The following is a 237,480-nucleotide window of genomic DNA, read 5'->3' as shown; positions in this document are numbered from 1 at the left end:
GTGAGAGGAATGAAGAAAGCAAGATGGGGCAGAGGAAGAGTGGAGCTGATCCCACAAATCGTCAGCCACCCCTGGAGTTGAGTACTGCTCTTCAGTACAAGATTCCTGAATGCTGGCCCCCAAAATTGTTCGGTTCTTGCATACAGGCTGCTCCAGGAAGGCATGAGTTCAGGAATGATAACAACTTTATAGATCTTGAAGTAGGTGATCGATGGAGGCTGTCTACTGAGCATACCTTTATAGCTGGGCAAGGGTATAAATGCTGGGGACTAGGTCATTGATAAACAATAGAGGCTTATTTCGTTTATGATTTTGAAGGCTGAGAAGTCCAAAAGCATGGTGCCAGCAAACCAATAAAGGTCTCACTGCTGTGTTACTACAGCAGAGTACATCCTATGGGGGGAGGGGTGGGAGCTAGCACAGGTGTGCTAGATCAGATCGCTCTTAAACCTTTTTCTGACCCTAATATGTTTTCAACACATGAAATGTGGACAGCACGTTCAAACCATAGCAACCGAGTAACAAAGAATTCAGAAGCTATGCATGCATTCAAATTTAGGGTGGCAGATACAGTGAGAGTTTTAGAAGTTCTGATTCCTAAATGCTTCTTGGTCAATTTAAGTATAGTTACTGATAATAAGTGAGTTGCCGAGAAGGCTGCTGGACATTTGAGGAGCTTGAAAATTCAACTAGTTGTGTAGGCTAATGGAAGATGATAGGATTAAGCAGGTGGTTTTGCCAGGCAGCTACAAGGAGCCATTGAGATTCGTGGCTCAATTACTGAAATCAATGACTTCAACTTTATTGTTCCTCCTGTGTCTGGTATAAAGATGGCAGGAAGGAATGGAGAGAGGGGGGCAGAAAACACTTAAGTAGTTTGGAATTTTTCTAAGCAAACAGAAGGACAAGTAGGTGGATTGAGGATTTTCACAGGTAGTGAACACAGTGGACTAGAGACTCAGGAGGAAGAGAAATGAGGGCCAGAGGATAAACTCAGAAGGGGGCAGGCAGGATTAGTGAGATCTCTCTTTTTCTTCAATGACATTATTTCTCAGCACCTGCATATTCTGTTTCATTGTCTTTTTTTAAAATGTAGCTCCCAGTTGAGCACACACCTTTAATCCCTGGTACTCTGGAGGCAGAGGCAGGCTATTTGACCTTCAAGACCTGCCATCCCAGCATGACTCCTTTATGTTCAAAATAGTAAGCGAAGAGCAGAAGTTACACCTGCTGCTCCTTTGTAAGCCTGGTTAGTGGTCAGTCAGAAGACTATACCCAGCCCCAGGTGTAGTTCTTCTGCCTTGGAAAGGGACAATAACTGCCATAATTTCTTTCTATAATTGCCATAATTACCATTGAGATGAACAGAAGATGTGGTTGAATATGTCTGTTATCTTTATTTGGGCAGTTGTTAAAATAGTCTTAAATTTTCATTTTGCCTTTGATAAAGTCTTAACATCCACTACATATCCATATCAATGTTTCCCAGGCATTTATCAAACTTGCACGCACACATCTGTCTACATTGCAAGCTTTGTAGGCGGAGATCATGCCCATGCTTTTATTCTCCCGGTGTTGGCGTGGGGACCTGATAGTTTGAGGATACTTAATTACTACGTTATACCCCCTTTTAGTTCTTAGACAGTGGCTCAAGTCTGTTGTCTGGATGCTATTTAAAGATGGCTCAACAAAATTGACTCACTGGGTTAACATGCTTTGAACAAGCTGATGACCAGTTCTTTTTTAAACATGGTCAGAAATGTAAATATAGTGGCACATTTGTTTCTTCTAAAAACAAGATCTCCTACTCTATTTTTATAGAGTTAGTAAAAATTCACGTCTTCATAATTGGAGATGAGGGTTTAGACTGTGGACGCGGCAGTCTCCCACTGGTTGATGATAACCCGCTGTTCTAGCTTGCCAGTGGCCCGTGAGGACGACTCAAGGTAAGCAGTTAATTATAAGACAGAAATGGTAGCGAAACCAAGACCTCTTGGGGAGCAGCGAATAGGTGCTGCTAAGCTTTCGCCCCTAGTAATCAAGTGTATCATTTAAAACACATGCCACTAATATATCTTGATTTGTTTTTGAGACCGGGTTTCAAACTTTTGAACTTGAAATCCTCCAGCCTCTGCCTCCCAAATGCTGACATTACAGGAATGGGCCACCATGCTGAGTTTTGTTAATTAATATATTGGCTGTTTTCCCACTTGTGACTGTTGATACTGTCTTCTAGAATCAATCACCCAGAAGGTAAGTCTCAGGCCTATGGGCTATTATGTAGATTAAGTTAGCCTCTGGGCATGCCTATGGGGTGTCTAGGTTAGGATGACTGAGGTGAGAAGACCCACCATAACTGTGGGCAGCCCCATTCAACGGACTGCGGTCTGGTCTGCGACTGACTAAAGGAGAAAGTTGGTGTGAGAGAATTATCTGTATTCTGTCAATCATGTATTTTAATAAAACGCTGATTGGCCAGGTAGGAAGTATAGGCGGGAAAACCAGACAGGAAGTAGAGGTGATTCAATGAGATCAGGAGTATTCTGGGAAAACAGGAAACTCACTCCTCCATTCCCGCGCAGATCACCAAAGAGGCAGCATATAACCTGCCCAGCTGAAAAAGGTACTGAGCTGTGTGGCTAACATAGATAAGGATAATGGGGTAATATATGTTATAAGAGCTAATAAGTAGCTAGAGCTAAGGGCCAATCAGTTTATAATCTTATGAAGTCTTGTGAGTGATTTTCTTTGGGCTTGCCGGCTGTGGGGTACTGGGCGGGACAGATACCCCAACAAGCCAACCCTCATGTTATAGAAAGTGGCTAGAAATTCATTGTTCTCTGCTACTTAGTTGTGAATCTAATATAATCAAGCGCCTCCTATCGCTATGGCCCAGATTTCCCTACCCTGGTGAACTGTACCTTGGACTATGAACCACAATAAAGCATGTTTTCTTAAGTTGCTTTCCTGAGGTGTTTTGTTCCAGCCCCAAGACACATAATTAATACAGACGATTGGTACTGAGAAGTGTGACTGTAGCCGTGATGAGCCTGACCATGCCTTTCATAGTCAGTTAGAACTGGTTGTGAGAGGAATGTCAAAGATTTGGGACTTGGGACTAGAAAAGCCTTCAAATGCTGCAAGCATAGCTTAGTGGACCATCCTGATGGGAATGCAGAAAGTTGAGAGAAATGAAGACTGCCAAGGCCTGGCTTAGGTTTCGGAAGGAAACAGATTCTTACAAGAAACTGGACTAGAAGACATACCAGTTATATGGTATATATATACCAGTTATGGCAGAAATATGACTGCATTCTGCCTAGGTCTTGAAAACTTGAGGGAAATTGAATTTAAAAGTAATAGACTAATGTGTTTGGCAGAGAAAATGTCATAGCAGGACAGCATTCAATCTGTGACATGGGTTTTAACTACTCTCAACAGGTCAACATGAAAAAGAGCAACAGGCAAACATCTTAAAAATGTGTAGTTTGTCAAGAAAGGGAGCTAAATAAGTTTGAAGTTGCAGCCAAGACCTGTAGTAGAAATGGGATGTGATTATCATTGTTTTTTTTAAAGATTTACATATTTATTATGTATATGGTGTTCTGTCTGCACATACACCTGTAGGCTAGAAGGAGGCACCAGATCTCATTATGGATGGTTATGAGCCACCACGTGGGTGTTAGGAATTGAACTTAGGACCTCTGGAAGAGCAGCCAGTGCTCCTAACCTCTGAGCCATCTCTCCAGCCCCATGACTATCATTGTTAAAGAAAAACCATCAGCTTCACAATGGACCAACAGAAAAGGACCCCTGAGAGTTAGACTCTGCCCATCAAAAGTTTTAACTTGAATGCAGGTGTACATTGGTCTAGGAAAGCTACTGTCTGGTGATGTGTTTACCTCGGGTAAGCATACAGTGAGTTTTATTAATTGTGCTTCATTCAGTGAGAACCTGGCAGCAAAACTTGGCAATGTTGTCCATATGGTCCTGGTTTTGCAGGCATGAAAGATTGAAGATTGAAAGTTTGTGGAGTCTTGCATCATGATTTCAGAGAGCTACGGAGACCAGGCAATGTGTGGCATGGTTGGAGTCTTCCAAGAAGGCCATGACAGGATACTACTTGAAGATGAATCCTAAGCTGTAGTGGAGACCACAGTGTGTTGGAGACACCAGAACTTTGGGATATCTATTGAGGAAATTTGTAGGTATAAAGTGGGGCTGGCCCAAGAGACTCAAGGAGATGAGAGAGAGAGAGAGAGAGAGAGAGAGAGAGAGAGAGAGAGAGAGAGAGACAAACAGAAGGGGAGAAAGTGGGGAGAGACAGAAGCTGCCTCTTCGAGAGGGAGACAGAAAAGGGAAAGGACTCAGGCTGCAAGCAAGAAGGAAGATCTACCTGCCTCAGCGGACTGGGGGTGGGAGGAAGTGGACAGGGCTTGTCTCTTAAAGGAACAGGAGAGATCATTACACACACAATACTGGAATTGTTAAAGACTGGAGATTTTTGAAGTTGGATGAAATGCATTTTCCATTATGAGATGGCTATGAGCCGAGGGGACACGGGATAGGAGGTTATGACTTATAAGTGACATGCTTGGGTGTCAAGCTGACAAGGGGTAGAGTTGTGGTGGGTAATACTGATTGTCAGCTTGACAGACTCTCGGGTCACCTCTTGTATGCCTGTGAGGAATTATCTGGATTATTAGTTAGCCTCTAAGCAGTTTTTTAGATTAGGCTAATTGAAGTGGTGAAAAGACATCTTAACCTAGGTGGCACCATTCCATGGGCTGAGGTCCCAGACTAAAAAAAGGGAGAAAGTTGAGTCAAACACCAGCATTCGTCATTCTTGGCTGTGGACACATTGTGACCAGCTTCCTTAAACCGCTGCCACCAAACCTTTCCACGTGGCGGCAGCCTGACTCCTGTGATGCACAATAACTTTGGATTTGAGCCATGATTAAAGCCTTCCTTTTTGTACTTACTTTCGTCAGGGTTTTGTTTGTTTGTTTTGTTTTTTAATCGCTGTGTCAAAAACAGCAGTTAGTAAAATAAAACTGAAGGAATAGAGAAACACGGAGCTTGAATGCATTTTGTTTGTTTGGCATAAAAATCAGATCAACTTTTGGGCTGGAGAGATGGTTCATTGGTTAAGAGCATTGGCTGCTCTAACAGAGGACCAAGGTTCAATTCCCAGCAGCCACATGGTGGCTCACAGCAACCACCTGTAACTCCAGTTCCAGGGGATCCAATGCCCTCTTCTGACCCCCTCAAGAACCAGGCATACATATAAACAGGCAGAAAAAGCATTCATACACACATAAAATAAATAAAAATATAAAAAATATGATCATCTTTATAGGAGAGGGTTTTTCTATCTGTGGACTGACGGCCAGTGTTATGGATGTCATTACTGTAGGCCAAGTCATAACATTAAAGTAAGAAAGATGCTTCCCAATATAAGCTAATTAGATATTCTTACCACAGGCTATCTACCAATATGTGGAACGCTTAGACAATCCTATAAATATTATTTTGAATCTCTACTTCTACAAATAAAGCATTTCTAGTTTTAGTTTATTCTTTAGAACTAAGATTTCAGCGAGTTCCTGTCCCAAAGACATTTTAACTAATAAACTAATATCTTCAAATGATGAAAAGAAAAATAAACAATTAGGTGTTAGTACCTCCCAATATGATTTTGAAAAATAAGTTTATCCTGTCTCTCTCCCATCTGCTTGTCTGCTTGTCAGTGTTTTCTCACTATAGTGTATAGTTGACATGATCACTTGTAAAGAGGAAAAGGCTTGCTTGGGCTCAGGGTTTCAGAGGTACCAAGTCCACGGTTAGCTGGCTTCCCTGCTGTTTTTAGGCCTGTAGTCGGGCAACATATCACATTGGGAACAAGTGTTCAAAACTGCTTACCATGTGGTCATCAGGGAAAGGACAGAAGGAAGAGGGGAGACATTCCTAATGTCTGAGGGTAGTTTTGGCTTTCAGAATTGGGGAGAAGTGCTATTGCTATCTAGTGAGATGAGGCCAAGAACACTGTTAAACATGTGATGCTAGAACATCCCCAGACAGCAGATACACCTGTTACAAAATGCCGAGTGCTGAGAATGGAAAACTTATCTAGTGCAATCCTACCGCTTCCCCAAGATTGCTCCTTCTAATGGTAACAAGCTTCAAACCCAGTCAAGAGCCCTCACTTTTAGTTCTGGAGTATAACTTAGTTTCCCCTTCCCTTCCCTTCTTTTTAAGTAGGAAAAGAGCTATTGTGTGTTTCCCTTTTTTTTTCTCTTTGAGACAGTCTTACTCTATAGCCTGGGCTGGCCTTTAGCGCTAGACTCTACTTCCTCAGCTCCCCCAGGGCTGGAATTGGAGGTGTGACTACCAAGGCTGGCATATTACTGAGTTTCTGTGCAGCTTTGACACTGGATGTCACCTCTCTATGTAAATTGTTTTTCTTCTACATAATATTGGGTTCTATTGGCTCTTTTCCTTGGCTAGCTAGTCTTAGCTTGGTGACCACTCAGTGTCATTCAGGTATCTAACATAGGCACTTAGTGCTTTTTTCAATACGTGATACTCTTGGCTTATCTTATCGTGCCTGTAATAACAATGGACTCTAGAGTTTTAAAGTCTAAAACAGTAGCAACTGGCCTAGTTAGGGTTTACTATCACTGTGGAAAGACACCATGACCATGGCAACTCTTATAAAGAAAAATGTTTAATTGAGGTGCGGCTTACAGTTTCAGAAATTCAGTCTGTTTTATCAACAAGGCAGGGAGCACAGTACTGTGCAGGCAGACTTGGTGCTGGAGAGATAACCGAGGGTCTGACATCTTGCAGGAAGTTGACTGACAGTCACGTTGAGGGAAGCTTGAGCAAAAGAGACCTCAAAGCCCACCCCCACAGTAACACACTTCCTCCAACAAGGCCACACCTCCTAATACTGCCACTTCCTTTGAGGACCATTTTCTCTCATACCACCATAGCAACTTACTCTGTTCTGGTATCATACTAACATACAACATATTATCAATTGCCTCTTGGTTGCCTTCACTCTGTATCTCAGCATTTGAAGTTCAACATTAGGGGGCAGAAACCCTGTTCTCTAGCAAATCTCTCCTATTTTTACTGTCTCATTTAATCTTGCTGTTGTCTACCATGATGCTCACACTTGACCTTTCTGTTTTCAACTTCTTGAGTCATTTGGATTCCACATCTTGAAATAACTTTTCCATCCAATCTATTTTCTTTCTGGCTGTATCATAGATCTCAAACTGTTCCCTGAGCTCTCTCCCTGAAGCTTTATCCTTTCTCTGAATTACCAAAAAGTGAGCCCATCAAATAAGTAATCATCTTGTCAGTCTCTCAGACTAGCTCTATTTCTGACACACACACATTCTAAGACCCAAGCATTATTTCTCCTAGTGACGCATTCTTCAAGACTCTGTAGCCAGAACTCTTTCCCTTCTTGCCTATATTGTGCTCATCTAGTATCTCCACATGTTTATTATTCTTTATGAACTCATATTTAATTATTTGCGCCTTTATCTTTATTGTAAACATCTAATAAGTTGTCTTTCTAGAGTACCCTTTGTGAAAAAATTGCCCCACGCCCTCAACCTCCTCGGATACTTCTCTATGGGGGTCAGCTTTCTGACTGACAAACATCAGAGATCAATGAGGCTTTAGAGATAGGGTTTCTCTGTGTAACATCTCTGGCTGTTCTGGAACTCTTTGTAGACCAGACTGGACTCGAAATCATAGAGATCTGCCTGCCTCTGCTTCCCAAGTGTTGGGGCTAAAGGTATGTGCCACTATGCCCGGTAATAAATGAGTTTTTAAAAGGCTTATTTTTAGCGGTGGTGGCACACGCCTTTAATCCCTGGGGAGACAGAGTCAGGTGGATCTCTGTGAGTTCAAGGCCAGCCTGGTCTACAGAGCTAGTTCCAGGACAGGTCCAAAGCTACAGAGAAACCCTGTCTCGAAAAATGAGGAAAAAAAAGGCTTATTTTTGCTCACAGTTTTGTAGGTTTTTATACATTTTTTTTTTTGGACCTGTGGTAAAGCAGGACATCAGAGTAGGGACATGGGGAGAAAGAAGCACTCACCTCATGGTACCCAGGAAGAAGAGAGGTTGAGGTCCACATAGCTCCTTCAAGGTCATGCACCCAGTGACTCAACTTTCTTCCACTAGGTCCCACTTCCTACAGTACCACCAGTTTCAAACAGTGCCAAAGAAAGGTGATCAAACGCATACCATGTGGGCCTTTGGGGGACATTTGTCCAAACAGCACCTCTGTCTTTATTCCAGTCCCATGTCTACTCTCCAGTATGGGTAGAGGAAGACGTTTTGTAGACAGCTTTATATTGACTCTGACTTTGGTTAGGTTCCTTCGTTTCTTTGAAAAATCAAAATAGAGACACATGCTGAGTCTACTTGATCATAACATCTATAACACAAAGTTAGGGGTGTTTTCTATCATTAAGTAGAGGAATCCTAGACTGCAGGAAGGAAAAATGAAAGATGATCAAGACAAGGCAATGGTAGTTAATTTCATGAGGAGCTCAGATACCAAGTAAAGTCAACATTGTTTCTAGGTATGTTGGTGCCAGTGCTTCAAACAGACACTGGTATTTTAATTGGAAAGCAGATAGTCCTTTTCAATGGATACATAGATGCCAATCCACTAAGGGTCTGGACAGAATAAAAAGGTGAAGTAAAATTGAGGTCACACTGTAAACTGAAACACCAATTTTCCATCCTTAGTAGTTCTGATTCCTAGATGTTTTACCATCCTTTCTGGTTCTCAGGACTTTGAATTCTATCAAGTTTTCTTGGGTCTTCAACTTGGAGATAGTGGACTGTGAGACTCCTCAGCATCCAGGATCATATGAGTCCATCCCTTTCAGTGAGTATACCGTACCTTTCTCAGTGTCTTTCCATGTATGCACCATACACATGTGCATGTGTGTGTGTATGTACGTGCATAAACAGTTGTCTCTACACATGCATGGAGTCTATACCTACAGGTTTTATATTCAGGGATTCAATCAACCATGAACCAAAAATGTAGTTAGGGCTGGTGAGGTAGCTCAGCACTTGCTCCCATGAACTTATGACCTGAGTTTGATTCCCAGACCCCACATAGTGAAATAAAAGAACTAACTTCCACAACTTGTCTTCAGATCTCCACACTCATGCTGTGACATGTTCACATACATACACACACAAATACAAAAGTTTAAAAAAATGTGCTTAAGCTATGATGGTGGCATTTGTATCCAACATGTGCATATTATTGTCTAAGTAACTGAGTATAGCTGCAGTTTACCTTTAGTCAGATGTGATAGGTCACTTAGAGGTGATTTAAAGTGTGGGATTGGAACCAGACACGGTGGTACATATGTGTCATCTTGTCACTTGGGATATGGAGGCAGGAGGATCAGCAGTTCCTACATAGCTAGACTTTGTCCCCCAAACAAACAACAACAGCAAAAAAAAAAGTATAGGATTGTAGGCGAATCGGTTATATGCAAGTACTGTAACCATTTTCTGAAAGGAACTGAAACATTCACATACTTAATTCTAGGGATCCTAAACACCCCTAAGATTCTAAGATACTCATATTCCACATATGGTAAGATATTCCATTTATATACATATATAGTCCATGTCTTAGTTAATGTTTCTATTGCTGTGAAGAGACACCATGACCACAGATACTCTTATAAAGGAAAACATTTAATAGAGTGGCTTACAGTTTCAGAGGTTCAGTCCATTATCATCATGGTGAGACATGGCAGCATGCAGGCAGACATGGTACTGGAGAAGGAGCTTGATCCACAGACAACAGGAAGTGTACTGTTTGTCTTACTGGTGTAGCTTGAGCAAAGGAGACCTCAAAGCCCACCCCTACAGTGACACATTTCTTCTAACAAGGCTACATTTACTTCAGCAAAGTCACACCTTTTAAAAGTGCCACTCCTTTTGGGGACCATTTTCCTTAAAATCACTACAGTTCATATACATACATACATATGTATATCTATACATATAACTCCAAAGTTACTCTATGTGTCAAATTTCCCTGTAATTTATTCCACTGTTCAGTTACAAATCAACCTTTTAAAAGATGATTACATTTTATTTATTGTGTGTGTGCTAGTATGCTAGTATAGGGCAGTCAATGGAAAACTTGGAGGAGCATTCTCTTTTCCTAATGTGGGGCTGGGGAATCATGATCACGCTAACAAACTTCAGTGGAAGCACATTGACCTGTTAGCTATTTTCTGGTTCTCACCAACACCCTTTCCTATCCCTGAATAAGTGAGATAATCACTATATAAATAAGACAGGTTTAAAAGGTTGTGTTCTCTCTCATTTCTGTTTACCTTTCCCTTTTCACGATTCTTTACCACCCCAGCCTTCTCCTTTTCTCTAGGAAAGGCTTATCCCTTTGAGGATGTTTCATGGGACTGAAGTTGGATTTGCCGGTGTTTGCTGCTGTAAATGTCCTTCGTAGCGCTCTTCTGGGTTCTTCCTGTGCTCCACCGCTCCTCATTCCTGCTCTGCCTCAGCCAGCAGTTTCTTCTCAAATAAAAATCTGATATCACACTTCTGTGCTAATATGTCGGCATCTCCTCATCTGTGAAATAAAGTGCAGTCTTTAAAAACATGGCCCAGAGATGCTGCCTGACTTGCTCTCTGCCTTGAGTCCACTCTTCCCAACCATCTGCAGTCTTACCCCCAAGAGATGAACTGTAAGTTCTTTGAATTGCCAAGCGACCTTTTCCTTTTGGCTTTCTCACGGTGTTACTTTCCCTTCTGGAAGACGCTATCCATCTACTGTTGCCGCCAGATTGTCTCATCCATACTGCCCCCTGTGGGCATCCTCCGTCATAGCACCTGCTTTGAAGAGCCGGTTGACTGGTCCTATGGTCACCTTCATGTCATGTCCGCAAAGATACTTCCTAAGCGCTTCAGTCTCCAGAACTAATTGCAGTGACATGTTTGATGATTTCATCTCCCACGATTCTACTTCCTGCTCAATATGGAAATCTGACAGCTCTAATAACTGCCTCCTTTTAAAGACCCTAAGATTAGAAAGCTATTTGATAAATTTAGAAATGATAAGGGATTAATGTGCAGTCTCTTCAGTGGCTATCTGTATTTTCCGGGGCGTTGCTATAAACTGGTTACCAAGTTAATTCTGGTCAGCCCTTGAGTTACAACATGACTGTAAATAACTTATTCCATAAATATGCATTATACTCATAGGTGAACGAATGACTAGGATACCACTTGACAGCTCGTCTTCCACAGTCCCGTTGGGATTACATCACTTTCAGCTCCCTCACGTTAGTGAGAGGTGATGTTTCCTGGCCTGCTTCCTATTCTTTCTCCTCTGCTGTATTATTAAGTAGGCTGCACTCATTGTGAGTTCGTCCTCCAATAGAACTCTCTTCCTTGAACATAGCCATCTGCTTCTCCCTGGAATTGGAGCCCCAGAACTGGGTTTTTCCTGGGGCAGAGGAAGATGGGACAGACTCAGTAGCCAAAACCAGAGAATAATTAAGGGCTCCATCCTGCGCTCCGGCCCTGACAGGTGGCACACATCTATAGTACTGGCTAAGGAGACTTGCCCTGACTTGTGCAGCTGAATATATCCCCCCTGAGATCAGTGGTACTCCCAGCACCCTAAGTTTAAAGAGAGGGGGGATATCTACATTTTAAAACCAACGACAGGTTTATTTTAGAAAAAATGTAGATGCCTGGCAGAAGAGTCTCAGAACGGTGCTCACGAGAATGCCAGGCGTTGGGAAATGGGGTGAAGACACTCAGTGGAGGCGGGAGAAGGAGACGAATAGTTCTTTGAACCTCGTCGCGCAGGTGAAAGGTTTTAAACAGATTTTCTAAAGTTGCCCAGCGTCAGGTTTTCCTGGACCACTCGCGCTGCCCGCTTGCTAAGGAGTGCGCCTCTGGGGGAGGAGTGCACGCGCGCTGGAGGCGGGGAGCCGGAGGAGAGGGGCCTGGCTCCCGGAATAAACAGCGTGGGAGCGGCTCGGCGGACGCCGGCGGCCAGGGGAGCGAGGTGCAAGGGCCGCAGGCCACAGAAGCGAGCCCCAGGATGGTAGCTAGAAGATCGGAAAGCCTTTGATGCCAGAAGCCGCTGGCTGGAGACACTGACAACCGAGCCCTGCCCCTCCGGGAGTCTCAGGCTGTGACTTGGACCTTAAGGTAAGGAGTGACTCGATGAAGCCCAGGAGCTGCGATACCAACCGTGCCGGGTGCGTTCCTACCTTCCCGGAGCTGCCACCTCTTCATCTTTTTCCTTTGCCCTTCTCCGGGGTCCTCAGCGCCAAGCTGAAGCCTTGTCCTGGGTGACGGGCAAGAGCTCCCATCCTGCGCGTTCTGGGTTTCTGCTCTGGGGCCCGTGGGACCTTTGCCTCCTCTCTACCATCCACCCCTCACTTTCACTTCTTTCCCAAGACCTCTCCAGGAATCCGGCGCGCAGACGCTGGGTGCTGAGGGCGAGTGGGTGGCATAAGATCTTCCACCCTTGCCAGGTGTGTGATACACAGTTGCACTAATTGCCCCTGGGGTCTGGAAATAAGTTGGCGTCTGAAATACTGCAATTCTTCATCTTCCAGAACCTACCCTCACCTTGCATCATTGTCCTGACTTTGGAAGGAGTATCAGCTCTTGAATGAGGTCATTGCAATATATACCACCTTATCTTTGTGTCCCCACTGAACAGCAAGTTGGGATTCCGCAGCCTCTACCCTACCCCCTTTCCCAGTTTAAAACACTGAGAAGTTTACAATGTTTTCAAGGCTACAGCAACCGCTACAAGTTTATTCGACCTTGAAGCAGTATCTCTAATCCAGGAGCCTTGGGAAAAAAAAAAAAAACCCTCAGGCCCCACCCTACAATCTTGATTCAGATCTGAAGGGAGAGGGGGAGAAGTAGAGGGACAGAGGAAGAGGGGGGCTGTGTATGTATATGTACTTTATATCTAAAAATTCTGCCAGGAGTGCGCTCCTCCTCATCAGTTCTCCTCTTGAACATATTAAGACCCACGTGGGAGAAAGCCTCCCGAGCTGGTGGTTTGTTTCGCTGCGGTGCCTCGCTTCTCGTTTCTTACATGGCAGTTTGGGGAAGGGAGAGCTAGTGATATTTTGAAACTCAGCTATAGGAATAGGGGAAAGTGCAAAGCTTCTAAGAGACCAGATTTAAAAGGTCACGTTTTTAAGTTTTTCCTCATAAATACTCCGTGACTGGAAAGGGTGGAGGCCTATCCTGCTGGGAACCAAACGTCTTCCTCTTGACTGTCCCTTGATTTTTGTCAATGATGGAATGCAGGCCTTTGGCTGGTTCACTTGTTGCTTACTTAAAGGCAAAAGATTCAGACAGACCAATCTCCAGGCAAGAAAAAAAAGAAAGGACCATGTAAATTAACCCAAGTCCTGCTAATGCTTCCAACTGTGGGAGCCCAGGTCTTCTCCTCTGACTGTCCTGTAAGCTTCCCATTGTATAGCCTCTAGTTTTTTTGTATCTTTATATGTTCCTGTGCTGTTTTAAGTACCTGAGAAGTCATCAGAGGCTAACTGTCAGGGAAGACAGATTATTTGTGTCTCCTGAAAAGGGGCTAGTTAACATATTGTCACACAGCTGGACTATTCCAGCATCTATTTCTTTTCACGGAATGAGATGTATTGAAATGGGGGTGATGCATGATACCTCCTTTCAAGAATATTAAGGACAAGCTAGAGATGGGGAAGCCGGAAAGGCGTTTGAACATTTGAGAAAAGACGCTATCTAGTTATTGAGCCAATGTGATTGTTTTCCTGGCAAAAATTTTTCTTCTTTCTAAAATTAACCTTCCCTGAGGAAAACTAGTGCAGATGCACATGCTTCAGCCCAACCAGTCCTGAGAATGTTGTATGCTGTAAAACTGACCTCACTTTATTCCTGTAGATCCTTGTTTGAGGTCTGGTCACAGTCTGTGAAGAAATGCCCTGTTGCTAGCCGGCCTTGGCACAGCGCTCCTTTGATGGCGTGGTTATAGACAGAACACAGTATTATGCTACAAATTCTACTGGCGAGGCAAAAGTTATTTCCCAAAGGTTTTGTGTATGGTGTGTGCTTTAGATCTGAGACTTCCATAATTATATATGTAACACATGTTTTTCATACGAACCAAAAACCACAATGTTTTTCTCTGTGGTGAGACATTTAAACTTTAGGTTTTGATCACTTTTCATGAAAATTTTAATTTGACAGAAGTCAGGGCTTCAAGATAATAATTCCATAAAGATTGATTTGGAACTAGAAATCTTTTAAAAAATAGAGAAAAAGATACTGGGAGTTCCTGGCCTGCTGTGTGCCTAGCCTTCGTTCGTGTCTTGAGAGTAACAGTGGTGGATCCCGTTCTGGCAGCCTCAGCCTGTGGATGATTAGACCCTACCACTCTTCTGCAGACCTCTAATTTAGTCTGTAACTTGATGCTTCAGTGACCCCACACATTCTCTTTCTGCCGCACTAGCTCACAGAGGAATCGCTGGCACTTTGGATTGAATTTTTTCTTCCCTCCCATTAACTAGAACACATTTGTATAGGTTGCAAAACGCAGTTGCATTTTTCGTTCAGTATCCTAAGAAATACCTTTGGCCATGAAGAGCCCAGCCCTACTTGCCTTGCTTGCCTTGTTTCACGGGGCCATGTGAATTTCTCAATGATTCAAGGATGTAGAAAGAACAGAGTCACAGGGTATTAAAGTTGGAAGGGCACCTCCGAATTCATCTCAATTTTAATCATTCTTTTCTACAGATGAATACCCAAGTGCTCGTTGCCGTAATCCAATCTTTGAGAATAGGCATTAAGTTTTACATCTTTCCAGTTCTCAAAGTAATGAGGATTTCTGTATACCTGAGATGAATTTATATATGCATTCAATAGGGTGACAATGGCTGCCAAGTAGGTTGCAAATCTCGGCTAGATTTCCAATGAAATTCAATGCAGCATTAAAGATAATGTAGGTCGTTTACAAAGGCAGACACCAAGCGACTTGAAACTAACACCCTAGGACTTTCATTATATTGGGTGAGGACTGCTTGAACTGGCTGGCATAAGACAAAGGGTACCTCAAGGCGGATGAATATAGATGGATGGAAGAGCAAGGCAGGATGTAGGAAGAGGAGGCTTAGTGAATCCGAGCATCACTCAAGAGTAGATAGATAGCCTTCAGCCTCTTCAGGTCCCTTGAAATATGGTAGCTTTTGTTTTGTTTTGTTTTTATTTTTTGAGTCAAGGATTCTCTGTAGCTTTGGAGCCTGTCCTGGAACTAGCACTTGTAGACCAGGCTGGCCTCGAACTCACAGAGATCCACCTGCCTTTGCCTCCCGAGTGCTGGGATTAAAGACGTGTACCACCATGGCCCGACCTCATAGCTCTCTTTTTATCATTATATCAGGGTTGGATAGTTTAGTTCCACACATTCAATGCATGTAAGCTGAGTTATAAAAACATATGGATACTTCCTAATGACTTTTCAGAAGTATGGTCTATCTCAGATAGCCCCAAATATGTGTGACACAGTCGTCTATAGATTGTTCAACACCCTGTACTTGTTAGGAAGTGCTGTGCTTTCTTGATGGGGCGCTGACTTTTCTGAATCACAGCTCTATACAATGAAGATAATGGCTCCTGTTAGGACTGGGTTTTTGTCTGATATCATAAAACTAATTCTTGTTTCTTGCCTTCTGATCTCTAGTTCATTGGGGCTTGTCCTTTTGAAGTCCATTCCTTAGTGTTTCTATCCTTCAAAATCTTTATCTTTAAGATTTTGTTCACTTGAAATGAATTTATTTATGTGTTCAATAGGATAGTAAATGGACCCAAGGTCCTGATGTTTAGTATTTTCTTTTTTTAAAAAAAAATTATTTATTTATTTATTTATTTTTTATTATGCACACAATATTCTGTCTGGGTGTGTGCCTGAAGGTCAGAAGAGAGCACCAGACCTCATTACAGATGACTGAGCTCCACTATGTGGTTGCTAGGAATTGAACTCAGGACCTTTGGAAGAGCACGCAATGCTCTTAACCACTGAGCCATCTCTCCAGCCCCCTAGAATTTTTTCTTACTAGTTATAAAAATGCTTTATTCTGATATGTGGCATTAAAAGGACTGAATTCAACGTTGAGAGGTCATATAAAACTTAGATAAATATTCTTATTGTTTGTTTGTTTGTTTTGAGATAGGGTCTCTCTGTGTAGCTTTGGAGCCTGTCCTGGCATTCACTCTTGTAGACCAAGCTGGCCTAGAACTCACAGAGATCTGCCTACCTCTGCTGAAATTAAAGGTGTGCACCACCACCATCTGGCTTAGATAAATATTCTTGGCATAGCACAATTATTTACCATTTATTGAGGTACTTTATATGCATTAAGAAATGTCTTCAGGTGCTGGAGAAATAGCAGTTAAGAGCACTGGCTGTTCCTCCAGAGGACCCAGGTTTGATTCCCAGCACCCACATGGCAGTTCACAATCGTCTAAAACTCCAGTTCCGGGGGATCTGATGCTCTCTTCTGGCCTCTGTGAGCACTAGGCATGCATGTGGTACACAGATGTATAGTCAGGCAGAACACTTATTCACAGATAGAGTGTGTGTGAGTTGTCATCCAGATCAGTTAGCACCCTCATCGAGGATGCATACCACTCTCAGCATGTCACACTGCTTCCCTAAGAGTACAAGATTCCGCATGGTCTATAGATGATGGTGCGGCGCACATTTGAGGCTTCTGAGATATTTCCTAATTATGAAAAGACTTTATAAGGTCTTCATATGTTTGTACATTTCATCTTAGACACAGTCAAGGCATGAAACTCAACCACCTGGCATTGATTTAATACTTAGAAACAACCACAACATTTAATGTGTTTCCAAGAATAAAGTGGACCTAAGTAATCAAGATGATGCACAAAATTTTTTCTCTATAATTTTAGAAATTTGAGGATTTGCTAGACACCTATTGATGACTAATTGACATACTCTTCACTGCTCCCTAAACACAAATCTCTATGGTAGTGGTTCTCAGCCTTTCTAATGCTGCTACCCTTTAATACGGTTCCTCATATTGTGGTGACTACCAACTATAAAATTATTTTCATTGCTACTTCACAACTCGTAACAAATCTGTCTTCTGATGTTCTTTGGCAACCCCTGTAAAAAGGTCATTTGACCCTGAAAGGGTCATGAGTGGTTGAGAACCACTGCTCTAGTGTGTAACGTCTCCTTCAGGGCTCAGAAGTTTTCTTGTTTTTTAATGTTGCTCTGCAAGAGCATTTACAGATTAAAACACACACAATGCAATGGCTCGTCTTCATTGTTAATGTGGATTTGGAAGCACCCAGGAGATACACCTCCAGGTGTGTCTGTGCATGTGTGTAGATGTCTGTGTTGTAAATGTGGGTGGCAGTATCATCCCTCACACTAGAGTCCTGGGTTAAAGAGAAAGAGAAGAAAGGAGAAATTGACTGGGCACCAGCATTCATTCTCCTCTGCCTCTTAACTACAGAAGTAATGTGATGTAACAGTGTGACAGTGTGGCAGTGTAACAGTGTGATAGTGTGACAGTGTGGCAGTGTGACAGCGTAACAGTGTGACAGTGTGGCAATGTGACAGTGTGATAGTGTGACAGTGTGACAGTGTGACAGTGTGGCAGTGTGACAGTGTGATAGTGTGACAGTGTGACAGTGTGGCAGTGTGACAGTGTGATAGTGTGACAATGTGGCAGTGTGGCAATGTGGCAGTGTGACAGTGTGACGGTGTGACAGTGTGGCAGTGTGGCAATGTGGCAGTGTGACAGTGTGGCAGTGTGACAGTGTGGCAGTGTGGCAATGTGGCAGTGTGACAATGTGGCAGTGTGATAGTGTGACAGTGTGACAATGTGACAATGTGGCAGTCAGTGTGGCAATGTGACAATGTGACAGTGTGACAGTTTGGCAGTGTGACAGTGTGATAGTGTGACAGTGTGGCAGTGTGACAATGTGGCAGTGTGGCAATGTGGCAGTGTGACAATGTGGCAGTGTGACAATGTGGCAGTGTGACAATGTGGCAGTGTGACAGTGTGACAATGTTGCAGTGTGGCAATGTGGCAGTGTGACAATGTGGCAGTGTGGTAGTGTGATAGTGTGACAATGTGACAATGTGGCAGTCAGTGTGGCAATGTGGCAGTGTGGCAGTGTGACAATGTGGCAGTGTGACAATGTGGCTGTGTGGCAATGTGGCAGTGTGACAGTGTGACAATGTGACAATACACCTCATGTTCCTACCACCATGCCTTCCCAGCCATGATGGATTGCATGAACCTTGACTGAAAACAAACTTTTCCTTCCTTAAATTGCTTTTGCCAGGTATTTTGTCATGGTAACAAGAAACTAATAATCACTGTATTATGATTTATTAATTCATTTAAAAAATAAATCTTGATATTATAGTTAAGATGCTTTATTTTGAGAGCTTATATATGTATAGGTTTGGCTATGTTTTCTATTAATTCTGTTTAAAGATAGTAAAGAAGTACCTTACAAAATATTTGTTATAAAAATGAACATTACTCTGATAGGGTTGAGTGTCATTGCTTTGTAAAAAAATATTTCTTACTGAGTCTGAGAAAAATACACCAGTAATATCTTAACTTAGTGAATTAGTGCATTTTAACCTGCCATTTTGGGTTTTGTCATTTAATCTGCTTGATTAATGCTGTCTGAGTACACTTAAGATCTGTAATCTATTCACTCTGCCTTAAAAAAATCATCTGTTTGTCTAGAATTAGGAGTCCCAATGTGCTCTATCACATGTTGTTGGCTTCTGGCTAACTCCATGCCCAGATGAATGGAGAAGGAAACATTGGAAAGAGTAGTGACTACTTTACCACTACAGCGGAAGGAGACAGCAAGAAGCAGATGAGAGCAGGGAAAGGCATACATTTTCTTTCTTTCTTTTTGGCACAAAGGGCTCATGGAGCCCACCCCAGCCCAGACTGGCCTCAAACTTGCTATGTAGTTAAGGGTTACCTTAAACCTGTGATCCTCATGGCTCCACCTCCTAAGTGCTGAGATTACAGGTGTTCTCTACTATACCCAGTTTTGTGTGGTCCTAGGGTTCAAGCCCATGGTTTTGTGCTTACTAGGTAAATACTGTCATCTCAGCTCCATCTCCAGCCCCCATTTTTTTAAATCGCATATACTTGGACTACATTGAAGCAGAAATCTTTTTGTTAAGTCAGTTTTTGTCATTGTGACAAAATACTGGACCTAGGATGCTTACAGGGAAGAAACGTTTGTTTAGCATAAAGAGTTCAACGTTCAAGGACCTGGTGTTGATGTCATCTTTTAGCTGTATCACACCATGACAGGAGTGTGTGTGTGTGTTTGTGTGTGTGTGTATGATACATTTGGACTATTATCAGGAAGAGAGGAAAGAGGAGAAAGGAGAAAAAGAGAAAGGGGGGGAAGTGGGGAAGAGGGAAGGAAAGAGGAAAAGAGATTGGATGGATGGGGGATGGATGGATGGATGGGTGGATGATGGATGGATGTTGGATGGATGGATGGGTAGATGGATGAATGATGGATGGGTGGATGATGGATGGATAGATGATGGATGGTTGGATGGATGATGGATGGATGGGTGGATGATGGATGGATGGATGGATGGATGGGTGGATGGGTGGATGACAGATGGGTGGATGGGTGGATGGATGGGTGGATGGATGGATGGATGGATGACAGATGGATGGATGGATGGGTGGATGGATGGATGGATGGGTGGATGGGTGGGTGGATGGGTGGATGGATGGATGGATGGATGGATGATAGATGGATGTAAAGATGAACAAAGTAGAAAACAGTGAGTATAAGACCCAGTTTGGGATATATACTCAAATCTGTTTCAAAGAAAAGTTAAGGTTGCCAACTAAGGGGGTTAAAACATCACCACCTAACATTTGTCTGTTTCAAAAAGAAGGGAAATTTGATATGAACAAGTTGAGCGAACTACCAAACAGGAATGTCAGATGAAGTTTTACTTCTCCTTCAGAGTTGTCTCCTTTCCCCTAAGTTCCCATCTTCTCTTCTGTCATTCTGCCTCATGGCTTGTCTTCCCTCTCTGGCATTTCCAGCTGTGATCCTCTGCTGATGGGAAGTTTCTCCCTGGGTTTAGGAATACTCCACTTTCCTACCTTAAAAAGACATGGGTTATAATTAGTGATGAATGAGAGCAAAAGCAGAGGGTATAGGAGGAGGGGCTGGTTGGAGAGATGTATAAATAAAGTTAATGGGAGGCAACGACTGACTGGATATGACAGGTGACAGAGAAGAGGAACCCAAGATAACTTTTCATAACTGTACTGTTGTGGAAGAGGGGGATCCTGGCTGGGAGGGTGAGAACTGGACTTCCGTGTGGTGAAAGGGACAGAGAGAGGGGATTCTGACTCTATCTGTGAATTCTTCTCCTCTGTAGTTCCAACTGGACTGCTAACCTAGTTCAGCACACTTCAGCACTCTTGGGTATGCCTATTTCTCAGAGTTGGAATGGAAACCTTTCCTAGGTTAGAAGTGGAACATCCTTCCTCTGAGATGAATGAGGCAAGAAATGTTTCAGATCTTCAAATATTCAAATTTATGATAAAGATAGGAAAAAAAAACCCAGCCAATATTTTAGGGATGGGACCCAAGTCTAAACATGAAATTAACTTAGAGACATATTCTTGACACGCATAATTTGAAGGTAATTTGTTTGTTTTGTTTTTCAAGACAGAGTTTCTCTGTAACTTTGGGGCCTATCCTGGAACTAGCTCTTGTAGACCAGGCTGTCCTCGAACTCACAGAGATCCGCTTGCCTCTGCCTCCTGAGTGCTGGGATTAAAGGCACCACCACCACCTGGCTAATTTGAAGATTTTTTTATGTGATATTTTTAATGCCCCTGGGTTTTGACTTTCATACAAAATAAGAAATGGAGTTTTCCACTTGTGATGTCATGTTAATATTCAGTTTTAACTTTTGGAGCATTTAGGATTATGGATGCTCAAACTATTTGTGCGTTCTTTCCAGGAACTTTCTAGCCAACAGAATAACAAGTTTTTTAACTGAGAAAAGACAATGAACCAAATGATGGTAATATTATTATACATGCAAGTCAATATTAGAATGGAATCTTTTTAGTGTTCCTGTTGGCTGTAGCCCAAGATAGACTTCAAAGCCCATATATAATTGGAGCTTGTGAAAGAAACAGACCAATAGGATGGATACCCATGGTCATATGTGTCAGAAGATTTACTGTGGGAAATGACTCACAGAGTTATTGGTGCTGAGAAGGCCCCCGATCTATGACAGCAGCTGGAGAGCCAGGAAGCCAATAGTGTAACACAGGGCAGCCTAAAGGCCCAGTACCCAGGTCCTCCAGTGTCTGAGGCAGGGGAAGATGGGTGTCTGAGCAGAAGGAGGAGGATTTGCTGTTGTTGGCCTTTTTCTTCACTTGAGGCCTGCAGCACGTGGATGCTGCTTCGCTCTGGATGCTTTTATTTGCTGTACAAATTCTCATGCTAACATCTAGAAACACTTTCACAGACACCTCCAGAGTGTTCTACCTGCAACCTGGGTATCCCTTCATCCAGTCAAATGGACACATAAAATTAACCCTCTTTAAGCAGAAGCAGAGAAAACTGATATTTTTTGATTGTACCATGAGAGTGCTGCTTGTTTATTATAATAATCAGAAATGGCTTTTCAGTGATGTGTGGTTGAGAAGAGAACAGAAAGGAAGGGCAGAAGTGACTGTTATATGAACTAACCTTATTCATAGAAACGCCACTAAGATAACTGTTTTTGTTTCTTTATAATAGTGCTACAAGCATTTTAATTAATCAATTTAAATATGCATTAGGTAATTTTAAAATGAACTTTGCAATCTGTTCCGCAGCTGGGGAAATGATCTGACATATTGCCTCTGTGTAATAAGCACATAAGACACTTCGCTTCTTCTGCTTCCAGAGAATCACAGAAGTAATGAAAGGCTGAGATAAATGGTTTGCCATCTCTGTTCTGCCACTGATCAATTTTAGGGGGAAAATCAGCGTGTGTTCCTGTAAAACAATAGGGATGGTGCTCATAGCCAACAAACTCGAGAACAAACAACACTAATGGATTTCTCTTTTCGGCATCTGGGGATTTTAAAATGTCTTTAAATGCTTAGCTTCCAGATTAGCTTTGCAGAATTTGCAGTACTATCCAATCCAAGTCCTTTAATGGTAAGTGAGTAACAAGGGGACAATCCAAACAACAACCCCAATGTGTTCCTACAACTTGAAAAATGTATGTGTGTTGCACACAGAAGTATTTACAATGACAGAGAACCATGCAACGATTTGCTCCATGGACGTAGAATTTTTGGACACAGTAGGAGATTAGAGCCATTTAAGGATGGGAGAGAGGCTTTAGCTTGACATGGAGGCCTGACTCAGTGTTTTCTGGTTCTAGAGAATGCTCTTGCTGTGCCCTTAGAATCCTGAGACCAGTGCCGTTTGCTGTAGTACCCTTTTAAGTGCTTTGTGCAGCCTCTTTAGTGAAGGTAAGAAGAGTGTTGGAAGGGGGTGAATAGAAAGTACTTAAGACTTTAGGCACTAAACACCTGCTACTATTGATTCTTACCTGTGACAAATGTGCCTTTCTTTCTTGTATGCATATGTATGTGACATGGGTGTATATTTGTGTGTGTGTAAGCACATGTGTGTGGGTGTGCACATGTACAGGTGTATGTGGAGGTTAACATCCAGAGTCTTTCTCTATTGCTGTCAGCCTTCTGTACCGAAGCATCTCTGAGTGGACCCTGAGGTTGCAGCCCCTGCTTGTCAAAGCAGCCAGCTTGTTCTGGGGATCCCCCATCTTCCCCTCCCAAATTCCAGGATTACATATCCTGGAAGCAAGTACCTTTACCTGCTGATCTTGGCCTTGTCTTCTGGGGTTTTTTTTTTTGCTTTGTTTGTTTTTATTTTTTTCTTGAGACACAGGGTCTCACTGTGCCACTCTGACTGGCTTGGCACTTGCTATGTAGACCAGGCTGGCCTTGATTTCACAGAGAGTGGTTTCCTTTTGCCTTCTAAGTGCTGAGATTAAAGGCATGAGCCACTGTGTTGGCTAGTTTTATGTCAGCTTGACACATGTAGAGTCATCATCAGAGGGGAGGAAACCTCAGATGAGAAAATGCCTCCGTAAGATAACAGCTGTAGAGCATTTTTTTTAAGTGATTGATGTAGGAGGGCCCCGCCCATTGTGGAAGGTGCTATCTCTGAGCTCCTGGTCCTAAGTTATATAGAAAGCCACGATGAACAAGCCATACAGTAAACAGCACCCTTCATGGACTCTGCATCGGTTCCTGCCCTACTTGAGTTCCTGCTTTTATTGCTTTTGATAATGGATGGTTATATGGAACTGTGAGAGAAAGAAACTGTTTCTTCTCTAAGTCGCTTTTGGTCATGATGTCTTATCACAACAATAGTAACCCTAACTAAGACAGCCAACATGCTCAGCTTTTGTTTTGCTTTTCGAGACAGGGTTCCTTTCTTTCTTTCTTTCTTTCTTTCTTTCTTTCTTTCTTTCTTTCTTTCTTTCTTTCCTTCCTTCCTTCCTTCCTTCCTCCTTCCTTCCTTCCTTCCTTCCTTCCTCTTTCTTTCTTTCTTTCTTTCTTTCTTTCTTTCTTTCTTTCTTTCTTTCTTGGTTTTGGTTGGTCGAGACAGGGTTTCTTTGTAGCTTTTGAGCCTGTCCTGGAACTAGCTCTTGTAGACCAGGCTGGCCTTGAACTCACAGAGATCAACCTGCCTCTGCCTCTCGAGTGCTGGGATTAAAGGTGTATACCACCATCACCTGGCTGTTTTGTTTTATGAGACAGAACCTTACTACATAGTCCAGGCTATCCCAAGACTTTTGCTGCTACCTGACCGTCCCCCAGCACTGGGATTCTAGGCTCTCAATGCTGAGTTCTAAAAGCATTGTTAGTGTCAGAGCAACTATTTCCAGCGGTGTTGATTCTCCCCTTTGTCTTATCTAGTAATTCTCTTTTTCCCAGGGAGCTCCTGTATCTTGTGCTGGAGAGGTTGTGTGTGTTCTTATGGTATAGTCTCACATTTTATTATATTTGTCAAGATGTACATGGTTTCTTAGTTTTTCAGCCTTATAATTGAGAGACCATTTGAAGTCTTTCTTGTACTCTGAAGAGTCTCTAATTTCTCACCAGTGGTTCTAATTGGGGGTAAGTTGGATGCTTTATGTGGCTTTTTTTTAAACAGAGAAAGGTTTTTTTAGTCCTTGCCCCCTCCTATGTATTTTATACATAGGGCTTAATTCTAGGTTCATGTGGCAGATAAATCCCACACCCAAGTCAACATCCTATCACTCTGTGCCTACTGAGTTTCAGTTCCTAATCAGCATTGTAGGTTTTGAAGTTGTTCTTTCTTTCTGGGGGAAGTACCCTGCCTAGCTTTCTGTCCTGCTTTTCATGAAAAGCTTTTACTTGTAGTCTATCCAGGGCTTAATGAGCTATATTCGTAGAGGTAGGTTTGAGATGGGCCTGAGTAGGCATCTCACAACTCAGTATGATTCACTTCCTCCAAGTCTTTGAATAGTTTCATGACCCTTTGTTTTTATTTGGACTATGCTGACTCTCTAGATTAACTTTGGAGGGTGTATTAGTTGCTTCCCCCCTTGGTTTGCCCAAATGCCTGATAAGAAGCAACTTAAAGGAGGAAAACAATTATTTTAACACATGGCTCAAGGGACAACTCTGCCCTTGGCAATGGAAGGCTACTTGTTCACATCAAGGTGGATCCGAAAGTAGAGATTCATGCCTGTGTTCAGTTTACTTTCCTCTTCGTGAGATAATGTCACCCACATTCAGGGAAGCCTTAGCCTCTCACTTCCCACCCTGTCTGGAAACACCCTCACAGTTAAGCTGACAACTGGAGCAAGCTTGCATGTTTAAGTTACGGAGTCCTACTGACTGTGAATATCATATATCTTACCATAAATACGTTTTTAAAAATAGCCTACTGAAATTATGCAGCCAAAAGATATTGCTTACATCTAAATTTAGTTCCAAGTTTTATTATACCTCATTCTTGCATGTTCTTGGCTTGCTAATTATCTTGAGTAGATGATCTAGTCACTATAGTTTTAGCTTTGTTCAATGGATTTTTATTTAACTCATTTGTCTACTATAAAACAATAACCTTATTGGGTAATTAAGTTTAGTATTTTCATTTATTAGTATCAATATATAGTTCAGAAATTTAAAGTATATCTTTACCAAAATTACCACCTAAAGTGCACATGCAGTAAAATTACTGAAACAAGTAGATATGGGAAAGACTAATAAATCAACAAGCTAGGAGAAGATCAGTGGTTCTCAACTTGGGAGTCTCTTATCCAATATCCTGCATATCAGATATTTACCTTATGACTTATAACAGTAGCAAAATTCCAGCTATGAAGTAGCAACAAAATAATTTTATGGTTTGGGATCACCACAACATGAGGAACTGAATTAAAGGGTTGCAACATTAGGGAGGCTGAGGACCACTGCACTGGGCTGCTCTATGTGTTTCTGCCTGCTCGAGTCACACTGTCTAAAAATATTGGTTGAGGGAAAGACATTGTGGAACCATGAGCAGTTCTGATCTGTTGCCAGCTGGCCGTAGGCAGAAGATCCTATGTGAGCTGGGCGGCCTTGATTGCAAGGGTAAGAGACAACTCACACCCAGAGAGATGTTGGAGGAAGTAGAAGCATCAGTGGGAACTGGCCAGAGCCCATTCTCTTTCCTATACAAGACTATCTGTGAAATACACATTGAGGCTTTCCTAAGCTGGATACCAAGATGGAGACCACATGTGGCTCTTTCTTCCTACAAGACCACCGTGTAGTCAGTACATTATTATTGTTTTCAGGATGTTATTTATTCAATGCTACAGATCTCTTTCTTCATTGGGTCCATTAATTACCGTGGATACTTAGAGATTAAAGTGATTTTAGAAGCCTCAGAAACCCTCTGTGGAATATTTTCAAAATACTTCTGAAGTCTTCTGGTTTCGTAGACATGCCATACGGATGGCTATGCGTGTTTGGCAAAGTCTACTAGGTAATCTGACATGCTCTTCTGGTTGGGATTCCTTCTAGTCTAACCCTTTAATTGTATGGATGAGACAGTTTTCCTGGAAGGAAGAAAAATGCTTCTAATTTGAGGTTACCTTGGTTAACATAGGTAGTTAGAAGACTTAAGCCTTAATGATCCCATTTCTCCCGTTCTTTCGAAGCTCCTATTTCCCCACTATCAGGCTGTAATTTAGTTTCTGACTTAATGACTTGGGGTTTTATGCAGACCTTTATTTGCAAAACAAATCCCTGCTTTTCTATAATGTGGATGAATGGACAATGCCCTACACTGTGCTTTGGGTTTAGATCATGGGATAAGCCTTTTCGGTTCTAATGGTTCAAGTTAGCTGCAAACAGCAGCAGTTGGGAAAGTCTCTGAGTCCAGTGCTGGGTAAAAGACGTAGACAAGCAGAAAAATAATTTACAAAGACCCACCACATTATGTCCACATTTTCTGAAATAATGAACAGTGTAATTTATGGCTTGGCATCATCTTCCGCCCTCAGTGTGTTTAATGACTTTTAAAGGCAGAGCTCCGCAGCACGGTTGACAAACCTTAGGGCTCTGCAGATAGAAAGGCTGACTTTTTCTCATGGCCTTTAAAAGTGGGCTCTGAAGACAAAGAAAAACAAGAGTGTCCTTTCCTTACTTTATTATTTTTTTAAAAAAAATATTTATTTATTGTGTATGCAGTGTTTTGCCTGCATGCCAGAAGAAGGTACTGTATCTTCTTTGTAGGTTGTTATGAGTCACGATGTGGTTGCTGGGAATTGAACTCAGGACCTCTAGAAAATCAGCAAGTACTCTTAACTACTGAGCCATCTCTCTAGTCCCTCCTTTCTTTACTTTAAGTGGAAGGAGAGACAGGCATCGCTTGTGGAGGGGAAAGGAACTTAGATGCCCAGTGTACATTCCACTGTCTATCTCAGTTGACTATCAACTAATCAGGACTCTGTTTTATTCATCAGGCCTCAAAGTTAGCTTTTCTGACAGCACCATTGGTGGAATTTAAATATAAAGTATTTTTGGCCCATGTGACTTGCTACAAAATTTTCCTTTTGTCAAAGGGTAAAGGGAAAGTTTTTAAATTTTTATTTATTTTCTTACGTTTTACTTTGTAAAACCGGGGACCAAACTCAGAGTCTCCTCCATGCGAGGGCAACACTCTAACCACTGAGCTACATGCATATCTAGGGAATTATGTTTCAAACATTTTCTATTCTCAAAGAGGAAAAGTCACTATTTCCCATGTTATATAAAACACAAAAATCCAGGCATGGGGATACATGCCTTTAATCCCAGCAATTGGGAGGCAAGGGCAAATGGATCTCTGTGAGTTTGAGGTCAGCCTGGTCTACAAAGCAAGTTCCAGGACAGCTAGGACTGTTACAAAGAGAAACCCTGTCTGGAAATAGCCCCCCACCACACCAAATTAATAATAACAAATAAAACATACAAAAAATGTTTCCTATTAAGTCTGAATGATTGGGAGTATTTGAGTTTCTTTTCTCAACTAATTAGTAAGAATGACCTTATTTGGGATAAGATGCTGTACGCTCATTTTTGTAAGGAAAAGGGATAGTTCTCTGCTATTACCTTGCAGAACTTAATGTTATCTGATGCCACAATAGATGGGACCAGTATGAAAAGAGAGAAATGAATAAGAAGTTTGTGCATTTAAATGTAGCGTGTTAGTTACTTTTCTCATGGCTATGAGTAAATTCCTGACAAGAAGCAGGTATGGAAGGTTTATTTTGGCTCAGGGTTTGAGAGGATACAGTCCATCATGGAGGGGAGGTCATGGTGGTAGGAGCATGTGGTAAGCTGGTCACATTGTATCCATAGTCAAGAAGCAGAGAACAGCGTGGGGCCAGGCTATAAAACATCAAGGCCCACCTGTGGTGACTGCCTCCAGTGAGACTCTACCTTCTAAAGATTCTACAGCCTTCCAAAAACAGTGTCACCTTCTGGTCACCAAGTATTCAAACACATTAGCCTATGGGGGACATCACATTCAAACCCCAACACTTAGTAATGAATAGACAGATCCAGAATGAGGGGAAATCTTTTCTTTAATTAGTGAAGTGCTTCCATCTGTTGGAAGTGCTCGGGTATGTTCCTTCTGTCGGATGGAAGCACTTCGCTAATTAAAAGTCTTGGATCAAACCTTGGGCAAGCTGCACACTATAGTACCTTGAACAAAGGGAGCGTTTCTGCTTTAGTGACTCTTAAACATAATGAAAATAAAGCAAAGCAAAACCTCTGCAGCCAAGAGTCATTCCTTTTGTAAAGTGTTTTGAAATTAACACTTCTCTATTTGAATATTGCTAATATTATTGTTGTTCTATATTTTAAGAGGAAAAATAATCTCAATTTTAGTATTGCTAATGTAACCAACGTAAAATCCTCTTGTACTCAGTGCTAACTTTATAAACTAGGGCTGTGGTGTGGTGGTTTGAATAGAAATGGCCCCATAGAGTCATATATTTGAAGGCTTGGTCATGAGGGAGTAACGCTGCTCCAGAGAAATCAGGAGGTGTGGCCTTGTTGGAGTAGTGTGGCTCTTTTGGAAGTGTGACACTGGGGTGGACTTTGGAGTTTCAAAAGGCTCAAGCCAGGCCCAGTGTCTGTCTTGACTTACTGCCTGTGAATTCAGAAGTAGAACTCTCATGCCCAATGGTGAGCACCATTTGTTAACAGACTGTGTGTTGATTTCCAGGCTGCCCAGACCCAAATAATTACATAAAAACTATATTAATTACAATGCTGTTTGGTCAATGGCTTAGGCGTAGTCTTAGCTAGCTCTTATATCTTAAATTAACCCATTTCTATTAATTTATGTATCACCGTGAGGCTGTGGCCTATCAGAACGGTTCTGGCATTTTTCCCTTTCAGCAGCTACTTGGCATCTTCCTGACTCTGACTTCTTTTTCCTGGCATTCAGTTTAGTTTCCCCACCGAGCTTTACTCTGCCCTGCTGTAGGCCAAACCAGCGTCTTTATTAACTACTGGTTATAAAACATAGTCACAGCATACAGATGGGAATCCCACAGCACAGAAGGAATCTCAGAAGTTGAACTAGGAGTGTAACTCAGTTAGTAGTGCATGGCCCTGCATGCACCATGCCTTGAGTTTGATTTTTAGCACCACATGTATAATCTGGGCATGGTGGCACATGCCTATTGAGTCTAGCACTCAGGATGAGAAGGGTTCAAGGTCATCCTCAAGTACATAGTTCTTCCAGGCCAGCTTATAAATCCTGAGAATTTATCTAAAATTTAAAAAAAAATCAGAAGTTATCTGGACTCTTTCCATTATTTTATAAATGAGAAAACTATTTATAAATGAGAAAACTTATGGGAGCTGCTGAGGTCATCCATTGAGCAGAGTCTTTATTAGATCTCCCCCAAAGGTTTACTTTATTTTTATCCATATGTATGTAAATGCAGGTACCCCAGGAGGCCAGAAGCAGGCATCAGCTCCCCTGGAGCTCGAGTTATACATAGGTGGTTGTGAGCTGAATGACGTGGGTGCTGAGAACCAAATTAAGGTCTTCTGCAAGAGCAGCAAATGCTCTTAGCTCTGATCCATCTCTCCAGGCCACAAAGGTGTTCTTAATTTTTTTTGTGTGTGTGTTCTTGGGGATCACATGCCAGGTGAGTGTTCCACAGCAAGGAGACTCCAAGCTGGTCCTTGCATCTTGCAACAGTTTCTTTACTCTTGTTCATTTTAGGATTAAAATTTTGGTACTTTATTACCTGTTGTGAATTCAGCCAGGAAAGGTATAGTTAGTTATTGTTTATTTTATTTTCTGTTTCTGGCTTTTTTCTCTGTTATTGCATTTGCTGATTTGTGACCGGCTAAACTAATTATTTGCAAGTAAAATTTAGTGTCACTTCTGTGTAGTGTTTCCTTTTTTAACAACAACAACAACAACAACAACAAAAGGTCTGTGTGGTGGTATTTTGTTTAGGAAATTTACCTGAAGATCAGGGCACAGAACTAAGCCACTAGTTCGCCATAGAGGCCAGGCAGCCAGGCAGTGGTGGAACACTCCCTTAATCCCAGCATTTAGGAGAAGGAGGCAGGCTGATCTCTGTTAGTTCAAGGCCACCCTGGACTACACAAAATTGATCTAGTCTACATAAAGGTAATCCCAGAACTTAGGATCACATACCTTTAATCCTAGCACTAGGAAGCTGGAGACAAGAGTGATATGGCTGGGCAGAGAGAGGAATATAAGGCGGGAGGAGACAGAAGCTCAGGGCAGTCTGGGGATTCATAGAGTCTGAGATGCAGTCTAAAGATTTATAGGGACAGGATCGCCCCTTTGGTCTGAGAATTGGTAGAGGTAAAAACTCAAGTGTCTAGCTGCTCTGCTTCCCTGATCCTTAGCCTTTCACCCTCTGATAGCTAACTCTGAGTTTTTATTATTAAGACCAATTAGAATTCAAGCTATAGATCAGGGCTGGAGAGATGGCTCAGCAGTTACAATTAAGCACTTGCTGCTTTTGCAGAGAATCTTGGGTTTGATTCCCATCACTCTTATGGAGGATCACAACCAAATTCAGTAACTACAGTTCTAGGGGATCTTCCGGCCTCTGCAGGCATTGCATCCATTATATACATATCTATACACATACACACATCTACATAAAATAGATCTTAAAAATAGTTTAAAAGATGTCTACGTGTGCGTGGTGTACATGACTTTTCTTCCCCTCCTCCATCTCCTTTTCCCTTTTTCCTCTCCTTTAATGCTATTGAATCTCACTATGTTGTCTGTGCTGGCCATGAGCTCTACTGATCTTCTTATCTCAGTTGGCCCTCGAGTAACTGGGACTATAAGCGTGTGATAACATACAAGACTCATCACCACCTCCACCAACATCATTTTGAGGGAAGTTCTCGTTCTCTCTCTCTCTCTCTCTCTCTCTCTCTCTCTCTCTCTCTCTCTCTTTTAAATTTTATTTAACTTTATTTTGTGTGCGTCGGCATCCCCCCTGGAACTGGAGTTACAGACAGTTGAGAGCTGCCATGTGGGTGCTGGGAATTGAACCCTGGTCCTCTGGAAGAGCAGAATGCTCTTAACAACTGGACAATCTCTCCAGCCCTGAGGTAGGGCCTCTCTCATAGCCCAGTCTGACCACACATTATGGGCATAGGATGATCTGGACCCCTTTGCAAGTGCTGTGACCACAGGTGTGTGCAACCAGGACAGTCACAGGATGTTTGACATAGGTACGTTTCAGAATGGCTGAATCCAGTGTGTTAGCCTTTTCTAAGTGGAGTGTTTGCTCTGTGGTGTGAGCGTGAGACTATCTGAATCTCTCTCTCTAGGGGCTGCTTGTAATCTCTGGCTGCAAACTTTCAAAATGTGTTTTCTTAAAAGACAGAAACTGCTTTTAATTTAGGTTTTAGTATAGAAGGGAAAATGAATCTAGGCAACATACTGTAGGGCAAAATGTAATTTTATATACATATGATATATTCACATGGATAACTCTGGTTGTCACTATTATGTTTTCAGGAGGAATGAAATTTCTATATTATTATCACTATCAAAATTTCTATATTATATTTCTATAATATATCATTATTATCAAGTAGTATATTATCACTACTTAAAAAAATCAGCTATGATAGCAAGCTAGCACAGAATGATTTGTAGATAAACTGTTCAGAAATTGTCTTGACTGCTGTCTTTTCAAATTATAACCTGGAATCATGGAATAAAGTGGAGAGTCGTGGAATCCACTTCTAACTTTTAACTTGTGCGCCTGTGTGACTTTCAGTGTGCATGGGTCTCAGGGCGTTCATCTATAAATAGGAACTGAACGACTCTTCCTGAATGTTTCTCTAGCTCTGCGGAGCTCTCATTCTAGGAAACCAGAGTAGCATGCTACTGCTGCTGGCTATTTGGAGAGAGAGAGAGAGAGAGAGAGAGAGAGAGAGAGAGAGAGAGAGATTGTTTTCTTATTTCTCTCCTTCTCCCTCTCTCCCCTCTCTTTCTGTCTCTCTGGTACTGGGGTTTGAATCTAGGGCCTTATACATGCTCCATCCTTCGGTGTGATTTTTGATTGTTTTGTTTTTGAGACAGGTTCTCACCTTGTAGCTGAGGCTGGCCTTGAATTCAGAGATCCACCTGCCAGTGCCTCCCTAGTGCTGGGATTAAAGGCGCGTGCCTGGATTACAGGCATGTGCTATAAAGCCCAGTCTCTGAGACAGGGATTTTAAACAAACTTTTAAAATATATTAGCTAGTACGCACACATATGCTTTTGTGTGGTGGTTAATTCTGATTGCCAACATGATAGGTTAAAAATGTGTGGCTCATTAATTAGGCATACCTTTGGATGTGTCTGTGAGGGTCATGTCAGAGAAGATTGAAGGGAGAAACCTGCTCAGAATATGATGTACTGCCCCACAGGCTGCGGTCCTGAACTGAATATAACAGAGAAAGTCAGATGAGTTTTCTTTCTATTTATGAGTTTTTATCTTCTTTAGCACTGAGACAAATAATTTCCAAGGGATGCTTAGGAACTGCACCTCTCATGTTTGTTTTTCTGAAATATCTCCATTTTTTTTTTTACCACCTTCCCATGAGATTTGTTAGCTTTGTCTAAATGTGCCTTACTTACCCTGATTTCCAAGACCTTGGGGGAAACACAACACACCCTGCATCCGTCCCTTTTTGATGGAAGTGCATGGCTTCACTGATGGTTGGTTGGACCATCAAATGCTTTGGGATACGTCATCTGCAGTCAGCTTGGAAGGAAGGGTCAGGTGGCAGAGCCGCTAGACTCAAATGTGTCCTAATACTGCAAATGGCGTCGCCGGTTTCTCGCTTTGACTTTTTGACTTCTGTCTTGTCAGAGTCAAAAATAGCGTGTTCAGGGACCTTGAAGCTGTGCCACAGCCCTCGGGATGGCTTTCGTTTCCGCGGTTTTACCTCTCCAGGTTTTTGTCCTGACCCTTGATGGAAGGCTGCAGAGATCCGACAGAGGACAGACCAGACAGGGGGGCAAAGCTTGACTCTGCAGCCCTCTCTCTGACAGGAGCTTGCCTGAGGCCTCCCAAGCCACTTCCTGTCAAGGACTGAAAAGTCAGCCTGGTCACCCAGAACTAGAAGCAGTGGAGACTGTAAGGGAAAAAGTCTTGCTTGGTTACCCCCAAAGAGAAACTCGCATTCCCTGGACAATTGCCTTCTCATACTCCATTCATTTTGGAGCTAGGTACACTTTGTTGGGACTGGGGGTTCTTCAGTATTTTGTTAGCTGGGTTTTCCTACCTCATCTGTCTCAGAGACTACAGAAACTGGCTTTATCCGTCATTCTGGCCCTGGGAACTTCGGGCTGTCAGGGTGGTTTTCTTTTTGATGGAGTTGCTTCTTTGGAAGCCTCTTTAATGCAAGCAGCTAACTCAGGCATGCGTTTGTCTGCTTGGCTTTATGACAGGTGACTGATGGTGACCAAGTAGCGCAGAACAGTTTCTGTTTTAATCTTTAAGGGCTCAGAAAACCCTCTTGAGAACTCAGGTAGCCTGGAAAACAGTGCACATTCTGTTTGGCACACGCTCTCTGGGTTGTGAGACTCCCACGATAGCATAGTGGAACCCCAAGTGCTGTCTGCTGACCAGCCGTGTATCCGCTGCTGTAGTTGCCACACAGCCCAGACCGGTCATTGGTCGTTGTCTTTGGAGGTCAGGAGATGTTCTGCTCGGTGAAGATGGGAGGAGCACTTCCTGATGAGCTCTTTCTCTGCGGTCCATTGTGAAGGCCTGCTCCCGTGTCTGGTTGATTTTCTAGTCAACTCCTCAGAGTGAGGCTGTGGGCTGGGAGGCAGTGTGTGCACCGGGAATGTTCTGGGAAGGGCAAGCTTGAGAGTGGCTCTCTAGACACTTGCATCTGCCTAGCTCTGGTGTCTAGGCGCAAAAAGAAGTCCTGTAAATGTAAACCCGCATCACTAGGTCCTTCTGTCATTATGTGAACTCTAGGAAGATAAAGACATAAGGGGCATGGCTAAGTGGAGAACTGGATCCAAGCTGCTTCCCTTGCTTGAATAAAGAGCAGTTGGAATCCCGGTGTTTAAAAGCGCATGCCCTTAATCCCAGCACTTGGAAGGCAGAGGCAGGCAGATCTCTATGAGTTTGAGGACTATAGAGCGAGTTCCAGACATCCAAGGCTACACAGAGACACCCTGTCTCAAAAAACAAACAAACAAAATTAGATATGTATGTGTTTGTGTGTATGTGTGTACATTTTTTACAGTCTAAGAAGCCTGAAAATAGAAATCTACTCAATTATATTGAATTGTTGTACTTTATTTTATTTCAATGGGAAATAAAAGTAAATGTAGGTTTTTTTTTTAAAAAGATTTACTTATTTAATGTACGCTGGTGTTTTGCCTGTATACATTTGCATGAGGTTGTCAGATCCCCTAGAACTGGAGTTACATACAGATAGTTGTGAGCTGCCATGTGGGTGCCGGGTCCTCTCGAAGAACAGCTGGTGCTCTTAACTGCTGAGTCATCTCTCCAGCCCAGACATAAGTTTTAAGAAAGCAGAGATGTGAGTAGTATTACTCATTTTACATCGCTGAGATAGTTTCAATTTTTCACTTTCATCTGATTCTTAACGGTAATGATAGTTTCAGTGCGCTTATCCCAAGGAATAAATGTTACCTACTATGTGCATAAACAGTATTCAGTCACAAGAATCCTTACTGAGCGTAAAGCCCCACAGACAGAAGTGCTCCATGTTCAGTGCCTTGAGAAGCTGGGAGCGGTGACCTTAGCGCCGTCACATGGCTTCTGACTGCCCATCCTTCCTGACTGTGGTGCTCAGTGAGTCGGGTGTAGTGCCGTGCTGGCGAAGGTGATTCTGTGTCTCCAGATTTCAGTGACTCTGTGGAATGCACTAGCCCCAGGGAGCAGGCAATGCACTGTGAGCCCTCTGTCTGCTTATGAACCACAACTGGAGGGTGGGGGCTCCCTAGAGAGGCATGAGAAACATGTGGGGTGAGGGATTTTACTGAGTCCTCTGTGCCACCAGGCTCGCAGCATTCAACAGAGCCCAGCCAGCATCTACATGTCACTACTTGGGTGGCTTAATTGCCGAGTGTGAAGACAGCGGACTGCAGTCAGGGAGGAGGTCTCCCCTAAATGTATGATCTGGCAGTATGAGTTATGTGTACACTTTGCATGACCATCCTCAGTAGAACCCATGCCATCCGCCAGAGTCTTTGCTATGAGGCTTTTGAAATAAGTACCATTGTTCTCTTGATTATTACCGTAATCATCTTCTACAACAGATGATACTATTGAGAAAGTTCGAATAGCGAGTGCCTTCCAGCCAACACCCCTGGAGGAGCGCTGCTCGCCCAGCACAGCACATGGCCCCGAGTTCTACCCTGACGATCCTTAGCATTTAAAGGAGGTGCAGATGTTTTCCGTTCACACACGGGGGTGTCCACAACACACTGAAGTGGCTGTCTAACACACCCTGAGAGGTTGTTGACAATAATAGGTTTGACATTTGGGAGAGGGAAAAAAAGAGCACATCAAAGTAAAAGTCAATTTAAGAGCAAGGGAACAGCTATTCTTGCATAAGTGTTCTATTAACTCTTCTCTGCCAAGCCTGGAGGGCAGGAGCAAGCCACTTGTTTCAGCTGCTGCTAAGTGCCACTCATGTGGAGCCCCTGATCCCTTTCCATTTTCAGAACAAGAATAGGACTAATTATAGCATGCCCAAATATATGCACTCAGAGGCAGCATTCTCTTCCGCATCCTGTGCAGGGGGGACGGAAGGTGGAATTTTGTCACTTACGAGCATTTTCCATATTGGATGTGAAACCGAAACCTCGAGTGTGATTTTAAAACACACCGAAAACAATCCAATTTGTATATGGTTCAAATATCTTAATAATAACGGAAGGTTGCATTTATTTGTGTGTGGGTCCACACACCGGTGCCCACCACGGTGTGCCTGTGGAGAACAACTTTTGGGGGTCATTTCTCAGGCTATTAGGCTTGGTGGTAGGTGGCATTACCAACTGAGTCATCTAGCTAGCTGTGACAGTTCATTTTATTTGTTAATTTGACTCCATCTAAAACTACCTGGAAAGAAAGCCTCTGATTAGGCTGGCCTGTGGGCAGGTCTCGGGGGTGGGGTTATCTTGCTTGTTTAATTGAGGTGTCTAGTGGAAGTGGAGGAAGAAACCTGGTTGGTTGTTTTCATCAACTTAGACCATGAAACCCAATATGGACAAGTTCAACAGAACCACCATATGTGGGCTGCCCATGCTATTAAAAGAGAGAGAGAGAGAGAGAGAGAGAGAGAGAGAGAGAGAGAGTTGAGGTGGGAAGACTTGCCGGCTGTGGGTGGAGCCACTCCATGATGGGGATCCAGGACTGTAATAATGGGTACAGTGAACTGAGCACAGGCATTGCTCTTTGATTTTGATCATGATGTAACGTGAAGAGCTGCTTTAGGGTTCTTCTGCCCACCATGATGGACGATAACTGTAATTATCTCCCTTTCTTCTCTAAGTTGCTTTTGTCAAAGTATTTGGTTTAATTTTAGGTGCATTTGTGTTTTGTCTGCATGGGTGGTGTACACCATTTGTTTGCCTGGTGCCCTCAGAGGTCAGAGGAGGGTGATGGAGCCCCTGAAATTGGAGTTCCCAAATGCAAATAGAGCAGATAAATGTAAAATTTTCTTTTAAACTTATTTGGTATACATGTTTTGTGTGTGTGTGTGTGTGTGTGTGTGTGTGTGAGAGAGAGAGAGAGAGAGAGAGAGAGAGAGAGAACAGAGAGAGAGTACTTGTGTGTATATGTGTATAAGAGAGACGAGGGAGGGAAGGCACTTGTGTATGTACGTGAGTGCGTGTGTGTGTGTGTGTGTGTGTGAGAGAGAGAGAGAGAGAGAGAGAGAGAGAGAGAGAGAGCACTCACATGCACACATGTGGCAGTATAAAGATAATTCCAGCCATCGGTTCTTCCTTTCCATCTTGTGGATTACAAGGATAAGATACATCACTAGTTCAAACACGCACCACACACTCATCCTGATAGAGCCCAGGGCCTGGCGCGTGTAGACAGATCTTTTCCCCCAGAGCCATATTCACAGTACCCCACTCCACACACTTTGTGTTTGGGAGGCAGGGTCTTGATAAGTTGCCCAGACTGACCTCGTACTTGCTATAGACCATACATCACTTAAACTTGATGTCTTAAAACCAATTTTAGAAAGCATCTTCCAGAAAATGGTGTTTTCTCTAAAAGCTTGGAGTCCGTACCAACATCTGACTATTGGCCAAAACTATTGGTAAAGTCTGTATCTCTTTTCTTTTTAAAAAAAAATAAAGATTTATTTAAAAAATTTTGGGTGTGGGGGTGTTTCGCCTGCATGTATGTCAGTGCCCTGTATGAATACCTAGTACACATAAAGGCCAGAAAAGAGTATAGAAACCTCTGAAACTGGAATTACAGACAATTATTAGCTGCCGTGTGAGTTCATGTGGCAACTGAACCCAGGTCCTCTGGAAGCCGCCTCTCCAGCTCCTGTATCTTTTTTCTTGGTTTTCTTTGTTCTTTAAGATGCTTTTTCGAGGGGGAGGGGGAGTAGGCAGAGTGGGAGGGAAATGGGAGGATGGGAGGAGGTGGAAATTTTAAATTAATTAATTAATTAATTAAAAAGATGCTTTTCTAATGTAATGATCCCAAGAAACTCTCAGCATTTGACTAAGTCTCTCCTTAATTACATCAAAAGATGTGTAACACGAGTAATAAAAACCCAGAGAGAGAGAGAGAGAGAGAGAGATTGGGGTTCAACCTGAAGATCCAAGTCCCTAGAGAGCTCTTACCTCTTTGAAATCTTCAGACTGACAGAGAGTGAGTTTCTGCTCATCCCACCTTATATTCCTCTCTGGTGCTGAGATTAGAGGTGGGCACCACCACTGCCTAACCTCTGTGGCTAACTAGTGTGGCTTCTGGGATTAAAGGTGTGTGCCACCACTGCCTGGCCTGTATGGCTGGCTAGTGTGGCTGCTTTGCACTGACCTTCAGGCAAGCTTTATTTATTATTTATTTATTCACTCAGACAAACTTTATTTATTAAAACACAATTAATATGCCACTCTAAGGATACATGATCTTCAGAAGAAATAGAAAACGAATACACACACAGGTGTAATTGAGCACTAATAGTGAGCAGGAACCTCTAACCTTGATACTCCAGGGCTAACTCCATCTGACAACAGAGACATTGTCACAGGACTTGGAGCTACAGGGCCTGAGTCCCAAGTCCAAGTTCAGTCATCTCCCAGCGTTCTGCCTTGCCTTGCCTCGGGTTCTATCTGTTATGTAGGGGTTGGCATGACTCTGAGATGGTCTGTGCAGAAGTGTTTTGCAGATGGTGAAGTGCCCTCTCTCCACAGATGTTTCTAGAAATAGCTTTGAAGTTATGCCAGGAACTTTGAACAGGGAGCCCGGAGTTCTGTGCTTCGCCGTTATGCTAGTTAGCTCTTTACCCCTGTCGGAAACCTCTGAGGTTAAAAAAAACCTTACACAGAAACAAGGCTGATTTTGGCTCACAGTTTTGAGGGTTTCAGTCCATGGTCATTGCTTCATTGCTTCATTGCTTTTGGACCTGTGTTGAGGCCACGCATTGCGTCAGGAACACGTGGTGAAGCATTGCCTAGCCAACAAGCAAAGCGGAGTCTGCAGTGTTCTGTCACAGCAGTTCCCGTGTTCTGACACTTCCCGCACCTGCCCCCTTTTGCTTTTTCAAGACAGGGTTTCCCTGTGTAACAGCCCTGGCTGTCCTGGAACTCACTGTGTAGACCAGGCTGGCCTTGAGCTCACAGAGATCTGCCTGCCTCTGCCTCCCGCATGCTGGAACTAAAGGTGTGCACCACCACACCCGGCCTGGCCATGAGGCATTTTATGATTCCAAGAATACAAACCGCTTATATGATTTGTCCAAGCACCAGGACTGTAGAATGCACCATGTTTGAACGAGGAACAAAGTTTAGGAGGGATGGAAAGGGCAGTTCTGGGAGGACAGGAATCCGTTCTCCCAAAGGACGGGGGTACAAGACAGAGAAGAAATGTGTTGGGCCTATGTGACTGAACCTCCAGCAAGTGTAGGTGCTGGTTTCGATGGATTCTCACGATGAAGGCTGCAGGACTATTTGGCCCCTGAATGAGCAAGTGTTAATAGACACCCCCACCCCAGCTGGATACAATGTTGTTGGACTCCAAGGCTGCAGGGGCTTTAGGGGTCACCAAATGCAGGGGTGAAGGTGACAAGAGGAGCAGGTCTAGGTGACAAGGACGATCAAGCAAAGAGGACCTGCTTGCTCACACTCTCTAGGCAGAGAGAGGTCAACTTGGACTGTAAGTCAGATGACTTCTTGCTCCCCATTATATTCTTTAATACAAGTTTTGAAATTAAACCACAATCCCTTGTCATTGGCTCTCGTGCTTTTGAAGGAATTGGATTCTTGCTTATCTTGCTTATCCCTCTGTTTCACCCCACTGAAAAGTTTCTGCACCCCAATAAACCTCTCTGCCGACACAGTAATCCAAATCAGACCAAATCAAACCCAGGTTAGAAAAAGCCCAGGTTTAATGGATACCAACGCTTTCAGGTGGCCTTCCAGCCTCCTAGACAGGAGACGGGGAAGGAAGACCAAAATACCATGTGTTTGTTCTGGGGGGGGCAGTTTAAATACCCTTGTGGGAGTGGTCTTGAGCATCTCTGGGGAGGGGTGTTCGTTTGGTGGGCTCTCTTAGGGGTGGAGTCTGGACTGAGCAACTCTCAGGGGACGGGGCTTGGAATGGAACTTCCACCTGAACATTCCAGACTCTGGGTATATGGATGCCAGGGGCTGGGGTGAATCCTTAACTCAGATATTCCAGACTCTGGGTATATGGATGCCAGGGGCTGGGATGAGGCTTCCACCCGAACACTCACCACTGGTCACACTGGGGAACTTGACATCAGTAAGTGTATGTGCGAAGGGCAGAAGCTGCTTCTCCTCTTTTTCAGAGGGTTGGATTTAATTCTGTGTGAGTTTATCTTTGACTACTTTTCCAGACAGGCTTTTTCTGAGCGCTTTACCTAGCGTTCTGTTTTCTTAACTACCTCCTCCATAGTCGTTAGTTAGTATACTCACATATTGTCACTTAACTACCTCCTCCATAGTCGTTAGTTAGTATACTCACATATTGTCACTTAACTACCTCCTCCATAGTCGTTAGTATACTCACATATTGTCACTGATCAAAGAAAGAAGGAATGAATAAATGAGAAGATAACATTTCCCCCTTTCCCTCTTCTCATACTTTTGCTCTATGCCTTAGTTTATTCATTCATTCAAAGTAATGTTCCTTACATAACTTCTGATTATGAAGCAGCATGTCTAAGCCAACAAAGCAATACTTAAGTGTGTGAGGAAGGAAATAAAGACCACGGGAGCTCTACAACCCGGAGAAAGTCAGAACTAACAAGCTATTTTGCTGACACAGTCACAAAAATCATACATAACAATGGGGTACTATATGGTTGTTTAATAAGCGTATGCATTATGTTTAACTCAGGCTAAATATATACTCGGTCATTTATCATTTCTTTGTTAACGATTTATTTAATTTTTATCTATGTGTTTGTGTCTGTATGTGTGTATGCACACATGTGTGGATGTGCCTGGGGAGGCCAGGAAAGGGCACTGTAGCCCCTGGAACTGGAGTCATGAGTAGTTAAGAGTTGCCTGATGTGAGGGCTGGGAGCCGAACCCAGGTCCTCTGTAAGGGCAGGAAGTGTTCTTAACCTCTGAGCCATCTCCCCGTCCTCTGTCGATTTGTCTTCACAGCTCTTTGAGACATGGAGAACACAGCGGTTCTGTATGGTCACTCAGGCGCAGTACCATTCTAGAGCATCTTACTTCGGTTCCTTAGCAACCGTTATCACTTGTTCCTTGCTCAAGTTTTTCAGTGCATAGGAAAGCTATGAAACTACACAAAGTTTATACTAAAAACAAGTGTGGCTTATGCCTAGATTACTACATACCAGTCCTTCTGGCTGACGTTTTCCATTTTGCCACACACTGGTATCTTGATTTTTTTTTCTACCCCTTCTTTGTCCCCTTCGTTCCACGTCTACAGCATCTTGTAATGGGAGACTGGACTGTTTTATTATTCATGGAACTCACTGAAGAGTTTTGAAAGCCGACTCTTCATTTTAAAAAGCAGTTGAGAGCAGTATTTGTCTTTTTCAAACGTAAAAAGTAAGTGGCTGCTCCCTCCAAAGGCCTTTGATGAGTGGAGTCTCCGCATCTCTGAGAAACTTCTCCTCTGGCATTAACTATTCCTCCCTGATTTTGAGCTAAGCTAACCCTCCCCGGCACAGTCCCGCATTTATCTCTGGTAGAAGTGACTGTCACTCTTGTCTTTGATTGCCAGCGTTGCAGAGGGGGCATCTGGGGAAGCTAACAGCTGCACTTGCTGTTTCTAAGACTTGTGAAGATCCACCCAGGATGTGCCCCTGGGAATGCTTCTCATTTTTGTCAGGGGAAGGGGCAGGGAGGGCTGTAGTGTTGGTGAGTAAAAACTAGGCGAGAAATTCTTCCCCAGATTGTTAACAGACCCTGATTCCTAGAGGGAAGCGAGTGCCTTCCGGCAGCTCCTTGACCGCTCATCGGCCTGACTCTGGGGTGCAGAGTGCAGCTGCAGACAGGGCTGTGGATGGTCAAGCAATAGCAGCTTGCTTCTGAAACAGACAGACAAGTGTGGGTGCGTGTATTTGTGTTTGTATTTCATGCGTATGTATATGTGTGTGTATGTGTATGTGCACACACACACACACATATATGTATGTATGGTTTTTGTTTGTTTGTTTGTTTTTCTGAGACAGGGTTTCTTTGTGTTGCTCTGGCTGTCCTGGAACTCACGCAGTAGACCAGGTTGGACTTGAACTCACAGAGATCCACCGCCTCTGCCTCCTGAGTGCTGGGATTAAAGGCGTGCACCACTACCGCCCAGCTTCTCGATATTTTTTTTTTTTACAATCCTATATATGTGTATATTTATGAATATTGCACTCTTGTAGAGCCCGAGAATTACTACCAGCCAAGAACAACAACAAAAATCCATTGAAAACCCTTACATTTTGTCTGTTTAGAAAGGCAAACATTTGGGCCAGTGAGTGAATTCTTCACGTCCTTGAAATGCTGATGTGCACAGCTGACCCCGGCTGACCCGGTTTCTAGCTGTTTATGTGCCCCTTGAGCTAATCAATAAACAGTCACGCTGCTTGATAATTTCTGAGTCTAACTCTAGACTCAGAAATCCTTGTTACAGTTTAATTGGGCCAATTTCATGGATTTCTTCAAAATCAATTCCAGCCCAAAACTTAAATTGTATTCAGGTCTTTACATCGTACTTTTGACATAATAATAAGTTGTGTTCTGGGAATCTAATCCCAACACCCCCAAGGCAGAGGCATTCGGATCTCTGTGAGTTCAAGGACAGCCTGGTTTACATAGTGAGTTCCAGGATAGCCAGGGCTATATAGAAAGACCCTGTCTCAAACAAATAAACAAAAGATAAAATAAATAAGTAATAATAAATAAAATAAAAGCTGTTTTTCTTGGCTGACACAGCTTCCAAGCCTCTCATGGCTGACCTTTGACCACTGTTTATTTTGTTGGCTAACAGGTTCATGTCTCTGGCCTCCCCCAGGCCCCTACAGTCACACGAACACATAATTAAATAAGATAATCCCAAAACAAATAAAATAAATAAAAACAAGATTAAACACATTAATTTAATAAGATAGCATCTTTATTCTGGACACCTGTTCTAGCATTTTTTTCATGTTCCCCAAACAGTTTTTATTTTTCATTGCATGAGCAAATACTTTATGGGTTTGGACTGAGCCAGGCATGGTGGCGTGTATTTATAATCCTAGCACACCGGAAGCTAATCCCGGATGAAAGAGAGATTGAGTCCAGCATAATTGTTTAGTAAGATTCCGTCACAAACAAACAAACAAGCAAACAAACCCACAAAAAACAAAGCAACCCCTCCAAAGTTGAACCGCTGCACTAAAGCTGATTTACCACACCATCAGAGGTTTCATCTTAAATGAACTCAACTTCCGAAAACATCACCACCATTTGTGAATGAGAGGAGAAGCCTCAGCTCATTATTGGAATTAATTGAGCTCAAGATGAAGCTTTGATAATGTAGCGAGCACACTGGGAACAGCAAACTGTTTATACATGTCTTCTGATTTTACTGCAAGCGTATTAGCATTTGCTCCGTTTTTTAATTTTTTTAATGTAAGCACAAGACCTTGAAATAAGAGATTGGCAAAGTCGTAGCTGAAGGCCCACCAAGTGGGTCTGAGTGTTGTGTAAGCGCACTCTTGCAGCTGCACGCTAGCAGCCGCCGACTTCAAGGACAGGGATCTCAAAATAGGGACTCATTTGTTTATGTGAATGATGCTGCGCCTTCAGCATATCTGTGGTTCTGAGCTTGCATGTGGCTATTGATGTCCCTTTGTCTGCCCGCCTGCCTATGGCTGCGGGTCTGGGGTGGGTGGCAAATGCTGACACGTTGTGCCTTTCCACCTTAGGCATCAACGTTGTTGTGAGTCAGAAGTTCAGATCTTAGTATTTGAACTAGGATGTACTTCACGTTTGAACTCATTGCTACTGAGAAGATTTATTGCAGAATACGTATTGTCTCCAAATGATCCCAGAACTGAAAGATTTGGGATTTGAGGTTACTGTGGACATTGAGAAGGACTTAATTTTTTTTTTTGGGGGGGGGTAAGAAATTGATTAGAACTGTTAACCCTATAGACAAGCAGAAAGACATCGGTATGGGAGGGGCTAAGTGAAGGCTTCCCGTTGGTTTCAGAGGAAGGGGGAGGTTTTATTCTATGCCGTGTGGCCCAACCACGCCTTTAGCACGTGAGCCTTTTGACAACCTTCTCACCCAAATCTAACAGGGATGTAGATTGGTGTCCGTATTCTCCAAGAAAGCATTCTCAACCTCTTCCTGTGGATATATCGAAACCCAAGGACCCTGCCAGCCTCCAGTGCCGCTTCAGAGGTTCTGTACCATGTAGGGCTAAGCATAGACCACGCCATGCATTAGTTGGTAAAGGTCAATGACAGAGGGTAGCAGGCACGAGGCACACTCTCCCTACCACCAGAGTTGTCTCTGGACTTGGTACAGTCCTTGGAATCCCTTGTATGAGGGTTCTCCCTCCTTCCGTCCCTCCCTCCCTTCCTTCCTGGTAAGCGAGTGGCTTGAAATTCTTAAAATATCACTTCCCCTGTGTGTGAACGGTGGGGAAAGTAGAACCGGTCATTATTATCACTTTCAAGATTTATTTACTTGCTAAAGGGACATCTCTGCTCACTGCTCCTATGTCCCACGCAATGCTACACAGATCCAAGATGGAATCAAAATATAAAGGAGAAGGCTAGTAAATGAACCCAGGCTTACTTTTCTGCAACTCTTAGTATTGATTTTCCATTAAAGTAAAACACGCACACACACACACACACACACACACACACACACACACACACACACACACACACACACACCCCTAGAAAAACGTCAAACCATACTGGAATATATCCCACTGGGCCTAATTGAGGACCCTCCAGGGCCCCAAAACCCTATCAAGGATGCCATCGTTGTGAGTTTTTTACACAGGAACACTAGAGGGCGCTGTAGACTACAGTTAAGAATCTTGCTTGGCTTTTACATACTGCATCGAGCGCTTATTGGGCCAGGGGACTGTTGCCCTTCCTTGACGTTGTTTACAGAAGTTTCTTAAGTCCAAATCGAGTCGCTTTGATATTGTCTAGCCCACAAACAAATTCAAAACAAACGTCGTGGTGTCCTCTTCCTCTCACGCCGAGTGGAAGCTGTAAGCCTACTGTCGCTTCACTTCGTGTATGTTTAATCTCCAGAAGTCCCCGAGATTGGATAAAGTTGGGCTGCGGTCTGTCTTCATTACCTGGTGTGTTTGTTGTTTGTTGTGCGGAGGTTTAATACAATTTGAACTAGCGATTAACACATTGATACTGCCCCATCCCAGGTGGGACCGTTTTTTTGCTCATTGTAAGGTGATAAACATAGCCTTTGTTACGGGAGCTGATTCACCTTTAGGAAATTGTGTGGCGCTGTCCGTGTGGAGCCTCTGTAACTTGGGCAAAACTTATCACCTTCCTGGGTCTGTTTCTTAGTAAAGTGGTTAGAGAATACTGAATTTTCTTTTGGCCAGATATTCTGTACTGTTGATTCTTCCTCTTTCTTAGCCCTCAGTAGGTGCCACATATAGAAAAGATCTCCAAGAGGTCTGGGAAGCTGGGACTGTTGTTTACACTAGAAGTAGATACCTTTTGGCCAACAGCTTGGAAAATATTCACATAGACACTGCCGCCCAACCTCAGACCAGATTTTTTGAAAAGAGAGGCCCTAATTAGTCCAGATCTGAAATTAAGTCTCACCAGGCTATCCCGACAGTACCAGAACATCCGAGGCAAACATTTCCATAATAGATTTTAGACCCGTCTGCTCTCGTATAATTGAGGCCAGACTTCCGTGGTCTGGTGTTTGGTAGACTATTGTTGCTATGCAGTTCGTAATCCCCGAAGAATGCGTCGGTACGCTTGACTGGGTCAGCCTCTGAAATAAACGTTTTTTGTTGAATGTGTGGCCTTTACATGAGAAAAAGAAATTGCTAGCAAAAATTCGTGGGTCAATGGAGTCTTATAACTCCTGCCTTAAATACTGTAATTTCTCTTGTATGTAGAACCTAGATGTAAGATTATATTGTAGTATGTGTGGAGTGAAGCAGGTGTATTTATATGTGTGTGTAGATCACAGAACTGTAAAGGGGGGATTGTGTGAACTGAGGAAGAGATCTTAAGGGAGGTGGGAAATAGCATGCTAGAAAAAAATAGTAGTAAATAGAAAATAGTAAATAAACAGAAAAAATGTAGTAAGGAAGCAGAAGAGGGCGGGGCAGAACCTGCTGGAGAGGGGCAGGCGTGGGGGAGGGAGCTCAGTGGTGGAGGATGAGGACAATGTGTGATGACACTTATACACAGAGATGCCATGGAAAGCAAACATGATTTTGTGGGTTAGCCTAGAGTGTTAATTAAAGGCCTTCTCTCATCTTATGTAAACATAAAAAAGGTTGCTTGCATTGCTAAATTTGTCAGTCTTTGCGTGTGCACAAGTGTGCACGTGTTTGCATGTCTTGTGTCTCCTGGTGTGCCTGCATGCTCATTCGCAGCCTTCGATAGACCCTCCTGTGTGGCAACTCATTTCCCTTTGAACGTTTGTCTGCACTCTGTGTAGTTTTCCACCTGCGAAGGGAAACTGGAGTTAGCGAGAGCACGAAGGTTGGGGAGCATCCGTCTCTCCGCGGTTCCTCCAGGACTCTTGTCAGAACTGAGCCTTGGAGAGGAGCCGGGCAGGGTAGAGTAGCGGGAGGATGTGACCGACTCAGCAGTGGGAGCCTGATGGGTCAGGATGATTGAAAACTGGCGCGACGCACATAGAGAACAGAGAGGAATCAGTCCCTCTGTTCCTCAGTCCTGTCCTGAGGACCTCGTCTGTGCCAGGTGCTGCCGCAGTGGGTGAAGTGAGCGTGAAAGTTTCTTTAAGGACTCGTGGGTGAAACAGTTGCGTGGAACCAGCCTAGAGTCATAAACCCTGGCCATGGGAGCCCCAGGGTTCAGACTATGAACACTAGTCAAATGGAATTTGGGGGCTTAAAGCAGCAGGACTTCGATGAGAACTGAGACAGGACAGACTGGGCAGGAGGTCCAAAGGATGCCACAGCTTCTCTTTCTAGGCCCCTTCCCTTCGTTTGCAATAGGTAGGGGTGTTATCACAGCAATAGATTAGAAATTCAAAACAAAACCCACTAAGTTTCCTTGTAGCCTTCTCCCTTATAAGATTTTACTTATGATTATATGTGTGTGTTGTATGAGTGTGGGTGTGTTGGTGTCCCATCGAGTGTGAAGAAGACAGAGGACAATTATGTGGCATTCTGTCCATTCTTGTTTATGCCAGCTCCAGGGACTGGACTCAGGTCGCCAGGTTTACATAAACCATAAGCGTCTTTGCCCCCTGAGCCATCTCGGCGGTTGAGCCGTTCCTCGACTTCCCTTGGGACAAAAGTTCCACATTTGATTACTACTTCCTCTGCAGGTCAGCAAGTTGATGGGACAAAAGGAAGACAGCCCTCCAACCCAAACCCATGCCCTCCCCCGTCCCTGTTCCATAATGCTCAGAAATGCAGAGTGGAGATAGGTATTATGTAGCAATGGGAGCACCAGGGGTAGGGGTCAGAGAGATTATTTGACCCTGAATGTGGATTAGCACATTCAGCTCTTCCGGCCCCACACCAGCAGAGTTAAGGAAGTAGGAATCGTGGAACTGGCGTGGAGAGTAAAGAACGGATGAGCTGGAGACACAGTTCAGTGGTAGAATGCTACCCCACCCTGGGAGAAGCCTAGGTTCCAGTGTTGGTACTGACCGCATTGGGGGAGGGGCGGGGACAGGAGAATGCTGGAGCCCAGACAGGACTTGCACAGATGTCGCTTGAGCCTCAGAACTTAAGAAAGGGAAGGGCAAAGGAGTGAGTTTTGTTCTGGCTGGTCTTACACAGGACCAGGTGGGACCACCCGGAAGCTGCCCCTAGCCCACCTGGAGTCTGGAAGGGAATGGTGCCAGCTAGGGTTCATACAGCTTCTCTTTTGCAGACCTAGAAGAAGTTTCCAAGAACTGAGCACAGCGAGACACACCGACTTCGTCCAGTTAATGCTCCGCTGGGCTGTGAATTGCTTGCTATGGCTGGGACTCTAAATGACTGCGGGGTGGATTTCCAGTTATTTAACTTTCGTGGCCAAAGGGCCTCAGGCATCTGAATGTAACGCTTCTCTGGCTCTTCAGCAGTGGGCTTGCTCGTTTAGAAAGCAAGCACTGAGGAGATTCTGGGGAGTCAGGAGACGGGAAGCAGGTTTCTAGGTCCAGGCTGTTGACCTGATTCTGGGTTATGTTTTCAGCGCAGCTGACCTAATTCTGCACTGCTCTCATTGAATAACTTGATGGGTTTTTAAATCCCAGCCTGATGAGTGGATTACCTTTACATTTCCCCCCCATATCTCAACTTCCCCACGTTGTGTGCACACTTGAAAACTGACGTTCCGTTCTTTTAGCCCAATAGGGTGTGGTTGTCAGCTTCCTAGGTGAGTGGCCGTATCACTGTTGGTTTTAGAAGCATCCTGGTCTGGTGTATCACTGATGGGTCACTGTGCATTCTCAAGGCTGTTGCTGTCGCCCACGTAGTGTTTAGTGTGCTGCTGAAATCTGTACCTTCATCGATTTCCATGGGTAGTTAAGTATGCGTCTCCACTCCAAAAGCAAAACTGCCTTGGCTGTTTAGCCTTTACTGTTGCAAGGAATTGTGGGTAGGATTTTGACTGTGTGTGTTTGGAACTCATTAAATGTAAATAAACACACTTAGGATCGTTACTATTGATATTAGACAGGGATTCATTATGTATCTCTGGCAGTCCTGGAACTTATTATGTAGATCAGGCTGGGCTCAAACTCACAGAGATCCGCCATCACACCTGATTCGTTTAGAAACTATTAAAGAAATGCTAAGCCTTTGTTCCCCGTGCTGTTTCTTTTACAAAAGAAGATACAAGGAGTATTATAATTCTAAGAAATGTGCAAATGTAACATTTTTTTTAGCTTCCTTTTCCTTTCTTAAAGAGAAAAAGACTTCAGTGGAGAAGGCAGAAAATAATTTATGTTTTGGTCTCAGCCCTCAATGGGAGTCAATTTCTCTGAGCACATACTTCACTGTGGCAGTACCTTCCACTGATCCCTTTTTAAACTCAGGTGAAAACAAAGGTTCTTCTCCTTGTGTGTCCAAAACAATAATTTTTGTCTGTTTGGAACTTTTAATAAATGACTACGTAGCCACCTTCTCTTTTCCCCTACAAACACAATTTGATAGAGCTCTCTTTAAAAGCAAGAAAATTGTGCCATGCTCAGAAATTGTTGCCAGGCACTCAGACTCATTAGAACGTCTGCACAGTTCCCTGTGATAAAGGAAAACGGGCTGATTCGCAGCTCGGTTAAACTACAGAAGAATAAAGTGCAGGTTCTTCCTTCCTGTGCTTGTGGCCGCCTTATAACTCTCAGCCGTCTGCAGCAAACAAACGGTAGGGCGTGTGCTGCGAAACTGTGAGGCGGGCTCATCGGTCTTTTCCCGGGGAGAAGCGGATCTGAACATCAGGTAGATTTAAGACAGTTTTTATTTATTTGTTTATTAAATTTAAGTGCTGGCAGAGAAAAATAGTCTCTGAGAGAGCCTTATTTTGCAATTTTTTTACTATTTTTTTTTTTAGACAGGGTCTCACGTTGTCTTGAATTTGCTAAGCAGCCAATCTTATGACCTTGAACTCCCTCCCAATCCTCTGACCCCTGCTGCCTAAATGCTGGGATTATAGACCTGAGCTGCCTCCACACTCAGCTTTTCTTGCTTGTTTGGTTTGATGACATTATTTATTTGTGTGTGCACATCTGGGCATCATGGCACAGGTGTGCAGGTTAGAGGAAGCTTGTAGGAGTCAGTCTTCCTTCTGTGATGTGGGGCCTGGGGATTGAATTTAGGTCAGCAGGCTTGACAGCAAGTGCCGCTGCCTGCTGAGCCATCTCACGGGCATGGTTCTTGTTTGAAATGGAGGATCGTTCCATGTATCCCTGACTGCCTAGAACTCCCTGGCCTCCAGTTTGTGGGGATCCCAATTCTATTGCTTCTGGGCGAAGGCTACTTCACTCCTTTACTGGGTGGAGAGGGCAAACCTTTTGGATATTTTCCTTGGAGGTCAGTTCAAGATCTGTACTCCTGTGTTATGATTAAACACAGATTTTACATATGGGTGGCAGCCTGATACCGAGAGGGAGGGGCGTGAGTGTGGAGTTGGGGCCCTGGGGTTAAAGCAGCTCAGAAGCCTTTCCAGATGGCAGTCGGGGACTTAGGGCTGTTACTGATGGTGGGGAAAAATTAGGTGACCACTATACGATATTCCTTTTGGTGAGAAGTGGGTGAGAAACCAGTCTGGGGAAGCCAGGGCTGAGCTGGCCATGTTTGACCTCAGCGGTTCGGTGTGCCTTTGTTTTCATGCAGTCCTTTTCCGCTCCCCTGTTTCCTTCCCATTTTTGTTTCATACAAATGTATTTTGTTAATGTGCTAATACTTGGATGCCCTCTGAGCTTTGGAAAGGCATTTTGTTTGGGTTTGGTCCATTGAGTGCATTTAACTCCGCTGCGTGTCCATCAGAAGTTCCTGGAGCAGAATGAAGCATGCACACGTATTAAATTATCTCCCATTCCTTTTGTCTCCCAGCTGTAGAGTTTAACTTCCTTTGGCTACATGAGAAATCGAGGCCAGGCGGTGGTGGCGTACACCTTTAATCCCAGCACTCAGGAGGCAGAGGCAGGTGGATCTCTGTGAGTTTGAGGCCAGCCTGGTCTACAAGAGCTAGTTCCAGGACGGGCTCTAAAACTACAGCGAAACCCTGTCTCGAAAAACCAAAAAAAAAAAAAAAAAAAAAAAAAAAAAAAAAAAAAAAAAGAGAGAGAGAGAGAGAGAGAGAAATCGAGGGCCTGGGAAGCTGGGACTCCCCAGACCACATGCAGCTCTACTGGAGATTCAAGTCCTGCAAACCAAACATCGCCCCCCCCCCCCACTTCCCTGAATGTCTCCAACCATTGCTTTAGGATTTGGCAAAAAGTTTGTTGGTGGGGGTGTTCTGTTCTAAGCAGCTGTGAGAAGGAAATTTAGCACAACTGAGGTGGAATGTAGTTATGTCAATACAAAGAGTTTTGTTAACCAGACAAATAAGAGCCGGGGAAGGCAATACACCGCTGTAATCCTAGCACTTGGAAGGTGGACACAGCAGAATCAAGAGTTCAAGGCCAGCCTGAGCTACAGAGTATGCGTGAGGCTAGCCTGGGTTACCTGAAACCCCATTTTTAAAGAAATACATAAAACTAAATAAAAATTTCAAAAAATGAAAAAGTAAGACTAAGAAGACAAATAATAGACCAAGGAAAGTCTGGTTTACATAGATGATTTATGAAAAAGAGACCTGGGGTAGTGATTAAGATAGGATTCTTCCCCAGGCAGTGTGGCACATGCCTTTAATCCCAGCACTTGGGAGGCAGAGGCAGGTGGATCTCTGTGAGTTTAGGGCCAGTTTGGTCTACAAAGTCAGTTCCAGGGCAACCAGAGCTGTTACACAGAAAAACCCTGTCTTGGGAAAGTCTCCTATCACTGCAGACAGACAAGGTGGCGTCAACTGCCAGCAAATCTCAGTTTCCCATAGGCTTTCATTGGAACTGCTGTTCTCTGGGATGTGAATGGTCTTGTGGTTCTTCTTCTGTGCGATGCTAGGGAAGGGGAAGTCAGTCAGGCTTGGTGTCCTGGGTTTCCCTGCGAGAGACTGAGACTTGTCATTAGCCTGTCAATAAGAGGCTCTCTTTATTTTTAGTCTCTATTAATAAGTAGATTTGATCTTTGAAAAAAACCAATTTATTTTGTATTCTGTATGAGTGTTTGCCTGCACGTATGTCTGGGTACCACGTGTGTTCCTGATGCCCTTGGAGGCCAGCAGAGGGAGTTGGATGGCCTGGGACTAGGCTTATAGGTTGCTGTGAGCCAACTGACTGCCGTGGATGCTGGAAATGGGACTCTGATCCTCTGGAAGAGCAGCAAGTTGCACGGTTACCTGCTGGGCCATCTCTCCAGCAATTGGTAGATTTTCTTTGGTGACTGTTGGTATCTTTTTGTAGAAATCGGCTACATTTTCCCATCAATACTGAGTCAAGTAACAGTGATGCTATTGCGGTGAAAATAGATTTATGGTCTGCTTGTTTGGTGTTATTTATTTTTTGAAACAGGATCCCCCGTAGTCCAGGCTGACCTCAAGTTGGCTGTATAGCCAAGGATGGCCTTAAAGTCCCCCTGCCTGTACCTCCTGCCTGCTGGGATGACAGACATGCACTACCAAGCCCAGTTCTATGAACTGATTTTTATATTCACATTTTTTATATAGTCGCTGCAACTGTTCATTCGATTCCATTTGAAGAGGGGGTTTCTTTGGAGGACTTGGTACTGTGGAGAGGGACATTATTTCAGATGTCTATGCTTCTAGCTGCCATGCTTCTTTGCTTTCCTTTCAGCAAGTCTGTGTTTATTTTATTCTGGCCGTGACCCACCAAAGGTGGGACGGTAGAGGTGACTGCCCCGAGAAGACACAACCAGGGGTGCAGTGAGTATATAATTTTGCAGCAATAATAAACCCAGCTGAAGCCAATCTGCCCCTTTCTCTTAGCATGCCCTCCTTATTCTACACCAGCGTCATCTGTGAAACACTCTTTCCTGAAGAGAGAGTATTGGCTTCAGCTCTAAGTGAGTGCAATGGTTACTCATGAGTTTTAATGGTATATATTTAATCTACAAAATACAATGTATTACTCATTGTTTTGTATTATTCTTTAACAAGTGTTATTTCTCTATAGAAATTAATTCAGAGTACTCAAGTCTTCCTCCCTCTTCTCATCCCTCCCTCTCTCCTTCCCTTCCTCTCTTAATCAAGTTTATTTTATTTTGTGGTCTGGAAATTGAACCGAGTGCTCCATGTATACTCGGGAAGCTCTACCACAGGTCTGTAGCCCCAGCTTAAGGGTTATTCTTAAATGTAAGACAAGCAACAGTTCTTTATAATTACAGAGCTAGCTTCCTCCTCCTTCCTTAGTGTCCCTAGTGCTGGGTTATAGGTTTGGGCCACGGGACTGCAGGGTACACAGCTTCTTCCATTCTTTTTCGTCAGCCTGAAAACCTTAACTTCCTGTCTACACCTTGGTTGTGGGTAGGCTTTTCCAGGGACTTCCTTCCATCCTGTGGCCAGACACGGTACCTCCTGCTTTTGCCCAGACCCTGTTTTAATGGAAGCCAGAAAATTCCTACTTAAGTAGTTGGCTCATGATTTCTCTCTGTCTCCTGTTCTCTACATTATATATAAATGTGTGGATGAAAGTTTCTGTCCTGGCAGCAGCTCACAAATAAACACACTGAGGCTTCCATTAATTATAAATGCTTGTTCAATAACTCAGCTTGTTACTAGCTAACTCTTACATTTAAATTAACCTGTATTTCTTATCTATGTTCTGTCATGTAGCTGGGTACCTTTTCTCACTAGGACAACTTTGATTGTCCAACCTATAATTCCTGCCTGGCTACTTCATTTATTAACCAATAAGAGTAATATATATTCACAGTGTACAGAAGGATTATTTCCTGCGTATGTGTGTGTGTGCAGCCCAAATATTCTCCATGTATATTCACATATTCTATTATAATATATAACTATATAATGCAACATATTATATATATATATATATATATATCAGGCTGCACATACATTTTTTTCTTTTTAAAAAAAGTTTATTTATTTATTATGTAGTATACAGTGTTCTGCCTGCATGTATACCTGCAAGCCAAAAGAGGGCACCAGATCTCATTACAGATGGTTGTGAGCCACCGTTTGTTTGCTGGGAATTGAGCTCAGGACCTTTGGAAGGTCAGCCAGTGCTCTTAATCACTGAACCATCTTTCCACCCCCTATTTTTTTTCTTGAAGAAAGTGAACATTTATTAACTCACATATTTGGAGTGATAAGGAAATCTGATAGTAGCCTGTGCATACAGTTCTGGCGCAGGTTTGTCAGGCTGGGCAGTGAGGAAGCACGCTGGGGCAGCAGCAGCATTGGGACGGTTCAGGAAGCAGTCTCCTCACACTGGCCTAGGCTGGGAAGACTACCTTGCAGAACAATTTTTAATCTGCTAGTTTCTGGCCAGTGGAGTAGCTCTCAGGTTGTTCCTAGCAGCAGCAGCTAGCTTCCCCCAAAGTGTGTGACCCAGGCATCTTTATTTAAGAAGTAAGTCCTAAAATGTGAGAGTTGCTTAAGTTCACTTTGGGGTAGCTGAAGTCTCTGACCTTGTGGCACTGCATCCACGTAAGTTTAAGCTACAGAAGTAAATTATATGAGCACGCTAATTGGACAGGCAGAGACCACGTGTGTTACGATTCTATCACTCTTTGTGATCGTTTGGAATGCTCAATTTGTGTTTCAAATGTGAAAGAGTAAACTTTGAGGATGACATATCTCTGTCAAGTGCACCTTTCCTTTCATACTGGATGTTTAACTGAATTTGGGTGAAAACTTTCAGATGAAAAATGTTCTTAGGAAATTCTTGTGTTAAGGTAAGGAATAAAGGACATGCAATATTACCTTAGTATGAGTTAGTAATTACCAACACTGTAAAATAACCTATTGCACATTATTAAAGTTCACTTAATTATTGTAATATTGGTATTAGAAATAAGCTAGTTCACATAAATTACCCATAGAGAGACATATATGTGTGTGTGTTCTTCTGTTTTAAAAATGTTATTAATAGTCTATAACTTTTTCATGATAGTAGAATTTTTTTGCATAATCACTTATATTGAGTTCAGTAAGATAAAAATGTCCCGGTGTGTGCTTTTCTAGCCACTGCTATTATTTGTATCTTTCAGATTTCTAACTAAAATTAATTTTGCTGTATAAAGAAGGTTAAAAATTGATTTTTTCCCCTCCAGGTCAGCTTTGCTGGATACTATCTCCAACAGTGTCTCTTCTGCACAAATCCCCCATCTGCCCCAGCGTCCCTTCCACGGCTCCCGTTAGTAAGCTCAGTCTGGCTTTATACAAACAAATCCCTGGGAAAACTGCATGTAACCCCGGTCTTTGGAAATCAGACTTAGAACACACATTCTTCTGAACTTGTTCATGTATTCATCTTCTTTTTAAGTCATCTATTGCAGTTTTATATTTACCGGCTTTGTGTGGGGGCACGGGGTGGGCACAGGGGTGGGCACAGGCTACATTGCTCCCGCGGAGGTCAGAGGACAACTTGTGGCAGCCATCTTTCTCCTTCCCCCGTATAGGTCCTGGGGTTGGATTCAGGAGCAGGAGGATCTGTGAGGCTAGACCACAGTCATTGTGATAGAGAGCAGCTGTGGCCTTTCATTAATCACTGCAAGGAACAAGGCTATCCCTTTATGAACACCTCTTTCTCCTCCTGAGGATAAAAGAGATAGTAATGGAGCAAAAGCCCAAGATGAATACAGGGAATGAGTGCCCTGATCGCTCTTAAAGACCAACCCTGAATGCGTCAGTGTCCCTCAGACTAATCCTAGGAAGAATATCAACTTCTTGACACCCTTCTGGACCCACAGGCTTGATATGTACCCTACATTCACCTGCAGATTCTCCTTCATGTATTTTCTTTTAATAGAGTTGCGTAGGGATAGCTTCTCTTCCATTCAACCTCCTGATACCCATGGTGGATAGGGTGGGTAGTATTGTCATACTGTCATAGGTCAGCTAGCTACCCATCAACCGCCCTCTACTGTTTGCTTTCTTGGGCATGCTAAATACTCAGCTCCTTTAGTCTCTTCCCACAGAGTCCTCGCCTGATGGGTGAGAGTTAATCATATGTGCTTGGTTGAACAGTGTCAGTGTCTCACGTTAAGCAAAGGCATTTAAAGAGGGCAGGTAGTGGTGTGAGCTTCAGGCTAGTAAGGGAAAGGTGAGAGATATTTCTGGAGAAAGAATTCTGACTTTGGCATTAGCAAGACCTCAGCTCCCGTAATTGTGAGTCTGGCAACAGACTGATTTCTTTCTGGCTCAGTTTTCTCACCTCGAAAATGGAGACAACAATTCTGGTGGCCAGGGTTGTCTGGGACTAAGTGATGTAATTAGTAATGGAATGTCCGCCATGCTTTGTAGTTTGGGTTAATGGGCGGGGATGCTTGCCCTATTTAGAATCACTTAATCGCCTCTGAGCACACATCCTCCCAGTCCTCCGAGTTTCTGCCTGCACAGTTGATACAATGCACTGGCCTTCCTTGGAGTTAACAGGAAGACTCCCGACAGCTGGGAATAGTAACACTTGCAAATGTAAATCTAAATGGTGCTTTCATGTGTGCTTCATATAGGTTGTTACATTGTTCTGAAACCATTTTCCTTTGCTTGGTGTCTTCTCCTTGAGTATGTGGAATGCTCGTCACAGTGCAATTGGGAGGCTAAAAGACAATGTGTTTGATTGGATGCAGGAGCTTTTTCTGAAAACTTATGTCTTAAACACTATATATCCATAAATGATGAGCCTCTGGGTTTTCATCTTGGAGGGAAATGAAGGCTATTGTTTTCCTGGACCCCAAAAATCCCAGTTGAAATATTACAGAACCTTGGAAACCTTTGCAAAGATTCTGAGGAAGTGATCTGTGCTCTTTATTTAACTTATTAATCCAATGTAATTTATTCCCTTGGGTTAAGGAGGAAATTAATATTTTTTCCTTAACTTCCTTGCTGAACAAAACTGCCTCTGGTGTCTGTTTTAAATGAATGGCTGAGAGCTGGGAAGAGATTTAATTTGTCAGCTCGCAGAGAGGTGGACAGGCATGCAGACCTCTTCTGCCCTCACAGGCTCCAATTATAGCGGAGACCAGGAGTTCTGAATGGCTGTTGAACATCTGTCAGTCATTCCGTATCCTTCGCATCCTTCAAAGGAAGGTTGTCTGGGCTCTGGCAGATTGCATACTTTTAATATTTGAAGAGAAAATTCATTTAAAGCTTTCTAAATGGAGACCAAGAGAGTAGCAAGCAACAAGCACCTTCCCCATTATTAATCAGCAAGGCATTACTTCTGCACTGCAGTTAAAAAGATGTCTGTGTTGAGTTTCACTATGTGTTAGGATGTCCTTGTCATTGTTCTATTGCTATGAAGAGACAATACAACCAGGGCAACTCTTGCAAGAGAAAACATCTAATTGGGGTGGTTCACTTACCGTTTTAGAGGTGTAGTCCATTATCAGCATGGCAGGGAGCAGGGTGGAGTGCCTGGTGGCTGGAGCAGTAGCTGAGAGTTGACCCTGGTCTGCAGGCTGAGAGAGGGACTCTGGCCTTGGCTTGGACTCCTGAAACCCCAAAGCCTACACCCAACATCACACTTCCTCCAACAAGGCCACATTCCTCAAGCTTCTAATCCTTTCAAACAGTGCAGCTCCCCGGTAACTAAGTATTCAAATATATGAGTCTTTGGGGGGCCATTCTACTGAAATCACCACCGAGGGCCAGGCTTACGGTTTGGCTCTTGTGTTATTGTGCTTTGATCAAATAGCATACACCATGTTAAAACGTTTTCCTCCGTCTATGTGGGCTTTAAATTGACTCCCTGGCAGCCACACTGTCAATGCCCTGTTCTCGAAAGGCATTGTTACAGATTTGCTCAATAAAATTGAAAGAGACAACGCTTGGGTAGCTCAGCATTGAGAGGTGTTTGAGCTCAGCCCTTCCATCAGATTTTACTACCTCTCTCTTCTGCTTTAAACTTCTCTTAACTTTACAAGGTATTTTAGGGGGAACTTCAGGAAACCACCTTACTCCTCCCAGGGGTTTGCATTAAGTCCACAGGAATGTCCCTCTCCGATACTTTAAAAGTACCTTCTTTATACTGAATCTCACTTAATTCTCAGCTAAGCCAACCAAACTTGTGTGTCAGGTTTATGGGTTAAGCATTGCTATAATCATCTTTTTATAGAGCGGAGGTTGGGGTGTAGGAAGCACAGATAACTTGTTGAGCACATTAGCCTGGAAACCTGGGGCCTTAATGCTCTCTCTGTGATGTGTTTACCCCATTTCAGATCAACAGGAACACTTGCTAACACGTGTCCACTTTGGTAGTCAGAGGTTTTAGGGAAGAATCCTCAAGAACAACGTTTGTGGCAATAGAAAGATATTTACTGTAGCATTTTGGGGACACAGAATTTCTTTTTCCTCAACTACAACGAGTGTCATCCTTTTCTTTGGACAATGTTGGTTTTTCTGAAATAAATACAATGCATTTTAAAGGGAAGATTGTTAAATATGGTCAGTCCCAGAGATCACAAGAGTTTCATACATTTGGCAATTAAATGAGGGTCCACTCCTCTGGGCACTGCAGGCCTAGCAGTGGAGGGGAGTGGTGGAGACTCTGCCCTCATGAAGCTGACTTCCTAAGGGCCTGATCCCAGGGAAACAAAAACCAGCAACATACATAGCGTGTCAGCCACTGGTGACACATGATGTTGAGAAAAAAAAAGACATTGTGGTTTTAAGGATCATGAGGGAGAAAATGGCATTGTGGCGTTTATATTAACAGGCAATAAGTGAAGAATGGCTTGGGTAAACTGGGAGATTGAGGCTCCTAGGACGGATGCAGCATGTGCCAAACCCCTGAGGTCGGGACTGTGCTGGCATAAGAGTGGGAGACAGGACCTCTGCAGCAGCTAAAGGCACTATTCAGCAGTTGCATTAGAACCTCTCACCCATGGTGCCTGGGTGCCTACATGGGCATTCGTGTGATTCCAAGATCGTATAGTGCTGAGCAGTGCAAGTGGCATTCCTACCCTGTCTGCAGAAGGGCGGTCGTGCTCATTTTTGTCAACACTTAGAGGAATTTCGGTTTCCACAGACCCTTGATGGTTTATTATTTTTTGGAGCAGGCCATTTTTGTAAAGCTCTGAGGATGTTTAGATTTAAAGTGTTGATTAAGTACCCCAGGCACTCAGCTCCTCTCTTGGGAGGCAGCACCACCACCCCTCTCTTCTGTGCCTGCAGACAATCCAGATGTCCAGATGCACACTCAGCATGGTGGCGGGAGGTACAGAATATGTGTGTGTCCATCTTGGGCTTGCTCTTTCCCTTGCGTATGGCCCTTCGCAGGCAGCCATGCATCTAAATGCCCCCACTTCCCCATCACCAAGAGAGCCAGTCATCACTGGATTGCTACAGGATTAAATAAAATTCTTTACATAAAATAGTATGAAATTTGAATTATCTATTCAATTTTTAGTATATAATAAATCTTGCTATCATGTTAGTTATCATGGATTGCTTATAGGAAACTTTCATGCTAACCCTACTATACCAATAAGGAAAATGAGTCTTAGAAAGGCTAAGGGGTAGCTGGACATGATGCCTTAAGCCTGGAATCCCAGCACGGGTGAGGCCAAGGCAGGAAGATTGACACAAATTCAGCCTGGACCACATGGTGAATTCCTAGTCAGCTTGGACTATAGAGGGAGACACTACCTTAAAAACCAAAATAGAAAGGAAGATGGGCAGGAGAGATGAATCTGTGGTAAAACTGCTTGCCGCACAACCAAGAGCACCTCCAGTACCCAGGGTTCACACCCTCAGTACCCGCATAAGTGCTGGGTGGGCGTGGTGGCCCACCTGTCATTCTAGCCTCGGAAGGCAGAGACTGGCCGTGTTGCTGAGCTCTGAGTTCGACTGAGAGAGCCTGTAGGTCTCAGTGAGTAAGGTAGAAGAACAATAGAAAAGGTGACACCCACGAACCTCAGGCCTTTACATGCACACACACACATGCATGTGTAAACATGTGTGCCTATACACAGGAAACGTGCACACACACACACACACACACACACACACACAGAGAGAGAGAGAGAGAGAGAGAGAGAGAGAGAGAGAGAGAACAAAGAAATAAACAAGAAAAAGAAAGGTCAGCAGTTTCCCAGGAAGCGGTGGCCAGCCGCTGACGGCACAGCCACACCTGGGTACCTCCACACCACCCTCCTGAGCTTCTCAGATGAGGGGTAATGAGATGGCCCCGCCCTGTGCTATTCTTCTAAATGAAGCAAAGTATACACATGCCCAGGAACATAATGCGAAGAGGTGCGTGATTGCTGTAGAGGCTTATCACATTCCTTCTGTGTTTCATGGCGTTCGTTAAGGACGCTTCGTCAATGTGTGTAAGGCTCATTTTTACTTCAGCAGGCCCTCCCTTTGCACAGCTGTGTCGTGAGGGCTATGCTCCATGGAGACTGTTCTCACAGTGGTGTGAGAAATGCTAGACGGAGCCCCCTTCTCTACGATGGTCATAGTTGCAAGAGATGTGGAAAAATTGATAGTCAAGTATTCACATACCATGCAGTATTTGCTTTCATGGAGGTTTCTCTAAAAGGCAGAAAGGATAGTTTCCTTAAACTAAATTAAATTTTTAAAAAAAGAATTCCCCAAGTTTATTGTTCACGGACATACGTCAAGCAGTTCTTGGGAACAATAGTCTAGTTTTGCAACTGTTGAGCCCGAGAATGTGCTAAGCGTTTGGTGCTGTTGCTTGTTTTGAAGGGTCTGCAGTAGGCAGGTCCCGTACCACTTGCCAGCTGAGATGCTCTTATTGTGGAGCGCACACAGGGTATTATGACTTTACAGTCTGTGAAGAAATAACAGTGGGCACGGGTTGTACCAACCCATTGTACCCGAGGTGGGAGATATCAGCACAGTCTTCCTGGAAGCAATGATAAGTTGTAAGTGCTTTCAGCTATTATTTCTTGAGTGAAGGAAGAAATAAGCGAACCTTGAACCATTAATTCTGATCTGCCTGGTACACATGATCTACCCAGCTACATGCCTCGGGGAAACAAAACACACAGTGCTAGGTTTGGAAAATAGTATACTTTTCAATCAGCCAACTTCAGTCAGCTCATGAGTTTTCTTTTTTAAATAATACTTTGCACATTTTCAAATAGATCACGGTAGGAGTGCAATAAAAAAGGACTGAAATATAGAATGCTTAGGCATTGCCATCACTGACCCCTCCCCCCGACGTGTTTCCATTGTGTACTGGGCTTCTTTTTAGCCATGGCTGTCATTGCCTGTTTCCTCTCGCTGGCAATCCTGCCACTCACCCTTGCCTAACTCACCTGTCCCTGTAAGGGAAAGCATGTCTCGTAGGACGTCGAGTATCTCCATCCCACTCAGTTAAGGGTGGGGCTTTTCCTGCCTAGTCTTGTCCACCTCCCGGTTGATGCCTGTGGGCCCAGAGCTGTCCACAGCCCACAGGAAGAGCCCAGACAGCTCATTCTGAGATGAGCTGTGCTCTTTCGATGTTCTCGCTGCTGAAGCAGGCTTCTCGTCAGCCTGTCCTTCTTCCTCTGTGGCCGCAGGGTGTATGTGCCCCAGCGCTCATATTGTTGAAGTCTTATATTCGTTACTTTTCTCAGTGTGGAGATGAAATGCCTGACATGTGACAGTTTAAATGATGGGGAGGAGTGGGGGTGGGGAGAATTCGCTTTGGCTCCTGGTTTGAGGGTGTGGGAAAGACACGGTGACCGGAATGGTTTGCAGTGAACACACTGGGAGAATGGGACAACTTGTTCAGTGGACCAAGAAAGCAAGACAGAGTAGGAAACAAACCGTCCCAAGTCCACTGATTACTCCCAATGACCCATTCTTATTCCTCTAGCAATGTCCCTCCCCCTTAAGGTTTTACAACCTCCCAAAACAATTCCACCCCTTGGGAAACAAATTTTTATCCACTTCAAATCATAACAAACCCTCACTCCAAGGTTAGGAATTAGGCATTAGGAAATGGGGACTTCAGGAGGATGTTTTGGTCCTGGGAACAGAACTCTTGGAGATGAGATTAGTGGCCTTATCAAAGTGGTCAGAGCGTCCCCTTGGCCTTTTGGCTATGTGAGACTACCAGGAGAGAATGGTGGCCAGTTAACTAGGAGGCCGGCACTTACTAGACGCCATGGGTCTTGATCTTGACTCCCAGCCTCCAGAACCGTGAGAAATAAACTTATGTTATAAGCTTCCCAGTTTAGGACAGCATGTCACAGCATCCCAGTGAGCTAAGACATGCCCCTTTCTCATCCTCTCTGAAACATGTCTTTGTGCAGCTTCGTCTTGGTTCTTTTAGATACTTTCTGTTTATCAAACAAACTTACAGGTTTAGACTTCCTAAGGCCTCACTGCACATTGATTGCCTGATACATTTACTTCTCTTGTTACTGTGCTAACAGCAACGTTACGGCGGCGGCTCACAGTTCAAGTCTGTCAAGCAGGGAGATCAAGGCAGGAGGGATGGGAGGCTGCTGGTCACATCACAGCCACAGTCAAGAAGCAGGGAGTGGTGGGTGCTTGTACGCAGCTCACTTTCTCCCACTTCTCCGCTCCAGGATCCCAGCTCAGGGAATGGCTCCACCCACAGTAGGCCCATCTTCCCACTTCAATGAACCCGAATCGAGACAACCCCTGAAATCCATGCCCAGCAGCCAAGTGAGTCTTAATCTCATCAAGTTGGCAGTTGAGAGTAACCGTCATATCTGACAAATAGCATTCAACCTTAGGAATGTTGGAAGACAGGCAGATCTGTTGCGTAGCTTCTCCTAGGAAGACAGGCTTTAGATGGTCTTCATCGGATGAAGATTGGGATAAGGTAGTTTTCAGCTACTACTTATCAGTGTTGTCCCTGAAGACACAGGCAGTGGCTCCGGGCTGCTGGCCAGATATTTAAAGTACTTTGGTATTAAGGACTTGGGTTGGTGATCTCCTTCTTCATCCTGTACCATTCCCTGCCCCAGAAGAAAAGCTCAGGCAGGCGCAGAGCAAAGCGATGGTCGTTCTGTTTCCCTACACGAGTTAGAGAACGTGAAACGTCCTCCAAAGACAACACCAGGTTTTGTCATCCCTGAAAGAGGACGAACCTCATCTATGTGCCCTGGCTTGTTAAGATTCACCCCGAGAAGTAAGTATATCTGGACAAAATACTTATCACATTCTCAGACCTTGGGCAGCCCCACTCTTTGGGAGTCAGAGGTCTCCTTCACCTGGCCTTGCAGAAATGGAGGTGTTCTTCAGGAGACACTTGTCTCCCTCCATCTGGCTAACAGACCGTTGAAGCAACGGACCCCAAAGAAATGAGAATTTCCGCAGGAGTCTCATACTGGGAGAAAGAAGGAAAGGATGTAGCCAGAGCAGGAACGTTGTTTCCTGGGAAGAGATTTCACACAGTTCTGATAAGTTCTCAGACCATCTTAGGGGATGAGACTGAAGCCCAGAACATAATGGGTTGGTGGTGGGCAGGACCACACCTAGACCAGGACTGTCCAGATGTGCATATCCTTGGCCCTCTATTTAAACTTCAGTCTTACATTAGGACTCCCAACAATAGACTTGGGGGTCCTGCTGAATCTCTTTGTCTCTGTTACCCAGGAGGCCACATTTCCATTATTAATTTGGCTCTTTTAATTGGCTTATCGGGTTGGGTAACTGAACACAGCCTGTGACTTCCAGGTTCATTGATACCCATGACTTCCCATCCAAGACGCTTCCCTTAGCCATCCCTAGCCCTTGCTCAGTCTCTTTTCACCTTGACATGTACCCATAACCAGCTTTCTTCAGTTTCTAGTCTTCCAAATCCACTTGGAAGACTATGTTGGCTTGTTCCCTGCCTCCCCGCTCCCCCTTTAAATAGTGACATCCAACGATGCGGCTTTTTCTGCCACTGTGTAAGGTGGTATTGTGTATCCATAACAATAGGAGTATGTCTGACTCTGATTAGGTGAAAAAAATAAAAGTTGGAACCAAGCACTCAATAGAACAAATGTTAGTTTAATCTTTTCTATGCTTGCTTTTCAGACAGGAAGTAACATGTGACAAACCATTTAACTCCTGCTCCCTCAAAGGGTTATGGTGCTAGGGTAAGATAAGGACTCTATCCTTCCCTGGTGGGGTTAAATTCATCCCTCAGGTGACTTTGTTGTCACCTTTGTGCCTCAGTTTCCCTCTCTACAGAGCTAGTGTCTCACATGATTCCTATTTAGCGCACTGTGGACCTTAAATTATTCTATTAATTGCTTATGAAATACTTGCCTGCCGTAGTGCTGTGTGGCTAACTGCAGTATTTAAATATGAGTGATCTATTTTGTTACATCAACTGTAAGTGTGGGGGCTGTGGAGGCCCAACCGTAAAGTATTGATTTGTATCGATGCACAGCCTTGGGTAACACAGTCCCTTGAAGCATGGATTCTTCAAAACAGGATGGAGAGTGTTGGGTCGGGGTGGGGTAAAAGCAATGCAGTCTTTCTTCTGAGGATCAGTTTCAGTCAGTACTTCTGAGTCAGCAAGGTAAGACGTACATTTCTCAAACATCAAATAAGAGTCACTCGGCATCTGCTGGACACAGAGTCTAGGACCTTGTCCTGGACCTAAATCTGAATATCCTGGGAAGCATGTTAGAATCTTGATGCCTAATAATCCAGGAAAGGAATGGCACCTGGAGACACGAAGCATCAACATACATGTAAAGCTCCAGCAAACATTTCTGCTTGAATCTCACCCACTGATTGGTACCAGAGGCTGGGAACATTTATAAGGACTCTTCCCAGCCCACTTCCTCCTCCTCTCAGCTAGTTCTAACGTGAGCTAGGATTGAAAAGCAACTAAAGTTGACCATCGGACTTCCAGTACTTCTCAAAATTAATTGGGGTGTGTGCTTACAGTGCGTGCGTACATAGTGCCCTCTAAGGAGTTATCGAGGGTTGGGGCATGGCAAGTGAGGCCTCCGAATTCGCTTTCAAAACAGACTTTCCCTGTTGTGTTTCTGCATGCTGGACTGTGTGAACTCTGTTTTTCCTTTCCTGAACATTGCTGAACAAACCCCAGGTCCCGAGTTCTCCCCATCCGGATCCTATCCGTCAGAAACAAATTCATTCCCGAGCTGTAGGTAAAGCTACAACTTGCTTCCCTTTGATGGGGTAGAGTCTCCAGGTAAGTGTCTCGCTTTCCATATGCTTTAAATCACTTGTTATGAGCTTTGTATGACCCATGGATATAGCAGGTCAGATGATGAAATCAGGTAAACATGCTAGGGACACGGCTACAGGTCAAGCCGATTGCACTTAAGTACAGGGTGGCCGCTCTCACAGCTGTTAAACCCAGAGCTGAAGCCACTGAGGGCCGGTGGGCCATGTGTTTCTAGTATGCAGACAGAAGCAACAGTAAAGAGTCTGATTCATTGAACAGACACGTGGCCAACCCTTCCTATGACCAAATTAAACACAATTTCCCAACAAGCTTTGCTCTTCACATTCCCACACGGCTGGTCTAGACTGAGGCTCTTTAATGCATGGTTCCCATGGGGCAGCAGCATCGGATCCCTGGCTACACTCTCAGGCCTCACCCCGTCTGGCTCAGCCTGTTGGGTTTGCCCGGCTGCCTGGCACCCTGTTTTGCTGTATGATAGCCGCTGATTTCTGCTGGTGTGAGTCAGCATCTGTAAAACCCATCAGTTTCAAGATGCTAAGAAAACCATTGCTGAGCCTGGGAGGCGCAGGGCTAGCTCTGGACGGCGGTGAATCTATCAAGAGACTGGTGCTGAACCGGTAGCTGTCTGGGGTCGGTAACTTCCTTGTCTGGTCCTCTAGAATTTCAGACCTGTGGAGCTACCACGTGTCCCTGCGTATTACTCCGATGGCGCTTATTTCAGTTCTGGCATACCAGTGAACTCTCCAGCGGTGAGAGCCTGCCCTCCAGCCACCTTTGGGGCCTTTGCCAATGGTGAAGAAAGAGATTTCTTGAAATTCTATGAGTAACTAGGAATGGTGGTTGCATGCCTGTAATCCCAGAGCTTGGACATGCTTAGTTACAGAGTGAGATGTAGAAACAGCTCGGGCTGTATGGGACTATTGCAAAATGCAGACACACACACAGCCCTTCTACGGAGCACATCTGTCTATAGAGTATTAGCATTTTTTCATTTTATCACTATTTAGAAAAAATTAGGGTCACAGGAAAATTGAGGAGGGCACAAGAGCATCCTACATGTTTCCTTCCGCACACGAGCAACCTTCCCATTATCAACATCCCCATCAGGCGTGGTATATTTATCACCTTTTAAATTACCTAACATCCAACTGAATTCAGACTTCCTGAGCGCTGACCTAATATCCGTTTCCTGTTCCGGGACCCCATCCAGGACACCATGTTACAGTTAGTCATCTCTTCGTAGGCTGCTCTTGGCCAAGCTTCTCGGCCTTCCCTTGTTTTTGATGACCTTGGCAGTTTTGAGATGTATTTTTAGGTTGTTCTTCAGCTGGGACTGGGGATTTGTCTGGTGTTTTTCTCATGCTCAGCTCAGGCTCACCAGTTCTTAGGAGGAGAGACTCCCAAAGCAGGTTCTTAGCTCTCATATCTGGGTCTCGGATTATGGGGATGACTTACAGTGCGGACATTGGCTGAGTCAGTGTTGGTTGGGTTTTTCCACTTGGAAAGCGACTTTCCTCCCTCCTCCCCTCTGGTACTCGTAGAAGGAAGTCACTGTGTGCGTGTAGGGAATGTGTGTTACACTCCACTTCCTTAAAAGTTGAGTATCGATATGTATGAACTGTCTGGAAATTTTCAATATGAATGCTTGGTTAATTTTCTACTCACATCTCTTCAGTTACTTATTTTTATCAGTTTGCCGTATGAATATTGACTGTCTGCTTTATGCGATAATTTAATACTGCTTACTTTTGTTGGTGAAGTTATCATTTTCTTCATGTTTTTGGTGTCAGGGAGATGTAGCAGGGCTCTTGCTTTCGAATGGTTCCAGATCTGCCTGCTGGCAAAGGAGGGGCTAACTGCTAGGATTTGAGGGCCATTCGCTCCCAGTCCTAACTGATGTGTGCTGTGTGAAATGGTCACTCCATAGATCAGTTTTCTAGGGTCGCCATAGCAAGCACAGACTGATGGGATGACCTGACAGGGCTTTCTCTCCTAGTGATGCCATCTTCAGGTATTGGCTCAAAGTATCAGTTTCTCTTGGCTCGTCGATGGCAGCCTGTTCTATGTGTGCCCGTATCTTAACGTCCACTTCTTACAAAGACATGTGTGAGGCCAGATGAAAACACACTTCCCCATCTCCAGCTAGACAGGGAAGGTAATGGCATAGGTCCAAACTAGTTCCCCTGAATGTGGGTGACAATTATATGACTGGGGCAGACTGCAGGGCCACTGGCACTGGCACCAGGATTTATCCCTAGTGCTTGTACTGGCTTTTTGGGAACCTAGTCTCTTTGGATAGATGCCTTACTCAGCCTAGATATGGTAGAGAGGGCCTTGGTTCTTCCTCAAAGCAATGTGCCTTACCCTCTCTGAGAAGTGGATGGGGGTAGAGGAGGGTAGATGGGGAATGGGAGGAGGGGAGGGAGTGGGAACTGGGTTTGGTATGTAAAATGAAAAAAAAGATAGTTTGTTTTCTTTTTTAAATAAATAAGTGGAGGGGGGGAGGAGAAAGAGGAGGAGGAGGAGAAGGATGAAGAAGAAGAAGAAGAAGGAAGAAAGAAAGAAAGAAAAAAAACCCACACTTCCATCCCCTCACTGCAACCTACTACCTTTTTTGAAACACTGCCAAGTTCTGAAGTGCTGCAGAGATGGAGCTAGAACAGGAATTTCAGAGGGACATCATTCAGTTCAGGCCATTTCTTAAAGGCCTCTTGAGGAGATAATCATTTTTGTCAAGCATTAACTAGGAGTGACATGGGCTGTGTTTTGTGGTTTGCCTTATAAACACTGATCCTGCCGTGAGACAAGAGTGTACCTTCCCTACAGCAGGCGAGGGTGGAGATTTGGACATTGACTGCTTTGCAATGGGAATGCTGTGACCGAGGACCCTCTCCTGTGGCTATAATGATACCGTGTTTTTTAATTGTGTTCAGAAAAAAAAAAACTTCAAGGCCAGCTGTGTACGTGAGGTGTGGATGTTAACTAGGACACAGGTGATAATGTGCTTTTGCGTGAGATGCTTCAGCTGGTATTGAAAAGCTTTGCCTTCTGCTTGATGATACCCAGAATCTGTAAGAATGATCTCAGTACTAAATACGTGGAAGAAAAATCAGTGATTCATTTGCTTCTTTATTTTTGTATAGCTGAGGATGAAAGCCAGAGCATTAAATGTGCTGGACAAGCACTCTACAAGTGAGTTTATTGGGTGATCATTTCAAGGGTAACTGCTTCTTTACCTACCTGCCAGACAGTGTGGCAGAGAAGGATCTTTGTCTCTATCTTAACTTTGGGTCATGACACAAAAGGCCTCCTGACTCGAATGTGCACCTTGACCGGAGCGGGTATGGGTATTGTATTTCCCCGATATCCCTAGATGCTAAGCCAAATCTTTGAAACTACCTGAGTTTATGATGACCTCACAGACAAGAGAACCTGCTAGGGATTGTGGTTCTGCACATTCAAGCATTTCTGGTTCTGATATAACATAGGAATGGCTGGGGCTGGAGAGATGGCTCAGTGGTTAGGAGCACTGGCTGTTCTTCCAGAGGTCATGAGTTCAATTCCCAGCAACCAAATAGTGCATCATAACCATCTGTAATGAGATCTGGTGCCCTCTTCTGGCTTTTAGGGATAAATGCAGTCGAACACTGTATCCATAATAAAGAAATAAATCTCTAAAAAAATAAAAATAAAAAATGATTGATATTATTTATAAAGTAATAAAAATTTTTTTAAAAAAGATAGAAATGACTCTTCAGTATCTCACGCCACATGTCACACAAGTATCCTCTCTAGCACCATCTTGGGGACAAGTGTGGAAAGAAAAAAAGCCTTTAATGTTATTAAAAGCTGGGAAGATGCAGAGGGACAGGAAAGGCTAGACGGAAGGAGCCTGGCTAATGAGTACAGAGCATCTCAAGATAGAAGGAATAAGCTCTGTTGCTCCCTAGCATAGAGAGGGCTGCAGTTCACAAGAGCCTATTACACATGCAATGAATGACAGAGAGGAGTCTAAAGGCTCTAAACACAAAATGACAAGGAGAAGTAATGCCAGTTCCTTTGATTTGACCCAGGCATTTCTATATGCAAGTGCTGAAGTATCACTCTGGATCCCATGAATGTGCACACACACACACACACACACACACACACACACACACACACACGCGAAGGCGTATGTCACAAACAATCCCACACCAGTTTGGAATTATGATTAATAGAATGGTTATTTATTTAAAGGGAAAAAACTTACAGATCACCATCCCAGACAACAGCCCTCTGTGCAATCAGAAAAGGAGTCTAGTAGCCGGAAGCAGAGCCGGAAGCAAGAGAGCGAACACACAGCTACCGCTGCTTTTTAAAGCAAATGAGACCACACCCAAGTGGGCTGGTATCTTAAAGTCTATTGGCTGAAGGAGCGGGGACACACACACACACACACACACACACACACACACACACACAGCTGTTAGGTGCCAATGAACAAGTGTGGAGCGAGCCTGAACCTCAGTGCAGACCACTTCCTCACTGTGCTGGATGCTAGCTGCTGTCCTGCCTTCCTCTTTCAGCTCTTCTTTAGCTGCCGACCTTCCTATCAGCAGTGTAGTCTGGGAAAGACCATAGGTTCATGTGTCTGAGCATTCGGTCCCCAGTGGCTGGTGCTTTCGCTGTCTGTGGAAACTTCAGGAGGTGGGACCTATCCGGAAGAGATGGATAGGTAACTGAGGAACAAGCCTTGACATCTCTAGCCTGACCCTGTTTCCTGTCCCTTCTTGTCTTCTTGGTCTGTGAGCCAGGAGCAGTTTCATGTTCCTCTTGTCACAGCTGTGCGCCACCATCACCAGGATGCTGTTCCCGCCATGATGCACTGGACCCTGAAACCATGGACCTAATAAATTCTCCCTTCTGTAAGTTGCTTCTTGTTAGGGATATGGTCCCAATGATGAGAAAAGTCACTGAAGCATCAGTTAAAGGCCTTCCTCCCCAACTTCCTTTGTAACCAGGTGTGGCCACACGATACAGTTCCAGCCAGTTAGATGGAAGTAGACGTGTAGTGTGACATTTCAGCCAGGCATCTGAGGGGAGTCCTTCTAGAAAGGGACATGTATCATGTGCTCCTTTTCACGTGTCCTTTCTTTAGTCCTGGGATGTGATGGCTGGAGTTTCCACAGGAACCATAGACTGTGAGGTGCTCTTGAAACTAGGAGCCTGAGGTGAAGACAGCAGATCTAGGAAGACAGAAGGCGCTGAGGTCCTTGACTCAAGGGGTTGTGTCAGACACAACTGTGCACAGTCTTAAAACCTCTCTAGAAGAGAGGGGGAAACCCTTCATCATAAGGCATAGACATTTATTTTCTGTTCTGTACAGCCAAACCTAATTCTTACTTAACGAACCTTTGGTATGCATTAAAATCATCTGGGGACTCTACTTGAAAATACTGCTGTCTGGATACCATTTCCAGAAGTTCTGATTTCATTGGTTTGGCATAAGCTCCAGGCAAGTATCATTCTTTTAAAGTACCCAGGTGATTCTGAACGGCCAAGGATGACAGCCACTGTCCTAACAGTGTGTGTTGCATGCATATGTGTGTGCAGGTATGTGCATCCATGTGTGCATGTGGGGAGACAAGAGCAGGACATAGGGTGTCTGCTTCTATTGCTCCCTCCCTACTGCCTTGAGACAGGGTCTCTTTTTGAACTGGAAGTTTGCCATTTAGGATAGGCTGGCTGGCCAATGAGTTCTAGGAATTACCCGTCTCTGCCTCCCAGTACTGGGATTGCAGGCTAAGCCATGCTTAGCACTGTGTGTTGGTGCTGGGGATCTGAACTCAGGTCCTCATGCTTATAGAGAAGTGCATTTATCCACTGAGTCATCTTTAGTCCCAGAATAAGAGGTTATGGCTGCCTCCTCTGAGGTTCGAACTCAGGACCTCCAGACAGTGAAACTGACCAGCACACTGGCCACTGCACTGAGAAGGTGGGTGCCTGGTTTTCACTGTCGTCTTTAGTGACTGCTCACTGTGAGGAAGGGTTTTCCCAGTACCCTTGTGTCCCATGTTCCCAGAGACCAGTGCTACCTGTCCCCTTCACGTAGCCAGCTATCGTTTGTCTTTAACAGTTGAGCTATGTGAAGGGGACAAGGCCAGCTCTCTAAGTTTTTATTTCTACAAAGTCAGTTAAGTGCTTGCATAGTTGAGGAGTCTCCGCAATAAATCAAAACCCAGTTTAATTTCTCAGGCATCCATTACGCCAGTTTGACAGCGATTTCCCTCTTTCCTGGCCAGAGGCGGAAACACGGAATGATCGCATGACATTCTTTCTATGCCTCATTCCAAACAAGGCTCTCCACTATGTCTCCAGCTGCTTTGTCTCTTGAAGTTCATTGGCAAGAACTGGGTCACAATCCCCGCCCCCCCCCCCCCCCCCCCGCTGCAGTGTGAGTATAGACTCACTCTGACAGACTCAACCCAGCGCAAACTACCTGTTTCTCCTTTCCCTTGCTAGAGAAAGGCAAACTGCACTGAACTCCATCACTATGAATGCCCGTGACAGGCTCGTGTTGGCCAACGGCCATGACCATTGTCAAAGAGCATTTTCATGGTATCCTAAGACTATGTGATTGGGCATGATCGGTATTGTGTAGCATGAAGAAGTCTGTCTGATGGTTGTAGAAACCATAATTTGTACGTGTGGTAATGCGTAATATAGCAATCCTCCTATGCATAGAAACAGAGGAAGGTAGATGGCGTGATGAGAAGACAGAGGGAGGCCTCTGGCGGGGACGCATGATGGAGGACATGAGGTTATGGGAAGTGGCCCGTTTCTGTAGTTCAGCAGGTGTTGCCAGGAGTCAGCATCACTGATATGATGGTGTGGCTTCCTGTTAGGCCACCCTAAGCCCTTTGCAATGACTGCTGGATGTGTGCACATTTGTGAAATTCCATATGTCTGTGCTATAGAGAAGGAACGGAGGGGGGTTTGTTTCCCGGAGACTTCATGTATGCAGCCTTTTCTAGAAGGTTTATAAATGTAGCACCTGAAACAGGAGTTTCTGTACACACTGCTTTCTCCTGTAGCGCTGATAGCGTGCAAAATTTGCCTCATCTGTCACGTATAGATTTATGTCACTTCTCAGGTATCTCCCACCTTTAAAAATATTGTACAGTTTTATTTCCAAACGCAGGTGGTGGGTGGGAGGGGAGCGGACTCTATCTGCCTTGCCACCTCACGTTGAGCTTAATTCAGAAGGCATTTTGCTCTAGACTTTCCTGCGGCTGTAATGGAGCACTCTGATTGAAAGCATTGTGGAGGAGGAAGGGTTTGACTTCCGTTTTCTTTTCCCTGGTCACAGTCCACCACCGAGGGAAATCAGGGCAGGAACTGATGGCAGGAATCCTCAAGTGGGAACAATGGAGGAAGGTTGCTCACTGTGTCACTCTCTGGCTGATGCTTAGTTCGCTTTCCCATACATCCCAAGACTACCTGCGTAGGGATGGTGCCACCCACGGTGGGCCTTCCTGCATCAATATGACCACAGGCCAATGTGATCAAAGCAACCCCTTTACTGAGGCTTTCCTCTCCTGTCTGTAGCCTGTGTCAACTTGATAATTAATGCTAATTATAAGACACTCTTACCCCAATTAAGAGGGCCTAGCTGACAGGAAAGGAACGTGGGATGGGGGTGGAGTTCAACTATTCTGTAATATTGAAGCCATGGGGTAGGGAGAAGATTTGGCTGGAGCTCAGGAAGGTGTCTGAACTGGGAATCTGTCCTAATTATGTTTCTATTGCTAAGAAGAGACGTCATGGCCGAGGCAACGTATAAAAGAAAACTTTAATTTGGGGGCTCACGGTTCCAGAGGGTTAGAGTTCATGACCATCATGGTGGAAAGCATGGCAGCAGGCAAGCTGGCATGGAGCTAGAGCCAGAGTGGGGAGCTTACATCTGATCTATAGGCCAGAGGCAGAGAGAGCGAGCTAACTAGGAAAGGTGACACACCTGCTCCTACAAGACCATACCTCTGACAGTAGGGCCATACGTTCCAATCTTTCCCAAGCAGTTGTACCAACTGGAGATCAAGCATTCAAATATAGGAGCCTATGGGGGCCGTTCTCTTTCAAAGCACTATAGACCCTAAAGGGTCCCTCAAGAGACATGATCTGAAGAACTTCTGTACCACAAGCTGAGTCTTCAGAATAGGAGCCAGGGCTGTCTCAGAAGGGGATTGTTGTAAGTTAATTCAAGGCTGCTGTTACCCAGTCACTGTTCCTAATCCAGCAGGCAGTGTCCTTAAGGAATATGACATCAATCAAAGAGTGGTTCAGCTGGTCCAAGGAGACCGTCAACCCACACTGGTCTGGATACAGGGCCAGCTGGTAGCGGAAGCCCTGGGATGTCTCCACGAGGTCCCAGCTGATAACCGCCCTGGAACAGGCTGCAGGGAAACGCAGCGAAGACCTCACAGGCATTCTTAAGTGTGGGCTGCAGCTCTCCAGCCTTCCATGCCCTCTGCCTTGCTGCCTCTGCTCTCGGAGGTGAAACAGGGTGCTGTTGGAGGTGAGGCAGGATGCTTTGGGAAAACTCTGTCTTGAGGTCTGCTGTCAGACTCTGAATCCAGACACCGTGGTTCAGCAGACCCAAGGATGAGCATCCTGAGGTGCTAGTGACTGTTCCCAGGGGCAAGGTTTCAGACCCAGATTTTCATAAACTGGCATCCATGAATTCTTTCTGACTAGATGACGCAGCTTCAGCCTGGGCCCAGTACGTGCATGGCTCTGAAAACTTCCTTCTCTTCTCTTCTCTTCTCTTCTCTTCTCTTCTCTTCTCTTCTCTTCTCTTCTCTTCTCTTCTCTTCTCTTCTCTTCTCTTCTCTTCTCTTCTTTTAAAAAAGACTAACTCTGTCATTGGCTTGGAACTTGCTGAGTAGGCTAGGCTAGGGCCTAGGATTCACCTCTCCAGCTCTGAGATAAAGTGTGCACCCCTGCGCCTGAACTTTTTTGATGAAGTCAATATTGACTTTTACTGTCGCTGGCCCCACGAGCCCTTTTGCTCTTTGCCTTGTTTGAACTTTCATTATCACTCAACTCCGGGGCCCCCATCTGCTTCTCGGAGCTTTCTTTCCCCTTGTTTCTCATGCATTCCATTCCCTTGGTCCCTTGGCTTTCTTTCTACTGCTCTGGTCATTCCTGTTTTTAATCTTCTGCTAGCTCTGTTTATTAGTGTTCCCAAGAGCTCCGGCTCTGTGCATTCTTATCCCAAACCTATACCATTCTGTAGGTTAGAGCCCTCATACCCACGCCTTCTGTCCTATAGCCGCACCAGTAGGACACTCCTAAATGAGTGTTTTCACCGACCGGTTGTCACGGAACCTAATAGACATTTTCACTTGTCTATTTCACCTTGATGTCAACAAACTCAGGCCTGGACTTGGCTCCTATTGAAAACATGGCTACCACCTCTGGATGGCTGGATACCAGCATCTCCAACTTCTTACTCCTCTGGTCCCACCATACTCTCTCGTGCACGAGGCTGATACTTCACCACACTGTTGCCAGCCATCAGCATCTTCTCTAAACTTGGACTACTGCGGTCCCTGGCCTGGAAGTAGCTCCATTAAGTTTGCCTTCCCTTCAACCTGTTCTGTATTGTTGCCAAGGTGATTATTTAAAACACAGAGTCTGGGGCTGCAGCTATAGCTCAGTGGGGAGCGCTCAGTAGAGAGTGCTTGCCTGCCATGCATGCAGCCATCGTACTGCAAGCCAAGCCAAACCAAACCAAAACAAACCACGCTCTTCACTCCCCACAGAATTAGGAAAGTCAACCCGCTCGCTTTAAAAGCCATTCTACATAGGACAATTAGGGCCACATAGAGAGATCCCATCTTAAAAGGCTTTCTCTAGCCCTTTAGTTCAAGTCTTTAACTTACAGGATGACCCCTTGACTCTTATCTTAAAGCTTTCCTTCAGCGTTCTTCAGCCCAGCGCTTATTGAAGTTTTTATATTTCTCAGTTTCACAGGTCTTCTCTGTCCCCCTAAGCACACAGCCTTCTCTTCCTCTTTCCTAGTTATTTTTTGACCATGTAAGCAGATCTCAGCTTAAAGGTCAGTTCTGCAAGGAGGCCTTTCCTCCTTGGACAAACCAGGAGCTCTTATTACTGCGTAGTCTCTAACTCCAGTTCTTCCCGCCCCCGTCTCCCAAATGCTGGGGTCACAGGCATGTGCCGCCAGGCTCAGTTCTCATCTCTTGACTTCACAGTGGTAGTGGCTGAGGAAGTTTTAAAAAGAACTTAGTGATCCAGTTAGTACCCCATCCCAGAGAGCCGGACCGAGTGTAAATCAAAAAATTGCCTGGACGGATTGGTAAATCCTCACCGAGTGATGACCCTGTCACTGGTCTGGGAACCACTGTTGGAATCCATTGCTCTAAGTTAGCCATTGCCCCAGGGGAGGCTTCCGATCCACACGTACAGTGCTCCACGTGGCACTCATCTCACATGAACACTCCTGCCCGCTAGAAACTATTTTTCTTGCTTGAAAGGCTAACAGTCCTTTTTGTGAGATGCCAGGTTCTCTGAGTTTCTTTTTTCTTCTTATCCCTTGGGCTTAGCAAGGTCCCTGGTAAGTAGTAAGGGCTTATTTCATGTATGTTGGATAAAATTAATAAGAGGCTGTCTGGATAAGAAGGTAAGGTAATTATAACTAAGTATCAACCAAGGTCCTGAGTTCAATTTCCAGCAACCCCATGGTGGCTGACAATCATCTGTAACGAGATCCGGTGCCCTCTTGAGGAGGAAACCTGGTTGGTCGTCCTCATGAGCTTAGACCATGAAACCCAATATGGACAAGTTCAACAGAACCGCCATATATGGGCTGCCCATGCATGCTTCAGCATTGCCAGGGCAGAACTTTCATTTTTTTTCATTTCATCAACCAAGGGGATGGTTTATATTTATATTCATTATTCATTTAAAAGTGATGAATGTCTCTTGAGGTGTTCCTGTACCTCAGTTCTGCTGCACATGTTCACCAGTACTTGAAACACACACAAAGAAGAGCACATGCATGCATTCTGGCTGATGGAAAGAAAAGTCCCATGAAAAGCTGACTTAGTTGTGGGCATGCGTGTGTGTGCGCCCATCCACGCAAGCACACACACACACACACACACACACACACACACACACACACACACACGCTTCCGTGCTTGCATATGTGGTAGTCTATATTTTGGAAAGGTCAATTTACTTCCATTTATTTATTTATTTATTTTAGGGAGGGAACTTAGGTTGAAGTTTGGATTGCCTTAGAGCTGACTCTGTAGCTTGTGGTGCCCTTTAGTTCATGGTCTGTTCCATCTTCCTAAGAGTTGGGATACAGGCATGAGATGCCATGAAAAGATCTTAGAGTAGAAGAAAGGCAAAGAAGACTAGCAAGCATGCCTTGTGTGTCTCTTTATTGCCAATGCATTTAATTCTTTAGAACTGATCTTTAGCCCTCGGAGTGTTGTTGTGGATTAATTACTTTTTGGGGGAGAGGGTATGCTGAGATAGATTAAAACCTTTTTATTGGGCTAGGGGTTTAGCCCAGCATTTTCTAGGTCCTTGATTCTGTCCCCAACACTGCAAGCCAACCAACAGCCAAACACAAAAGCCCCTTTAGTGTTTGTATGCCATCTAAAAGTTTTTATTTCTTGAGTGAGGGACCAGCAGAGATTATAGATTATGTTTACAAAATACATGCCTATTTACTTGTTATTTATTGAATGCTTTCCATAAGAACACAATTGTAGAAATGATAGACACATTTTCTGCCCTCCTTTTTAGTTCACTGTGGGACATATGCAAGCAGTCAGTAATTAAAACGCAGTAGACGAAGTAGTTGTATAATTTGAATTTGGTTTGTCGCCTCCAAAACCTACACTGCAGACTGATTGCTGCTGGGCTGTGTTGGGAGGTGGACCTTTAAGAAGTAAAGTGCTTGAGGACTAATACCTTCCTGCAGCATGAGTCCTCTTCAAATTTTAGTTTAGTGTTATTTACGTTTATATAATTATAGGGGTGTGGTGCATACCATTGCCTGGGTATGGAAGTTAGAGGACAACTTGCAGGAGCTTGGGTTCCAGGGATCCACTTTAGTTTGTCAGACTTGATGCCAGGTGCCCTTCCCACTGAGCGGTCTTATTGGCCCTGGGCTTTTATACTTAGGAGCCTGGGTTAGTCACTGCAAGCGTGGGGAGTTTGACACAAGCCCACCCCTCACATTTTCTACACACCTGCTTGCTCTTTTGTCTTGTGACATGAATTGAGGCCCTGACCACAGACAAGTGCTTGGTTTTGGACTTCCAGCATCTAGACCTTGAGTCCAAGCAAACCTCTGTTCTCCACAGACTACCCAATCCTGGGAATTCTGTTTGGGCAACAGAAACCAGACTAAGCTGACGCAATAGCAGACTGTGTGGAGAGTCTTGGAATTACCCAGCGCTCCTTGTAGACAAGTGGAGACATGCTGGGTTGTGCTCATCAGCACGGCTGGGTTGCAGGTTATCTATTGCCCATACCTCAGGGCAGATCCTCAGACAGAACTGGAAGGAATACCAAGAACTTTATCAGACCAGTCGAGTGTCTAGGACTCACGGATGAGATTCAGTAGGAAGATGTGTGTCAGAAAATGTGCAAAGCCCCATATTTACATGTTTAGAACTTCTGATGTGAGTTCATTGTTCTCTTATGTCCTGTGTTGTGTAAATCGAAGAAGGAGTAAAAAAATTGATAAAGAAGCGATACTGTGCCTAAACTGGGATTTCCCTCGTACACCCCACAAATATAGAAGTATTCTGCGGCCAATGGTACTTTAAAAATATGTTAAGGTCAAACAATACTTAACATATGCTAGGGAAACGCAATAAAGAGTTTTAATTTTGTGAAGAACTTAATGATAGTGGCAGGAGCGTTATAAGAATAATTGATCACTTCCTCGTTGGATTTAGAGTCCATTTGACAAGATGGACCCCACACCTGGTACTGTTAACTGGACTTCTACTCATGGCTACCTGGGCCATAGCCTCTAGTACTGTTACTCTGCTAAAGAGACATAATAAACTACTCTCAAGTTCATATCTTTATACCCACAGATTAGTGTGTCTCTGCATCCCATCAGAGAAGCTCCCTTTTTGCAGTGGTTGATAATTCATGTAGAGGCCAACAACCTCATGTGGTGGGCGGAGAATAAGAGACAGTGGCATGCTCACCTCAAAATGAGACATCTGTACCACACCCCTTCCTGCCAAGGCTGAGATGTCATCATGGAAGGAGAGGCAGAAAGATGAAAGGGCCAGCTGGAGTGGGATGTCTGTAGTACAAACAATATTTTCTGGATGGGATAGCATAGTCACACACACAAACTTGCAATAGCTGGGATTGCATGCACAAGATTTGCACAAGATCAAACCATCTAAAATTCCAGCATGGATTGCGGAGAGGCTCACGAAGTCCCACCCCATCTGAGAAGTTATTGGCTTTGATGGCTAACTGGGGAGAGAGAGTCAGTGTTCTTCAGGGATGTGGGCTCTGAGAGGTTGTCTATGCTTCAATAGATGTTCCCAAACTCATGTACATACAGACCGCACTGAATTGACTCAGCAGGTATTAAATTTTTTAAAAAGCTCATGGAATTGAGAAGGATAAATAGGGAGGATGATGGGGGAGGATTTAGAGGAGAGGGAATGGGAAGTAGATTAGATACACACACACATATTAAATAAAATATTTAATAACAAAGATCATTCACCACAAAAAGAACTTAAAAGAAACATGTTTCTGGATTCCTAAGTTTCAATTTTCATCTTGTCAAGATGTCTATAGCAACACCCTGGGATTCCATCACTGAACCAGGCAGCAGCCGGAACAGGAAACAAAGAGGAGATGGATACATGAGCTCAGTGTGTCTACCATGGAATAACATATCCACCTGGCATCAGGTTGGCTTATTGCCCAGTTGTTCAACCTGTGAACAGAGAGCCCCTCACATGGGAAACTTGTTGATGCTGACAGAGGCCTCTGTGGCTTTAGCTCACTGGTACCCAGTTTATGTCTGTCATCTTGCCCACCATGGGCAGCCCCTGGATCTTCTGATAAGAGGCACAGATTCAGTATACCCCCGTAGTGGGAGTGCAAAGGTTTTATTTATAGAGCCTGGGAAGGGGTGATGCAATGAGTTGGGTAGTGACCCACTGACCTTCTGGGGTCACATAAGACAGACAGGAATGAGAAGTTTAGCATAGAGAGAGGGGGGGAGGGACAGGCTCCGAGAGAGTATATAAAGGACTAGGTGGGAGTCACATTAAATTTACCTGCCAATGACTAAATGGCCTTTTCGATGGAAGCCAGAGAAATGTGGACTTGAAGTACTCTAGACAGAAGCACTTTCTCATGAATTCTTGCTGGCTACAGGCCTCTCCTTTGGGAGAAGTGTTCTACCAATACGGAGGCAACCCCTTGAATCTGCCGGCCATTCTTGCTGTGCACCACCACCACTGTGGCCCCTGTGACCTCTGTGACCCCTGCTCTCAGTTCTAGAAATTCTGACTCAAGCTTGCAATGTGCCAGGGACCCTGCATGTGCTTTCCCAATAGCCGCTCCTATACACACCATTTGACAGGCATGGAACAAGGCCCCAAACAGCCTAGGATAACAGACTAGTCAGCTCATCTTTAGGGAGACTAGTTAGGATCTGCCAGAATCAGGAGTCTGTGTTCTTTTCACGGCACAATTCTGATTTATTTTATGGTTATATGGTTTACACCGGGTGTTTCCCTTTTCAAATAGCTGAAATAAATTCAATCTGACTTTAACAAGAAAAGGACAGTTTACTACAAGGCCAGAGCTTCTTGGGGAACTGAAAGGAATGCAGATGGCTTCCAGAAGGAACTGGAACCAAGAACCAGAGAGCGGTAATGGTTCTCAGTGGCTCACCTCCTCCCTTGCACGTCTGCTTCGCTGCTCTTTGCCTCTCAGCTGAGTCTGTGGACCACGCAGGTGATGGAAATACAGCTGCTGCACCGTTTCCGCCATGCGCAGAGATTAACTGTCCCTAAATACAAATGCCTCAGACAGGCACCCAGGCTGGGCCAGCAAGCTTTAGCCAAGAGGCCAAAAGATGACATCATTCAAGCGTGGCTTCCGTGAGATTTGAAGGTACTACATGGGTAATATACTAATGGATAATCTACTCTATTACCTGTTTTGGGGGTGGTGGGGATGGGGTAGTGCTGGAGATCACACTGAGACTTAGCACATGCTAGGTTGGGTATGCTTTATTTATTTACTTATTCATTCATTTCAAGAAGGCTGGAGTAGATTTTAACTTGCAAACTTCATGCTTCTGCATCCTGAGTATGGAAATCATGGGCGTGCCAGACCTTTGGGGGCAGTTTTCACTTATGGCAAAGAAAGCTTGTCTCTTCCCCTTTTTTGTTTGTATGACTTGACTGCCACCCTTTCTGGGTACTCTGGGACATGAGAAGAAGTCTAAGACTGTCTCTCTACATTTGCCCCTATGACTGCAGTTCTTTGAAAACAGGATTGGCCAAACATACTGTAACAGTAAGATTCCTCTTTTGCTAAGTATTGTTCCTCCAAGTCATTCCTTATCACCCAACTGTCTGAAGACACTTGCAGAAGTGAATGTCATACATGCTCTCTCTCTCTCTCTCTCTCTCTCTCTCTCTCTCTCTCAGACACACACACACACACACACACACACACACACACACACACACACACACACACTCATACACCCTTACTCAGAAGACACCACTCTCCATGGGAGTTTGTTTCCCTTGGGCTGTAGTAGCAATTCTCCAGGCCCTTTTTGTCCACAGGAGGTGAATAACCCCCCCATGGAACCTACTGCTCTCTGTTTCTTTCTAGTATTGAGCATCCTTTCCTAGCAAGACCTGCTTCTCTACAAATGAATACCATGGCTCGCATTGGGCACAGTTTTCTTAGTGCCCTTAGGAGTAGATGCTGGGCATCCGTTCTTCTCTTAGATGAAGTGGCTCCTGAGGAAAGACATCAGATCTCAACAGTCAGTTTGCTTCCTGTTTTTTCCTGCAGCTGTAAAGAAAAGGAAACGCAAAGGGTAGAGGTCGTGACTTTTTTTTTCCATAGTGGCCTTAACTTGTTTTTTGCAGGTCACTTGTTTAGATCTTGACTTCATTACATTACACAAATATTGCTGCAGCTTAGGTTTCTCGCCAAACTATAAAGGATCATTTGGCCTAAAACATAGATGAAATTGTAATTGTGACCTTGGAATTTTCTTTACCCTTAAAATTAGATTCTGAGCTCTTGCCAATAGCCCTGAACACACCAGCTTTCTGCATATCCGTTCCCCTAAGTGGCCCTGTCTAGTGCTCCCCAGAATGTTTCTGTATTCTAGAGGAGGTAGGGAGACACCTCAGTGATGTGCGAGTGGACGATGGGTTTGAAATCCTCGTCTTGAAAGATGCCCTTCTTTGAATCATTTTTCTCTCCCATTCACTAGTATTAAAAAGTAGGAATTTTCTAGCGGTCTTTATTTGTTTATCGGGCTCATTGGACGCACCTGCCTGGGATGAGATTAGGACCCTATTAGGTCCGGCCAGATAAGCAGGTGTGACCCGACCTACTCCCTGGCTGTACTACGTAATCTCCGTGGGCCTTTTCAAGGCTTTTGCTTACTGCAGCTTTAGCTGATGATCTCATCCCCCCCTTCTAACTTGGAACCAGGCAACTTTACGTTCCTAGCAAACAGATGGACAACAAGGTTGAAATAGGATCTTGTACTGAAATAGTCTTTGAGTCACACTCTCTTCGCTCACGTGGGAGACTTGCCTCTTTCTTCTCGCAGAGGGCCGGCACTGAGAGTCCAATGCGTCCAGCGTTGCTGGCCTCCACTGGAGGTTTTATATTGTTCTTCCTTGTCAAGGTTGGAATTCTGCTAATATGGCAACATTGCCTAATTCGCTTTGGCAGAACACCTGGCCTTTTGCCCCAAGTCAATGTTTAAAAAAATGAAATTAAAAGTTTTATGTCAACCTTCTGTTTTTGTCAACCTCCCTGCTCCTAAAAGGTGCTGACAGGAGAAAAGGGGAGCTTGATTTCACCCATAATTTTATTTTGGGAAGTGGGGGTGCTGTAGTGGAACTAAAGTGCCTTGGGCCCTGGGTTCTAGCAGCTGCCTGTTCCAGTAGCTTTCCATTGTGACTTCAGGATGCATTTACAGTACTCCTTTATGAAATGATGAGTGGGTGGGTTGCAGTGGGTGGGTTGCCTGGAGTCCTGAAATGAGGTGCTGCTTGTTAGAGCTCTTGTTAGAGTATTGTTATGTACTTAAGGCTTCAATTGCTCTGAGACCGAAGGCATCCTTATTCTGTAAGAAAACAGCCTACATTGAGCAAGGAGTCGTCTACTTAAAGGTTTGCTTACCCCAAGACTATTATATCCGATGTCTTTTGCTCTATCCTTGCCAAAATGAGCAATGATGTTGACTTCTTTGTGATCCCATCTCTCATTTCGCTTCTGTGTGTGTGGGCACGTAGGACTGAACCCCAGGCCTTGTGGACTCTAAGCACAGGCTCAATCACTGAGTTATACCCTAGGCCCTCCGTTAAGTCTTTCATTCCATATGACATGCAGGGTGGTATAGTTTAAAGCGTGGTATGGACAAGATGACCATGTCACTTTACAGTGGTAGCTTATCACTAATGAGCCTCCCAGGGTTTAAGAAAGTGCTGGACGTTAATACACAATTAGCAATAAAGTTAGGGTTGAGTCTGCATGATTATATTTTATTATAGCTTGAAAACGTTGGTTGGATGGACTTTCTCTTCTCTGCAGTCTCCCTACACATCCACCCTTTAAATTCTCTATGACTGTGGGAGTGGTGGGGAGGCAGGGGGAGAGACAGAACGTGAGATTGTGTGGAGTGGAGGTAATGGGGATTCCGCTGCCTGTGGACTGCTCTTAGTTGTCACCATGCCAAACCTGTCTTTTCCACACCCGGGCTTGTTTTCTCTAACTTTGCGTGGCTAGCACCCAATAAGGAAACTAGAATGCAATAAGTGCTTAATAATTGTTTTATAGAAGCAATAGGCACAAGAGCATTGTACTCAGAAAGGAAGCCCAGAAGAGGGGATTTAACTCTATGGAGAGGGGGAAGGTGGGTGGTAGAAATAGCCCAGAAAAGGGAAGCTTTGAGGTCCTCCTTAAGCAAAACAAGCCAAATTCAGAAAGGTAAGTATCATGTTTTCCTAATGTGTGGACTCTGACTTTACACACACACACACATACACACACACACACACACGTATATATCGATGTGTGTGTGTGTGTGTTACTCTGTCCTTGCCAAAAGGGTAATGATGTTCACTCCTTCATGATTCCACAAAGGAATGCATATATGTTATACACATATACATATATGTGTCATATATATGTACGTATGTGTGTGGCATGAAAGTAAAAGGGGAACTAAGAAGAGGTAGGAAACGTTCTAAAGGGGGAGAGGGAACTAGTGAGGGACACAGTGGGAGCAGAAAACGTCCTGTGTTTCCTCTCATAAGCAGAAATTTAGGTTTACCTCTGTGTGCGAATGTGACAAGGCAGAGGAGGACTGGGGAGGAGTCCAGCCAAAGGGACAGAAGTGACAGACAGGGTCATGGGAGGGGCAAGTAAGAGCGAGGTCCAACGAGATATATGTATGAAAATGCCACGGCGAGCCCTATTATTTTACAATTTGACTTTTAAAATGAACTAAAAGGATGATCAACCTTGAGTCGCTTCTTGTGGGAGGAGGAGCTACTGGCTGTCAGCGGCACGGCAGGGAAGACTGTCTCTGTACGTGGAAGACCACAGGGATTCGAGCGTGAGAAATCTGGAGTCCTCAGGAGAGCTTGTAGTAGTGTGGCTGGAACTCAGGCCAGAAGTGAGGAAGGCTGAGAAGAGCCGAAGAGCGTGGAGGGGTCTGCTGCCTGGAGCTCTGTCCCCATCACGGCGATCTTCTAGACTTTTGCTGCTCCTCTCCGCGTGGCACTGATCAGTAGTGTAAAACCCAGGCGTAGGACGGGATTTCATGAGCTCATTTGATTAAAAGAGTCTAAATATTTATTTTTTATGTAATAGTCACTTCAAAGTAAAGGGGAGGGTATATTGGTCTTCATGCAAGTGTTTGCTGAAATCGCAGACTGAATCTTAGAAGGCTCAAGGGTGATCTTTCTGACTTACAGGTAGAAATGCCTGGGGTCCCAACTGGATCTTAAATGGTTAAGCTTGTCCCGTATTAGGGATATCTTTATGCTTACACTATGTTTTATTGACTCCTGACACTAATTAAAGATAGGACACTTCACCCTGGGAGATAGCAGCCCTCAAGAGGTGGAGGCAGGTGAATCTCTGCGAGTTTGCAGTCAGCCTGGTCTACATAGTGAGTTTCAGGATGGCTAGGCCTGCGTCAATGATAACAGCACCCCTCCCCCACCCCCAACACATACATACAAATCATAAGAAAGAAAGAAATACTTACAATTTGTAAGTACATAAACTTATATTATTTTTTTAAAATGAATCTGTGAAGATTTTGATGATGCATATAAAACCCCGCGTACCAAGTCCCATGCCCACGGCACAGTAGTTACTCAGTAATGGAACCTGTTTTTCCGTGGATTCTCCTGAGCTGAGGAAGCCTCCGCTCTCAGGACAAACTTTCGGAAGACACTTTGAGAAAACAACTTGTGACTCTTTGTGCCCTAGCAGAAATATCTGCTGGTTGTCAGGGCCAGGCGTGGTCCACGCAGGCTCTTCCAGCCTCACCGTGCTGTTCAGCAGTTATTTCCTTTAAAAATAGCTGTGGTCCCTTTTACCTGGAGGCTTCAGGGTTGCACGCTGAGACCTTCTTGATATGCAAGGCACAGGTGGGCAGTGAGTGGATTTGCCTGACGCAAAGCTGAGGGGGGTTGAAGGATCTGAAAGGGAACCTTTAAGCCAGGTTTCTGCCAGGCACAAGAGAGGCGCTTGCATGCCCGTGATTTGTTTTGATTAAATTCCAAGACGATACAATCATCCGACTATTAAAATAATTAGCTGTCTTGTTTTTTATCTAGAGGTGCGATGGTTCTGGATTGGCAAATTAGAATGCATTTGTGATGGGATGAAACATGAACAATTATTGTTGTGACCCTCCCTCCCTCCCTCCCTCCCTCCCTCCCTCCCTCCCTCCCTCCCTCCCTCCCTCCCTCCCTCCCTCCTTCCCTCCCTCCCTCCCTCCCTCCTTCTCTCTGTCCCTTCTGCCCTCCCTCTATCTCTTCTCCTTCTTAAGACAGGGTCTCACACTGTAGCCCAGGCTGATATGAAACTCCCTATGTAGTAGCCTAGTCTTGTTTCATACTCATGGCAATCCTCCTGGCTCTGCTTCTGGCACACTGGTATCACAGGTGTGAGCCATTAGGTTCAGCTGGTTTAGTTATTATTTTTAGCTTTTTTTCTGGTCCTGAGGATTGAAACTAGAGTCTTACACAAGCTAGACAAGTGCTCTAATTAACTACAACTTTAGCTCTAGACTTATTCTTGAGAAGGGTAGGACCAGGGACCTTATCACATGACCATGAGACATTTAAGAGAGTGGTTCTTTGGAAATGTGCAACAAAAGTAGACGTCATTATTTACTTGACCCAAGGCAAACCTGTAGCTAGCAAACATACAAAGTGGGGATTTTGGAGGCTATAGCCCCACATCAGAATCCATTCCAGGAGGAATCAGCGCTAAGTACACAATCTAAACCTAACGACTCAAAAATGAGGAAATATTCCTCCAAAGAAGAATAATTGGCTTCTAGAGAGCCACAGAGAAGGGAACGCTTGACTCTGTAGAGCATTTCATACACTCAAAACTGTACTAAAGGAAATTCTGTTACAATGAATGTTTTTATTCATGAAATAAAGGCCAGATGGGACACCTGCTCCCCCAGAGAAAATCCTTTCAAAATAATGCCTGCACACACCTGTGCACAGAAAGGCGAGCTGGTGGGTTAGGGTCAATGGGACAGAAGAAAAATATATACGGCGTAGAAATGACAAAATCATGCAAAAAGACAGAGTAAAAATATCAGAGATTAGGGATGATAGATACAACCACATCACATATGCAGGTCTCAGGGGAGGTAGAATAAGAATTAGATGTATAGATAACAGGTACCAAACTCAATAAAAGCTAATTTGAAAATATGGAAGAAATGATTCTTTTCTAAGTGAGGTATAAATGACCCCAGATAGCTGAAGTAGAGAATTCTAGTGGGTCAGTTACTGCAGAAGGCCCCGCCCTGCTGCTTTCTGGGAGCCATTTGATTTTTGATTATACTTTCATTATTCGTTTATTTGTTTTATTTTCTCTGTGTAGCTCTGGCTATTCTGGAACCTGCTCTGCAGACCAGGCTGACCTTGAACTCAGAGATCCGCCTGCTCCTGCCTCCCAAGTGTTGGGATTAAAGGTGCATGCCACCACTGGGCTCACCTGATATTCGCTTTATTTATTTCTTTATTTACTTATTTATACTTATTTATCTATTTTAGAGAGAAGCTTAGCAATGCATTGGTACAAAGTAGGAAGCTTCGCAGTCTTTCACTGTGCACATCAGATTTTATGGCGGTCTCATCCGACAGTGTGTTAGGATCCGGTGCTCCTGAGTGCTTTCCACTCAGCCTTAAATTTGAGACATAATGAGTGTAACCCCGATTTCCCCCCAGTTCTTTCCAAATACAGGTGAGCTAATGCCATCCTCTCTGGCTCTTTTTGTTCCGTGCCATCTTTCTTTATGTGTTGGTTGGCATATATTAGTTATTTTTAAAAAAATCTACCTTTAAAGACCAGCGTGTAAGGTACTTGGTGGGAAAAAAAAGTGTTGCTCCCTTGGTGGCTAAGTACAACTCATTCATTCCATCCCATGGTGGCAGGAAGCTGCCAGGCTGCCTGCCAGGATGATCACGTGGAAAAATAAGTCTACATGGCCTTGGCACAGTGGTTTTGCCATTTTTGTGTGCTCTAACTCAATGATTTATGAGTTTACCACTTTAGAAATCATTTTTGAAAGGATCCCTTCTGCAGAAAATGAGCTAAAATGGTGCACGTCACACGAAAATGTCACGATCAAATTTCATTTTTTTTCCCGCGAAGGTGGTAATGGATGTGTAATTTTCAAATCCAAGCAGCATCAATATAAACCTCCGAAGTTTGTAACGCTCTTAAGAATCCTTTGCCCTAGCACACCTTTAATCCCGGCACTTGGGAGGCAGAGGCAGGAGAATGGATTACCAGGCTCCATGCTAGCCTGGCCTACAGAGAGACTTCCAGGACAGCCAGGGCTACACAGAGAAACCCTGTCTTAAAAAACAAAAAACAAACTAAAAGAAGAATCCTTTACCTCCAGCAGGACGGTGTGAACCTGTTCACTGCAGGAATGCGTCTGTGCATCTGTTTCCTCCTGCGGCTGTTTCATGCTCTGACTTCTCTGAATCTATGTTGTCCCATTTTGGATGTGATGCTTTCTTTACACACGTATGAACAGTGAGATGGTCGCTGTTGCCATTGATGGCTCTGGCAGAGCTGTTAGGAAAGCCTGTCTCAATATTGTTGTGAACTGGGTTCAGTTAGACTTAAACATTTAAAATACACTGACAAATACATTTTCTTTTTGAGAGAAGGTCTTGATTGCTAGGGAGCCCAGCTTGGACTTGAACTGGTGATGTTCTTGCCTCAGCCACTTGAGTGCTGGGTTTACAGATGTCTACCACCATACCTATCAAGACTTAATTGAAATAAAAAAAAATAATATTGAGTGTAGGTGGGGGAAGGGTGTGGATATAGAGGTCAGAGGACAATTGGTGGGGGTCAGCGTTCTCTCTTTCAACCGTGTAGGTTCCAGGGATCAAACACAGGCTTGGCAACAGGAACCTTTACTGCTGAGCCTCTCCACGGGCATTCAGTCTTATTGCAGCTTACAATGGTTTTATAACACTGTCTATTATATAATATGAAATAGGTTATTCTTGTTTTATCCATACAGAAACTGATAATAATAATCAATTTATTGGTCTCAGGTTTAGGGAAAATTTTTCTGTTTTTCCTTTTTAGTTTATTTTTTTCCTTTTAAAAGAGAGGTGTTATTATGTAGCTCAAGCTAGCTTCAAACATGCGGCAATCCTCCTGCCTCAGCCTCCTAAGTGCTGGCATCACAGTTATCTACTTGGAAAACTTTAAATTTGCTTTGAATTCAATTGGATATTGCTTTTCTACGACTGTGAATACATTCTGAGCTAATATATTTTAGTTATCATTTATCAAGATTTTGCTGTGGCTTTTCTTTGAGAAGATCTGAAATTAATAAAGGATGCTTTATTAGGATGCTGGTTAGTAGGATTAGATCTCACTCAGAAAGATAGAAATACTTTCCAATTATAATGTTTATATTTGCTTCTGAGACATCTCAGTGGGCTATTTATTTTTCTAGTCTGAATGAGGCAATTCTTTCTCAGGCATGCAAGGGTTTCCTTCTTCCCACCTAGTAAGTGTTGACGTATCTTTGGGTTCTTTTTTCTAATCTCTTTGTTCCTTCCCCTTTTCTCTCCCTGCCTTGATGTATATCGTTGACTCTGTTCCTATTTTGTATCAGCCAGTAAGTACCATAGCGTACAGCGGATCACTGCATTGTCCCAGACAGAGGCTGACATTCTGTTCCCCTTTCCAGGCTCTGGAGAGTTTGTTTCGTGGGGCACTGTGCTGGCAGCTTTACAGACCTCTCATTTCTTTCACGGCAACCTCTAAACTCTATTCCATACTTCCAGGTGATGCTTTCTTTGATGTGCGTGAATGCTCTGCCCGCCTGCATATCTGAGTGTGGCATGAATGCAGTGCCCTTGGCAGCCAGAAGAGGGGCTCTGATCCCCTTGGTACTGGAGTTACAGACAGTTGGAGTTGCTGCGTGGGTGCTGGGCGTTGAGACTGGTCCTCTGAAAGAGCAACCAGTGCTCTTAACCACTGAACCATCTTTCCAGCCTCTCATCCTTCTTAATAGTAGACGGAAATCTGTTTGACAGATATAAACACTGGATTATTTTAAATAGCTTGTGGGAGGTCACATGGCTATTAACAGTGAATAGGAAAGTGTGTGGGTCAGAAAGCCCGTGCTTCCCTTACAGTGTGCTGATTTTTGTGGGTAACCTTACCTCTTTGTAATTTCAACTGTAGCCACCGCCTAAAAGGATACAGTTCCTAATTGGCTTTCTTTCTATTCAGTCAGCCCTCTTCGGAAGGCCCACTCGATGGTCCCTGCACTTGGCCTAGAGGCTTCTGAGATTCTGCAGAATTGAATTTGCAACTTCATCTCCGTCCTTCCCACTCCTCTTAACCATCCCCACCCCCAGCTACACCAGCAGCCCGGTCTCTGCTGGCTCTCATCCCCTACATCCAGCTAGAGTCCAAATTCCACCAATTCTCTTTCTGAAGTCTCTCTCCATTTGCGCCTCAGTCCTTCTTCCATCCTAAGCGCTCTCTGGCCCTGTCTCTCATCTAAATCTAACTTCACCCCACTAGCCACCTGCTCTGCCTGGCTCGGTCTTCTCCACAGCTCCTTCTAAGCCAGTTCAAGACCCAGTTTGGAACCATGACTTGAGAGAAATAGTCCTTGAGTCTCTCCAGCATGCCCTTCCTTCTGTGAGATGATGCTTCCCTGTGTTGCCATGGTCTTCAAGTATGTCATATGGTCGCAGTGTCCTATAATGCGGTGTGTGTGTCTCGCTCTCACCGAGTGGAGTGGTCTTTGCAGACAGAGTTGCCGTCTCACTTACCTTTATCTTCCAAGCCCCCGGCAGCGTCTCTGAGAGAGCCATAGACAAAGGAAGGAGCGAATATTCATCCATATACTCCATAGGCAGATCTGAAAGAGTCTTTTCCTTATTACTGTAACTTTCAGAGTGTTTGGTATTAAATTTTGACTGCAATTTTTGTAAATTTGCATGGTTGAAAATAATTCATGGAGATGTGGTTCAGTTCTTTAAAAAAAGAATAAAACAGCGTTGTGTCCAAAGGCAGGACGGTTATTGCCTAATCTGCATTTCCATCCATGTTGGCAGCGGTGTCTTCCCTTCTGCTGCTAAGAGCCGGCACCTTCATTGCATGGTGATGTCAAAAGTGGACTCTGTGTCGGACTTTGGCTTGAGGCGCAGAAGACCGGCATCAACACTAAGGAATGAGCTGGCCTGTCAGGAGGGCTCTGCTTCTCTTTCTTGCCTCTTGTCCATTAGGAATGGACTTTCTGGGGGTCGGTTATTCAGGACCCTACGCCAGCACTCAATCTGAAGGTAGTTATTCCTCCTTGTAGTTTTCACTAGTATGCTCCTTTCTCACTAACATGGATTTTGATCTTATTACAGCGGTGGTCTCACTTGAGCCACTCACTTTAATCTCCCTAGACATCGCCTTTAAACTTGTTTGGCTTACTCGGATTTGCAAGCTCAAATGTTGTCCTTTGGCTGTATGATTTTAGGTTCCTTTTGGGTATTCATTCACCTACCTATTGTGTATTCTGGTCCCAGTCCCCTGGTCCCTGTCTCTCTAGCATCTCCCTCTTCCTTTCTCTTTCTTCTCTCTCTCTCTATGTATCTCCCTTTCTCTCTCCCTTTCCTCCTCTCCTCTCTTTCTTCCTATGTAGTGCTTTCTCTCTCTACCTCTCTCTCTCTCTCTCACACACACACACACACACACTCACAATCTTCTGCACTTGGCTGGCACAAGTCTGAGAGGTAGACTTCTGTGACTAAGACACCACACACACACACACACACACACACACACACACACACATCTACCTGTCCCAGAAAGCATCTGTGAGTCCACCCTGACCTCAGCTGCCAAAGTCAAGTAGGATTTCACACAGACAAACTGCCATGCTAGAGGAGGGGTCTTTTAAAACTGCAATGTTCAACAGGTCCGGGCCTGTTCTTGTGACCTACGGGAGCGGCAGGGAAAGTGAGGAGGCAAGCCATCCATTAAAAACACTGTGCTAATTAAGTGTCCAGAGTCGTGGGGCACTACTCCTGTTTCTGGATTAGCTGTTCGATTGTCATTAGTCGAGAATACAAGTAGTTAACGTTACTGGCTTGTGTTTCCACTTCATTTGCTGTTGACAAAGCACTTGAAGTGAAATCATTGTAAGTAAACTAAGACCTCTCCTGACTTGATTTGCCCACATCAGGCGCTAATGGACAGCCGGAGGTCCACACTGCTTTTGGAGAAGATGTACAAGGTGAAGGGTTTGGGGGGAGGTGAGAAGGCAAATGAGGGCTGTTGAAAGTAGAAGAGAAAAGGTGGCCTGTGACGATCTATACAGGGAGGCAGTAAGTGCTGAAGGCCAGGGTGCAGCTTGTGGGTGGGTGGGAGGAAGCGCCGTGGGGGCTGTTGCCCACTCCCAGTTCGGGTTTCCCGCCTCAGCACCAGGTCCCGACCCCCGAGAGCCATTGCCCTGCGATCTTCCTGCGTGGGATCGGACAGGGTTAAGGCCATCACCTGCAGTCGAAGTGCGACCCAGATGGGAAGTAGGAAGTGCGGCGCCGAGCTTCCTGTATAAATAAACGCTCTGGCTGCTGCGCCCCAAGCTGCTGGCTGGTTCTGCAAGGTTCCTGCCTGTCAAGACAAGGAGGCGGAGAGGGACTCCTCCTCTTCCCGAGCTGTAGGTCTGGGCGTGGAGTCCTGTGGCAATCCTGCAAAAGTGTAAAGCTGTCAGCCAGGCGGAGCACGCAGGGAAAGGGGAGAGAATGAGAGAGCCCCTCCTTCCCGGTGTGCCAGCTGCCCCGGCTGGCCCAGGCTGGATCTGCTAGAGAGAATCCAGCAGCCCGAAGACCTCAGCCCCAGCCAGGTATGTCTAGAAGGGGTGCTGGTGCGCAGGATGCAGGCGGTGCAAGCCAGGAAGGCTGCTACCTTAAGAGGGACGGGACTGAGGTTACCAGGCGGTTTTTGCTAGATTCCGTTTCCAGGGCTTAAGCCATGCAGAACTGCATGCATTCCGAGTGCCTCAAACACCTGTTAACTTAAAAAAAAAAGTGCCTTTGAAAAGGTCAAAACAAATTAGTTTCATTTCTAATAAAATGGTCTTTACAGAATGTACCATAAATTGCTTATTGGACCAATCCTCTGGTGTGTGTGTTTTGAGTAGAGACTGACAGTTGGCATTGCCTTGGCTGTCTACCTTCTGTTATTTGGAAATGCACGGTAGTATGTTGACACACAGAGCTATGAATAATGTCACTTTAATGACGGGGTCTGGGCTGTACATTAGAGTGATTATTTTTGTCAGCTAATTGCTGATAAAAGAGGGGCTCTGTCATGTTTTCAAGTTGGTGTTAAAATGAAACCGATCCTGTTTTCACAGAGGAAAGGGGTCTTGGTCAGCCCCTCCCAGAGCCCCCTTTCTGATTAGTTTCAGGGATTCCACTGTCAACCCTCATGATGCACCTCCCCATTACACTCCAGTTTCTCAGAGTACCCTTCTCTCTATTTCCAACTGGGTCGGTCACTTTCTTCTTGCTTTCAGCCCCAGGTACCTTACAAAATGTGAGCTGGAAGTCTTAACAGGACTCTCAGGGTCCTGGTTAGGCATTTCTGACTGTTGATTTGAACATGGGGAGGTGTGAACCCAAGGATAATGTCCTCAGCATTTCCGAAGCAGCGGATGAGGGGTGTCTCTGCCCAGAAGCAAAATAAATGAACTTTGAGATGACTCAGGTTTTAGGGTGTGGGTAACAGGCAGGAGGGGCCCAGCCAGTCTTCACTGGGTTGCTGGCAGTTAAAATATGGACTGCAGCTTTCTCCGAGGGAGCTTTTGGTCTCTGCTTCCACTCACGTCTGATTCCTCGCTGGCTCCCTCCTCCTCCTCACCCGGTCTTTGTAAACCTCACTCTTTTCCCATGGGCATCAGATCCTTAAGTATTTCTCAAACTATCTTGAAGAGAAAGAGAGGGAGAGAAAAGGGAAGAAGTCCAAAGCAGGTCCCCAAAGGCACTTGCAGATAGCTATATTGAGAAGTCCAAGGTTACCAGTTCATCCACCTCCTGTCCTTGGGTACCTTTGGTTGGCATTTTCTGGTTTGGAAGGGGCATCAAGTTGGAAGTGGTGGAGGGGAGGGGGAAGAGGAGAGAGAGAGAGAGAGAGAGAGAGAGAGAGAGAGAGAGAGAGAGAGAGAGAGAGAGATCTGTTTCCAAAGTACCTTCTAAGAGCCTGTCTGGATGAGTGAAAAATAACAAGATTAACATGTGCGGTGGATGTGAAAAAGATGTCAAGTCGCAGAATTGGCTTTTTATTTAAAGTAAACAGTAAGAAAACTTGACCTAAAATCTCCCAGGCCAGTCACCCGAGATAACGCAGGCCTGCACCACCATGCTGGGAGTCAGGCTTGAGTGTGGTCAAACACCAACCATTTACCCAGGGTTTGACAAATATTTACAGTCATTGAAGCCAAATATCTTTGTGCTGAGCCCCGAAGAGAAGAATATTCTCAGCATTCAAAAGCCCTGTTCTCATGAATGGGTCTTAGTTCACTGGTGGTTTTAAAGCCATCATCCAGATTTATAAACTAGGTCAGTGTAAGACATGGCTTTTTAAAATAATCAGTTTGGGGATCTTAGAGTATGAAACTTTTTTTTTTCTTTTTCTTTTTTTCTTGTGGCCAAATTGTACAAGCTCAGGAAAAGTATGCTCTCTCTAGAAAGAAACAAGTTTATTTTATCTGCCCAGCAAGATGATTTAGCTTCCTGGAAAACATCTTTCTTTTTCAACAGTGTGAATGCTTTTAATCAGAAAAAAAAAATGTATTTGAAATTTCTTTCTGGAAAAAATTGTTTCAATATTTGAGAAGCCTGGGGACATTTAGACGCTCTGGGAATCGTTTCTCTGAAGTTCCTGCCAGCCCAGTTGCCTGTGTCTCCCCTGACTTTGACGTGGCGTCTTGCCCCCTTAGGTGAGATCCTCGGTATTTAACCTCCCCGGTTTGAGACAGCGGTCGGGAATTATGCCGTCCTCAGAGGCTGGTGTAAGAGCAAAGTCCAAACTGTTCTGGGGAACCGACTCTTCTCTGTGGTTATTCCGGGTGTCACGTCCAGCACTTTAAGGCGTGGTTATCGGAAGCTGTTGCTCCTCAGTCTAGAGACGTTTCTTCTAGAGATTTCTGCCTTAACGTGTAGGAAGATGCTCCATATGCTACGAACCAGTTATGCTAACTGACCAGTGTGTTTGCTTTTGATTCATTAGAGGTGAATGTGGGTGAAAAGCAGGCCTTTAATATATAGCCATAAAATTTGTTTGCTGTTGAGTGAGTCTTTCCAAGGTTCTCTGGGAGATGCTGGGGACTTAAAGATGTGTAAGCTGGGGTGGCCTTTGTCCTGAAGGAATGGTTGTTAGCTTGGAAATGAGTTTGGAAGTGAGTTTCATTTATGTTGTTTCGCCAGAATGTGGAAACCATTTTGATGTTTTTCACTTGGGTCACATGGTCTTTGTTTGGTTTTTGATACTGTTTTCCTGGTGTCATTTGAGTGTTATGTAAGGAGAGAGCTATGATTGTGCCTGCATTTGTTTATCTCACTTGGCCTGATTTTTGCAGTGCAGAGGTTTAAACCCAAGGCCTCACACATGATAGCTCGGTTCTCTACCCCTGAGCTACACCCGCAGCCTCGAACATTTATTTAAAACTTTTTTTTTAAAAAAAAAGATGTATTACATTGATTGATGGACTGTGTGTATGGAGGTCAAAGGACAGCTTTCAGGACCTTTCACCCCATGGGTTCTGGGGATCGAACTCCCATAGTCAGAATTCCCAGTAAGTGCCTTTATAGCCGAGTTCTCTCACTGGCCTATTTTATAAACGTTTTAATTTATTTCCACCTTTAGGTGAGTGTTAGTTTTGGACTAATTTTTTTTTCCAATTGGCATTTGCTATTAACTAGTCATGGAGTAGTTCTAAAGCTAATGTATCACACTGCACTAGTTATTAAACAAGAAAACGTGAGGGAGCGGGGATGGGAATGATGGCTGAATGGCTAAGAAGATGTAGGACCCAGGCTTGGTCCCTGGTACCCACATGGCAGCTCTCACGTGGTCTGCAACTCCAGTTTTCGGACTTGATGCCGTCTTTTGGCTTCTGTGGGCATCAGTCATGTGTGTGGCATATACACCTACATGCCAGCACAACAGTCATGCACATAATAAAACTAATAAGTATGAAAAGCAAACACAGCGGAAAACTACACTTCAGAGAGTAAAAGGAACCAGCACTCCGCCAGCATGGGATGAGCAGCTTCTTGTGTGTAATTGGATTCTTTCTTCCTTTCTTCTTATTAAAATACCTAATCTATTTGATGGACATAGGCCTATGGAATTGGGGTACACCATGTCTGTGCAGGTGCACCTAGAGGGGAGGGGGTATCAGATACCCTGGAGCTGGAGTTACAGACGGCTGTGAGTCACCTACTGTGGATTCTGGGAACTGATCCAGGGTCCTTTGCAAAGCAGTAAGGACTTGTAACTGCTGAGCCATCTCTCTGGTCACTGGCTTCCTTAAGTGGAAAACACCACTCAAATCAAGCATGTTCAGAGCAGGAGGTCCCATGGTCAGTCACATTGATTAGGAACATGCTTTGGAAGCTTGATGTCCCTGAAGTCATGAGTTTGAATTGGCCTCTTCAGTCAGCTTGTTCCTTTGGCAGCCGGGAAGATAATTCGCGCCTCTCTTCCATGGACTTGTGGCTGTGACCACAAACCCACAATATTTCTTATATGTGATTATGTGACATAATCTGCTGAGAACCTCCCCCAACTAGCCCCCTTCTATACGTAGGGTCTTGGTTTTGTCACAACTTCCCAGTGCCTAACTGGCATGTCCTTTGGTCCTTTATGGCATTATGGATCCTGGTTACAAGATTATTTGGGAAAGGCATGCAAAAATACGTGCCCTGTGCCTTCCTCCGTGGATGAAGTAAGCAAATACACTTCCAAGCTAGTCTCCTGAGAATTTGTTTCTAATTAAAATGTCTGTGGATGCTCACAACTTTTACAGGAGGAGGTAATATTTACATAGACTTTTATTCATTTGGAGAGAAGTCTTTTGGTTTAGATGTTCATACTTTGGTGGGTGTTGTTTCCTGGTAATGTCCTGGTCCTAGAAGTCAGCCTGAGTCTTGTCCTGTGGGGCTTTCTGCACACTAGTCTCCTCGATCCGTTGAATACATTATTATCCAACCTGTCTGCCAGAGGCATTTCTTCCTGCTTTGGGGCTTTGTTGTTGTGCCAAGCGACAGGAAGAAAATTATCCACTGGGGTGGGACAAAAAATTGTGGGAGGTGAGAGAAGCAATGATTAAAGAAAGGGGTGGGCAGGACATGGTGGCGGCGAGGAGGGAGCTGCCCTGGCGAAAGTAGAATCCTGGTGCCAGGAACAGCGAGCTACGGGACCCTTCTCCACTCCTACCTTCTTTGATAAGTTTGCATTGTTAGGAAGACTGGAATGGGTTTCTACTTCGTGGGCATCCCCCTGCAGTATAAAGAGAACGTGGAACAAAGACAAGAAAAAGGAACTGGGTTTTTTAGAAAAAGGAACAGCATTTCATAAAGGATAAAACTAGACATCCCAGATGCACTATTCTCAAAGAGGTGTCAGAGTTAGCTTCTCATGATAAATTCCTTTTGGTCATGTTCATATATCTCTTCCAGTATTTATTTTCTAGAGAGAACATTTTTAAAGTTAGAATTCATTAAAATGGTTTCCTAGACTTTATTCATAAGTGAATTTTAAACAGCAAGCATATTCTCTCTCTCTCTCTTTTTTTTTTTAATAGTCCTTGCTGAGATTTAAGACGCCCTTTCTGGGACTGGGGATGTAGCTCAGGGGGTGGAACACTAGGCTAGTTGCATAAATCCCTGGTTCAGTTTTCAGCACCACATAAAATCAGGCATGGTGGTGTTTGCATATAATCCTTACACTCAGGAGATAAATGCGGTAGAAAGGTGAAGTTCAAGGTCATCCTGGGCTCCGTGTGATCCTGCTCCTTCCCCAAAGATGCTCCCATTCCTCCTTTCTTGTGTTTGTCCTTCCTTTCCACCCACTAAAAAGATGGCAGCCATAGAGTTCTGCCTAGCTAATGACATTTCCATCCATGGCCTACTTACTGTGCATGTCATGGTGGTCCCGTTGATTATAATGCAGTGAGCTCATTCCTGTTGCCCAGTGAGTGCCACAATAAGTTCCTAATGTATTGTGACAATTCTTGTGCAAACAAAGGTACTGGAATGCCTGTTGCATAGCAGTATAGGCCATATGATTATATACAGTGTGCCATAGTTGATGATACTATACAACAATGTTATTGATCTGTATTGTATTTTGTTTTCTTATGATTTGAGTCTATCACCACACCCTCTGTGAGGCATCAGGCCTCATTTCACAGGTAGCGGCCTTTCTCTCATCTTGTGTTCCCCATGTCTCTTATTACAGCAAGAGGCCCGGCTGAGTGACTGACCCACATCCTCTAGGTTTGTGACGTGCCCTGTGGTGCTCACACAGTGACCATATCTCTCCGGCTGTTAAGCAATGCATGACTGAGCTCACACAACTGTGCCACTTCCAGAAGGTTGTGGTCTGCAAGCCACAAGGTGGTGATCTTATTTCTAGCCTCGAAACTGTTGAGACAAAGGTCCTCAGACCAAAGGAACTGTGGACTTAGGTTTCTGGTCTTTGTTTCCCGATTTCTCTGGATGAAGCCATGAGATTGGGAAGGGGAGAGAAGTCCTGCTGTTCAAGGCACAGGACACACGACACTTCTCAACACCTCTACCTCGAGGCTGAGGGGATGAGTATTAGTCCCACCGCACCTAAGAACTAGATATTTCTTGGATTTGCTGATTCCAGTGAAGCTTCCCCAATCCCTGTCATCAATGATGACGAAGTCCCTTATGAGGGACACTTTGTTTGCGCTCCCTGGCCTTGAGCATTGTTCCCTTAGAGGCAGTGGCAAAGATATGAACGAGGCTGCAGAAGTTGTGTTTCTGAGTGGGTCTGCCTGTGATCCATCTGTTCTTGCTGTCACGGGGCATGCAGGAGGACTGTTACTGATGTGACTGATAGGCACAGGTCCGTCTTGTCCCTGAATGATCAGAACACTGGTCAGAGAGCCAAGTAGGAAAGAGAAGCATGCTGGCTACTGTGGAGGGCTGCCAGCAGCCCTTCCTCCCTGAGCTCCTTCACTGCCCTTGCTGTTGCTCTAGCCCCGCCCCCGGGAAATGAACCTGTCTTCCATTCACCCCTGGGTTTAGAGGACAGCTTCAGCAAATGGCTAATGGCAACAGTTTGCTAGCCTTAGCCAGTACTGTTGAACCCACCAACAGGCCTTATTAAAAGCATGAGCCAGTAACCAAATAAACCACCTCGCTGGGCAGCAGCGCAAAGGTCAACAGAGTACAGTTAGCCTCAGTATCCTCAGGGTCCAGATCTGTGGATTTGACCATGCATCAAAAGTGGAGCTTTTGACTCAGAAAGTGGGGCTGACTGGAAAGCTGGCTCAGCAGTTAAGAGCAGTCATTACTGGGTGGTGGTGGTGCACACCTTTAATCCCAGCACTTGGGAGGCAGAGGCAGGCAGATCTCTGTGAGTTCAAGGCCAACCTGGTCTACAGAGTGAGTTCCAGGACAGCTAGGGCTACACAGAGAAACCCTGCCTCAAAAAAAAAAAAAAAAGTCATTGCTCTTGCAGAGGACCAGAGTTCGGTTCCCGGTATCTAAACCAGGAAGACCACCTATAACTCTAGCTCCAAGGGATCCGATGCCATCTTCTGGCTCCGATGGGCACCTCCACACACATGATATACACACATCCATATGCACTCCTAAGAATGAGAAGATAAAACAACTTTGAAAAGGTGTTCAGAACGGGCCGGCAAAATGGCTCAGCTGATAAAGGCTAGTGCTACTGCCAAGCCTGGCTGCATGAGTTTGATCCCTGGGAGCTACATGGTGGTAGAAAACGCTACCACCTGTGAGTTGCCCTCTAGCTTCACGTGTGCACTGCGGCGTGCCTGTCCTCTCCTTCCCTTGAGAAATAAATCTAAAAAAAAAAAAAGCCAACTCCGAAAATAGTTGCACATGTACTGAGCTTATACAGATTTTTTTCTTGTCAATATTTCCTAAACAGTACAATATAATGGTTATCCATATGCCCTTCCTATTGTATTAGATACTATGTAAGGCATTCAGGAGGATATACACTGATCATGTGCACTATCACGCCGTTTTGTATAAGGGACAGGAACACCTATGAGTTTTGGCATCTGAGGAGAGGGTGTTCTGAACCAAGTGAGTACCGAGGGACAGCCACACGAATTTTCACCCTTGTGCTTAGCCAGGATTGGAAGAGATTTCTTCATGAGGCAGAGGTGAGAGCTTGGGGTTGTTGCTGTTCTCCATTCTATTCGCTCTACCAGGATAGAGACTGCCCGAGTCTCTTTCCTTTACACAAATGGCACTTGAACTGGACCGCCGCGTGGTCTGCTTGCACTACCGCGTGGTCTGCCCTTCCTAAGGCCTTCCTTTGGGAGCTCCCTCCTGGAGCTGTGTCTCCAGTGTCTCCAGTCCCCTCAGAGGATGGCCTGGCATCTTTCAAGGTCATGTCAACTCTGTGAGAGCAGTCCTCCTCTTCTGCTCGGTCCGTGTCCTCAGGCCACTGTAGCATAGCTAGGAATTAAGACCTAGGAATTGAGATACACTGGACCTTTTCTGAAATTCTGGTTCGTCAGTAATACCCAGCTGATTCGCTTTGCTGGTGTTCTTTTTTGCTCAGTCTCTTTAATTGTGCTCTGTCCATTTCTCTAAATGTTTTGTAAGGTGCTAAGACAAGGTAGAGAAATTCCCAAATGACTGTATTAGTACCTTAATCAAATGCTTTTCCTTACAATTAGATTATCTTGCATACACACACACACACACACACACACACACACACACGGTAACTGCTTTGATTCTGGGTAGTCAAACAGGCACATGCTCCGTCAGTTAAAAATACTCTGAATGTTGGCTCTCACCACCCTCGGGTTTCAGGAGCAGATTGCTTTTTCAGGCCTCCAGCAGAATATGGAAATTCCTTATGCATCCCGTGCTTCCAGCCCAGCTTCTCAAGTATTTCTTTCTTTGGCAAGTCTAATGAAAACACACTAGGGAAGCGACTTTCCTGCCCTTCCCTATCAGACAGCATTTGCTTCTCATAACAAACATTTTATGGTGCAAGAGTCACTTGGAGCAGATAGAGGGTTCTCCGTTCCTGGGAATTCTGTACAAAACAGAATGGCCAGAGCAGCCTTCCTTCCTCACAAGATCTGGCCGCTGAGCTAGGTATATGTAAACAAGTGAAACCTGCCACAAGCCTTTGAAAGTTGAAACCTGAAGGCAGCTGCCAGAATTCTCTTCTTTCCAACATACCCTAGTACTCTCTGCCAAAATTCTTTCTCAAGAGTTATGGACACCCAATGAGAGGCACAGTTACATTTGGAATAACTGTAAAAGTAATTATAATTGTTACCTTGCAAGTGGTAGGGTGGGTAAATCAAGTTGCTTTCTTATCTGAGATTAAGTGTGAGGTATGAGACAGAACAAGCCATACAAGCCAGGAGTAGGCGGATCCCAGGGAGCTGGCAGCTCTCTCTGGAAGGAAGGCTTAAACCCTGAGAGGGATGGGGTGAATTGCTGGTGGGCCTACACAGGACTGATGATGAGAGGGATGGGAGGAACTGGGAGGGCTTCTATAGCTAACCAAAAGCAGCGGGAGAGGAAAGGGTTTATTTCTCTTTACCTCTCTCAGATCACACCATCACTGAGGGAAGCTGGGCCAGGAGCTCCAGCTAGGAATCTGGAGGCAGGGAGGACGCTTTCTAAATTGAGGGTCCCTCTCCTCAGATGAATCTAGCTTGTGTCAAGCTGGCAAAGCTTGAGCTAGGGCAGACAGTGCCCTCAGTTCTTCTGTGGGTCTTCCCTCCAAGCTTCCTGTGACTTGCTAGGTAGTTAGGGTGGAAGGCTGAGGTTCTGCCAGTGGTTTCATCTGGTAAAGGAGGGTGAATCTCTAGATGCAAGAAACACTAGCAAACTTTGTAGGCATTCTTAGCCTCTCTATGGTGGGGATCCCACCAGAGGATTCATGTTAAGGTCCTATTTACTGTTTTAAAATTCAAATTAGCGGTGGAAGTATTTCTCGTTTGAGATCTGCCTGTCTGTCCGTCCGTCTGTCCGCCCACCTGCCCACCATCCCGCCCGCCCACCTATCTATCACCCATCTATCTGTCTGTCTGTCTGTCTGTCTATCTATCTATCTATCTATCTATCTATCTATCTATCTATCTATCTATCTATCACATGCTCTGTGTCATTTAGTTTTAAAAACACTCATTGTTGGTTTTACCCAAAGACAAAAGCTAAAGGCAGGTTATCAGTCTGTTTCTGGGGTAATCTCAGGCTTCTATGATAGAGCCTGGGAGGTTGGGAGAGATCAAGGAGGGACGGGCCCTGGATTTCCCTCCAGGGACAAGCTCTGACTTCTCTTTTCTCTCTTCTGCAGTGGTAGGTTGTCATTTTGTTTTTATTTAAATTCGATTGCTGCTTGAAAATGTTTAAAAATCTATCACTTTAGGGAATTGGTGTTAATTGTACAAAGAAAAATAATCACCTCTTCCTGAAGAATTGCTTTGGACTATTCAGACCTCCACGGAATAAAATGTGTCACTTCTTTGTCTCACCGAGTCACAAGTGTGCCTTTTGGAATACTTAGTATTCTTTAAAAAATGTGTCTCTGCAATATAAAAGAGTTTTATGTTTTAAATATTTTATATATAAATATCTTTCACTTTTGGATCTTTTTATAACTTTGGTTTCATTGCCTGCAGGTATGTAACTCACAACCTAAGGCATAAAATTAAGACTATGACTAGAGGCATGGTTAGATTTCAGTAGATCTGTTTAATATACTTGATAGTTCTACCTTGATGACATGGATATGAGCTAACAATATGAATATGTTCTCCCTTAACAACATAAATATTCATAACAATATGAATATAGTGGTGCATACCTTTAATCCCAGCACTTTGGAGGCAGAGGCAGAGGCAGGGGCAGGTAGATCTCTGTGAGTTTGAGGCCAGCCTGGTGTACATAGAGTTCCAAGACAATCAAAGTTATATAGAGAGACCATGTCTTAAACAAAAACAAACCACAAGTATGTCTTAGATACCTAGGAATACATTAACAATTTGTCCCATAGAGCCAGTGAGATGGCTCGGCGGTTAGAAGCACTTCCGGTGCAGGTCTTACAACACGAGTTGGTTCCTAGAACTCACAGTTCTGAATCCCTGAAGCTTACTTTGGAAGGAGAAAACCAACTCCCTCAAGTTGTCCCTCTGACCTCCAGACATACACCATGGCGCACACATGCCCACATTCACACACACACACACTTCACACATGCACATACACACTAATCGTAATAATAATCATTTTTAAATTGCCCCATATATTGTTTTCTTCTCAAAAGCAACACCAGACAAGAGCACAAGAAAGTGAGCAATGGCCAGATGTGAAGAACAGCATTGGTTCTTCACAATAGCATCCTCTAGCTAGCATCTTCAATTCTTCTTTATCTATTCAGTTTGTTTTGACACGTGATCTCACTGTATAGCCCAGGCTGACTTTGAACTAAAGATTCCACTGTCCCTGCCTGCGTTCTGGGATCACAGATGTGTGCCACCATGCCGGGCTCTAGTTGGCTCTGAAGGGTAATTGGTAATTGAGATTTGGGGTGGTTCTGAGTTGCGGCAGTTCCTGTTGTTTTACTCAGCATGCGTTTCCTGATTGCATTCAGATGAGGAGAAGACACATCTAGGGGAAAATTGGTGGGACCCTGAGAGCAGTGCGCTGGAAAGCCTTAGTCAGATGACCAAGTGATTATCTATCCATAGACTGGAAAGAGGTGACATCATTCTTTTTTTTTTTTCCTACATGATGCTAAGGGGAAATCTGACATCTCAATGTCTCAAACTTGCTTTATGCATTAATTGATTTTAATTTGCTCTTGGATGATAGAAGTTGTTAGTGGAATGAGAACACTGAGTCTTGAACTTTATTGGGCCTTTGCTCAGGAATAGCATGCCTTCCATATTGGAAACTAATCATTGGTTAGTTTCCTCTTTATTTAGAAAGTCATCTATTGCTACTCAGTGTATTAGGGTTAGCAACTGTTGACTCTTTCTGGTTGGTGAGCAAAGATCTTATTGGCTTCCCACTTTTCTATCACCTCCAATTTTTTCTTTCATTCTTGTTTTAGTGTTCTTGTATTTTTATATAATTCATGAAGCTCATCCTGATGTTTCCATCAATGAAGAACTGTATATATAGTGATGGTCCCAGAAGATATTAATATAGTTGAAAATTCCCATCCCACAGTGAGATCTATAACTCTCATAATATTGTAACTTAATGCATTACCCATATTTGTGTGACACTGGTATAGACCTATAGCATTACCAATCATAAACAGCATATATAATTATTCATAGTGAAAAATGATTGGTTAATGATAATAAGAAACTATGTCAATAGCGTATCTTCTATTAGTACTTTAATGTGTGCTTCTTGCATGTAAAAATGTTTTGGTTTTTTTTTTTTTTTGCAAGACAGTCTGGGTTAGTAGTAGCCTCACATTTGCTATATTCATTGTGTTTCTCAATTGCATTGTTCTTCTGTTTGGTACACGGTGTTCATTCATCTGTTGATGTGTGCTTGGCTTGATTTCCCTTCTGGCAGTCCTGAATAATACCTCTGTGAATAGTATTAATAATGCAGAGAGGTAGAAATACCTCTTTAAGACCCTGATTGCAGATATTTTGGGAACACCTGCCCCAAAATGAAACTGCTGGATCACGTGATAATTTCTTCCTAGTGTTTTGATGATGGAACCCAGGACCTTACACATCCTAGACAAGTGTTGTACCACAGAGCTACAGCCCAACCTATTTGATAATTCTTGAACCTTTTTTTTCTTTCTTTGAGAGACATCCGATTTGTAAGTATTTTCTGAGTCAGTTGAATTGACTGTAGTGTTTGTAGTGATGTAACATATTAGCTACTTCTATTGCTATGATAGAATACCATGATCAGAAGCAGCTTAGGGAAGAGAGATTTATTTTGGCTAATGGTTCTGGAGGGTTAGGGTTCATAATGGCAAGGATGGCATGGCTGCAGGTTGCCAGAGCAGCTCACATTTCCTTGACACCCCAGGAGAGAGAGAGAACTAGAAATGGGGTGTGGCTATCAACTCTCAACGCTTACACTTTCTCCCGCAAGGGCCCACCTCCTAAAGGTTTCGTAACTTCCTTAAACAGGGCCACCACCAACTGGGGACCAGGTGTTGAGCTACATGAGTCTATGGGGGACATGTCTCACTCAAACCACCGCATGTGCCTCCCAAATGACATGTCTGTTTATAGTACTAATATCTCATCTTCTCTCCCGGCTTATTAATGATGCACAGTGTGATGTGTTAAGATAATATTCATACACACAAAAGGGGTAAATCAAGATCATTAATGCGATCATTACCTCTCATGCCTATTTCTGTTATCCTGGTGAGACTCATTTAAAATCTGCTCTCAGGAATTGCCAAGTGCAACATGCCAGTGCTATTATTAGCTGGAGTCACTGTGTTGCCCTTTTGTTCTCCAAAATTTACTCATCCTGTCCACATGGAATTGTGCACTTGACCAGCATCCCCACATCCCTTCTCCTCCTGTCTAGTGATCACTCAACTCCCACAGCTAGCTTACATGATATGAATCAGGACAGAGAAGTGAGGTCAGCTTAAATATCAGGGCTGGGGGAAGTCCTTGCCAAGGTCAGGAGTACTCCGTCCCACAGTTCTCAGAACTGCATCAACTATACTTTTAGAAATCATCGAGGGTGAGGAGTGACGATTTGCTCAGCCCGCCCCCCAAAATACATATGTTTAACATTAGCTGTGTGGGTGGCAATAACACATCTTACTTTGGGTTTTCTGTAGGGACAGAGGAGACTGAAGACAGGCTGATGGACTCCATCGACGGCCTCCAGTGTCTAACCATGACTGCTGAAAATCCTACTTCTGGAGACCTGACTCCTGTCCCCATTGTCACTTGCAAGCTCTGCTTGTGCGAACAGCCTCTGGACAAAGTGACCATGCTCCAAGAATGCCAGTGCATCTTCTGTACATCTGTAAGTTTTCCTTAATGTTGGTGCCATAGGAAAGTCCACGAAAAATTATGGGAAAAATTATGAAAGCTACAGAATAAATTTCTGTGGCGTATGTGCATTATGATTCATAACAGTAGCAAAGTTATAGTCATGAAGTAGTAATAAAAATAACTTTATGGTCGGGGGTCACCACAACATGAGAAACTATTAAAGGCTCACAGCATTAGGAAGACTGAGAATGGCTGTTATAATCCATCAGAAAGGGTCGCAAAACTAGCACCAAGCAGAGTAAACAGGAGAGTTATGGAAGACAGGGAGACAGGTCTTGGAAGGAGGGCAGAGTCCAGTAGAGGGGTTGGGGATGGGTCTAGGGAAGACACTGAGTTTTAGGGGGTTAGGAGTCACACTGGTCTCACCATCTCAGGGTGACCATTTTCCTTTGGTCTGGCTTGGATTCTGAACCCATCTGTTGGAAATAATGGCGTCTGTCTTGCATACTTTGGTCTCTTCCCACTCCTTGGAAAATGTGAATCGGAAGTAACATTTAGTGCAAACCAGGATGGAAGTTTTCCTTTGAGGATGCCTGGTGTTTAAGAGCAGAGGTTCAGTTTTTGCTGTGAGAGTTCATAGTGCAGGATTCAAGCTTGTGTGTCAATGCTGGGGAAAGACTATGGAGCCAAAGGCTGCATTTCATCTTTACAAGAAGCTGATGTTGACACATTGTTGTTTCAGTAGATTCTAGCTTCTAATTAAAAACAGCGCCACTGTTTCTCATTTCTTCAGTGATTTGGGAGTTGGCGTTTGAACAATTACATTATTCTGTCAACTAGATTCATTCTTCCTTATTGTTACAGAGGGCTCAGAAGCAGAAAGTCAAATGGCTTGATATTTTTGGTACTCTCCGTTTTCTGTAAGTTGTTTTCTACCTGTCAACATTAATCTTCGCCGCTCTCTTGTTGCCCGTGGTCTTCTAAAGCAGTAAGCTGAGCACGTGGGACAGCATTAGTGTCTGTGAATCTGCAATTAGAGTCAGACTTGCTTGGAGTACTACTTGAACATTTTTTTAGTGTTAGAGATTTATTCTTCATTTTTTCCAAAATGTGATTAAAAAAAAAAAAAGAAAGTGTGTCAAGAGTCTGGAGAGATGACTCAGTGGTTAAAAACCCTTGCTGCTTTTTGCAAAGGTCTTGAGCTCAGTTTCCAGCCTTTGCCACTTTTTAAAAGTTTATGTGTATGAGTGTTTTTCCTTCATGTATATCTGTGTAGCACACGTGCACATAGAGCTCACGGCCATCAAAAGAGGGTATCAAATTCCCTGGAACTGGAGTTACAGACAGTTATGAGCTGCCATGTGGGTGCTGGGACTTGAACCAGGGTCCTCAGGAAGAGTAGCCTGTGCTCTTAACCACTGAGTCCTCTCTCTAGCCTTTGACACATTTTAACTTAATGATTTGCCCACAACAGGTGCTTTGTAGACTCCTTAGACTGTCCAAGGTAGGTAATTCTGGCTCTAAATGACATCAGAGACAGGAGTGCTGTGCATATCACCCCTTTAGGTGATCTACTTGTGGAGGTGGTTTCTTCGGTTGAACTCCATGCTTGGCTTTAATGTGGAGAAGAAGGTGTGGCAGAAAGCAAGGGAAGTTGAGGATACAGATGTGGGCACAGTCCTCATTCATCTGGGTGAAGGCTTTAGGTACACTGAGGAGTTATGGTGTCAGAGGGGTAGATATATTGGGATTATAGTGAGAGAAACTGTGTAATTATTTCTGGTGCCCTGAAGGCCAAATATCTCAGGAAGGCTGTATGTAAATCAATAATAGGCAGAATGCAGAGATTTTCTCTCCTGTTTTCTTTTCTTTGTTTCATTTGTCAATGCAAATAATGGAAACATGAAAATTCAAGCTTCACTTCTGTCTTATTTAGGATCTCTGTTGCTGTGGAGAGACACCATGACCACAGCAACTCTTATAAAGGGAAGTATTTAACTGAGGTTTGCTTACAGTTCAGAGGTTTAGTTCATTATTATCGTGGTGGGGAGCACACAGGCTGACAGTGCTGGAGAAGGAACTGAGAATTCTACATGCAGATCGGCAGGCAGCAGGAACAGTGACTCTGGGCTTGGCTCAAGCTTCTGAAACCTCACAGCCCACCCTTGAGGACTCACTTCCTCCAACAAGGCCACCCCGACTCCCACAAGTCTACACTTCCTAGTAGTGCCACTCCCTATGGGTCTTTGGGGGGTCATTGTCGTTCAAACCACCACACCTTCTCTGGATCTCTTCTTTCCTTTTGTGAGGTAGGGCCTTGCTGTGTAGCCTTGGGTAGTATAACACTTGGTGTATACCCCAGGTTGCTCTTGAACAGTCTGCCCGTCTCAGCCTCCCAAGGACTAAGTGCAGCCTCAGATATCACACCTGACCCATTGATAGCTCCCGCAGCTTGTTCTTTCAGATAATTCTGGACAATTGAAGTCAAGGGGAAAAAATGACAAGAGTAGGTTTTCAAAGTGGTGAAAATCGTGGGTTTGCTCTCTCGCGGGCAGGCCTCGCTTCGCCTCTGGTTTGCCTTGGACACCGTTTCTGCCGGCCATGAATGGAGGATAATGGGAGCCCAGTTGCTGCTTGTTTTTATAACCTAGATAATTTCACCTGGAAAGAGCTGGTGTGTTGGGCATGGCCTATTTACCTTCCAGATTAAAGACAGGATGTGTTGAGCGAAAAGAAAATAGAGTCCAACCATATTCCTGCCCTTTTCCATTACCCTTCCTTGGCTCCGGGTAGTTAGAATTCTTTTACTATTCATTTCTTGCAGCCAAATGGATTTTCCAATGTTTAAAAAGTGAGAAGAAGCAAGACTTTTAAAATAAAGTCCTTCTTTCCTTTTGGGCCTGTTGGGTGACCTTTAAGAAAAGCCCCCAGATGCTCTGGGAGACACTTATAGTTCAGGAAGAACTGCCTATGTGTGTGTTCATATGTGCACACATGGTTAGTAACTGAAATGAAGCCGAGAACCTGCAGTTCTTTTTTTCTCGGGTTCTAAATGGTACCTTTATCAGGAAAGTGAAGACGTTTTCCTACCCCGCCTCCCTTGAGATACACACAGCACAGCTGTGGTGAAGAGCCCAGACCCAGGAGGAGCCAGACTCAGTCAGGCTTTGCCCTCCACTGGTGTGAGATTTGAGGCATGGTTAAGCCGTTTATCTTTTGCTTCTGAGCCAGAGGAGTTGATAATGCCCATCTTGGGGTAGAAGCTCATCAGTTGAGAACCCCCGTAAAAAGGCTCGCTCTCTTCCAACTCTGGAGTGAGCTAGCATCACTTTATCACTATTGCTCCTTCCCTACATTCCACTCTGCGTCGAGCCATTCCATCTTTTAGAACTGTCCCCGAGCAAGGGATGCTGGTAAAGTTGTGAGTTTGATGTCTTCCTCATTAGCCATTTACCAGAGGTGGAGAAATATGTACTGTGATTTATGACTACGTTTAAACCTAAATTCCAAAAGTAGATCAGGAGTCACCAACAAAGTAAAACAAAACAAAGAACCAACCTTTTTTTTTTTTTAAAGGGAATGGTAGTAAAATAAAATATAGTAAGATATTTTTAATGAGGAAAAATAAAAACAAATCTTAATCTCATGTTTCTATCTAAAGACACTCAAGATTAGTTTTCCCCCTGTCCACCCCTCCTAACTGCAATTTTATTTGTGAATAAAGACCATCTAAAAGATTTAAGAAAAACAAGTTTAGACCAAGATTAAGGAATCAGGCCAACAAAAAAGTAAGTACTTTTCTCATAGCAAACAAGCTAATATTCACTGCAGTGTTTTATATATATATATATATATATATATAAAACAGTATGTACAGAATATATACAATATATAGATATTTGCGAAGCAAGCACTTGGTTCAGAAAAGGTTAAAAAATGATATTCGCATTGAGTACAATGATTCTAAAAATAACTGTAAGGTTAAATGACAACTTTAAAGGTGGACCCATGCCCACACCTTTGGCAGATCTACACGATTCAGATGGAATTTTCCCAAGGTGCCATGATTTGTCAGTCCCCAGAGTTTTGTTTGTTGTTTTGGTTTGGTTTTTGATGGTGAAAGGGCACAGTCGTTTGAAGTCACTTTTACCTAGAACTCGCGGGAGCTGCAGAACTCAAGGAGACCTCTTATTTCAGGACGGTGTCCCAGAGCCCTTTTCTGTCTGTCTTCCCATCACATTCCCTGCAGCTTTTTCCCTGAAGCGCTGGAGTTGTCCCCTGTCCTGATTCCCGTGTCGCTGATTGATCTTGGATGGACAGATGGTTTCTGCCACTCTCTTTCTCTGTAGCCTCTGAGTCTAGGACATATGAGGTGACAAGGCTTTGTTTATGCTGTTTCCTGGCTTGCCTTTTGAGCAGTCAGCCATCAATCAAACGACTTTAACTTTGTCCTGTAAAATGACCTCAGCGTACTCTCTGTTTGTCTCTTTTATTGGTTATGTGGTGGCTTTTATACCCACCAGTTAAATCACTGGCCTAAAGTGCCAGCTTTGGTACTGTTTTCCTACTGACAACTGGGCTCCTGCCAGGTCAGGTGGCATCTGAGGGATAAGACTGAATAGGAACTGCATGAGAAATAGGTTAGAGATGACTCAAGAAGGTGCTGGCTTCCTGGACCCATGATCTCATCCAGGCCCTGTGCTCACTACTCGCTTATTCAAGGCAAGTGGTAAATAATGTGTCAAGAGAGGAAGAGAAGCCTCTTACTGGCCTAGGACTGGAAGGTATCTTAGGTTGCTGGGTCCTTCACCCCAAGGAAGAAGCCCTTTTCCTGGAAGCCTGTGTGGTTTGTCACTTAAGAGAATGGGCCTCATGTCTTGCCTGGATTTAATTCAGTAAGTATTTACTGTATCAGGAATAATTCTGACATGGTTAGACTATAACGGTGAGCAATTGTATAAAAACCTGTAACGTTTGTGATGAATAATCAGACCAGCTCAAGAATAACAGTTATATTTTTTAATAATTGAAAAAGGGGAAACTCACGGTAACAGAGTGAGAGGTCTAAAATCCGAAATGGTTAGGCGAGCACCGCATAGAGAGCGCACATACCTTTCTCTCCTGTTTTTCTACCTGGGCTCCAGGCGGCCATACCCTAGCCAGATATGATTGACTGAGTTTCCCCATCATCTCCCCCTTTTGTCTAAGCAAGATCAAACCAAACCCAATACAGCTATATACAATAGGAACAGATACCAAATATAAAATTGCAAGCAGTAAACAATATTAAGCAAGAAACGCATAACAAAAGTTTTACTAAGCATTCTATTTCAAGGAGTCTAAATAATGTATTGAAATTAAGTTGAGCTAAATCATGAGGAGGGTAACTACCCTGCTTTTCAAATAGCCCAATTTGAGTGCATGGTAAAAAGTGCTGTGTGGATATAGACACTGGAGAAGGTGTGAGCTCTAAAGACAACAAAGGAGGACTAGTGAGCTGGTGAGTGCTTTGGGAATGGGTTCTGCGTTATTCTAGGTAAAGTCTCACTGGGAGGGTTTTATGAGGCAAGAGCCATCAAAATACCTAGAAGAAGAGGGGGGTGGGACAGAGTCTTAGGCTGAGCATGTGCTTGGGGGGTTCTGATGCAGAAGGAGGCTAATGTGGATGTTAAACATTTATGCAGGCACATCTAAGTATATGTGCAGACACGTGTGTGTGTGGGGGGGGAGGGTGATGTATGTTTTTGAGGAGGAGGTGGTAGCCCCAGTGAGAGGACAGGAAACCATCAGTGCCCAGTGTCTCAAATAGAGGGAGGGTTGGGAGGAAGAGAGAGAGACAGAGAGAGACAGAGAGGACTTTCTGAAGAAAGGGGGCGATATACTTTGCCTAGCCTCCTGTCTGCAGCCTAGCTGTCTGTTTCCTGACCCCCACTCTGTGAACAAACTGCCAGGGACTGAGCTGCTTCTGTTACGGTGCCTCTCTTGCCTAGCCTGCATCAAAATGTCTAGAACTGTGAGCGGAGACGTGCCCTTCCTCCCTTAGTAGTCATTGTTGGGCATTTTGTCACAGTGCTGAGCAACGTAGCGAGCCCAGCGTGTCAATAGAATAACCCAAGCCAGCAGTGACCGTGGCTTAGATCACCTGGTTACATCTCAGAGTCACACACGTTTTCATTCTTCTTTGTAATCATATGAGAACAATCATAAGTCTTCTCAGAAGGTCATAGCAAATGGTATAGGAGGTAACTTAGATAAAGCACTTAACACAGACCTGGGCGACAGCTAACAGTGTGCTCCTCCCGGCTTTAGTTCTATTTGACTGAGAAACGTTTAAGGCTGGGAGGCATCCACTATCTATACAGCTAACCTAATTTGAACCATTTCATTTATATTGATTGAAATCTGTTTTCTGAATAAAATTTATTCGTAAATGCTAATCCTACACACTAAAACCAAACTGCTTGAACTCTAATTTGGCTATTGGTGGTTGAATACGACCCCTGCTCGCTGGCTTTCTGTTATCTGAGTGAAGGTTGTTTGTGTCCTGGATTCAATCACTGTTCGAATCCCCTGTCAGTGCCAGTCCTTGGTAGCAAGCAGTGGGGGAGCCTCCTGGGTCAGATTCTGACAGAGACTGGGGCCTAACTCTGCTCCTGATCTCATCAGGAATTCTGTGACTTCATTAATATCCCCACATCCTTCCTTAAGTGGTGAGTTGCTTTTGTTTTTTACTGTGTAGCAATTCATATGATTTTTTTTCTCGTAATTTCTTTTCTCTTTCCATTTCTTCTCTCTTTTTCTTTAAAACAAACAATCCCTCCCCCCAAAAAATTCAGGATCTCATCATGTAGCTCAGAATGGCTACAAACTTGTTATTCTCCTGTCTCAGCCTCCTAAATGCTGAACATATAAGGGTGTGCCATGACACCAGGTTTAATTTTCTTCAATTTCTATAAACTTAGATCCCTGGCCAGATCATTCTATGGGAGACAGCAGTTGGCCAAGCCCACTTCCTGACTGTGTTCTCTGGGCTCTGCGCTGATAGACATTTGTCTCCCACCTTTAGATTCCATGATTATAGGGGAGAGAAGAAAGCAAACCCTCCTCAAGTCAGTGTCCTATCCCCCATGTCCCAGGGAGTGGCTCCAGCAATAAAGTATTGCTTTCTTGGCTTAATAGGCAATAGGTGTGTGTTGCATCCTAGATGGCTTGGTCCTAGAAACCTGTCCAGGGTGAGGAGGGATTGAAAAGAAGACAGACACACAGACACATGTACAGAAAAGCTAGGATCAGGGGAACTATGCTAACTCTGATGGAGTGCATACATACATACATACATACACACTACACAGCAACTGAGAACCTCAGCACGTGTCCTGTGTACAGCAATGGAGGGCGGATTCTCTAGAACTTCAGCATGTGCACTGGTACAGCAATGGAGGGCAGGTTCTCTAGTCTTGTTGGAGCTCTCTATAGGGGAGCAGTCTCAGGTTGCAGTCATCCTGATGCACGGAGCTGTGATTGCTTGTTTTTGCACACACTGTCAGCTTCCACAGGCAGACCATCAGAAGGCATTGCTAGCTCCCTGAGCCTGACCCAGAGAAGGCTTTGCCATCCCCGAGAGTCTGCGACATTGGGGTCCTTGACACTCACAGCTTCATCTGCCCCTTGCACATTCATTCAGGGCTTTCTTCACTCCCCATAAGTGTGAAAAGCTGTTTCAGTCTCCAAAGCCACTTTCTCAATGGCAGTACTCACTAGGTCCCTGGCTTCAGATGTCCTGGGTGTGCACCAGAGTCTCTTACTGGCTGTCTTCTTCATGATCAGCCTTTGGGTGAAGGTCATTCCATAAATCTTCTATATCCCAGATCCCCTCCTGTGCTTCCCCACCTTTTCTCCATGTGTATATGTGTGATATGTAGGCATGTTTTACATGTGTAAGTGTGCATGCATGTGTATCTTTTTCAATCACCCTCCTCTTTAGTGATTGAGGCAAGTTCTCTTGCTGAATTGAGAATTCACCGATAGCTAGTCTGTCCTGGGATCTCTTGGTTCTGTTTCCCAAGCGCTGGGATTACAGGCAGCCAGCTAACATACCTGCTTTTCACATGGCTTCTGGAAATCCAGACTCAGGTCCTCACACTTGAGCAGCAAGCTCTTTGTTCACTGAAGCATCTCCCCTGACCATCAGATCCCATCTTGAGGCAACCCAGTTGAAGACAGACTCTTGAAATTCTTCTTCATGTCAGAGAGTGCCCCTAAGATCTCTAATCTGGCACTGTGTTGTCTCTTCTTTTCAAATGAGCAACTCGCAATCTTAACATAACCTTCTCCCCTCCTATTGTCTAGATTAATAACACCTAATAATTCAGGCGTTCTTTATTGCTTTATTAGTGTAGTCACACAATTTTATAGAAACCAAAGAACACGCTTTGTTTCCAACGCTCAGAACGGACTCGCCTTCTCTGTACGTGTCATTAGCAAGTCATACTTCATCCCTCTCAACTCAGTTCTTTTGAAACAGGCACCAAATCTACACTATCTTGACTTGGTCGGGAGCTGAACAAGTACTTCAGGTTTTTCTCTGCCCGAGAAAACCGGGGTCAGGAAGTCGTGCTATGATGTGGATCAAAGCTTTAGTTCCTTTTCACACAAAGTCACAGAGAGGTGGTAGGTTGGCGAATATGAACGGCTACTCAGTAGATTGTTCTTTTATTTCCAAAAGTGTACTTTTAAAGTACTTTAAAACGTGTTTTTGGGGCTTGAGAGATGGCTCAGCGGTTAAGAGCACTGATTGTTCTTCCATAGGTTCTGAGTTCAATTCCCAGCAACCACATGGTGGCTCACAACCATCTGTAATGAGATCTGGTGCCCTCTTCTGGCCTGCAGGGACACATGCAGGCAGAACACTGTATACATAATAAATAAATACATCTTTTTTTTTTTTTTTAAAAAAAACTTGTTTTCATGAAATATATTTTGATCACATTCTTTACTCTCCTCCAAGTCCTCCCAGATCCTCCCCACTCAACTTTCAAGTTCCCCAAAGCCTGGTGTTGCTCCTGTTTAACTCTTCATGTCCCATATCAGAGTGTGATTGCGGTCCAAGCATGAACACCACAGTCGGGGGTGTGTACAGAACCTCTCACCAAGCCACAGAGGTTGACTTATGGCTCCCTTTGAAATCGTGTCCCTTTCCAGTTCTCCTGAGCCCGTTCTCATCTTAGCCCAGATTCTACGGTGCAGTGCGAGTTAGAGTGCAAAAGGCAGGTGTCAGAGGTCACCAATGCTGCTTTGGGGGGGGGCAGACCCTCAGAAAGAGGCAGACTGTAGGTGCGTGTGGAGGCCCAGCCGGACTACCAGGAAGAGGACAGAGCAGGGGCAGAGACTGAGAGATACTGCAGGAGATTGCTTGTTGATGGTGTTGGTGGGATCCTGGGGGTCCCAAGAAGGAGGTTCAACCTTGTATGAGGGCGCCATATGAGGGAAGAGTAGGCTATAAAGAAAGTAAAGTGAAAGATCATTCTGGAATGTCTGATTAGCAGTGGGCCTGTGCCTGGGCATGCGCCTAGAGAGACAGACAGACACTAAATAGCGGGTGTGAGGACAGTGCCAAGGGAAAGACAGAGCTGCTGGGGACTTTATTTGTGAGGAAGGCGGGAGGATGGGTTTGGGACGGGGCGGAAAATGGGCAGAAAGTCAGCATGCTGGTGGAGGGCGAGGACGGGCAGCAGGCTGGGAAGAGGGCTCGCGGAGCAACAGGCCTCTCAGCTTCTGTGGTGTGACAGCCCCAGCTTTGTGGTCTGGCGTATATAGTGTGTTCCCAGTTTCTCCTCTCTGTTACCTGTTGGGACAGTGATGTCAGAGTTCTTGAAGTGTCAGCTCTTCTTACCAAGTCACCAACGTAAGAACGCTTGTGCCCCTGCTTGTGTTATGCCCCTTGTGCCGCCCGCCAAGTTCCTTTATTCACGGCTCGGAGTGCCCATGCCGAATATGTGCGTCTACGCCTTAATAGGAGTCAGCTGACACCTCGGCGATTTTCTACTGGAGCCCTCGGGCTTCCTTCCTTTCTTATTCCTCCAGCTTCATTCCTAGAGATGCCTTCTACCGCCTGGTCAAGGAACTCCATTCCTTCCCCAACCCACCATGGCCTTATTGAGACTCCAGTCTGGCATTAAACATCCCGTTGTCAAGACCACGACGCTGATACATGACGGTGGCTCCTTCACTGAAGTAATGGTAGTTTTGGTTCTGTGCATCCATGTTCTGAGGCCTACTCAGCCATTTCCAGCAAATCCTTCGCCTAGCTGCCAATTTCTGACAGTATTTGAGACAGGCAGGTCCTCTGTTTTTGTCGCCAGACTCCAGGTAATTCTGACTACTTCTGCAGATTTTTGTAGTGATTTAGGGACAGAACAGGCAGATATTGGCTCCCCTGCAGGGATCTTTTTGTGCAGCCAGGAAGTCAGCGGGCATAGGAGGGCCGTGACAGCAGAGCCCGCAGGAGAGGCTGCCCGGATGGATGCTCGCCTTCCCTCACTGCCAACTCAGAGTGGCTTCAGGGCCAGAGACTCCAGCTCAATGTAAAGCTTTTAGTGCATGTGTGAGACTGGGGAGCTAATTAGAAATAACACAGGACCTCAGTAACGTCTCTCCCTTCCTCCTGCCCCGTTTTCCTCACTCCCTCTTTATACCAGAGCGGCTAACTTTTAATTATAATTGTGATATGCTGACATTAAAATGAAGTGAAACAGAAACGTAAAAAATTGTTTAGTATATGAATAATTCCTCTGTATTCCTTTAAGGATCTTCTCTAGCATATAAACCGACAAGCCAGATGACCTAAATTTGACCTCCTGACCCCACATAAAGGTGGAAAGAGATGGCTGACTCCTGCAAGCTGTTGTCTGACCTTCACATGTGTGCCTTGGCATGAACACGTCCACCCTTTATACACACATCATATTTATATAATAAATGAATCATTTGTTAACTAGGCCCCTCCTGTAATAATAGAATTTAGCATTGTAAGTTTCTGCTATTGCAGATGGAGATTCTTGAACTTATAAATATAGAAAGTTCTAGAAGGAGATTTGAAAATTATGTACCTTTTGAGTCAAGGCCGGATGACCTTCCCAATATAGTGATACCCCATGTTGTGACTCTCTGGATCTTTTCAACCTTTGCACCCTCTCCAGTCCATATGTAAGAAGAACACATCTGTCTCATCAACACGGCCTCCGCAAGAGGAAGTCAGCTGCCAGAAAAGAAACTTACCTCTTGAATCTACCCTTAAAAAACATCTCCACTGTCCCTGTGCCGGTGTAGTCTTGTCTGACTTCATACAATATTATCGCGCTCTTAAAAATAGACTATAAACTAAAACAATGCTGCGAAGGGCGTATGTAAGAAAGAAAGCGCACTGCGGTTATGGCGCTTCTGCAGCAGCGGAAGGCGCTTTGTCATGGTGCGCTGTCACATGCAGTGCTAAGATGCGACCAAAAAAGAAAGGATATTTGAGTGGTTAGGTAAATTGAAGCCCAAAATGACTGTGGGTGAACTAGAAAGCCGGAAATCCATTTTTTTTCTTTTGGTATTTCATCCACACATAGAGAACTGGCTACGTACACACCCATAGTGGGTTCCAGATAAGCCACCATTCCCTTCCGAATCAGGTAAGACAAAATCAGCACCCTGTTCCCGTGGGAAGAGATAGCTGTGTGTTAACCGAAGGCACTAAGTCACTTCCAGAGCCCAGGCTAGGTCTTTTGGGTTTGACCTTTTGGAAAGCCTGTGGCTTACTTACCACGTGAATTTACAGTGTTGGCTCGGTCTCTCTGACCTTCAGTTTATTCATCTGTAAAGTGGAATCAAGGAAAGACAGAGAGCAAAGATGTTCGGTATCTGCTGTGTCTGTGCTGTGCGTGGCTGCTATTTTTGTTGTGTTTATTTTTTCATTTTCACCCAGCAGTCTCCAGCTAAGGAAGCCAATGCAGTTAGGTTGCTTGCTTTAGATCCATAGGCTTTTTTTTTGTACTTTAAAAGATTTTTATTGTATGAATGCTTCGCCTTGCATGTATGTATGTCTGCCAAGTACGCCTGGTCCCTGCAGAGGTCAGAAAAAGAGTTACAGGCAGCTGAGAACTAGTGTGTGGGTGCAGGGAATTGAACCCAGGTCCTCTGCAAGAGCCACCAGTGCTGTTAACTGCTGAGATTTCTCTCCAACCCCCTAGATCCATAGTCTTGATTCCTGGATTGTAATGTTGTCTGGATGAAACAAGAAGTAGTTCTGTAAAAGCACATAATAATATGGGTTTATCCATAACCAGCTCTCTAGAGTTACATTGTAGTTCTTGATTTTGAAGACTGACCCATATAATGCAAATCAGCCAGCCAGCTCCTGTTGTTCTTGTATAGGCCAACTTGGTAGAAAGCAGAAGCAGAAAGTAACTCACTAAAGAAAATAATCCGAGTTTTCTAGAGAGCAGAGAGTGAACATGTAATCTCAGCACAATGATGGCCGTGGGGTTGAACTGTCAACAGTGTGACTTCAAGAAAGCTCTTTGAGGACAGCACGTCTGAGAGGCTAAGAGGTCTGATTTGCTTGTCTGAGGAGCTCTCGGCCACTGGGCGTGGTAGCTGCTGATGTTGAGAACACTCAAAGCAGAAGCCTAGCAGAAGACTTAGACTGTCTCTCCTGCTCCCTTCACACGTGGCGTTTAGGAGCCGAGCATTGCTTGCTGGTGCGGCCAGGAATAGCTGTTTCCAGATAATTCCTGTTTGCTGTGTGTGGACTGTAGATGCTTGCAGAGATCAGAGGCCATTACCACAATGGGAACAAGTACTTTGTGACTGCAGAGCCTGCTTTTCCTGGCTGCTATGTTAGTGGCATACTGTTTTATAGGGTCCTTGTCGAATCTTTAGTAGTCTTGTGTTTTATTATACTGGTAGTATTATTTCATTCTTATGTTTCTATTTATTTATTTTGTGGGGGGTGGCCCATGTTCTGGTGCACTTGCAGAGGTCAGAGGACAACTTGGCGAGTCAGCTCTTCCCTTCCTGTGGGCCATCAGTCTTAGTGGCACTTACTGGGCTAGCTTAGTGGCACTTGATAATCATCAGAAAGAAGAACCACACAGTTTTCTTAAAATTTTTATTAATTTAACTTATTTTTTATTTGTGTGTGTGTGTGTGTGTATGTGTGTGTGTGTGTGTGTGTGTGTGTGTGTGAGAGAGAGAGAGAGAGAGAGAGAGAGAGAGAGAGAGAGAGAGAGAGAGCCTGTACATGGAAGCTTGCCAAGACAAGAAGAGGATATCTAATCTGCAGGCGCTAGAGTACAGGCAGTTTTGAACCATCCAGTGTGGGTGCTGGGACCTGAACTAGGGTCCTCTGGAAGAGGGGCCAGTGCTGCCATTTAGCCATCTCTCCAGCCGCAAAGAGCTGGCTTCAAGTTACAGAGAGTCTAGTCTTTTCTCATCCTTTTGTTCTAGCAACCAAGACATCAGGGAAATACAGCAGGAAAACCTAGAAAGAACAGAGTCCCACTTAGACGTTGGTTTAAACCTCAAAATCCGTAATGATTAGTCATGAGAACTGAGGCTAGTTTACTCATGTGGTTCACGTGAAATGGGATAAGATCAGTTTCCGGAGATTCTGTGAAAGAGTGGTGAGGTTTCTCCAAATGTCTATTATGCTTGTCAAACGCACGCTTGAGAAGGGCTGCCTAGGCTATAGCCGGTCGGGTGCTCTCTGCCTGCGGTTGGCCTGTGGTTACGTCAGCACATGTGGCAGAGGTGCTTGGCAGAGGCACTCTCACCTCATGGTCAGGGGAGCAGCAAACAAAAGAGGAAGAGAACAGGGCCCCAGAGCCCCCTCTGGAGTCACTCAACCTTGAATGCTGAAAAGAATTCAAAGGCACTGGCGAGGGTAGAGCCATGAGACTTCATTGAGTCTCCAAGATTGGTCCTTGCCTTCCTGTGACGCTGGGCATTCAATTGGATGTGGGTTCTGACGGGGCCACGCTCCTTCAGACCACAGCAGCCTCCTGCCTCATTGCACATCTCCTTCCATTTACTCGCTCGTCTTAATTTGCTGCATGATCTGAACTCCCACGCTGAATTCTCCAGTAGAAGATCATGCTCAGTGTGTTTGCAAAGATGAGGTTCAATGGTTGCATCCTGTTTAAACAGTCTCCCAAACCCTACCTCATGGTTGGAGATTTTCTGACCCTTGATAAAGGGTTTGAGTTTCGTTCCCCTTCCAACAACTGAAACTGGATTCACATCTGAGAGGCTGAGAGATGCTGTGTGAGAGTTGAAGTCAGAACTCTCACGGGAGGAGGGAGGGGACAGAGACTGATTAGCTCAGCGTGTAGAATCGGGGCATGCTTATGTCATGGCCTGCGCCGGGTCTCTGCCAGAGCCCTGGTGCCCAATGAGGGCTGAGGTTCGGAGGGTGATGGTTCTTTGGAGGAATGGAAGGCTGTAAACTTGGCAAGCCTTTTTATTTTCTTTCTCCTTGAGTCATGGTGGCTTTTCTGAGGGGACTGTGTCATAGGTAGCAACTGGGCCAGATGGGTCTCTTGGACAAGAGTTGGATTTGGTAAGAAAGGAAGCCCAGATAGGGCAAAAGGAAAAGCTTTCGAGGTCCCTGAGAGAGTTCTTGAGTTCCTTCTGTTGGAAGCAGTTGTCTTTGCCCTGAGCCCTTGTTCACTCCTCTGGGGGAATGTTCGTCCAGTCTCCAGATCTCACCGCTCTGCTGGGAGGACTGAACCAGATCACAGCGTTTTCATCAAATTTCTCCTCACAGTTATTCCTGTCACCAAATGTCTTAATTTAGGTGTTTGATCACTTGAGATAAAGATAGAAGTCGTTGATTGCTCTCTGTTGGTGGGACTGGAGGCAGTTCTGATTGGCACCCAGATTTAATCTCCTGTATTGAATGACTGTTCTCAGATTTACGGGGCGGACCTTTGTACCTTTTCCAGAAAAAACACCAGAGCCCTTCTAAAGCATTTAAAGGTCCTCTACATGAAAGTTATTTAAATGTTGTAGATGCATTTTCCCTGTTAAGTTTTCTTCACGCCTTTACCTGGAACTAGCTACATCCTGTTTCGTTGTGGACCGTGAGGGAGAGGATTCATCTCTCTGCATCTCTCTGAGGTTCATGGCAGTCACCTTAGGAAGCGAAGCAGCAGCAATGAAAGACGGCACTGTGTCTCCCAGAGTAACACTGGGGTGGGGGATGGGGCCGAGCGCATTCTCAGACATGGCTGCCCCTTGCCATCTCTCCAGATTTAAAATCCCAGGAACCAGTTTAACAAAGCGGCGGAACACAAGATCAGGGTACAAAAGTCAACAGTATTTCTCTGTTTTATCAAGGGATCACACATGGGGTTGTGGAAAAACAATTTCATTTATAACCATCTCAAAAGGAATAAAAGACTGAGGAATAGATTTAATGAAAATATCTAAAAGTGCATACTCTGAAAACTCCACATTATTGGTAAGAGAGGCTAAATAAATGGAAAGACACTTGATCAGAGCACTCAATACTGGTCATGTGGCCATGTGTTACAAACGAAAACACTAAAACAGTCCAAATTATCTTGAAAAAGAACAACAAAGTCAGAGAACTCACCTCCTGATTACAGATCTCAGTACGGAGCTACAATAATCAAAGCAGAGTCAGCTGGGCCCGGTGGCGCATGCCTTTAATTCCAGTATTTGGAAGGCAGAGGGAGGTGGATCTCTGTGGGTTTGAGGCAAGCCTGGTCTACAAGGCAAGTTCCAGGACAGCCAGGGCTGCTTACATAGAGAAACTGTGTCTCAAAAAAACAATAGAAACAAACAAAAAAGGCAGGGTGGTATTCTCATGAGAAGAGAATTCATAGGTCGGTGGACATGTAAGTGTTTTAATGACGTGTATTGTAATGACATTCTGGTTTTCTAGGACCTTGCAGAAAACAAGATGAAGTTCTAGCAGGGCAAGTAGATGAGAAAGTACACCATGTAAAGAGACTAGAGAGGTAGGAAATTGCTTTTAGCTGGCAAGGCCTTTCTGACAAACCATATATGGATGCTCTGGGTGAAACAAGTAGTATAATAAAGAACACACAAAACTAGAAATCTATCATCCATAAATCAGTCTATCAATCATCTACCTATCCACTCTCTACCTATCATTCATCTATTATCTATCTATCTATCTATCTGTCTGTCTGTCTGTCTATCATCATCATCAACCTATCATCTATAATCCATTAATCATGTATCAATGCTCTATCATCTATCAGTTATCTATGTATCATCAATTATCTGCCCTCTATCTTGCTAACTATCAGCTACCTATCTATAGCTGTATTGTGTATGCCCATAGTTTGTTACTAGATGGGTGCATTGCAAACTTTTTGTCATGTCTCTGTGGCAGATGGAAACACTTTATGAAGAACTCCATGTCCTTTGACATAGTGTGAACAAAACCTTGAAAAAAAAAAAACCCTTCCTTGAAAAGTTCCATTGACGTAAGTCATAGACTGGGAGGAACAATATGAATCACCTGGATCACCGTGTGTTGGGTGGTTGAACGCTTGGCTACATCTCATTGGAATCCTTATAGGCTGGGAGAAAGTCTCTGGTAATTTATGACCCTTACGGTCTTAAAGCATTTGTCTACGCTCCATCGAGCCATTTAAGTGAAAGGTAGCTACACAAAAGGACCAGTTCTTCCCTTCATTCGTCATCTAGGCTTTTGAAATGTTTTCGAAACATCCCCTTAGACTTTGTCAGCCATTCAGAAAACTGTGAGATCTGTACCCCGCTCAGGTTTAAAGGTGATTGTTAACTACCATAACGAGCAGTGGTAGTTTTGTGTGTCTCTGTGTGTAAGCTAGGGGCCAGATTTTTTTTTTCCCCCAGAATTGTTAAATGTTTACCTGTGTTTGGCTTGTTTGGTTCTTGTAAAATGGTTTTGCTTTTGTGCTTCTTTAGCTGGCTGGAGCGATGGAGAGAGGGTCTGAGATGGCAGTTTTCAGTGAGAGCTAACGGAGAACGTGAACACTTGAAACATGTAGTAAGGAGCTGTGGCCGGGACTAACCGTTCTTCCTCTGCTTTTGGGTGAAGTACATGCTCACACTGGATGGGTGCACACCCACACTGTTGGCTGTGTCATGGGTCTGAGCTCCTGGCTGCTTAACAGCCGACGCTAAGGCACCTGCATCTCAAACTCGTGTCTCTTAGAATAAAAGAAAGGTGTGCACACTCAACACCTGTGGGCCATGCACAGTTCCAACTTAGCTCCTAAAGTCACAGACACCATATTTTCTGTAGACACGGGAGTACTTGTGTGGAAAGCGTCTTAATTCATTAGTGGATGTATTATGGTTTACAAAACACTTACGGACCTTGGATTAGCAAATGGAACATCTGCTATAAGCCAATGGGGAACCTTAATATTTCAACTGTACTAATTTGCAATATAAGTTTGAATAATTATTCTTGCCCACAAAGACTCATGTGCTATCTCTCTAGTCACTGCATAGCATTAAGCCTTTTCTGTACCCCTCAAAGAGTCTTGAGGAGAAGCTTGTCTATGGGCTGGTGGAATGTTCTGGCTCACACAGCTCTTCTGTCTGGGCAGCTTCTCTGCCCCAGGTGGTTTAACTGGTTTTTTGCAGAGAGTCTGGAAAGGAGATGTCAGAACTCCAAAGGGTGGACTGGTCTAAGATTAAGCAATTCAGAAACTTACAAAGACCTCATTTTAGGTAGGTGTGTGTGTGTGTGTGTGTGCGCGCGCACACACACACACACACACACACACACACACGCACACACCCGCAGGAGACCCTGTAACTAATTAGACATTATCTTCCCTGGTTTAAAAATGATGAGGACAGGCATCTGGGTCCTAGGTAGTGCCATTTGCCTCTGTCAGTGGGTGTACACCTCAGCTGCTGTGCTCTGAAGTTCGTTACAGTAACACTGTTTTCCTCATGTACTTTCCCCTTGAGTCTGGACAACACATATTTTTAGAACCTATTTACCTCAGTTTCTGTGAGTGGCAGCTGGCAGGAGAGGGTGATGGCAGTAATACTGGATCCATATGTGGCTAATGGGAGACAGGGAAGTCTCTAGAAGCAGCATGGTAGGCAGCCCTTTGCAGGGTCCTTGGGATAACACCCTTTGTGTGAGCCAGTGTCCAGTTTGGGCAGTTCCTCTAGAGTTTTGCCTGCAGGGGATTATCCCCACATTGCCTTGGTGCCACTTTCTCCTACAGGCTGCCGCCCCTGGGACCGAACCGTGTTTGCCACCGTACATCTCAGAGCTAGGAACTGTCAGCCATTTCTCGAACAAGAAAGTAAAAGTTAATATTTAGTATCTACAATGAGGCCACGCATAGGCTAGGAGTGATTGGAGTGGATGTTTGCTCCCTGATACCTAGTCTCTGTCGTATACATGTTCTCATGCCTTCTAACTACCATCTGAACATAGTTTTCATGGTTTTGTAAAATTTATTTGATTAGGCCATGATGGATATTTAAGCTGGTTTCTGGTTCTTGCTGTGGTAGGAGAAATTGACTTGATACAGAAAGGGACTGCTAACTCCCCAAAGGGACAAATCTGGCTGGCATTGTTACCCACGCTTCTTGATTTGTCAGTCACTTCAGTTAGAAAAATACACGCTTTTAAATGAAATATAATAGTGGTGCTTGGGTTTCATCTTCATGTGAAGAAAATTTATTTTAAGAGGCCAGGAGAAGTCACAGATTTCACAATTCTGTGCTAAACATCTGACCACAGATTTTCATTTATGGTTTAGCAATAGTGCATGACACTGCTTTTTAGTTTGTTTTGATTTTGTTTTTTTAAATCAGGGTTTCTCTGTATAGCAGAGTCCTGGCTGTTCTAGAACTTACTTTCTAGACCAGGATGGTCTTGAACTCACATAGATAGATCCGCCTGCCTCTGTCTCCCGAGTGCTGGGACTAAAGATGTGTGCCACCATTCCCAGTGGGCACTGCTTTTCATGTAAAGGATTGATACATAAGTGTATAAATTTTAAAAAATCTAAACTCAGTTTTAAATGATCATTTTATAAGTCATTGTTTCATTAACTAGATTGTATTTGAGTATACTTCTCAAACATTTGAACTTGGCTTTTTTTTTTAATGGTCATGAAAATAGACGAAGGTTCACAATCATAATTATAAGATTTAATTAGTAGAAATTGAAGAGTCAGATTTTGGATTTCTGAGTTTTATTTGCTGGAATTATAGTAGTGCATTGGTGTCTGTTGGGAAGGGGCTCTAGTATTCCTCCTAAGATACCCAAACCTGCAAGCACGTAAGCATGCAAATGTCTTAGATATAAAATGACTTGCATAGCATTGGTATATAATCTACACACAGCTTGTTATGTGACTTAAATCACCTCTAGGTTATAAGAGTCGGCATTAAGAAAGTAATGACAAAGAAGAAGTCTATATGTGACCCCTGCAGACCTAACTACATGATGCATGCCCCAACCTAACACTTGGCTCTGTACATTTTTAAGCTGGATTTGGTCAACACCTATATGTGTTGCATCTGCCTTTTTTCCCCTGTGCGCATGTGGAGCTGAGTTAGGAGGATAAGGAAGGCACTGGAGGTCCATATGGTATAGCCCTCCGTCTCCTACGCTCCCTGCACCCACTGCCCAAGGTTCGGCTGTAAAATCAAGAAGTATCAAGTTTGAGGATGGTGTCCTCTTGTCATCTCCTTTTGGGAGAAGCTCCCTTTCCCCGGGTTGCCCAGTGTTTCTTTTATTTTCCTATCCAAAACTCCTCAGGGAGGACCTGCTGGTCACCCAGTTTGAAAGGCTAAGACAGCAGATTGAAAGTTCTAGGTCAGCCTGGGCTGCATAGTGAAACCCTACATCAAAAACAAAAACAACAACAACAAAAAAACCGCAACAACAAAACAAAGCACATCAAAATCCTTCTCAGCATGGCATCCACTAAGGCTTCTCCTGTCTTTGGAATGGCCTGTTTTCCCAAGTTGTCTTTGAGATCCCCAGCCAGAAGGAAGCCACCTGACTTGTTCCTCCACAACTCAGTTCTTACTAGGATTTGGATTCTGTTTGGGTAGCTTAGTTTCAGGGCCCCAGAGTGAAGTCATTCTGCTTTCAGGCAAACTTACAAGAGAGGTCCACTAGATTAAAAACAGAACTGGGGGTGCTAGAGAGATGGGGAGGGTGGTTAAGAGTGCTTGTGCTTGCAGAGGATTGGGGTGAGGTGTGAGCACCCACGTGGTGGTCTATAACCATTCAAATCTCCAGCTCCAGAAGACCTGGCGCCCCTTTCTGACCTCTGTGACACGTGGTGCAATGCAGGAAAAACACTCGGACATAGAAAATAAACAAATCCATCCGAAAATGAGAAAACAAGCAAGCCAATGAGAATTGGGAAATCCAGTCCAGTTTGAAAATAAAGAAGACAGGGGGAGGACTCTGCAAACTGGTTCTTCCGTCCCTGTCTGTGGTGGACAGACTGAGCGAGCTCTCGGGAATCTGACCCGAGGAAACTCTTAAAATGAAGTCATCTGTAATTAACTGCCTGGCTCTGCATTCTTTCCAAAGTCATGGCTCTTTAGTACCCACACTTGTGATAACTTACGTTTCCTGCATACAGGAATCCCAGGACAACCAATTTAGGAAGAGTCTGTGCGTGTCCTCTTATGTAACCTTTGCGCTACCGTAGTGGATGTGATGTTTAAAATATCTGCTTCTTTTTTCTCCTCTTATAGTGCCTGAAACAGTATATGATGCTGTCAATCCGGGAAGGATGCGGGTCTCCCATCACTTGTCCTGACATGGTGTGCCTAAACCACGGGATCTTGCAGGAAACCGAGGTATGAATGTGTGCCGTGGCCTTCCCATCTTCCCTGCTGAGTTATTTCTTAGGATCTTGACTCTTAAGTCTTGCCTACTAGGGAGCTAGTGACAAAATACAGAGGTTAACACTTTCAAGGAGTGTTTTATTGCCCCATGGAGCTGGAATCTTTATACAAGCTGAGAGGAGCGCGCCGTTTATCTCTGTTCTGTTTATGTATGCCATCTCACGGGTTGGAGCCGCTCTTCAAACGGGCAGAGATGCTGGAAATCAAACTTAGCAGGAGTGAGGTTTAGGAGGATGCCTAGCGGATGGTCTCACAAGCCTGAAAACGTTGAAGGCAGATAGACTACAAGCAAGGGAGTTATGCGGTACGGTACGTAATGATGGCAGGTCTACACTAGTTTGTTTATAGCCTTCTGCAGAGGTAGCCCGAGGTTGAAACATTTCCAAGAGCAGGGAGAGAGGCCTTTCGCCAGCATCAGATAGGCCGTTCCCCAGGAGCAAGTTTTCCTATCTCTCCAGATTGCACTTCATCTCATCCTTTTGTTTGATTGACAACCCCTCCCCCATTGACTGGCCTGAAATCTGCCTCTGGATCTTCAGGCTCGGTTCACCTGAATATAATGAACTCTTGTCTAAGAGAATGTGTAATCCTCCAAAAGTACCCCCCCCCCCGATGAAATAAACTGTCCATTTGATAAGCCCTGAGAACCCGCTTAGCACCAGGCATTCTTCCTGTTACTTCTTTGGCCTGTGTACTAACTAATGCTTCCCTCAAACCTCGTGAAGTTGGGTGTTTTCTTTAGACGTAGAAACTGAAGTCCGGAGACTGTAAGTGACTTGCCTCAAGAAACCTATCTAGAAAGAGCTAGAATTCTCATCCAGTTCCCGTGACCTCCGTAGCATTAAGGGGGAACAAAGCAGGCAGACCAAATGTGCAGCAAAAGACTCGAGCATTAGGGGCTCATGGTGTGTGGGTAGATATAAATATGTATATAGTTAGATATCTGTGTGTATGTATAGATATACATCTTTATGAATACCCCCCCTTTTTTTTTTACATATCCTTTGCTTTATTAGAAAAACAGGAAGACGTGGTGCAGCTACCCCTACCCTGACTTAGTCTGTCCCGTGTGCGGTTTATGAACACTGGTATAAGGGATTAATTTTTTTTAGAGGTGCCTTTAAAGGATGCATAAAGGAGTACCTAATGGTGTAGAGTTGACTCATTTTAAGAAAATAATGAAGCCAAAGTTTTGTTAAAAGGATTGAAAATGTACCTCCTGCCCCCAAGGATCACTGCTTGCTTTTGCCTTGAGTAATGGGAAGGATGAGAAGCTAGTGCCCGCCATACCGCTCACTATGTGTCCTGTTCTTAAAAGGAGGCCCAAGTATCCCAGAGCATCGGTCTTGGCGCTGTCTTTTCCAGCTTGTTTCTCTGATGTGTTACCTAGTCCAAGGATTAAACAGAGAGCGCAAGGTGCAAGTACCACCCTGCGTGCAGGGACCGAGTGGAGGCCAAGGCAGCCCCACACCATCCTGGAGGAGCATCTGACCTGGCAGAGGGGCCATAAATGTACAATAAGCCAGACAATCATAACAGTGAAATGCCGGTGGGGGCTCAGGTCTCTACTCCCAGCACTCAGGAGGCAGAGACTGATGGATCTCTGTGAGTTCGAGGCCAGCCTGGTCTGCAGAGTTCCAGGACAGGCTCCAAGGCTACAGATTAATCCAGTCTTGAAAAAACAAAACAAAACAAAACAAAAACAGTGACATGCAAGAGACATGGAGTAGTCTGTAAAAACTGTAATTGGGTGAAATCGTGTTTAATTCCTGTATGGAAAATCTTTTAAACATAAAGGAACAGTTTGGTGAGGTTTCAAGACAAAACTTATGAAATTAATCTAGAGCCAGTCTGGCAGCTGCCAATCAGGTGTGATATTTAATTGTAGTTTAATTAAAACTCTATAAAAGAAACTTAATTCTTGTTATGCGCTGCTTAATAATTGCTTTGAAGTGTTTATAGCCATCCATGGTTAATGGCTACCAGATTGACAGCTCAGAGCAGAGAATCTCTGTCACTGCGGAGAGCCTAGTGGCCCAGTATTATTCTGGACTTCACACGGTAGCACTACCCATTTACGCACCGTCTTGGATGTTGATTGCCAGGCCAGTGTGTTTGGACATCTGGGGAGTTTAGCCCAAGCCTCTCACAGAGGTCTTCTGGTTGTCCTTGTATACCCATTTCCTGGTAGCATTCTGCCCATTCTTTCCCAATGCTACACAGTCTCTCCTTCCTAGCTGCTATTAGCTGTATTAAGTTTCTTTGCCCAACGCAATTTTACTTTAAGGCTATATTAAAACCAAACAATCCCATAATACTTCTCAAAATTCATAACAATTTCAAAGTATATTTGGGAAAACAGAACAAGACTATGCCATACTAAACTAATTTAACATTTGCCACATGGACAGAAAGACTCTCTAGGGCATTCATGGGCCGTTTCTGTTCTCACTGGCTTTATGGAGAGCCCAGCTCACGAGGAGCATTCAAATACAGTAGTGAAGTTCTTAACCAACCTGCTACAACTTGCAGTCTCCCATGCTAAAACCATGTAATGGTGGTGGGGGTTGTCCTCATTCGGAAGTTTGAATTGAACTGAAATTATATTGGAGATCTGATTAGCTTTATCTGTTTATTCGGGACTCTTCCTTTAAAAGTAGTGCTGCACACAGATGAACTGGGGGCTGTGCCACCCCACCTCCTAACCTATGGATTTTATTATGTATAACCCTTATGCTACTCTGCGGCCCGAAGTCTCTGCTGTTGTTACTGTATCACAGTGGGGCCCATTTGTGTGACACTTAACTGAATTCCACCGTGACGGTTTTCCTCCTTACTCTTGAGAAACACATTTAATCGTCCAGGTAACGCATAAATACCCTTGTTGGAAATGGTTCTGGCTACAGCCGGTTAAGCTCTTGGTGTGTGCTTTCCTCTGTGGGCCCAACTTGCTCACTTGGCTGGGCTCCCTGTCTGTCTTCCTGAATCCTCTAAATTGGCTCAGCTGTGGCTCTGCCTCTTCATGTTTATCTGTCAAGAATAGCCTCATTAGTAAAGTATTTCAATGCCCGGTTCAAGCCCTGTTTGCTTACGCAGGAGACAGGAGAACATGGCGGCGTCCCCCTCAGTGCCCCAGAAGCTGGTGATCGACAGTGACTCGTGGCTCAGAGGTGACCTTTCTGGGAGCCAGGGGAAAGTCAAGTTTTCCTCCATTGCATCATCTGGTACTTTCACCTACTGCACCACAGGGTTTTCCCATGTATTGGAACCAGGAACCTGTCCAACATGGAATTATGAACACAGGACACAGATTGCTATTTCTGTCAGCTTTACTTTAAATAAAGCTCTGTATTGAAAGGTGATGTTTAATCTCAGCAGTTCCCTGCAGTGTTGGAGAAGTGGCCTGCCCTTGCCGGGAGAGCCTACAGTGTTTGCCTGTGCCATGTGATATTAACGTGACAGGCACATAAAACCATTTGAACAGTGCCTGTCACTGCGTGGCCAGCGGAACTGGACTTTTCCTGACTGGCAGCTGGCAGGGGAGGCAGGAATGCACCACCTCTCTCCAGCCTCTCACACACCAAGACTCTTTTCAAGTCCTGGGGCCAGCTTGCCTTTTACTCCCAGGATGCACCAGAGGAAGGGTGGGTACAGTTGGCCTTGCCAAGAGCAGGGGCTCAGAATTTCTGTGGAAAAGGATTTAGAGTGTAGAGCCCAGAGGCCCAGGGGAAGAGAAGGAAAAGAAGGGCTAAGGAAATCTGAGGTTTACATGTGCAAAATACAGTTTTTCCTCCGACAATGTGTTTTTTTAAGGTGGCTTTGGGAGAGGCAGCTGGAGCTATAGGAACCATATATTCTTCACAACTGTCCTTGGCATCTCTCCCTTAACAATGTTCTCTCCCATTACTGTGGTGGGAAGTGGGGGCAGAAAGATGAAGATGCCCCAGCTAGTGAGCCTCTTTCCCTGATTGTTGCGTCCGGGTACAGATGGGAAGCAGCTGACTGTGTCTTTAATAACCATCCATTGTGATGGGTGCCGGTGGGAGAAAAGCTAAATTTTGGAGGTGAGAGGGGACAACGGGATCTGCCAAACCAGAGTGAAGAGATATTTTTGAAGTTTCCAGATGAAATTTATTTTTTGAACACATTTAGATTTTCATTTTGAGATGTATTTAAAGCCTATGTAAGTGGGAAATAAAGTATCTGAGATTCTTTGAAGCTGTGCTGGAAAATGAATCTGCCTCCACTGTACACATGGGTGTGTTCTTTTAACCCCTAGATTCGCAGCGGGAGGAAAGAAACTGGTGAAGTGATCTGGATCTTGGTTCCAGGATGCCCCCATTCAGCCCTGCCCCCTCCGACTGTGATGCCCCCTCCGACTGTGATGCCCTCTGGCTCTTTCCATTCAGGATTTAGGTGTTGTACTCAGACAATGGGTGGATGCACTCCTTTCTGCTCCGCTGAACGGGGCTGCCTGTGTGTTGGGATGAGACAGAAGACATTGCTAGTTTCTGCGTTAGCTTCGTGCAAGTGGGTTTTCCTGCTTCCATTTTTGCAAGTTATGGCACCTCAGAAATGCCCAGACCTTGCTCGGCGGGTCATAACAATCTATTCAATTGCACTCCTCCGTCGAGTCCACCTGTTTCTTTACTTTTTTTTTTTCTTTAAGCAGCTGATTTAAAGAGTCAAACCTGAATAAAACCTTGACTTCTCTTTCCTATTGGTTTGATTTTATAAACCAATAGGCTGTACGTCCTAAAGCCTGTCCTTAACTTAGAATTACCTATGACATTTTAGTGTTCTCTTTCGAAAGAGTATTTGCGGCAAGATCCACATTTCTTCTGGGGCCACCTATCACTTTCAGCATAAATATTTGTGATGGGCGGGCTCCACTCTTCCCTCTTCTTCTCTCTCCTCCCTTTCTTTTTTCTTTTTCATGGGTTAGTGTTAATGTGGGTGGGCAGCTTGCTTCCATATGATGGTTCCAGCAAACAGTGATTCAAAATCAAAGTTGTGCCTCACTTTTCAAAGCTTCTTCTCAGCTGTGGATGCTGGAGATACCCAGTCAGCTGTTGTGTGTAGCTATCCCGGCTCCCATGTGTGTAGCTGTCCGGGCTCCCATGTGTAGCTGAACACTGACTTCCTGATTCTGCTGTGCTGCGAATGGAATAGAAAAGATTTAGTACAATTGCACCTGGGTCGTTAGTAAACATCCCTGGGTTCGTTCTCGTCAGATAACAAGAGATTAGGGCAGAACTCTTTGTTTTTAATGACTGATATTATTTCTCACATTCTTTTCAGATTATTTCTTTTTCTTTTAATTTTTCAAAAGAATGTTTGGAAGGACGAAGAAGAAAAGTACATTTTATGCTTGGGTCGGAGTGAATTAAGACATTTTAAAGGAGATGTGAAAAAGCAATAACTAAATTAAACTGAGGAGTTTTAGTGGTTGATCCAGGTCACGGCCTCTTAAAAAATTCTTTTTAGATTTATTATATATATATATATATGTGTGTGTGTGTGTGTTGTGTCTGCATGTGTGTATGTGTACTTCGTGCATGCCTGGTATCCATGGGAGTTAGAAGAGGGTGTTGGATACCCTGGAACTGGAGTCATAGATGGTTATGGGCTGCCACGGGCATGCTGGGAACCACACCTAGGTCCTCTGCAAGAACAGTTAACTGCTTCACCCCCTTTCCAGCTGCAGCAGTGGCTCTCGATGCCTCGAAAGACACTCAGAACTTCCCTTAAATACAGATGTTTAGTAATAGAGAAGCTCAGTGAATGAATTCGTATCTGCTACCTGTGTGTCCACAGAGATTTAAAGTGGAAGGAAGGACCTGCAGCAGAATTATTTTATTTTCATTATTAAGGTGCCTGAGAAATGTTTTGGGGCACACATAGAGGACGACCTTTGGGAGGCAGTTATTCCCATCCACAGTAATGGGACATGGGTCATCAGACTTTCAGGACAAGTGGTTTTATCCACTGAGTATTGCCCTAGCCTAAGCTAAACTTATTTTTAATTGGTATATAAAGCATAGAGATTTTATGTATTTCTTCTTTTCTTTTTTAAAGATTTTTTTATTTGTGTGTGTGTGTGTGTGTGTGTGTGTGTGTGTGCGTACCTCTATATAAATGTACAACTTGTGTGTTGGGATCTGCAAATTCCAAAATCTATAAGAGAGCAGCAGATCCCCTGGTGCTGGACTTATAGTTAGTTGTGAACCACCTAACCTGGGTGCTGGCAACCAAACTTGGGTGCCCTATTCCTTCCTTCCTTTCTTTTTTTTAAATTCTTTCTTACTTTTCTTATTCTGATCCTTCTGCCTTTGGCTTCCAGATGTTGAGATTACAGGCATGTGTCACCATGTCTGGCAAAATTATACATTTTATAGAATGCTATGTTTTGGTTACTGACACAACGAGTAAGGGAATTTTACAAAAGAAAGCATTTCGTTTGGGAGCTGTCTTACAGTTTCATAGGGTTAGTCTGTGACCATCATGGTAGAGATCATGGCCACAGGCACTCAGGCGCGGCACTGGGGCAGGAGCTGAGAGCTTACATCTGATCCACAAGTTGGAAGCAGAGAGGAGAGAGAGAGACAGAGAGAGACAAATGCAGACACAGTGAATGAGAAAGGCAGAGAGAAATGGAGACAGAGAGACATAAATGGAGACAGAGAGACAGAATGGACTTGGTGTGGGCTTTTGAAATCTCAAAACCAACCTGTCGTGATGCATTTCCTCCAACAAGGCCACACCTCCTAATCCTTCCCAAATAGTCCACCAGCTGGGAACCAAACATTGAAACATATTAGCCTATAAGGGTCATTTTCATTCACCAGAGTCACGTGATGTTTTAATATACACATAGTTTTGCGGTGTTCCTGTCAGGTTTGCTGTTTTCATCTACTGAAATGCTTATCATTTCTTTATGGCGAACACACGGAAAACCTTCCCTTTAGCTTTATGAACTGCCTGTGACCTTACTGTTGTGTTTAAACACCAAACTTCTTGTTCCTGATTGTGCAGCAGGAGCCTCATGAACAGATGAATAAATGAGAGAAAAGAATAAGAAATTATAATTAAACAACTACCATCCTAATATTTTGGGGAAGAACTTTCAGAAGGAACTGAAAATCAGTGGCAATCTTCCAGCAACCTCTTTAGTGAGTGACTGCCACTTCCTGTCACCTTAGCAAGCATCGTGGGGACAAGCTGGACTCTCTCCTGGCAGAACCCAGCTCATTCACTCTTGATATGCTTCCCAGTTCTACTTCCCCAAGTTCTTCACTATGGTCAGTCCCTACATCCTCTTTATACAGCATCTGTGTCCCTCTGGGACAGCTAGACACAGAATATTTGAGTGGCCTCGCTTGCCTTTGGTGTCACATCAACTCTAGATATCCCATAATAACCGCCACAGAGTCAGAGAGTGACCACCTAGAACTCATGTTTGTATGCCTTAAACTCAGTTAAAACTCCTCACACAATGCCCTGAACCAGTGAAGGCAATTGCACATGTTTTTTCCTCTCTCCCTGCCTGCACTCTCTGACCCCATATATATATATATATATATATATATATATATATATATATATATATATATATATATGTGTGTGTGTGTGTGTGTGTGTGTGTATGTGTGTGTATGTATGTATATGTATAGTCTTCTGTGTCTTTAACTCCATCTTGTGTGTCTCCTAATAATTAAACGGTGTTATCTGTCTTAAATATCTTTAATTAAGAGCCCAGAGAAATGTCTTACTGGTTAAAAGCATTTCCTGCCCTTCCAGAGGACCCAAGTTTGGTTCCTAGTACCCAGAATGGGTGGCTTACAAAAGACTCTATCTTAAGTTCCCCCTACTCTAGGCATCTATACACATGTGGCAGACATATTTAAAAAGTGACCCCGACTTAAAACACTCCTGCAGGTATGTGCAAATTACAAAGGCAGAGAAATCTGGTCTAGAATCCCTTAATCACATCAAGATGCTAATATCGCTAATACTGTTATCCCCACGTGCCTCTTGACGGTCCCTAAGTCACATATGATCACAGCCTAAGTCTACTCACGAGAAGGGATCAGGGCAACCACAGTTGGAGAGCAGCATGCAGACAGATGGCCTGTATGTTTCAAACATGTGTAAAGCAGGAAAGGAAAAGATAAACTAAAAACAGCCACAGAAGGTCCAGGAGATGCTGCAGCTAGATACGGGGCTGTAGCTTGGAGTGGGTACCAGACTGGAAAAGGACATTAGTGAGAGAATGTGTGAAATTTTAATAAGTCCTGATAGTCATTTAGTTGTATTATACCAATTTGAATTGTATTCTTTTAATAATTAATGATGGTTTTTATGTAAGGCTCTCTTTAGGAGAAGTTGAGAGGGTAACACTTGGGAAGTCTTTATCCAACCTTTATGGCATGTTGTAAGTCTGGAATTTATTTGGGAATGAAAAGTTTCAAAAAAGCATTACAGTGTGATTTTGGACAATTTTGAATATCTCTGCCATTTTTTTTTTAAAAAAGAGGATAAAGGTAGAGCTTTGTATAATCTCCTTGATTTTCTCCTGGGATTGCCAGTCTGGCTGCCTGGCAGTTTTGGGGCTGTTGTGAGCATCTGCAAACCCCTGCTGCAGCTCTTTCACCTGCAGCCTTGCCTTACGGACACTTCCAGAACTCATCACAACAGAATGATTTAAATTTTATAATGGTACAAATGGAAGCCTTAAACAGCTCTAACTTAGCTCCAAAATGACAGTGAAACCAAGAATTAATACTTTGGATAGTGTGTGTGTGTGTGTGTGTGTGTGTGTGTGTGTGTGTTGTTTTAAACCAGGTCCAGCTCTCTCTCATCTTGAGACATGAGTTTTAAATGGCAAAATATAAGAGGTGGCAAAATCAGGGAGAAGCTTCATTTTGACTCTTAAGTGTGTATGTTGTTCTGAGTGATTTCATTCTGTGAACACATCTTGAGTGTAGCCCAGATGTCCTCCAAGGGCTCTGCCTGTGGTGGGCTGCCAAGGGCAGAGCTGGTAGGGAGATGAGTGTGCTCTGGGCCTTCTCTGTATTCTACAAGGATCAGACCGAGCACTGATGACTCTTGGTGACTACAAAAGTCACCAAGACATTTCAGGGCAAAAGTTGACTTACTTTGCTAACACCTAATTCTAAATAAATAAATTCTAAATAAATATTTGACTTTATGAAATAATAAGGGGGGAAATCAAACTGGGTCAACATATAAAATGTCAAGAGATTTATGCCTTTCCTTCTGACCGTAAAGTATTGGTCTGATGAAATCTGCCTTTCTAATTTAAAGCAAACACCCAACCCTATTGTTAGTAGCTTTTGCTGCACCACTCTCTGCCATTTTTCTCATTGACATAGATTCTGTCTCTAAAAACACTTCCTCTCCTATTTGCTTGTCTCCCATAAATACTATGTGGATTAGCTATTATATGACTTGTTTGTCACTGGAAAAGCAATATTATTTGGAGATTCTTTGATGGACTTAAAGAAGGTCTGTGTCAATCTGATGCAAATCATTTTAGTTGAGGAGAATGACTGTGGCACAGAATCAGTGATCTCAGTAGCATTTGAGAAGAGGAAGGTAAAAATAGGATTATGGAATACGACTTTGGACCCAGATGACACCTGCCCCAAGTCAGCTTGGGCCCAAGGTGGAAGTAGCATTAGATCATTTGCCCTCTACATATGGTGACCAGTGACAAAGTCAGGCAATGAGCTCCATCTTCTAATGTCTGATGCCTGGACTTTCTTTCTTCAACTCTGAATTTATTCACGATGCCTTTGACTTTTAGGGGAGTTTTTTGGGTGGTACTATAGCAAATTAACAAATCTAACTTTCTGTATTATTAAAGTCCAATTATACTTTTAACAGAACTATAGCAAAATGCATATATAATGAAATTGGACCTATTTTTTCTCACAAGATTTGTTAAGGGACTTTTCTTTAAGGTAGCAGGTGAAAACCCATCCCCCCCCAAATTTGGTAAAAGAAAGTTTGAAGAGAAATGTTTTTCAGAATGGACCAATTTTATTGTACTGAGTTAGGTATGCAGAAGACTGAACTTGTTTATTTTGTGATCTTTAATTCATTTCTGTTAACTTGGTCTGATTGTGAACTAAACAGACCGAGACTACTTTTGAGGTACATAATTTTTATTATAAATGTACTTTTAAAATATATTGTATTATTAAATACAATTATATTTGCATCATCATCTTATTGTAGTTTTCTCAAAGCAGGCTTTGTTTTGTCAATTGTAAAAATGTTTCCATTTAAGTGTATTTTGTAACAAAATCATATCTGTAGTTCATATATTCATGATGTATACATAATAATTCATACAAATAGTAGCTCCATAGTTCAATGCTGGAATTATCAAGGCTAAGAGTAGGGGCCCATAATTAACTTGCTGAATTCCTGGGAGGTTGACCTCAAATCCTTCTGCTTCTCATTTGTAATTTGGCAGCATCAAGATAGTTATACATTGCCATCAATATAGCTAATATTTTTAGAATTCCAATTTATAAGAGCAGTTAGCTTTTCCTGACTTTGAAATATAATTTTAAGATGTTTAATGTGTTTAACAGTGTCGCTGTCAGTATGAATCATCTATGTTTACTAGGAAGCCGTTGGTTCATTCTGCTATCCAAAGTAGAAATGGGCGTCTAGTCACAAGCAATGTCATAAGATATTGCCTTGTTGCCATTGCACAATATGTCAGTGTGGTATAAGCGAAGGGAATTTTGCCAGTAGAAAAGTTTGTGTCATTCAGAGCGCACCATTTCTATGTACAAAGTTTGAGTAATTGCTGAGGTGCAGACTGCTTGACCTTAGTGCTTATAGATCCAAAGCTACAAGCTATGGTCTTTGGAAAGTTTCTTTTTCAGTAAATGTAAAGAAAGAAAGAGCTTCTTTCATATCTGTGCACAAACAACGAGAAAGCCCCAGATATCAAAACTTGGTTAGTAGCTGCCAACCAAGGCAAGGCATGGAGACAACCAGGGAGTTTTATTCCTCACGGCTTGAGCGGTGGTGCCTAACCATGGCAAGAGGAGGGGGATGGCTTGTGAATTGCTGCTTGTATTACTTCCTGCATGAACAAGTAGGGACAATGGTTTCCAGGCAACTGGGAGACGGGGTATAGAGGCAAAGTCAGAGAAACGTATCAGAAAGGGCTGGGGATGTAAGACCCTCCGCTGACCGAAATCTCATCTCTCTCCAACGTCTCTGATTTCAGATTGCCTGTTTGGTGCCCGTGGCCGAGTATCAACTTTACCAGAGGTTAAAGTTTGAACGAGGTACATATTTTTCTGCTTATCCTAGCGGGGGCCGTGGTTTTTACACAGATCCATCTTTACAGGAGTTTGCCTGCAAGATTAAAGTACCTGTGGGCTGTCAACAGAACCACAAGGGGCTACAAAAGGTGTAAAGCAATAATTGCCACATGCAATTTCAACTCTCCCAGTCACAGCCAGGAGAGAAAAAAAAAAGCAAGCAAAAATTCAGACTAGCAGGAAATGGAATTTTCGTTGTGTTGGTTATTTTGTGTTTTTGATTTGGGCTGTGTCCAGAAAGGTATTGCAAAAGTAAAATGGTTTCATAATAATAACACGAAGGAAAATTTCTCTTCAAATAGTCTTATCACTGTTTTTTTCACTCTTGAAGATCATTTTAAAACAATAACCAGTCGAAACATTGCTATTGGTCCTCATGAGAAAGTAGCCTTTGTCCATCCTTTTGGTACTACTTTTGCGGTCATGGCGATACCTAAGAATGTGGGTGTGTGTTATTCTAATAGGCATTTACAAAGTGCTGAGCTAATATGTTCTAACTTTGGCCTTGGAACAATTTTCATAGTCTTTTTCCTTACATTTGTCTGTAGGGTGTGTGTTTTTACAACCGTTGGCTCAAACAGATCTTTTGAAGGAGTCCAATCCCTCCTACCACCCTTAAGCCAGTCTTGAACTGAATGGTCCATCTTTTTAGTATTTGAGAAGTCTGAGGAAGATGTTTCCTGCATAGGCTTCAGTGTTGTCTCACTAATTAGATCACCAACCCTCATACAGCATGAACAAAGCTTCTGAGGGTCAGTGACTTGGTTTGGAACTGTCAGGAGGCCGTTCACTTTCTTCAGCTGAAGTCTCGCTTGACCCTGTGGTCTATGAGCTCTGGACTGCTTTGTTCTTCCGTCATGGGCAGATCACCCAGTTAAACTCATAAAGCTGATATTTTGAGCCAATTGTTTTTTCTTGTGGCCTGCACATGACATTCCCTCTCTCTAGTATCATCCTCACTACCTAGCCCTCAGCAGCAGGCTGACATTTTATTGCTTACATACAGGGAATAATAACATTAGACAAGTGCCAATGCCTCCCAAAGTTCAAACTTTCTGTGGTTCTCACGGGTGAATATAAGATTTTGATCGATGTTAAACACAGTGTCTGAGATCCCAAGTGTAACAAGGTTGATATTAATATCCATAAACCGTGTCCTATGACTGTTGCCTATGGCTTGTTGTTTGAAATATCAACAGTTGTTGATAATAAGAACTAACTACCTTTACATTACACACTCTTTCGCCTGTGTCTCCTTTCCCTAAATGAGATCATCATAACAGCCTTTAGGGAATGTCTTCATGTTGCCGTGGGTGTAATGATTGAGGCATTGTTAATGGAAACAGCAATTTTTGGTTAGCAGGCCAAAGAGGTCTTTGCATCCAAGTGGGGTTAATAATCTTGTGAGTGAGGTGCACATGGGAAGAAAAAAAAAAAGAAAGAAAGAAAGAAAGAAAAGAAAAACCTCAACAGATATCTTCGTGCTCTTTCCTCAAATGGTGTTTTGCTTTGTGGGACTTTTGAGTCCTCCAGTGTTGAACGTTTCTTATGATTGGCTTACACCTTCATGGCATGTGGTACTGTGCTCTGTCTACTTCAAAAAATTTAGGCAGGCTTTGCAAAGAGAGTATTTGGGGGGGGCGGTTGTTTTCGAGACAGGGTTTCTCTGTGTAGCTTTGGAGCCTATCCTAGAGCTAGCTCTTGTAGACCAGGCTGGCCTTGAACTCACAGAGATCTGCCTGCCTCTGCCTCCCGAGGCTGGGATTAAAGGCGTGTGTCACCATTGTCTGGCACACGTCTCTGCTTTCATCCATGATAAGTCAATTAATTAGTTTTATTTTTACATACAACTTATTTTTCTCTACTTACAAAGTCTAGGTAGGTGTCCTACTATAGGAAAAACTCAGGAAATTGAGGTTTTCCTCTGGGAAAAACCCTTGAATTCTGCAATGTTTTACAGTTTTGGACACTTCTTCAAGCCTGAGTCCATCTTTTTGAACAATGGTGATCTTCTGTATTCTTCCCAACATTCTGGACACTTTCCTCCTCAGCTTCGTGTGTCTTGTTCCTCAGCAGCCTCTTCTTTCAGGGCAGAACAATGGTATCGCCTGTTACGTCACCACAACGCCACCCCTTTATCTTACCCTGCATCCTTTACTGAAGGGTTCTGCCCTTAGTTCCCTAGGTTCTAGGGTGCCATTTAGGAACGAGGCACTCTGTGCAAATTCATACCACACACTCTAACCATCTCCTTTAATACAGGGTCCCCTTATTCCAGGTGTGAATCCTATTTTCTCTAGCCATGTTCTAGGGGATTATGACTCATTGTGGTAGGATGCCCAACACGGCCATATTAAAGAGACAAGAGTCCTGTGGAGGTAGCAACAATTACACATATCTAATATTGTGATTTCTTTTGACTAGTCTTCTATAACTTAGGGGCTCATCTGAAACTCACCAAACTTGAGTTATGCAAACTTTTGTGGGTCTTGGAGTAGTGTTAGAACAAATGACTTTCGATGTTATTCCAGATTTGGCAATCTTCTGTCCTTCCAACTCTCTTGAGAGCAGTCTGTTCGATGGTGGCTACTCTGTCTATGTGGACCGTATCGACTATAGCAGATGCTAATTCCGATTACTTTAGTTTAATGGCATTTTAACTCCCTGCAGAAGACCCCTCTTCTTTAAGATATCAAAGACAAATTAACTTCAGCATAATTAAAAATGCATCGGGTCATAAAAATTAACACGGCTTTATTTATTTCAGCTGATAATTAAATTAAATTGGGTGAGTGGTGTTTCCCACAATAATGATAATTCCTGCAGTGTGTCTTTTAGAGCAGACTCCGTGGCAGAGGATGACAGGAAAACCGCTCTTGTGGGTTGAGCAAGTGTACAGCAGGATAAAAGTAAATTGCATATGCCACCTGTCAAATGCCCCTGGTTGTCATGGAGGAAAAACAAGGGTTGAAGATTCAGGTTTCTTTTCTCTTCCCCTTTCACTTCCTCCCCCAGTGCTGAGCTTGACTGGGTTTGGGTTTTGAGAACTGAAAATAGTCATCCGGGTCAGATACAGTTCTTAGATCTCGTGGCAATTTTCACTTCCCAGGCTAATTGTCCGAATACAGAAGCAGAGAAGTTTGAAGTAGCATTTCTTGCTTTGTACAACTGCAGGGACAAGCAGTCTTCAGATAAATAGCCACGGGTCTTTACTTCAGTCACCAGCTCTCTTATGAGGAAGTAAATCGAAGTCTATAAATTTGCCTCTCTGATGAGGTATGCAGTGATTAAACCCTTTTAGATCGTGACCTTGCACGAGGTCATGCTCACCGGGACGTTTCAAGGTCACCGTTGGGCTGGACTGCTTTTGTCTAAATTCTTATATTCTAGGTTTATAAACTTAAAAACTATTTGTTTTTAAAATATTAAAAACTATTTGTTTACTATTTAATATTGTAAACTATTTGTTTACAATTCCATAATTTCTATAACGGAATTTGATAATACCCCATTGTCCTCTCTTAACCACTCATTTCTCCACTGAACCCCCTTTTCCCCACCAATCTCCCACCTATTTGAATGTCTTCTAAATTCATGTATTTATGATTATTGTGTTGTATGTGTATGATGTGAGGGGAGAAACATACATGCCAAGGCATGTATGGAAGTCCGTGGGTTCCAGGGATTAGATTCAGGACATCAGGCACTTCATAGCAAGTATCTTTGCCCGATGAACCATCTTGCCTGTGGTCTTAAGTTTGAAGAGAGAGGGCTGATGTAGGAGAGGAACGGGCACAATTGCACACATGAAATCCTCGGGAATATGAGCAGTAGTGCTCACTGCAGGATGCTGGATAGCTGAATCTTTGCACACAGAGCCTGCAGCTATGGAGGGCTGACTCTAAAATCTATTTCTTATCCTGGGTTGCCAGAGGCAGGCTCAGCGGTGGTGCACGCAGGCTTGTTGACTGACGTGCATGGCCGTTTCTTCTACGCGCTCTTTCCTCACAGGGGAAAGGAGAAGAAAGGCACACAGCTGAACGTGAGCGGGGAGATAGGGATCTCAGATGGGAAGAAGCCTAGGGAGGGAATTCATGTCTTGTAAAGCGTCCTTACGAATATTGTACGTGAGTCTTACAAAAAGACTCCCAGTTTCACACATGTGTAAATCACTTACATGATTTACCTGCCTTGTGGAGGTTACTGTGCTTTTCCAGTTACCAGTAACCCAGAATAAGAAATACATCTTACCACCAGTCTCCTATCTGCGGTGTCTGTGGCCACAGATTTAACTAACTTTGGATCAAAAATATTTTTTTTTTAAAAATTGCTTCTGTACTGAATATGTATACCCATTTTTTATTATTCTCTAAGTATTATAACAATTATCCATATAACATTTACACTGCAGTCAGTGTCTTAAGGAGGCTGGGGGTGACTGAAAACATGCAAATACCGTGCCATTTTATATAAAGGGCTTGAGCCAGTTTTGGTCCCTGTCCCTGGAGGAACGCTTGTATTCATGCACACGCATGCATGCTCACAACTCATTAAATGGCTTTCTCAGTCCCTGTCTCAGGGGTGATCAGGAAGTAGAAACCATTGGCCACAAGACCTGCTGAAGAGCCCTGTCACTCTTGTGGTTCGGTGTCTCTTCCTTTTATGCTATGCAAAGTCTGCTCTTCACCGTCCTGCTCAGTGCTCCACGACTCTCTGTGCGGAATGGCGTAGGTTGTGTGCACCGCTGTGTTTATCTCAGCTGGTCTCCCGTTCTGTGACCCTCTAGCTCGTCATGCTTGCCAGCTTCAAGGTGCAATTACTTTTGCTGTGGTTGATTTCACGCTGCCGGTGTGGTACCACTCACCTTGGATCTGCGGAGAGATGCCGTTGGCTAGCTAGCTTCCACGGCCCATGAGGCTGTGTCCTGCCATCCCTGGTGTTTTCTTTAAGTACAGAAGCTTAGCCCTGACATCTGGATAGAGACATCTCCCTCTGTGTCTCCTTATGCAGGCTGGCTGCACCTTGCTACCTAACGGACTGCTTTTCCAAAACCCTGTATTTCTATAGTGCCTTTGCCCTTCCTGGCTTAATCTCCTCAGGCTTCATCTCAGCGTGTGCTATCTGCTTGGTCTGTGATTAAAAGAAACCAGTTTTGCCTTCTGATGTTAGACTTGATTAAAGCAGGAAATTGTATTATGGATATGTGAAGCTGTAGTATGGATATGTAGAAAGCAAGCATAGAGGGCTTTCTGTTTGTAGCTATTAAGTACCCTACTCTTCCTCCTGCTCACAGGCATTTATTAACAATTTCATTTTTGTTGTCTTGTGAAACACACTCCCAATTGTTTGCATTGTTAGTTTTTTTGTTTTTTGCTTTTAGATGTTATATTGTTTTAAATACTGTGAGATTTCTGAGCTCAGAAGTCTTTATTTTTCTTTTTTCTTTTTGTTCATCTGTGACTCCAAACAGGATTCAAAGAGGAAGTGTACAGTCTCCTCTGGGTTCATGGAGAGTTCCTTTACCCTTCTGTGTTAGCCTCTTAAAGTACTGTGACAACCTTAAAAGGGCACAGGAAGGGGCAAGAAATCTTTATTTTTGTATTTCATATGCCCCAGTCTCTAACAAGTACTTGAAACCAATCATTTGTTGAACTAAGTATGAGTTCAACATGCCTAATTTTCAGTCTTTTAATGATGAGGGACGATGACTCAAAGTCAAATTAAGGAGAAGGTGGAGCCTCAGTTATGGCATAAATAAGTAGAATGTGGGCAGAGTCTCAGAACAGGATCTGGACAGCAGCCAGAGATGCTAGTCAAGAGCAGTATTAGCACACAAGAGAAAGGAGAGTAGTGGCCAGTGTAGCGAGAATTATAATTGGTATTAATAATAAAAACCCAGAGTTAGATATTGGGGTAAAAGCTGAAAGATCAGAGAAGCAGAGCAGCCAGTCACTAGAGAGACCTTTTGCCTCTACGGAATTCCCAGACCAAAATGGGCAAGATCCTGTCTCCACAAATCCTCAGACTGACTATCCGAGCTCCTGTCTCCTCCCCATTTATATTCCTCTCCCAGCCCAGCCGCATCCCTGCCTGTCTCCATTTTCCTAGTGCTAGGATTAAAGGCGTGTGACTTCCAAGTACTAAGATTAAAGGTGTGAGTTGTCACTACCTGGCTCTGTTTTCTCTTTTAGACTGGGTCTCGTACAGCCAAGTGTGGCCTTGAACTCACAGAGACCCACCTGCCTCTACTTTCTCAAGAGCTGGGATTAAAGGTGTGCGCCACCGCTGCCTGGCCTCGGTGGCTAACTAGCGGTTTCAGCGCTGCACTCTGATCTTCAGGCAAGCTTTATTTGTAAGATCACCAACAAAATATTACCACAGGCCAGAAAGAGGGAAGATAGATCCTAAACCACGGGACATGGAAGGAGAGACATGGAAGGAGAGCCGTCAGCTAGACGACAATTCAGGGACACTTGGGCATGCACCCAGAGGAATTTTGCTGGTGACTTTGAGGGAGCAGTTTAAGATTCTTTCAGCACACCTTTACTTCAGAACATTCGGGAAGATACGATGGGTAGGATGACATAGGAAGTGAAATGGGTGATAGTTATCAAGAACAGAGTTCTTAAAGGTCTAGTAACTTATTTATACTAGGAAAAATGACTGTTGCCCTTCTGAGTGACACCTCCCTCCTGAGTGCTTGGGGTTACAAGTGTGAGCCACTATGCCTGGCTTCACAAAATAGCTTTAAAGACCAACTTTAAAAATTAAACAAGTGGTGTTTGTGTCTTAAAAACAAGAATCACATGGACCAGTCAATCCCTGAGACAGCTCAGTGGGTAAAGGCACTTCCCACCATGCCTGAAGACGTGTGTTCAATCCCTGAGACAGCTTGGTGAATAAAGGCGCTTCCTGCCATGCCTGAAGACCCATGTTCAATCCCTGAGTCTCACGTGGCAGAAGGAAGTTGCCCTCTTACATCATGAACGCTGTGGCATGTACACAATCACAATACACAATAAGTAAGTGTAACTTTAAAAATTCTCATTCACAGTAAAAGAAATCTGTGCCTTTCCACCTCACCATTGACCTTCATTTCAGGAGAGCTGTTGGCTGCAAGAGTCTTCTGGAACCAGTGGAAATAAGTCTCTGTGTATACAGCTTTATAAACCTCGTTCATTTATACTATTCTGTAATCTGGTCTTTTCGTTGAGCACATCTCCTAGTTTTTATAAAAGTGCCTACAGTGCTCAACTACATGAATCTACAGTATTTGTCTGCTCAGCTATATATAGCTCCTTTATTTCTGACAGAATGTCTTAACTTAAAAAAATGATGTGAATTTGTGTTATGGTACACAAGGTTTCTACAGAATAATAATGTATGTGGATTTGTTTTTATTTACTTGTATAATTTCCATGTGCTGTACATAGAGATGAAACTATGGGCATAGGGAAAACTTTAAAGGTCATCTCAGACATGGCCATTTCATCCTTTCAGTAAAATCTGCCCTACAGTGTGATTATTTACTCCCTATGACTAGAAGTAGTCTTATCCATTAATATTCTTGCATCTACAAGGGCTATCTGAAAATGGCTTGAACAGCAAGGACATCCTCCTACTTCAGATGCAGGAATTCCTTAGGTGGGCGGTGATGGCTCTGGTTGACTTAGCAGCTCAAATGTCTTAAGCCAGCTTTTCCGCAGAGTCCCCAGATCCTAATGATTGTCCCAGTGTCGCAACTTCACATACCCATGGACAAAAGAATTAGCAGTACTGGACACTAGGTCTTGTTCTAGAAGCCCTGTGGTGGGTCTTACCTTACCTTTCTGTTGGCTGGAATCACATCCCATGCCCAGCCTTCCCTGTAAGAAGTCTGGGAAAGCGCAACTCTAGACTGCAGACTGTCATGGCAGACAGGTGTTTCTGTAAGCTGCAAGGGGATTGAGAGAGCTAGCTGGGAGCATTGGCTAGAGTGGCCAGTTCTGTTTTTAGGTAGAGCTAGAAATCCGTCTCCTGATATCTGCATTTGGGCATAGTTAGGCTCTGTAAGGCGTTCTTAAGAAGACTGGGGTATGGCTCAGTGCAGGCTGCTCCCCAGTGTATGTCTCATCCCCATGACTAACCAACAAGAAAGTCATACAACCCAGACATGCCCAAACATGACTTCTAGTGGAGGAAGTACAAGCACGACCACAGGTAGCATCTCAGCCACTAAGGACTTCTCTATGACAGTGGCCCATGAAGGTTGTACCACTTACTGTTGTCTTGTCATTTTGCTGGTCTGAGTTTACCATGGTATTATTAATACAACAGACTCGCCTAAGGCTGCATCTCGTACACATCCCTGGAGAGAGCCATAATGCCTCCATCCTTGCCCCACTCCCATGCTTTTGTGCCTGGTCCTCTTGCCCTATCCTGATGGTGGAAAAGTCAGATCCCTGTTTTCCATGGCTCAGATGCTTTCCTGGTGTTTGTGTTGGGGGTGGGGGTCAGCAGCGGCCCTGGGTTCTAAGCTACTTTGTAGCAATTTATCAGACTCTGTGATTGTTCCCCCATTTATCATTTCTGCTTTCATTGTACCATTTTGGATGCCTGAAACAATAAGTTGATAGGAACATGTCATAACTTCTCCAATTGTTACCGCTGATTAAAGTAATCATAATGGGTTGGACTTGACCTCAGAGGTTCAAGAGAGAATTATGATTAATAATAAATTTGTAAAGTACATCCATTCAGGGAAAGAAAGACTACTGCTCCCCCCTAGTATCCTCATACGTCTCGTCATAGGGCATATTACATGAAGAGAAATGGATTCTGTTAATGAGCGAGAAATGGGAAAACAAAAGAGATGTATAAATACTTAAACAGATGCAGGCTATCCACCCGCCACTCTTACCCTTTCTCCCATGTTTCTTATGGATCTAGCCACTGTCATATGAATGACTATCATTTAATAGTCTGAGAAAGTCCTGCTTGTTTCCAGAGCCTGTGGGCACTTCAGAAATAGTTTTTAATGTGTCCACTGGTAAGACAGCAAGCTCCTTAAATCTGACTTCCTAGCTACGCCACACTGGATACTGTTTGATCCTAAGCTATTTGAATCCTTGTTTTCCAATTCCCTGCTGTATGAACTGTATCTCAGGGCCCAAAACGCTTGTTCGTTTGTGTAGAATACTTCTGTTCTCTTGCTCTGATGCTCTGCACATTATCTTTTCCTTCAGGATGGTATCTAGTTCATTATAGAAGAGTGTTGACAGAGGCCACTAGTTCATTTCCTGACTGCCCTGACTTGAAATAATCTCACAGAAACTACATTATATTTACATCACTGCTTGGCCAATCACTTAAGCGTATTGCTAGCTAGCTCTTATATCTTAAATTAACCCATTTCTATTGGTTCATCTGCCTCCTGCGGGTGGCTCCATGGCTTCTCTCTGGCTCTGCCTACTCTCTCTCTAGATATTTCTTCCAGTTTGGTATATTCTGTTAAGCCATTGGCCAAAAGCAGCTTCTTTATTAATCAATAAAAGCAACACATATACAAAAGGACTTCTCACACCAAAAGAAACTTGAGGTTTTGTGCATTTTGAGTGCTCAGAGGCAAGTTGTAGTTTTTGGTTAAAGACCATAGTGTACCTATTACTATTAGTAAAGGAAATGATGACTTGCTCTGTTAATTCCTACCTCGAGAATGTAACAGGGATGACCCTGTGCTCTGGATGGTGGGTGGTGGGCTTAGATCCATTATGAAGATTGTCAGTCATGGACATGGCCACTCCCTTGCTGATACTATGCTATACATGTTGCTCCATGAAAAAGATAAATGAAGGGCAGAAAGCTTAATGCTTGGATCGGAGCTAGCCCATCTCAATTTCCTCCTTTATGTTTCAGAGGTTCATATGGACCCCCTCCGAACATGGTGTCCTGTTGCAGACTGCCAGACAGTGTGCCACATTGCAGCAGGAGACCCAGGGAAGCCTGTGATGGTGGAGTGCCCTTCTTGCCACCTGAAATTCTGCTCATGTTGCAAGGATGCTTGGCACGGGGAGTCCTCCTGTAGAGATCAGCCTATTGTGCCGGAGCATGGGTAAGGGATGATGTTTCTTCGGGATTACTCCTTGTGTTCTTTTCAAACTCCACATCAATGGCTTTGGGAAAGAGTTTGAGCCCAATGGCTTTTAGACACTCACTGAAGAAATATCCTGAGAAGAATTAGTCAGGTGGTAACAGACACCACCCAGAACAGCCTGTCTAAAAGGGATTCTAGCTCTTTAGCCTAAGGGGACCTTCCAGGCATGTTAAGCTTGTTTGAGTTCACGCCCTTTGGGTAGACAGGTTCCTCACTCTGTAGGTTTTAGCAGAAAGTTGGGGCTTTGTACAAAACCATGTTTACCCATCACTGGTGTAGCCCATTCTTCCTGTTTACAAAATAAGAGAGATATGATCTTCCCTGATTAAATGGCCATCTCATGGGGTATGCTGATCCCACAGAGCACATAGACAAATAGACTGTCTTCCTAAGTGCTTAGAAAATATGGGAAGAGAGATTCGTTCCTAATGCTTTATGCTATGTAAAGGTGGTGTCAGGTCTCAGATTTTATGTTGAGAAGCAATTCAACTAGTGGGTGCCTTTTTGTATGGAGGGTTTTTATGGCAGCAGCCAGGCACAAGTGAGAGACCTTTGTGTTGGATCCCATGCTCCGCTTGAGGCTATGGCTGTTCTGCACTAGCAAGAACAAAACACCAGTGTTCCCAGCCAGTTGGCTTAGTCACCCAGTGCCCTCAGACTGTGCAGAACCGGTCTTCAGGAAGAGTCACGCTGCCTGGCTGTGGTGCTTTGCTTGGATAGCAAATCAAGCACAGAAGAAAGAGAACTCTGATACACGCGCTGCTATGTACCATTCCTAGCAGGTTTGAAGCGGTGCCTTCCATAGTAGTTAGCTCCCCGAGTAAGCTTAAAGGGTTCAGAGGAGGGGGGCGGGTGACTTGAGTTCTGACATTGTTCATGGCATCTAGATGGCCTCATATAAGACACTCAGTCTCTTATGAGTCTGTATCCCCATTGAGAAAAAGGGGCATTAAAATTTTTGTTACATTTATTTACCGTGTGTGTGTGTGTGTGTGTGTATGTGTGGACCTTTGGCATCATGTGTGAAGGTCAGAGGACAACTTGTGAGAGGTTCCCTTTTACCATGTGGGTACCAGGGATTGAACTCAGGTCATCAGGCTTAGCAGCAAGTGCCTTTACCCACAGAACTATCTCATCAGCCCAAAGGAGAATATTAAAATAGAGATGCTGTGTCCATCATAGGTTTGACAACACTTTGTAAACTGTGATGTCTCTGGGTGCTGGGTGGTGGCTTTGATACACAGTCAGTGGAGTGTGATGCCGCGCTCTGACTTCCTCATAGCTCAACCTGAACCGCTTAAGTCCTGTGTCCCTTTCTGCTGTGGTCACACACTGGCCTCTTTGTCAACTTGAAGGAGGTCTTTTCGATAATGGTTGGCATCTCTTTGAGTTTCGCTAACTGTATCCCACCCCTTCCTCTTATTTAATGAACAGGTCGTTATATAGACTGCATCCTGTTCGGATCCAGAGTTAAGTTCTTACCAGTCCTAACTCTCTCCGTGTACTTCTTACGCAGAGAATGTGTGATCCGGGAATGAAGGCTCAATTTGGCAAAGCAATAAAGTCAGGCAGCTGTGGAAAGTATAATTATATAATTCATTAGGAGCCAAAATAAATAAATTCTTTCTTATTGAGCTATCTGAACAACTAATAATCCATGTCTTCCATTTTTCCTCCCACCCCTTTCTTTGGAAGTGAATTAGACACAGCAAGCAGAACCTATTAACCACCCTTCTAACAGCCCCGACAGGCAGGTGGGTGACCACTGACTGAACACGTCTCGTCTGTTTTGTTTTAGGGCGCTCTTTGGGACGGAGGTAGATGCCCCTATTAAGCAGTGCCCAGTTTGCCGTATTTACATTGAACGCAATGAAGGCTGCGCTCAGATGATGTGCAAGAACTGCAAGCACACATTTTGCTGGTACTGTCTGCAGAACCTGGATGTGAGTTCTCCTCGGAAGAGGCTGAGCATTTCCCTTTGCTGTGTCTGTGCCACAGTCAGAGCCCTAGAGTCCTTCCCTATAACACATGGAGCTTCTTGTCATCCTGCAAAAGGAATCTGGTTTTCTTAGTGAGGTTTCCTAAGCCTGACTCCTTGTGTCTGTACTTTCCTGTCTTCCTTCTTTCTCTCTTTCTTCCCTCCTCCTTCTCTGACTTCTCACTTGGTCTTTCCCTTTGTTTCATTTGGTCCATGGCACTGGGCCCTGGACCCTGTCCTCGCTCCCTCCCTCCCTCCCTCCCTCCCTCCCTCCCTCCCTCCCCCCCTCTTTTTCTTTCTTCCTTCTTTCCTTACTTCCTTTCTCCTTCTTTTTCTCTTCTTCTTTTGGTTGTTCAAGACAGGGTTTCTCTCTGTAACCCTGTCCTGGCTGTCCTGGAACTCACTCTGTAGACCAGGCTAACCTCGAACTCACCAAGATCCACCTGTCTCTGCCTCCTGAGTGCTGGGATTAATGGCATGGGCCACCAGCGCCCCAGCGAGCTTGGTCTTTTTTAAGGAAGTGCATTAGATTGCAGCCTTGAGGGTGGATGTTGCAGATGAAAAACTTTAAACAACTCACAAATGCCTTCCACTGTGAGTAACCTCACTTCTGCATAGTCCTGTAGATGGCAAGTGTGTGCAGTATTTAACACAGTTTTCACATTAAAAGCAGGTCCTAGGGTTTTCTCCTTGGTGTCCCCAGTCCATAAACTGGGTTTCTATCCACAAGAAGCTGAGTCTCTGTGCTTCTCTTTAGGAGGCAAGAATGCAAGGGCTCAATGTGTGCAGCAGATCTCCATCCTTTGGCTAGACTGTGTGCGAGGGATGGCATTGTGGGGAACACTGTGTTCAGACACGTGTGCTGTGTGGGCCCAGAGATGACACGGGGCAGATGTTAAATGTCTGCACACATGGACTTCAGATGTTAAAGCATGCTTTTCTGCCGTGGTGTCTCGGGATCTTGCTTTCTCTGTTTTAGAGGAGGGCCTTGGCTTGTGGTTGAGATGCTTTTCTGCAGGGCAGTATGTTATGCCACACGGTGTTGGTGTGTTTGTGGGAAAGTTGAAAACCTGGGACAAAGGAGGATTTTCTAAAGCCCAAGTCTGAGACAGCCGCCAAACAGAGACTGTGCGTGCTGGGCACCGAGTTTTCTCCTGCCTTCATCTTCATGCGTGCTGCGTCAGAGGCTAAGATGGAGGAGCCTCACGTCTCTGTCCCCTTCAGTTCTCTTTCCTCTCCCTGTGACCTCAGCGTCTACTCCTGTCCCATTTCAGTCTGTCTGTTGTGTGCTGTTTAGAGAGGAGCCAGCCTCCTCACGCTGACCATCTCTCCTCTCTGTTCAGAAGCCAAGCTTCCAGAGAGCCCAGTCATGTCTTGCAGCTGACATCTACCTTCCTCCAGTCAGCCCAAGACACGCAAGTGGCCATGTGGCCATACCATGACTGCATTCTTTCCAAGGTTTTGCATGATTTCTCACTGGTAAAATTCAACATCCTTGGCTTTCCCAGGGTTTCTGCTGCATCTTGGCCAGTTCCACTTCTTCTATTTCTTTTGGCCTTGCCTCTCTGACTGTACCTCAGTTTCCTTTCTAGACTCCTTACCTGTTTGTGGATGTCTTCTCTAAACAAACTTCTCAGTCCACTTCTCTTCTAGATAATCTCATTGAGTTCTGTTATCTGGGGCCCCCATTTTATGTTTATTAATGTCCAAGTCTCTCCTTCAACGACCAGGTATAGGTAATGGGCTGCCTTTGGATGTATTGCCTAGGTGTCAAGTTCAGCATGTCCAAACTGTAGTCCATCTTTACCCCCCAAATCCATCTCAGAGTTCTCTCTCTGAACAAAGCCACTGTCTTCTTTCTCCTCCTTCAGGACCCTGTTTCCCTGCTTCATCATGTATGTAGCTCAGTACTCTCTGTCATCTGTCAGATGATGGCATTTCTCACCCAGGTATGCTCCTGGTTTACCCCTGTGAGAGCTTGCTGTCAGTCACCTGTCGGAGATGGTCGGTCAGGGCCATCCCTTTTTCTGTTGCTTCAGCTAAGAGTTGATTATGATTTGTCTCCTTGGTGAGTTACAGAACTGCAAGCCGTGCTGAAGAGGGTGGGCTTGGCATTCCTAGAGGAAGTCACTCATAGCGTTAGGTGTCCTAAGCACTTCATATCCACCTCTCAGCTCCACGTTGTGTGATTACTGAAACTCCTTTTTCCTTTCTTTCTTTTCAGAATGACATATTCCTTAGGCATTATGACAAAGGACCATGCAGGAATAAGCTCGGCCACTCGAGAGCATCGGTAATGTGGAACCGCACACAGGTACCCTCCTCCTTAAGGAAACATGAGATGCATTGGAATTAATGTGGCTTCCTTGCTTTCTCATGCCCTCCTGGGAGGTTCTGGTACAAGGCAAGAGAGCGAGAACGATGGAGCAGCTGCCTGCAGTTAATTCAAGGGCATGATTATTGAGGGACAGAGGCGCCAGAGAGCCGAGCGTTAGAGTGACCAGCCGCATGAACACCCGTGTTCTTTGCTCTTGCAAAACATGGGAGGAGTTTCCTACAAGCACTTAGAGCACATCAGCCATCAGAAGAGAGTTCTCCAATACTATGAGCTCCTGCCAGGCCTCAGATCCCTCTGTACATTCCATTGTGTGTTTATGTGGTAGTTCAAAGGGAACTGTACTTTGTTTTTTAATAGTGTTTTGTATTTATCAAAGGCTATGGTCCCTTTGAGGAAACCAATGCTTATATCCTAACGATCATTATTAATGTCCCTGTGAGACTGTTGGGGAAGCCCCGATAGAGAACAAGCCAGCACCCACAGTGCAGGGTTTAGAGTTAACGGCTAAGCCGAGTTAGCCTTTTGTTTGTTCTCAACCTCAGTTTAGTCCTTTGTAGTTTTGTAGTCTATATCCAGTTTAGAACGTTGCTGAACATGTCTGAGATGGTGTCCTAGTCTTTCACCTAACAGGTGATTGTAGAAAGGGTGATGAAGATTGTTTCGTCCAAGTTCTGGATGTTGGATGTCTGAGGTTCAGGTATCAACATGGGCAGGTTCTGCTGAGGGCCCTTGTATTAGATATTTGTCTCAGGACTTAAAGGAGCAGGAGTTCAGTTTGGCTCACGGTTTGAGGGGATACAGTCCATTATGGCGGGGAGGACACGGCGGAGTTCATGGCGGTAAGGAGCTTGAGGCTGGGACTCCATCTCTCCGCATGATGTGCACAGGAATCAGGGAGGGGAGGGCACTAGCATTCGTCAGGCTCTCTTCTTTTTTTCCTTCTTGTTATTCAGTCCGATGCCCCGCCCATGGGATGGCTTCATACATCTTCCCTTCTCAGTTAATCGTGTCTGGAAATGTCCACACAGACATGTTCAGAAGTGTGTCTCTTAGATGATTCTAAGTCTAGACGTGTTGGCAATGAGGAGATACATCCACAGCAAGCCTTCTGCTCATAGATGATAGTTTCCTTGCTGTGTTCTCCCATGGGAGAAAGCTGAGGATGGAGGTGAGCTCTTGAGCTCCCAAGGCTCTATCTCAGCTAGGGGCTCCCCTCTCCCAATGCCATCACACTGAGTATTAGGGTTCCGACACAGGAGTTTGGAAGGGGGATGCAAGCATCCATACCATAAAGGCCATGACACCTGGGGCAGGTGCACATCTAAGATGATATAACTACTGAAATAGGGTTTTCTCTTCCATTTCCAGGTAGTGGGCATCCTTGTGGGCTTAGGCGTCATTGCGTTGGTGACCTCACCCCTGCTACTCCTGGCCTCTCCGTGTATTATCTGCTGTGTCTGCAAGTCCTGTCGAGGCAAGAAGAAAAAGCACGATCCATCCACAACCTAAAGCTACCTGCACAGACATCCGGGTTATGTGAGACAGAGCAGCGATAATGCCCACTTAGTGACCTTGCCTCCTTCTCCTTGCCAAACTTTGGAAGTGCCTCTGTGTCCAGACTCTGAACTTGCCCGCTAGCATTTGGTGTTGGAAAAGGTCAAGTCCCGGGTGCGAGTGTTCCTGTGTAGTGAGAAGCAGCCCCGCAGTCCAGACTGTGTCTGTGGAGCAGGTTGGGAGCTTTGCTGCTGCCTGGGAGACTCGAACACATCACCATCTTGCCATCTAAAGGATCCCACCCGGCTGCTCATCCTCCATCCCGACCTAAGGACCCCGGGTGAATGTCCAGTGTAGTAATGGCATTGCCGTGTTTGGCGGCATTGCAAGCTGAGCAAAGTCTGTGTTGATTCCACTGCCGTGAGACACATGGCAGACACCCAGAGTCAGAGGGGAAGGTTAAGACTGCACGGTGAAGAAGCTCTATGAGCAGTAGGGCCGGCCGCTTATCTCAGGAGTCGACGCACTGGCTGGCATGCCTGTGCCGGCTACTGCGAGCCCTTCTCCAGTGTTCCCACAGTGACTTGGCAGAAACATAATAGCTCTCTCTGTGTGTGATCTCATCTTCAGGCAGGAGAAACTGCTGTTCAGAGGGAGTTGTCCCTTCCTGGGAAAAGGTTGTAACCTATAAAACAACATGGCCTAATTTAGTGTCTGTTATTCAGCAGATATTGTCCTTCTACAGTAACCAGTTCACTGCTCACAGTCTGCAGCTGTGGTCTATAAAGTATTTTAGATGGGATGTGGGTAGGAAAGTTTCAAAGCCTTTGTCGTAGACAGCAGGGTCCTTTCTTGGGCTCTGTGGTCATATTCCCAACAGATTAGGAGTTGGACCAGAAAGTGTCCGTCAGCAGTACATTCTACAGCCTGTCCATTCACCTACATAGAATCCATGTGACTCCCCCTAGGCATCCATGGGGTTATCCAACAGATGACTCAAAGCAAGATTAGTTCAAAGACCTTGTTCCTTTCTATGACTAATTGATTTATTTGTCAGAATAAAGGTAATATTTCTTTTGCTTAGTACAACGTGAATTTTTGTTGTTAATTCGCAACTTACCCGGAAGGGTAGACTCAGAAACAAATCTTTGAGAACAACACCTAGTGCGGCCCTTATGCTGTCTATAAAGTCAGGATCAGGCCATTCACATACTTTCAGACATAGTGAGAGCAGCTCTTTGCCGGGCCTAATTTACTATCGTTCTCCTGGGAGCTGTTCAGACAACCTGAGTAATTTCTGTGTCCTCAAGAAACTGATAAAATGACCACACAAAACCAAATGGACGTATTTCATGTGTCTTCAGTCATTTGGATTTGTGTCACCTCACAATGACTCATCCTGCCTATTATACCATTCGTCAGCAAATAGGTTTTTTAAAGACAAACATATACTCTCCAGTGACAGGATTTTACAGCTGCCCTGAGCAACGCAGCCGGTGCTTTCCTAAGAACAGTGTGTGTTCCGTGTTGACGGAGACTTCTGAGGGCAGGGAGACTTGTCAGGGCCTATCTGTTTTCCACGCTAACTTGGTGACTAGATTGTTAAATTGCTGCTATCCTGGATCTGTTATCAGAAACGGCTGCTTTGCCTCTGCCGTGGGATGTATCCTAAGGGGGGTGTGTATGTTCAGGGATCGCTAGTTCATGCACATATATTAATATCTGATGTATGTACAGTACGTTCAATGGCTGTGTACTTTTTTATTCTCCAGTCTGTTTAAAACATAGGTCTCTGGAAAACTTAGGGGTGGCAACAAGCCCAAATCATTTGGATCATTTATTAGAAATTTCTCCGTATAAACTGGTTCGGTTCTCCATTGAATGTCTAAGCACTTCAGAAAACACAACAGAAAAACCTCTCTTCTGAAAGGGTCTTTCACATTAGTGCAGATATAAATGCACATCTGAATAGTTAACTTGCACAGACATTGGCAGCTGCCTCCCTTGAGGTGAGGGGCTTTTGTTACAGCTCAGGGGATTACAGGAACTCAGCTGAAATTGGATTTTTGTAGCAAGAATGTCAGCAGCGACAATGCTAGCCATCGTTGGCTAATTCTCGGAGCTCGCTTGGTTCTAACTGGGGCAGATTTCACGTAACCTGAAATGCTGTTATCTCAGAAATAAGAGCTGGCGGATTTGGAGTAACGGTGGAAAAGAATGTCTGTGCTAGTTCCCTGCCAAAATTGAGGGAAATGGCCTTCCAGAATGTTTTATGAAAGCCTTCGTTTTGACTTTATTTTGGTTTCATTTTTTCAGCTGGGAGGGGGATTGTTTGTCAAACTGATTTTACCTAACTGGATATTTTTCTTTCGTGTTGTGAAGTGCCTGAATAATGGTGTCTCCTTCCTTGTGGGGTGAGACGTGTGTGTGTGTGTGTGAGAGAGAGAGAGTGTGTGTGCCCGAATTCCCTTGAGAATTTGGTAACTAGATATATAGGTATATATATACCTATATAACTAGGTATATATCTCTGGCACATCCCAGGGCACAACACCAGCCTAACTCGACTTTGTTTACAGAGACACGAGGTGGCAACTGTCATGGGAACGGCTGGTGTTTTCACTTTGAGTTGTTGGCCTCTGGGAAGTTTACTTCCTCTGCCCCTCAGCTTCCTCCTTCTGATTTAGAAGATTCTTATAAGAAGTGTTTGGCTGTCCAAAAATTGTCTAGCTCATTTTAAACAGATTTAGAAGCCCACCAGGTCTGCACCTTCCAGAAATCTCACTGGATACAATGGTCCATGATCCAGACCTTGCCACTTCTGGGGTTTCCCCCGTTAGAATCTGTTAGAGAAGACAGGAGCCTGGGAGCAAGTGTTAGACTCTTAGCCATGCTATTTGTTCGTGCCATGGGTATTTGCTCTGGATTTGAAATCTGTACTTTGAAAATGGCCTTTGGAAAGCAAATAATTCCGTGTGAGATTTCTCATAGTCAGCATCACAAAACAATTCTCTTCATTCAAGTGGAAAATCCTCATTGATTTTTGGATGTCCAAAACTCTTTCTCGGAAGCCAAGTTTCCTCTTCAAAATTACTCAATAACCAAGTATGTGCTGCTTTCTCCTTCTATGCCCCGTGCTCCTAAAGAACATGTCTCCTTGTCCATGGATAGATGCCTTTCTGTATGTGAAACTGTGTTCACACGTGCTGCTGTGAGATCCAGTTCGGAAATGCCTTAGAAGAATGACATTGTGTCGCTGTCTCAGTTGATATCTACAGGCCCTCACATCTCATGTTGGCTCATGGTCCAGGAAGTTTCGTTATGTGCTTACTTCAATTGCTGTTGTATTGTATATATTTTTTCAATTCTTTGGGAAGAAAATGAACTGTTTTAGTCTCTTTAGCCCCAATAAATGTGAGTGGGAAACCAAACGTGTTAGCCTTTGTTCTGTACAACCTTCAGTCCTAGTCTCTAGGAACCAACTAAATCACGATGAAATCCCAGACTCAGAATTTACAAAACAAAACAAAACACACAAACAAACAAAACACCCCAAAACCAACCAGAATTTCTGTCTAGGTGATTCTTGGTGTTGTATTTCTTGAAGAAACAGGAGCAGGGCGATGCCATCACTCGATGTGGACTAAATCATGTTGTGCGGGCAAGTTCACATCAGCAGCACACAGGGGTCAACTCCAGACAGCGAAGTCATCAGCAAGATCCCCTCTTTAGCCATACTAAACAACCACACCACAAACCATGGCTCTGTGGCAAAGTAGAGTTCAGTCAAAACGAGGGTTAGACTAAATGCCAAGATCAGTTCCGACCGTCACAAAACCTCTTAGGAGGATGGCTTTCCTTGCTATGAATTTAAAAAACAGAATTACATGAGAGTATTAGCTTATGGTCATGGTCATTTGATTAGTATTCAGGGCAAGATTCCCTTAAGGTTGAGTCCGGAAGTTGGTTAACAACTTGGCCTTGTGTCTCTACAAGGCTGAAGACTCACTTTCTTGAACTGATGTTGCCTGTTTGCTAGATGTTATATTCCCCTTACAGTAATACCCGAACATTTGCAATAAACTGATTATTTAAATTTCATTTTGTAATAATTCAGTGTGTGGGGGAAAAAGCAGTAAGACCATGTAAAACATTTGGGGTTATAGTTGTTTAATTTTCTTAATCATCTCCTAGAATGCCAATGTTATTGAATTTCCAAAGTAAGCTTGCTATTTTCTAAGTTTCAGTTTGCATTCCCAAGGAAATATTGAAAGAACCATTTCATAAACCACGAGTTTAATCAGTGCCCTCAGCAGCGAACTTGCTGCAGTGTAAACTGTGCTTCTAGTGAGTCTGGGGAAGAATTTGATCAGGGTTTCCTGCAATTCAATCATTTCCACTTGTTAGGTAATGAATCTATTTTAGCTTTAAGCCCTAAAGATCACGCCCAACTATGGATTAGATTAGACAGATTAAAAATGTGTTTCTTATAGTCTTTATAACTTTAAATAATTACAGTCTTTTATATTTTTACATAAATTATTTAAAGAACTTGAGGAATCATCCCATGAGATGATCCATATCCATTTCTCAGAGAAAGCGATGAGCTAGTGCTCTTGTTAACCTAAGGGTCAGATGTTGAATGACAACCAGAAAAATAGTACAGGCCTTCCTGAGAGGATTATAGTACCCTTTTCATGCCTGATTTTTTGTGTGTACATACACACACACACACACATATACATATATTTGTGTGTGTGTGTGTACACACACTATCAATGGAGGTGTGATTTTATATATGTATTTACATACATGTACACACACATATGAAGTTATAGTCAAAGTTTCTGTATGTGACAACATTCTCAGAGTAGTGTCCATGAAATGAAGTCCATCCCCCATCCCATCACCCCTGAGCCTCACCTGGAGAAAGACAGATGGAGGGTGATTCATTAGAGAAATAACAAGGTCACATGCATCTGACTAGCAAAGGTCAGAACGCAGCCCTTGCCAAGGCCACATACAAATGCAGAGTGCTTGCTTCTCCCCTGCAAACACATTCCCATAGTTTCCTTTCCACGTTTATATGCCAGACTCAGACAGATGGTTAACTCAGACCCAAATCCTCTCCTGGAAGCGTTACCGATTTGTGTTTCAATGAGTATGTGTGGCTGGTTATCAGACAAACCAACTAACAGCTTCAGATACTAGGAACGTTCTAATGAGCCCACAGAATGGTTTTCTGATGTGTGTGAAATTGTACTTGGCATTCCATTTTCTGCCTTTGTGCCTTTCAATTTTAACAGTGCTGTATTGGTTCTTATTTTTTGCTTTTATTCCCCAAGCTATTACCAGTTTTATTGCGATAGGATCTTGCAATAAATTGTTTACCAATTTACCTTGTTTATCAATTTTAGTACCTTAATATCTACCCAACAAGTCATTAGCATACACAGCCATGAATTGGGAGAAGCAAGAACTGTTCCTCATCCCTTCTGAGTACAGCAACTTGTCACTCCTGAGCCAGGATGACATCACTGTGGGTAGTCACTTTCCACAACCGTCCTGAGTGAAAATTGGACTTATTTAAATTCAACACATCCTACTATAAAGAAATTTCTTACCACAAAAGCCATGAATTAGAAGGGTATTTTATAGAACCTGCTATCAAACGCCATGAGAATGCCTTCTCATAAGCGCGCGCTCTATCTCTCTCCGTGCCCGGTAACCAACTGAGAGCTTTGGGCATAATGGTGGCTGTCTTGGCGTGGATGGTACACAGATGACTGTTGTCACACAAACACGCCAGATACTCTCCAGTGGCTACCCTCTGCCTGCCTGGCAATCTCTCTTGCTGAGCTCGGGAAAGGCGGCTTTGGGATGTGCTTGTTGTATTTCTGATTATCCTCTCAGCGGTCATGGCCACAGGCCTGTCGTGGTGAAATTCTTCAGCCCCTTCACAGAGGGGACACTTCTCTCGTTCAACTTTCCCATTATTGATCTTAGGATCAGTCTGATTAGTTCCAGCTATTTCCTTTCACCCCAAAAAAACAAGGTCAATACTTTCCCAAGAGCCCTGAAACCGCTCTGTGCCCCTTTTGTTTGTTTGTTTGTTTGTTTTGTATGCTAAAGTCAGACCAGGCCCTGATGAAGAAACTAAGTCCATCTTCCCTCTCTGTATTGGCCTACCATGATTCAAGGGTACATACATGTCTCCTTTTGGTGATGGGAGTGCCTGGCAGTTAACATTAAAACTACCACACACATTTGAATAAACATCAGGTTTCCTTGAGGTGAGTTATAAAACCCATCATTGATTAGCATGGACTTATGTTTTGAACCCAAGTCAATTTGTTTAACAGCAAACAAATTTTTAAAGTTCACCCAGAGCCCTAGCTAGCTTCAGATTGGTTCGTTCTGAGTTTCAGCTTGGCGCTAGGACTTTGGCATGCCAGGGACATGTGAAGGAGTACTGGCAGAGGGCTGGACAGTATGATGTCATAATATATTTGTCTTCCCTGCCCTCTGCCAACGCAAGAGATGTCAGATCGGGACTGACATCTTTGTACATGTCATGTGGTCAGGTCGGGAAGACTGGGTGGAATTCTCAGTGTCGAGGTGCTTCTAAGTGGTATTTGTCAGGGAGGCAAAAGGAGTGAGAGCCACAATGGCCTGTGTACATGTCACTGTATGGTGGAGGGTGCGTGCCGAGCCGGTGCTGTGTAACAGTTCTCGCTGAGATTGAAACATTCCATCCTGCAAGAGGAGCCCCTTTAGCAGGAAGTCATATATCCCAATGTCATAACCTCACATGCTTGAGGCCAGAGGCAGGCCAACAAATGGTACTGGGGACCGGGTGTTGTACTACAATAGAAGCCCTGGGATGGGTCTCATTTTACCTTCCCCTAGGGTGGAATCACATTCCATGTCCAGTCTTTGCTGCAAAAAGTCTGAGACAGTACAACTCTAGAATATCCAGACTGTTGTGGCAGACAGTGTTTCTGTAAACTGCAAGGGGATTGAGAGAGTTAACTGGGAGAATTGCTAGAGTGGCCAGTTCTGTTTTTGGGAAGAGCTAGAAGTCCATCTCCTAATATCTGCCTTTGGTCATAGGTAAACTCTGTAAGGCATCCTTAAGAGACTGGGGTATAGCTCAGTGCAGGGCTAATGCCCCCTCCATGTCTCATCCCCCATGACTAACCAACAAGGAAGCCATCGGACCCAGAAATGCCCAAACTCGACCTCTAATGGAGGAAGTGCAAACATGACCACAGTATCTGTACTTTGTTCTGTTGGCGATTGATTCCCGATCTGGGGTGGGTTGATGTGCATGTTTCATCTCCCCAGAAAAAGTTTTGTCACACAACAGCCAGACATGGTTCTAAAAGGAGTCACCTAGATGAAGTTGGCAGTGGGTCCTGTAACACACTGGAAGTTTCTGTTTGTGAACAAACAGAACCTCTCTGTACACGTATTGTCTTTACAGTTTATAAAGAAATGTTCCTATGTGTTGTTTTTCATAAATATTTCTCAGAAAAAATAATATTCTGTTCAGTTACAATCTGATACATAAGTAAAGAGAAAAATACAAGTTTTAAATCATTCTAATGATTTGTTTTTAACAGTAGCTCTTTTTGATCATGTAGCCATGCCACCCTCAAATTTGTTCAATGGACAAAGATGACCTTGAACTTCTGATCCCCCTTTTTCATCTCCCAAGTGCTAGAGGTGTTACAAGGTGTTCACCACCATGCCCGGCTTATGCAGTGCAGGAGATTGAACCTAGATCCTCATACATGCTCAGCAAGCAAATAAATTATATTTCTAGCTCCCTCAAATCTATGATTTTTTGCTAGGGAAAATTATACTAAAAAACAAAAGCAAGCCTGGTGGTTGTGCTGGATGCCTCTAATCCCAGCACCTGGAAAACAGAGCCAGGAGGATCTCTGTGAGTTCGAGGCCAGCCTGATCTACAAAGTGAGTTCTAGGACAGTCAAGGCTACACTGAGAAAACCTGTCTAGAAAACAAGATAAACAAGCAAACAAACAAATAAAAAGAAACAAAACAAAACAAGGGTTAGGCGTGATAGCACACATTTTTAATACCAGCACTTGGGAGGCAGAGGCAGGCAGATCTCCTGTGAGTTTGAGATCAGCCTTGTCTACCAAGTGAATTCCAGGATACCTAGGATCACAGAGAAACCCTGTTTCAAAAAGAAAAAAAAACAAAAACAAAAAAACAACCAATCAACCGAACAAACCACTTGCATTTATATGATGAATTGCATCATGCTTTTGTTTTTGTTTGGAATTGATGTGCCTTCTGTCGTTTTTTGTTGTTATTTGTTTGAAGATAGGCTCTTGTGTAGCCCAGGCTGACCCTGAACTCACAATAGTCTTCTTGCCTTAGCTTTGTGTGTGCTGGCATGACAGGAAGCCATGCTACCCTGAGTTTAAGCGGTGCTGGGGCCTGGGCTCAAGGCTTTCTAAACACCAGACAAGAACTTTACCAGCTGTGGTCATTTGAACGTAACTGGCCCTCAAAATCTCATGGAGAGTGGCGCTGTTAGGAGGTGTGGCTTTGTTGGGGTGAATAAGGCTTTGTTGGAGGAAGTATGTCACTGTGGGGGCAGGCTTTGAGGTTTGCTATGCTCAGGATACTACCCATTGTCTCAATTGACTTCCTATTGCCTGCAAGATGTGGGACTCTCAGCAATTTCTCCAGCACCACGTCTACCTGCCTGCCTCCATTCCCACTGTTATGATAGTAGACTGAACCTCTGAAACTGGAAGCCGCCACCTCAATTGAACGTTTTCTTTTATAAGAGATGCCCTGGTTGTGATGTCTCTTCACAGCAATAGAACAGTATCTAAGACACCAGCTAAGACACATCCCTACCCTATGTGGTGCCTTCAAAACATTTTCTTTTACTCTTCATATTATTTATTATTCAGAAAGTAGTTATTAACTTGCCCAACTTTACAGAATGGGGATGGGACTTGAGGGGTAGGTGGCATAGCACAAGGGTATCTAGCAAGTGGAAAAGCCAAAACCTCAGTTCACATTCCACAGGAATCACCTGGAGCCTCTCATTATTATTTAAAAGTTGTTTTTTGTTTTGTTTTGTTTTTGTTTGAGACAGGGTTTCTCTGTGTAGTCTCCACTGTTTTGGAACTCACAGAGATCTGCCTGACTCCTGAGGGTTGAGAGATTAAAGGTGTGTACCACCACCCCACATTATTTAAAGCTTTAAGATTTATTTTAATTTTGTGTGTATGGGTGTTTGTCTTCGCGTGTGTATCAGAACTACATATATACCCGTTGCCTGGGGAGGCCAGCAGGGGCATTGGAGCTCCTGTAGCTGCAGTAGAAGGTAAGGGAGGAGGCAGGTATAGATAGGTTCATCTACTCTGATACAAAGACTTTTTTTTTTTTCAGGCTCAAATAATAAATTTCACCCTCGAAAGTGGAACACAAAATTACTCTGACTTTCAAAACCAGTAAATTAAGATAAAAAGTCAATTAAGCCCTCAAAATGCTTTCAAAAACATTTTTGGTTTTGAACTAAAACACGATTTTGATTCCTTGCATTGTTTGAAAGCATAATAAGCTGTCCTTGCCGAGGATGACTTTCATTTGGGGGGAAAACATCTCCATTCAAGCTTCTAAATATCAGAGGAATTTTGAGACTACTCACACTAAACTCCATTGCCAGCATTTAGAGCTGATGCCACAAACATCCAGTAGCAAAGGGTGCCTAAGACCTGGAAGAAAAGCTTCAGAGTGAATTTCTGCAACCCATGGTGATGAAAACAGAAGCAGCTATCAATTGCATCAATAAAGACGAGGGAGGAGAGAGTCGCGCTTTCCACCCATCCCTCGTTTGGAGTCCATAAGAGTAATTCTTAGACATAGCTATACAAATGTTCACCACTGGTGCAAGTATTTAAACTCAGGGGCTGGAGAGACGGCTCAGTGGTTAAAAGCACCGACTGCTCTTCCAGAGGACATGGGCTCAGTTCCCAGCACCCACACGGCATCTCACGACTGTCTGTAACTCCAGTTTCAGGGCCTCTGACACCTTCACACCAATGCACATAAAATAAAGTGTTTTTTTTTTTTTTAAATAATTCAAACTCATTTCCAGAAGGAACAGATGACCTGGAAGTGTTGTTCAAAATAACCTTGGAGGGCTAGACACGTATTTGATAGGTCCCGTTTAATTTTAAAATTGTACTGGTTTGTTTGCTTAGATCCCCTCCTCCCCCACTCTCTTCCCTTGCGGCTGTAGTTTCTCACTATTGTATGGATGCTTGTGTAGAAGGAGCAACCGCAGGCTGCGCTCCCCGCCGCCCGACTAGCTTTACCCGAAATAATTACACAGAAACCGTATTTATTTAAACATTGTCTAGCCCATTAGTTATAACCTCTTATTGGTTAGCTCTTACATATTGATTTAACCTATTTTTATTAATGTGTATTGTCATTTGTCTGTGGCTTACCAGGACGAGTCTAACCGGCGTCCATCTCGAAGAGGAGAGCTATGGCGTCTGACTGACTCTGCTTCTTTCTCCCAGCATTTTGTTTTGTATATTCCACCCATCTATGTTTTGACCTATCAGGCCAAGCAGTTTTTTTAATTAGCCAATGAAAGCAACGGAAATACAGAAGACTTTCCTATATCATTTTCCCTTTTTTTGTTTAAACAAAAAGAAAAGCTTTAACTTTAACATAGTAAAATTACATATAACAAAACAGTTATAAAGCAAGAATTACAGTTACAATATCTATATCTATTTTATCTTTTATCATAACTAAGGAAAACTATAACTATTTATTCTTCAACTCCATCAAAGACTCCAGAAAGATATAATATTACCTAAGTAAACAAGAAATAAGCAACTTCCAAACTCTAGAAATGACAGAGACATCTCGCTGCCTGTACAGTCATCCAAAGTTCTTTTGTACCATTGGGGCATCCATCTTTAGCCTACAGGCCCATAGTATCCAGCAGACATTTCCATGAAGCAGGAAATTTTAAAGGCAGTTTAGTCACTATCTGCTGTGTCCTGCAGAATGTCTCATAGACTCTTTCATGAATCAGAAACCCCAAAAGACCATCTCACCTTTAGGCAAGTTCAGCAGTCCTCTCTCTGCGGGTTCTCTGTGTCCAGTTTACGCAACAGTCCAGGCAAGAGCAGTTTCTTGCCCAGATGGCTAACCAACTCCATAAGGAGCCTCTTTGATGTCCATTTTCTTCTTAAAGGAGATTGGTGCTGCCAGGAGCAGACGTGTCTCATTGTCATGAAAAGCCCTAACTTATTAAAACCTTTAAAATGCCATATTCTGTAGTCTTTGAAAGATATGAAGAATGCCTATCTGAAATATATCTATGCACATCTAGAAAATCTAACTAACATGACTACAAGCTTGACTATTATCAATGATTGGTAGAGCAGAAACAATACACTGATCTAAAGAGAGCTGGAATAACCAGGCAGGCTCTTGTCGTGTGAGTGCACAGGTAGGTGCCGTGGCCGAGGATGGGGACCTGGCTGAAGTGTTCCCATTACAGCTGTGCAGATGTGCTGGATCAACCCGAAAGATCATTAGTGCTGTGCACAGCAGTGGTGCTACAGACAGTGTGTGTGTGTGTGTGTGTGTGTGTGTCCTAGGAATATGCACGAGCATACCGTGTGTGGGTACACTTGTCATATGGAGGTCAGAGGTTGATTCTTGCCTTTCTCCTTTGCCTTCCCCCTTATCTCTAATGACACATCCCGCTCACCATCTTGGCTAGACTTGCTGTCCAGTAAGTCCCAGCATCCTGCGTTGTCCTCGACCCTCCACTAGTCAGCGCGGGGGCTACAGGTGATGCCGGGATCTGAACTCTGTTCTCGCTGCTCCGGCAGCAAGACCCTCACCCACTGAGCTGCCTCCCCAGCCCCATTATACTGCTTTCTGCCTTGGTCCCTTTACAATTTCCATTCTTAAAGCTTCCATGCCATTGCTATCCACCTTCTCCAGAGCCAGTTTAGGGCAGGCTTTGTAGCTGAGCCTTATGGGACTCAACCTGAAATCATCCCTGGAACAAAGCAGAAAACAGATAAAATTACCCACTGTTCCTCACAAAGGAACAGTCCCGCTACATGCAAGCAAGCAGAGTGGGAGCTGGATGCCTACTTGGTTTGGTATTTTTAGTTCATTCTTTGAAAAGTAGAGGAGAGATTCTCCTGTTTATGAATTAATTTGTCTTAAGGAGTGGTTTCCACCCATCCACCTTCTCTTGGGGGAGAAAGCCCTGTGGGCTGAGATACAGAACCAGCTTAACAAACACCGGAAATGGGGCTGCGTTCTGGAAACACTTTGAGGAAGTTAATTGGCTGTGTTGTTTTCATTTACTTGGAAAGGAATTTCTTTTGAAAATGTGTTTCCCCGTGGCTGCCTGTCTGTCTGCTCGTGAGACAAATGGCTGCGGTGTTCTTCCATCTTCACAGTGCACTAAAGCATGTATGATGCCACGTAACGATCCGTTTGCCCGGATTAGCCCTTAGGAACCTTCTTCAGCCCTCTGCCCATGGAACCCATTTGTGTGCCTAAAGGCAGCTGTTGGCACCCCGCTTAGCAGGATCAGAAAGGAGCGAGCAGGACACTGCAGTATTGTGTCCTCATTGGTTTCGTGCTCATCAATAGTCCCTTTAGGAGGTGGGGGCAAGAAAGGAAAAGCTGCTAGCTAGGACCAGGAATTTGCATGACTCTCAGTGTGACCCTGCAGGAAGGAAAGCTGCAAGGCCAGCCTTGAGGGGAGTGGGGAAGCAAAACTTCAAGGACTGTGCAGGCAATGTTGGGTCCAAAGGAAACTCCATGCCCCCCAAATCTGGTGCCATTTCCTTATCACAGTAAGAGGGACAAAGGCCATCTGTGGTGCCTATTAGCATACCAATGCCCATGTTGGCCTCTGGGCTTCCTCCCTGTTGCAAGTACCTGTTACAGAGTCCAGGGGGCATCCTGACTCTCTCAGCTCCTCTCACCCTGCCCCTACCCTAAGTTTCTCCAGCTCATGGACTTCCCTCCCCTGGCTTCTCTCTTTCCTGTCTCTCTTGGTCTCTTTTGCCCACACTCTGTCCCCCCCCCCCCCCACCGACTCCTGCCCCACATCCTTCTCACAACCACGTCCAGTCTACTGGCCAGGCTATGGAGCCTTCCAGAAGCCTCTGGCTGTGCTCTCCCTCCAACCTACAGTAAAAACTGTTCCCCTCAACCACACCTGGTGGAGGTCATGTCCTCCCGTTGACACAGGCTGTTCTCCTGAGCTGTTCTGTAGATGTTGCTATCAGAAACTGTTTCTTCATTGTTCTGCCAATAGTCTGGTTAATCTAAGGTGAAGTTTTAAAGAATTGAGTCATGTATTTTGTTCTGGAAAAAAAAATCTGTGAATTTCAGCCTGTTTTATCTGGTTTCCTGGAAGTCATTTCCTAATAGCCAGATACTTGTCTGCTTCTGTATTTCAATGCTTGCCTTTTTAAACAATGAGCTCTCAGATTTAAAAACATTTTACTTTATGTAATTTTTTAAAAAAAATTTCAGATAAGGACTGTACATAGCCCGGGTGGTCTCAAAGCTGTGGTTCTGCTTCAGCCACCAGGGTGCTGGGATTAGAAATGCGTGTTACTCTGCTCATTCATTTAATTTTAATCTTTAAAGACACACATACACACACCCCGCTCTGAGAGGGGGGGTGGGAAGAAGAGACAGAGGTCATAGGTCAACCTTGCCTTCCTCTTTGTTGGCTTCTTGTTCAATTCTGTGTATAGCAGGTTAATTAGTTGTCTAGCATCTAGGGTGTCTCCTCTCTTCTCCTCATGTTTTACCCCAAGAGCACTGGGATCATGGCCTCACATGAGATCTGGGGAGCCAAATGCAGGTCCTCACACCTGCATGGTGACCGGGATAGTTTTATATCAACTCACACAAGCTAAAACATCTGATGAGACAGCATCAGTTGAGAGATGCTTTCTTAAGATCTGGCTGTAGGCAAGCCTGTAGGGCACTCTCTTAATTAATGATTGATGGGAGAGGCCCAGCCTCTTGTGGGTGGGGACACAGAGTTGACAGTTCTGGCTTCTATAAGAAATAAAGCAGGCTGACGAGGTGGTGAGGACCAAGCCAGTAAGCAGCACTGTCTGTGAACGGCATCAATTCCTGCCTGCAGGTTCCTGCCAGGTTTGAGTTCCTGCCTTGGCTTCCCTCAAGGAACTGTGATTCGGAATACATAAGCCAAATAACCCTTTCCTCCCCAAGTTCATTTGGTCATGGCGTTTTATCTCAGCATAGTGACCCTGACTAAGACACAATACTGTCAAACAGCAGTACTTTATCCACGGAGCCTTCTCCCCGGCCCTTAATTTTTAATTTTTATGAATTTTAACACCTTTTAAGGACTTTTTCAATCACCGTTTGTTCTTGAGTAGAGAGCATCACATCTTATCATTCTTTCTTGTTTAATTAAAACATCATTTAATACAATGACATTCCTTCCAGCCCTGGAAGACTCCAACAAAACCTGACTATTTAGTGAATGAATGACTAGGTTACTGATGTTTTAGCGACCGCAAGCATCATGCTGCTGTCTCCTGCAGTCATGGTTTTACTCAGGCAGGTTTAGGTCTCCACCTCTCTCTCTCTCTCTCTCTCTCTCTCTCTCTCTCTTTCTCTAAAAATATGACAAGTCAGGACTGGAAAGATGACTCAGTGGTTAAAAGCTCTTGTTGCTCTTACAGAGGACCGAGGTTCTATTTCCAGCACCTGCATGGTGGCTCAGAACCACCCATAACTCCAGTTCTAGGGAACCTGATGCGCTTCTGTGGGCACCAGACTTGTACAATGTGCACACACTTGTATGATGATGAAACACTCATATACATAAAATCCTTTCTTAAAAAATGGCAAAAAAAAAAATGGGTGCCTGGGGCCATATCTCTGTGACTGCTCCCATAGCATGTGTGAGGCCCCGGGGTTAATTCTCCAATCACCATCACCACTTCTAAAGAAGGAAAAGCGCAACATATTTCTAACTTTGCTTACTTGTTCATTAGATGCATTTCTCTATGCACTCTGCTTCTGGAGATTCACTGAGCTCTTTTGTAGAAAAAAATAAAAATATTCTATACATAGACAAGTGTTTTCTCTGAAGGGCATAAAGTTTGACACATGAAAATCAAACCTCACTTATCGATTCTGTTATACAATTCTGTTGTATTCCTGTTTATTTCCTTTTATAGGGAGAAAGTATTAAATTCCCCTTAGGTCTTCACTTTTTCTTTTTTTTTTTTTTCTTCTTTCTTCTTGGATAAGTTTCACTTGTCCCAGCAGGCCTTGAACCTGTCGAAATTTCCCAACTCAGGTTTCTGGATGGTGATTGTAGGTACATGCCAGCATGCCTGGTTCTAGATGGTGGTTGCAGGTATATGCCACCATGTCTGATTCTGGATGGTGGATGCAGGTACATGCCACCATGCTTGGTTCTGGGTGGTGGATTACATGTATTTGCCACCATGCCTGGCTTCCCTTCTATGTTTTAAAGCTTCAGTCAAAATAACCTCCACATTATAATATTCTGATAGCATCATCAGTATAAACTTTGAAGATGAAATATGATTACATAATTGAAATAGTAAGATTTTATTTTTTATAAGTCAAACTTCATTCCCTTCAGAGAAAGCACTTACTGAAATGAAATCTAGACTTCCTTCTCAGTCTGTGACTCCCAGACAGTCTGTTTTTCTCCATTTGGGTTTTGACTTACCCGGGTGGTGGCCCTGTACATCTCAATAGCAAGCTTGGGAAATTAGGCTATTTTTATTTATGTTTTTTTAAAGACAGGGTCTCATAGGGCCCAGGCTGGCCTCAGATTCTCTACTCAGCCAAGGATAACCTTGAACTTCTGATCCTCCTGCCTCTACTTCCTGAGTGCTTAGTTTACAGACTCGTACCATCACACCTGGTTTATGATGTCTGGGAGCTGGATCCCAGGGTTTGTGAATGGTAGACAAGTATTCCACCAACTGAACCATATCCCAGTCCCTAAGCATCTTCAGTAGCTGGTAATTTTTTCCATTTGAAGGATTCTTCTTTTAAGTCCTGGAGATTCTCTATTATTTCTTTGCCTGCATTTCTTTTCCTAAATTTTCACTAAACACTGCTTAAGTCATTTGTTATGAGACAAGGTCTCACCCTGTAACCCATGCTGACACATGACGCACACTGCCTCTCCTGCTTCTGCCTTCTGAGAGCTTGTGCTGCTGGGCCACCCCTCCTGGTGTCTCCCGGATTTTGCATCTCTTCCTTGGTTCTCCTCGGCAAGAGCCATCCTCTGCTGTCCCCTTGCAGCCTTCTGTGTGACTGTCTGTTGTCGTCATCGTGTTCTGAGCCTTGAGAAGCGTTTCGCTATTTTCTGATTTTCCTCTCTGTGTTCATCTTTATAAGGCTAATGGCTAGACTTTTACTTTTAAAGTGATCTTCGTGGTTTGATTCTGTTCTATTCCAGCTTCTCTCAAACGTCTGTTCAGAGCAAAGCTGTGGAAGATTGAGGGCTGTGCGCAGTTGACTAAGTCTTGCTAACGGATGTGTTTCTGATGGACCCTACATGAATAGATCCTTACGTTGCAACCCTGTGAGCCACAGTTAGGAAAGATTTTCTACAGGGTAACAACATTCATGCTTATTGTCCCTGTTTTCCCTAGACATCCTACTGACTTTCCTTTAAAGGTCATCGGTTTTTTTTTTTTTTTAAATTGTTTGTATGTATGTGTATATGTCTGTGTGTATGTGCACTTGGGTGCAGGTACCCAAAGAGTCCAGAAGAGGGCACTGGATCCCTTGAACTAGAACACAGGTGATTTGTTGTGAGCCACCAGCATGGGTACTGGGAACTGAACTGAAGTCCTTTAGGAGAACAGCAAGTGTTCTTAGGAGATGAGCCATCTCTCCAGCCCAAGAATATTGGCTTATGTCTGTCTAGAGCAGTGGTCCCCAATGTCACGCGCTATCGTCTCGCCTGCAAGAACCACGCGGGACACAGGATTCTTCTGCAGAAAGGCTTTAATCCTCTTGGGAGCTAGAGCATAAGCCACATGGCGGAGACCCAGATATGATGGAACCCATCCCTTATATAGGAAACAGACCCTGCTTCGGACGTGTCACACTTGGACTGGTCTGCTGCTCCCAGTCCCAGGTGATGCCTCGGGAGTAGGCGGAGACACAGAAGTGGAAAGTTACCAGCACGTGTGCGTTCACCTGGCGGTGAAGCCGGATGTCAGCGCCATCTTGATGATGGAGAATGTGGCTGCGGTCTTCTATATCTCCCCCTAATTTTACTTCTTTGCAGAAAGGCAATTCCCTCAGAAGGTAAAGATAGAGGTCGCATTTCCCAAAATAGAAACATTAAAATGGGCTTACATGGAATCTGCCCCTAGGCTCATGACACCTGGAACTTATCTGGCCTGTCCTCTGTCATTTTTTTGGGAAAGGGAAATATACGGCAGGAAACCCTTATGCAGGGTGACTTATCTCTCAGAGCGGGCCATTTTCTGTGCGATGCATTTTAGCTCCATAACCTTCAGGGCTAGCTAAGCCAAGCATTCCACCCTGTGCCATGGACCATAGTCCTAGGGGTATAGGAGCTGGTTGGCTTAAACCTTACTGCTTTAACATAGATAACCACATATCAGAAGAGGCTCCCAGTTCTAGGGCAGCCAGCGCTGTGCAAAAACCATTTTGTCCCTAAGACTTTGGGATTTGAGTTAGCAGACCATCCAGAGGAGAAACATTGTTTCATAGCATAGGACCGTTCCAAAACATTTCCACCCCCACCCATTCTTTGAAGTAGGGGATGAAGGACATAACCTAGGACTGGAATCCTTTGGCCAAGCTTATGTCCACTTGCGTGGAGTTGATTGTCATGATGGACCATCTCAAGGAGGACAGCAAATCATCAAAATTCTCCTGCAAGATACAAAGACAATTCTCGGGACAAGTTAGCCATTTTTATAAAGTTTTTATATAGTACATTGGTCATATATAAGCCTGGAGTTTTTTATATATAGCCCAATTGGGCAAGCTGTCATAAGCTATCCATTTGTTTTTGTATTAGGTCAATTTTTTAATTAAGAACCATTATTTTACCTCTAATAGATGTATCTATGGTAACCTGCTGATCCAGGGCTGTAGCCATTGTGGTAGATAACTGATTGAGGGTCTTTGTTTTTTATGATATAGGCCGTGCTGCCCCAGTGGTGCCTAGGAAAAACCCAGGCCCTGTTTGTTGATATTAGATTTAAGATTTATTGGCTCCCGTATTCCTTGCCGGTACGGTGGCCTTGGGTTTCAGAGCCCGCGCGGGCTGTGTGCGGCCCTGGGCCTGCTCGCTGTGTGGCTCCGCGTGTCCCAGGCCAGGAAGTGGTGGCTCCACCCCCAGGTGCCCCTGCCTTCCCCGCGGCTGTGTTGGTGGGGGAGTGTGACGGGAGCCGACACCCGGACCGGTAACTGAGGTGACATAGGCCAGCAACATCTCAAAGTCCGCGCCAGAGCCGCTGCGGCTCAAGGGGCCGATGGGAGAGGCGGCGAACAGGGCCGCTTCCCTACTAGCAAACTCTCAACACCTGTGCCACAGCAAAAGCGGCTGTAAACTCTCACAGATCCAGCCAACGACCCAATCACCCCAAAATCCAAGGGCCCTTCGCATCCACCTCCCTGTGGATCCTGAAACATCAGACAAGCCAAGCGTATACACAGCAATCTTTTAGGAGGACTTGAGTTTTTAAAATGCTAAGCAGTTTTTAAAAACTTAAGTTGCATTATGTAGATGTAATACGGTATTGTCTGTTTACTGTGTCTAAACCTTAATTGCGCTTTTATTATGATAATTATGACCAGCCCTGCCTGAAGTTAGCATCGTTTAGCATAGCCAAGTGGAACCAGAGCCATTTTAGCCTCAGAGACCCTCACAGTTTTAGGTACATTGCAAGGTACAATTAGGTACAATTCTGGCCTGGCAGCTTGTGGCACCGCTGTCATTCTCGGTATGTGACATCCTCCAGGCCAGGCACCAACTGAGCCGGCGCAACGTGCCCCCCACCATAGCCACCGAGCAAAGCTCCGCTCCAGACGCCCTCCAGCCCCAGTTGCACCCACTCCGCGCCCAAACTGGTGTAAGGAGCAAAGCGGAATTTAGAGAAGCAGGCTTGTTGCTCTGCAATCATTGAAAGGACCTCATTTAATCTTTTAGGGAATTTGGGCGCCGTTAATCTCTCTGGCTGCTTCCTGCTGAATTGGGCCGTTGTATTTTAGGGGTATACACTACAACATTTCAGGAGGTCTCGGTGATTTAAACCACATAAATCCCAAGTACACCCTTAGGCTCTCCTTTTCTGTGGAGACAAAAACAGAACCTCTTTTTCAAAACATCATATTCTTAACAGTTTTTAAATTTAAATATTTTTCTCCTATCCAGTACACAAAAGACAACACATATAACATAACATAAAGCTTTTGACCTTGTAAATCAGCCTTCTCCCCCATTTTTACTTTCTTAGAATCATTGGGGGGTCCTTTTTAATTTATCTGAGTGCGCGCGCATAACCTCCCATTGTTGTTTAGTTTTTGATATGCTCTCTGGACTTTAGAGTGTACCTCTCTAAGCATGTATGTCTGTAGTTCTGAATCCTTTCTGGTCTCCGGCGGTGCAAAGTTTTTCTTCTTCCCGGGTTTCGGCACCAGATGTCCCGCGCTACCGTCTCGCCTGCAAGAACCACGCGGGACACTGGATTCTTCTGCAGAAAGGCTTTAATCCTCTTGGGAGCTAGAGCATAAGCCACATGGCGGAGACCCAGATATGATGGAACCCATCCCTTATATAGGAAACAGACCCTGCTTCGGACGTGTCACTCTTGGACTGGTCTGCTGCTCCCAGTCCCAGGTGATGCCTCGGGAGTAGGCGGAGACACAGAAGTAAAAAGTTACCAACACATGTGCGTTCACCTGGCGGTGAAGCTGGATGTCAGCGCCATCTTGATGATGGAGAATGTGGCTGCGGCCTTCTACACCCCAACCTTCCTAATGCCACCATCCTTTAATACAGTTCCTCATGCTGTGGTGACCCCCAACCACACAACTGTTTGATTGCTAGTGCATTACTGTAATTTTACTACTGTTAGGAATCTTAATTTAAACACCAGATATACAGGATATATGACCCTTAAAGGGGTCACAACCCACAGGTTGAGAACCATTCATCTAGGGCTAAGTAAGTGCTTGTTTTCAGCTTCTGCTGGAGGAAGTGGTATAAGGAAGAGAGACAGGCAGCTGTGGAACTTCAGCAAATTCCCAATTTCAGACCCAGCTCTTGTTCTCTGTTGTTCAGGCTCCAGAGTCTGTAGAGTTGATCCTCTTTCACACAGCAATCCCTCCCCTGGCATTTCCACACCTCTAATTCCTTTGCCCCCCAAAGTCAAGGGTTCTCCTATGGACGTCCCAGTGACATTTTTCTCTCAAGTGCTTTGCCTTGACGTTCATCTCTTCGATTATACTCAGTCTATTGGATTTCTGTTTCTCAATATTTGCTCAGAAAACTTTAAACATTTCCATTTCAATATTCGCCCGAGGAGTAAAATTCAGAAACAGGGCTGGGCTTCTCAGTGCCGTGTCTCTGCTTTGATAGATCAATACGTGTTCATGGTTTTCTAATTACAAAATGGATGGCTCAGGGTGCCCTGGCTGGCTTGTCAACTCTCAGTGGGTCCTTCTCCTTGGCTCCAGTCCCTTTGTTCTCATTAGGTGTTTTGTCTTCTTCTTTTTTTCTTTTCTTTTTCCCACCCCAGTTTGTTGTTTTTTGAGACAGGGTCTCTCTGTGTAGCCCTGTTTGGAACTAGCTCTGTAGACTAGGCTGGCCTCAAACTCACAGAGATCTGCCTGTCTCTGCCTCATTGAAAAGTTTCTATACCCCGAATAGCCTCTCCACCAATGCAACAATCTAAATCAGACCAAATCAAACTGAATCAGAAAAAGGCCAGATTTAATGGATGCAATACTCCCGGATGATTTTTCAGCCCCCCAGACAGGAGGCTGGAAAGGAAGACCAGAAAACCAAATGAATGCTTTCTGGAAGTCAGTTTAAATACCCTGTGAGTATGGTCTTGAGCATCTCTGGAGGAGGGGGGGGGGGTGTCATCATTTGGTCGACTTTCTGAGAAGCAGCAGGGTTTGGAGAGAGATGGGGGAGGGGGAGGGTCCTTGGAATGAAGTGTTCACCCGAACATTCCAGACTCTTTGGATATATGGATGCCAGGGTCTGTGGTGAAGCTTCCACCAGAACACTTGGGAGTACTGGGATTAATGGCATGCGCCCCCACCACCTGGCTCCTCCTCCTCCTCCTCCTCCTCCTCTTCTTCTTCTTCTCCTTCTCCTTCTTCTTCTCCTCCTCCTCCTCCTCCTTCTCTTCTTCTTCTTCTTCTTCTTCTTCTTCTTCTTCTTCTTCTTCTTCTTCTTCTTCTTCTTCTTCTTCTTCTTCTATCTATCAGAGGTCTCAGAGGTAAACTTGCTGGAGTCTGTTGGCTCCTTCCTGCATGCAGGTCCTGGAGGCAGAGCTAAAACTGAGAGAGGTGAGGGAGAGGATGGTTACACAAGCAGACTGAGCTATCTTGCCAACTGAACCTTAGTAATCTTACCAATTCAACAAGCCCAGGATTCTTCCTTAGTGGGAGCTGTAGTTACTTTTTTTTTTTAAACCCTGCAGGACTGGTTGTAATTCTTCAGAGATAGGTTATAGACTGGAATACATTCTCAGTGAGATGCCTGGCATGATATTGACTTTAAACAAAGGTCCCATAATTGTGATAGTTTATAATTCCTGTTGGATCACAGGCCTTGTGGTTCTACAAGGGTCCCATAATTGTGATAGTTTATAATTCCTGTTGGATCACAGGTCTTGTGGTTCTACAAGGGTCCCATAATTGTGATAGTTTATAATTCTTGTTGGATCACAGGCCTTGTGGTTCTACAAGCTTTCTTTCCTTTGACGACGCACCTAAGCCTCAGGTGGATTGGTATCCAAAGGCTGGACCCCCCAAACAGTATCTATAGGCTAGATCCCCAGATGGTATCTAAATGTTAGACCCCCAAACACTACAGGGATGAAGCTTTTGTACACTTTTGGCTTCTTTGTCTCCTATATATGATAACATAGAATTTGATTGGGTATTTTGAACTACTAAGCAGTAATATTAAAATGGGGAGGGGAAAAGGAATGGGAGCTGCAGAAAAGATGTGATAGAGGGCCAGGTACATTCAAGGATGCTAACAGCCTATGGCTTTGTTCTTGTTTATTTCTTCCTCTTGGCTCTCAGGCCGCCTACTGTAGTAGACTCCACTGGTGATGTGTCTAGCAAGAGGTTTGTGTTCCAGCCCTAAGTTTGGAAATGCCAACTGTACCTGAAAATACAGTCTTAGTAGCAAATGAAATGCATTCTTTTTCTTAAAATAGCAGCAGGGATGCTCCGTTCTGATTCCAGTGTCACCAACTGCATATTCCCACAGCAGCGATCATAGAATAGTAAGAGCTGACATTTACATATTGTTTATGGCACTCCGGTGTCATCTTTTAGAGCAATTTTTGCATTCACTCATAAGGTGTAAGTGTAGCCCAGCGCCTGCTCTATGCACTATAAGGTAAGGTTCGTGAGTCGGGCAAGGGGCTGGAGATTGAAACACACCCAGAGAGAGACATGGGTCATTCTTGCAACAAGAATGCCTACTTTATTGCGTTTCAGGGCAGCTTATATAGGGTCTCCTTGACCAATGGCCATGCCCTAGCTCTCAGCTGCAAGCCCACCAGAAACCACTCCCCTGCCATCAGGATCTCCTGAGAGTCTCATGCTAAACACAGGAAAACAAGTTGTTTGCTCAGAGCAGCTGCAAGCACAGGAAAACAAGCTGTTCTCTCCAGCAGACAGAGGGTCACAGGACATTCGGGGCTGGAGGTCCACGGTCCCCAACATATAAGTGTCATTATCTTTTTTCTGACTAGTTTTGATGACACTGTGGTAAACAGGAGACCGACTTCTGAACCTTGGAAACAAGACTCTGTAAATCCCTTGTTAATGTGTTCCTTCTCACGTTTGACACAGCATGAGAGATGCTCAATAAACACTCAAGAGAAGGAACAATGCCCGTGTCTGGACGCTTCCACTGGTCTCCTTAAAAATTTTTTTTTCATATTAGGATTCCTTAAGAGTTTGGCCTGTGCATTCCTAGTTCCGCACAGAAAGCATTCTAAGGAATTTTGAGAGTGGAAACATACAAAGTACAAATAGCAGTTTTTGGTGAGGGGAGCATCGGGAGAGGATGGGTGGTGGCGGTAGTGGTGGTGGGGATGTCCTGCAGCGTGGGTCACTGGCTCTGCCTGGCTGAAATTATATAGTAGTGATGATAGACCTATATAGCAAACCATCTTTTAGTGACTGGTTTTGTCTCTTCATTTAACAGATTTAATAAGGGAATCTTTATCCTAGGAAACACACACACACACACACACACACACACTACACACATACACAGGCCTATAGGAAAGCTTTTTCCTTTGCGAAAGCTATTGACTAAAACTGCATGCAGAAGAGTTTTGTGTGTATTTTTCTGGAAAGGCACAAGTTTTAAGAAGCTAGCCACAAGATTAAGTGTTTAATGAAATCACTTCTCACTTACTTTTGTATGACACTGGGATCAGAATGAAACATCATCACTTTTGTTGCTTTTGAGTAGAAGGATGTATTTTATTTGCTCCTCAGACTGTGTTTTCAGGTACAGTTGACACTTCCGAGTCTTACTGAAAAGCTGAGCCCTCTCACTTCATGGAAGCCTAATTTCTTATTTACTCAGAGACAGGATGAACGTAAACGGTCTTTTCTCTGATCATCCAGATGGTAGTGACTCTGATGTTTCCAAATTTTCCTTCAGGTTTAGGATCCAAAGTAGTTAAATCAAGCTTTGTTTTTAGAGGTTTTTCCCTAAATAACCTCGTGGGTGTATGCCCGCGTCTAAGACAGTATCCAGGGCTACATGCCTAGTTCTGGCAGTCCAAGCCCCACGGCTGCCAGCGAGGCTTACTTTGGCTTTGATCTGGGCCATGTATGACACTATATTTTCTGGATGTTCTAAAGCTGCCTTGCCAATTAGATGCAAATTTATCAGACACACCCAGAGCAAGTCTGGCGGCCAACTTTCCACCGGTGATTGCTACTGCCTGTGGCTGCCTGTCCGTCAAGAAGCAGAGGTCTTTACTAACCTTTAATCTTGGGCTTGGGCATTGAGCTAGCGGAGAGGAGATTGCCTTCTGCAGAAATTCAATCTCTTGCAGAAAAATTGGTTTTCCCCCAGGGAAAGTTCCCCCTGCCCTGCCACCCCTGGTTATTCAATACCCAGTGGTCAGTCCTGAGATCACAGACATACAAAAAACATTCTATGGACTGAACAGGTTATATCTATTTATGCACATACATGCACACACACACACACACACACACACAAAACAATAATTAAAGAAAAAAGAGACCATGAATTTGAGAGAGAGCAAGGAGGGTGCATTGGAGGGGTCAGAAAGAGGAAAAGAAAGGGGGGGAATTATGTAATTATAATTTGAAAGAACAAATTTCTATAATTTCTATAAATTAAAAAAGAAATTCAGTCTCTTTTTGTCTCAACTTTTTGTTCGTCTCTGTGTGTGTTGTAGACATGCACTTATGTACATGTGCACATGTGTGCACATGCATAAAGAGATCAGAGGTTGGCATCAAATGACTTCCTACATGAGGCGGGATCTCTCACTGAACCTGGAGCTATAGCTTTGGCAGTCTAGTGAACAGCTGGCTCGGGATAACATTCTGTCTCTACTTCCTGAGTTATAGAATTATGGGTGGCCGCCAAGCCAGCTCAGCTTTTTATGAGGGTTCTGTGGATCCTGTCCTCCTGTTTGTGTGACAAGAACGCTACCAACTGGGATACCTCTCCACCTGCTTTGTTTTCTTTTAATACAGAAAATATTCACAGTGTTAGGAGGTTATGGTACCCTCATTCAAATCAGGGCATGGATGATGCTTAATACTAAGTGTCAACCTGGAGAAAATCCTCTGAGCATGCCGGTGAGGGAGGTTCCTAAGTTAGATGAGTTAAGGTAGAAAGGCTGCTTTAAGGGTGGCCAGACTCCCCTATGGACCAGGGTTATAAGTTGAATGAAAAGGGGAAGCCAACTGAGTACCAGCATTCATCTCCCCCCTGCTTTCCATTTGCAGCTGCAAAATGACCAGCTGCCTCAGGTTCCTGTCTCCATGACAGACTGTACACCTTCCAACTGTGAGCCAAAGTAAACCTGCCCTCTCTCCCTCCCTCCCTCCCTCCCTCCCTCCCTCCCTCCCTCCCTCCCTCCCTCCCTTCCTTCCTTCCTGTCCTCCTTTCTTTCTTTCCTTCCTTAATTTTACTTATTCTAGTGTTTTCGCTAGCCACTAGACAAGTAACTACCAGGCTTGGTTTTCATTTTCTTGGGTATAGCAGGATGAAGGGAAAAGGAAGGAGGTTATGGTTATGCAACAGCTCTGTGCTTACAACTGGACAGAGTGTTTCATCTTGGATTCTCTACCAACTCTGGAAAACAGAGATTTAGATGTAGGGCACTGCTGAGGATAGTCCAATTTCTGGGGAAAAAAGTATGCTTCCCTACTGAGCATGCTCTAAAGGCACAAATTCAAGCCAGCGTCTGTTGTGTTCAGCAGTCGGGACCGTTACCATTGCATAACACAATAATTAACTCCACTAGTATCATAAAAGAGATTTGTGGAAACTACCAGAACACTGTGGCAACAGAATAAATCGTATTTTATCTGGACTAGGCGCTTACCTGCAAGGTAGTATCGATGAATAAAGAAAAATTATGATAGGGAATCTAATGTCTATATTTCTACTTTTGCATGAATTGCCTCAGAATGGAATTGTTGTTGGTTTTAATGTACCCATGGGATATTACTTCTTGAAATAAGGGTTGTTCTCTGAGAAGCACATTACGCCCCAGGACAGGATTGAAGACAAGAAAAACCATCGCTTTGTCCCATTGGGGCTTTCATTGGTACCAGTTGGATGAGTTATGTACATCTCTCAGCGTAGTTCCTAACAGCCACTTAAGGGGCCTGAATCTCAACTGTGGTATCAGTTAATTCTAGAAACTTGAAATGCATTTGCATCTGTGTTTTAAATTTCTTTTCTTCATCCCCGTGCTTATTCTCTGGGAGTGTTATGTGATGTGGGGACTGTGTCCACCTAGACGAGTTACGTGTCCTTCTGAACCACCCCTTCAGGGAAGAGGAGAGATATTTATTATAACCAGAACTTCTAACTGTGAAGAGCTCCCTGCAGCAGAAGTTGGTGAAGTTTTTCTGTGAAGTGTCAAATAATAAATATTTTAGTCTCTTAGGGCCATATGGTCTCGATGAAAACTAATCAACACGGCTGTTGCCATAGTGTGAAAGTACATGTAGATGGCATGCAAATGAGTGGGCATGGCTGTGTTCCAATAAAACTTTATTTATATAAACAGGAGGGGGCCAGATTGCTGGTACATGTAGTTTGGCAAACCTTAGCCTGGATGTCTCAGCGTTTTCTATGTATATGCTATCAATAGCTGAACATAGCGTAAGTACTTGTTAATTTTTAAATGACTAAATACATATATAAAGAAGCAGAAAGATTCTTTCCAAACTATCATCAATTGTGTCATGAATAAATAAAGGATCTGACAGGTGTAAACTCTCTCCGTTTGCAGATAGACGAATAAAACAATGTCTCCGTTATTTTTCTATTACCGTGATGAGACACCATGACCATAGAAAACAGAGCAGGCCTGGGTGAGTACAGTCCTGGGTGAATGTGTATTTTGACAGGGACATGGCCTGTTGAGGACTCAAGGCCAAGTGATCCATGGGACAACTTGGCAAAGCCATTACCCATATGGGCCAGACGGGAGCAGGGAGCGGGGGTGACAAAGCTCTCCTTGGGGACCTGAGCATGGATATTTCTGAACATTGGTTAGTACGTGCAGATACTAGCTGCCTAGGCTTTCTTCTGCTGGATTGTACAGCCTGAAACTGCTTGTCTACAGAGGTTTCCTACCAAGATCAGTCAACCTTCTCTTATGCTGTAAATAATAAACATGATGAGATTCCAGACTGCAGCATAGCATTAGAGGAATCCACTCCATCCCAGCTTTACTGTCTGTGGATCTGTCCATCTGTCCTTTTTTTTTTTTTTAATTCCTTTGCTGCTGCTGCTGCCCCTGCTTGTGATTCTGAGACTCAAGCCACACACAGGACAGCACATGACAAAGGAATTTGTAAATGAAATTGTTTAATTTCAGGTTTACAGATTCAGAGGGTTAGAATCCATGACCATCATGGTAGGGACCAAGGCAGTAAGCAGGCAAACATGACGCTGGGGCAGTAGGAGAGAGAAAGAGAGAGAGAGAGAGAGAGAGAGAGAGAGAGAGAGAGAGAGAGAGATCCTCCAATAAGGTCACACCTCCTAATCCTTCCCAAACTGTTCTACCAACTGGGGACCAAACATTCAAATCTATGAGTGTATGGGAGCCATTCTCATTCAAACCACCACACATAAGAAATAAGGGTCCCAGGAGGCTGAAGGGAAATTCCACGTAGAAGTCAAGCTTCCTGACTCCTTTGTGTGCTATTTACTGAGCTCCTTACGACCGTACAAATGTATACTACTTAATCATTTGTCCTAAGGGAAGCTGTATCTTCCAAAGAGAATCTTTTGTTGTTTTGTATTTGTTGAGACAGGGTTTCTCTGTGTAACAGTCTTGGCTCTCCTGGAACTTGTTTTGTAGGCCAGGTTGGCCTCAAACTCACAGAGATCCACCTGCCTCTGCCTCCCAAGTGCTGGGATTAAAGGCATGCGCCACCACCGCCTGACTCAAAGAGGAATAACCTTAATCTCTGCTGTATAGATAAGGTTTGCTGTTGCACCAGAAAACCCAGTTTAGTTCTGGAGAGTTGACTCTGTGGTTAAAAGTACTTGCTGCTCTTCCAGAGGACTGGAGCTCAGGGTTCTCAGCATCTATATCAGGTGACTCACAACTGCCTGTGACATTAGCTCCAGGGGATCCAATACTTTTTCCTGACCTCTGCAGGAAAATACACACACACACACACACACACACACACACACACACACACATAATTAAAAATAAAAGAAAACACCAATTCGAACAGGGTTGACATACAGACTGCTAGTAACTCTGTATCTGAAATAGACCTCGGGCAGGTTTGACTCAGTCACCTGGAGTTACTCCATCCCCACTCCCTCTTTGCTTGCACACTGGTTAGTTACCCTCATTTTCAGACTCCACCCTGTGCAACTAACTCATGATAAAGTTTGCTTGCTTGAGAGTGGTAGAGTGGGGAACATGAGAATGATTGACATCTCCTAGTGGAGATGGAGAATCAGGGTGAAATCAGATCAGTCAATCAAGTATTTCAACCTCTTGACTAGGAACACATTTTAGAAAAAGGGACATGCTGGGGATCAGCCTTGACAAAAATACCTCTTACCAGGGTAGGAGCGTTGGGATTTAGAAATCTTAATAAAATATATGAAGACATGGAAATAGACAGAAAAATATAGAATAGTATCAGAAAGGTGTTCAAATGAATACTGAAATCGCCTGCATTTAATTTTCAATTGCTTAAAATACCCCTGACCTGAAAAGGTAGGAGTAAGACAAAACCTGCATTAACATGATACAAAGAAATGAACAGACCAGTTGAAGGTCAGGGGCTACTTCCATGGTTAAACATTCTGTTGCTAGAACAAAACAAGTCACTCTCCCACCCTAGACCAAAACATTCTGTAGGCCAACCATGCCCTGGGTGGAATCCAATGCTATCTCCTTAAAGGAACTGGAACCTTAGTTGGATCCTTAGACTTTTGTTTGAGGTAGAGACACGTCTACTTCTCTGTTCCTGAAATACAAGGTCTGGCTATTAGACACACCTGTTGACTTAACCTTGAGAGAGCAGAACTCTGATATAAATATAGGTGGGGCCTTTGTTTGAGGTAGAAACACAATAACCTTGAAGGAATAGAGGTAAGTTCCAACTCTGACCTTTGGTCAACAATAGGCTCACATTTTTGGGTCTCCACAGGAACATCTTTGCAGACAAGCAATGAGTCTGATTCGGAAAACATGGGCATCACAGGCATGAGAAAGAAAGGGAGCGCCTCCCCCAGGAGCCTGGCAGAAGCTTCTTGCTTACATGATCCTTAAGACTTCTAACACAAAGTCGATGTGATGGCTCAGTGGGTAAAGACACTTGACTTGCAAGCTTGGTAACCTGAGTTTGAGTCCTGGGATTCTCATCAAAGGGGAGGGAGAGAGGCGACTCCACAAAGTTGCCCTCTGATCTCCTTTCCTGGAGCACTATGTCATGTTCTACCTCTTATATACTATACATATACACCATGATAATACATCTAAACTTTTTTAAAGACAGAATTCCTACACTTAGCATTTGCTTAAGACACATCTGGTTGTAAACCTGCAGATTTTCTACGCATCTCGGGAGAAACTCTACTGTAAAACGCATTCCCTGGGTGACTCTAGCAGCGCCTGGTTTTACCTTCACTGAGTGCGAGCGATCCCATCCAAATGGCCTCCACAGCTACCTTGATAATCTCACTCATCAAAGAAGAGAGAGAATATTAAAACAATATTACTAGTAGCCTTTTAAGAAGTAACTTGAGAACCACCAAAATAGTATACTTGTGGAATGAGACACCCATGCCCACACTTGGGCAAGATTTCTTTCTCTGCTACTTCCTCTCTTGATGCCTGTGCTCAAAGTCCAAGTTAAAGATACCTTTTGACAAACTGCAGCTCCTCTCTGAGAAGCCTATGGGGACCCACACATGTGAGCCTGTTCCACCTTGGCTGGAGGTCAGAGAGTTTGAGCTTATTTTTGCTCCTTCAATGTTGTTGACAACAGGTGTAGCTACACATCCTGCCTTATGGTGTGCTTACTTGGTGTTTTGGGCATTAAGATGGCCCATAGAGGTGGATCCGCTCCACTCTGACCCAAAGTCAGAGAATGCAAGCCTATTCCTGTGCCTTCATTTTAAAATCGGATGTTTGACAGAGGGAGTGGCTGCCTACAGGATACTTGGTCTATCCTGCCCAAAACATCAAATGTTTTACTCAAGAAATAGTGGCTTGAGGTCTCAAGTATTGAAGTAAGTAACTATTCTGGTTGTCCTTTGTGTCGTGTTAAAGCAGTCTTTTGCCCCTCCCACCTTTGTATTGGGGTATAAAAGCGTATGAAAATTGAACATGGCAGAGTTAGTATCCACTGAGTTGCCCTCCTGGTACTATCCCGTGTCTCTGTATTTCTTTCAAATCTCTCTTCCTCCTACCTAACGTTTCTGATCCACACGCCCTACTCTGGAACGTACGAATCCATTGTGGCTGAACCATGACAAAAGTCATCCCAAAAATGTGGCTTACAACAGAAGGCCACACTCATGTTCCTGGATGTGCATAGTCTCTTTTTCTCTCTCTCTTTCTTTCTCTCTCTCTCTCTGCCTTTCTCTCTCTAGATTGAATAAACCCCAACTCTGATTCATACTATCTTTCCTTTGAAATTCTTTTCTGTGTTGAAGTGATGGATCCAGTTTTACTGAGTTTATGTTCTTGAAAGATTAAGGAAACTCCTCGGGTTCCTTTGGGGGACAGCACAGAGGTGAGTCTGTTCCAGCTGATACAAGCACATAGCAACTTTTTTGTTTTGTTTTGTTTTTCAGTCCAAGTTGGCATCGCTGGCGAAGGGGGAGTCAAGGTGGACAGACAGGTCCTGAAGTCACCCAGGGAGTCTGTTTTTTATCTCTAGGCTGAATCATTCAGCACTGCAGAATTTTGAACACTGTGGGGATGAGACTTAAAACTGAGAAGAAAATTGCATGGATAGGCTTGTGGAGGGAGATACAGGGCAGGACGCAGTGAGCCTTATACAGTTGGAGGGCGCAGAGGAAAAGAGCAACTTATACAGTTGGGGCACTCAGCTAGGACGAGCCACCCGCAGCTTGAGTGATTCACAGCCTTCACTGGAGAACACATGCTGCGTTCACAAACCTTGACCCCTATATTTGCTTTCCAGGGAACATACATGGAGTCTAGGCTACCTTTCCATGCTTTCCAGCTATGTGGATAAGGAGAGCCCACGTAGAGGTGATAGACCCCAGACCCTCTTGGTTGTTCTAGTCAGGGTGGATCCATGTAACTATCTTTAACCCATTTACTCTCTTGGTCTGACTGTGTGAGAAGAGAAAGATCCCTGCGGGGAGGGGAAGGGACTTAGCTCCTGCTTTGGCTCTCCTGGGCTGCTCAGCACCCCCAGATTCACTGGGTAGAACCCACAAGCTGGGACGCCGTCTCGTTTGCACAGTCTTCTCTGGCTCTTCTCACTAAGGTCAAGTATCCTGAAGCATCAAAGCCAGTGAGCCGGAAAGGGAATAAAGAACGCTTCCCTTCTGTCTGTGGAGTCTGAACAGGTTGTCCCCATGTGCAAATGTCTCACACATTCTGCTGTGAGGGTACTGAGCTCCTCAGGTTCCTCTGTGTCTCAGAGCTCCCAAAGGGCCTTCTTCAAATCCAGGGGCAGGGGAGTGAGGAGCTTTGCCGTTGTTCTGACCATGGGAACAAACAGAGGCCAGGGATATTGTCCCAGCCACTACAAAGGGGGCTTCAGCATTGCTCCTCAGAACAACACACGAAGCTCGTGAGGTCTGCAAGGCACCACAGGACTGACGGGTTTGTAGGAAAGGTCTCAGCTCAGTGCACGTTCCAGGCCTGAAGGAAAAGAATTGTGACTGGGAATTGAATCGAACAAAGGATTTAATGAAGATTGGTTATTCTGTATATATGAAATTATAACTTTAATTTTATGCATTTACACAGTACCATATGGCAAAACATATATGTATATAGTATGTAATGCTCAAATAATGTGGTTCATATTTCCATATCAAACACCACAAGTTTTTTTCATTAAGATAATTTGTTTATTAATTATTATACGTATTTCGGGGGCACAGTGTGATATTTCAACATGCATATGCAATATGTATCAATAAAATCAGGAAAATTGACACTTGCATGTCTTTAAAATCTTTATTTGGAAGCTACTTTCTCCAGTTATTTATAAAATATTTAACAGCTTATTGTGTAATCTAGTCTCACACCCAGTGTTGTGTATAACATTGGAAATTATTCTTGTGTATTTGTGTGCACATCTGTGAGTGTGTATGTGTGTGTGTGTGTGTGTGTGTGTACACACATGTGTGTTAGTCAAATGTCAGCCTTGAGTATTGTTCCTCGGAAGCCATATGCACACTCTCTCCCTCTCTCCCTCTCTCTGTGTGCGGGAGCGTGTGGAATATGGACACACCACCAGGAGAGAGAGAGAGAGAGAGAGAGAGAGCAGTGAGCGCTGGATAGGAAGCAGGAGATCTGTTTGCCTTAATGGAACTGGGAAATTGGGAATGGATGGATAGGGCTTATCTCTTAAAGAGACAGGATACCCATGTGACAGTCCAGACCAGCAACACTAGCTGTCCTGGAACTAGCTCTATAGACCAGGCTGACCTCAAACTCACCGACATCCACCTGCCTCTGCCTTCGAAATGCTGCAGTTGAAGGCGTGTGCCAAAGAATTTAGGCTCGTGGCTGTACCGACTGAGCAATCTTTCCAACCCTCACCCTGTGTTTTGATTACAGGGTTCTTTACTGGGACCCTGGGCTGAGTAGGTCAGACTGTGATGCCTCAGGGAGCCGTGGACCTCTACCTCTGTAGCACTTGTGGGCGACAAATGCATACCAACACCCTTTGCTTTTTTTCTCTTTTCTCTCCCTCCCTCCCGCCGTCCCTCCTCCCTCCCTTCCTTCCCCTCCTCCTCCTCCTCCTTCTCCTCCTCCTCCTCCTCCTCCTTCTTCTGTTCGCTTCTTTTTAAATCATGAATTCTGAGGATTGAACTCTTATAAACTGAGCTAACTCCCCTTCCCAGGGGAATTCCTTTCTAATAGTCTGTGTGGACTGTTACCTATGGGCCAGGCATCCTGGCATGGATGACAGTCACGTGAAGGGCATTTCCTAACAGGACACAGCTCGAATTCTACAGGAGAAGACGAATGGCTTCTAAAGTAATTAATTCTTATAGAAATTGGTTACCCAAGGAGCAGCAAAGTTATAAATAAAACAGGGAGTCTAGTAAAAATATCTGCCTGGAGACATAGGGAGGGGCCAGGAAAGAACTGATCTGGTCAGAGAGCGTCAGGTGGTGATGGGGTCACAGCAAAGGTCTGGCTAGTCTTAGAGAAAATGGCCCCACACAGGTCTTCCAGGTTAGTCACTGGGGAGCCACTGAGAACTGGCTTGCTTCCCTGGGGTTTCTAAGTGAACTGGCTTCTTTCCTCGTGTAGCACCTGACTGGTGTGAAGCAGGAAGCAGGCTGCTCCTCCCTGGGAGGTGGAAGAGAGGATGTGAGGATCATTTCCACAGGAATGCACGGAACACAAAGGCCTGACCTTTGCCCCTTAAGTAGCTAAGCCTGAAAGAGGGCAGAAGATGTTTACTGGGCTCCATCCTCAGTATTCATTCAGCACTCACTTTCTGGGCACTCTGGAAATCCCCTGATTGCAGGAATGTGCCTTCAGCTGGGGCAGGCACGGGAGCTGCTTTTATTGGTTAAAATCAGAAATGAATGGTCCTCGGGGATGTTACCCGGGTGGTGAAAGAATTCGCTCTTTAGGCCAGAGGAGAAAGAAAACAGTTTAGTTCGCACACACAGAGAGAGCAGGGCCATGGAAGTGTGAGAGATGGTTTTGTTTTTGTATCAAATGTATTTAGCCTGGCAAACACTCATTTCCAGAACCTTCCCCTTCCACTTTGTGTTGATTAGTCAATTGTGTCAAATAATGAAGTGCTCCCACCTGTGGGATGAGACAGTCACCACCGACATCTGGGATAAAAGAAAGTCTTGGCCTCGCATCCTGACTTGCCGGGTTTGAGTCTTGGCCACTCTTTTTTCAAAAATAACTGCCTTACAGAAGTACTTTCTCTCTGTCCATGTGTTCTGTTGTGTGACACCAACATTATTCTTTACTCGGTGAAGTAACAGGAGAACCACTTGCCTATGGCAATGAGCCACAAGGATGAGGCACAGTGGGAACAATTTATGGTAGTGTAATTCCTGCCATGTAAGCAAGGGCTGTCCTGATTGGTTGATGTTCAGTTCTGACAGGCAAGTCACTGTGTTTGCTATTTCCCATCATGCAGCTCCCACCATGCAAATGAAGGCAGATGTGTGATACTGGGTTGTGGCTGATTCTGCTGGGCTGTGCCATTCTGCAGTTTAGGTGGAGAAAGGAGGTAGATTTTCTGTTTTGGGGATGATTTAGGGACTTGGATTGAATGGGGATCTGTCTTCTTTATGATATTTTGAGTTATGGTCTTCCTTTGGTGTTTTTCAGAGACCTTGAAAGCCCTGAAAATATTCACCTATCCATTTATCTTTCTTGGTGTGCAAGCAATGGTGAAGAATGCTCCACGGTAGGCTTCTGTTTCTTGTAGTTTTGGAGATCAGCATTTCTGAATGGTGACTTTGATTCAAGGTGTCTTGGCTAGAGTATCACTTTGCAAACTCCAATTCAACTAAACCCACCTAAGTAAAATGAAGAAATGCAGAGGTGATCCTGTGAGCTGCATTGAAGGTGATGGCCTGGGGTAGAGTGTGTGCCTGGGGAAGAAAGGTACATTTTTTTTGGGGGGGGGGGTAATATCATCCCCCATGCATTGTACTAGGACTGGTATAGGTGATGTCTTAGTATTTTAGGCACAAGTTTGAATCCCAGGCCACCTGCGGATCTGCCCAGGTTCTTACATGCCACAGCAAAGAAATAGATGAAGGGCATGTGGTTAGGAATGGAAACAGAGACACTTTATTAAGGAGAAAGTGCCAGGTGGCAGTCGCACACACCTTTAATCCCAGCACTGGGGAGGCAGAGGCAGTGAATCTCCATGTGTTTGAGGCCAGTCTGGTCTACAGAGTTCCAGCACAGTCAGGGCTACACGGTGAAACCCTGTCATGAAAAGCCAAAGAAGAAAGAGAAAAGAGGAGGAAGAAGAGGAGGAAAGTACTACAAGAATGGGAGTGAACTAGTGAGAGAAAACTCCAGAGTGCTGGGTCGCTAGTGGATGACCCTTCACCTGGCAGTTCAGTAGCATGCCCTTCCCTTCCCTTCCCTTCCCTTCCCTTCCCTTCCCTTCCCTTTCCTCCCCTCCCCTCCCCTCCCCTCCCCTCCCCCCCTCCCCTCCCCTACCCTCCCCTCCCCTTTCCTCCCCTCCCCTCCCCTCCCCTTCCCTTCCAATAGGGTAGGCTCCTCTGAGCATGCTCAGTTTGTTGTATGAAGCCAGATAGGGGAAGGGCTTCTAGTCTTTTTGTCTTTTTTATTCTTTCTTTCCTGGCCACCTGGGAGTAAGGTAATCTACTAAACATGCGTGTCTTTTAATTTGGTTTGATTGGAATGATTTTCTTCGGCAGAGAGGTTTGGCTTAACATTACCCTTTAGGTTTTTTTTTTTTTTTCATAAAAGCTGCCTGGTTCTTGCTAGCCAGGGTCTATGGCATTTTGTATAGCTCCTCCATTTTGGTTGAACTGTGACAATTCCCCAAACTACAGTCATTTGGATCCTAGAAAGAAAAAAAAGTAACTTGTTTCTCTAGGTTCCCGCCTTTCCCTTACCTGTGAACCTCATGCCATGGCCAGTTAGGAAGATTGGTCACCTGACATTCTTTAACTGAGTACTCACTGATTACCCTAGCAACAGAGGGCTTTGGACAAAGAAAGAGAGAGACAGACAGACAGACAAAGAGAGAGAGAGAGAGAGAGAGAGAGAGAGAGAGAAAGACAGAGAGAAAGAGAAACTTTTCAAACTCCTCCCCATCCCCCTCCTTATTGTAAAAACAATAGAAGGAACCCCTCCCCCAACTCTGTCTCATGGGTCTAGTCTCTCCTCAGTGCCCAGCCCCCCATGCTGTTGTCTTTTGGCCTAGGCACTGACATTTCCCCTCATAAATCTCTTGTAAAAAGAACAGTTAGTCTCAGTGTCTCCCTTGAGTCCCACACTGAAGATTTTCAGTTCTATTCCTCAGTGAAGGACAAAACTGGATGAGTCTCCTAGAGCCTCAAGCTCTGATGCAGTATAAGGTTATACCCACAGAATATTCTGCTGATGCGGGAGAATTGTCTGTATTCTGTCAATCATATTTTAATAAAACGCTGATTGGCCAGGCAGGCAGTATAGGCGGGAAAGCCAGACAGGAAGTAGAGGTGGAGCAAAGAGACTGGGACTATTCATGTTACATTCTGCTTCTGGAACCTTCCACCCCACAGAAGCCTCCAGCCTAGCTCTTGCCTGTGGAGAGAAGGGTTGAATACGAATAAGTGGATCATGTCTGTTTTGTGAGGTTGGGTGTAGAGATTTTCTCCGAGAACTCCACCCGGGACACAAGTGATCACCAGCAAGTCAACGCTCTTGCATGTCCACAAAGCTTGGTGATCTTTATTGGCCAACAAATCAGATGTTTATGGATTCCCTATTGCATAAAACAGGATGCTAGGCATGTGTAGAGGTTGAAAACAAATGGGACGTGCTTAAAACGGATCCCTGGGGAGAATAGAGGTGAAAGAAGCAGGTAAAAAATCTATGCCAATGTGTGGGTTAGTGCCACCATGGGTGTGGGGGGGTCAAATGGCTGGAAAGGTCAGAGAGACTTAGATCCTTCTTCAACAAAAGTTCTAAGCTTTCAGAGATGAGAGAACATCTCTTTGACCATCACAAAGCTGCAACCTCTAGCCTTTGCTTCAAGAGTTCCAGCCCCAGTCAGAAATGTTTCATGGTTTATATAGGGATAGGCACTGTCATAACCCTGTCTGTGTGACCCCTTGTCTTCTCAAGGTCACCCCAAAGAGACTTTTCCTGAAGCTGAGCAAGTTTTACAGAGGCTGATATTTGCAGCTTTCTGGTTAAGGCAATTTTGTCGTCAGCAAACAGAACCTGTCAGCCACGCCCTTTTCCAGAAAAGAGGGAGGGGCAAGCAAATTTACAAAAGTAGAAGCCAGTACAGTTTTGGCTCTGTTGTCTCAGGGCAGAGGTGGAGTTTCTTATTCCTGTGTTACCTAATATCTCCCAAATAAATTTGTACTCACATTAGATTTTAAGGCTTATTTTTTTTCCTTTACCATTACATAGCATGTGAGGGACTGCCCATGTGGAACATTTGAAGAATGGTAGAGGCCTGCTTATCTTGAAAATTCAATTTAATCACGACTCTTGGGATTTAGGTTAACTTCTTTGTGGTGCTCTCAAGTAGCTGCTTCCTCCTAATGAATTGAAGCCTTCTTCCTTGAAGAAAGGAGGGAAGTTCTTAAGATTCATGGAGTAAATGAAACCTAGAAGGCTCAGGAAGTAAATCAAACGTACAGGGTTCAGGAAGCTGCTGTATGAGACTCACAGATCCCTTCCCATGTGAGCAGTGGCAGATGCAGGGAGAGGAGAAGCCCGGGTGCAACTACTGGCAAGTTGATCAGGGAGCCCAAGGGATGTGGCTCTTGTACTCACCCACCCCAGTGACACAGTTGTCCATGCTGCTTTAAGTGACCTCAGTAAACTCACTGGTTTATCCAGCTAGGATGGGATCATTTCTTTGGTCTACTGTCAGTGTCTTCTCTGGGGCAAATAGTTGTTAGTTCATGTTTCCCCCCAGGAACACAACAGGTGCTGGTTAAATCGGGAGCTCACAATATCTCTACACTAAAGCATCTACCTAAGAGGCTCTAGCACCCACCTAAGGGATGCTAGCATCCACCCAAGAGGCTCTACCATCCACTTAAGAGGTCTTAGCATCCACCTAAGAGACTCCAGCATCCACCTAAAGAGGCTCTAGCATCTATCTAAGAGGCTCTAGCATCCACTTAAGAGGTCTTAGCATCCACCTAAGAGGCTCCAGCATCCACCTAAAGAGGCTCTAGCATCTATCTAAGAGGCTCTAGCATCCACTTAAGAGGTCTTAGCATCCACCTAAGAGGCTCCAGCATCCACCTAAAGAGGCTCTAGCATCTATCTAAGAGGCTCTAGCATCCCTCTAAGAGCCTCATACAGATCTTCACTGATGGGCTGTGATCTCTGCTGGTGTCATGATTTTCTCAGTCTGCCTTAATAAAACGGCTGAAGCAATGGAAGCTGTGACTCCTGCCTCTGGAGTCTGGGAATTCCAAATTCAAGGGGTCCACAGTGGAGGCTTCTTTTAAGGCCTCTTCTCTAGACATACACATAAGTGCTCTCTCACTGTGGGCTCACATGACCTGCCAAGGAGAGCTTGGACTCTTTTAGTATAAGAACACCAGGTGCATTTTCATGATCTCACACAGACCCGCCCAAAGGACCCCACTTCCGACACTATCACACTGGGGGCTCAGGATGTGAGCTCTAAGATATGAATGGGGGTGAGGGGCGGGATGGGGCACAAAGGCTGGTCCTGTAACATTTGGAAGGCCTTAATTCTGTCATGAAAGGGCAAGGCCACCACAGCATCCGTTCCCTCAGCTTTGCTGTAGGGAGATGGTATCCCAGGCACTCTAGTTCATTACTCAGCTCCTCTAAGGCCATGTTGACTTCAACATCTTCATCTTGCTTGAAAGGAAAGCTCTGAATTTAAAATTGGAGCACACTCATTTATGAGTTCATGCTTAAAACCTCTCGGATGCACTTGAGGAGCGCATGGACGGCTACGCAAACCACATGACTGATCTGTCGGCTGTTATGACTGGTCTAACATGGGGTGTCTCAATTTCTATCCAACTCACTGCTTTATTGATGTCCCCCACATTGTTTTCTAATTATTTAGTATTTCCCATGTGTCATAGTTTGAATTTTAAGTGCTCCCCAATGGATCCTATGGTAACAGTTCGATCCCTTGCTTGGCACTATGGGGAAATGACAGACTTAGGATGAGGCAGAATGGTCCACAGGGAAACGCTCTTTACTTGATGGCAGGGAAGTGAGTGAGAGAAAAGAGATCACATCCCATAAAATACCTCCCACTACACCCTACCTCTTAAGATCCCCAAATCCAGAGTGAGCAGAGCCTACTGATCACAGACCAAAATCTTCGGATTCATGAGCAGGAAGAAACATTGTCTCTGTAATTATCCAGGTATTTGTTATGCTGATGGGAAGCTGACTAATACGTCATGTCATCTCCTATCTCACCCCTCGCCTCTGTCATTTTTTTTTTTTCTTGCTCAGGAAGACACACAGCAGCAGCGGCAGTGAGTGGTTTCTTTATTTTTCCACCTCTGTACCAGGAAAAACAAGATTTGGAACATACATCTAAGATAAGCAGGGCTGGGCCGTGGTTAAAGCTTTGTAGATAATGTTTCAAGGGAAACAATGTAGGAGTTTAAACAGGGTGAGTACCTTCTGAGTCAGCTTCAGAGCTGTACTTTCTTGGGGTGCTTGCTCTCGAGACGCTACCTGGGCTGCAAAGAAAGAATCCCACAGCTTCCACAATAGCTGGTGGCCACTGGCCTTCCGAGCCCCTTCCTCCATGCAAAGCAGCTACTGGGGAGATTACAGCGAGGATAAGCAGCTCATTTTGCAACACTGAGTTTCTTACAGTGGTTTGTTTTCCAGGGCAGTCTTTCATCAGCACTCTGCCTGCGTGGAAGCAATCTAAGTCATATCAATATGGCTATCTGTGAGAATATCTGCATGACTGAATGGAATTACAGAGACGTGCAGAAGGAAGGAAGAGATTGTCTAGTTCAACCTTTGTGATCCCATACCTGTATAAGGCAAGCAAGGCCCACTGTCTTTTGTTAGTGGCCTGAAATCCTGGGTGTAGTTCAGGGCATCTTACTTGGTCCAGTGAGGGCTGTTGACTCTCCCACCCTCAAAAGTGGAAAGTCTTTAAAACATGTACTGTACTTTATTTTATTTTTGAAGATCACCTGGTATTTTATCAAGTGCTGGGAACAGGATAAGCTCCTGGTTCCACAGGCAGGGTTGGCGTTGGTTTCCCATCTTTGACAGATACAGTAGCAGACGTGGAGATAACAAACAGCCTAGAAAATGCGATCGAATCAAAACCTCTTAAGTCAACCAAACTCGGGTTGTGCTTTGTTCAGGGATCTGAGCTGTGTTCCGAAACTTCCGGCCACAGAGAGAAGCTCTAGGCAGTGCTCACCGGCTACTGTCTTTAGCCTTGTGATCATATTGTGGGAGACGGGTGTGCTTTGAGGGAGGCAAAGAGAGCAACTTTGAGGGAAGCCGTGTGACGACTTGGGTCAGGAAACGAACTTCTTCCCGTCATGGTCTTGCTGAAACATGGCTAGTTCCTGTGTTAAGGATTGCCCGCTCTAGAACTGGGAGTACGGATATGTGACAGCACGTTTAGTTCTTGTTGATATTTTTCTATCCCTGTTTACGTCTCTTTTACTTCGGACTCTCAGGACAGAAAGGAAGACTGGGCTCTATATTCTTGTTTTGGAGCAAATCGTCTTCCTAGTGGCCTTTGCTCTCCCCAGGGAGGGTGTGTGTTGGTTCTACTGGCCCAGGAGGACACAGCTACTCTGCAATAATTGATGCAGCCGTTCTGAAAGAGCAGTCCGAGGGGAGGAAACCAGTGTGGACAAGTGGTAAGCCACAAAAGAGGACGGACAGCAACTTTATACCTGCCACACAGACCTGGAGTGGGGGCGGGGGCGGGGGCGGCTGGGTCATCTGGCATGAAATCCATGGTTTCGAGATGGCTGTGGTGACTTAGACTCTGGAAGCTACAGTAGGAGGCTTACGCTGAGTGTGAAGGCAATACGGGCTCTATAGTGAGTTCAGTCTAGCCTGAGCCCCGGAATAAGACAGTGTCAAAACCCAGACACAAAGACAAACACAACATGGGTCAATCTCTAGATTTCTTCACTCCCTAGAGCTTCCTTTCTTTCCTCTGTTCAGGGTTTTTCAGCTATTTAAGGTCCAAGGTTCGATCCGAGATAAGTGAAAGTTAGAATGGGTCTTACTCAGTCAGCATGTCTGCCCGTTGTGTTGTGCCTCGCAAAGCATCCAGAAGAGAGTACCGAGGAACGGAGACAACCATTCCATCTTCTTCCTGTCGTCTATATCTATCAACAGGTCATCAGGGCTGACAGCACCCACACTTCCCCGTGTCCCTGTGGGCATTTCCATGGCGAGTTCATTCTGTTCTTTAGGGTCCTACAAAGCACTCAGTGTTAGAAGTCTGGGTTGCTGGGAGACTCTCCTCCATCCTGCTTTGGTTTGTTTCACTGGGGGTTCCTAAGGGGAAAGGGAACGTGTCCCTTGGGACATCTGCCCGAGGTTGCAACCGATTCGGGCTTGGTCAGCTAACCAGGGAGCCTGGAGGGCGAATTCTTGGAATCTGGATTGAGCAAGGCTGACCTTCACTTGTGCTGTTGAGGGTGGAAACTGAGTTGGAGTGCAAGGTCTCAAGCAGCATCTTGTGTCTCTGAACAGGGCTTTCTTCCCCATGCTCTCTGATCACAGGGGGAGACGCATGCTAATGGCAATTAACAAACATCCTGCCACAGCTTACCCAAGCCTTTTGAATGCAGGATGGCATTTGGCTCCCACACATTCCCCTGGAAGGGGAGGGGGCGCGGCGGCGGGGTGCTAAATGAAATTCTCTCATTAGCAGCCGAGAGAAAAATGAGTTGCTTAAGGTCAAAGGCTTGAGAAGTTGTGGAAGTTGCCTTGAAGCTACATGACTTTTGCCTGGAGTTGAATCAGATGGTTGATAGTGATTATGTCGTTAGATTATCATTTTATTTTCAGTCTCTCTGCATTTCTGAGGCCCTGTCTGCCAAATACCGGCTCCAGGGAGACAATCTCTGCAAGCAGTCCTGTGTGGTGGTTCTCATAGGACGGGTTTTTGGTGCCACCTGCTGTTTGATTGGAGTCCTGGTGGCCATCAGGTGGCCTAGTGAGTTTCTGAGGGGAAGAAGTGAGTGAAAGGGATTGAATCTTAAATTATATTTAGCCTGCGGGGCAGTGAGGCAGTGGTGGCGCATGCCTTTAATCACAGCATCTGGGCGGTAGAGGCAGATGGATCTCAGGGATTTCCAGGACAACCTGGTCTACAGAGTTCCAGGACAGCTAGGACTGTTACAGAAACCTTGTCTCAAAAAACAAAACAACTCTCCCATCAAAACTCTGCAGGACTTGGGGTTTTCCGAGGGTTGTGAATTTTTTTTTTTTTTTTTTTTGGCTATGTAGAAATTTGCTGAACATTTCAAAATTATTTGGCAGAACACCTTATCAGGGTAAAGGTCAGGGTGTAGGATATGGAACATGTCGAATTCCAGAAAGCAGGTCAAGATATAGTCACATTTAAGTTTTATAGAAGACAGAAATGAACTTATTTTATTTGTATTAAGATAGTTTCTAATCCTAAGATGGAGTCAGGGTGATCCATCACTCCCATCAGATGGGAACCAAAAAAAAAAAAGAAGAGATTTTCCTGGGTGGGTATAGTGGGAAAGATTTACAAAATGAGGTAGAGGAATGGGGTTGAGGGGCAACATACATGTGAAAAAGAGGTTGCCAAGCCCAGTTTATAAATAGATTATCAGCCTGTGGGTAGACAAACAAACAAACACACAGGTTTGTACGTCATTCCTGACAGGGTCGTCGTGTTGACTGACAGCTGGATACGTTACAGGAAGACCAGCACTAAATATCTAGTCCCTTTTGAAGAATCTTTTGGGTTCCGCATCCCCATACATGATATGCGGTTTGGGAAAGGAATTTTAATTCAGAAATTGTATTTAAAATACAAATCCAGCTCCTTCTCTTGTCCCAGTTAAAAGTCAAATTAAATCAAGATTATTAATTTGTCTTTTTATGTGGAACACTCACAGGAGTTGGTTCTCTCCTCCTACCACGTGGGTCCTATTGATGCAGCTTAGGTCATTAGGCTTGGCCGCAAGTACCTTCACCATAAAGGTTTCTACTTTTAAATGTTTATACCAGTGAAGGGCCTAACCTGAGCTTCTCGGTGTGCCATCCCATAAAATTCCATGGCAACTGAGCTTTTCATAATCAGTACCCAGCTGGCAGGCAGCTGTGAGTCATCGAACAGACGCTGGGGTCACTTGGGAGACGGGCTTCGGGGAGATGAAATGCTGCTGAGTATTTATCCAATTCTTCATCTCAGGGTAGGACAGAGGAGCGCCAAAGGACGCTGCGGGTCCCTTCCTGTGGACTCTTGAGCAGCACCAGCAGCCCTTGGGGAGGTAGAAATGCAGACTCTGTCTCTCTACCCTTCAGTGACCTTGAATCAGGTCCTGGGAGTTAGGTTGTAATCACAGCTTTAACACATCCTCTGGGTGGGTGATTGTCATGCAAGGTCAAATTTGAGAAGCACCTGGTCATGTTTGAGTCATATCCTCAGCCCTTTAAGGTCGGATTATTGTGTTTATTGTGTGTGTGTGTGTGTGTGTGTGTGTGTGTGTGTGTGTGTGTGTGTGTACGTGTGCCTGTGTACACGTGTGCACATGCCATTGTGCATATATGGAGGTTAGAGAACAACATGGAGGAGCCAGTTTTCTCCTTATAGCACATGGTTCCCAGGAACTGGGACTCAGGCTGTCAGGTTCGGCTTGTTAGCATGCACACCTATCCTCTGGGCCACTTTGCTGGCTCCAAAGTTGGTGTTTTTGAAGCAAGTTGACCTGAACTGACTTCTGCTCATCCTACAAGATGGAGCTAACTTTTTAGAAGATTATTTATTTTATGTGTATGACTATTTTGCCTGCATGTATGGGTGTGAACCGCGTGTATGTATGTCTGTGCCTGGTGCCTGTGAAAGTCAGAAGATGATGTCAGATCCCTTGGAACTAGAGTTACAGATAGTTGTGAGCTGCTATGTCGGTGCTGGGAGTTGAACCTAGGTCCTCAGTCAGTGTTCTCAACTGCTGAGTCAGTTCTCCAGTCCCTAGAGATAATTTAAAGAAAGACCAAGTCTCCTGTGTTCTGTTTTCCTTAGGTCTCAAGATACCTGTTGAGGCAAACACACGGGCAGGCCCTGTCACAGCTGTCATCTGAGTGCCCTGGATAATGGCCATTTCTCTGGAAAATAAAACAAGATGGCGCCATTGGGAATGGAAATAGGTCCACTAGGCAGAGGGTGATGAGCTGGCTGGTGTAGCTAATGGGTGCTTGCTTTCCCAGTTATATAATTATTCAGAGTTTTGCACTTTCTATATCCAGGGAATACCTCCCCAGACAGGCAGAATTCTGTTGCCAGATGAGCCAGGCCACTTCCCATCGGAATGGAATTCATATCAATGAAATTCATATCAATGAAAATTCTTATTTTTGCCTAGGCTTGTGAATTTTGTTAATATTTGATAGTTTTGAGTGGTGAGTTATGAGGGCATAGGACCATCTGATAATTAATATTCTGAAGTGGTCATTTTGCCCCTTGAATTTTAGAAGTCACGAGACAAATAATGGTTTGAAGAAGCAATGTACTGAGAGGCTATGCTATGGCTCGGTGGGTAAAGGTGCTTGCCACCAATCCTGACTGCAGGAGTGTAATGTGGAATTCCCCTCTGTGTGCTGTGAATATGTTTTATTACCATTGGTTAATAAAAAAAAAGCTGTTCCAGCCAATGGCTTAGCATAGTAATGCCAGGCAGGAAATCCAAACAGAGATAGATAGATAGATAGATAGATAGATAGATAGATAGATAGATAGATAGAGTAGGTTGAATTAAGGAGATGCCATGTTGCTGCTGCAGGAGAGAGACACCGGTATGCAGATTAATAGAAATGGGTTAATTTAAGATATAAGAGTTAACCAGGAATATGCCTAAGCTATTGGCCAAACAGTGCTGTAATTATTATAGTATCTGTGTGATTATTCGGGTCTGGGCGGTCAGGAAACAGAGGGTAATTCTCAGCAGAGAAGTGGTGGAAGGCAAGACCTGATTCCCACAAGCTGTCCTCTGACTGTCGTATCCAGTTCTATCATGTGAATACACACATGCATGCACGCACACACAGACAAACACACAAATAAGAGAAACAAAATGAAGTGATTTGTTGAGGGTGAGGTTAACTTTGAACATGGATGTTTCTTTGGAAAGGAAACACCCATGCCTTTATAGTTCATGCCTTTCTGTGTCCTTAGGGTCACAGTGCCCCATGTCTACCCGACACATTGGCGTGGTGATCGTACAGGAATACACAGGTCTAAATGAGAAGAACCTTGGAGTCACAGGACTGTGAAGAGCTCACCACATCCCTGCTGCTGTAGCATCTGTACTCGTGTGTTGGGGTAGCCATAGCTGGCAGTCACACTCCCTTCGTACAGTGTCTTCTCTCTGTGGTAGATCTGTGGCATCTCTCAGAGGCAGAACTTACTTGAAAGGTGAATGAATTCCGAGTCATTCCGTTTGTAGCTTGCGCAGGCAACAGTGGTGAGATTTAACAGACAAGACAGCGCTGTCTCCAAAGGGGAATGCTGTTCTGAAAGGTCAGTAACGAGGCTCGCATGCACCATGGAGCTGTCAGCATAGGTGCGCTGGCTTTTAGAGTCTTCCTGTCACTGCTGCTCAGGTCAGACTGTCCTTTCCACTCCGCAGTGACATCTAGTTAGTATGGAAATAACAAAAACCTCAGCAGGGTCTGTGCTTCCCCTTGCACAGTTGCTTGGGTCTTCTCTACTGCAGGGACTCGTGGTATAGACTGTAGATGAAATCCAACTGAATTGAGACCATTATTTCGGAAAAAGAATGTTTTGTCTCTTCTTCATTCTCTTTTTCTCTGCTAGCAAAGATTATCTGACCCCCTTTCCATGTATCCATTTTAATATTCAAGCATGGGGGACTGGAGAGATGGCTCAGAGGTTAAGAGCACTGATTGCTTCTTCCAGAGGTCCTGAGTTCAATTCCCAGCAACCACATGGTGGCTCATACCCATCTGAAATGAGATCTGGTGCCCTCTTCTGGCCTGCAGGGACACATGCAGGTAGAACACTATACATACTAATACTACATGAACACATTTTTTTTTTTTTAAATCCAGGCATGGATTTGTTCTCTGTATTTAACTCTTGTTAAGCATTTGACACTCAAAACACTATATTTTCAAGATCTTTTAAAGTATTCTCTTTACCACAAATTTGTTTGCAGAACAATGTGTTGTTTTGACCACACAATCAAATTTGCAGAAAATTAAGAAGAGGAAGCAAAAACTAAAACAGAATAATATTAGTTTAATGGTAGGCATGGAGTTGCTCTGTGCAGGAACCCAGTGCAGGCTTTAATTCCACAGTCATGTGGTTGGGGCCAAGAGGATCTTAATGTTAGGTGTGTCAACATTATTGTAGGTAGCTGGGCTGTGGTGGTACATACTTTTAATCCCAGCACTTTAGAGGCAGAGGCAGGTGGATCTCCCTGTATTCAAGGCCAGCCTGGTCTACAGTGTGAGTTTCAGCACTGCCTCCATAGATACTAAGAAACCCTGTTTTGAAAAACCCAAATCCAAACCAAAACAAACAAAAACAAAACCCCCAAAATACCCCAAACCAAACATTATTGCCTGTGGAGGTTGAAACACACACACACACACACATACACACACACGCACGCACGCATGCACACACACACACACACACACACACACACCATTTCCTTGTCTCACTTAGGAGCAGTAACTGTAGCGTTTATCCCCTACCTTTCTCTACAGAGTTCATCTTCATCATACTTTGGTAGCTTCTTAGTCAGATCAGGTGCTGTGTTAATCAGCTTTGTGGCAATGTGACAAAATCCTAGAAAAATGACCTAAAGGAAGGAAGGAAGGAAGGCTTACCTTGGGTTGTGGTAGCAGAGGTTTGCATTCACAGTTGTCTGGTTCCATTGCTTGCTGTGGGCTGAGGTGAAGCAGAATATGATGGCAGACTGTCAGGAAGGATCAGGAAAGGGAAAACGAAAGATAAGGGAGAAAGGTAAGAAGACAGTGAGGTAGAGTGTCCAGTGACAAGATAAATCCCGAGAGGCATGGCCCCAGTGCCTGCTTCCTCCACCAGGATCTACCTCCTAAAACTGGCCCCTAGAGTTGGAACTCTCAGCAGGCTAATCTACTGATGCACTTAGCAGCTCTACGAGTCAGTCAACTCTCGGGAGTGCAAAGCAGCCTCTAAGAACCACGCCCTCACTACGTGGGCTTCTCTGCGGGATAATTCGTATCCAACACGACAGTCTTCATAGTATGATGGAGAACCCCTTGTCATCTTAGTGAAGAGCTCTATGTTTTTGCTTCTGCTTTTCTCAGACTTGTCGAATGTTTATAGTATTATCCTTAGTGCCCGCTGCTCATGATAACGCCATCAGAGAAGTTCAGTAGAAAGTGGGTAGGGCCCAGTGAGGTGGCTCAGCAGGCAAAGGCACTTGCCAGGGCTTGGTGACTTGTGTGACGCCCATGCAGGCTTGAGTCAATAGAAAGTCTTTATTAACCAGCTGGTGATGACACTGGGTGTTCATGACCCCAGTGAAGCTCTAAGCCTTTCTCAGGGTGTAGGAGGAAGGCTGTTTGTTGGTCCCTGGCTGCCCAGCCTTGAAATAATCACACAGAAACTGTACTAATTAAATCACTGCTTGACCCATTAGCTCTAGCTTCTTACTGGCTAACTCTTACATATTAATTTAATCCATTTCTATTAATCTGTGTATCGCCACAAGGCTGTGGCTTACTGGGAAAAGTTCTGGTGTCTATCTCCGGCGGGACTACATGGCTTCTCTCTGACTCCACCCTTCTTCCTCCCAGTGTTCAGTGCAGTCCTCTCCACCTAGGTCTTTTACAGGCTCAAAGCAATTCTTTATTCATTAATGGTAATCATAGCATACAGAGGGAAATCCCACATCATCAGGTGGGCTTTTAAACACAGAAACAATATTCTCGGTTGACGTCAGTTAGCAAGAACAGTTATTCAGAAGCAGAACTGCAGAAGTCGAAAAGCAAGATTAGCACAGTTAGGGACTTTTCCAGAACTGGGGGCTTGTACAAGGTCAACCTGCTGCCCGTTTTGGTTGAGCTTCCCAAGGGTATCAGTGCCACCTTTTAAAAGACTTAGTTGTTAGGTTTGTGTACAGAGTAATGGGGTTCATTGTGGCACTCACCTACCCACCCACCATTGTGCTCTGTCCTCATTGGCTCTCCTCCTCCAACCTCCTCTACTGCCCTTGCTTCAGTCTCCCCATCTTCTCTGATTCCCCTCCCCACTTAGCCCCCATCTTTGCTTTCTTAGCTGATATGCTCCTATATACTTTCGAACTGCAAAGTTCACAGGATCTGCACAAACCCTGCTGTTCCTGACCCCCTAAATAGCCCACTTCCCTGTCCTTACTGCAGCTGTCTCATACAGACCCGACTCTAAGCTAGACGCTGGCTACTGGTCTCTACCATGGTCTCTGTATCTCTCTCCCTGACCTCTGGATCCAGGCCCACGGGCTGAATCTGCTGAAGGTCCCGGTGCTGTCTGATGAAGTCTTCCTGGCGTTCCAGTACCTTGGCAATTGGGACAGCACTCGACGGCTCCTTTCTCATCTCCCAGCCTTCAATTTTGTCAGCAGAGCCAACTTTCTGTTTCCCCATTATGCAAATTTTCTAAGGTTATTGAAAGTGTATGCATTATCTTTCCCTTTCCTTTCTTTCAGCATGCTTCTTCTTTCCCCAAAGCACCAGATATCCACTGGGGAGCCAAACTACAGCGGTCCACCCTCTCTAGTCTGCTCCTTTCTTTCACCAGCATTTCCTACAGCTGGGGCCAGTGGGCACCGGCTTCTAAGAGCGTGGGCCCAGAGGACAGCTTTCGGGACCGTGTGAGCAGCTTTGCAAGGTTCCTTTGCTTTTCATCTAGCATCCGGAAAAGTTCCCATCAGAACATCTGATGAAAACTACGCGAGTGTAGACACGCTAAGGGCCTTTGCTACCGCATTGGTCAACTGTTTCCCAAGCAGAAGGATGGTAAATGGTGTCGGACGGACGATAACTAAAACACTTCACAATTCTACAGGGTTCTTCCCTCTCTTAGGTGAGGTGTAGCTGTGCCAGATTTCTTAATTTTTTTTTTTTTGGTGGCATTTCTGCTTCAGGATTTCTAGTAAGAATTGAGCATTCAAAAGAAGCAACCTGGGGCTGGGGAGACTGCTCCATGGCTCTAGCCTTTAGCAGGCAAGCATGTGTCCGGGAGTTCAATCCCCAGTAGCCCTTAACCACTGGTGACATTAGCATACCTGCTTTCTTGCTTCTGTGATCGCTGAGCCTTCTTGGTGACCCACCATTATTTATTTAGCTAACCTGGTACTGAAAAACATTCATGCGGGGCTGACGAGATGGCTCACTGGTTGAGAGCACTGCCTGCTCTTCCAAAGGTCCTGAGTTCAATTCCCAGCAACCACATGGTGGCTCACAACCATCTGTAATGAGATCTGGTGCCCTCTTCTGGCCTGCAAACATACACGGAGACAGAATATTGTATATATGATAGATAAATAAATAAATAAATAAATAAATATTTAAAAAAACATTCATGCTATTTATACCTTTTCACTAATGCTTTGAATGGAAATACTTTTAATGTTCCATTCCTGGAAGTAGACATGCTAATTTAAAGGGAGCGGTCAGCTGTGTCAGACCTCCCGAGCTCAAGCTTTCTGGTCTTCTGTATGTCCTCATCCCCTGGTCCTCCTTCTCAGGACCCTGCTGCTGAAGAATGACTCGCTGGTCCAGGTTGCACATTCATAAAAATAAAATAATAAAAAGAAGTATGCCCTAGGAAAACCTTGTCCCCAGATAATGGTTCTATTAACAATCAGGAGATCCTGGCTGGCAATTTCTCCCATTTGGCTTAGCCCACACTCTTCAGAATTCAGCAGTCAGTTTGGAAACTCTGACACTGGCTTGGTTTCCTGTTCTCTGTTCTTGATGATAGCACTCCATGAGAAACTTCCTGTTGGTCACTCCGACCCATACTTTCTTGCTGATTGGTTTACTGCTGTGGGTAGCTGTGCTCCACTGTACGCGAGCACACCTCTCTACTCAATGGGTTCATTCATTACTGCCCCGGTTTTATTTCTGTTGCTGTGAGAAAATGTCTTCCCCTAGGGAAGAAAGGGTTTATTTCAGCTCGTAATCCCAGGTTATAACCTATCCCTGTAGGGGAGTAACAGGGGCAGAAGCTTGAGTCAACAAGTCACATCACATCTACGTTCAAGAGAATTTTTGCTTGCCTGTTTGCTTGTGCTTAGCTCAGTTTCTCCTCACTTACGCTGTCCTAGACCCCCAGCCCAGGGGATGGTGCCACCTGCAGTGGGCTGTATCTTCCCCACATCAATTAGCGTTAGTCATCAAGGCAATTCCCCACAGACATGTTCACAGATCAACCTGATCTAGACACTACCTTCCTGAGAGTCTCTTCCTGGGTGATCCTAGATTGGATCAAAATGATAGTTCAAACTAACCACCACATTCCCTTAGTGTTGGTATTGGTTAATTAAAAGCTTTTTGTTGTTGTTGTTGTTGTTATTATTATTATTATTATTTAGTCTAAATTGCCGGTGTGGGCTGTATTACCCGCCTAGGTGTTCACATGGCTACTGACTTGGTGACACCAGGCTTAGATTTGGGAATTCGTTTGGGCATTGCCTCCTGAAAGTTCAGAAATCCTCAGTGGAAGCGGGAGGCTGGATGTCCATGGTATTTAGATCCCAATCAATCAAACTCTGTGTTTTTGACCGTGATGAGGTACAGGGGTGAGCGCCTCAAAGTCTGTGGAACTTGCTGGTTATTGAAGCAATGATGACCGATACCGAGGACGCTGCAGAGAAGCAACAATGGTATTTATGAATGCAAAGCAAATATTTATGTCACATGTTCTCTAAGAGCTAGGTGAATCCTACATGTATGTGGTACCAAATTTTCTACCCATCCTACCTTGCAAACTCCCATGTTTGGATGGCTTTCTCCCCTTTTCAAAGGTTTTGAAGGTAAAACAACAGACCTCCCTAGCAACTCAAGTCGTTTGGATGTGTCACATTTGGAAATGGTATGGACAGCTGCACATTGCTGTCCCTGAGCTCACTGGAAAAGACGTTGGCCGGGTGGAGGTGGCACACGCCTTTAATCCCAGCACTTGGGAGGCAGAGGGAGGTGGATCTCTGTGAGTTCGAGGCCAGCCTGGTCTACAAGAGCTAGTTCCAGGACAGGCTCCAAAGCTACAGAGAAACCCTGTCTCGAAAAGCCAAAAACCAACTAACCAAACAACAACAACAAGAAGAAAATTTACGCTCACTGTGACTGCCTTCCATTTCACACTGTCAGTATTTCTGCCACTCAGTGGCTGTGTGCTAGGGGGTGGCTGTGAGTTTTACCTCGTAAGCGAGGAGCTTGGCTAATCAATAATCAACTCTTATTAATTAATCACAAACATGTGCTCCGTATTAACAACTGTTTCACTAAGTGGCGGTGGTGAGAATTGATGGGACAGGATTCACCCCTCCCCAATCACAAACACTACTTCCTTCCCCCATAGATGATCTCTTACAGATGAAGAGCCACCAAGGGAAGGCTGGGAGCAGCACGGGATGACAGGGTCTAATGCGTTTCTAACCTGCTTTTAAGGAGTAGTTTAATTAATATGGGATCAGCACGTTTGAAGGCTCGAACAGGTGCAAACACATGCTTGTAGCCAGCTGTGTAATTGACCCCAGCGGAACAAGCCAGGGCTGAGTATACAGTCTTCACTAATCACCTGCTCACCTCCCACCTGTGGCTGTAACGAGGTTTATTCATCACAGTGCATGGGTCCTCAAGTCTGTCTGAAGGGCTAGGGTGTGTTGGGGTGAGCTGCAAATTTGAGTCACTGTGCTGACATTGATAGATGGGTTATTTCTGCTCACTACACACGAGAAACATCCTGCCTGCTTTCTTTGGTTCATGTATTTTTATATCCTTCCGGCAGTTTCAGGATCATCTGAATGTAGTGTATAGGTGTGGATTGATAGCTCTTCTTTTGTGTGGGTGTAGGGTTTATGTGTGTGTGTTGTATGTATGTGCGCACCTGTGCACGAACACCACAGCATACACGTGGAGGTCATAGGAATGCTTGGGGATTGGTCTCTGCCTTCCATCCAGTTTAAGGTGTAGTTTATTGCAATTTGCTGCTGTTTACCCCAGGCTCCCTGGTTCTTGAGCTTCCAAGGATTTTCCTCTCTCTAGGTCCCCTCTCATCATAGGAGTTCTGGGATTACACACTTCTGCTACCATGTGTGCTGGCTTCCCATGGATTCCAAGGATCTGAACTCAGGCCCTTGTGTTTGAGGGGCAAGCAGTTCCCCAGGTAACCTTACCTTCAGTTTGTAATGGTCATTTTGTACACCACCAGGAAAGATTAAGCACCGCTTGTTAGTATGTGACATACCCTGAGATATTCTAGATCAAAAGTTGCACCTAGTTTCAGGATTGATAAAACAATAAATAATACAATATGATTTTTTGAGACAGGATTGATGTGGGATTTCCCTCTGTATACTGTAAATACCATTGGTTAATAAAGGAACTGCTTTGGGCCTATAGCAAGCTATAGGGGAACAGAGCTAGGCAGGGAAAACTAAACTGAATGCTGGGAGAAAGGAGGCAGAGTGAGGAGAAGCCATGTAGCCCCACTGGAGACAGATGCTAGAACTTTACCTGGTAAGCTACTTTCATGTTAGCGATAATTAATGGAGATGGGTTAGATTAATATGTAAGAGCTAGCCAATATAGGAAGCTACAGCTAATGGACAAAGCAGTGTTTTAATTAATACAGTTTCTGTGTGGTTATTTCGGTTCTGGGTGGCCGGAACAAACAAGCAGCCTCTCTCCTCCAACACAGGGTCTCATGTAGCCCAGGCTAGTCTCTGACTCACTGCACAGCTGAGAATAGCCTTGCACTCACAATCCTCCTGTCTCTGCCTGCAGAGAACTGGGATTATAGACACGTATCACTACACCCAGCATACAGTATATGCTTAAAACCGCGAGTAAGAGTCGTTTTCAATTGGGTGGGATGACTGGTGATCTTATGGTAATGTGTATGATAAACACTTCACCTTAAATCATAAACATTTACTGAGTGATTATCACCTCTACGTACTGGTCGACCACAGTCATATGTATCAACCAATTTTTCATCCAGTACTATAAAGAAATGCCTCAGGCAGGCTCCATAATAAATCAAAGTTTATTTAGTTCAAGTTTTCAATATTGGATGAGAGTCCTATTTGTCTGCATCAAGTTATGGAGGAATATATATTTCTGTGTGACCTCTTTCATAACTTTTTCTTTTCTCTTCCTTCCTTCCTTCCTTCCTTTCTTTTTTTCCTTCTTTTGACAGTTTCCTGTAGCTTAGGCTGGCTTTAAATTCTCTATATAGCTTAGACTGGCCTTGAACTCTTGATCCTTTTACCTCAAGTTCTGGAGGGTGGGATTGCAGGCATTTCCCACCACACCCGATTTTCCTCTTGGTAAAGCCACAGGGAATTAGCCATTGAGGCACCATACTGAGAGTGGAATTTAACCCAAAAGTCCCTGTTCACAAAGTCACCATTTTAAGATTGCTTAAAGTTTCTACCCTCTTTAAAAACTGAATTTTAATGTAATTTTTTGTATGTCAGTATATGTGTGTTTATGTCATGGTTTAGATAAATGACGCCGTTCCCTGAGGGGTAGCAGCGGGCCACAAGGGGCGGCAGCGGACCACAAGGGGCAGTCAGTCCTACCACCCTGAGGCCTCTGTGGGTCCCAGGTGGGTGGGAGGCAGTGGGTGAGAGACTTTGGGGGGTCTAGTGGGGCAGCTGGTCCTAGGAGGAGCAGTGGTGGGTGAGAGACTGATAGACTCTAAAAGTACGTATAGTTTATTTAGTGGGTTATGGAAGGGAAGGGGAAAGGGGAGAGGGAGAGAGAAAGAGAAACAGAGAGGAGAAAGGTAAAAAGAGGGGGGGCTAGAGAAGGAGAGACAGTAGTTACCTCTTCAGAAGAGAGACAGAAAGAGAGAGCACAGACTGGAGGAGGTGGGATATCCGCTTCTCTGGGCAGAAGGGGAGGGGTTGGGACTTGTCTCTTAAAGGGTCATTGTACCCAGTTGGCAGACCAGACCAGCTGGGCATAACAGTTTAGGTACATGTGTTCAGGTGTGTGCACACACATATGTCCCTGTGTGTGCATACATGTGGAAGTTAAAGGACAGTGTTGGATTTCTTGCTTGATCACACTCTACTTTCTTTTTTTGAAACAGGCCTCTCACTGTCCCTGATGCTCACCATATCTGAAAGCCCCAGGTATCCTCCTGTTTCCCCTTCCAGCTTGGGCATTACAGGTTTGCACTATAGTACCCGGCTTTTATATGATTCCTGAGGGTCTGAACTCGGGTCCTCATACTGAGCGTTTTCCTAAGTGAGCCATCTTCCCATCCCTAGTGTCTTCCCTTTTCATACTGTCGGATGTTGAGGATTAATCTCCTGCATGAGTTTATGTGCTATATCTGCAGAAAAGCATCAACTTAAACTATCATGCCACAGGGGATTCCCTGTGAGGGAGCTGCCTCTCCTCAGCTATAGGAGCTCAGAGTCTGACAATACAGCTCAGGATTTAATTACACCCAGTCTTTTATGGATCACCATGGTTTTCAGTAGAGAACTAGTCATTCTTTCACTACTAAATTATACACCCTTCCAGCATAGTTATTGTTGTTTTCTTTTTGTAAATTACGGATTCTCCACACTGCTTTATCTTTCTATGACCCAGAGAGGAGAATATGACAATATAATGGCTTACAGTATTGAATTTTAAGTATAAAGAAAAATTCAAGAATGTGTTTAGACAGATGGATAAGAGACCAGCAAAGCTGAACAGATAGAAAGGACAAGTAAGAACATGGCATGTGCATCCAGAGGATGCTGGTGACTGTGGGGCCATGATAAGCTAAGTATGGGCAGGTCACACAAAGGAAATTCTTTACTTCCAACCATTATAACCTGCCAGAGTAGGACTCAGCCATGGATAAAATTCAGTAGCTTACCCTGAGGCAATGCCTGGTTGCAGGAAGAACCACAAACTGAGACTACCTAGCACCACCCCAAAACAGACCATTTAAAGGAAATGCCTGGCATTTCAACCACTGTAGATAGGACCACCTGCCAGTATACACTCACCAGGACACCCCTAGACAAATGTCAGCCAATCAGGAGTCTTGAACCTCAGAAACCTCTCATCCCCCCATCTTTACTATTATAAAAACCAATTCTAACTGAGCTTGGGGCTCTCCGTTTATTCCAATATGCTGGACATGTAGAGAGACCGAGTTTGCAAACTTGATTAAAATGAAGGCTCTTTGTTTTCACATACGGGACTCTGTCTTCTTGTTGCCTTTTGCAGAGACTTTGTGGATTTGGGCATAACAGTGACTGTGACTCACAAGTACAGGAGAGGCCCAGGGAGATGGGGCTCAGCAGGTAAAGGTGCTTGCAGCTAAAGCCTGTGGACTGGAGTTTGATCTACAGGATCCACAAAGCGGAGAGAACTCACTTGGGCAGTTGTCCTCTGATAGTCATATATGTGAAATGTGACATGTACCCCTGTGGATTTAAGAAAATTGTGATTTGACAAATTGTGTGTTTATTGTTAATTTCCACTCAAAAATTATGGTATTAACCAGCTAATACTTGTTCACCATAAGATGTTAAAAAACGTTTGACATTTCCTATAAATGCTTAGATTTGACATCTTTGATAAGAAATTTAAAATTTGATATGGCTAAAAATTGTTAAAAAATAAACCACTCTAGACCAATTTAAAAGGGCATTTCCAACCCTGGTGATCCTCAATTCCTTTAATTAATAGATTGTAGCCTTAGGAGCATGTATTTTCACAAAACATTATCTAATTACAAATAAATTCTCTTGACAAAAAAAAAAAAATTGGTTCAGTGACACAGAGCCCAGAGATACTTTCTCCCTTAACCCTTTGCTTACAGATGCTGACAGTCAAAGATGGATTTGATCCTTTTTCCTCCCAGATGTCTAAGACATGGACATGTATGATTAAAATACATATACCAAAGACGGGTAACTCTAAAAAACAAAAAAAGTGTTCACCTAAGGCAGATGTGATTATCTGACCTATTGCAAAAGCATAGACTTTATTAAAATTAATAAAAAGGGAAAATTGTGGAGGCCCAAAAATGTGAGCCTGTTGTCACCTTGTCTGCTGGTCAGAGAGTTTGGAGGTTGCTCAAAATGGTTGACAAGCGTAGCTGCAGGTCCCAGCTCAGGACGCGAATACCTGGTTCTTTTGACATTAAAATGGCTCAAACAAGTAGATCCATTCCATCCTGACAGATGGCCAGCATATGCAAACGTACTTCTGCTCCTTCTTTTGTAATTATGAGGTCACCTGGGGAGTGGCTGCCTTCAGAATAGTGATCTAGGATAGCTTCACTGCATAAACAACAAAATGCTAATGATTTGATACTCAAAGTGTTAAAGCAATTAACTGTTTGAGTTGTTCTTTGTATCACGTTGATAAAGTCTTTTGTTATCTTCTTCCCCCTTTTAAGTTGGGTATAAAAGCATATGGAAAAATAAACGCGGGCAATTTTCAGTATTCCCTGGATGGCCTCCCTATACTTTCTATGATTTCTGTTCTGTTATTTTAACATGTGTCTTCATATTCTTTATTTAGATTTCTAAATTCCAATGCCCCTACCCTGGTAAGAGGTGTTTTTGTGGAGGCTGGTCCCTGACACCCTCCCAACAATAAATAAATGTTTCAAACGTGCAGCAGTAAAGGGGTGTGTGTGTGTGTCAGACTTACTCCAGAGCAAGGGAAGTTGGAACCCAGGGTGGGTGGGTAGGGTTAGGAGGTTCTGCTCCCCTTTTTATCACTTTACATTCTTGACTGGATTCTTTCTCCTTTTCCCAGCAGCCCCAGGCTCTCAGCAGGCTCCCTTTCTCAGTAGGGCAGCTCTCTTGGCACTCTGAGGAGAAGGAACTGGTAATGCTGGCAAGTGTGAGGAAGAAGAGCATACAGATCAGGACAGTATTTTGCCCCCTCATTGGCTAGGGCCTTTAAGTTTTGAAATTGTTTGACTTCTGGGAAGGTTAATATTAGTTGTCAGATTGACAGGATCGAGAACACCTCAGAGACACATCCCGGGACACATGTCTGAAGTATTTTCTCGCTTGCCTTAATTTAGGTGGAAGCCGAGCCCTGGTTCTCATGGCTCTCTGCTTTCTGACTGAGGCTCTGTGTGATCGACCCAGGCTCCTGCTGCCATGGTTTCTTGCTATGATGGACTGCAGCCTCTAAGTGGGAATTCAACCTTCCTCAAATTGCTTTTATGTGGCCTTTTGTCCCAGCAATGAGCAAACTAACTGATACCCCTTTCTTAAAGACATTAGATACTTGGCTATAGCATCTTGCTCTCAGCAAGGTGTCTCAAAGGCTTAAGTGTAGCAAAGTGACCAGGCTAACTCTGGTCCATGTGGGTCTAGAACCTATAACCCAGGCTTATCATTTTTTTTTTAACCCAGGGCCTGGCTCATGGAGAGCAAGCACTCTACCTCATTCCCAGTGAGCCTTACTCTAACACCACACTGTTTCTCAATAGAGCATATCACTGCCATTTACTTGTAAAAACTTCATGCTTCTTCATATTCCAATATTTAATACCCAGATATGTTTGAATACCTAAAGATACCTTGTCAAGATTTAATACACTTCAATGCTGACACAGATAATCCATGTTTAGAGGAAAAGGTTTTGGTGAAGGGCTCTAGCAGGCCAGATCTTGGCAGGCACAGGCTGAACATGGCAAAGAGGTTTTGCCTTTTACTTTTCTCCCCTTTGCTAAACTATTAGATTGCATTCCTAAAGCTAGTCACTAAGGCCCATTCCCTTATTTGGTTATTGACTCATTCCTGAGACTGATCACCAAGGTCCAACTATCAAGGCCCAGCAATCAAAATTTATTATTTCAACTAACCTAATTAACATATCCAACCATAACTTAGCAACCCAACTTAGCTCATTCTAACACAGATTTCCCCCCTTTCCCTCTTAAAATGAACAAAGCTATTTGCTGCTGTTTCCGCCTAGTTCAGACTCAGCCACCCTGTTTCTCTGCCTTGCTTATTAGAAACTCTCTTTGTTTTTGATTTGTGCTAGGAAATTGGTGTTTGGGTGCGTTCTGTGCCTAATCCGGGGTTCAGAGGGAAGCACCACATAGTACGTGGGCCCTTCGTTTAGAAATTAGCAATGCGCAAAGTGAAGTAAAAAGCCGTTCATTGTACTTTATGTTATGAAAAAAAAATCTCCCTTCAGTGCCGAGTATTTTTGAAAGAATACATGCTTACATGCTTGTTCAGAAATGTTTAGATGTGTGGGCTAGTAGGTCATGGGCTGGCATTCCAAGGTATGAATTTTAGGCTTTCTTGGGCGGGATTTAAGGTTTGTTTTATTTTTTTTTCCTCCTACGAACAATTGGACTAAAGGATCATGTTTAACGATCACAGAGTCCCTTTCTGTTTGTACATCACTGTAGACCTAATTGTAGGCTGGCATCCCTGCCAGGCCTAAGTGGTCATTAGCTTGCTGATGGCGGCCTATTCTTGTCAACGAGGCCTCATTAACCATTGTTCTTTTCAGCTAAACTATTGTAAGGATTTGAACTTGTGATTGAGGATGCCCTGGACTCCTAGTGATAAAGGGAGTTACAGGGAAAGAGGCAGAGACCCAGGCAACAAAGGGGGCTGCCAAAGGACGACATGGACCGAGGACGCAGTGTTAGGAAGGACCCTCATCAAGAGAGCTAGCACTCTTGTGGCCCAAGGTCCAGTCCTGCAGCTCTGGAGTCCTGTGATTTGGGCTACTTGATTCTCTTTAGGCCCCTGGAAAGAGAGTGGTTAGTGGTAGAACTTGCAGATAAAAATACTTTTGGTTAGGCATGGTGACACAGGGCTGACATCCCAGAACCTTCTCTAGGCGAGGAGGTAGAATGACTGGGGGTTCAGGGCCAGCCTAGGTTATGTGGAACCCTGACTCAGAAAACAAAGCAAAACATCATCTGGTCCCCTGCTTGTCATTTTCTTTTTCCGTCTCAGAGGCGCTGTCTTCTCAGGTTCCACACTAGAGGGCAGTGGTTCATTATCATTACACACAGCGGAACGCCATAGATGTTCGCCTTTGAAAGGGCTTTGTATATCCAGCATCTAAATAGAGAAGTCACCCCACAGGATCTCAACTGATATTCATATCGCCCATTCTGGATATTTCCAGTCTGGCTTTTTATTAGTATTTATTAGTAGCTTTCCCCTTACTGTGTCTAGTTCCTAGCAAATTCTTTCTTTGCTAAGAAAAACCCAATTTCCTGCAACAGTGTGAAGCAGTGGGCATGCACCCCTGGCTCCCACAGAACCTCAAAACGAAACAAACCTCAATCAAACCTGTGCTGTCTCTTTCTTACACTGGCACTTAAAATATTTTATAGTGTAGGAGGACGGCTGCAAGATGGAGGCCAGCCTGGGCTACTAGTGAGCCCCAGCTTGTTTTGTCTCTACACTGAAACGCTGCCTTAAAAAGCCTCCACCCAAACCACCACCAACAGTAAAGAACCTATGTCATTGCTTAATGCACACACCTACGGGTTACTGGCCACATGTGGGTAGCTGGTTATAAGTACACCATGTGTGTTGAGTGGTCCCATTTTTCTTCATGACTACGCCCAAGTCATATTCTTTGTGTATAGCATAGTTCCTAAGACACTGCACTTGGGATTTAGCAGTGTTATATGTGAACAGGGAGACTGTACATCCTGTCCTTTGTGTTTGATTTTTTTTGTTGACACTGACATTGTTTAAGGGCGTATTAATATTTTTAAAACAGAATGGACTACTTTCAAGCATAAGATTAACAATATCCTTTTTCCAATATACTTTTTATCTTAATGTTCATGAAATATGAAAAGAGGGGAAAATGATCCTGGTATATTCCTGATAGAAACAAGTGGATCATGAGCCAGGAGGAGACTTTCTATGCTGCCTGGTCTTTGTCAATTTTACACAAGCTGGGGTCATCTGGGAAGAGGGAACTTCAATTGAGAAAATGTCTTCAGTTAGATTGGCCTGGAGGCGAGCCTGTGGGGCATTTTCTGGATTATTGATGGATGTAGGAAAGGACCCGGCCCACTGAGGGTGATGCCACCCCTGGGCAGGTGGTCCTGGGTTATGTAAGCAAGCAAGCTGAGCAAGTCATGGAGAATAAGCCTTCCTTCCATAGTCCCTCCATAGTCTCTGCTTTAGTTCCTGCCTTGAGCTCTGACTTCTCTCAATGATGGACTGCCACGTGGACCTATCAGCCTCCTCATGCCGCTTTTGGCCAGCAGTAGGAAAGCAAATAAGGGCAGAAGTCGGTATCAGGATCAAAGGTGACGGACTCAATCATGTTGTTTTTGGGAGAATTGTAGAAAGTGTTGGGAACATTGGGCTAGAGAGGCCGTTGAGTGCTTGGAACTTCAGGGGCTGCTCTGTGGGGAGCCTGGGGGAGAACGTTGAGAGCAATGCAGATATGAGGTCTGGCTTGTGAAATTTCAGAGGAAAGTTGGAGAGTCTCTCAAAGACCCATGTCATGGCTGTTCCTGTGATATGTTTGGATTAAGAATTCGTAGTTTCTGACCAGCTGGGGTGAAAGACTCAACCATGGTGGATGGGAGATGAGCCCCATCAAGGTGACTAATGTGGGCAGAGGTTCCTTAAGGTCAGCACACGGACCTTAGGCTGTGCCGAGAGGGGCAAGGCTATTCTCAAGTTCAACTTGGTAATGTGTAAGAGTGTCTCAGGTGGTTTTGAAGGCATGAAGGTGTCACGGAGAGCAGCTGAGGCTTGGCACCATGTGGCAGAGTTGGAACCCAGAATAATATATCCCAGGTCTCAGGTGCTGGGGGCATTGGGATTGTAACTCAGTGTTTTTATTTATTTATTTATTTTTATTTTTTTATGGTTTATTTAACTTTATTTTATGTGCATTGGTGTGAAGGTGTCAGATTCCCTGGAATTGGATTTTCAGACAGTTGTGAGCTGCCATGTGGGTGCTGGGAATTGAACCTGGGTCCTTGGGAAGAGCAGTCAGTGCTCTTAACCGCTGAGCCATCTCTCCAGTCCCAACTCAGTGTTTTCTTTGCTGGATTTGATTTTGCTGTGGTGTGAGTATTCACTGCTGGCTTGTTCATTCTCTTTCGGAGTAAGATCATCTTTTTGGACTGATTGGTAATGCATGCGACTTGCTTTTGGTATTCATATGAACTTAAACTCGAGATATCTGAGACTTTTAAACCATCGGTATTTTAAAGCATTTGAGGAACATTTAAAAGTGGATTATGCCTTATATTATGAAGTAAACATGAGACTTAGGGGACTAGGCTATAGTTTAATAGTGAAGCATTTATATGGCAAGTTGATCAGTGGTCTGTTGTGCTGGTTTGCCTTATGTCGGCTTGACACAAGCTGGGGTCATCTGGGAATAGGAAACTTCAATTGAGAAAATGACCCCATAAGATGGGCATTAGGCAAGTCTGTGGGGGTGCGTTTTCTTGATTAATAATTGATGTGGGGGTGCTGGAGAGATGGCTCAGTGGTTAAGAGAATTGCCTGCTCTTCCAAAGGCCGGGAGTTCAATTCCCAGCAACCACATGGTGGCTCACAACCATCTGTAATGAGGTCTGGTGCCCCCTTCTGGCCTGCAGGCATACATGTAGACAGAATATTGTATACATAATAAATAAACAAATATATATATATATATAATATATATATAAACACACACACACACACACACACACACACACACACACACACATAATTGATGTGGGAAGGCTCAACTCACTGTGGATGCTGGGAACTGAACTCGGGTCCTCTAGGGATGGCGCTAGGTCTTTTAACTGTTGAGCCCTCTCTCCAGTTCCTCACCTACAGGTTTTATTTCTGGCTTTCTGAGCTTCGAATCCCACCCTCCAGTTGCTGTGGGAAATTGTCACTGCATCATCCTGAGAGCAGGCTCAGCTTAAGAGACTTTCACCAACCAAATTATTATCTCAAAGGACAGCACTGAAAAGGCCGAAAAGGGTGCCCAGTAAAACAGTGGTCCTGAGTGGCCATTTCTCCCTGGATTCAGGGTCAAGAAGGAATGTCATTGTTGTCGTTTTCTGAGTTACTGATTTGTTCTACTCTTGTGGACCCAGTCGTGATTATAAGAAAGCTTTAAGTTGGAATGATGGCCACCTCTGGCTCACTCATGGCTTCATCTTATGCTTTTGGACCTTGTTGCTTTCTCTCCTTCCCTTCCCACTTCCTTCTTCCTTTTCTCCTCTCCCTCATTCCTTTTCTTTAAAAAAATATTATTTTATCTTACTAATACTTGTACTTTTGTTATACTTTTACTTTTATGCTAAAAAGTAAAAATTTGAGGTTTTTACAAATCCCTATTTTCTATAGTCTGTGGTGTATGTAAGTAAACACTATCTATAGCATGAAATGTATGTGCATGTGCGTGTGTGCATGCATGAGCGCGCGTACACACACACACACACACACACACACACACACACACACTGTAAAATGAGGGCCGGCTTGTTGGGGTATCTGTTCCCGCCCGGTACCTGGCAAGTCCCAGAGAAAATCAATCACACAGAGATCTCTATAAGTTATAAAGCTGATTGGCCCATTAGGTCAGGCTTCTTGTTAACTCTTATAACATATATTACCCCATTATCCTGATCTATGTTAGCCACACGGCTCAGTACCTTTTTCAGCTGGACAGGTTACATGCTGTCTCTTCGGTGGTCTGCACAGGAATGGCAAAGGAACCTTCCTGCTTCCCAGAATTCTCCCAGTTTCTTTGCTCCACCTCTACTTCCTGTCTGGCTTTCCCGCCTATACTGCCTGCCTAGCCAATCAGCGTTTTATTAAAATATGATTGACAGAATACAGACATTTCTCCCACACCATTTCCCTCTTTTTTTTTAAACAAAGGAAAATACCCATAGTCCATTTGTTGGGAATGTGGGCGTAGTATTTCAGGCTACTTCCTGCTGGTTGGGGACCTAAAGAAAATTAAGAGTTATAATCAAGTCCTGACTGGAGTATCCTGTGAGTCTTGATCATCTCAGGCAGCAGTCTTGAATCTGTTCTGGATGTAGAACTCTGTCATCTGGGCCATCTGTTCCTATCGGAGATTTCTCAGGTGGTCTTCCTTTCTCGAACCTGATTTTTCTTAACTCAGAATGAATCCACAGTCTCTCATTTTCTGTGGAAACAAAAGCAAAATCTCTTCTCCAAAGTAACATACCTTTTGACTTCAATTTTGAAGCCAAGATATTTTCAAAATACCTATCTTGGATTAATTCTGCAGCATTTATAAACAAATATCTTTTAGCAGCTGTTGCTCCTTCCTCAGCATTCAAACAATTCAAAGAGAGCATAACAGCATACAGTATTAAGATTCTTTGTGTATTTTCCATCTTTATTTTAACCTCTATTTCTTCTATTTTTTCTTTTAACTTTTGGCTTTTTGAGACAGGTTCTCTGTGTATATCTTTGTCCTGGAATAACTCTGTAGACTAGGCTGTCCTTGAACTCACAGAGATCCCTCTGTTTCTGCCTCCCCAGTGCTGGGCTCAAAGGTGTTTACTACCACACCTTGAACTCAGAGATCTGTCTGTCTCTGCCTCCCAGGCATTGGGTTTAAAGGTGTGTGCTACCACATCTTAAAGTCACAGAGGTCAATCTACCTCTGCCCCTTGAAGTCACAGAGGTCAACATACCTCTGCCTCCCAGGCATTGAGATTAAAGGTGTGTACCACCACACCCTATTTCTCCCTTTCTCTTTTTTTTAATTTTTAATTTTTAATGACTTTAACCTTTAGCCGGCATATATTTTTAACACAATGTAAACCACTTACAGGTTTTTTTCATCTTTGAATCTCTCTTTATTGTATATCTCTCTTTTTCTAACCACACGAGTCTTTATGGAGAGGATTAAAGCTGTGGCTTTGATGGCTAGATCCAGCCCATTCATTAGCTTTCCAGCCTCATGGCTAAGATACCAGCCAGAACTGTGTTCACTGTCACAACTCTATGGCATTTCAAGGTCCCTGCCAGCAAGTAAGCTTCAGCATTCTGCTCACAGACCACACTCAGTTGGACTGCCTGCCTGAGTCAGCGTTTGTACTGGCAGGATGGCCCAGAAAGCCAGCATTTTAAAATGGCTCAGTTTTTCTCCTGCTACGGCTGAAAACTGAAAAGCATGTGTTCAGCTTTACATGAACACCGTTTAAGTTTTTCGTGGCAGGACCTCTTAAAAGAGCTGCAGGGTTTTGCAGCTAAGGCTGAGTCAGGAAGCCTCTCTGAGATGAGAGTGCTTGCTTGCCTCTAGCAAGCAGCACAGACCTGAGAAATTGCTGCTACCAAGAAACCATGCTTTACTATATTCTTTTCTGTCCAGAATTACTTCCGAAGCTCTCTCAAGCTTTCTGTGGATTCAGTTATCCATGTGGGTAGGTTTGTACTTACTGTATATAATTTCGTAGTAGGCTTAGAACTCTCTTACTTAATCAAAAAGGGGAGGTGCTGTGGGAGTACCTTCCGCTGCTTCAGCCAATAGTTGCTGAAGCACGAGCCCACAGTGCTGCGGGAGTGCCTTCCGCTCCGTCAGTCAATAGCCGCTGAAATACCAGCCCACTGGGGCATGGTATATTTCTCTTTAAAAGAAGAGCGGCAAGCCTCGGCTCGGCCTCTTGGTTCCGGCGCTTGGTTCTGGCTCCTGCTCCCGGCTCCTGCTCCAGCGACTAGGCTCTCTTCCTGACGGTTTATGGTGTATGTAAGTTTTACCCCCCAAAATAAATACCCCTTTAAAACATAACTGGTGTGGGATTGATTTGCCATTACACACACGTATATATGAGGTGGATAAATGCTAGTAGGTGGCCCCACTGTGTTTTCCAACCACATCACCTCTTGCTTATTTGTTTCTTTGCTAAAGTTGTCTTTAAATTGCCCACCTCTGAGGCTTAAAGCTTGAATTAAAAAAAATAATCCTCTGTTGTTGTTCATCATTGTATCTAGTTAGCCCTGACAACTTGTTCAGCCATGTGCGCCCCTTACAATCAGGAAGGGATGACAAGGTACAGGGAGGGTTAGTCAGCGGTCTGGAAAACCTGGAGTCAGAATTTGAAAAGAACGGAACATCCCTATTCCCTCGATCATTGATCTTCTGATAAAATCAGCTGGTTCCCTCCCCAGGTTGCTCCATCCTTTTCTTTGCAATGATTATTTTACCTGGATTAACTTTTTGTTATCAGCCACCAGGGTGATTAAAGTGATCAGGCAATCAATTTTCTTGTCTTCAGAGCAGCCTGTGTCTGCGTTCCTGGGAGGGCATGGTGAAGCAAGTTTCTGCAGTGCTCCCACCACTGCCCTTTCCAGAGGTTCTGGTTCAGTAAGTCTGGGGTAGGCGTTGCGAGGGTTCATTTCTGAGGTGTTCCAGGTGCTGCTGATGCTGTTGGGTGGGGGACCGCACTCCGAGGGCAACTGCTCTCAACCGTGTCTCTTACCAGAGTTCCTCGCTCCCAGGGCGAAGCTCCTTCGGGGTACTTCTCTCAAAAGCCTCCACTGGACCTTCCTTAGCTGACTGGTTTTGCAGTCAGAGGTAATTCCTAGAACTGTGAGTAATCTAAAGGTGATTGATTGTCTTCATCATTTCCCAATTCATTTCATGCTTTCCCAGTCACATCACACTCTTTTCTCTCCCTCCCTCGTATATATAACTGGTGATCCACACACTGATCAGGACTCAGAAGGCAGACACATCAGTTCCCGGCTCTGAAAACAGGTAGCTAGCCCTGCTCTGAAAACAGGTAGCTAGCCCTCTTCTCTTACAATGTGGACAGCACAGTGCCCGGCCTCATCAACATACCCAACATACTCAAGACGAGACCTCAGGCTCCGTGGCTTACATTGCAGGAGGAAAGCCATCTTTAAAATTTGATTTGGAAGCCTATTTGGGTTGTGTCCATGTGAGTACAGGGACCCAGGGAGGCAAGAAGAGGGCATCCTGGTCCCTGGAGCTAGAGTTATAGGTGTGTGTGAACTGCCCAGCATGAGTGCTGGGAACCAAACACGTGTCTTCGGGAAGAACAGCATGTGTGCTGTTGTCCACCGAGGCAGGTCTCCAGCCCATGTGGAGAGTTAGCTTTAAGCCTGCTGAGTAGCTGGCTACGTACAGGGATTTGAGTGCTGGGAGCAGAGAATCCAGATGCCGTTATGAACACTTGTGGAAGTTTCCTGAGCTAGCATTCTTTGCCTAAAAACCACAACAGTGCTCAGTTTCATTAACACAAATGAAATAGTTCACAAAACATAAAATTGGCAATGAAGACATAAAGATCTCGAATGACCCCGTTGGATGGGATTTCAACAGAATTGTACCTCTGTCTCATCTCGGTTATTACCAAGGTTTATTAGTTAAATATCATGACCCAATTATATAGATGACAATCTATCATTAAAGTTCATCCTAAATCTGACAATTTTCAGACAATCAAATGTTCTATTTTCTATAGAAAAGAAATGAATAAATATAATAAAGTGATCTTCAAGTCTCTACTGTTTGGAATAATAACACAGGGATTTTACATCAAATATATTTAGAAAATTTTATATTGAAATATGTTGAGTCTTAATGATTTGTAGGACTCCCTAACATTATACTTTAGTAATCTTTAAAAGTGATATACAATACTTGGCAATTTTCAAAGTTCTTGACTTCTAAGTATTTCATTTTGTAGATGATATCACAGTAACTCCACTCTGGGAAGTACAGCATGAAATTGTGTGTGTGTGTGTGCATGCACGTGTGCGTGTTTTAGCATTTAGCATCGCAGTGGCCTACTAAGCTGTGCACTGGGCGCACTAAGCATTAGATATGGATGCACATTCTACCACACAGTGATAGAAGGGGCAATCGGGTGTAGTGACATTTCATTTGTATTTTAATAAACAAAGTTTGTATGAGAATCAGAAAAGTAAAAGAGCCACACTGACCAGCCTTAAAGACCAGGCAGCAATGCCATACACCTTTAATTCCAGTACTCACACTAGCTTGCCATAGAAACCAGGTGGTTGCACAACCTTAATCCCAGAATTTCAGAGGATTATAAGAAGGGAGGAGACAGCTCTCAGTCTCAGTCTCATTCTGAGATTCCTGAAGGCAGGATCACCATTTTGGCAGGATCAACCAAAACAGTGGCTGGCTGTTTTGCTTTTCTGACCTTCAGGTTGAAACCCGATTTCTGTCTCTGAGTTTTTATCAACCATGCTTCATCCAGGATTGACCACACCAGGGCCTCGTTTTAGGATTTTCTTAGTGATTTCTCCATTATTGGGCACGAGTCTGGTTGAGAATGGGCCGGGGATGCTGCTGGACCACAGACCCAATTGGGTACTTCCTTTGGCTGATCTTAGTGCTTGTTGCCAGTGCAGGATTCTGTGTAACGTCATGGCCTTAGCCTGATGTAGACCTTTGACACAGAGCCCCAGGATGACAGTCCCCCTTTTGAGCCCTTCTGGAATACATTGTGTTCAGATGTACTGAGAGCAATTTAAAGGTAGATGCTAGATTACTCGTTATTATGAAAAGCTACATCACATGGGAGGCTAAGATTCCTCTGCTTTTTAATTTTTTTTTTTTTTAAATTGAGACAAGGTCTGACTGTATAGTCCTGGCTGGCTGGGAGCTCCGTATGTAGAGCAGTTTCAAGCTCACAGAGATCCATTTGCTTCTGCCTCAGCCTCTTGAGTTTAAAGGAGCGCTCCCCATGCCCAGCCCCAGTGGTGTTCTTGCATCGCTCTGTGGAGTGGGAGGAGATGGTTCAGTAGGTTGAGTCTGTATCTATTCTTTTTCCTATGTGCTTTCTGTACCACCCCATCTCTTTACTATTATCAGCGAGTAGAGCAGTGTTTCTGTATACTCTGTGAAGGTCGGGAGTCCAGGGAGAGTCAAGTATCTTTGCTGTCTCTATCTTCAGCCAGGACCGTTGGCAGGATTGTCTGTATCTCATCAAATCAGCAGCATTGTCTCAGATGTTCCTTGTTTTGAGCTGAGCCTGGGAAGTTTGTTTTACTGTTTAAGTAAAATGTAATGACGTGAAATAGTTTTTGTTTTGTTGGCTGAGGAACCAGGAACCCCAGCTATTTGTTGACTGAGGAACCAGGAACAAGTCACCTTCATTTGAAAATCCAAACTTTGGAGTGCCTCAGAACTCAGCACTTTTTGAACACTAACCTTGATAGCACAGGTAGAAAACTTCACATTTGACCTCATGGGACAGGTCACTGTCAAAAAACAGGTTTACTAGAAATATTGGATGAAGCTGTCTTCAGGTAGATGTATGGTGTGTTGATGAAACAGAAATGAATTTTTCTTTCATAAATGGAGCTATAGCATATATATGTAAATATTTCAAAATCTTCAAAAAAAATCTAAAATCCTAAGCACTTGTAGTCTTGAACATTCCAGATAAGGAATGCTCAGCTTGTGTTATCTCTTTCTGAGAATACTGATGCACACTCTGCGTCATTCCAATCTTAACTTCACGTTTTACCCAACTCAAAGTTTCCCCATCTACACCCTTCAAGACCCTGATGACTATCAGGATAGAACCATGCCTTGATCACGGGGCTGAGGAACTCCTACTCACATGTTCCTATCTTATCTTCTGACCTAGACATGCAAGTCTTTTAAATTTATGTTTTAGCTGACTCATCTGGTGCTGGGGTGGGCCGTCTTGCTGGGTGATTTTTTTTTAAGTCTTAGGCTTTACATGTCCAGAGTGGACATTTTATTATGACTTGATACAAAGTGACAGACTATTCCTGGCCTCGGTAGCTGTGACTTTTTCCCCTTGCAAGCGGTGTGAGATTTTAGATTGTCCTTGACGGGCTTTTAAAAAAAAAACAAACAGATTCTTATTTTCATTTTAGAGTTTATGTAAGAGTCAAATGTCTGTTTAATGTGACCACATATGGAGACCACGGGTACTGTACTAATTTTCTAGATTTTTAGCATATCAGCGGTTAGTCTATGCTTTGGGGTCCTTAGTCTTTCACTCCCACAATTCATTCCAAAGTTGATCTGCCTCTTGAGGTACTTATAGTAGTGATAAGATATTGAGTATACATCTTCTGCAGATCTTTCTGTTTAAAGCAAGAAACAGAAGTGAGCCTGCTGAAGCTTAGATTCAGAGTTGTCTCAGTAAGGTACGGTAGAGGAATAAGATGCCCATGCGATAGAAGAACCTTGTCTGGGGACCCAGAAGCTCTTTCCCCACATGCGCTCTGATTTCTGTGTAAGAGTAGGAACTGATTCAAGCCTGCTTCCTCTGGCTTTCTTAGACACACCTCTGGGAAGCCGTTTTTCCATCCCGCCTGCAGGTGTCGGAGTTTGCCCCTTCTCTTTGCATCTTTTCTGGAATGTCTCCATCTTCTTTGTTTCCTTGCAGGCTCCTTCCTGACTTTTCTGCAGGTGATGCTGCTCAGGGCACCTCCTGAACGTGATGGTGAACCTCGGTTGTCAACACGATGGGTTTACAAGTGAAAGATAGTTCTGCTCATATCTGTGAGGGATTATCTCTCTTAGGTTAAGTGAGATGGGAAGACACACTTGAAGTGCAGCAGTATCAGGTTGGGGTCCCAGACTGAGTAAAAAGGGAGCATGAGCTGAGCGCCAGCATTCATTTCTCCCTCCTTCTTGATTGTTGACACCATGCCATGACCTCACTGTCCTGCCCCATCATTTCCATGCCATGATAGACATGGCACTGGGAGCCCACATGATCCCTTCCTTCCTTACATTGCCTTTGCCAGGTATTTTTTTCTCTCAGCCATGTGACATTTAGCTAGTCCAGAGAGTATTTCCTAGAGGTAAAATGGCTGCCGTCATGCAATGACATTCGCAACCTTGGGACAGGTGAAGTTTCCAAACTAAATCTACTGATAGAGGTTAAAAAAAAAAATAAAAAAATAAAAAAAACCTTTCTCTCTCTCTAGGTTGATCACAATCGCCCAGCTAGATATGTCTCTCTGCTGATGTCACATGGTATGGAAACCCTCTTCTCATGACTGAAGAAAAAAAAATCCCGAAGAAAACATCATTGGGAGAGGAGGGTGGAGGGGGAGAATGGGAGGAATGTCCCTGGCCAGGAGGCCGGAGGTGCCGCAGGAAGCCGTTTCCTCTGAATAGTTAAATGGCTGCCTCTCAACTTGCACAATGTCACATTGAATTTGAAACAGGGAACTTTTTATATTTTTCCCCTGATTGTGCTGGCACCTGGCAGATGCCTATTTACCACAGGCATCAATACACATAGTAATCAAAGGAAATCAGAGGCACAGATTAGCAACAGCTGCAAGTCATTAGTGACAGACACGGGAAAGCACAATTCTGCACCCAACTTTGAAATAACCAATATGAGTATTTCAGAGCATGAGGGTTACCGCAGGGCACCCGCTAACATGAGAGCAGCCAAACAATAGCTGGGCTTGTCTCTCCGGAGAGGCCTCTTCACACAGGCAGCCACGCACACTGTCATACACCAATCAATCACAACCAGCGGTCTGCTGAATGTGAGTCCTTTGCACAGTACGTGTGCCATGCTGGCCTCCCAATCCAAGGTGGTCCGGACGAAGAAGGAACCCCCTGGCTGGTGGCACACTCCGCCATTCCCTAGCGCAATTTTGCTGTCATGAGTTGGAGTATGTGGCTGATGCCTCAGCTTTGCCACTGGCCTGGCTAGAAGGGGGCATCTAGAGGGGAAAAATAAAGTCATCACTCCTCATTGAATTCCATTTTTTCTGTGCCACTGTTCCGTTTGAAAATCAGCTGCAATTGATGGCCGTTCTCTTGGTAGTTACATATTTTTCTTTGGCAGCACTAACCTTAGCCTACTCCAAAAAATGCTGCTCAATTTTTAGCTTTTTCCTAATCAATTCATTCAGTGCCTGCCTTGGTGGAATGCAAGTTGGTCATTTAAAACTTTCTAACTGTTGCCTGATATGTCCCAAAACAAATTTAGCCGGCATGGGCTGCTATTTTAGGCCATCTTGGAAATGCAGATTTACTGTACAACTGGGTAATGGCTTAGAGATAAACAGAAGTAGTGAGCTGCTGTTGAGGCTGGTCCCCGACAGTCTGATCAGCAGGACTGGGAGAAATTTAGCATTATATATATACTGTGGTAATTGGGCCATTGGACTATTGGCTGTGGCTTAAATTGGCCCCTGTATTCCATGTGGTCTTCTCTCCCCTCGCTTGATTGGAAAGTTTAATTTTTAAAAAGCTATTTCTCCATTCTTCCTTCCCTTCTTCTTTAAAACTATTCTCTAAAGGTTTTTCTAAATAGTCTTGCTGTAACTAGTGGCTAGTTTCGAAGAGTAAAATAATAAGTGGGGAAAACGCTGCCTTTTATCTGATACAGAGCCAACCATTAAACCTCAGATCTTTAATAACAAGCGAAGAGCTCTATTCTTTGCACTCTCAGTTTAAGAGCAAGCATCCTTCTAAGCATTCTGGTACACATGGTACAACCCTGTGTCTTACTCAGGCAACTTGCTTTCTAAAAAGAGATTTTTTTTCCCCCACTTACCAAAATACCATAATCTCTAGGAGTAGGGGATTTTATGTTTTAGGATTATTTTATGGGGAATCAAAGGTCTACTATCCATGGTTTCATTTGATAAAAGGTAGCACATATTCGTTGAATGTCTGCTGTAGGGTGATGGACATGGCGAGAAAATGGGTGAGTGACTTGGTCACAGTATGCTTGGCTGTCAGGGAGGCTGAGCAGATTATACCTGAGGTGTCTTCATTGCCTGTGTCTTATTCCCTTCCTCTCCTCTTAATTTTCCTTCCTAGTCTCTTTCCTTTCTCCTCTATGGTCCATGCATTATGACCAGAACTTAGAGGGACAAAATAAACATGTTTGCTACTCAGAATTAAATAAGATGCATACTGGTAATATGTATTATTTGTGATAAAATTTCTATAAAAAAAGTGCCTAGGTTTTTGTGATGCAACCCAGCAGAAGTTTTCTTCTTTTCCCTGGCAACAGTCAGCTGGAGGGATGTGTTCTTCCATACAGCGGCCCAAGGACTCAGGCTTTTCGCATCCTGCGGTCAGGCTCGAGAATCATCTGCTTCCAGTCAGTTCCAAAGGAAGGAGAGAAACCACATCCATTTCTTAAGCGACTGGGCTCAAAGTGGTAAACAGCATTTCTGCTCATGTATTGTAGGAAAAGCTGCCTCAATGAACCCACCTACATGAAAGCAAGCTTTGGAAATTCTTATCTCTGGCTAGAATAGATACTTCAAGGTGAAAATCCTAGACCACAGAGGCCGGAAGACAGACTTGAGTCTAACAAGGATGTGTCGGGTACCCTGCTAATTTCAAGAGAGAGGCGATGGATAAATCTTCATCATTAGGGTGCTACTGTCCTAACGGTGCAATGTGATACCCAGGTACCATATAATGGTGATGTAGGACAAGTACCGTGAGAGCAGATGTAGGACCCTTCTGGTCACGACTCAGAGGGGACACTGCTGAATCACCATGTTGAATGGCTTTATTTAGCAGAGAAGGGGAAAGAGGGTCAGACCTGAGAAATGTGTCCAGCAAAGGTGTCCAGTGTGTTGAGAGGTGGATGAGTGTTCCCATGTGTCAGGTTCCCAAAGATGTGAGGTTATCAAGGACCAGGTAACAGAAGCCCTGTGGGTTGTGAGATCCAGGCTGGGCTCATGAGAGTGCCACAATCCTCCGTACATTAAATGCAGCTTCTCCAATCAGATCCCTTTCTTGGATGCTTTATTACATATGTGGAAGGAAACTGGTTTATGAAAGTTGAGAAGCCATCATGAGTTTTTTTTAAGATGAAAAGCGTTTGTTTTCTGATGAGGCAGGGAATATCCCTAGCAACCATTGTTATCATGTAGGAGAGTAATCTTGCAAGAGACTCGTGAAAGTACATTTATTTATTTATTTATTTTCTATCTGACTTCAAAGCTGACATTTCATCTGAGGTTTTAGGCTTCTTAATTTTCCATTAATACTTGTAATAATAAATGATGCCAGGCAGAGGGTCACAGAAGAGGGAGAGGGAGGTAGAGGTGTTCCAAGTTACCCAGGAGGGCTGACGGTGTGTCATCCACCACTGTGAAAAATATCTGACAAAAGCCCTTAGGAAGGAAGGAAGAAGGGTTCATCCGGCCTCACAGTGTGAAGAGACACTTCTCTGTGGCCTTGCTAGTTTCTCAATGAATGTTTGCTTCTTTTCCTTAGATGATCTCAAACTGGCTGGTAAATGTGTCTACCCTCTCTATGGTCATTTTTATATGAAGAGAGATTAGCATAACAGAGTAACTTTTATATGCTTTATTATTAATCTAAGAAATCCATAATGAACATCTTTTGAAAACAGAGACTCTGGGAGTAGAGGTGATGGAGAGACAGAAATATGAATCACCTGAGATTTCTTTCTGTACCTGACAGAGAAGGTTCCAGTGTATGATTATCATAGCTCTAACACTGCAATCTGAAAGGTTCCAAGAGGAAGGCATAGACAGGAATTTAGTGCTGGAGCACATAGGGAAATCTTGATGGATTGGGTACCACAGGCATTAGATAGGACTTCTACAGGTGGAAAGAAATTGATCTAGAAAGAGGAGCTAGATTTGAGTGGGGCAGATAGCTCAATTGGTAAAGAGTTTGCTGCTCTGGGGAGATGGAGACAAGAAAAATCCCAAGGCTTATTGGACAGCCAGTATAGAAGAATCAGAAATCTCCAGGTTTGGTGAGAGATTCTGCCTCAAAATGTGAGGTAGAGAGCAGTTGAAGACACTCAGTGTTGACCTCAGGCCTCCACATGTGTATGCACATATATTTGCATGATCATATGTATATGTGTGTGTGAGAGAGAGATAGAGATAGATAGATGTAGAGAGACAAAGACAGAGAGATGAGAGAGAGACAGAGACAGAGACAGAGACAGAGACAGAGAGAGAGAGAGAGAGTTAGACTTGATATAGTACAGGAGGGCATTTTTGAGAGTAAGCAGTCAGGACCACATCCCTACTAGAAGAGGAGAGTGGAGACGGAACAGGTCTTAGGACTTAGGCTCATTGAGACCAGGCTGTGCAGGGTGTTGAATACATGGTTAGGGAGGCTGAATCAAAGAAGGGAAGAGCCAGCTACTAAGCTTTCCAGGAGAGAAAGGTAATACTGAGATTGATTGACAAGGATGCTGACATGCAGAGAATTTTCCAGAAATCAGCCAAATGTGGCCAATTATAGTACGAGGAATAAAAGGCTCAGAATCTTAGCAAAGAGCATGAACTCCCAGTATAAGGACAGTTGAGCGTGCACACACTTAGGGCTCTTGGAAAAATACGATCTTCCTTGTCCCACAACCTAGAGCTTTGACTTCTGTTTGTTTTTCTTCTGCAGGTGCAAGTCCTATAATTCTGAAGACTTTGGTAGCCAGAGGAGGTCCTGTGGGTGAGGAGGCCTGTGAAATATAATACAAATGATGACTGTGGAAAAAAAGCCTTGAGAGAAGGAAGAGGCAACATTTACTAGTGCTTGAAATGGGAGAGCGCTGTCCAATTGGCTTTTTTTTTTTAACTGTAAAATATAGAATAGAAAATGCTTGAAGATTTCCTTTTTAGAACTTGGCAAAAATTACAGCAGATGAACATTAGGCAAAATGAAGGGGGGATTTTGCTCACATATGAAAGTTTATAAGAACTCTGGTTGAGTCTGGCTTCAGTATTTGCTGAAGTTTGTGGCTGTGTCAACAAAGATGGGTTAAAGTAAGCATATTTCAGATCCTAAACCGAGCGGCTTCACAGTCTGGAATAGAGAGTAGATTTAAAATGCTTTAAAATGGGTTCCCTTTCTTCCCTCCAGCTGTGCCTGGCACTAGGCGAAGATGAACTGGCATGTTCTTTGTTCAGAGTGACTTACCCACCCCAGGGTGTCAGGCACATTAGAGTTTTGAATCTTGAGTCTTTTCAGTCAGTTGGCAGTGGGCTAGAAGGAAACGCATTGGGAGCAGCCAGGTTACCGTTTGACATGGTACTTCAATACCTGAAATATTTTAGCCCAGTTCTCTAGACTTCAATGGCTGATCTCACTGGGTAAAGCGGAGCAACGACTGTGAGGCCCTCACTGGCATCAGCCTCTGGATCTTTTGGCTCATCTGACTGATCCACAGATCACAGTTAGCATGGGGCAAGGCATTAGCCTCCTAGCAAATCTCTTGGTTTTATTCTGAACCTTCTTGAGTGCACTTGCCATTCTGACTTGGTTTGGTGATTTTATGGATTTCATAAGTCTTCTCAGCACCCAGATCCCAGAGACCTTTTGGGAACAGTGGCCCCTTGTTATGCGTCTGTTTTCTCCCTGAAGCAAATTTCACTTTCTAAAGCCTGGACAGGAATTTCCACCTCCCTCTTTTAAAAATGCTTCTTGTTTGTTTTCTTTTTAATATTGTGAATTAAACTTGAGAAATTTTTTTAAAAAAAGATTTAATCTTTCAGTTCATTTCTTGTCCTATATAGGGTCTAGATTTTGAAGGTTAATCTTTTAAAAAAGTTTTCATATTGGGAAAACTTACCAAGATTAACACAAAGAGATAACTTGGCAGAGAGAATTATCAGAAGATGGCAGAGTAGAGCGCACTTGTTAATCTGTCCTTCTACCCAGGCCGCAGAAACTCTGCCCTGGCAGCGTTTTTCTGTTGTAACTGGTTTCGAGCTCTAATGTCTACCTAAAGCTTGCAGCATCCAGTGGAAGGCTTATAAGGTAAATTGTGGTTAATTCTGTTCAACTTCAGCCCTTGGCACAATGACCTTCTAATCGGCAGTTGTGTACTGTTCCTGGGGCAGCTCTAAGTCTTCTTATGGGAATCATGGTGGGAATCACGGTGGGAATTGTGGTGGGAATCATGGTGGGAATCAGTGTGCCTACCCACATTGTTGCAGGTCTCTAACCCCTCACTGAAATGACTTCCAGGTGCTTTTAAGGAGCACAATCACCTTTCCACTCTTACCTTAAAAGCTACATGTGTAGAAGAAATTATATAAAATTACACACTTACCCCACATTCCTGGGAAAGAATGAAGGATCAGAAAAGCCTGAGAAGACCTTAGGTTTTCATTTAAGTTGGTCTTCAATGTAGAGAGAGTCTAGAACAATCAAAAATAAAAGTAAAACAAAGAGCATACTGTGTGGGAGAAAAAGAACCTGATTTTCAAGGTGCCATACTATTTATTCAAATATAGAAAAGTATGGACTGTCAAACAAGTGAAAACCTTCCAAAGACGAAGTACAGAAACAAGCCCAAAGCCCAGAGAACACCACCCCCACGACCCAAGGGCAGAGCTACTAGATACAGACTTTAAAGTCACTATCTTAAAGATAGTCAAAGAGCTAAAAGAAAACAGAAAATGGAGAAACCAATGCCCGAAGAGAAGATGTATTGATAAAGGTATATGAAACATAAAATGAAGTGGAAATCCCAGGCTTGAAAACATTAATTGAAGTGTAAAGTTCATTTAGGGAGATTTGAGAGGGTAAAGTAAAAATAAACAAAACTGAATTGCAGGTCAATGGAAATGATCAGGTTTCAGGAGTAGAGCGTGGGCCCCAGCGTCAGCTGCAGCTTTCAGGATACTCTGACTCTTAGGCTGATCTTTCCTCATCTGTAGGATGGCAGTGTAACAGTAGAGGCTGTGGCACACGGAAGAATCCATGCAAAGTACCTCATCAGAAATCTTATATGTGTAGCTACATAAAACACACAAATATACAGTCTCAGGCACAGAGACATACAGACACAGAGACATACAGACACAGATACACACACACACACAGACAAACAGACACACACACAGATACACACAGACACAGATACACACAGAAATATACAGACACAGACACACAGAGACACACACATACAAAGGACTGATCTCCAAAATATATAAAGAACTCAAGAAACTTGACATCAAAAGAACAAATAATCTAATAAAAATGGGGTGCAGACCTAAACAGAGAACTCTAAACAGACAAATCTCAATTGGCTAAAAGACATTTGAAATGCTCAACATTCTTAGTCATCAGAGAAATGCATCTTATACCTGTCAGAATGACCAAGATCAAAAACACTAATGACAACTTATGCTGAAGAGGGTGTCAGATAAGAGAGTACTCCTCCATTGCTGGTGGGAGTGCAAACTTGCCCAGATGCTTTGGAAATCAGTATGACAGTTTCTCAGAAAATTAGGAAACAATCTGCCTCACGACCTAGCAATACCACTTTTGGCTATATGCCCAAAGGATGCTCAATCATATCACAAGGACATGTGCTCAACTGTGTCCATAGCAGCATTATTCACACTAGCCAGAACCTGGAAACAATCGAGATGCCCCCTCCAATGAAGAATGGATAAGGAAAATGTGGGACATTTACATAGTGGAGTACTACTCAGCGGTAAAAAAACAACATCTTGAAATTTGCAGGCAAATGGATGGATCTAGAAAAAAAAATTGAATGAAGTAACCCAGAACCAGAAAGACAAATATAATATGTACTCACTCATAAGTGGCTTTTAGACACAAGACAATGAAAAATCAGCCTACAATTTGTAACCCCAGAGAACCTAGACAGCAAAGATGACCCTAAGAGAAACATACATGGATTTACATAGGAAGGAGAAAAAGACAAGAATAAATACATGTATGTCTCTCTTAGGGTCCCCACTGTTGCAAGAAGAGACTCCTGGTGAACAGTTGCAGAAAGGAACAGGATATACGGGATGACAAGGACATATTGATGACAATATCAATGGGACCTGCTGAGGATGACTGAAGAAAGTATCTCAGAATATCCCTTTCTACACCGGGATGTGAGCTCACTGGAACAAGAAGAACGAATGTATCTATACCAACTGATAGAAGTGGAATTGGTGCTAAGTGTGTTTTGTTCTGCCCCGTGACCACGCATCTTTCTTTCTGGCACAAAGGTCTTAAGTATATAGTGCCAGGTGGTGGTGAAATGCCACTAGGGACTGAACGTTTGACACCACTCAAAACTTTCAGATTTGTGACATCGGTCATCATTGTGTTAGACTCTATAATGGTCTACCAAGTGTCTGTCTGGGAGACATTTGCTTGGAATTCTGCTTGTGAATTAGGTGGGGTGGAGTCTGGGTTTCTGATTCCTCTGGAAGGCTGGGAGAGGATTGGATCACTTGTTCCCAGTTGGTCATTTCTCTCTGTGGATGAGAGAATCAGTGCTAATTGATACTTTTTATATTTAATTACACCCAATTTCTTCTGTCTGGCTGCCCTGAAACCAAGAAGAGGAAAACAGTGTTTGACATGCAAATCTTCTAACATAAATATTTCTTACCCTCATCAGCTTCAGGATTGGCCCAAATATAGACTCTTCAGGATGCGAACTGAGGAAAGTGGTTTCTTATTTGTGTGTTACCCTGTGTCTTGAGACCTACTTTCTGGAAGCTAGCTCTAGTCGAGTAATGGAATTCCGATCCTTTTCTACGTCTCCAGCACCCTGCTCTCCTTTTTCCTTACTGATATAATTATTTCCCAGGTAGCTTGATGAAACAGCATCCACAACCTTTGGTCTAACTCTCTCTGAAGTGCTGGATCACAGAATTCTTCCTGATGGCTTTAAGGATGTTCTTTAACACACCTCCACATTTCCTGGATGGTATTCCTTGGCTGGTCCCAACTTACTACTGCTCTTGGTACCCTGCCCTCCCTTGGTACCAGTAAAAGTGTTTTACTGTTGGTTTCTTAACGTGTGTGTGCTTGCATGTGTGTCTGTCTGTCTGCCTGTCTGAAAAGCAGGTTCTACCTCTCCGACTGTGATGTGTCTTCCCTGGCCTCTGGGAATCTTTTCCTTTCTTTAACAGCCTATGGGCGATTACCAAGTGCACTGAAGGGCTCTAGAGCCCAGCTAACCAATGGAATGGAATAGAAAGGGAGCTTGGGGAAGGGGAAATTAAGAATTCTATGAAGAACTTGATTTCTTTCAGGTGTGAAAAGTTTCACGTGTTATCTGTATCCGCTCTCCTTTCTTATTTCTAAAATAGGAACAATTAAATTAGTTTGTATTTTATTACCTGTTTTTTTTAATTGGGATTAAGATGATCAGATGTATGCAAAATCTTCATCTCTGAAGTCTTCTATGGGGTTTAACGTGTGGCATCTGTGGTTCAGAGTTGTCCGTTATTGAACTGACTCACTGTTGAAACCCTCACTGTCTACTGTAGCCCATGCCTGTGTCCAAACCAACCACACTATTCACTTTTCCAGCCAGGGCATAAATATAATGACTTACGTTTATATTTTGTAATTTGTAATTTATAGATGTGAACGTTATTTTTCTAATTCATGACTTGCCTGCTACCCTCCCTCCCCCATGCCTGCCATTATTAGTGAGGAGTCTGATTGTCACATCACAGAGATACTACACATCTATGTGCATTACAGCGTTGGTCACTGGAGCTACAACATGATATCAGCCTAAATCTCTATTGACAGGGGAATGGATAGAGAAAATGTGGTCTATACCAACAGGCTATTAACCCTGTGAGCCTAGGCACATATGTCTATTAGCGTCTGGCCCCAGCTCTAGGAGCAAGCATGAACCATTTTTAACTCTTAAGTTTCCTCCTCAAATAACCTTAAAAAGTATTGGGGAGTTTTACTTTTTGGTTTTTCAAAACAGGGTTTCTTTGTGTTGCCTTGGCTATTCTGGAACTCACTCTGTAGATCCGGCTGGTCTTGAACTCAGGGATCCACCTGCCTCTGCCTCCTGGGATTAAAGGCGTGCGCTACCACCATCTGGGAGAATTTTGCTAACTTTATGAAGTTGCACACGAAGAATTCTAATATGTGTAAACATGATTCCTGATTACTGAATGCTACATATGTGCCTGGGAGCTTCACACATGCTGTCATGGATTCTCCTGGCCGCCTTCCTGGGTCTCCCCTCTGGTCCTCACTTGGCAGTTGTGGGAGCCGAGACTGAGAGCTGACTTGGTCTCTGAGGCATCAGTCGGGATGGGGCAGAACCCAGATTGACGTCACAGGTTACTCTTGTTTGTATTTATCACATTGCATTTTCAACATCCTCTGAGAACCAGAAACTCCAGCATGGAAATCTGGCCTCTTCCCTTATTTTGAAGTGCGTTCCAGGTGGCCGCTCTCTGCGCAGAAGATGAAGGACAGACATCAGGGAGAAGCCTTTCGCTGGTGTGGAAAGGAAGTACTTATCTCTGGGAAAAGCAGAGGAGGGACCCTGGAAGGAGATAGCGCCCTGCAAGAAAAACATCTTTTTAGAAGCCTCCGAGTCATAAATAGGCAAGGCCCTCTGCCAGTTTGTGACTGTCTTTTTATGTTCAGACCCTTGGTCGGTTTTGACCACCGCGGCCCTGGGGGAGGTCCGTCAGCTTACTTCTTCTGTCTTCTGCCCCCACCTCCAGAAGGCAAACCACAGGCAAGCCATCTTTCCTTTAGGGTCTGAAGTCAAGTCCAAATATAACAAGATCCCGATAACTGCCCCCACCCTCCAGAGTTTAAGCCCAGTTCCCTCTGCCCAGCTGGCTGCCACTGAAAAGCAGTGCTCGCCCACAGCGTCCTCCTTTTGTTGGCTGCCCTCTGATTGTGGCTAATGACCCCCAGCTGTACAGCCTCCAAAGCCTCGGGAAGACGAATCTTTAAAAAATAATTTAATAACTAGACGCCTCCAGGGATGGGTGGGGTTGATGCCAATCTAGATGGAAAGCTGCCTTGTCCCATCTAGCCGGATGATAGTCCACGAGAACGGAGGATAGTCGCTAGGGACGGATGAAGGCCTTCTGATGTTTGCTCTGAGAATCTGATTTACCCTCTTTTTCTAACTTTAGTAGACAACATTATTCTATAAATGTAAAATAGAAGGCTATATCTGGGTAATATAAACTTACTTCCTATGGAGAAATTGAAGTGGCACCTTTTAGAGTGATGACATTTTTAAAATCAGATATATCCTAGGTTCAGTATCTTTGGGTGATTTATACCACACCAAAAACAAACAAACAAACAAACAAACAAAAAGGTGTTCATTAAACTGTGAGACGTGGTTGCCTGGGATTTCCCATTTGTCTCTGAAATGCCAGGTTCTCTGAAAGGTTGGCTTCAAACACTGTGACCTCAGAGCACGAACTGGAGACTCAAAGCACTCCATAGACATTCTCCATGAGGAATAGATGTGTGGGTTATTAGAGATTTTTGCCTTCTAGGCTCTTCCTCCTCATCTCTCCCTCTTCCCTGTCTCTGCTTCCTCTTCAAGACTAGTCTACAAGTGCCAGGTGAGAGGAAAAGAGTGAGTTGCCTTTATCAACTTCAGGTGAGGCCACTGCAGTGCGTGTAGGTACTTCTGGAATTCAATTGACTGCCCTGAATCTTGATCCTTCTCAGGAACCGTACACCTTGTGTTTTGAAACAGGGTCTCTCCCTGGGACCTGGTGCTCACCAGTTTGGCCAGTGAGCCCACAGGACCCTCCTGTCTCTGCCTCCCTGGACAGAGATTATAGGCGTAGACACCACAAACAGATTTTTACCTGGGTGCTGGGGTTTGAACTTGGGTCCGAACATTTGCAAGGCAAGCATTTCATTGAGTCATCTCCTTAGCCCCTGGAATTAAACACCCTCCTGAAAACTGTCTTGAGTGCTTGAGGTGATTTGCCATTCCACTGTTGGAAGGGGCCACTTGTTGGTTCCTGACCACTCAGTCCCAAAATAATCACACAGAAACTGTATTAATTAAATCACCGCTTGGCCCATTAGCTCTAGCTTCTTATTGGCTAACTCTTACTCTTAATTTAACCCCTCTCCATTAATTTGTGTATCGCCATGTGGCAGTGGCTTACCAGGTAAAGTTTTGGTGTGTCTGTCTCTGGTGGGGCTACATGGCTTCTTCCTGATGCCACCTACTTTCTTCCAGTATTTAGTTTAGTTTTCCCTGCCTTATAGTATTCCCTGCGCAGGCCCAAGACAGTTTCTTATTAACCAATGGTATTCACAACATAAGAGAGGAATCCCACATCATTCCTCCTTCTCAATAAAGTCTCCTTCAAAACTGTAGATGGTATTTACTTCCTGTCCCCACCTAATATTCTGTGAAATGGGTGTCCTTTGGCTTTGTCATGACCTTCACGGACTGAAGACCTTTCCGCCTTGAACAAATGACTCTCTTCCCTGATGGTTTCTTTACAGAGCTCCATCTCTTGGGCAATGTATGGTTCATAAGAAACGACATGCACTTTGGAGTCTGAGCTCAGTTGAGCTGTGATATGGCCCTTTTGTTGAAACTTCATGAGCCTGAACCAAACCTCTGGAAATGTAAGCAAGCCCCTAATTAAATGCTCTCTTTTTTAAGAGTTGCTGTGGTCATGGTGTCTCCTCACAGCAATAGAACAGTGACAAAGACAAACTGGAAATAATTTTTCTGAGTGAGGTAACCCAGAAAGATGAATGTCACATGTTCTCTTTCACATGTGGATGCATCTTTTTTTTTCCTTTTTTTAATATTTATTTATTTATTTATTGTGTATACAACATTCTGTCTGCGTGTATGTCTGCAGGCCAGAAGAGGGCACCAGATCTCATTACAGATGGTTGTGAGCCACCATGTGGTTGCCGGGAATTGAACTCAGGACCTTTGGAAGAGCAGGCAATGCTCTTAACCACTGAGCCATCTCTCCAGCCCCGTGGATGCATCTTTGAACCTTTAGAGATGTGTGTTTAAGTTGGAGTACCCCTAGAAGGCAGGAAAAGAGGCCATGAGGGGAATTCAAGGAAAGGGGATAGAATATATGTGGTGGGAAGTAGAGAAAGGGGAATTATGGAGCAGGAAGGGTTTAATGGGGGAGGAAATGGGAGGATTAAGTAGAGGAGTGGGGTAGAGGGAGGGACAGCTAACACTAGAGACCTTTGGAAAATGCTATATGAAAATTTACTGTGGTGGAAACTTCCTAAAAGATACACATAGACACACACACACACACACACACACACACACACACACACACAAAGGGGCTTAAATGGAATTACCCTTTAATGGAGGACAATGCCTCCCCAGAAACCATAGATTTTCATATAAAAGACCTAGTACCAAGCCAGCAAGATAGCTCTGCAGGTAGATACTTGTCTCTAAGCCCAACATCCTGAGCTCAATCCCTGGAACCCACATGCTGGGTGGAGAAAATTGATTTCCACAGCTGTCCTCTGACCTCCACACACATGAGCTAAGTGGCATGGGCATTATGAAGTTAAAAAATAAATGTAATAAAAAACAATACCCTGTGTCAGCTAACGATCGCCTCTTTGCAAGTTGTTGCTCAGTGGAATCCTATAGACCTCCCCGCAATCATTACGGGCTATTGCCCTTGTTTTTTGGATAACTGTGTAGAACTTGATGGTAAGGCCCTATTGTTGAGAACACAACATACTCAAGTCA

At 44.2% G+C, this 237,480-nt stretch overlaps 1 protein-coding gene, 2 long non-coding RNA genes and 1 other non-coding gene across 13 annotated transcripts; 3 read left to right on the top strand and 1 right to left on the bottom strand.

Moving 5' to 3' along the window:
- The first annotated feature begins 8,721 nt into the window (after positions 1–8,721).
- Positions 8,722–10,687, top strand: LOC125399545 (uncharacterized). Its single transcript, XR_015734900.1, has 2 exons — positions 8,722–8,918; positions 10,452–10,687. It is a non-coding gene; the product is annotated as an uncharacterized LOC125399545 (long non-coding RNA).
- A 1,395-nt stretch (positions 10,688–12,082) lies between these two features.
- Positions 12,083–156,994, top strand: Rnf144b (ring finger protein 144B). 6 transcript variants are annotated; one of them, XM_085699497.2, is made up of 8 exons: positions 12,083–12,247; positions 105,156–105,346; positions 126,097–126,201; positions 137,525–137,585; positions 147,516–147,711; positions 149,552–149,696; positions 151,956–152,045; positions 153,438–156,994. In XM_085699497.2, the coding sequence occupies exons 2-8, from the start codon at positions 105,182–105,184 to the stop codon at positions 153,576–153,578; spliced, it is 903 nt and encodes a 300-aa protein (XP_085555623.1). In that variant the 5' UTR covers positions 12,083–12,247; positions 105,156–105,181; the 3' UTR covers positions 153,579–156,994. The 6 variants fall into 6 exon arrangements, with proteins under 6 accessions (XP_085555623.1, XP_048288914.1, XP_048288915.3 ...); XM_048432957.3 differs by lacking the exon at positions 12,083–12,247 and adding an exon at positions 49,442–49,569; XM_048432958.3 differs by lacking the exon at positions 12,083–12,247 and adding an exon at positions 80,052–80,198.
- Positions 143,074–143,192, bottom strand: LOC125399591 (small nucleolar RNA SNORA26). Its single transcript, XR_007231726.1, has one exon. It is a non-coding gene; the product is annotated as a small nucleolar RNA SNORA26 (small nucleolar RNA).
- A 36,938-nt stretch (positions 156,995–193,932) lies between the features above and the next one.
- Positions 193,933–232,773, top strand: LOC146892075 (uncharacterized). 5 transcript variants are annotated; one of them, XR_015005186.2, is made up of 8 exons: positions 193,933–194,419; positions 206,037–206,157; positions 208,093–208,135; positions 209,232–209,308; positions 223,949–223,997; positions 226,009–226,158; positions 228,396–229,754; positions 231,703–232,773. It is a non-coding gene; the product is annotated as an uncharacterized LOC146892075 (long non-coding RNA). The 5 variants fall into 5 exon arrangements; XR_015005184.2 differs by having other exon boundaries at positions 208,093–208,173; XR_015005188.2 differs by lacking the exon at positions 206,037–206,157.
- The last annotated feature ends 4,707 nt before the right edge of the window (positions 232,774–237,480 follow it).

The sequence above is a fragment of the Myodes glareolus genome, chromosome 14 (genome assembly GCF_982192425.1).
Source record: "Myodes glareolus chromosome 14, mMyoGla1.1, whole genome shotgun sequence".
NCBI classification, from domain to species: Eukaryota; Metazoa; Chordata; class Mammalia; order Rodentia; family Cricetidae; genus Myodes; species Myodes glareolus.
The sequence above is the reverse complement of the archived record's forward strand: the minus strand, read 5'-3'. Positions and strand labels throughout refer to the sequence as shown.

What these genes read in the sequence shown, in the direction of transcription:
- Rnf144b (XM_085699497.2), top strand. Translation starts at nt 105,182, where the DNA reads ATGGACTCCATCGACGGCCTCCAGTGTCTAACCATGACTGCTGAAAAT. An exon ending in AGTGCATCTTCTGTACATCT is followed by an intron (nt 105,347 to 126,096) that starts GTAAGTTTTCCT and finishes CTCCTCTTATAG; the next exon opens with TGCCTGAAACAGTATATGAT. An exon ending in GGATCTTGCAGGAAACCGAG is followed by an intron (nt 126,202 to 137,524) that starts GTATGAATGTGT and finishes CTCTGATTTCAG; the next exon opens with ATTGCCTGTTTGGTGCCCGT.